This window comes from Anomaloglossus baeobatrachus, chromosome 9 (genome assembly GCF_048569485.1).
Source record: "Anomaloglossus baeobatrachus isolate aAnoBae1 chromosome 9, aAnoBae1.hap1, whole genome shotgun sequence".
Lineage (NCBI taxonomy): Eukaryota > Metazoa > Chordata > Amphibia > Anura > Aromobatidae > Anomaloglossus > Anomaloglossus baeobatrachus.
This window is the reverse complement of record NC_134361.1, coordinates 229,097,475-229,380,727: the sequence shown is the minus strand read 5'-3', so window position 1 is coordinate 229,380,727 and position 283,253 is coordinate 229,097,475. Positions and strand designations below refer to the sequence as shown.

Sequence of the window (283,253 nt, the reverse complement as noted above, 5' to 3'; positions counted from 1 at the left end):
TTTCTCTCTCTCTCTTTCTTCCTTTCCTTCTTTCTCTTTCTCTCTCTCTCTTTCTCTCTCTCTTTCTCTCTCTTTCTCTCTTCTTTTTCTCTTTCTTTTTCTCTCTTTCCTTCTTTCTCTCTTTCTCTCTCTATTTCTATCTCTTCCTCCCTCTCTTTCTCTCTCTTCCTCTCTCTTTCTCTTCTCTTTCTCTCTCTTCTCTCTATCTCTCCTTCCTCCCTCTCTTTCTCTCTTCCTCTCTCTCTTTCTCTCTCTCTCTTCTCTCTTCTCCTCTTCTCTTCTCTCTTTCGCTCTCTTTCTTTCTCTCTCTTTCTCTCTCTTTCTTCCTTTCTTCCTTTCCTTCTTTCTCTTTCTCTCTCTCTCTTTCTCTCTCTTTCTCTTTTTCTCTCTTTCTCTCTCTCTCTCTTTCTCTCTCTTTTTCTCTCTTTCTCTCTTTCTCTCTTTTTCTCTTTTTCTCTCTCTTTTTCTCTTTCTCTCTCTTCCTTTCCTTCTTTCTCTTTTTCTCTCTTTTTCTGTGTTTCGCTTTCTTCCTTTCCTTTCTCTCTTTCTCTCTCTCTCTTTCTCTCTCCTCGCTCTCTTTCTCTCTCTTTCTCTTTCTCTCTTTTTCTCTTTTCTCTCTCTTTTTCTCTCTTTTTCGCTCTCTCTTTCTTCCTTTCCTTCTTTCTCTTTCTCTCTCTTCCTATCCTTCTTTCTCTCTCATTCTTTCTTCTCTTTCTCTCTCTCTCTTTCTTTCTCTCTTTCTCTTTCTCTCTCTCTTTCTCTCTTTCTCTCTTTCTTTCTTTCTTTTTCTCTCTCTTTTTCTTTCCTTCTTTTTCTCTTTCTTCCTTTCCTTTCTCTCTTTCTCTCTCTCGCTCTCTCTTTTTCTCTCTTTCTCTTTCATTCTTTCTTTCTTTCTTTTTCTCTTTCTCTCTCTTCCTTTCCTTCTTTCTCTTTTTCTCCCCTTTTTTTCTGTGTTTCTCTCTTTCTTTCTTAATAATCTTTGACAACTCCCTATGTTTCCGCAGGGTCTGGCGTATACATCACCCCGCGGACAGCTCATGAACTGCCACCTTTGCGCAGGCGTGAAACATAAGGTCCTATTAAGACGACTCCTCGCAACGTTTTTTGACCGGTAGGTTCTGCAAAATATCCAATGTAACCTCATAATTAGCTTCTTCCAGAAAAACAGCGCCAACCCTTCTCCTCAGGCTGTGTGCGGTATTGCAGCGCAACCTTATTTATTTGTATAGAGCTGTGCTGCAATACCACTCACAACCTGTAGTCAGAGGTGGCGCTGTTTTTGGAAGAAATCAGCCATGTTTTCTACAATTTCTTACAAATCATTTCTATTTTATTTTTTTTACTCTCTGGAAACCATCAACTAGATGCTTTAGCAAATCTCAGATGCTTCGTGCCTTGATTGGGCTGTAAGCCAGATTGATCCCCATGTGAATTAGATGGTCATGTCTTTCTATGTTAATGAGACTATCAGATGTTTGAAGACCTTCTTGTTGATGGTTTCCTCCTGGTCAATAATAAAGGATACTGCCTGTCCTCCGTCACGGTTTTGTGACTTCTTGTTATCTGTCCATTTCAGGAACACCTTGGGCAAATAGCTGCGGGACTGGAATCCGCTCCTCGACCAGCGACCCGAGCAGAAAACCCCTGGACAGCAGGGTTCTGAATGCTGTTAAGTGTAAGAACCGTTATGTTACGTTGTGTGTGTATAGCGGTAAGAACGTGAACCACATGACACAAATTTCTAAAACTTCATTAATTCTTATTTATTTTTTGTTATTGTAAAAGATGATGGCAGTAGGTTAAGACTGTGTTTACCTTGTGGGAGAAATTGACCGGTCTCTCCTGTTATCACTTATAAAGACAGGACTAGTTTCATAAAGTGGGGAAAAGACCAAAAATCCAGGAAATGGTCAAAATACTGTCAATGATGACAACGGCAGGAGATGTGTGAGTTGACTTTGTCAGTGGCAGTGACCTAATGTTACCTAGTATTGAGAGAACCACAGATTTCATTAGTTCCCATCACTTTTTTTTAAAATGACAATTAAAACGGATGGCAGCGGATTGAGTATGTCTTATCTTGTCTGAGAAAGTGACCTGTAGTAATCACTAGAGTATCAGGTCACTTTCTTTCTCAAGTAAAACATACTCTTAATCCGCTGCCATCAATTTAATCATAATCATATAAAAATAAGCGATGGGAACTAATGACATTTTAATTGGTCGCCATTAAATATAGTAATCACTAGAGTATCAGGTCACTTTCTCCCAGCAGATAAAACATACTCTTAATCTGCTGCCATCATCCTAATCATAATTAAAATGTCATTAGTTTCCATCACTTTTTTTAAAATGACAATGAAGAAGGATGGCAGCAGATTATGTCTTATTTTGTGGAAGAAAGTGAACTGTAGTAATCACTAGAGTATCAAGTCACTTTCTTTCTCAAATAAAACATACTCTTAATTTGCTGCCGTCATTCTAATCATTATCATTTAAAAAAAAAAAGTGCGATGGTCCCTAATAACATTTTAATTGGTCAGCCATTAAATATAGTAATCACTAGAGTATCAAGTCACTTTCTTTCACAAAGAAAACATACTCTTAATATACTGCCATCATTCTAATCAGTATCATTTATAAAGGAAAAAAAAGAGCGATGGGAAGTAGACATTTTTAATTGGTCGCCATTAAATATAGTAATCGCTAGAGTATCAGGTCACTTCCTCTCACCAGATAAAACATACTCTTAATCTACTGTCATTATTCTAATCATATTTAAAATGTTATTAGTTTCCATCACTTTTTTTAAAATGACAATGAAAAAGGGTGGCAGCGGATTGAGTATATCAATTTTGTGGGAGAAAAGTGATCAGTAGTAATCACTAGAGTATCAGGTCACTTTCTTTCACCCAGATAAAACATACTCTTAATCTGCTGTCATCATTCTAATTATTATCATTTTGAAAAAAAGTGATGGGAACTAATGACATTTTAATTGGTCGCCATTAAATATAGTAATCACTAGAATATTAGTCACTTACTTTCTCAAATAAAACATACTCTTAATCTGCTGCCATCATTCTAATCATAATTATAATGTCATTAGTTTCCATCACTTTTTTTTAAAATGACAATGAAAAAGGTTGGCAGCAGATTATGTCTTATCTTGTGGGAGAAAGTGACCTGAAGTAATCACTAGAGTATCAGGTCTCTTTCTTTCTCAAATAAAACATAGTCTTAATCTGCTGCCATCATTCTAAATCAGTATCATTTAAAAAAAGAAAAAAAAAAAGTGATGGGAACTAATTAAATGTTAATTGGTTGCCATTAAAAATCTGTATCATATAGTTCATTCCAACAATGCTAGATAATATTAGGTCTCTGCCCCTGACAAAGTCAACTCACACATCTCCTGCTTGTTGTCATCATTGTTGTAATCTGACCATTTACTGGATTTATGGGCTTCCCCACTTTGTAAAACTAGTCCTGGCTTTGCTAATAATCACTGGAATGACAGGTCACTTTCTCCCACAAGATAAACACCTTCTTAACCTGCTGCCATACTTCTTGCCAATTTATTAAAAAAAAAACAAAACAGGAACTAATGAAATTTTAATAATCTGCTATTACAAATCTTTCACATTGTCGTTCATTAATTCAACTCTAGATAACATTCAGTCACTGCCACTGACAAAGCAAACTCACACATCTCCTGCTGCTATGTGAACATTTACTAGATTTTCTGTTTTTCTCTCTGCTAGCAAGAACAGGGCTATATTTTATTAAGTGGACAAAGATGAAAAATCCAGTAAATGATCAAATTACAACAATGATGACAACAGCAGGAGATGTGTAAGCTGACTTTGTCAGCAATCAGTGACCTAATGTTATTAAGCATTGATAGAATGAGTCATAAGACAACCTTTTTTTTTTTTAATGGCGGCCAATTAAGATTTCATTAGTTCTCATCATTCATGTTTTAACTATTGTGAAGGATGATGGCAGCAGGTTAAGAGTGTGTTTACCTTGTGGCAGAAAGGTGACCTGTCTCTCCTGATATTACTAAGACAAGACTAGTTTCATGCAGTGGGGATGAAAAAGCACGAAATCCAGCAAATCGTCGTCACTTACAAGCAATAATGACAGCAGCAGATGTGAGAGTTGAATTTGGCAGCGTCAGTGACCTGAATAATTGCCACAATTAATTTAGAAGAAATAACTAAATCAATATTTAACATTGCTCATATCAGATACACATAAAAGGGAGGAGCGGCATGGAGGACCCCGTCAGCTTTAAAGGGGCGGTTAGCCTGTTTTGTACCTACGCTTGTAGGTGTTTGTTTTTTGCTTAGTCACTAAAGATTAGTAGTTTTATGCCCGGGAGTCCCCATCCGACCTCATGAAAGTCTATAAAAGTCGCACACGGGTAGTTTATTGCTGCAGGTGAAAGGTGGACATGATAACACTGATTACACTACTGTACTTGTGTATAATATCCCATCGCCCGGAGCACTGGGTGCATAGTTTGTACTGGTGGGGAGGGGGTGATGGAAGGTGGGGAGGGGGTGATGGAAGGTGGGGAGGGGGTGATGGAAGGTGGGGAGGGGGTGATGGAAGGTGGGGAGGGGGTGATGGAAGGTGGGGAGGGGGTGGTGTGTGACCGGTGAGGTGGGGAGGGGGTGGTGTGTGACCGGTGAGGTGGGGAGGGGGTGGTGTGTGACCGGTGAGGTGGGGAGGGGGTGGTGTCACCGGTGAGGTGGGGAGGGGGAGGTGTGTGACCGGTGAGGTGGGGAGGGGGTGGTGTGTGACCGGTGAGGTGGGGAGGGGGTGGTGTGACTGGAGGTTGGGGAAAGGGGTGGTGTGACTGGTGAGGTGACATGGGGAGGGGGTGGTGTGACTGGTGAGGTGACGTGGGGAGGGGGTGGTGTGACTGGTAAGGTGGGGGAGGGGGTGGTGTGACTGGTGAGGTGACATGGGGAGGGGGTCGTGTAACTGGGTGGTGTGACTGGTGAGGTGGGGAGGGGGTGGTGTGACTGGTGAGGTGGGGAAGGGGGTGGTGTGACTGGTGAGGTGGGGAAGGGGGTTGTGTGACTGGGAAGGGGTTGTGTGACTGGTGAGGTGACATGGGGAGGGGGTCGTGTAACTGGGTGGTGTGACTGGTGAGGTGGGGAGGGGGTGGTGTGACTGGTGAGGTGGGGAAGGGGGTGGTGTGACTGGTGAGGTGGGGAAGGGGGTGGTGTGACTGGTGAAGTGACATGGGGAGGGGGTCGTGTAACTGGGTGGTGTGACTGGTGAGGTGGGGAGTGGGTGGGTGGTGACTGGTGAGGCAGAAAAGGGGGTATATATTGTACATATTTGGTGGTGCGGCAATACAGAACAGTGCCAGTGCGAAACTTAAAAAAAATGCCCCCAGATAAAGCAAAATGGTGAAACCAAAAACTGAAAGGAGCTCCCACCCTTGGACCACTCCGCCCCTGCTTTGCTCCATAAATAAGATGTCTTGTCTTTCTTTCTTCCACTTTGTGCCCATTTGTAACACCGAGTTTTCATTTTCTTGTATCGTTTCTCCAGTATATTGTCAAAATTTTGCACCAAACTTTAAGGAGAGCGAGATGAATGTCATAGCCGCAGATATGTGCACCAACGCCCGCAGAGTGCGCAAGCGTTGGCTCCCCAAAATCAAATCCATGTTGCCAGAGGGCGTGGAAATGTATCGCTCCGTCATGGGCGCCACCGCCACCGGGGTCCCGCTAGAGCCCGATTTCCAGCCGAGTCCGGCGCAGGCGTTTGAGCAACGGATCTACGCGGAGCGGAGAAGCGATTCTGGCACCATAGTCTCTTTGAGAACTAACACCGCAAACATTGACCTCACCAACAACTCCAACCCTCCGTTCGAGCCCACCCAGGAGGCCGAGGGGGTGACCGGCTCCGTCATCCAGGAGGTAGGTGGTACCGATCCGTTGGCACCGGATAACCAGAGCACACCTCCGCCACCGTTCGAACAAACCACCGGCTCGACTAGCAGGCCAGAAACCCCGGTGAGAAGACAAGACGCCGCCTACAGTGGGACTTTATAAGAAAAGGAAGACGAGATGGCGGCCGAGCGTAAAGGGATGTGTAATATTAGCACTGCTTGCATGAAATACTAATACGAAACAAATGTGATCAGCCACTTACCCTCAGAACTGCTACTTTTTGCCTGACTAAAATGTGATTTTTATTCTGCTTGTATTAAAAAAAAAACAACAAAAAAACAAAAACTACAAAAAAAAAAAATGAAGAAAAAAAAAAAAATAATAATCGCATTCGATATACTGTAAATTTAGGGGGTCAGACGAGGCCTCCTGAGATAAGACGACGAAAACGGGCTCCTTTTTAAGAAAAAAAAATAACCGAACTTACTCTAATGAATGCATCCATTAGTTTTTTCTCTTCCAACCAGGTTGAACGATTTATCATTCAAAAGCACGTAAAAAAAAACAAAAAACTAATATAAAAAAGTATATATATAATCAGCGCCATTTATCTGTTCACGGGTAAAAACAGATGTCATCGTCGTCACTTACATCAGTCATTCATGGTGGAGGACCTAATGGGGATCGGAGTTTAGGTGCCAGAACGCGGCAGTTTTGTACTACGGAGATTATTGGGTTTTTCTCATTCTTTTCTTTATTTTTTTCTGTTGCGTTACTACTAATGTAACTGTGTATTGGATGATGGCAGCGGGTGAAGAGTGTGTTTACCTTGTGGGAGACAGTGACCAGGCTTTTCCCATATTTACTAGTGAGAACAGGACTAAGTCTCATGAAGTCGGGCAAAGACGGAATAGCAAGGAAATGCTCGGATTATGGCAACAGCAGGAAATGTGTGAACTGACTTTGTGGGTGGCAGTGACCGGCCATTCCCTTGATTGACTCTGGGAACAGGGCTTAATGAGACAGGACTCATTTCTTAAAGTGGAGGAAGAAATCATATCTAGTAAATGGACATATGGTCAAGAGGACAACAGCAGATGATGTGTGAACTGTCTTTGTCGGCAGCAGTGACCTGTAATTTTCGTGATTGATTGTGAGAACAGGGCTAGTTTCTGGGGGGGAAGATAGAATATCTAGTAAATGGAAATATGGTAAGTGGGACAACAGCAGAAGATGTTTGAGCTGACTTTGTGGGCAGCAGTGACCGGCCATTTATTCCCTTGACTAACTGAGACAGGACTAGTTTCTTGAAGTTGAGGAAGATCAAATATCTAGTAAATGGACATATGGTCAAGAGGACAACAGTAGATGATGTGTGAACTGACTTTGTCGGCAGCAGTGACCTGTAATTCTCGTGATTGATTGTGGGGACAGAGCTAGTTTCTTTAAAGTGGGGGATGAAAGAGACAGCACTAGATTCTTAAAGTGGGGGGAAGATAGAATATCTAGTAAATAGAAATATGGTAAATAGGACAACAGCAGAAGATGTTTGAGCTGACTTTGTGGGCAGCAGTGACCTGTCATTCCCTTGACTAAATGAGACAAGACTAGTTTCTTAAAGTTGAGGAGGAAAGAATATCTTGTAAATGGATATCTGATAAAGCAGACAACAGCAGAAGATGTTTGAGTTGACTTTGTGAGCAGCAGTGACCAGTCATTCCCATGATTGGATTGTGAACACGGGGCTAAATGAGTCAGGAAAAGTGGGGGAAGATCCCATTTACTAGATATTCTATGGCAGAGACGACAACATCAGGAGATGTATGAGCTGACTTTGTTGGCAGCAGTGACCTGTCATTCCCATAATTGACTATGAGGACAGTGCTAGGGTTATAAAGCAATAGAATGTATAGTGAATTGACTGAAAGTATGGGCCAAAAGACAACAGCAGGAGATGTATGAGCTGACTTTGTGGGCAGCAGTGACCTGTTATTTCCAGCATTGATTGTGAAGAGAGGACTCAATGTGACCGGAATAGTTTTATAAAGGGGGGGATAGGATGTACAGTAAATGGATATATTACGTGAGAGAGGACAACAGTAGGACATGTGAGCTGACTTTGTGGGCAGCAGTGACCTGTCATTCCATGATGGTTTGGGAAGATACGGCTAAATGGACTGGACTAGGGATATAAAGCAGGAAGAGATAGAATAACTGTAACGTGGAAATATTCTGGGAAAGAGGGCAACAGCAGGGGACGTGTGAGCTGACTTTGTTGCCGGCAGTGACCTGGCATTCCCATGATTGATTGTGAGGTCAGGGTTGGGATATAAGGCCGGAAGAAATGGAATCTTTCATTCTGTGAATTGATGAGTGACAGGAGGAGATGAGTGAACTGCTTTTGTACAAGAGAGTGACCTAACTAGGAACAGAGCAGCATGTGACAAGGATGTTACAGTATCAGGAAGGGATTGATATCAAAGGGTAGAAGCCATAGAATATTCCAAAATTGGAATTTGGGAATAGTTTCTAAAAATAAAAAATAGTGATACCTAACGCACCTCTGTATTATAATTAATAAAGGTCATACGTGTAACTTTTTCTACAAAAATATGCACTTTTAATAGATCAGCGGGCCGTGTTCACATCCCAGTGTTTGCATTTCTGCATTTTAGGTAGGTAGACAGACCAATAACATGGCTGAGCTTCATAGGGTGCCACCCAACTTTGGCCACCCACGTCATCCTAGTAACCATAGACATACGACATACTGGGTCTGACCTAAGCCATACTGGGCTAGGCCTCAAGAAGGTAGGCCACAATCTGGATTTGTGATTTTTGTGAATGTTGTTTGGAAATTATATGAAAATTTGACATTGGTTTTTATACAGATTCAAAATATCTCTAAGATGGTCTCTGGAATAGAGGAAGGCCATAAAAAGTAGCTTTTATAGACCATTTATCATTTGTCAAATGCTCCTATGAAGATAGAGAAAGTGTCCTTCAAAGATGTTGGGTATTGACTGATTTTTCGAAATGGAACCTGACGTTTTGACCGTCATTGAAAGAGCTAGACTCAAAAAGGTTTTTGTCTTGGTTGGATGAACTACACGCTATGTGAAATTTGGTCTTGGTTTTCTTGGTGTTCCATTACTTCATCTGAGTCTTGGACGTGAGATGTAGAACAGGTTTCGGTCGTGAGACCTGGCCTCGGTCGTGAGACCAGGCCTCGGTCGTGAGACCAGGCCTCGGTCGTGAGGCCAGGCCTCGGTCTTGAGACCAGGCCTCGGTCTTGAGACCAGGCCTCTGTCTTGAGACCAGGCCTCGGTCTTGAGACCAGGCCTCTGTCTTGAGACCAGGCCTCTGTCTTGAGACCAGGCCTCGGTCTTGAGACCAGGCCTCGGTCTTGAGACCAGAACTCGGTCGTGAGACCAGGCCTCGGTCGTGAGACCAGGCCTCGGTCTTGAGACCAGGCCTCGGTCTTGAGACCAGGCCTCGGTCGTGAGACCAGGCCTCGGTCGTGAGACCAGGCCTCGGTCGTGAGACCTGGCCTCGGTCGTGAGACCTGGCCTCGGTCGTGAGACCTGGCCTCGGTCGTGAGACCTGGCCTCGGTCGTGAGACCAGGCCTCGGTCGTGAGACCCAGTCCATTGTACAGTGCTTTCTTTTCTCGATAAGATTACAAATATTTATAACCAGGCACAATCAAAAATGACATGCCTTTAGAAGAAGAAAAGAGAAGACCCCTTTGTCTGACCTTGCCATAGACTTTAAATTATACTACTGGCCCCACCAAAAATGGGAAATTTGATACCAAAACACAACAGTAAAGAGTCATCAATTTTGGCCACCACTTGGCTCATACTTGTGAGCAGCTAAAGAGAAAAGATTTGAGATGTTGGCCTTGGGTTTTCAGTTTTCTATTCCTGACTCTTGGTTTGTAGGCCTTGGTTTGGGGGATCTTCTCGTTTACAGAAACTTTGTTCCATGTCTTGACCTGAAGGTTTTAGAATAAAGGTTTTAGACCCAAAGCCATGGACGTTTAGCTGAGAGTCTTGGCTGTTGTGGAGCCTCAACTTGTTGGTTGACTACTTTAGAAGGTAGGTTGGACTTGCCAATTTGGGTTCGTCAATTATAACCTCAACCTACTGAGTCGAAGAGTTGGCTTGAAGTTGTCACCAAGTAAGGTGGCCTTTGAGGGCTTCAAGCTTAATGATTTGCTTAATTTATGTCTGTTATTACTTGTTCTTGGTTAATATGTCTCACATATAACGTAATCTTCCAAAATTAGATGTTTATCTCTACGGTAAGGGTAAAATGTGATGTGCAGAACCTCTCGAAGGATAACATTTGAGGCTTGCTAACACAGCACCAGGCTATCCTCAAAATGGATTAAGAGTACGTTAATTTGTCATGCAAGAGCAGTTTATTGATTTGATATCAGTCTTAATGTATATTTTAGAAACCACCCCACCCCCTTTTCTGCATTTGGATACCTCCCAAGTCTTGACAAATTAATGGAGCCTGCCTGCATTTCCCAGAATCCAATGGGGGCCCTTCAGATAAGGTAATATCAGGTCACACCATCAGGATCTTCTCTAAGCACCATGTGTTCAGTCTAATTTAATAATGTAAAAGCACTTTATTGAGGGGAATAGAAATGTTTATAGGCTGCGGGGGCTTCTTGCCCGTAAAGCCCAATAATTGATTAATGGTGAGGTTTAAGGGTGTGTTGCTTGAGTGAATTAAGGTTTTTTTCAAAGATTGTGTAGATGACGAGCCAAAAGTAGCTAATTTTGGGGAAAATTTTGTAAATATCTGATTCAATTTTCTTAGTCACAAAGCTAGGACAAGCACCTTCTTTAGGGACCATAATACAAAAATTAATCAGTCATTCATTGGAAATGAGGGGATTTAGGACTTTTTGGCTTGGGTTCGGGCCATAGTCAACCATCTCATTTATGAGATAGGACTTTGACATAATTTTTGAAACAAGACCGATTTGTTTGTCTAAATAGAAAAAATGTTAAGCTCAATAGGTCTTACTGACATCATTTATGATACAAGACTGGTTTGGTGGGTTCTTTGGGTCGTAAGGACATCATTTCTGATACAAGATTGGTTTGTTGGTTCATCTAAGAAAACATTGTTGGGCTTTTTGGATCCTGCGGACATCATTTATGATACAAGATTGGTTTGTTGGGATCTTTGGGTCTTACGGGCATCATTTATGATTGAAGACTGGTTTGTTGGGCTGTTTGGGTCCTACTGACATAATTTATGATACCAGATTGGTTTGTTAGCTCATCTAAGAAAACTTTGTTGGGCTCTTTGGATCCTAAGGACATCATTTGATACAAGACTAGTTTGTTGCGTTCTTTGGGTCCTACTGACACCATGCATGATACAAGATTGGTTTGTTGGCTCATCTAACAAAACTTTGTTGGGCATTTTGGATCTTAAGGACATCATTTATGATATTAGACTGGTTTGTTAGGTTCTGTGGGTCCTACTGACATCATTTATGATTGAAGACTGGTTTGTTTGGCTCTTTGGGCCCTACTAACATAATTCATGATGCAAGATTGGTTTGTTGTCTCATCTAAGAAAACTTTGTTGGGCTCTTTAGACCATAAGGACATCAGTTATGATACAAGAGGGGTTTGTTGGCTCATCTAAAACTTTGTTGGGCTCTTTGCATCCTAAGGATATCATTTATGAAACTAGACTGGTTTGTTTGTTTTTTGGGGTCCTACTGACATCATTTATGATGCAAGATTGGTTTGTTGGCTCATCTAAGAAAATTTTGGGTTCTTTTGTATCATAAATGATGTGCTTGGGATCCAAAAAGCCCAAGAAAGTTTTCTTATATGAGGCAACAAACCAATCTTGTGTCATAAATGATGTCAGTAGGACCTAAAGAGCCCAACAAACCAATCTGGTGTTATAAATAATGTCGTTAGGATCCAAAGAGCCCAAGAAAGTTTTCTTAGATGAGCCAACAAGCTAGTCTTTTATCATAAATTATGTCAGTAGGACCAAAAGAGTCTAACAAACCAGTCTTGTATCATAAATGATGTCCTCAGGATCTAGACTGGTTTCTTGGGTTCTTTGGGTCCTACTAACATAATTTCTGATACAACATTGTTTTTTTGACTCATCTAAGAAAACTTTGTTGGGCTCTTTGGATCTTGAAGTCATAATTTATGATACAAGACCGGTTGGTCGGGTTCTTTGGTTCCTACTGACATCATCTATGATACAAGATTGGTTCTTTGGGTCCTACTGAAATCATTTATGATACAAGATTGGTTTGTTGGCTCATCTAAGAAAACTTAGGACTCCTTTGTATCATAAATGATGTCCTAAGTATCCAAAGAGCCCAAGAAAGTTTTCTTAGATGAGCCAACAAACCAGTCTTGTATCATAAATGATGTCCTTAGGCTCCAGACTGGTTTGTTGGGTTCTTTGGGTCCTACTAACATAATTTATGATACATTGGTTTGTTGGCTCATCTAAGAAGTCTTTGTTGGGGTCTTTGGATCTTGAAGACATCATTTATGATACAACACTGGTTTGTTGGGTTCTTTTGACCCTACTGGTTATTGTGTAATGATGAGGACCATATACGACTGCATCTTGATATGTTTTTGCATCATTATAGTCTTGTCCCAGTCCATATTCGTCATTGTTTTTGTTAACGTAGACTGTTTAAAATGGTTTTCCTTAAGTTTGTTGGACCCATCAGCCTACATGGTATAAGACAGCCTTGGGCCTTAATAATATGGAAGGATTATGACACCTTGTACAAAAATGGGATTGACCACATCATGGTGCCTTGTCCCATTTCTTTGTTTCTGTTTCTTGGCTAATCCCTCTTTTACATTTCCCTTTTTAAAGATCTACCCAACCCTGTTACAAAATGTGCACAAATTTAGAAAGGACCAAAATATGTTGTGTATCCAAGCCCTAGACAAATCTCTTGGGAAAGGGGAAAAAGAGACTTCCGAAAGTCTTGGGAGGTGAAAAGCGTTGATACCAATAAATGTATCTCTCTCTGGCTTTACTGATTACAGGTACTTTTAGCAGCATAGGCACAAATTATCAGATCTTAATATACGTGTATGGGGCAAATGGAAAAAAAAATAAAAAAAAAAATACAAGGTACCTCCTTGCACAGTGTATCTTGACAGTGGTATCTGCAGTGCAGGTATTAGTATAGCGGAAGATCAATAAGGTTAAACCAAAGCGGTATTAATCTGTAGTATCTAAAGAATAAAAAAGCACTTATTATATTGGGAGTGAAACGCGTGAGTGTGTGGTTTAAATGATCATGATCTGTGAATTAATGGGAATTCTACGGAATGGCCTTGAATGTATAATACATGAGTTTTTTTTTTGTACGTCCTTTCCACCCCCAATTTCATTAGTACAATAAGGAAAATGTTTGTGCCCCCCTAAAGTTGACTTCTTGCACAGACACAATAAAAAAGGGGAGGGGTATTGACAGGCACCTTGCACAATGAGAGAGAAGAAGAGTATATATATATTTTTATTTAGCTCATTTCTTCCTGTATATATTTTTTTGATTTTAGGAAAGCAGAATATGTAGGATTAAAACAAAGTGTTTAAAAAAAATAAATTAAATGTGAATGGTTTAGGACTCGCGGACGTTTCGCGAGAAATTTGCACTAACGTTTTCTGTGTGTCGAGAGTTTAATGATGTTCGGCAAAGAGCGGAGTGGATGAAATTTCACAAAGTTTTGGTATCGAATGTACAAAGAATCGTGATTGTACAGGCTTTCCTGAGTGCCTTAGAGGATTCGGTTTTTTTTTGGTAAAAATATGTGAAAAATTTAAAAAAAAAATGGAGTTCCTCTATGTCTGTGGGTGGAAGGTCAAAATTAATTCTTCCGAACGGGATTGAATAAACTTGTATTAAATCCCTCCTGTTTACAACCGTTTGTTCGAATGGCCGGAAAGCGGGCTGTCTAGTAGTCAAAAGAAAGGTCTGCCTAATATGACGTTTATCATTGCAATGCATGTTTTTTACTTTTTTGGGTTTATTTGTTTAGCAATATTTAAGGTATTTGCATGATATAAAGCACCTTTTGCTCCTAGGTCTTATAAAGATTTAGGATCTTTAAAAAAAAAGGGGGTTGTTTGCCTTCAGATATCTTTAACTTGTACATGACGGCCCTCATGTCACATATAAAATGTGTTATTTATTGGCAATATCCATAAAAAAAAAACATAATTCACTTAAAGGGAGTGGTCATTAACCACACCCCTTTAAGGAGCACCTATGAGTTATGGGTAAAACCTAAAAAATGACAGTAGATGATGTTATAAGACTTTTCTCAAATATATGTCATTCGCAAATGATAAGATTTATCTCAGTATTACAGGGAGAAAGATTTTACTTTCCCTTTAACAGAGTGAGCACAAAATTCTCTTTCCCCGGGAGATACCATTTGAGGTGGTGAGGGGTGGGGGGGAGAGTTGATTCTATACAGCATCTGAGTGGTAAAGTGGAGCCTTGTGCTTAGCTCAGGCAAGATTTCTTTGCTATATAGAATACTTATTTAGTTTTCTCATAAATAAACCCACAAACCATGTTAATTTATCAGCAAAATGCAACTTTATGCAAAAATGTCTCCCCCCCACCTGCCTTCCAAGTGCCAAAATTATATAAGGAAGCTACAACATAGCTTAAAGGACCAGGACATGGCTGCTTCTAAAGGGTTACTCTTCAAGAGGAGGACATAGCTGCTTGTAAAGGGTTAATGTAAAAAGGAGTTGTCTGCCTGTAGAGGGTTAATCTGAGTCTCCTACTAGTGCCAGAATTGATTTTCATACGTGGTTTAATTATCAGCCATATTATATGCTCCTGGGTATTTTATTATACAACATACAGGACATGGCTGCTTCTAAAGGGTTAATTTGCAAAAGTGGTTGCCTGCCTGTAGAGCGTTAATCTGGCACTACAAGTGCCAGAATTATTCTTCATCCATGGTATCATCAGCCATATAATATGCTCCTGTATATTTATTATACAACATAGCTTAAAGGACCAGGACACAGCTGCTTCTAAAGGGTTAAGCTTCAGAAAGAGGACATAGCTGCTTGTAAAGGGTTAATGTAAAAAGGAGTTGCCTGCCTGTAGAGGTTTAATCTGCGTCTCACTATAAGTGCCAGAATTAATCTTCACATATGGTATTATCAGCCATATAATATGCTCCTGGGTATTTTATTATACAACATACAGGACATGGCTGCTTCTAAAGGGTTAATCGTCAGGAAGAGGACATAGCTGCTTGTAAAGGGGGTTAATCTGAGTCTCGCTGCAAGTGCCAGAATTAATCTTCACAAATGATATTCTCAGCCATATAATATTCTCCTGTATATTTATTATGCAACATAGCTTAAAGGACCAGGACATGGCTGCTTCTAAAGGGTTACTTTTTAGGAAGAGGACATAAAGGGTTGATCTAAAAAAAATAGTTGCCTGCCTGTAGAGGGTTAATCTGAGTCTTGCTACAAGTGCCAGAATTAATCTTCATACATGGTATTAACTATCTATCATCCATAGAATATGCTCCTGTGTATTTATTATACAACATAGCTAAAGGAGGAGGACATGGCTGCTTCTAAAGGGTTCATCTTTAGGAAGCGGACATAGCTGCTTGTAAAGGGTTAATCTAAAAAGTAGTTGCTTGTCTTTAGAGGGTTATTCTGAGTCTCTCTATAGACTGTAAACAGGAGATTGTGATAGGATATACCTCAGTTGCTATTTCTAGCCTCCTCCTTCTCCTGCTGCTCCATAAAACACAGGGATCCATCTTTCATTAACTCTTTATAATAAAATTCAGCATGAAGAGACCGCAGTAAGCACACCTCTCACCTGTGTTTCCATGCTGCACACATTTTCTTCCCCCCCCCCCCACACAATGGGATCTTCCTGTTCAGAGAAGGAAGTCTCACACAACTGTCAAAATAGTGAGACAGCAGAGCGCTTTAACCTTACTTTTTTTTTAAAGGGCCAGATCAATTGCTAAATTAGTGATTAGTTTTCCTAATTATATATATTTGAGAAAAGTTTTATATTGTGGTCTCCTCTCTCATGAAATCATCCAGGAGGCGTCCGTTCCTCCTTAGGTAGCACAGCTCATTGCGAGGTCGTCTACCCCTCTGTAATCGCTCTCGCGCGTTTCCCCCTTTCAGGCTCAATAGAAACTTCTTGCATCTAATGAGTCAAAATGGTGCGAAAGTGCCTATATGGGGAATTTAGCTGATTGGTCAAGAGGGTTAAGCATGGGAGGGACTTCATTAGCATATTTGTCATAATTTAAAGGGGCCTGTCCGGCGATCAACTCCCTGTAAAAGGAGGGTCTGTACAAGCCAAAAATAATCTGAAGGTTGAAACCCCCTTTAAGGGGGGGACGCTATATAATAGGTCTGGTTCCCTATTAATGTCGAGCATTAAACAGAAGCTAAATCCTTGCTATGTCTTCTTCCTCTGAATTCCACACCCATGTAATGACACTGTACTTTATTTTTTTGTTTTATGGTTACACTGCATTATTAAAGGGCACAGTGACCTCCAGTCTCACTTCGCGTCTCATTGTCCTGCAGTTACTCTGTATCTGAAAAAAATTAACTTAATGCCATGAAATTGATATATCTTCTGCCCTGTGGATCAGGCAAAGAAATACGGTCCTTTTTTTTTTTTTTTTTTTTATTGCTTGCGCTCCAGAAAGAAACAAGGTCCTCATTGTTCTTTACAGAAGGCAAAGATTGAATGTGCCAAGACCGGGTATTGCCACTCCTCACTAGTCACATTGTATGCCTATGATATATGCCAACAATATGCCGTTCATATGTTCTTTTTTTTTTTCTGAGCGTAATTCTCCTTCTAACCTGTAGGGGCGCTCTCTATGCAGGATGTTAGCCTTTGACTAATAGACCATTCAATATTTTCTGTATTGTGGTTTACCAAGAAAAAAAAGACACTAAATAGTGTAAATATATCTGCTTTATTAAATTTTACATTATCTTAACAGTGAAGCTCATATATCGGGCTAAGATATTCATCAACACATCGTAAATTTTTATGTGGCTAATTTTTTTAAACCTGGTGTAAACGCCGCTGTTCTCCTGAATCCGGCGCTGTTTTTCTTTTGTTCCTGCGCCTCTCCGTTCCTGAGATATGGCCATTAGTTTCCTATATATAAATTTTGTCTTGTTAGCCAAGTGGGCAGGATCCTCATTTTCCTTGCCCCCTTGGCTAAGAGGAATAGATTTACATACCAGGGAAAAGGGGTTATATCTCCGGAACGGAGAGGCGCAGAAACAAAAGAAAAACTGCGTTGGATTCAGGAGAACAGCGGCATTTACACAAAGTAGAATATTTACATATTTATGGCAAGTGACAAGTCCCCTTTAAGTGACCATAGTGCTAAAAATGAGCATTTTTTAATTTTATTTCTAATTCTTTTGGCCACCCAACTGGACAAAGAAGTCCTTCTACCTCCTTTCTCTCTAACGGGGCTGTAGAGTAAGTGACCAACGAATATAGTAAAAGGGGTGCAGCATTAAGTCAACACTACAGCCCCGTTAATTCTTACAGGTATAATCATGAAGTGATAGCATACATTAGCGATCAATTTTTAATATGGCTTTCGAAGGGGTTTGTCTCATCAATTTATCAGCTTAGAACCACCGTCTCCTTTAGCCAGTCCAGGATTTTCAGTATAGCACCCACTATAGAGGCCATATAGTGTTACATGGCTGTCATTCAGTGTTCTGGTTCAAGGTGCACTTATAAGCCCATACGATGGGGATAACTTGCTGATCACTAGAGGTCCCATCACCCCCACAAGAAGCACTTATAAGCCCATACGATGGGGATAACTTGCTGATGACTAGAGGTCCCATTACCCCCACAAGAAGCACTTATAAGCCCATACGATGGGGATAACTTTCTGATCACTAGAGGTCCCATCACCCCCACAAGAAGCACTTATAAGCCCATACGATGGGGAAACCTTGCTGATCACTAGAGGTCCCATCACCCCCACAAGATGCACTTATAAGCCCATACGATGGGGATAACTTGCTGATCACTAGAGGTCTCATCACCCCCCAAGAAGCATTTATAAGCCCATACGATGGGGATAACTTGCTGATGACTAGAGGTCCCATCACCCCCCAAGAAGCACTTATAAGCCCATACGATGGGGATAACTTGCTGATCACTAGAGGTCTCATCGCCCCCCAAGAAGCATTTATAAGTCCATACGATGGGGATAACTTGCTGATGACTAGAGGTCCCATCACCCCCACAAGATGCACTTATAAGCCCATATAATGGGGAAAACTTGCTGATCACTAGGGGTCCCATCACAGGACCCGTCCTAGTGTTCAGGGCTGGGAGTTGATACAGGGAGAACCAAGGAGCCTTCAATCTATATTCTACAAGCTTTGTGTGGTTCCACAATAAAGATGGAGGAGCACCAGTAGAAGACCACTGCGTTCTACCAAGTAGGACGTACCGGCCATTGAGATCAATGCATTCTATGGGCTCAAAATAGGGAGGTGTCCTCTTTTCTTCAAGGAGGTTGTTTTATAATAACCTCTTTTTAAAACGTTTTTTTTCCCCCGAAAACTAAATACTAAATTCCAAGAACAAGAATCTCCAACCCTAAGAAATGGACTCCGGAGCCCCATGTTGCATTGAGTGGAGGTACACATTCATGGTCTACCAGACTGCCGGAAATAGCTAAGCACTCTGCTCGTTGGTTCCATAGACCCTGAATGGTTCAGATGTCAAGCTCCTTCACTACATTTAAGGTGGGGCATACAGAGTTCTCTACTTGGTCCCATAGACCATGAATTGTTCAAAGGTCAAGCTCCTTTGCTCCGTTCAAGATGGGGCTACAGAGTCCTCTACTTGTTGGTGCTATAGTCCTTGAATTTTTCAGGGGTCAAACTCCTTTGCTCCATTCAAGATGGGGCTACAGAGTTCTCTACTTGTTTGTCTCATAGACCATGAATGATTCAGATGTCAAGCTCCTTCACTCCATTCAAGATGGGGCTATAGAGTCCTCTACTCGGTCCTATAGACCATGAATGGTTCAGAGGTCAACCTCCTTCGCTCCATTCAAGATGGGTCTACAAAGTCCTCTACTCGTTGGTCTCGTGAACCATGATTGGTTCAGAGTTCAAGCTCCTTCACGCCATTCAAGATGGGGCTACAGAGTCCTCTACTCGTTGGTCTCGTGAACCATGATTGGTTCAGAGTTCAAGCTCCTTCGCTCCATACATGATGGGGCTATAGAGTCCTCTACTTGTTGGTCCTATAGACCATGAATGGTTCAGAGTTCAAGCTCCTTCACTCCATTCCAAGATGGGGCTACAGAGTCCCTTTTTTAGGATTCAAGAGCACTTGGAAGAGTGATACCTTGTTTTTTTATATACCCATGGGGTTCTTAATAAAAGACCCCCTTGAAATAGGAGGACACCTTGCTGTTTCGGGCTTCATTCGGACAAATCCTTAATCTCAACACCCGTTAGCCAAAAAGACAACCTACTTGGTCTTCATCCGGTAGTCCGCCAGCACATCGGGAGTTATATTTTCACGATGAAGCTTGAAGGCCTCTTGGTTCCCAGCGTCATCAATCTCTTCAGGGTTTTGCACACGACGGGCGATGAAACGTGACACATCTGATACTATTTTAAGCGAATAATGGCACAAAGTCGTCTAAATATTTTGACTTGAAGACTTGGATGGCATCGGATTCGAATACAACATTAATCCTGCGGACACGATGTTTAGGGAGGAAAGACGTTGTGGTTTTTTAGGGTTTGTTTAGGTCGAGCCAAGTACTGTATTTCATGACTGTTAGACGCGGATCCACCGCGAAGTTATCACCATCCGGTCTCCATTATTATTATTATCATTTTTTATGTTGTTTTTTTGTGTTCCATCCACTGGTACGTATGTGCTGTTACTTTGTATAGTTCCGACTGTTATTTTGTAACCATGGCTTTCTTAATATATCTAAATGATGGGAAAAAAAAAATATTCCAACATTTCCAAAAACTAAACATTAAAAAAAATTGGTCAGAACTGTTTTCATATCATGGACGAGAGATTTGAAATAAAAACAACGGCTTCATCAGACATGACCATTCATTGTAAGATGCTTTGTAAAATTCACATTTACAGAATAATAAAGTCGATTGAATTTAAATTTTGGGCTCGATCGTAGTGATTTCACCGAGTATACACCGTCTGAAGAAAAGGAAGGAGTCTATATGGACCTCATGGCTCCGTGCAGCCCACAGGGATGGGGTGTGCAGGGTTTACTCCAGAGCTGCACTCACTATTCTGCTGGTGCAGTCACTGTGTACATACATTACTGATCCTGAGTTACCTCCTGTATTATACTCCGGAGCTGCACTCACTATTCTGCTGACGCAGTCACTGTGTACATACATTACATTACTGATCCTGAGTTACCCCCTGTATTATACTCCAGAGCTGCACTCACTGTTCTGCTGGTGAAGTTACTGTGTACATATATTACTACTCCTGAGTTACATCCTGTATTATACTCCAGAGCTGCACTCACTATTTTATACATTTGACCCCCAAAAAAGTCAAAGCAAACAAGTGGAGAAGCAAACGTTCTCCAGGTGTCACACTACAGAAGTCCCTTATTAGTGCGGTCTTATAGATGTTCTTCTAAAGATGCCACAAGTATTAAGTGGGACTGATTGTGGATTTTGGCTTTGGACAGTATGGATACTATAGATGCCCATGATGCGAGTCATTTTCTATAAGGAAGGAGCTATTTCATCTTTTTGGGTTTTTGTTTGCTCCAGTCCCAGTTTTCATTTCTTGCACCCAAACCACCTCCTCATCTCATAAGTAGGTTCTCTGGATTGGTAGCACCAGGGATGGGGTTCACCTGCACCTAAAGGGGTGCCTTCCTTTATGATCACCTATATAGTAAAGATTATTCATGTAACAAGAGGTCCTTCAAGACCTATGGCCTTGTCCTTAAACCAGTGGCCTACAGGTCAGCTGGGGCTTCAGGGTCACGTCTTCCAGGTCTTGGGGTGTGTCTGTAGACCACCTCCCACCAATCTCCTCCTACCCAGGAATTATCTACTCTCTTATAGGTTCTTATATCACTGTTCCATCAAATGCTAAAAATATAAACCCTTCTCTTCTAGTTAATGTGTAACTGTGACTCCCATGATCTGGATTTCACACAGTGATAAAGCGGCCATCGTGGCAGGACCTCACGTAACGAGACATTCTTTGAGTAGAACCTCAGTTTATGGTTTAGTTTGCACAGGTGACTAAACATGATCGTATGACACAGCAGAAACCGAGGCCAATTTATATGATGGAGGAAAAAAAATTACGAGACGTGTGCCAAGGGGAAAAATAAGGAAACTAACGGAGCCCCAGGTGCTCGGCACCATCCAGCCCCTCTTACTTGGCTAGGATGTTTAATCTCGGAGCAAACTGATTTTTTTTCCCCCGGTGAAGGAAAGCCTTTCTGTATTGCGTGCATACCGAGCCACGGAAGAGGATCGACAAGATAATATCAAACAATACCCTCCAAGGAGTTGGACGAGTGGCCACCATCACCAGAACCTTCAAAACTCAAGGTGTTGTGAAATATGGCTCACCATGGGTTGGTCTTAATGGACTTAAGTCTACCTTCAACCTTAAAAACTACGAAACCATGAACTAAGTTAGTGATGGTTATGTGTGGCCACTTGATAAAGTTTGATTTTGCCATGGAGCTCTTTACATTTTTTTGGGGGGGACATCACACACGAATATAATTTAGGTATTAAATGATACATTCTGGAGAACCTCAAATAAAGTGAGTGTTAGAAGAGGTGGCAATACTCCTGGAAAAACTATGAAACCATGAACCAAAGTAGAGATGGGTAGGAGTCTCCACTTGACAAAATTTGATTTTGCTTTGGAGCTATAACCTTTTTTTTGTGGGGTGTCGGAGGTAGACTTTGGGTATTATATTATACATTCTTGAGAACCTAAAAAAGTGACACTTGGAAGAGTTTACCAATTTCCTAGACTATGCCAAAACCTCCCAGAAACCAACATCTTTAGATGGTTTCTTGAGTGGTACCGAGCTGCTCCGTCATGAAACGTCCAATATGGGCATTCAGAGGGCGAGAATGTTCGTCATGAAACATCCAATATGGACATTCGGAGGGCGAGAATGTTGGGTTGCTGGGCTGTTCCGTCATGAAATATCCAATATGGACATTCGGAGGGCGAGAATGTTGGGTTGCTGGGCTACTTCGTCATGAAACGTCCAATATGGACATTCAGCGGGCGAGAGTGTTGATTTGCTGAGTTATTCCGTCATGAAACGTCCAATATGGACATTCGGAGGGTGAGAATGTTGGGTTGCTAGGCTGCTCCATCATGAAACGTCCAATATGGACATTCGGAGAGCGAGAATGTTGGGTTGCTAGGCTGTTCCCTCATGAAGCATCCAATATGGACATTCGGAGGGCGAAAATGTTTGGTTGCTGAGCTGTTCCGTCATGAAACATCCAATATGGGTAGTCAGGGGGTGAGAATATTGGGTTGCTGGACTTCTTCGTCATGAAACATCCAATATGGACATTCGGAGGGCGAAAATGTTGTGCTGCTGGACTGCTCCGTCATGAAATGTCCAATATGGGCAGTCAAGGGGCGAGAATGTTGGGCTGCTGGACTGCTCCGTCATGAAATGTCCAATATGGACATTCAGAGGGCGAGAATGTTGGGCTGCTGGGCTATTCCGTCATGAAACGTCCAATATGGGCAGTCGGGGTGAGAATATTGGGTTGCTGGACTGCTCCGTCATGAAACATCCAATATGGACATTCAGAGGGCGAGAATGTTGGGTTGCTGGGCTGCTCCATCATGAAACGTCCAATATGGACATTCGGAGAGCGAGAATGTTGGGTTGTTGGGCTATTCCGTCATGAAACGTCCAATATGGGCAGTCGGAGAGCGAGAATGTTGGGTTGCTGGACTGCTCCGTCATGAAACGTCCAATATGGACATTTGGAGAGTGAGAATGTTGGGTTGTTGGGCTATTCCGTCATGAAACGTCCAATATGGGCAGTCGGGGTGAGAATATTGGGTTGCTCTACTGCTCCGTCATGAAACATCCAATATGGACATTCGGCGGGTGAAAATGTTGGGTATAGGGAATGGGTGTTGAGCGGTCTCTACAAAGAGGTTGACTTTGACCTACAGGTGTAGATGGTGGAATCTAAATATTGAGCACAACGGGGCCGTGCCAGCCAAGTAAAGATCCTCTCTAAAGTGTGGGCGAGAATGGTGGTGCTTCCCAAATCGATGCCACCGATTAATTCCAAGCACCAGACCTTTTGGCATCTCGTGGCTTCGATGCCGAGGTTCGGTTCTAGTTTGGGTGGATATTCTTCGGAGGGATCACGTAGGCGGCTGGATAATATTTTTGTGCACTCACCGGTTCCTCTCATTTCCTTGTCTCCACATCAGTTGCCAGTACAAAGAGGCTCAGCATGAAACTAAATCTTAATTAACCTAATAGCATACTGGCCATTAGCAACACTTGATACGTACCTGGCAAAGTGTAGTGTTGCGTCTGGTTTGTGACATGAACGTAATATAGATGTGTGGGATAAGCGGATTACGGGCGCCAAGTTGGCTTCTCTTACCAAAGTTCCATTTTATTCTGTCAGCAGCTTCCAGCATTTCCATGAATCATTTTGACTATTCATCTGTGCCCGCGGCTGGCATATACCGCGCACCGCACACTGTTGGTATACAATTTTAGCACTTTATTTGCAAGCTACCGTTTCCTGCAGGATGTGAGTCACTGGGCGAGGATGATTAATATTGTGCATTTGTGGCCAAAATAGCCCATGACGTGGCTCCTGCAGAGGGCACTACTGGGTATGGGTGCCGGAGCGTATGCATTTGTGGCCAAAATAGCCCATGACGTGGCTCCTGCAGAGTGCACTACTGGGTATGGGTTCCGGAGCATATGCATTTGTGGCCAAAATAGCCCATGACGTGGCTCCTGCAGAGGGCACTACTGGGTATGGGTGCCGGAGCGTATGTATTTGTGGCCAAAATAGCACATGATGTGGCTCCTGCAGAGGGCACTACTGGGTATGAGTGCCGGAGCGCATGCATTTGTGGCCAAAATAGCCCATCACGTGGCTCCTGCAGAGGGCACTACTGGGTATGGGTGCCGGAGCGTATGTATTTGTGGCCAAAATAGCCCATGATGTGGCTCCTGCAGAGGGAACTACTGGGTATGGGTATCGGAACGTGTGCATTTGTGGCCAAAATAACCCAAGACGTGGCTCCTTCAGAGGGCAGAATGAGGTATGGGTGCCAGAATGTGTGCATTTGTGGCCAAAATAGCCCATGACGTAGCTCCTGCAGAGGTTACAATTGGGTGTGGGTGCCGGAACGTGTGTATTTGTGGCCAAAACAGCCCATGACGTGGCTCCTGCAGAGGGCACAAATGGGTATGGGTGCCGGAACGTTTCTGTTTTGCACAAAATTTGCCAACTGTCGTGGTGGCGTCAGGCTCACATTGCAGAGTCTGAATCGGGCATTGACCTGCTGTGTGCTCATTCACAGACAGGCTAGCAAGAGTTAACCTTGGCTAGCCTGCTTGTCAAGCCTCTTTGATTACATGTTGTGAGGAAGCCAATCACTTTTACTCCTCTCATTTTTAGGCTGGAGGTAATCTACTACCTATGCCAACTATAGTTTTGCTGTGTTGGTCTGTGTGTTTTGGTGTCTGTCTATCTGAAAAGGGTTTTTTGCTTCTTTGATCACATGTTATAAGGAAGCCAATCACTTCTGCTCATTTCATTTTTAGGCTGGAGGAAATTTTCTACCTACGCCAACTATAGTTTATGCTGTGTTGGTCTGCGAGTTCTGGCGTTCCTGACTAGCTGAAGAAAGAGTTGCTTTGTTCTTGGTGATGTTGTGAAATTACCCGTCGTCTTGTTGTTTCCTTCCTGCTCTTGTTTTCCTCCTATGCTCTTATCGTCTTATACCTCTGTGTGAGTGTGTGCGTGCAGTGTGACAGAGTTTTGGTTTCCCCTCTTTGTCTATTTCTGTGGATTAAATCTCACTCCTGTCCTGGCCTGTCCTGGGGGAGGGGGTATAAGATCAGGATCAGGGCCAGGAAGGAGACTCAGACATCCCCACCATTAGGGGTATCTCTGAGAATAGGCATAGCACATGGCCTCCTAGTCTGAGGGTCATCTTAGGGCCCTGGTTTCCCACTATCCCCATAGTCCCTCGCGACAGATATAGAGAGGATACTGACTCAATAAGTGAATATTTTATTTTGATCCGGCAAGATAAGGTCCAACGTTTCGACCAACAGTTGTCTTGTGGTGTACACGGCCCGCATATAGCCATAGCCACCTTATAATCGGCTCTCCCACACCATAAATGTCCTTGATAAAGACCATTGCTGGACTTTTTCTTGCCAAATCAAAATAAAATATTCACTTATTGCAGCAAGGCATATAATGGGCAAGTGTGCTTCTTCTTTCTTTTACCAGTCGTCAGCTCAATCTCAACCCATGGCGACTTGATGGATGAACGATCTGTATGAAGATCAATTTTGTGCAGCCTAGATAGGTTCACCAGGGTCCTCTCTGCCTATATAGGTTCACCAGCACCTTCTCTGTCTAGATAGGTCTACCAGCGTCTTCTACGCCTAGATAGGTTCACCAGGGTCCTCTCTGCCTAGATAGGTTCACCAGCACCTTCTCTGTCTAGATAGGTCTACCAGCGTCTTCTACGCCTAGATAGGTTCACCAGGGTCTTCTTTGCCTAGATAGGTTCACCAATTTCTTCGCTGCCTACATAGGTCCATCAGGGTCTGCTCTGCCTAGATAGGTCCCCCAGGGTCTTCTCTGCCTAGATAGATTTATCAGTTTCTTCACTGCCTACATAGGTCTACCAGGGTGTTCTTTGCCTAGATGGGTACACCAGGGGCTCCTCCACCTAGATGGGGTCCACCAGGGTCTTCTCTGCCTACATTGGTCCACCAGGGTCCTCTTTGCCTAAATAGGTTCACCAGGGTCTTCTCTGTCTAGATAGGTTAACTAGTTTCTTCGCTGCCTAGATATTTTCACCAGAGACTCCTCCACCTATATAGGTCCACCATGGTCTCCTCTGCCTAGACGGATCCACCAGGGTCTTCTCTGCCAAGATGGGTCCACCACGGTCTTCTCTACCTAGATGGATCCATCAGGGTCTTCTCTGTCTATATGGGTTCACCAGGGTCTTCTCTGCCTAGATGGGTCCACTAGGGTCTTCTTCGCCTAGATAGGTCCACCAGGGTCTCCTCCACCTAGATAGGTCCACCAAGGTCTCCTCCTCCTAGATATGTCCACCAGGGTCTCCTCCTCCTAGATAGGTCCACCAAGGTCTCCTCCTCCTAGATATGTCCACCAGGTTCCTCTCTGCCTACATAGGTTCGCCAGGGTTTCCTCCGCCTAGATAGGTGCACCAGGGTCTTCTCCATCATTATCTTGTTAGTATCACGCCATCAGATTGCTGGTCTTAATCTTCGCCTTGTTCCTTCTATTTTTCTGACCATGATGTCTTCTCCAGTGATTGCTATACCCCTCTACAAGTGTGCTGGATCGGTATAACGCATCTGTCTCTGCTCCAGGGCCGGGCTTTGCCACGTTAATCATGTTGCCCGGTTTGCCTCACATCCATTCCTCTGTACATGTCAGGTCCTTCTCTTTTAGCGCCACTAACCCCCTCTAAACGCCCTTTGCCGTCTCTCGTTTCCTTGAGAGAACTATTGCTGTAAATAATGTCTTCATCTGTCCCGACTCTTTCAGTTACTGATCTTTGACCTTAGAACCTTCGTGATCAGTGCATCTTAGCAACAAGTGTTCTGTTTCCCTGCACTGCCTCCGCAGGCGAAACCAGGAATTACAGTGTCCACTAAAAATCAATCCTCCAGTGATGAAGACTCTTTGTAGCAACAGGGGGCAGCTGTCTGCCATTAGGGGGCCAAGTTGTCTGCCATTAGGGGGGCAAGCTGTCTGCCATTAGGGGGGCAAGCTGTCTGCCATTAGGGGGGCAAGCTGTCTGCCATTAGGGGGGCGGCTGTCTGCCATTAGGGGGCAGCTGTCTACCATTAGGGGTCGGCTGTCTGCCATTAGGGGGCAGCTGTCTGCCATTAGGGGGGCGGCTGTCTGCCATTAGGGGTCGGCTGTCTGCCATTAGGGGGCGGCTGTCTGCCATTGGGGGGCGGCTATCTGCCATTAGGGGGGCGGCTGTCTGCCATTGGGGGGCGGCTATCTGCCATTAGGGGGCGTTTGTCTGCCATTAGGGGGCAGCTCTCTGCCATTAGGGGGCGGCTGTCTGCCATTAGGGGGCGGCTGTCTGCCATTAGGGGTCGGCTGTCTACCATTAGGGGGCGGCTGCCTGCCATTAGGGGGGCGGCTGTCTGCCATTAGGGGGGCGGCTGTCTACCATTAGGGGTCGGCTGTCTGCCATTAGGGGGGCGGCTGTCTGCCATTGGGGGGCGGCTGTCTGCCATTAGGGGGCGGCTCTCTGCCATTAGGGGGCGGCTGTCTGCCATTAGGGAGCGTTGGTCTGCCATTAGGGGGCGGCTGTCTGCCATTAGGGGGCGGCTCTCTGCCATTAGGGGGCGGCTGTCTGCCATTAGGGGGGCGGCTGTCTGCCATTGGGGGGTGGCTCTCTGCCATTAGGGGGCGGCTGTCTACCATTAGGGGTCGGCTGTCTACCATTAGGGGTCGGCTGTCTGCCATTAGGGGGTCGGCTGTCTGCCATTAGGGGGTCGGCTGTCTGCCATTGGGGGGCGGCTATCTGCCATTAGGGGGGCGGCTGTCTGCCATTGGGGGGGCGGCTATCTGCCATTAGGGGGCGTTGGTCTGCCATTAGGGGGCAGCTCTCTGCCATTAGGGGGCGGCTCTCTGCCATTGGGGGGCAGCTCTTTGCCATTAGGGGGCGGCTGTCTGCCATTAGGGGGACTAGCTGTCTGCCATTAGGGGGCGGCTGTCTGCCATTGGGGGGCGGCTATCTGCCATTAGGGAGCGTTGGTCTGCCATTAGGGGGCGGCTGTCTGCCATTAGGGGGCGGCTCTCTGCCATTAGGGGGCGGCTGTCTGCCATTAGGGGGCGGCTGTCTGCCATTAGGGGGCGTTGGTCTGCCATTAGGGGGCGGCTGTCTGCCATTAGGGGGCGTTGGTCTGCCATTGGGGGGCGGCTATCTGCCATTGGGGGGCGGCTGTCTGCCATTGGAGGGTGGCTCTCTGCCATTAGGGGGCGGCTGTCTGCCATTAGGGGGCGGCTGTCTGCCATTAGGGGGCGGCTGTCTGCCATTAGAGGGCGGCTGTCTGCCATTAGGGGTCAGCTGTCTGACATTAGGGGGGCGGCTGTCTGCCATTGGGGGGGCGGCTATCTGCCATTGGGGGGGCGGCTATCTGCCATTAGGGGGCGTTGGTCTGCCATTAGGGGGCGGCTCTCTGCCATTGGGGGGCAGCTCTTTGCCATTAGGGGGCGGCTGTCTGCCATTAGGGGGACTAGCTGTCTGCCATTAGGGGGCGGCTGTCTGCCATTGGGGGGCGGCTATCTGCCATTAGGGAGCGTTGGTCTGCCATTAGGGGGCGGCTGTCTGCCATTAGGGGGCGTTGGTCTGCCATTAGGGGGCGGCTGTCTGCCATTAGGGGGCGTTGGTCTGCCATTGGGGGGCGGCTATCTGCCATTGGGGGGCGGCTGTCTGCCATTGGAGGGTGGCTCTCTGCCATTAGGGGGCGGCTGTCTGCCATTAGGGGGCGGCTGTCTGCCATTAGAGGGCGGCTGTCTGCCATTAGGGGTCAGCTGTCTGACATTAGGGGGGCGGCTGTCTGCCATTGGGGGGGCGGCTATCTGCCATTGGGGGGGCGGCTATCTGCCATTAGGGGGCGTTGGTCTGCCATTAGGGGGCAGCTCTCTGCCATTAGGGGGCGGCTCTCTGCCATTGGGGGGCAGCTCTTTGCCATTAGGGGGCGGCTGTCTGCCATTAGGGGGACTAGCTGTCTGCCATTAGGGGGACGCTGTCTGCCATTGGGGGGCGGCTGTCTGCCATTGGGGGGTGGCTGTCTGCCATTGAGGGGCGGCTGTCTGCCATTGGGGAGCGGCTGTCTGCCATTAGGGGGCGGCTGTCTGCCATTAGGGGGGCGGCTGTCTGCCATTGGGGGGCGGCTGTCTGCCATTAGGGGTCGGCTGTCTGCCATTGGGGGCGGCTGTCTGCCATTAGGGGGCGGCTCTTTGCCATTAGGGGGCGGCTGTCTGCCAATAGGGGGCGGCTGTTTGTCCTTAGGGGGCAGCTCTATGCCATTAGGGGGCGGCTGTCTGCCAATAGGGGGCGGCTGTTTGTCCTTAGGGGGCAGCTCTATGCCATTAGGGGGAGCGATTTCTAAACTGGTAGGATAGAAAGGAGGGGAAATAAATCTATTAGGTCTTCATTAATGATGAATACATCTGGTCCTGTCGCCCGTTCTGTGAATGTCATTACATTTATTCAATGGACGTCTTATCATTTGTCTTTTTCTGGGCCGGATGGTTTCGGGGGCTGGACAGGGTGAGAGGGAAGCGATGATAATTCCAGGGTAATCATGTCATTTCCATATTTCTCCCTTAATCTGTTGCTTTCTTCTGACTTTCCCTGAAACGCGTGGCGTTTCTCCCTTTCGCATTACTACAAGCCATTCCGGGCCTCATTTACTCCCGCCTCAATAAAAACCGGGGGAACTGAATGCAAAATGCCAACGTCTACAACTATCGCGAATATTCCCGGGGTCTGATTTATCCTAAATGGCTTGTTATAATAATCAGACTTCGCCACCGTAGCGACGCGTTTCTTGCCGACTCAGTATTTTCTTGCAAACGACGCTAAAGCTTTTCACTATTTCAACATGATTACTTATAAACGGCATTTCCAAAATTAGCGCTTTGTTGTACGGGTGGGGGTGGGGGGGAAGATAAATGGCTTATTTAGGGAGGTAGAGCTATTGCGCTATAATGCGGCGGGCGAAAACAACCTCTTTTAATAGCGGTATTATGTTTCATTATAATGTAAAGCTATTAGGATTTTTACACATTTATTTCGCGGCGCAGATTTGTTGGTCTTCTATAGGAGCCCCGGTGGCTTTTATGCAAGGATTTTTTTATTTTTTATTTTTTATTATTTTTGCCATCGGGAGAATGGATGGAGCAAGGGAAGGTAAATCATGGAGCGTTTGCAGCTTTCGGCCTGTCAACATCAATTGTGGGCTTCCTGGCATTTGCATTCTGCAGTCTTTTGTTTGCCTTCTTGCACATAGAAGTAATTGAATCAGCAGAAAACTCCAAATGTCCTCGGTGTTCCTTTTCACTGTCTGAACAGGAGCTGTTATCTCTCGCAGACCTGCACATTACTGAGGCTTGTTACTCACAGGGAGGGAGCTGTTAACTGTTTGGGCTGCGGATGCTGCCCCATGACGCCGGCCTGGCCTGCTGGTTTTAGAAAATTCCGCAGAGCCATTCCATAGAATCTGTGCTTCCTCCAAAAATGCATGCATACGCCTTTCAGTAACCGTTTTTGCTAAACTACAATGGCATATTTCCAGGAGGAGTAATAGAAGAACACTGAGATTTGCACTGACCACTAGCCAGGATGTCGCACCATGGTAACACAAATCTCTTTCCTAAATTACAATTTAGCCATATTTCCAGGAGGAATAATAGAGGAACACCAACATTTGCTCTGACCATTTACCGGGATGTCGCACCATGGTAGTAGTATGAGTCTTTCTTGCTAAACTCTTCAATTTAGTCATATTTCCTAGAGGAAGAGCAAGATCTGCACTGCTCATTAGCCAGGACGTTGCACCATGGTAGCACAAATCTTTTTCCTACATTACAATTTAGCCATATTTCCAGGAGGAATAATAGAGGAATACTATGATTTCTGCTGCTTACTAGCTGAGATGCCACACTATGGTAGCACAAATCTTTTTGCTACATTTCAATTTAGCCATATTTCCAGGAGGAGTAATAGAGGAACACCAACATTTGCTCTGACCATTAGCCGAGATGTCGCACCATGGTAGTATCAGTCTTTCTTGCTAAACTCCTCAATTTAGTCCTATTTCCTAGAGGAAGAGCAAGATCTGCACTGCTCATTAGCCAGGACATCGCACCATGGTAGCACAAATCTTTTTCTTAAATTACAATTTAGCCATATTTCCAGGAGGAATAATAGAGGAATACTATGATTTCTGCTGCTCACTAGCTGAGATGCCACACTATGGTAGTATGAGTCTTTTTGCTAAATTTCAATTTAGCCATATTTCCAGGAGGAGTAATAGAGGAATACCAAGATTTGCGCAGCCCACTAGCCAGGATGTCACACCATGGTAGTATCAGTCTTTCTTACTAAACTCTTCAATATAGTCATATTTCCTAGAGGAACAGCAAGATTTGCTCTGCCTATCAGCCGGGATGTTGCACCATGGTAGCACAAGTCTTTTTCCTACATTACAATTTAGCCATATTTCCAGGAGGAATAATAGAGGAACACAGAGATATGCGCTGCCCACTAGCGGTGACGTCACACTATGATAGCATGAAACTTTGCAATGTAATCAAATTTCCAGGAGGAATAATAGAGGAACACCAAGATTTGCGCTGCCCACTAGCCAGGACGTCACCCTATGTAAGCATGAAACGTTTTGCAATTTAATCAAATTTCCAGAAGGAATAATAAATAATAGAGGAACACCGAGATTTGCGCTGCCCACTAGCCGGGACGTCACACTATGGTAGCATGAAACTTTGCAATGTAATCAAATTTCCAGGAGGAATAATAGAGGAACACCAAGATTTGAGATTTGCGCTGCCCACTAGCGGGGACGTCACACTATGGTAGCATGAAACGTTTTGCAACTGAATCAAATTTCCAGGAGGAATAATAGAGGAACACCAAGATTTGCGCTGCCCAATAGTCAGGACGTCACATCATGGTAGCACAAATCTTTTTGCTAAACTGCACTTTTGTCACTTTTCCAGGAGGAATAATAGAGGAATACCGAGATTTGCGCTGCTCCCTAGCCAGGATGTCACACCATGATAACATGAATCTTTTTGCTAAACTACAGTTTAGTCAAATTTCCAGGAGGAATAATCGAGGAACATCAAGATTTGCGCTGACTACTAGCCGGAATTTCGGACTATGGTAGCTGGAATCTTTTTGTTAAACTACAATGTAAATATATTTCCAGGAGGAACATTAATATTTGCACTCCCACTAGCCAGGATGTTACACCATGGTAGCATGAGTCTTTTTGCTAAACTACAGTTTAGTCATATTTCCAGGAGGAGTAATAGAGGAACACAAAGATTTGCCCTGTCCACTAGCCGGATTAGTCATCACATGTACAGCATATGAATAGGACGTCACACCATGGTAGCACAAATCTTTTTGCTAAACTGCACTTTTCCAGGAGGAATAATAGAGGAACTAGCCGAGACGTCACACTATGGTAGCTTGAGTCTTTTTGATAAACTACATATTTTCAGGAGGAGTAATAGAAGAACATTAAGATTTGTGCTGCCCACTAGCCGGGACATCACACCATGGTAACACAATTCTTTTTGCTAAACTCCACGTTTGTCATTTTTCCAGGAGGAGTAATAGAAGAACAACAAGATTTGCACTACCCAATTGTCGGGACGTCACACTATGGTAACATGACTACAGTTTAGTAATATTTCCATGAGGAATAATAGAGGAACACTAATATTTGCACTGAGCACTAGGTGGGATGTGACACCATGGTAGCATGAATCTTTTTGCTAAACTGCAATTTTGTCATTTTTCCAGGAGGAATAATAGAGGAACACCAAGATTTGCACAGCCCACTAGCCGGGACGTCACACCATAATAGCATGAATCTTTTTCGTAAACTACAGTTTGGTCATATTTCCAGGAGGAATAATAGAGGAACACCAGATGCTAAGAAAAGGTGGAAAAGAATTTTTCGTGGGCAGTAACGGGGCAGCAGAGCGGAATGGGCACTAAAGGCCAAATCAGGAGCCTCTGCTAAGTTTGTAAAATACAGAAAAAGCTTCAGATTCTAGATTCCATTATTTCCAGAACATTTTGTGGCTGGCAGAATTGTAAATACCCATGCCTAAATAATACCGTCATATCCGTACCCAAATAATACCATCATACTGGGGCCAAATAATACTGTCATACCTATGATCAAATAATACCGTCACAAATGTGCCCAAATATTACCCAAATACGTGCCCAATTATTACCATCATTCCCTTTTCCAAATAATACCATCATACCAGTGTCTAAATAATACCGTAATACAGGGGCCAAATAATACTGTTATACTGGGGCCATATAATACTGTCATACCAATAACCAAATAATGCCATCATATCTGTGCCCAAATATTACCATCATTTCCTTGTCCAAATAATACCGTCATACACATGCCTAAATAATACCGTAATACAGGGGCCAAATATCGTCATACAGAGTCTAAATATTAGTCCTACCCGTGCCCAAATAATACCATCATACAGAGTCCAAATAATAGTCATACCCATCACTAAATAATACTGTAATACAGTGCCCAAATAATAGTCATACCCATGCCCAAATATCATCATACAAGGGTGAAATAATACTGTCATACTAAGGCCATATAATACTGTCATACCTATGACCAAATAATACCATCATATCTGTGCCCAAATATTACCATCATTCCCCTGCCCAAATAATACTGTCATACCCATGCCTAAATAATACCGTAATACAGGAGCCAAATAATACCATCATATCCGTGCCCAAATAATATTGTCATACAGAGTCTAAATAATAGTCATACCCGTGCCTACATAATACTGCCATACAGAGTCCAAATACAGTCATACCCATGCCCAAATAATACCATCATACAAGGGTCAAATAATACTGTCGTACTCATACCCAAATGATAGTCATACCTGTGCCCAAATAATACCGTCATACAGGGGCCAAATAATACTGTCATACCCGTGCCCAAATAATACTGTCACACCTGTGGCCAAATACCGTCATACCCTTGCCCAAATAATAGTTTGCTCGTGCCCAAATAATACTGTCATACCCTTGCCCAAATAATACTGTCATACCTGTGCCCAAATTCCGTAATACCTGTACCCACATAATACCGTAATACAGTGCCCGTCATACAGGGGCCAACAAAACCTGCCATAATGTGTCCATATAAATATCCAACTAGTGCGCATTTCAGGTGCCCCCGCCGTGAGGGCACTAGCACCTACTAGCGCCCCTAGTGGTGACACCCCATAGAAGATGGCACTCAGTCCCTGTAACGCCATTGCTCCAGGTGTCTCCAAGGTCATGTGACTTGTTATGTAATAAAGAATTAAAAAAAAAAAAAAAAAAAGGTCCTTGGTGCTGAGCATTGTGTGACATTGTATACATGAGCGCTCTGCCTCCGGTCCGGACCAGACGCGCCCTGTATGGGACCGGAGCAGCGCTTTACAGTGCACCCCACATACTATATAATGTCACCTCCTCCAGTGTTACGAGCTGGAGACTGCCTATAAATCATAATGAGATCAATAAAGGCTGTAATCACTGAGAAGCCGGACGCCCCCTGCTGGCTGCGAGCGGTATTACAGCAGCAATGCTTGTGCACACTATATACTGTATACAGCATGGCCGGTTGGCGTCATACACACAGCGCACGTATGTCACACATGGATTATTTTATAATAATTCAAACCGGATACAAATAAATCTTAGGTTCTAGTCTGTTTATAATTCCTGAATTTAGATTTTTTTTTTGTGGGCATGCTCTGTGACCTGTGCAGGAAGGGGGGAGACGTGATCTGTGACATCCCCATGATATAGTCCGCATATAGAGGTGTTATCAGTCATTGTAAAGGAGGGGAGGAGGTGAGTTGTGACATCACCTATTGTGAATGGTGGATCCTGTGTTATCTACTGTGTATAGCGGTGTTATCAGTGATTGTACAGTAGGAGGAGGAGGTGATCTGTGACATCACTCATGATATTATCTGTATATAGAGGTGTTATCAGTCATTGTACAGGAGGGGAGCAGGTGAGTTGTGACACCACCTATTGTGAATGGTGGATCCTGTGTTTACTGTATATAGATATATGATCAATTATTGTACAGGAGGAGAAGGTGAGCTGTGACATCACTCATGATGTAGTCCGCATATAGAGGTGTTATCAGTCATTGTGCAGGAGGGGAGCAGGTGAGTTGTGACATCACCTATTGTGAATGGTGGATCCTGTGTTTACTGTATATAGATGTATTATCAGTTATTGTACAGGAGGAGGAGGTGAGCTGTGACATAGTCTATTGTGAATGGTGGCACCTGTGTTATCTACTGTATATAGAGGTGCTGTTACTCATTATACAGGAGGATGTAAGCTGTGACATCACCCATGATATTATCTGTATATAGAACTGTTATCTGTCATTTTATAGGAGGGGGAGAAGGTGAGCTGGGTCATCACCGATTATGAATGGTGGATCCTGTGTTATCTACTGTATACAGAGGAGTTATCAGTCGTCGTACAGGGGGAGGAGGAGGTGATCTGTGACATCACCTATTGTGAATGGTGGATCCTTTTTAATCTACTGTACATACAGGTGTTAGCCGTCATTTTAAAGGAGGAGGAGGTGAGCTGGGATATCACTTATTGTGATTAGTGTATCCTGTTTTATCAGTCATTGTCAAGAGGTGAAGGAAGTGAGCTGTGACATCATTTACTTTGAATGGTAGATACTGTTATCTATTGTATATAAAAGTGTTATCAGTCATTGTACAGGAGGAGGTGGTGAGCTGTGACATCCCCTATTGTGAATGGTGGATCCTTTTTTATCTACTGTATATAGAGGTGTTATCAGTCATTCTACAGGAGGAGGAGAAGGTGAGCTGTGATACTACCATGAATGGTGGGTCAGGTACTATCTATATATCCTGTAGATCTGTCTTTGTAATTCTGCTTCTGATGATAATGAGATGACTGTGGAGAAGTAATTACAGAAGTGTCAGCCAGATATAAGGCTCAGAGTGAAAACTACAACATTTCAGGATTTCTTTTCATTATATAGTGACATAAATGTAAAAAAAAAAAACCTTTGATGTAAATAATAACTTAAAATGAAATTCTGAACCCGTGAGTTCCACCAGTGACGATCCGTGGAGGCCTCAGGATCTACATTACTCCCCTTTGTGCAGATTTTCCCCCATTCCTCATCCTTGTGGCCTCCGCCATTGCACAGTCCTGTGAGGGCGGCCGGGTTCTCCTTGCTGATAATGTCCCCTCTTTGTGGCCGGTTTCTCCACCTGAAGAGCACAATCAACGTCAGTTTCTAGAACCAGAGAGAATAAAATCTATAATATACAGTATAAATAGATTCTCCTCAGTGTCGTCTCCACGGTCCCAAGATGGAGGCACCTCTCCTCCCCCAGAAGACAGGAACCCATAGATGATTAGGTTGCATCAAAAAGAGGTTTCATTTCCACCCGGCCGTCCCCGGAGATTTGGGTAATTGAGTAAAATCTTGAGCCCGGAGATTGGGAGATGGAAACGTGACATCTTGAAGATGTTTCTGTGAGAACAAAGGCTCCTGAAATCCGAATAAGAAAGTAGATTTCACATGAGCTCCTCATTACAGGCCGAGAGGATCCACTGAGGAGAGGGGCGCGAGGGGGCGAGACACAGGCCCCAACTGTACACATGAGGAAGAAGGGTCCGAAAGCTCAGGCTACAGGGTCTCCCCAGACCCCCACTCAGGATAACACCAGACCCCCACTCAGGACGACCACAGACACTACAGGGTCTCCCCAGACCCCCACTCAGGATAACACCAGACCCCCACTCAGGACGACCCCAGACACTACAGGGTCTCCCCAGACCCCCACTCAGGATAACACCAGACCCCCACACAGGACGACCCCAGACACTACAGGGTCTCCCCAGACCCCCACTCAGGTCAACTCCAGACCCTACAGGGTATCCACAGACCCCACTCAGGATGACCCAAGACCCTACAGGGTATCCCGATGTCTCCACTCAGAACGACTCTAGACTCTACAGGGTCTCCCCAGACCCCCAGTCAGGATAACACCAGACCCCCACTCAGGATAACACCAGACCCCCACTCAGGACGACCCCAGACACTACAGGCTATCCCGATGTCTCCACTCAGCACGACTCCAGACTCTACAGGGTCTCCCCAGACCCCCAGTCAGGATAACACCAGACCCCCACTCAGGATAACACCAGACCCCCACTCAGGACGACCCCAGACATTACAGGGTATCCCCAGATCCCCACTCAGGTCATCTCCAGACCCTACAGGGTATCCCCAGATCCCACTCAGGATAACATCAGACCTCCACTCAGGATGACCCCAGAACCCCACTCAGGATGACCTCAGACCCTACAGGGTATTCCCAGACCCCCACTCAGGTCAACTCCAGACCCTACAGGGTATCCACAGATCCCCACTCAGGATAACACCAGACCCCCACTCAGGACGACCCCACACACTACAGGGTATCCCCAGATCCCCACTCAGCACAACCCAAGACCCTACAGGGTATCCCCAGACCCCCAATCAAGTCAACTCCAAACCCTACAGAGTATTCCCAGGCCTCCACTCAGGATGACCCAAGACCCTACAGGGTATCCTGAGGCCTCCACTCAGCACGACTCCAGACTCTACAGGTTCTCCCCAGACCCCAACTCAGGATAACACCAGACCCCCACTCAGGACGACCCCAGACACTACAGGGTATCCCCACTCAGGTCAACTCCAGACCCTACAGGGTATCCCCAGGCCTCCACTCAGGACGACCCCAGACACTACAGGGTCTCCCCAGACCCCCACTCAGGACGACCCCAGACACTACAGGGTCTCCCCAGACCCCCACTCAGGTCAACTCCAGACCCTACAGGGTATCCCTAGGCCTCCACTCAGGATGACCCCAGAACCTACAGGGTATCCCCAGACCCCCCACTCAGCACAACCTCAGAACCTACAGGGTATCCACAGATCCCACTCAGGGTAACCCCAGACCCTACAGGGTCTCCCCAGACCCACACTCAGGACAACCCCAGACCCCCCACTCAGGACGACCCCAGACCCCCACTCAGAATGATCCCAGACCCCCACTAAGGACTACCTCAGTTCCTACAGAGTATCCCCAGACCCCCACTCAGGACAACCCCAGACCCCCACTCAGGACGACCCCAGACCCCCACTGAGGACGACCCTAGACCCCACTCAGGATAACCCTAGACCCCACTGAGGATGGCCCCAGACACCCACGCAGGACTAGCCCAGAACCCCACTCAGAACTTCCCAGACTCACACTCAGGATGACTTCAGAGCCTACAGGGTATCCACAGACCCCCACTCAGGACAATCTCAGACCCTGCAGGGTATCCCCTAACCCCCACTCAAGACAACCCCAAACCCCCACTCAGGATGACCCCAGACCCCCACTCAGGATGACCTCAGACCCTACAAGGTATCCACAGACCCCCACTCAGGACAATCTCAGACCCTACAGGGTATCCCCAGGCCCCCACTCAGGGTGACCCGAGACCCCCACTTAGAATGACCCCAGACCCCCACTCAGGATGACCCCAGACCCCCACTCAGGATGACCTCAGACCCTACAGGGTATCCCCAGACCCCGACTCAGGACAACCTCAGACCCTACAAGGTATCCACAGACCCCCACTCAGGACAATCTCAGACCCTACAGGGTTTCCCCAGGCCCCCACTCAGGGCAACCCGAGACCCCCACTTAGAATGACCCCAGACCCCCACTCAGGACTACCCCAGACACCCACTCAGGGCGAACCAAGGCCTCCACTGAATTAAGTCCAGAACTTCTCCAAGTCACCTCCCTTTTGGCACCACTTGGCAGCGGTTTTCACGCTCTTCTCTCTTCTGGATGAACTGTATACAGGAATATATACCAATGCTGTATAAACTGTATACAGGTATATATACCAATGCTGTATAAACTGTATACAGGAATATATACCAATGCTGTTTAAACTGTATACAGGTATATATACCAGCGCTGTATAAACTGTATACAGGAATATATACCAATGCTGTATAAACTGTATACAGGTATATATACCAATGCTGTATAAACTGTATACAGGAATATATACCAATGCTGTATAAACTGTATACAGGAATATATACCAATGCTGTATAAACTGTATACAGGTATATATACCAGCGCTGTATAAACTGTATACAGGAATATATACCAATGCTGTATAAACTGTATACAGGAATATATACCAATGCTGTATAAACTGTATACAGGAATATATACCAATGCTGTATAAACTGTATACAGGAATATATACCAATGCTGTATAAACTGTATACAGGTATATATACCAATGCTGTATAAACTGTATAGAGGAATATATACCAGCGCTGTATAAACTGTATACAGGAGTATATACCAGCGCTGCATAAACTGTATACAGGAATATATACCAGCGCTGGATAAACTGTATACAGGAATATATACCAGTGCTGTATAAACTGTATACAGGAGTATATACCAGCGCTGTATAAACTGTATACAGGAGTATATACCAGCGCTGGATAAACTGTATACAGGAATATATACCAGCACTGTATAAACTGTATACAGGAATATATACCAGCGCTGTATAAACTGTATACAGGAATATATACCAGTGCTGTATAAACTGTATACAGGAGTATATATCAGTGCTGCATAAACTGTATACAGGAATATATACCAGAGCTGTATAAACTATATACAGGAATATATACCAGCACTGGTAAACTGTATACAGGAGTATATACCAGCGCTGGATAAACTGTATACAGGAGTATATACCAGCGCTGGATAAACTGTATACAGGAATATATACCAGCACTGGATAATCTATCATCAGGCGCCACCGTATTCACTCTGTACATGCTGCTGGTGTCGGAGCCAGAAACTCAGGACAGTATAGACTCTGCCCATCCACTAAGGTTAGGGTGGCTGGGACCTGCAGTATGTTCGTCTGATATAGTGGGTGTGTGTGCTGCCCAGCTGCAGTTGTCAGATCCTGGCTTTTGCTTATTAGAAGGCACCACATCCTATTTAAGCTTCCACTGCCAGATATAGCCAGTCATACATTCTAGGGGGCGGTGAATGAGGCATGACCTGTAAAAAAGGCACTGTTAGTGCGTACTTAGCATAGACTCGGCCCATCCACACTCTGAAAGAGTGGGTGTGTGTGCTGTGCAGCTAAAGTCTTCAGCTCTTGGCTTTTGCCTATTAGAAGGCACCACGCCCTATTTAAGCTTCTACTTTTCTGCTGGAAGCTGCCAGATATAGCTGATGGGTTCCCAATTCCGAGTCATACATTCTAGGGGGCGGTGAATGAGGCATGACCTGTAAATGGGGCACTGTTAGAGCATACTTAGCATAGACTCTGCCCTTCCATACTCTGAAAAAGTGGGTGTGTGTGCCATGCAGCTGAAAATCTCAGCTCCTGGTTTTTGCCTATTGAAAGGCACCACACCCTATTTAAGCTTCCACTTTTCTACTGGAAGCTGCCAGATATAGCTGATGGGTTCCCAATTCCGAGTCATACATTCAAGGGGGCGGTGAATGAGGCATGACCTGTAAATGGGGCACTGTTCTGGGGTACTTAGCATAGACTCTGCCATCCTCACTCTGAAAGAGTGGGTGTGTGTGCTGTGCAGCTAAAGTCTTCAGCTCTTGGCTTTTGCCTATTAGAAGGCACCACACCCTATTTAAGCTTCCACTTTTTTTGCTGGAAGCTGCCAGATATAGCTGATGGGTTCCCAATTTCGAGTCATACATTCTAGGGGGCGGTGAATGAGGCATGACCTGTTAATGGGGCACTGTTAGGGGGTAATTTTTTCTAAGGGAGGGCAATGAAGCTCCAAGTGGAGGTTGTAGGAAAGGCCCCCCTGAAATCCTAGGGGCCTCCCATGGATTGTTCCTCACTGCCTGCCGGATACTGGAGCGATATTGGCCCCCTGAGACCATGGTGCTAGGACGCTGTACTCCTTTCTGTACTCCCATCCCTCTTTTTCTATGTACATCTGGTGTTTTAGTAAATCACCGCCGGTATTAGCCGTCAGTGTAAATGGCGCCGGCGTGGAGGCTCGGCTGGAGATGGGGACCGGTGATTTACACCCGCGGGGAGCTGATATTACATTTTTGCAAGCAAAAATAATCCATGTTTCTGCCGCTAAAACCTAAATTAGAAGCTTGTCGCTTTCGTCGCGCGGAGTAAACCTGACGGATTACACAGATGTAAATCCCATTGCCCACATATTAGAAGTGATTGTGCTGTTTTAGTGGCGGTATTAAGTCATGTTCAGCGCGGAGACGTCTTATACCGCCATCACAATGTTCTTCTGGTTACAAGGGAGTAAAATCTTGTTTTCCGGTAAATTTATGGGCAGCGCGGACCTGAAAGACGAGCACGATCCCCAACCGAAAGCCGGAGCGGGGCAAATAGGGGCCCTATCCCATCCTACATAGGGTCTCCCCACCCCTCCTTGCCATCTCCATGTCCCTTACTCCCGAGAGTTCTCAACACCATAGCAAAGGGAAAGCCCCAACATGTCCGAGCCCCATCCTCCCAGGGGCCCCATAGCATTCTGCTTCTATAGTATGTACATCCATGGTCCCACACTCATAATTGGGCACCGATATGGAAATTATACATGGTGCCATAATATTGTATGAATTATTGTTTACATTCACCAGATGGTGGTATTATTTGTGCACTGTATAGCGGTATTATGTGAGCGCTATACAATATGGCAGCACCATATAGTAGTAGAAATTATACACTGGATTCTGATATTTGAGCATTATCCAAATAATACCACCATACAGTGCTAAAATAATACCACCATACAGTGCTAAAATAATACCACCATACAGTGCTAAAATAATACCACCACACAGTGCAAAATAATACCATCATACAGTGCTAAAATAATACCACCACACAGTACTAAAATAATACCACCATACAGTGCTAAAATAATACCACTATACAGTGCTAAAATAATACCACCACACAGTGCAAAATAATACCACCATACAGTGCTAAAATAATACCCCCACACAGTACAAAATAATACCACTATACAGTGCTAAAATAATACCACCACACAGTGCTAAAATAATACCACCATACAGTGCTAAAATAATACCCCCACACAGTGCAAAATAATACCACTATACAGTGCTAAAATAATACCACTATACAGTGCTAAAATAATACCTCCACACAGTGCTAAAATAATACCACCACACAGTGCTTAAATAATACCACCCTACAGTGCTAAAATAATACCACCACACAGTGCAAAATAATACCACTATACAGTGCTAAAATAATACCACTATACAGTGCTAAAATAATACCCCCACACAGTGCAAAATAATACCACCATACAGTACTAAAATAATGCCACCATACAGTGCTAAAATAATACCACCATAGAGTGGTGACTACCTAGAGCATGGTGAATACCACTGATGAGGCTGGATTACTAGCAGCGATAGTTGGATTTTCCACGTGGTGCACCTCCTTTCACGGGTGGTGATGGCCATGACAATGTGGTCAAGCTGTTGGCAACATAGGCCCGATATTGTGTGGGCCATGATAGGTGCATTAATGGTATGAAGGTTCTAAGTGATCATTGAGTAGTAGAATTGAGCATAAAGCTTCTCAGGACCATGGTTTGGTGGTCGTGTCATAGTCTACGGCCATTGAACTGGAACCCTATGAAAGTGTCTTCTACCGGCTGACATCCCTGGTATATCTTCTGATTAAAACACTTCGGAACAATGATGTCACCATGGGTCTACTGATCAGAAGAGATGCCATCCGGTAGAAGAAGGTTAGTCTGATGGCCATAGACTACTGATCTGGGAGCTGGACCCAAGATCTTATGAATCTTTTTGCTCATCCGATGGCCATGGACTTCTGATCTGGGAACTTGACCCAAGATCTTACGAATCTTTTTGCTCAACTTTATTGAGCAGCTCATGTCAATTCAGTTGTGAAGCACTTCCTCCAAGATGCAAAAAGTAGGAAGACTCCACCATGGATTGTGCCCATCTATGTGGAGTCTATTTCATGAATTGATGATGACCAGATATATAGACCTAAATGCATAAAATCTACCCCTCTAAATGACCTGCCTGGTCACCTTTTGATAATCCTGGTGGCCTATGCGTGTATGTACGCAACTTAGGGGCCCTCATGGTGCCATTTAGGCTGGTCTAAATAGGACAGCATCTCTGCTGGTCATCGGAGCTCATTGCAATCCCATCGCTTTTAGCGAATCGTCCCATATAACTCTGGAGGACCCAGAGCGTAGGTTACAACTCCAACTCCTCCAAGGATCTGTCTCGTCCTTTAAATATTGACCACCCATGATATTCTCATCACCAGCAAAAGCTCAGTAGTACTATACCTAAAATATAAATACATGGGTGGGTCATGCATCCCATTTCAACTAAGCAGGATTGCCTTTCAGGAATTCGGAAAACCAGGGAGAGAACCTTTTACAAGTTGTTACAATGACCACTAGGTGGAGCTGATGAGCTGATTGCATACAGGTTCAGTACTGAGCTCTAAGAATTTGATGTCTACAGTAGACTCTTGAGCTCCCCCTAGTGGTGGCTAAAGGAATTAAGGATTTTATCACTAATTCTGCATTTTTAGCTGTGTATAACAAAGTAAAGGGCTCCAACCACTATAAAGATATAATAAAAAATTAATAGGCAAAGAATATTGGAAATATTTGAGTTAAAAATGAGAATCTAATTGACTGATATTCACAATGCAAAGACTTAGGAGGGTGTTTGGTGCATTAGTCTTCCAACAGGTCCCCACCCATAGAAATAAGCCATCTGTATAGATCCCTCCCGGGGCCACACGGCTACATACAGGCCGACAGTTTGATGTGTGCCATTTCCCTCCACGCCGAGCCCCGGCTCAGCACAAGATTTATAGGACTGCAGAGTAAATCAGACGTAGGCTCCATTGATTATTCCTGAGGCAAATACACTTCATGAATCTCTTTATTTATTTCCACGTATTGCAAGAACCTATTTTGCTGCAGGAGCCAGAAGTGGAGAACAATGTAATATATTATTAAGCGTATTTATGCATTTCTGCTACTTCGGATACGTGAATACCTGATACAAGGATACAACCAGAATTCTGGCCCCTGTGACCATGCTATACCGGGGGCCCCCACCTCAGCTGTAACATATACAATGCAAGTATATAAGATTGGGGGATGCTTAATAAGCCAAAATTTCCATATGGGTGCCCTAAAAAAGCAGGGTTGCCTCTTCTACAGGGGGTGGGGCAAGCTTTTTGCCAACAATATGATGATTTAGTAACTTGGGGGCTGTCTGGATAAGCAAACCCATTAGGGAATTCTGAGATAATGGAGGTAGTTCCCATTCTGGACCAGGATCTGAGCATTATACAGTCAGCTGACTGACTTAAAGGGTTAATTCTCATTTTTACAAATGGATACCGTCGGATAGAGCTTCTAAAATCGAGCACTTTTGCAATTTACTGCTTGTTAAAATTTGGTACCGTTCTTGGGATATTAGCAACTTTTGTTTTGTTTACAGCTTGTTGCCTAGGAGACCGACCACCACTGCTGTCTAGTTTGTGAGCTCTGCGCTAAAGCTGGCTGGGATTAGGAGGTAACAGTGCTCCCAAGCTTCAAAATAGGTCAATAGAAAAGAGCTTGTAAGCACTGTGCATGTTCTGTTGTCTAGCAGTGATGGTCGGTTTCCAAGGCAACCAGCTGTAAACAAAAGAAAAGTGTTACTATCTCAAGAACGGTTTGAAATTTAAATAAGCAGTAAATGGCAAGTTTGCTTGTATTTACAAGTTCTATCCATTTATGAAGATGCGGAAAACCCTTTAATTTTGAATTTTGTAATTCTTTATGTCACCTGTGGGGGCACTGCAGGGGAATTGAACACTGGGTGCTGTATTGCCTTATAGATTACGGCTGATCGCTGGAGATCTTAGTAGCGAGACACCGAATATAAGAGTACATATTTAGGATCTGTGAAAATCAGGGCATTGAGGGAACTCATGGGATTTTCTGATTGTCGTCCCCACCTACACTCCCCCAGATAATTTTAAGGGGTAAACCAGATTTTTTCTTGTCACCAGACTTCATACACATTTCATTCTATCTGTAAACACGATGATTTCATCTCAATTTAAAATTGCTGTGGATTGTCAAGAAAATTTGTAAAAAAAAAATTAAATTCAAATTTAAATGGTGTTTTCCTTTCCGCGAGAATTAAAATATCTTGGAGACAACGTCCTGACAAGTGCGTTTAGTTCTGTAATTAACCGGCGTGTTTTGAAAGCCACCAATAAGACAGAATTATCTGACGACTTCATACATAATTCATACTTCATCCAAGACGACGCAAAGCAGAAAATAAGATGATGTTTCCCTGTCTGCTTCCCTTACGTTACTGTGTCCATTAGAGAACATAGAAGCAAAAGTCACCATAATGTGTAATGTGGGGAAACATGCTATCTGCAGCAACTGATTGGCTGCAGCGGTCACATAACATAATAATATCGCATTCTCATTGGGAGATACAGCGCTGACATGGCGGGAATGGGGCTGGTCCGAGAGGTAGCAAGTTTTTTTTAAAATTTTTTTATCATTTCGGACTGCACCTCAGTGCTGCGGAATATGATGACGCTATATAAATAAAATGTATTATTATTTATCATTGCTATAATAACTCATTCATATATAAATAATGTATTAATATTTTGAAATATTAATAAAATAAATTATTAATGTATTGTTAGTATTATCATTAATATAACTAAGATAAATTATTAATATTATTGTAAATATAATTTATTAGTATTAGAATATTTTCTTCATGTAATGTATTATTAATATATAAAAAATAATAAAATATTACTAAACATAAATTATCAATATTACTATTATAGAAATATTGTATTATAAAATATTACTAATATAAAATTACCATTATTATAGAAATATTTTATGAATATTATGTTTTGTTAATGTAGTAATGTAGCATTATTATTATTATTATTATTATTATCATTATTCATTATTATCATTATAAAAAACAACTTACTATTAATGTATTGTTAATATTACAAAAATATAATTCTGAATCTAATCCAATAATAATATAATTACAATACATTACTATTATTTATTATTAATATTTTATATGAATAATTAGTATTATTTTTTGGTAATATAATGTATTATTATTATTATGTATTATAAAATATTACTAAAATTTACCATTATTATTATGGAATTGTTTTATTATGTTTTAATATAATAATGTAGCATTATGTATTATTATTAGTATTATTATTAATAATTATTTTAAAAATAACTTACTATTCATGTATTAATAGTACAAAAATATAATTGCTAATATAATATAATATTAAAATGAATCATTCTTATTTATTTTAGATAAATAATTTAGTAGTATTATATTTTGTAAATTTAATTTGTATTATTATTATTATTATTATAATAATAATTATTATTAATTAGTATTATAAAAATAACTTACTATTAATGTATTAATAGTACAAAAATATAATTGCTAATATAATATAATATTAAAATGAATCATTATTATTTATTTTATATAAATAATTTAGTAGTATTATATTTTGTAAATTTAATTTGTATTATTATTATTATAATAATAATAATATAATAATAATTATTATTATTATTGTTATTAATTAGTATTATAAAAATAATTTACTATTAATGTATTAATAGTACAAAAATATAATTGCTAATATAATAAAATAATATTAAAATGAATAATTATTTATTTTATATAAATAATTTAGTAGTATTATATTTTATTAATTTAATAATATTTATTATTATTTGTCTATATTGGATAACTTTTATTTTCTTTAATTTAGAAAAAATATATTTTTACCATAAAATGTTTCAACTTTTTTGTTACAAAAATATCTTTTTTATTCTTTTTTTTACTTTTTTTTAAACTTTTATAATTATTATTATTATTATTATTTATTATTATAGCGCCATTTATTCCATGGCGCTTTACAAGTGAAAGAGGGTATACGTACAACAATCATTAACAGTACAAGACAGACTGGTATAGGAGGAGAGAGGACCCTGCCCGCGAGGGCTCACAGTCTACAGGGAATGGGTGATGGTACAATAGGTGAGGACAGAGCTGGTTGCGCAGTGGTCTACTGGGCTGAAGGCTATTGTAGGTTGTAGGCTTGTTGGAAGAGGTGGGTCTTGAGGTTCCTCTTGAAGCTTTCCACGGTCGTGGAGAGTCTGATGTGCTGAGGTAGAGCGTTCCAGAGTATGGGGGATGCACGGGAGAAATCTTGTACACGATTGTGGGAAGAGGAGATAAGAGAGGAGCAGAGAAGGAGATCTTGTGAGGATCTAAGGTTGCGTGCAGGTAGGTACCGGGAGACTAGGTCACAGATGTAGGGAGGAGACAGGTTGTGCATGGCTTTGTATGTCATGGTTAATGTTTTGAACTGGAGTCGTTGGGCGATGGGAAGCCAGTGAAGGGATTGGCAGAGTGGCGAGGCTGGGGAGTAGCGAGGGGAGAGGTGGATTAAGCGGGCTGCAGAGTTTAGGATAGATTGGAGGGGTGCAAGAGTGTTGGAAGGGAGGCCAGAGAGCAGGAGGTTGCAGTAGTCGAGGCGGGAGATGATGAGGGCATGCACTAATGTTTTTGCAGATTCTTGGTTAAGAAAAGCACGGATCCGGGAGATATTTTTGAGTTGTAATCGGCATGAGGTGAAGAGGGCTTGGATGTGTGGCTTGAAGGATAGAGCAGAGTCGAGGGTCACTCCAAGGCAACGAGCTTGTGAGACTGGGGAGAGTGAGCAACCATCAAGTGTGATGGAAAGGCTTGTTGGAGGAGATGAGTGAGGAGGAGGAAAGACAATAAACTCTGTTTTGTCCATGTTAAGTTTTAGGAATCGCGCCGAGAAGAAGGATGAAATAGCAGACAGACATTGTGGAATTTTGGTTAGTAGGGAGGTAATGTCAGGTCCAGAGAGGTAGATCTGTGTGTCATCGGCACATTATAAATAATTTCCCACTTTTTATTTCAACCATATACATTATTTTAAAACTTTAAGAAAACTTTTCAACCCTTTTATTTATTTTTTTTAATATAGAAGGATATATTTTGTATTTTTAAATTTATTTTGTTTTTTAAAAAATGTTTTTAGAAAAACAATGACATTAAAAAAAAAAAAAGTTTCTTCTGGTGCAAAAATATATATTATTATTATTATTATTATTATTATTATTGCGCCACACATTACAAATGAAGTTTTCTGTATAATTAATAGTTTTCAATTATTATGAAACATGATTTAATATCTATAGAAAAAAAAAAGAAAGAAAAACGTCTGTTCTTTATGTAAGCAACCCCTTCAGTGTTTTATGTGTTGTTTTATACCTATTGTTTTGAATTTCAATTCTTCACAAAAAAAAAATCCAAAATTGTCAGCATATTTGTTTTTGTTTTTTTCACGGAAGTTGGTTTTGTAAGTTTAACATTTAATTCTTAGATTTATTAAAATAATTTTCCAGTTAAAATACTGTGTAATCACTGATCGCCCCAGGTCAGAGAAAGTAAAACAAGAAAAAAAAAATCTGAAAATTGAAGTTAATTTTGGTCAGTGGTCATGAAAGTCTGTGAAAAAGCATGGACCATCTTTCAGGGCGTACGATTTGGGACCTTCCTCCATTGAGAAGAGATGACAGATCTACTCCTTTACCGGAGAACTCAGTGAATCATCTGGAGAGGGACAGGTTTTTATGTTTTTGGTGAACATTTATGGTATAAAAACAAGAAGAACCTAAAAACTCCAAAAAAAAGGTTGGTGCCCTCACTGGGAGGTCTCAAGCCCCAGTCTGTGTCCTATTGGGGCTTCAGATCCCCTCTATGTGCCAGTAATCCGGTCTGGAAGACCTAGAGTGTAAGCTCACACAAGACACGACCACTTCCTTGGAAGAAAAAAAGGAGATTCGCTGAAAAACGGGAAGATTTGGCAAATCATCTGGGTTCCAAAAGACCTTGGAAAGCAGCAATTCATGAAGGTTCCTTGTACAGTGCACCATGATGTCCCATCTGATGATATACACTCAGTATCCAATATACATTCATGGAAAATGGGGGGCATAGAACAGATAGAGCCAGAGAAGGAGACATAGATATGAGGAAAACATGAACAACATCCACCTTGAAGGCCTCCTTATAAGATCTACTGGTGTTACCTTCAGAGTTCTGATTCCATGTATAGAGGGTCCTCTATTTCACATCAAATAAATAGACACTGAGTTGGTCCCAAAGGTCCACAAATTCCAGAATTAGACTATTCAACATTTTTACATTTCTTAAAGTGGATGTGTGTACATCCTATCTGAGCACAGCAATGGATAGAGGAGAAGACGCTGAATTTAGGTATATATAGTTTTCTAATATTTAATTTAGTATTTTCATGTATAAAGCTGTTTAACCATCGTCAAAACTCAGACAGGAAGCATGTGAGTCCTGCTTGTCCCTCCCCTGTGTAAACAGGAAGCAGCCAATCACTGTGTGTGGGCGGGGTTAGCAGGACTCACAGGCTTTTTCTATGAGCCCTAATAGTCATTTTTACAGCAAAATCCCAAATTAAACCATAGAAATGTATATATCCCCGAGCTCAGCGTCTCCTCCTCTATCCATTGCTGTCCTCAGATAGGAGACAAGACAGATCTCCTTTAACCCTTTACCTCCCTGCTCCATCCTTTAATTTTATTTTGTTTCCATCTCTGACTTCTTGAATTTCTAGACTTCGATGTTTCCCTATGAAAATTGTTTTTGATTGAAAATACCAGAGAATTTTAGGACCGTGCTGTAGTAATTGAGTCTTTTCCCCTCAGTTAGTGGCATCTAGAATGATTGCAGTGGAAGAGCCAATAAAGATAGCAGGAAAGGTAAAAGTTCTTTCTACTCTATGTACTTTGTATCTACCATGCTCCATTAATTCTGTAATTAGGCATTAGGCCTTGAGTTCCTGTAATGTAATTAGCAAAGTCATTTAGGAAAGGAATAGAAAGCGGCAACAAAGGATGATTGGAGCTCGCAGATAGGAGTCAGAGGCAACAGGGTGAAGCCTTCATTTGCATGGTACTAATAGGGTCGGACTGGCTTCTAGATTATTCCACACCTTAAGTTTCAGCAGCCAAAACTTGTAGTAGAAGGTTTTGGTGGATTGAGGAGTATCCTGTAGAAACACAATGGATTGACCTGGAGAGGAAGGAGGAATAGCTGCTCAAAACACTTACGCACCCGGATACTCCAAGAGATCCGAGACACTCCAAACCAAGATGATGAAAGTCTAGGAACAAAGTTACTTGTATGAAGATAGAACTACAAATTAATTATTGTGCTACCAAAAAATACTGTCTCCTATTGTTCTAGGTTTCTAAGTGTCTCCTTTTGCTATTGTTCTAGGATTTACAAGTGCCTTATCTATTGTTCTAGGTTTCTAAGTGTCTCCTATCACTATTGTTCTAAGATTCAAGTGTCTCTTCTTTTGTTCTAGATTTCTAAGTGTCTCCTTTTACTATTGTTCTAGGATTCACAAGTGTCTCTTCTTTTGTTCTAGATTTCTAAGTGTCTCTTTTTACTATTGTTCTAGGATTCACAAGTGTCTCATATTGTTCTAGGTTTCTAAGTGTTTCCTTTTACTACTGCTCTAGTATTCACAAATGTATCTTCTATTGTTCTAGGTTTCTAAGGGTTTCCTTTTACTACTGCTCTAGTATTCACAAATGTATCTTCTATTGTTCTAGGTTTCTAAGGGTTTCCTTTTACTACTGCTCTAGTATTCACAAATGTATCTTCTATTGTTCTAGGTTTCTAAGGGTTTCCTCTCACGATTGTTCTAGTATTCACAAGTGTTTCTGTAGCACCCAGGGATATGGGGTACTCGGTTCCGGGCGGTGTATATCTTGGGAATGTCACGATTGTGGCTGTTACCCGGTTCCGTGCCCTGGGCCCTTTTTGTAATGGGGGACATTTACAGGGGATTTGTGAATAAAGTTATTCGTGACTCCATTTGCGGTTTTGCAGCTAAGTGTAGGGAGCCGCCACCGCAGAATGCCCTTACTGGGGCTGATGGTGTGAGCAGCTAGAATGGTAGTCCCTCCGCAAGTAGGGTTTTGCCCCAGCGGGTGTATGGTGCAGTGGCCGTCGGAAGAAGGAGTCCAGACAGGTATTCAGTGCAACTGGTTTACTCACTTTTTGGGTGTTAACTGGTTGCCCGAGGCCGGCTGGTTTCACCTCCAGGTCCCTTTCGTCCCAGTGCCAGTCTGGTTCTCTGGTACCTTCTTCCCTTGCAACAGTCTCTGGTAACTGGGTCCTCATGGCATGGAACAACTGGGGGTCCCCGGTCTGTGGTTTGTCCACCTCTGTCTGCCTGACGGTAGCGTGAACCCTGTGGGGTTGGAGTCTCTGGTCCTGTACCCGGTTCTCCCTTTGCTACTGAGTCTTCAAATTCTTTAGGGTCAGTGGGGTCCTTGATGGTCCCCTTCGCTGTGCAGGTGTTAAAAGGTCGGCTTGAAGCTCTTTCCTGTCCTAGGGTCCTATACCCCATCAGTGCGTAGTTCCGGGAGTACTCCACCGGCAACCACCTCTCCTGGGTACCAGGTCACCGTCAACCCGAGTCAGGACGTTCCTCAGTCACACCCTCCACCTTCACTGTCTCCACTTTCCCTAGACGTAGACTTGACTCTGTCCACAGTCTTCCCCTCCCACCGGGTCAACTAGTGGACTGGTCTTGCTCCACCTCTAGGCGGCCATCCATTGGTCCCACCCTAGTTGGTACCATTGTATGGGGGATTGTTGGGGAAAACTGGGATTACCTGGGTTTTTTGTGTTACCGGCACTGGGGTTATGGGTCCCTAAGGGGGTAGACCCTGCATCCTGGTGGGGATGCAGAACCTTGTAGCACCCTGAGGAGTTCAGGGGCCCTTCTTTGTTCTAGATTTCTAAGTGTCTCCTTTTGCTATTGTTCTAGTGTCTCTTCTATTGTTCTAGATTTTTAACTGCCTCCTATTGCTATTATTCTGGAACTCACAAGTGGTTTATCTATTGTTCTAGATTTCTAAGTGTCTTCATTTGCTATTGGTTTAGGATTCACAAGTGTCCTGTCTTTTGTTCTAGATTTCTGTCTCCTTTTGCTATTGTTCTAATATTCACAAGTGTCTCTTCTATTTTGCTTTGTTTCTAAGTGTCTCCTTTGGCTATTATTCTAGGATTCACAAGTGTCTCTTCTATTGTTCTAGGTTTATAAGTGTCTCCTTTTGCTATTGTTTAGTATTCACAAATGTCTCTTCTATTGTTCTAGGTTTATAAGTGTCTCCTTTTGCTATTATTCTAATATTCACAAGTGTCTCTTCTATTTTGCTTGGTTTCTAAGTGTCTCCTCTTACTATTGTTCTAGTATTCACAAGTGCTTCTTCTTTTGTTCTAGATTTTTAAGTGTCTCCTTTTGCTATTATTCTAGTGTCTCTTCTATTGTTCTAGATTTTTAACTGCCTCCTGTTGCTATTGTTCTGGGACTCACAAGTGGTTTATCTATTGTTCTAGCTTTCTAAGTGTCTTCATGTGCTATTGCTCTAGGATTCACAAGTGTCTTGTCTTTTCTTCTAGACTTCTGTCTCCTTTTGCTATTGTTCTAGTGTCTCTTCTATTGTTCTAAGTTTCTAAGTGTCTCCATTTGAAATTGTTCTTGAATACCCAAGTGTCTTTCTGTTATCATTTTAAGTTTCCAAGTGTATATTTTTTTTCTATTGTGCTATGATTTCCAATTGTCTCTTTCAGCTATTGTTCTAGATCTCTCAAATGACCCTTAATCCTATTGTTCTAGTATCTTTTTTAACTACTTTTGCATGACGTTAGCTTGTCTCTTTATACATGTGTTTTCTAACTCTCAAATATCATCCATGTCTATGATTTTAGAATTGTTCTTGATTTCTCAATTGTCAATGAACCATTGCTCTTGGCTCCAAAGTGTTAGGACCTACTATTGTTACAGACTCTTTTGACATTAGTTGAGCAATTGTTCTTAAATACTTTGGTATTTTCCAATTATTATCACTGTTGGACTCTGATATTAATCGTTAGTGGCTGTCCCCATTCCCATGAATTTCTGGCTGCCTGCAGCCACCACTAGGGGGAGCTAAACACCTTATTGAATACAGCTCATTTATGATCATAGCTCCCCCTAGTGGTGGTGTTTGGTCATTAGAATCTCAATGAAAGAAAGTACAAGATGTGATGCTGAAGAACCAACCTTGAAACCCTATAAAGAAATATTAGAAAATTAATAGGATAAAAATTTAGGGCCACAAAATCCTATTTACTGTTAGGGTTACACTTTGGATGATTCCTGACTGGTGTTAATGGAGGTCACCTATGTTGGTGTAAGTGGATGACGGACCCCGCCAAGCCCGGACCCGCAGGTGGAGTTCTCCCCCATCTTCAGCGCCCCCGTGCTCCCTCTCCTTAAGACATAGGAGAGATTGATCAATAGGACTTTAATTGTAACTGGAATATAAATGCGAAATAACCTCCAGTAAAAGGTAAGAAATAGTCTGTTGTGAAGTTTATTTATTTATTTCGTTGGGAAAAGCTGGCAGTAAAATGTTCTTTTTTGCAGATTTATGAGTGGATGTAACATGCAGAAAGGCATTAACATAACGGCACATCAGCATTTTCCCCTCGCTGAAATGCTACTACATGCAAATTAAAATGGAGCATTAGAAGAGGCTGAAGAAATTTTATGATCATTAAAGTTTGTGACAGGCGCACACTAAATCCTGCTACATCTGCGGCTCAGGCTCCGGCTTACCTGTAACCTCTTTGTTGCCAGAGGGGTCTGCAGCACATTGTGGGTCCTATATAAAGAGACCCTGTCACCTGGTCAAAAGTTACCACCGTTTACTTTTATTTTATCCCCCAAAGTGTGTTGCTTTTTGTTTGTTTTTTTTTACACACCATTTGGTTTCGGAGAGAGAGAGCTCTTTTTATTGAATGCTTATTTGTGTCCTCGGGGGCGGTACTCATAGGATAATTATGCAGGAAAGATTAAAAACATGCCCCTGAAGACCCTGTGAGTACTTATTTTTATCCTCTTTAGAAAAGGGTGGTAAATTGTGCAAACCCCCCCCCCCCCAAAACTAAAGATGCCCCTGAGTGCTTATTTTTATACTAATTCAGAAAATACTAAAGACACACCCCTGAGGACTCTATGAGTGCTCTTTTTTTAATCCTATTTTTAAGGGGGGCAGCACCTCTTAGGTTAGTTATCCAGAAAATACTAAAGATGCACCCCTGAGTATTCTGTAAGTTCTTATTTTTATCCTAATTATGCAGAAAAGACTAAAGACACACCCCTGAGGATCCTGTGAGTTCTTGTTTTTATCTTAATTATGCAAAAAAGACTAATTCACACCCCTGAGTATCCAGTGAGCGCATCTATTTATCCTCTTTACAAAGTGATGGCACTCATAAGGTAATTATGCAAAAAAAATCCTAAAGATACACCCCTGAGTATTCTGTAAGTTCTTATTTTTATCCTAATTATGCAGAAAAGACTAAAGACACACCCCTGAGGATCCTGTGAGTGTTTATCCTCTTTACAAAGGAAAGTACTTATAGGGTAAATAAGCAAAAACCCTTAAATACACGCCCCCGAGGATTCCGGAAGTGGTTTTTTTAATCCTATTTTCAAAGAGTCGGTGCTCAAAGGGTAATTATTCAGAAAATACTAAAGACACCCCTGAGGATCCTGTGAGCGCTTATTTTCATCCTCTTTACAACGGGACGGTACTCATAGTGTAATTATGCAAAAAAAGACTAATGACATGTCCCTAAGAATCGGGTGAGTGCTTATTTTTATGCTCTTTACAGGGGCGGTACTTGGTAATTATGCAGAAAAGACTAAAGACACGCCCCTGAGGATCCTTTGAGTAATTTCCTCTTACTAAAAACCCTTAACTTCCAACTTCTAAAATGCTGGGGTCACAAGTGAGACCATCATTATGCTGCTACCATCAAAGCTAGCTCCTATCTCAGCGTGTCCCGGCAGTAGATTGGTTGTCACCCTGCTAGTTATTCTATCCTGGTATGTGCACCATGAGTGACACCCCGTTGTCTGTTCTGTGGGGGTCTCATCCTGATTCCTCTATAGAGAGCAGTCATTTCGAACCACAAGTACAACCTGAAAGTGACTTTGCTTCACTGGGATACATATTATTCTCTGACAGGAAAATGACTCTGAGCACAGGAGCGGGACGCCAGGGCCGATGATCACATCTGACAGTATGGCAGCTCATCCCATGCCTCGCGGGAGCCGGGTCTGAGCCATAAGTACTATACACATCCGGCTTTCTTCCAGGACTCCACCTGGCTATGTATCAGGGATGATCAGATGTGATGAAAAGGGGTCCTGTAGACATGACAGCTCTAAACTATGGAGCCTGGTTCACCTCTGTCCACCCATCTCAGCATCTGACCTGCTCGTTACGAGTACTGAGCACCCGAGCATGGTAGTGCCCGCTCATCACTAGTTACCAGTACTGAGCACCCGAGCATGATAGTGCCCGCTCATCACTAGTTACCAGTACTGAGCACCCGTGCATGGTAGTGCCCGCTCATCACTAGTTACCAGTACAGAGCACCCGAGCATGGTAGTGCCCGCTCATCACTAGTTACCAGTACAGAGCACCCGAGCATGGTAGTGCCCGCTCATCACTAGTTACCAGTACTGAGCACCCGAGCATGATAGTGCCCGCTCATCACTAGTTACCAGTACTGAGCACCCGTGCATGGTAGTGCCCGCTCATCACTAATTACCAGTACTGAGCACCTGAGCATGGTAGTGCCCGCTCATCACTAGTTAATAGTACAGAGCACCTGAGCATGGTAGTGCCCGCTCATCACTAGTTACCAGTACTGAACACCTGAGCATGGTAGTGCCCGCTCATCACTAGTTACCAGTACAGAGCACCCGAGCATGGTAGTGCCCGCTCATCACTAGTTACCAGTACTGAGCACCTGAGCATGGTAGTGCCCGCTCATCACTAGTTACCAGTACTGAGCACCCGAGCATGGTAGTGCCCGCTCATCACTAGTTACCAGTACTGAGCATGGTAGTGCCCGCTCATCACTAGTTACCAGTACTGAGCACCCGAGCATGGTAGTGCCCGCTCATCACTAGTTACCAGTACTGAGCACCTGAGCATGGTAGTGCCTGCTCATCACTAGTTACCAGTACTGAGCACCCGAGCATGGTAGTGCCCGCTCATCACTAGTTACCAGTACAGAGCATCTGAGCATGGTAGTGCCCGCTCATCACTAGTTACCAGTATTGAGCACCCGAGCATGGTAGTGCCCGCTCATCACCAGTTACCAGTACTGAGCACCCCAGCATGGTAGTGCCCGCTCATCACTAGTTACCAGTACTGAGCACCCAAGCATGGTAGTGCCCGCTCATCACTAGTTACCAGTACTGAGCACCCGAGCATGGTACTGCCCGCTCATCACTAGTTACCAGTACAGAGCATCTGAGCATGGTAGTGCCCGCTCATCACTAGTTACCAGTACTGAGCACCCCAGCATGGTAGTGCCCGCTCATCACTAGTTACCAGTATTGAGCACCCGAGCATGGTAGTGCCCGCTCATCACCAGTTACCATTACTGAGCGCCCGAGCATGGTAGTGCCCGCTCATCACTAGTTACCAGTACTGAGCACCCGAGCATGATAGTGCCCGCTCATCACTAGTTACCAGTACAGAGCACCTGAGCATGGTAGTGCCCGCTCATCACTAGTTACCAGTACTGAGCACCTGAGCATGGTAGTGTCCGCTCATCACTAGTTACCAGTACAGAGCACCTGAGCATGGTAGTGCCCGCTCATCACTAGTTACCAGTACAGAGCACCTGAGCATGGTAGTGCCCGCTCATCACTAGTTACCAGTACAGAGCACCTGAGCATGGTAGTGCCCGCTCATCACTAGTTACCAGTACTGAACACCCGAGCATGGTAGTGCCCGCTCATCACTAGTTACCAGTACTGAGCACCTGAGCATGGTAGTGCCCACTCATCACTAGTTACCAGTACTGAGCACCCGAGCATGGTAGTGCCCGCTCATCACTAGTTACCAGTACTGAGCACCCGAGCATGGTAGTGCCCACTCATCACTAGATACCAGTACTGAGCACCCGAGCATGGTAGTGCTCACTCATCACTAGTTACCAGTACTGAGCACCCGAGCATGGTAGTGCCCACTCATCACTAGATACCAGTACTGAGCACCCGAGCATGGTAGTGCCCACTCATCACTAGATACCAGTACTGAGCACCCGAGCATGGTAGTGCTCACTCATCACTAGTTACCAGTACTGAGCACCTGAGCATGGTAGTGCCCGCTCATCACTAGTTACCAGTACTGAGCACCCGAGCATGGTAGTGCCCGCTCATCACTAGTTACCAGTACTGAGCACCCGAGCATAGTAGTGCCCACTCATCACCAGTACAGAGCACCTGAGCATGGTAGTGCCCGCTCATCACTAGTTACCAGTACTGAGCACCTGAGCATGGTAGTGCCCACTCATCACTAGTTACCAGTACTGAGCACCCGAGCATGGTAGTGCCCGCTCATCACTAGTTACCAGTACAGAGCACCCGAGCATGGTAGTGCCCGCTCATCACTAGTTACCAGTACTGAACACCCGAGCATGGCAGTGCCCGCTCATCACTAGTTACCAGTACTGAGCACCCGAGCATAGTAGTGCCCGCTCATCACTAGTTACCAGTACTGAGCACCCGAGCATAGTAGTGCCCGCTCATCACTAGTTACCAGTACTGAGCACCTGAGCATGGTAGTGGCCTCTCATCACTAGTTACCAGTACTGAGCACCCGAGCATGGTAGTGCCCACTCATCACTAGTTACCAGTACTGAGCACCTGAGCATGGTAGTGCCCGCTCATCACTAGTTACCAGTACTGAGCACCCGAGCATGGTAGTGCCCGCTCATCACTAGTTACCAGTACTGAGCCCCCGAGCATGGTAGTGCCCGCTCATTACTAGTTACCAGTACTGAGCACCCGAGCATGATAGTGCCCGCTCATCACTAGTTACCAGTACTGAGCACCTGAGCATGGTAGTGCCCGCTCATCACTAGTTACCAGTACAGAGCACCCGAGCATGGTAGTGCCCGCTCATCACTAGTTACCAGTACTGAGCACCCGAGCATGGTAGTGCCCGCTCATCACTAGTTACCAGTACTGAGCACCTGAGCATGGCAGTGCCCGCTCATCACTAGTTACCAGTACTGAGCACCCGAGCATGGCAGTGCCCGCTCATCACTAGTTACCAGTACTGAGCACCTGAGCATGGTAGTGCCCGCTCATCACTAGTTACCAGTACTGAGCACCTGAGCATGGTAGTGCCCACTCATCACTAGTTACCAGTACTGAGCACCTGAGCATGGTAGTGCCCGCTCATCACTAGTTACCAGTACTGAGCACCTGAGCATGGTAGTGCCCGCTCATCACTAGTTACCAGTACTGAGCACCTGAGCATGGTAGTGCCCGCTCATCACTAGTTACCAGTACTGAGCACCCGAGCATGGTAGTGCCCGCTCATCACTAGTTACCAGTACTGAGCACCTGAGCATGGTAGTGCCCGCTCATCACTAGTTACCAGTACTGAGCACCTGAGCATGGTAGTGCCCGCTCATCACTAGTTACCAGTACTGAGCACCCGAGCATGGCAGTGCCCGCTCATCACTAGTTACCAGTACTGAGCACCCGAGCATGGCAGTGCCCGCTCATCACTAGTTACCAGTACTGAGCACCTGAGCATGGTAGTGCCCGCTCATCACTAGTTACCAGTACTGAGCACCCGAGCATGGTAGTGCCCACTCATCACTAGTTACCAGTACTGAGCACCCGAGCATGGTAGTGCCCGCTCATCACTAGTTACCAGTACTGAGCACCTGAGCATGGTAGTGCCCGCTCATCACTAGTTACCAGTACTGAGCACCCGAGCATGGTAGTGCCCGCTCATCACTAGTTACCAGTACTGAGCACCTGAGCATGGTAGTGCTCACTCATCACTAGTTACCAGTACTGAGCACCCGAGCATGGTAGTGCCCGCTCATCACTAGTTACCAGTACTGAGCACCCGAGCATGGTAGTGTCCGCTCATCACTAGTTACCAGTACTGAGCACCCGAGCATGGTAGTGCCCGCTCATCACTAGTTACCAGTACTGAGCACCTGAGCATGGTAGTGCCCGCTCATCACTAGTTACCAGTACTGAGCACCCGAGCATGGTAGTGTGCGCTCATCACTAGTTACCAGTACTGAGCACCCGAGCATGGTAGTGCCCGCTCATCACTAGTTACCAGTACTGAGCACCTGAGCATGGTAGTGCCCGCTCATCACTAGTTACCAGTACTGAGCACCCGAGCATGGTAGTGCCCGCTCATCACTAGTTACCAGTACTGAGCACCTGAGCATGGTAGTGCTCGCTCATCACTAGTTACCAGTACTGAGCACCTGAGCATGGTAGTGCCCGCTCATCACTAGTTACCAGTACTGAGCACCCGAGCATGGCAGTGCCCGCTCATCACTAGTTACCAGTACTGAGTACCTGAGCATGGTAGTGCCCGCTCATCACTAGTTACCAGTACTGAGCACCCGAGCATGGTAGTGCTCGCTCATCACTAGTTACCAGTACTGAGCACCTGAGCATGGTAGTGCCCGCTCATCACTAGTTACCAGTACTGAGCACCTGAGCATGGTAGTGCCCGCTCATCACTAGTTACCAGTACTGAGCACCCGAGCATGGTAGTGCCCGCTCATCACTAGTTACCAGTACTGAGCACCCGAGCATGGTAGTGCCCGCTCATCACTAGTTACCAGTACTGAGCACCCGAGCATGGCAGTGCCCGCTCATCACTAGTTACCAGTACTGAGCACCCGAGCATGGTAGTGTCCGCTCATCACTAGTTACCAGTACTGAGCACCTGAGCATGGTAGTGTCCGCTCATCACTAGTTACCAGTACTGAGCACCCGAGCATGGTAGTGCCCGCTCATCACTAGTTACCAGTAGTGAGCACCCGAGCATGGTAGTGCCGCTCATCACTAGTTACCAGTACTGAGCACCTGAGCATGGTAGTGCCCGCTCATCACTAGTTACCAGTACTGATCACCCGAGCATGGTAGTGCCCGCTCATCACTAGTTACCAGTACTGATCACCCGAGCATGGTAGTGCCCGCTCATCACTAGTTACCAGTACTGATCACCCGAGCATGGTAGTGCCCGCTCATCACTAGTTACCAGTACTGAGCACCTGAGCATGGTAGTGCCCGCTCATCACTAGTTACCAGTACTGATCACCCGAGCATGGTAGTGCCCGCTCATCACTAGTTACCAGTACTGAGCACCCGAGCATGGTAGTGCCCGCTCATCACTAGTTACCAGTACTGAGCACCTGAGCATGGTAGTGCCCGCTCATCACTAGTTACCAGTACTGAGCACCCGAGCATGGTAGTGCCCGCTCATCACTAGTGAGTAGTCATCATCCTTCTTTAACTTACAGGGGAACAGTACAGTTGTGAAAAATGCCAACATCACCACGCGTGAAAAACCCTGCTGTAAATATATCCAAATTCTCTTAATATCTCTATATATGAAAGTGGGAGCAGAATAATTTCTCCTTTTTTTTCCCTTCTCTTTTCCTCTGATCGGATGATTGAAGGTCACAGCCCCACCTACTGGCAGAACGGAGAATTACAACTTCCATTTTTTGGACGCCACCGATGGGTTATTCGGATTCCCGGACATATTTGTATTTGATCTGTGAGTATAACATTGGGGTTATTTTTGGGCACTGTTATGTCGCCTGTACACCATTATGCATAGTATTAGTGAAGTTATTGCAAAAATTATCTGTATAGGTCCTATCCCCAGAACGCCTCTGCAAAACCCTCCGCATCCCAAGAAACGCCCTCGTGAGACCCTCCACATCCCGGGAACGCCCCCGTGAGACAATGAGCATCATGGGAATGCCCCCGCTAGACCCTCCGCATCCCGGGAACGTCACCGCATGACTATTTGCATCTCGGGAATGCCCCCGCGAGACCCTCCGCATCCCAGGATTGCCCCCGCAGGACCCTATGCATCCCGGGAACGCCCCCAAGAGACCCTCCACATCCCGGGAATGCCCCCGTGAGACCCTCTGCATCCCAGGAACGCCTCCGCGAGACCCTTTGCATCCTGAGAATGCCCCCGTGAGACCCTCTGCATCCTGGGAATGCCCCCGTGAGACCCTCTGCATCCTGGGAATGCCCCCGTGAGACCCTCTGCATCCCAGGAATGCCTCCGCGAGACCCTCTGCATCCTGAGAATGCCCCCGCAAGTCCCTCCAGGGTCTCTCTGGTATCAGCACCCATCATGTTTGTCACACTGGGCACTAAGGCGTAGGAAGAGACCGGAAACTCTCCCGGTCACCGCCATTGCCTTCCGCAATTATATATGTGAACCAGGAGGCTCAGGATGAGCAAAATTTAACCCATAATTACTAAATGGAATCCCATATGTAATAGAAGCCTACAGTATTTTACCCGTTTCTAGCTCCTTTAATAGCACGTAATGTCTATGATTGAGCAGCGCTGTAAAGTATGTGCCCCCCTCTTCCCCAAGGAATCGCGCTTCCCCTCCACGTAGAGTGATAACCTCATTATCTGGCTGCAGACATGGCGTCTGCACAATAAACACCTCCCCGAATGTAACCGCATGGAAATGTCAGCCCGGGACAGACATTATCCATCCATGGCACAAGTCTTGGGCATTGCCCGGCCGCCGGTGCCCGAGGGACCCGGTGATTCCAGGACACCGCGTGCTGACTGAGCAATGAGGCCCCGGCTCGGCTCGTTCTTTATGTTACCGTCACATTAATATGAATGGTGGTGGAAATGTATGTATGAATGCAAATGAATGCACGCACTTATGTATGTATGGAAATGTATTAATCATCATTTCTGTATTTCTAGGAGCAGGTGTCAAGCTCCACCGGAGACGTCACCTCACAGCCCCATCACGCAGGATTACAGGTGGGCTTGTGATTAACATTATACTTTACATAAGCTCCAGGCGGACTACAACTACCAGCAATCTCCCCTTTAAATGAATCTTAATGACATATGAAATGTCACCAGCATAGAGGGTGGGATCAGGAGACTAGTGGCTCCAAAAAGTCCCTGCAGCCCCCATGGGATGACCAATACTATTAAAGACCCATAACAATTGGGCCCTATTGGAGATTTTGCAAGGGGCCATGAGCCTAATGTAACGGCACTGTCTGGTGCGCCTGGTGAGGCGACTGCTTCTGTTGTTGTATGGCTAGTAGTGCTCCTCCGGTCTCTCACAGAGGTAATGTTCCCTCTGTAACTCTCTCATACCCTCTGCAACTGACCAAGAATGGCTGAAATCAAGCCCCTAAATACTGTCACCCACTCTATCCATACTCGCAACTCTCCACTCTACTAAGTTGTCACCTTCTTCTCCTCCCGGTCACTCACAGAGGTAATGTTCCCTCTGTAACTCCTTCATACCCTCTGCAACTGACCCAGACTGGCCGAAACCAAGCATCTAAATACGGTCACTCACTCTATCCATACTCACAACTCTCCACTCCTCCTCCTCCCGGTCACCTACAGAGGTAATGTTCCCTCTGTAGCTCCTTCAATCTATCTGCAACTGATCCAGACTGGCCGAAACCAAGCCACTAAATATTGTCACCCACTTTATCCATATTCACAACTCTCCACTCTACTAAGGTGTCACCTTCTCCTCCTCCCGGTCACTCACAGGGGTAATCTTCCTTCTGTAACACCTTCAAACTATCTGCAACCGATCCAGACTGGCCGAAACCAAGCCCTAAATATTGTAACTCATTCTATCCATACTTACAACTCTCCTCTCTACTCAGAGGTCACCTTCTCCTTCTCCTGGTCACTCACAGGGGTAATCTTCCTTCTGTAACACCTTCAAACTATCTGCAACTGACTCAGACTGGCCGAAACCAAGCCCTAAATATTGTCACTCACTCTATCCATACTCGCAACACTTAACTCTACAAAGGTGTCACTTTCTCCTCCTCCCAGTCACTCACAGAGGTAATGTTCCCTCTGTAGCTCCTTCATACTATCTGCAACCGACCCAAACTGGCCGAAACCAGGCCCTTAAATATTGTCACTCACTTTATCCATACTTGCATCTCTCTATTCCTCAGGGGTCACCTCCTCCTCCCGATCACTCACAGAGGTAATGTCCCCTCTGTAATTCCATACTCTCTGCAACTGACCCAGACTGGCTGAAACCAAGCATCTAAATACTGTCACTCACTTTATCCATACTCGCAACTCTCCACTCCTTAGGGGTCACCTTCTCCTCCTCCCGGTCACCTACAGAGGTAATGTTCCCTCTGTAACTCTCTCGTGCTCTCTGCAACTGACCCAGTTTTTCTGGAAACAAGCCCCTAAATCACCTTGGTTGACACTTGTCACATCCGTCATTGACACCCCTAACTTCTTGACTATCTGGCTACAGCAGTGTTGGCATGACTCTGCTCTCTCCACACAACACACGTCACACACAGAAGGCATCAAGGAAAAGGAACAAATATTGGAGCATAACCAGTGCTGTAAACACGATTTCCGCTAGATCAAACACACTGCACCACTGATGTCACAGGCCTGAGGCCTAGAAAATATTTGGCTCTCACCTCACTTACCCAAGAATTCCTTGTGTGTCCCCCTAATACACCACAAACCTCATGTCAGGGCAAAAACACCCTCCTCCTCTGAACATACCCAACTTTTTTCGTTGGTGTTAAGTGTTGGGGGAGACTCCGAGGGGCTTCTGAAGTCTACCCTTTTTCCAGGAGTGTCGGCAACTGTGGGAGTGTTCTTGAGGACCACACCTACTTGGCTAACAAGGCTAGTTTTATATACAGGGAAGATTGGGCTATATCTCAGGGATGGAAAGCAGCAGCAAGAAAAGAAAAACATATCTGGGATCTCAAGGAACATTAGCATCAATAATTAGTCATTTTTAGACACTTGTTCCTTATAAGAAACCTGATCACGTGTCCTTCTCTGCAGGATATAAATATGACAGGTTACTGTGATCTAGAACCTGGTATCTTGGCAATAAGGCCCACAAGCCTCTCTGTATAGGTCATGGATAGCAGGACACAACACCTGTCTTGAGGCCAAACACAAGATGTCTGAACTTTGCCCGTTACTTCCCATTCCACCTATTGCCTTGGACCAGCCGTGGCTGTCTTCGTGATGACCCCTTGTAACAGCAATGCAAGTCCAAACTTTAGGAAGTGGGTATCGTTCCTTCTCTATGGCTGATTCTGTTATAGGGCCATTGAGACCTTGGGATTGTTATGGGGTCAATGAACCTACGTCCATATACCGGAACGTCCATCCCTGTGTTTAGATGCCTTGCGATATCTTCTGTTACCTTCTACATGGATCAGATTGTTGAAGTGCTAAGATCCTTACCAAAGTGAGGGCAACATTTGAGAAATACTTGACCTAGAGATGTAGCTTGATGATGTTTCAGATGGGATCCTGAAGATAAAATATCTGTGGGCTCCTCAACATGGCGTTTAAAGCTCTAAGAGGGGCTACAACCAATTCCGGGATTGTTTCAATTTCCTATGGTTTCCCATCAAAAGTGGCCCAGAAGATGACAGTTGGATGAACTCTATGATTTTGATCAATTTGGCTAACAATCTTATCTCTAAAGGCCCTCATAAGCGTTGGACTAGCATCTGTCAAACCTGCCAATCTCGATGGGTTTGACCGATTGTTTAATATGTGTGGAAGCCCTTGATTTTCAATAAGGATCCGCCATGTCCGATTTCAGACCACCAATCCTTTTTTTCCTGTAAGACATATATGATGCCGCCAGAGAAGACCTGACAGAAAGGTGCCCTTCTGTGTCTGGGAGAGTTAGGTGAGATCGATGATGGCCATCATTCTAAAGTATTTTGGGGGCTTAAGGTTGTATGGGGGTCTTATGGGTGTCCCGACTCTCTGCTGATGGACTATATCAATGGAGAAAGGGTTTGGGGGATTCTTGACTTCAGCATGACCAATTGTTAGTGGTGGAACCATCGTTCTGAAGTGTATGGGAGGCTTAAGGGCGTACCGTCAATCTGCTGATGGACTATGTCAATAGAGAAAGGGTTTTGGAGATTTTGGACTTCAGCATGCCCAATTGTTGGTGGCCGAATTACCCTTCTAAAGTGTTTGGGTGGCTTAAGGGTGTACGGGGGTGTTAAGAGTGTCCCGACAATCGGCTGATGGACTATATCAATGGAGAAAAGGTTTTGGAGACTTTGAACTTCAGCATGCCCAATTGTTGGTAGCTAAATTGTCGTTCTAAAGTCTATGGAAGGCTTAAGGGTGTATTGAAATCCTACTGATGGACTATATCAATGGAGAAAGGGTTTTGGAGATTTTGGACTTCAGCATGCCCAATTGCTGGTGGCCAGATTATCTAAAGTGTATGGGGGACGTAAGGGTCACCCGATTTGCAACTGATGGACTATATCAATGGAGAAAGGGTTTGGGGGGTTTTGGACTTCAGGATGCCCAATTGTATGGAAGGCTTAAGGGTGTGCCGTCACTCTGCTGATGGACTATATCAATGGAGAAAGGGTTTCGGAGTTCTTGGACTTCAGCATGCCCAATTGTTGGTGGCCGAATTATCATTCTAAAGAGTATGCGAGGCGTAAGGGTGTCCTGACACTTGGCTGATGGAATTTAAGAATGGAGAAAGAGTTTTGGAGATTTTGGACTTCAGCATGCCCAATTGCTGGTGGCCAGATTATCATTCTAAAGTGTATAAGGGACGTAAGTGTCACCCGATTTGCAGCTGATGGACTATATCAATGGAGAAAGGATTTGGGAGGTTTTGGACTTCATCATGCCCAATTGTATGGAAGGCTTACGGGTGTACCGTCACTCTGCTGATGGACTATATCAAAGGAGAAAGGGTTTTTGAGATTTTGGACTTCAGCATGCCCAATTTTTGGTGGCAGAATCATCGGTTTAAAGTGTATGGGAGGCGTTGTGGTGTCCCGACATTTTGCTGATGGAATATATCAATGGAGAAAGGGTTTTGGGGATTTTGGTCTTCCACATGCCCAATTGTATGGAAGGCTTCAGGGTGTTCCGACACTTGGCTGATGGATTATATCAATGGAAAAAGGGTTTTGAGATTTTGGACTTCAGCATGCCCAATTGTTGGTGGACAAACCATCGTTCTAAAATGTATGGAAGGTTTAAGGGTGTATCGATACTCTGCTGATGGATTTTATCAATTTAGAAAGGGTTTGGGGTATTTTGGATTTCAGCATTCCCAATTGCTGGTGTTTAGTGTGTGGTCCCAACACTCTGCTGATGGACTATATCAATGGAGAAAGGGTTTTGGAGATTTTGGACTTCAGCATGCCCAATTGTTGGTGGCCGACCCATCGTTTTAAGGGTGTATGGGCTTAAGGGTGTACCGACACTCAGCTGATGAAATATATTAAAGGAAAAAAGGTTTAGGATTTTGGATTTCAGCACACCCATTCCTTTCTTGCCATGACTAACCAACTGTCCCAAATTTGCCAGGACTGTTATTGCTCTCCTCAGATGTGGAAAAACTGGAGTTTCCTTAAATTCTGCCCCAAAGCTGGACTGGTCTACCTGGTTTGGAGCATTCCTGGGTGGAATTGTGGCTGTTTCTAGTGGGTTTGAGAATGGGGCTCAAATATCCCTAATATCCAAACTGCAGCGTTGATGTTTCTGCACTTGTAGAGGGATGTTTTGGGGGTTGTGGTGTAGGAGGGAGGAAGGTGTGAGAGACTATAATTCATTTTGTTCTTAAATAAACCATCTTGTCTTATAACTAATGATGTCATAGGGTTCAGCTAGCACTGATGGGCGGGGGAGAAGTTTCATATTTCTGTCCACGCCCCTACTGTTTTTATTGGTGCATTGTTCTGAGGAGTTATTTCTTTGTTTGAGGTACTATATAAACTGGTCACATGATGTAATAAAGCAGAAATTTTCAGTACACCACAAAGAGTGTGTGCAGTATTGCTTTCCCGAGTTCTCGTCAAACAAATCTTATTAATTTGGCATTAGTTCTGAGAAGTTATTTCTTTGTTTGAGGTACTATATAAACTGGTCACATGATGTAATAAAGCAGAAACGTTCAGTACACCACAAAGCGTGTGTGCTGTATTGATTTCCCGAGTGCTCATAAAACAAATATTAATTTGGAGTTAGTTCGGAGGAGTTATTTTTTTGTTTGGGGTACTATATAAACTGGTAACATGATGTAATAAAGCAGAAACATCCAGTCTACCACAAAGCGTGTGTGCTGTATTGATCTCCTGAGTGCTTGTAAAACAAATATTAATTTGGAGTTAGTTCAGAGGACTTATTTCTTTGTTTTAGTTACTATATAAACTGGTCACATGATGTAATAAAGCAGAAACATTCAGTACACCACAAAGTGTGTGCTGTATTGATTTCCCGAGTGCTTGTAAAACAAATCTTATCAATTTGGAGTTAATTTGGAGGAGTAATTTCTTTGTTTGAGGTACTATACAAACTGGTCACATGATGTATTAAGGCAGGAACATTCAGTACACCACAAAGCGTGTGTGCTGTATTGATTTCCAGAGCGCTCGTAAAACAAATCTTATTAATTTGGAGTTCAAGAGGCATAGGAGTGTATTTTGCTCACTAAGGCCTGGAATGGTTGGTCTGGGGAGGGCTTTCAACAAACCAATGTTCTTTGGCTGGGGTAACCCCCTGATTAAAAGAATCCCTAGCAGTAGGTCTTTGGCTTTAGTGGGCTCTAGGCCTTCATATGGTTGACTGATAATCCATACTTATACGTTTTGCTATTAGGATCGGTGGACTAGGTGAATGTCCACACAGCTGATCATCACTGAGCTGAGCTGAATGTGAGGCGAAGGCTTCACCTCACATTCAGCTCGGCGAGGGTTAACAGCCGATAGCCCCTTTTTTTGTGAATATTTTCAGCCTCGCATAGGTACATTTGGAGCCGAGCCGCGAAGTACAGGGCTCAATTAGAACACATTCACTTCTGACTGCCTATTTATAACAGCCGAGTGAGACTTTTTCCACAGTTAATTAACACGGTGTTCTCGAGTGAAATATCATCGCAAGCCAAGGAATAACACTTTTGATGTGTAAATTCCAGGCGAGGGGACGGTCTAAAGTGACCTGAATACATTTTATTAGCCTATAATAAGGCAAGTTGTGGCGCTTCACCGAGATATTTGCATTTTTTTTTTCCTCCGAATAAAATAAAAAAAAAAAATGTTTGCTTAAGTTTGAGAATGAAATTAGATCTGGGCGCAAGGGAAAGGAGAAGAATTGCCAAAAAAATAAAAAAGTATTTCTATATGAGATGGATTAATCCAAACGCTGATGTGATCTCGTTCGGCGGTAAAGAAAAAAAAAAGCATAAATTACGCGGCTGGGGATGTTCGGGGGGACATGTGATTCGCAGAGAAGAATACAATGCTATCTCCGTCCTAGGCTTTGATTAGACGTTTGTCCACGCCAACAATAACACCATCACAAAGGAGATAAAAGGAGGGGAAAATTAGACGCTGCCGCTTTGTGTAGGGACATGGCAGGATTTAGTGGTATACGGATATAGACCGCGGGGGGGGGGGGGGGGAACGGATTTGGACGGTTCTTGATGAAGTGAGATGAAGGCATCAGAATGCTGGTCATGTGTGGTGAGATCGCTCCACAACACCTGGTTCATAGATCATGAATCATGATATGACCCCCTCCAGCCCAGCAGGGCTCCTATTCACTTGCCTGAGCCCAAGGAGACTTTCCATCGTGTTGAAGCTGGTCATGTGTGAGGAGATGTCTCCACCACACCTGGTTCATAGATCATGAATCATGATATGACCCCCTCCAGCCCAGCAGGGCTCCTATTCATTTGCAAGAGCCCAAGGAGATTTGCCATCATGTTAAAGCTGGTCATGTGTGGTGAGATCTCTCCACAGCACCTAGTTCATAGATCATGAATCATTATATGACTCCTCCAGCCCAGCAGGGCTCGTATTCATTTGCAGGAGCCCAAGGAGACTTGCCATCATGTTAAAGCTGGTCATGTATGAGGAGATCTCTCCACAACACCTGGTTCATAGATCGTGAATCATAATATCACTCCTCCAGCCCAGCAGGGCTCCTATTCATTTGCAGGAGCCCAAGGAGATTTGCCATCATGTTAAAGCTGGTCATGTATGAGGAGATCTCTCCACAGCACCTAGTTCATAGATCATGAATCATTATATGACTCCTCCAGCCCAGCAGGACTCCTATTCATTTGCAGGAGCCCATGGAGACTTGCGATCATGTTAAAGCTGGTCATGTGTGAGGAGATCTCTCCACAACACGTGGTTCATAGATCATGAATCATTATATGACCCCCTCGAGCCCAACAGGGCTCCTATTCATTTGCAAGAGCCCAAGGAGATTTGCCAGTGAGATCTCTCCACAACACGTGGTTCATAGATCATGAATCATTATATGACTCCTCCAGCCCAGCAGGACTCATATTCGTTTACACGAGCGCAAGAAAATTTACCGTCATGTTAAACTATATAAAATAATGTCATGATCCAATTCCTAAACTAACCAAAAAGTCAATTTCGTTACATAATCTCCATTTCTTTAACTTTGCTTGGGGGGGTCAATATTCTAGTCTGACCCCAGTATTTAGTGGTCTCTAGCTATAGAAAGCCAAAGGTCACTTGTAAGGGTTCCCAGGGACTGTGTGGCATCCTCTTTCACTAGTAAGGATATATTGACACTTGTTGGACAGAGTGCTGTCCCCACTCAGGGATGGCAAAAGTAATGCAGACAGACACCAGCAAGGGTTCAGGTGAATTTTACCCACAAATTCGATGATTTCCAAGCCTCTTTATGAGCCAACAAGCTTGAACAGAAGTAGAATTTAGTTTATAGTAACGAGTTGACACTTTTTTTGGTACTTGCAAAAATCTGCTTGCAAGCACTTCAGCAGCTCTTCCTTCTTACTTTAATTGCTTTATCAGCCTATCTGTGTTTGTTCTGGTAAAAAATGGAAACATGCTTACGTAGCACTTTTGCCACTCCAAACTTCTCATATTTCTTGGTGATTGTCTTAAATCCTGTGCAATTTAAGTTCTGTCAAAAGCAGCAGAATTAGGCCACATGACTTCTTACATAATCTCCCTTCCCGTAACTTTGTTTGGGGGCGACATACTAGTCTGACCATTTTACTTAGTGGCCTCTAGCTTTAGAGAGCCAACCTCTGGCAGGGTTGTAAGGGTTCCCAGGGACTGTTGGACTGAGTGGTTTCCACACTCAGAGATGGCAAAAGTAATGCAGACAGACACCAGCAAGGGTTCAAATGAACTTTACTAACAAGTTTGATGATTTCCAAATCTCTTTTTGAGCCAACAGTCTTGAACAGAAGCAGAATTTAGTTTATAGTAACGGGTTGACAATTGTTTTTTGGTACTTGCGAAAATCTGCTTGCAAGCACATCAGCAGCTCTTCCTTCTTCAACTCAACTCCTTTATCAGTCTATCTGTGTTTGTTCTGGGGCAAAATGGAAACATGTTTACGTAGTACTTCTGCCACTCCAAACTTCTCAGAATCCTGTGTGATATAAGTTCTGTCAAAAGCAGAATTAGTATAAATTGTAGTGAAAAAACAGGACATCAGTTACATGCACCCCGACCCCCCCCCCCCCCCGCACACACACACACACACACATCTTAGGGCCAATGGGAATTGTTTGTGTCCAGTAAACCAGATGCTAGAAATGTGTGCACTAAAGGGGTTATCCAATATTTTGCAAAAGTTGACTAAGAGCTGGTAGAAGTGTTACCTATTAAATTCCCCACCGCTACTTGGTGGTTTCCAATGGACCTGCAGCCATGATGGCTTGTGTTTTATGTATGCAGCCAATTACTGACCATGGTTGTCAAGTGCCGTACATGGAAGCATCACCGATGAGGTCAATGATTGTCTGCAGCGGTCACATCAATGAAATATGTGCCATCACTGCCGCAAACATTTTGGGATTTAACAAGTTTATTTTTTATACTATTTTTTTGCTTTTTGATATCTTTCTATGGTACCTGTTTACTTTTATCATGTGTATGGGTCCTCTTGACTGTGAAGGATTGGGCAGATTGATTTCAATATGCCCAATCCTTGTGGTCTCAGAGGAGATAAGTGTCTGGCAGTGGCGTATCCCCCCATCGTCATACGTGCACCCTCAGTGGAGGCGTCTGCAGCAGTCTGCATTATGTATACCGGCAGGTAATTAATTCAGGAGACGCATCAGCGGCACTGTCAATAATCTCTGACCCGGGGAAGGAGCCGCTGTCTGCCGAAGCTTTATCCAACATCGTAATATCTTGTGCAAACTCAGCCGCTTTTATCGAGATTCACAAGTGAGCACGATTCCTACACATGAAAACAAGGAGCTGCGGATATCCAGAGTCAACACATTATCTGTCTGATCCCCCAGCAATGAGTTTATTTAGGATGCTCCTGTAATCCATATAAGCGGAGGGATATTGCTGCCGATACCGGGGGAGGGCGGCCTATACACAATAGGGAGTTGGAAACCATCTGATTGCTGAAGAAAGGCTCCACAATGACGGGGGACCATAAATACAGGACATCTCTGCCCGGAACATATTTATTCATAGATGCCATCATCGTCCCGGCATAAATTTGGCAGCAGGACGGATTTATGTTGATGGGGTTCTCAGGGTCACAAAATAGGAGACCGTGATTGATGCTTTGCAGTAAGACATCATATCCCTGGCTGGGCGCGAGAAAGTACCAAACCCTACCCGTACACAGTTGGCCGGCAAATTTCTCCTGACCCCCATGGATACTTGACTCAAGTGAGCGTTTTTCTGTTTTCAATGGTCAAGAGTTGAAATAAGCAGAAAGGTTTGCAGGACCCTGGTCGTTGGTACTCGGTGGCAACCGGTCCAGAAGTTCGAATGCTAACATCTTGGGAGCCTCCGTGATTGCTAGGCCTCATGTGACGTCAGGGCCCTGGTCGTTGGTACTCGGTGGCAACGAATGCCGACATCCTGGGAGCCTCCATGATTGGCTAGGTCTCATGTGATGTCAGGGCCTTTGTGGTCGGTACTCGGTGGCAACCAGTCCAGAAGTTCGAATGCCGACATCCTAGAAGCCTCCGTGATTACTAGGCCTCATGTGACGTCGGGACCCTGGTGGTCGGTACACGATGGCACCCAATCCAGGCGTTCGAATGCCAACATCCTGGGAGCCTCCGTGATTGCTAGCCCTCATGTGATATCAGGACCCTGGTGGTCGGAACTCGATGGCAACCAGTCCAGAAGTTTGAATGCTGACTTCCTGGGAGCCTCCTTGATTGCTAGCCCTCATGTTATAGCGATATACAAAGTCATGATGTCGTAAAGGCCTAGTAATTGTGCCCAAGATGCTAGCCAAAAAGGTTTGCACAGCCTTTGTCTGTTGGGCGTGGAATACTGATGTTGGTATAGGACCATGATCCTGCAAATCTTTGTGCTCAACATCAGAGAGCAGAGTAAGTGGCTTGATGTTGCAAAGGCCTTGTAATTGAGAGGGCCCAAGATGCTGGCCAAGAACGTTTGCACAGCCTTGGTCTGTCGGCCATGGAGTAATGACGTCAGTGCAGGACCATGGTCCCTCAAATCTTTGTGCTCAACATCGGAGGATAGAGTAAGGGGCTGCCAAACATGTCTGGTGGTTTATATCCAGCCAAAAGAAAAGGATCTGAATTTGCCTATCCCGATCATTTGGAAAGAGTTGGTGGCTTGTCATACACATTAGATGGTTGGCCGGTTCCACTAAAATTGCAGGTTTGGTGACCTTAATCTAATATTTCTGGGTATAAGGCACCAATTGGATGTGAACATAGATTTAGGCCCACACACAAGAAAAACACAAGATCATTGCGCTCTCTAGGACATGGCGCACCATCTTCCTTGACCATTCATGTTTATTTCATGTCTAGTTACAAGTGAAAAGGTTTTGGTATTGTGTTATCCAGTTGAAAAATTATTGAATGTTCTCAGTGAGAGGAACAAAATTATAATCTTGTGATACCTTTTAATGGCTAACTAAAATAAAGTGATGTTACAAAGCAAGTTTTCGAGACATCTCAGGTCCCTTCATCAGGCATGGTATGCCAAAATATCAAGATATTTCATGTCTACGTTACAAAAAAAGTTGAATTCTGCACCATCAGAGGAAATGTAAAAGGTTGGCTTTTCAATACAGACTCCATCCATGGCGGCAGACAACCAGTGCAGCCAAGAAGTGAGCAATCACTGGAGAAGGACATCATGGTCAGAATAATAGAAGGAGCAAGAAGAAGAGGAAGACCAGCAACCCAATGGCTTAATTCAATCAAGAAAATGTAGGAGAAGACCCTGGTAGACCTATCTAGGTGGAGAAGACCCTGGTGGACCTATGTAGGTGGAGAAGACCCTGGTGGACCTATTTAGGTGAAGAAGACCCTGGTGGACCTATCTAAGGAAAGAAGACCCTGGTGGACCTATCTAGGTGGAGAAGACCCTGGTGGACCTATCTAGGTGGAGAAGACCCTGGTGGACCTATGTAGGTGGAGAAGACCCTGGTGGACCTATGTAGGTGGAGAAGACCCTGGTGGACCTATTTAGGTGAAGAAGACCCTGGTGGACCTATTTAGGTGAAGAAGACCCTTGTGGACCTATCTAAGGAAAGAAGACCCTGGTGGACCTATCTAGGTGGAGAAGACCCTGGTGGACCTATGTAGGTGGAGAAGACCCTGGTGGACCTATTTAGGTGAAGAAGACCCTGGTGTACCTATCTAAGGAAAGAAGACCCTGGTGGACCTATCTAGGTGGAGAAAGACCCTGGTGGACCTATCTAGGTGGAGAAGACCCATGTAGGTGGAGAAGACCCTGGTGGACCTATCTAGGCTGCACAAGATCGATCTTCCTACAGAGCATTCATCCATCAAGTCAACATGGTTTGAGATCGAGCTGAAGGCTGCTAAATAATATTAACTGGTGATGGTTTCCGGGCATTAGACAAGTAAAAAAAAAAAAGGTTCTCCTGGGTCTGTAACAACACCGATGTCCTCAAAAATATTTTGCAGCCACAAACAGACCAGTTCTGTGATTCCTGTGTATATACAAGGACTTCATTGTATAACTAACGATTCCTGGCACGTTCCCATTGTTATGTGTTTAACCATGGAGATCTCACAGTAAAAACTATTAGCAAAAACGAGAGGTAAACATCCACAAATCCAGCTCATGTCAGCAGCTCCTGCCAACATCTGAGCAACCTTTCAGTGGCAACTCATGAATATGGGATGGTATAATCCAACTCTGCCCATTCAAGATCGAGCGTCCGAGGCTCAATGATGGAGACCACGCACGTAGAAAACATTGACAGTATGGTGGCACCAGAGATTTCAGGTTCTGCATGGTAGAAATTGGGAAGATTCTGTGATGCAAATTCCGAACCTCCAAGTTTTCGATGGTGGGTTCTGACTTGGCGAGTGGCACAAGATGGGAATGTGGCAGCGAAACACTACATGTTTCTTCTACCCTTCTCTTGTTTGATGATGGCACTTCTCTGGTTGACATGGATGAATAGAAGGTTGACCAGCGCTTTCCATCAAGGGACAAGTGGACAATGGATGTTTCTTGCCGGACACAGGAAAGAGGATGTCTCATGATGGTGGGGCTCCTAATCAACTCCTAGAGTTAAAAGTGACAACCTCCATACCAAGGTGTGAAGTTGCTGCTGTTTAAAGCAAGTGCTGGCTGTATAACACATCCGGCACCCAATGAGTAAAGTGCAAGCTCAGCTCCCGAGCCTGCGCCATACACTTGCACCTAAAATACACCCAACATGAGAGCAGATATCAGAACGGGGTTGAACTTTACCTTACCAGACAACCCTCCTCAAAGGGTTTTCCAGGGCCATATTATATATATTGTCTAGTGGCTGTTCTAGGTACTGCAGCTCAACTGCCACGGAACTGTGCTGTTCTGGATCCACACACTGCATTTTTCAGTGGTTGCGGGACCTGGTAACAGATGTCAAATATCAGACCCCACCCATCTGATAGCATGTCATAAGAATATGTCATCATATCTCTATCTTGGAAACCCCTTTAAAAAGGACCTGCCAATAAAGTGGATAGTTGTTGCTCTAATTTTACTCCTCCTGAGCGTTCTGGTTTTTGTTGATGCTTTTTTTAATCCACCATATGGTTGCAGAAATATGGGCCCTTTATCTACTTCTAACTTTTGTAGCCTTTAATAAAGGGGTGTTACTTACAGGATCCTCAGGGGCATGTCTTTATCAAAGGGACGTTGGTTACAGGATCCTCAGGGGCGTATATTTATCAAAGGAGCGTTCCCTACAGGATCCTCATGGGCATATCTTTATGAAAGGTCATTCCTTCAGGATACTCAGAGTCATATCTTTATCAAAGGGGCATTGCTTACACGATCCTCAGGGGCATATCTTTATGAAAAGCCATTCCTTACAGGATCCTCAGGGGCATATATTTACTAAAGGAGCGTTGCTTACAGGATCCTCCGAGGCGTATCTTTATCAAAGAGGCGTTGCTTATAGGGTTCTCAGGGGCGTACCTTTATCAAAGGGGCGTTCCTTACAGGATCCTCAGGGGCATATTTTTATCAAAGAGGCATTGCTTACAGGATCCTCAGGGATGTATCTTTATCAAAGAGGCATTGCTTACACAATCCTCAGGGGTGTATCTTATCAAAGGGCATTAATTACAGGATCCTTAGGAGCCTATCTTTATCAAAGGGGCGTTGCTTACAGGATCCTCAGGGATGTATATCAAAGAGCATTGTTTACAAGACTCTCATGGGCTTATTATCAAAGGGGAGTTCCTTATAGGATCCTCATGGGCATATCTTTATCAAAAGGGCATTCCTCACAGGATCCTCAGGGGTGTATCTTTATCAAAGGGCATTGTTTACAGGAGTCTCACGGGTTTATTATCAAAGAGGAGTTCCTTACAGGATCCTCATGGGCATATCTTTATTAAAGAGGCATTGATTACATGATCCTCAGGGGCGTATCTTTATCAAAGGGCATTAAATACAGGATCCTTCAGGGCATATCTTTATCAAAGGGGCGTTGCTTACGGGATCCTAATGGACATATCTTTATCAAAGGGGCGTTGCTTACAAGATCCTCAGGGATGTATCTTTATCAAAGAGCCATTGTTTACAGGACTCTCATGGGCTTATTATCAAAGGGGAGTTCCTTATAGGATCCTCATGGGCATATCTTTATCAAAAGGGCATTCCTTATAGGATCCGCAGGGGTGTATCATAAGAATCAAAGGGGCATTGCTTACAGGAGCCACAAGGACATATCTTAATTATCAAAGAGGCATTGCTTACAGGATCATCAGGGGCATATCTTAATTATCAAAGAAGCATTGCTTACAGGATCCTCAGGGGCGTATTTTGTTAGCCACACCCCCACAAAAAAATTTGCATAAAATTAAAAGGCCCATATCTCTGGAACCATATGTCAGATTTTAAAAAGAAAAACACCTGAATACTCAGGGGACCAGCGGGAATAAAATAAAAGCAAACAATTGCCACTTTTGACCTCTTTAAGAAGAAGACATGTCCACAATGTTGAGTTGTGTAGACTAAATTCGTAAAAACTAGAAAAACAAACAAAAATCCCCCAAAAAATGCATCTTCCTACACCTCTCACCGTATCCGATCTTCATTAGGTGAACTGGCATCACATATTTCACCCACCAAAAAGCCTAATGCGATCGGATTCAATCTCTTTACAGAGAGTCATTTGAAAGTGCAGGTTATTAGCCGAGCCTAATCTTACGAGCGAGATGATGCAATTAATGTTTAAGCTTACACTACACATTAGCACATATGGGAGCAATAGAAAGCGGCGATATTAAATTTAATGGACTTGGCAATTTGCAGGCTGCCTCTCTTGGTATTCTCCGGGTACACCCAGGTAGAGGGAAGAATAACAATCGGGATACATAAACAATTTCCCAGACCAGCGGGGATTTCATGTACAAAGAAGACTTATTAAGGCTGTAGGATTGATGGATTATGTATGGCGCATTCAGCAACATTTATAGATTAACAGACAATTGTTAAAGCGCCGGCGCCCCGGTAAGAATTTATTAGAATGGAAGGATTTTGCAGGTGCATTATTCTGCCTCCTGATGGGTCACCGGCTCATGTTACCTGCGAGTAGATTACAGTCCCGGGAATTATAGTGGGGCATTGTCATACATCTGGCATCATTTAATGAAACGTCTGGCGGCCATCCCTCTCCGACTCCCCCATACATTAACACTTCTCTTAGCCGAGCGTTTTCAGTGAGGACTGGGGAGGAAACCGCTGCCGCATATGCAATATCCGGCACCAGCTCATCTCTCCAGAGAACAAATGGATCAGGCTTCTACCTTCTCTACCTCGTCATCGTATGTTGGGAGGCCTCTATGCACACCTGTTGGCTAGACAGTCCTACGAAAATTGGCGAGATGAGCATACATTAGCCCCCTTCCCGACCTAGGACCGTCCTAGGTCAGATAAGGGTATACAGAGCAGACTCATGAGCTGAGGCATTCAATACTATGGCAGATGCTGGCTGTGTTATACAGCCAGCACCTGTGTCACACACGCGGGTGTGGACCCACTGCACTACGGTGCCGGGCTTACCCATAATTAAGCAGCTATCTTGTCTTCACTAGAACCTCTTATTGGGAGGTTAGACTTGTGCTGCAAGGTTAGCCACCAGGTACCACTCCAGGGCAGTCCCAGGTACTGCAGCAGCTGATTCCAGAGGACAGGCAGCTGGTTCTGGTTGGACAACAGGGGCCGGCTGGATGGCAGGTACAGCACAGGACACAGGTACTGGATACTGCACAGGATAGAGGAACAGGAAAGCACACAGTACTACAAAAAGACGTGGAGCAGAGCAGGGATGCCACTGCTGGCATTACAACCTGACACTATTATGAGAAAATGAATCTAGCTTTGAGCACAGCTGGTTAAAGAAGACCTGTCACTTGCTGATAGTTCTGGTAATGTATTTGTGTATTGATGGTGGTTTTGGTGCTGTATTCATGTAATGATGCTGATTCCTGTGCTGTTTTCCTGTACTAATGGTGGTTTTGGTTCTCTATTCATGTAATGATGCTGATTCGTGTGCTGTATTTTTTTTACTGATGGGGATTCTGCTGCTGTATACATGGTTCAGGTGTTATATTCATATTCTGGTCCTGTATTCATGTACTGATGCTGGTTCTAATGTTGTATTCATGTACTGATAGATTTGGTGATTTGTGTATTGATGGTGACTCTGGTGCTGTATTCATGTACTGGTTGGAGTTCTGGTGCTGTATTCATGGTCCAGATGCTGTATTCATGTACTATTGCTAGTTTTGGTGCTATTTTCATGTACTGATCATTCTGGTGATGTATTTGTGTTCCTGTACTGATGGTGGTTAAGGTGCTGTATTCATGTACTGGTTGGAGTTCTGGTGCTGTATTCATGGTCCAGATGCTGTATTCATGTACTATTGCTAGTTTTGGTGCTATTTTCATATACTGATCATTCTGGTGATGTATTTGTGTTCCTGTACTGATGGTGGTTAAGGTGCTGTATTCATGTACTGGTTGGAGTTCTGGTGCTGTATTCATGGTCCAGATGCTGTATTCATGTACTATTGCTAGTTTTGGTGCTATTTTCTTGTACTGATCATTCTGGTGATGTATTTGTGTTCCTGTACTGATGGTGGTTAAGGTGCTGTATTCATGTACTGACATTGGTTCAGGCTCTCCCTATATATACGGATTATGGTTTTGATGCTGTATTCCTGTACTGACAATGGTTCAAGTGTTGTATTCATATACTCATAATGGTTGTGATATTGTATTCTTATACTGATGCTGGTTCTGTTGATGCATTTGTGTATTGATAGTAATTCTGATGCTGTATTCATATACTGATGGTGGTTCTGGTACTGTATTTATGTACTTATGATGGTTCTGCTAATTTATTCATGTAGTGATGGTTCTGGTCATGTATTTGTGTACTGATGATGGTTTGGGTGCTGTATTCATGATGCTAATGGTTCTGGTTCTCTATTCATGTACTGATGGTAAATCTAGTCATGTATTTTTACATGGATTTTGGTTTTGGTGGTGTATTCATGTACTGATGGTTTTGTATTCCTGTACTAATTCACTGAAAAGGACATAAATTCAGAAAAAAAAAACCTCACCAGAAAAAAAGCCTCCAGCCAACACAGGTCAAAATGGCAGACACACTTGCAGGATATAGCCAGCCCCTTATGATAAAGGTGGGAGTAAGACAAAAACTCACAGCCTACCACCTGTGTTACTCCCACCTTTATCATAAGGGGCTGGCTGCATCCTCCGAGTGCATCTACCATTTTGACCTGTGTTGGCTGGTGGCTTTTTTTTCTGGTGAGTTTTTATTTTTATTTTTAATTTTTTTTCTGAATTTGTCCTTTTTTTTGGTGAATTATTTTAAATATAGTGTAGGGACTCGTAAGCGTAGGGACGCTTGACATTTGGGTTACGAGCTTATGTATTTTGGCCAAAATATAACTAATACCTCACATTTATTATCATTTTATATCATTTTCTATTGCACAATTTTCCACAGGATGCAGCCGGCCCATTGGGATGTCTGTCCTGTGTGTCAATGCACTTATATGGTGCTGGGCAGCCCGCCTAATCTAATAGAAGGATGTCATCAATAGGCTGTAAGCCAGACGCTGTGCCTTGCACATACCTGTGTGACTGGCGCCCTATGTAAAACCTCATTAGTGTGCATGTTTAATACCAGCCTCCACCCCCTCCATGAGTTGGTAGGTTGTGAGTGGTTGTCTTTTTGGTATTCTGCACCTGTCTACTCCCACCTTCATCATAAGGAGCCGGCTGCATCCTGCGACTGCATCTGGCATGTTGACCTGTGTTGGCTGGTTCCTTTTCTTCTGGTGAGGTTTTTTTGTATTTGTGTACTAACAGTGGTTAAGGTGCTATGTTCTTGTACTGACATTGGTTCAGGTACTGTATTCATATACTGATGATGTTTCTGATGCTGTATTAATGTACTGACAATGTTTGAAGTGCTGTATTCATACTCAGTTACAAGTGAAAAGGTTTTGGTACCGTGTTAGCCAGTTGAAAAATTATTGAATATTCTCAGTGAGAGGAACAAAATTATAATCTTGTGATACCTTTTAATGGCTAACTAAATTATTTTAACTATTTTAGTTACCCATTAAAAGGTATCACAAGATTATAATTTTGTTCCTCTCACAGAGTATTCATACTCATAATGGTTGTGATGCTGTATTTATGTACTGATGTTGGTTCTGGTGCTGTATTTATGTACTGATGTTGGTTCAGGTGCTGTATTTATGTACTGATGGTAGTTCAGGTACTGTATTTATGTACTGATGGTAGTTCAGGTGCTGTATTTATGTACTGATGGTAGTTCAGGTGCTGTATTTATGTGCTGATGGTAGTTCAGGTGCTGTATTTATGTACTGATGGTAGTTCAGGTGCTGTATTTATGTACTGATGGTAGTTCAGGTGCTGTATTTATGTACTGATGTTAGTTCAGGTGCTGTATTTATGTACTGATGGTAGTTCAGGTGCTGTATTTATGATGGTGGTTTTTGTACTATATTTACTGATAATGGTTCTTTCTGCATATGAGACAATGATTTATCTACTATACTGGAATATTGTGGTATTACAGTATATACTATAAGCAATCAGACGATTACAGGTTCAAGAACCTTAAGGGTACCATAAAAGAAAAATCCAGAAAGCAATGATGGAATTACATTTATTACACTGTGGAGAGCCAGAAAACTAGAATCAGCCCTGAGTGTGTGTATTTACTTAGGTTTCTGGTCAGTGGTCTCTATTCTTTCGGGGGGGGGGTGATGAGGGGTCTATTTCGATGTCTTGGGCTGGAGATGTGCCACTTAATGCATTGCTTCTAGGAATCTTTAAAATTTGACATGTTTGCAAAAGCACCATGCATGCTACACACTTTCCACCCCATGTCAATCCCCTTCTTAATTTTGACAACCCCAAAAAATCCTAAGTATCAAAAGCAGCGTTCCTGCTTTATGGGATCATGACCAGAAACATAAAAGTTAAAAAATAAAAAAAATATATATACATGAAAAGTAAGTGCCAGTCCGGATGATACTGCTGCGTGTGGAGTGTGCAGCAGTGAAGTGACGGAGCCTCTCCCCGAGTGTCTACATTATTGATAGCAGTGAATGATTTCATATTTAATCGTAAGACTATTAATTACACTGCGGAGGAACCGCACAATCCCGACTTGTCTCGCCAGCTCAATTATTTAGTGATGTACCATATTTTAACAGAATGCCAGCGACGACATTAACACAACCATTCTCCCATTAAATGCCATTTGTCATAGGGGAGAAATTAAAAAAAAAAAGTGACAAAAGAAAAATGTGATCTATTTTGCAGATATGAAATTAAATGTTGAAGATCCAGGGCCGCATGGCGCTCGCCTGGCCAGATAAGGTAATGGAAAAATTCTGCAGTATTTTTACTGATTGGATTAACTGCGTAAAAGAAAAAGTTCAAGCAAAAGTAATAAATGTTACAGTTGTGTGGGGGCGGGGTCTGGGGTATCAGGTACCTCCCCCAAGGATCTCAGATAGCAGAATATAAACCTATATTGTTCTGGGGTCCCCAATTCGGACCTTCACGTTCTATTTTTTGATGTACACCCCTCGGAAAGTCTCATCACCAACTTCTAAGATACAGGGCAATATCTTATGCTTACAAGCGAGGTCTACAAGGAGGTGGTATGTGACCAATCTTGGCATTGATGAATGGCAGGGTAGTTTGACTTGGCCAAAATATGGACAGCAGCACCAGGCCCTTCCTCCCGGTCTTATACTAACCCTCCGGCATCTCCAATGTTCACCGACGCCGTTGCGGTCCCGCAGCGCCATCTTGTAACGTCTGGTCAGAAGTCACAAGCTCTCAATGCATCTCTATGAGGGCCAGATGTATTGATTTGTGACCTCCAACGTACTCCATTAAACACTGGCAGGTCACAAATCACTGGAGCTCGACAGAGCTGTGTCGTTAGCAGGTGAAGCCACCGGAAAGTGAGTGTCAGTCACGGGGTTGGGGGGTTGCATTTAAAACACCACTCCATCGGGGCAATAAAAAAAAAGTCGGAGTGGTGTTTAAAGTCCAAAGCTGCTCAATGCCAGCATCAGGATGTTCTTTGTGAGCTCTGCTCTCCTGTCCTGCTCCCTCCATTGTAGCTCTGCAGTCACAACCATAATGTAAGTTATGGAGATTGGGCCTATATGATGTATACAACAGAGTCTCCGCATATCCTATGTGATGTGTATACAGCAGCATCAGTGTCTCCTATATGATGTGTATATACAGCAGTCTCAGCGTCTTATGTAATGAATATAGTCATCTCAGTGTCTCCTATGTGATGTATACAGCAGTCTCAGCGTACCCTGTGATGTATACAGAAATCTAGGATACTATGTGATGTATACAGCAGTTTCAGTGTATCCTATGTGATATATACAGCAATCTAGGATACTGTCTGATGTATAAAGCAGTTTCAGCGTATCTTATTTTATGTATATAGCAATCTAGGATACTATGATGTATACAGCAGTCTCAGTATACAGCAATCTAGGATACTGGGATGTATACAGCAGTCTCAGTTTATCCGATGTGATGTATACAGCAATCTAGGATACTATGGGATGTATACAGTAATTTCAGCATATCTTAGGTGATGTATACAGCAATCTAGGATACTATATAATGTATACAGTAATTTCAGCATATCCTAGGTGATGTATACAGCAATCTAGGATACTGGGATGTATACAGCAGTCTCAGTTTATCCGATGTGATGTATACAGCAATCTAGGATACTATGTGATGTATACAGTAATTTCAGCATATCCTATGTGATGTATATAGCAATCTAGGATACTATATAATGTATACAGTAATTTCAGCATATCCTAGGTGATGTATACAGCAATCTAGGATACTGGGATGTATACAGCAGTCTCAGTTTATCCGATGTGATGTATACAGCAATCTAGGATACTATATAATGTATACAGTAATTTCAGCATATCCTAGGTGATGTATACAGCAATCTAGGATACTATATAATGTATACAGTAATTTCAGCATATCCTAGGTGATGTATACAGCAATCTAGGATACAATGTTATGTATCCTATGTGCTATATAAAGCTTAATAAAGTATATAGTGTGGAACTGTGTACATGATATATCATGCTGTGTGGTGCAGTGTGTCAATATAGTGTAAAGCTGTGTATACAGTATGGTGGTGTGTATATCGTATACAGCATGGACTCCAAACTATATAATAAATATACGCTCTGAGCTCCGCACTATATGCTATAGCATAGGATATAGTGTGTAACTGTGAACATAGTGTGCAGTCCCAATATACACCTCTCAAAACTATATACACAACTTATGCCTAAAGAGAGTGTCTCAAGTTTGGACGTTATCATCTTTGGGGTCTGACCGCCACTAGGACCCTCACTGACCACAGAACCAGGGCTGTCAGGAGTCCTCTGTGAAATAAGAGATGGTCAATCATCCATTCCATTCACATGTGGCTTTTCAAAGCCTCCATTTTTGGAATCTTTGGGGGTCCTGGAGGTTGGACGCCCAGCCAAGACGGTTTAAAGTGGCACTCGCCCACAATTCCAGGCCATTTGGTGTTACGTGGCAGAAAGAGGATGTGGACCCCCAGAATAGAGAATATGAGGTCTTGGTACATCCCCGCCGGCAGTGAAGGGGTGCCTCGTGCATCACGCCTTCATCTTCCACCATTGAGCCCGATCCCACAAATATCTCCCATCTCGTGCTAGGAATAGTCTCGCTGCACAATGCGCGGCGCGTCCTGACCATTTGGCGTTCTGCTATAGACCAATTCATTGCAGAAGCTAAATTAAAATCCTATTGTGCTGCGTTGTTAATATTTTATGCCCTTGTTTTTGAACAGTTATTACGTGGCACGGCGCCCAATCTGAGTCAAACTTCACAACCATCTGCGGAGATTCAGAAATAGCACAACCGAGCGGCTCCATTTCCCCTTCAACTCACCTTCTGCCCCCGAGCGGCGGAGCTGGGAGGAGGGAGCACAAGGATCCGAGGAAACTGATCACCTGGGCCAAGACAGGCCTCCATTACAGCCAGGGAGGGGGCCCCAAGGCAATATTTAGGGCCCCATTAGTCCATAAGGAAAAGGGACTAGGCAATTCTTGATGCCACTGGCCTGGTGTTGGCACGGGGCAACACAGTGGCTCGGTGGTTAGCACTGCAGTCTTGTGGTGGCTCAGTGGTTAGCACTGCAGTCTTGTGGCGGCTCAGTGGTTAGCACTGCAGTCTTGCAGCGCTGGGGTCCTGGGTTCAAATCCCACTATGGACGCCATCTGCAAAGAGTTTGTATGTTCTCCCCGTGTTTGCTTGGGTTTCCTCCGGGTTCTCCGGTTTCCTCCCACACTCTGATAGGGAACCTAGATTATGAGCCCCAATGGGGACAGTGTTGCAATTGTATATAAAGCGCTGTGGAATTAACAGCGCTATATAAATGAATAAATATTATTATTTATAAACTAGGTTCTGGTGTTGGCACTCGACACTTTATAGACTAGGTCCGGTGTTTACACTTTATCGACTAGGTCCTGGTGTTGGCACTTTATAGACTAGGTCCTGGTGTTGGCACTGGGCACTTTATAGACTAGATCCTGGTGTTGGCACTTTATAGACTAGATCCTGGTGTTGCACCGGGCACTTTATAGACTAGATCCTGGTGTTGCACCGGGCACTTTATAGACTAGGTCCTGGTGTTGGCACTTTATAGACTAGGTCCTGGTGTTGGCACTTTATAGACTAGATCCTGGTGTTGCACCGGGCACTTTATAGACTAGGTCCTGGTGTTGGCACTTTATAGACTAGATCCTGGTGTTGCACCGGGCACTTTATAGACTAGATCCTGGTGTTGCACCGGGCACTTTATAGACTAGGTCCTGGTGTTGGCACTTTATAGACTAGGTCCTGGTGTTGGCACTTTATAGACTAGATCCTGGTGTTGCACCGGGCACTTTATAGACTAGGTCCTGGTGTTGGCACTTTATAGACTAGATCCTGGTGTTGCACCGGGCACTTTATAGACTAGGTCCTGGTGTTGGCACTGGGCCCTTTATAGACTAGGTCCTGGGGTTGGCACAAGGCACTTCATAGACTAGGTCCTGGTGTTGGCACTGGGCCCTTTATAGACTAGGTCCTGGTGTTGGCACTGGGCCCTTTATAGACTTGGTCCTGGTGTTGGCACTGGGCACTTTATAGACTGGGTCCTGGTGTTGGCACCGGGCACTTTATAGACTAGGTCCTGGTGTTGGCACTGGGCACTTTATAGACTGGGTCCTGGTGTTGGCACTGGGCCCTTTATAGACTAGGTCCTGGTGTTGGCACCGGGCACTTCATAGACTAGGTCCTGGTGTTCGCACTGGGCCCTTTATAGACTAGATCCTGGTGTTGCACCGGGCACTTTATAGACTAGGTCCTGGTGTTGGCACTATATAGACTAGGTCCTGGTGTTGGCACCGGGCACTTTATAGACTAGGTCCTGGTGTTGCACTGGGCCCTTTATAGACTAGGTCCTGGTGTTGGCACCGGGCCCTTTATAGACTAGGTCCTAGTGTTCGTACTGGGCCCTTTATAGACTAGGTCCTGGTGTTGCACTGGGCACTTTATAGACTAGGTCCTGGTGTTGCACTGGGCCCTTTATAGACTAGGTCCTGGTGTTGGCACCGGGCCCTTTATAGACTAGGTCCTGGTGTTGGCACTGGGCCCTTTATAGACTAGGTCCTGGGGTTGGCACCGGGCCCTTCATAGACTAGGTCCTAGTGTTCGTACTGGGCCCTTTATAGACTAGGTCCTGGTGTTAGCACCGGGCACTTTATAGACTAGGTCCTGATGTTGCACTGGGCACTTTATACACTAGGTCCTGGTGTTGGCACCGGGCACTTTATAGACTAGGTCCTGAGGTTGGCACCGGGCACTATATAGACTAGGTCCTGGTGTTGCACTGGGCACTTTATAGACTAGGTCCTGGGTCCTGGTGTTGGCACCGGGCACTTTATAGACTAGGTCCTGGTGTTGGCACTGGGCCCTTTATAGACTAGGTCCTGGGGTTGGCACCGGGCACTTCATAGACTAGGTCCTGGTGTTCGCACTGGGCCCTTTATAGACTAGGTCCTGGGGTTGGCACCGGGCACTTTATAGACTAGATCCTGGTGTTGCACTGGGCACTTTATAGACTAGGTCCTGGTGTTTGCACTGGGCCCTTTATAGACTAGGTCCTGGGGTTGGCACCGGGCACTTTATAGACTAGATCCTGGTGTTGGCACCGGGCACTTTATAGACTAGATCCTGGTGTTGCATTGGGCACTTTATAGACTAGGTCCTGGTGTTGGCACTGGGCACTTCATGGACTAGGTCCTGGTGTTCGCACTGGGCCCTTTATAGACTAGGTCCTGGTGTTGGCACCGGGCACTTTATAGACTAGGTCCTGATGTTGCACTGGGCACTTTATAGACTAGGTCCTGGTGTTGGCACTGGGCCCTTTATAGACTGGGTCCTGGTGTTGGCACCGGGCACTTTATAGACTAGGTCCTGGTGTTGGCACTGGGCCCTTTATAGAGTGGGTCCTGGTGTTGGCACTGGGCCCTTTATAGACTAGGTCCTGGTGTTGGCACTGGGCCCTTTATAGAGTGGGTCCTGGTGTTGGCACTGGGCCCTTTATAGACTAGGTTCTGGTGTTGGCACTGGGCCCTTTATAGACTAGGTCCTGGTGTTGGCACTGGGCCCTTTATAGAGTGGGTCCTGGTGTTGCAAATTAAAGGGTCTTTTATAAAAATTTAAATAGTTATTATATAAGGAAAACTTCTGAATTTGTAAGAAATGTTTTGTTTTTTCAAGATCTCTGCTTGCTCCAAGTGCATAAACACACACTGGATATTATTACTTGGCTTGAAAAAAATAATTGATAGGAGAGCATCAAAATGGTTTTTGGATAGATCAGTGTTTCCATTCATTGACAACAAGCAGAGATTTTGGAAATTATGTGCATTTGACGCACAAAACTTATTAGGAATCGGTAGAAAATTTCATTATTGAGCATCTATTCTTTGCTTGAAACTGGAAAAGTGGCCGAATTTGTGGGAGAGAGTCATGGATGAAAGATTTCTGCTTGTTGTCAGTGAATGGAAACCATCGTCATTTACCTCCAGAGGATGACACTATGTCTCAGACTTGTGATGATCGCAGGAGAGGAAACTATTCAATAACAGCAAGGAGAGATTGTGGAGAAATGGAAGGCGTTTATACAGAAAGTAGATCGTCCTCTGCTTTCTGACATTATGGCTGTTACTGCATGTCCTGCAGAGGATGTCACCCAACTTTTCTAGAGCCCTGAATAAGACGTATAAGTTTGTAATTAGATATATTATATAGGCCTAACTTAAGACAGATTTGAAATTCAGGGGCCTCGGAAAGCTGGGTGACACTCGTTGCATGTATGGTACATCACTGCCATCACATGCGCCCTCCTCACCTCCATATCTCACCTCCTTTACTGCCTGCGGGAAGGAAACAAAATTTCTGGGATACAACTGTTAAACATAACTGATATGGTAAAAAAAAAGGGACCTCTGATGCCAAAATAAGGGTGTGTATACTTTTGCACCTGTACGTAAACTAGAAGATTAAGCAACTTAGCCTATAGTCGTAATAAAAAGTTTCCAACCGTTTTGTGTATACAGCTCCTCTGCAGAAAGATTTATCGCTATGGTTACAGACTACAAACCTTATATTTTTGCCCTTTTTTTCTACTGTCTAAGAAGAGGGGGGCCAAAAGTGTGGAGTAATGGAAGACTAAAGGATTAGGCGGTAACAGCTTTGTGTGTAGCCGGTATGGACACGTACATAGGTGCTGTATACACAAAACAGCAGGTTTTTATATAATCTATTGCAAAATTGCTTTATTTTCTGTGAATAGGTGTAATAGCGCTTTATTAGTCTTATCGGATCCTGGAAAAGCTGGGTGACAACCCTTCTGAGGTCTGCCATGGCGGTCACAGCCTGTCTGGTGCAGACAACCACCCTAGTAGCTCTATCAGATCCTGGAAAAGCTGGGTGACAACTCCTGTGGGGTCTGCCATGGCGGTCATAGCCTGTCTGGTGCAGACAACCACCTGTGAATAAGTGTAATAGCGCTTTATTAGTCCTATCGGATTCTGGAAAAGCTGGGTGACAACCCTTCTGAGGTCTGCCATGGCGGCTACAGCCTGTCTGGTGCAGACAACCACCCTAGTAGCCCTATCGGATCCTGGAAAAGCTGGGTGACAACCCTTCTGAGGTCTGCCATGGCGGTCATAGCCCATCTGGTGCAGACAACCACATGTGAATAGGTGTAATAGCACTTTAGAAGTCCTATCAGATCCTGGAAAAGCTGGGTCACAACTCCTGTGGGGTCTGCCATGGCGGTCATAGCCTGTCTGGTGCAGACAACCACCCTAGTAGTCCTATCGGATTCTGGGAAAGCTGGGTGACAATCCTTCTGGGGTCTGTCTTGGCGGTCATAGCCCACCTAGTGCAGACAACCACATGTGAATAGGTATAATAGCACTTTAGAAGTCTTATCAGATTCTGGAAAAGCTGGGTGACAACTCCTGTGGGGTCTGCCATGGCGGTCATAGCCTGTCTGGTGCAGACAACCACCTGTGAATAAGTGTAATAGCGCTTTATTAGTCTTATCGGATCCTGGGAAAGCTGGGTGACAACCCTTCTGATGTCTGCCATGGCGGTCACAGCCTGTCTGGTGCAGACAACCACCCTAGTAGTCCTATCGGATTCTGGGAAAGCTGGGTGACAACCCTTCTGATGTCTGCCATGGCGGTCACAGCCTGTTTGGTGCAGACAACCACCCTAGTAGTCCTATCGGATTCTGGGAAAGCTGGGTGACAACCCCTCTGGGGTCTGCCTTGGCGGTCATAGCACCACCTTTTGCCATGGTCACTTGTTATTTCCCAGATTCCCTCTCATGATCACCCGGGGGATTTTCATTTTCCCCCATTAGTGAAAGTAAATATTAGACGCCGGCCTTTTAAAAGATGGCCGACCAGGTAAACATGAATAGATTGGGTTTTATTTTGGCAGGTGACCCCACCTCTATGTGGACGTTACACCCTATTGGGGCACATGGGGACAGGTTATTTTGTAAGGCAATATGGCTGCCAATATGTTTGAAAGGAAAGCGTGTACATAATGGGCCATATTGGTTGCTATGGAGTGGAGCCATTGACCATAGCAACCAATCAGGTCACAACTTTCATTCTACAAAAGCCTCCTGAGAAATGAGAGCTGGAATCTGATTGGTTGCTAGGGGTAACTGCTTCACTCTGTGGAATGAGGCCTAGTAAATATGGAGGCCGTCCCGCTCGCAGTTTCCGCTGTCTGTGCAGCCTGTTTATCTTCTTCTAGTTTGTAGCCGCTGCCTGGAGCAGCCTTGGGGGGATACATCTTAAATATGTAACATGCATAAAATTTTTACAATCTGCAGTTTTGCAGAATTTAAATAGCTAATAATTGTATATACAATACGCCCGCACGCCCGGCTATAAACATCACATTGCGGCTCATTAGCATATAGAACTGCAGGTGAGAAATCTCTCGTCTCGCGCAAAAAAATCCATCTCCCCTCAGTTTATTTTTGGTACCAAATAAGATAATTCGGCGACGTCTGGAGAAGATGCTGCGGCCATAATGTCCTCCTTATTTACAAGGCATAAAACGTGAAAGCAACGACTAAGACCTATGGTAAACGGACACTATGGATACAAATGACATTGTTAGAATTTAAAGGGCCAGCGCACTAATTGCTCTTCGAGGGAGTCTCCATAAATAGATGAGTAGTGTTGGAAATACAAGAAATTTACTGTATATTATGATTTTCAGCCATTATTAAGATAGTAAGTTTTGTTTACAGCTCGTTGCCTTGGAGACCGACCACCACCACCACATGGCAGAGGGCAGCCATGTTTTCATAATCATGGACAACAACTTTTAACTTGTTTAAAGGGAATCTTGTCACCAGGTTTTTGCCACCTAATCTGAGAGCAGCATAAACCTCACCTACTGTATCCTCACCTATCCCTTGTAGACTGTGAGCCCTCGCGGGCAGGGTCCTCTCTCCTCCTGTAGACTGTGAGCCCTCGCGGGCAGGGTCTTCTCTCCTCCTGTAGACTGTGAGCCCTCGCGGGCAGGGTCTTCTCTCCTCCTGTAGACTGTGAGCCCTCGCGGGCAGGGTCCTCTCCTCCTGTAGAGTGTGAGCCCTCGCGGGCAGGGTCCTCTCTCCTCCTGTAGACTGTGAGCCCTCGCGGGCAGGGTCCTCTCTCCTCCTGTAGACTGTGAGCCCTCGCGGGCAGGGTCTTCTCTCCTCCTGTAGACTGTGAGCCCTCGCGGGCAGGGTCCTCTCCTCCTGTAGAGTGTGAGCCCTCGCGGGCAGGGTCCTCTCTCCTCCTGTAGACTGTGAGCCCTCGCGGGCAGGGTCCTCTCTCCTCCTGTAGACTGTGAGCCCTCGCGGGCAGGGTCCTCTCTCCTCCTGTAGACTGTGAGCCCTCGCGGGCAGGGTCCTCTCCTCCTGTAGAGTGTGAGCCCTCGCAGGCAGGGTACTCTCTCCTCCTGTAGACTGTAAGCCCTCGCGGGCAGGGTCCCCTCTCCTCCTGTAGACTGTGAGCCCTCGCGGGCAGGGTCCCCTCCCCTCCTGTAGACTGTGAGCCCTCGTGGGCAGGGTCCTCTCTCCTCCTGTAGACTGTGAGCCCTCGCAGGCAGGGTCCTCTCCTCCTGTAGAGTGTGAGCCCTCGCGGGCAGGGTCCTCTCTCCTCCTGTAGACTGTGAGCCCTCGCGGGCAGGGACCTCTCTCCTCCTGTAGAGTGTGAGCCCTCGCGGGCAGGGACCTCTCTCCTCCTGTAGACTGTGAGCCCTCGTGGGCAGGGTCCTCTCTCCTCCTGTAGACTGTGAGCCCTCGCAGGCAGGGTCCTCTCCTCCTGTAGACTGTGAGCCCTCGCGGGCAGGGTCCTCTCTCCTCCTGTAGACTGTGAGCCCTCACGGGCAGGGTCCTCTCTCCTCCTGTAGACTGTGAGCCCTCGTGGGCAGGGTCCTCTCTCCTCCTGTAGACTGTGAGCCCTCGCAGGCAGGGTCCTCTCCTCCTGTAGACTGTGAGCCCTCGCGGGCAGGGTCCTCTCTCCTCCTGTAGACTGTGAGCCCTCACGGGCAGGGACCTCTCTCCTCCTGTAGACTGTGAGCCCTCGTGGGCAGGGTCCTCTCTCCTCCTGTAGACTGTGAGCCCTCGCAGGCAGGGTCCTCTCCTCCTGTAGACTGTGAGCCCTCGCGGGCAGGGTCCTCTCTCCTCCTGTAGACTGTGAGCCCTCACGGGCAGGGTCCTCTCTCCTCCTGTAGACTGTGAGCCCTCGCGGGCAGGAACCTCTATCCTCCTGTACCTGTCTGTGTCTTGTATTGTTTATAATTATTGTACTTGTCCCTATTATATACACCCCTTTCACATGTAAAGCGCCATAGAATTGATGGCGCTATAATAATAAATAATAATAACGTAGGGGCAGGGATCCTGATTCCAGCGATGTGTCACTTACTGCACTATTTAGTGTAGTTTTGTTTAATCAGCAGGAGAATATCATTACAGGACTACTTGGCTCCTGCAGGTAGTCCAGCATATTCATGAGCTCAGAGAAAACATTGATTTTATCAAAATGACAGCACACAGCTCAGTAAGTGACACATCGCTGGAATCAGGGGCTCTGTCTCTACGTTATGCTGCTCTCAGATGGGGGATAAAAAGCCTGGTGACCGATTCCCTTTAATGTTTCATCCTCCCGTACACATTAATGAAAAGTCCCCAATTAAGGCAGGGGTGGCCCCTTATCCTATGTATATGGGATCTGCTGACAGATCGTGTTGAAGGTGCGAAGGATTGAGCATCTTGATTTTCAACTCCAGCTCCTGGGGGTAAATAAGCGGACGCCAGAGGTGTCCTACAATGGATTACTCATTTTTCCCAATAGAAAGTACATGCACGCTTCTCCACATTGAGCATACACGTATATGGGGGGAAGGTGTATTGGGGGGGTGGGGATGGGGGTTTAAGAGCAGGGATCAATGAGCATTTCACTCATAGAAGGGGTTTGGACTGGACACAACATACTTTCTTACTTGGCTGCGTTCTTCTAGCAATAGCGCCCCCCCTGTCATCAGGCTGTGTGTAGTATTACAACAATAGAATTTAGCTGCAATTCCAGACATGACCCATGGAAAGGATTGGAGGTGCTGCTGAAAGTAACCGGACATATTTGGCTCATCTTGTACAACCCCTTTAAGAATTAATTTCTGGAGCGTGCTTTGTAATTCATATTTTTTTATTATTGGAACAATAAATAATGCAGCAATAATGGAGGCATGGGTACAACTCACAATTTTCAGCTGTAAATGATAACATTTTTTACTCCTAAAGCCACCACTAGGGGGAGCTCACACCGCAGACAATTATACAGCTCCCAATGAAACAATATAAACATGTGGCCAGCTCCCCCTAGTGGCAGGCAGAGGATTATTGCTCTTACCTCATCAGAACACTTCTATAATATGTCTCTTACCTTGTAGTTTATATTCTGCTTCCTCCTCCAAGATCTGAAAAGTGGTCAGAAAACGTCATGGTGGAGACGATACGGGCGGATTCCCAGCCTGATAATGCAGGATTCAGCACCACAGAGTGCACAGCGACATGACAGGTGTGTGCCGGGGAGGAGGTATGCTGTGCAATTAATGCCGCCATGATATAGTGAATGCAATGTATGAGGAGCTGTCCCTGACTGTATGCGATAGAGAGGGCACATGACTGTCACTGGCAGCGCAGAGACAGCTATACAGGGTGTGCAGCCTATCACAGCTCCGCTTCATGCCCTCCTTTAGTGGTCTAATTAGGGCAAGAACTGACAACCAATCAGAACAGTTTATCTGACATTTGAACCCTCCATGCATTCAGCTCCATGGACAGAGGCAGGAGCCGAATCCAGAATATCAATTTCTATAGTGAGCAGATATTCTTGGCACGAGCACTCCGCCATCTTTGGTGCCGCAACGTATTATATTGCTAGGACTGGTGCACTTACAATCCGGCCCAATACCGTTGCTTTGCAGTAACAGCGCCTCTCCTGGCCACAGTTTGTTTCTGGTACTGCAGTTGGCTAAATTGCAATCATTAACAATGAGTTGCAATACCAGATACAACCAGTGGACAAGGGTGGCGCTGTTTTTATCTAATTCTACACAACCTCTCTATAAAAGAATGTCATATGTTATCAGTAGTGGGAACATATCCTCATTAAACACTCTCTTTTTCAGTATTCTCTAATGGTTAAAAGTCATCTCCCAGCTCTGTATAATACGAGCTGCCCAGAGAGGTTGTATAGGATATTTTATATAATATATACATATATATATATATATATATACACACATATATATATATATATATATATATATATATATATATATATATATATATATATATACACACATATATATGTATATATACACACATATATATATATATACACACATATATATATATATATATACATATATATATATATATATATATATATATATACAGCGCCACCCCTGTTTGCAGGTCATGTGTGGTAGTGCAAACCAGGCCCATTCACTTTCATAGAGCTGAGCTAAAGATCAGATACTCAGATGTGATTCTGATTTGCAAAAAAAAAAAAGCAGCCACATTTTTTAATTCCTATAGAATCAGTGATGTATTAGTTTTCCATCCTATGATTGGAGCTTTGCATAGTGTTGTTCCCCTGCTATTCCTCCTGGAAATGAGCGCTTCGGAATATGTTGGCGCTATATAAATAAAATTATTGTCCAACCTATGATTAGAGCTTTGCATTGTGTTGTTCCTCTGTTATTCCTCTTGGAAATGCATTGTCCATCCTATGGTAAAAACTTTGCATTTCCAGGAGGAATAGCACAATGCAAAGTTTTTACCATAGGATGGACAATGCATTTCCAAGAGGAATAACAGAGGAACAACACAATGCAAAGCTCTAATCATAGGATGGACAATAATTTTATTTATACAGCGCCAACATATTCCGAAGCACTCATTTCCAGGAGGAATAGCAGGGGAACAACACTATGCAAAGCTCCAATCATAGGATGGACAATGCATTTCCAGGAGGAATAGCAGAGGAACAATATGCAAAGCTCCAAAGGATGGAAGATGCATTTCCAGGAGGAATAGCAGAGGAACAACACAATGCAAAGCTCTAATCATAGGATGGACAATGCATTTCCAGGAGGAATAGCACAATGCATTGTCCATCCTATGATTAGAGCTTTGCATTGTGTTGTTCCTCTGCTATTCCTCCTGGAAATGCATCTTCCATCCTTTGGAGCTTTGCATATTGTTCCTCTGCTATTCCTCCTGGAAATGCATTGTCCATCCTATGATTGGAGCTTTGCATAGTGTTGTTCCCCTGCTATTCCTCCTGGAAATGAGTGCTTCGGAATATGTTGGCGCTGTATAAATAAAATTATTGTCCATCCTATGATTAGAGCTTTGCATTGTGTTGTTCCTCTGCTATTCCTCCAGGAAATGCCTTGTCCATCCTATGATTAGAGCTTTGCATAGTGTTGTTACTCTGCTATTTCTCCTGGAAATGCATTGTCCATCCTATGATTAGAGCTTTGCATTGTGTTGTTCCTCTGCTATTCCTCCTGGAAATGCATTGTCCATCCTATGATTGGAGCTTTGCATAGTGTTGTTCCTCTGCTATTCCTCCTGGAAATGCATCTTCCATCCTATGATTGGAGCTTTGCATAGTGTTGTTACTCTGCTATTCCTCCTGGAAATGCTTGACAAAAGTTGCGTGGTTCTTACCGTTCTTCAGCCATGCGACTTGTATGTAAATGTAATTGCGTCTCTTTTCTTTTTAGTCATGCAAGTCGCTTTATCCTTGTGGATTGCGGCCCCGGTCTAGTATTACAGGTATGTTACTGATATTAAAGGTGAATTCTCATTGTATTGATTGGTCCAGAGGCGAGAATCAGAATTGGCCTGTTTTGGGAGTATTTTAGCCACAATGGCTGCAACTCCCCTCCTGCTATCACTATAGAAGCCGATCTGCAGCGGCCACCACACATTATAGGAGGCTGCGCTATTCCATGTTCATATCGGGCTAATAACAGCTGATCAGTGGGGGGCGCTGGATCCCCCCGCTCTGATATTAATGACCTGGCCTAAGAACTACAGCATTTATCTGTATTTATCTAGGTAATGCCTGTAAAGAAACCACAAGCCATTACATGCCGGCAACGTGCAGTTCTGGAAAACAGCCACAAGATGTCACTGTTCTTCCATGCGTCCCATCTTCTGTCATTAGTGCTGCCATCACTTTGATCTAGGGGTCGTTGACCCTCAGGATCCTGAGAATGAAGGGGCCGCAGCGCTGGTTAGAGGGACTCTGCAGACGCAGGATGACTGTTCAAACCCTGCACAGACGCTCGGTGCAACATAATAAAAAGAGCCAGGTGCACTCAGAGATGCTAAAGCATGCAAACAATGAATGCAAGAATATAGATATGCATTACTGCTTAAGGAAATATTGACATATTTAGGAGTAATGCATATGTCTATTCCTCAATTGCTCCTAGATTTCCTTAAGCAGTAATGTATATGTATATTATTTGCTAAATATCCCAATTTTTTCCATGATTTCATTTTTTGCACCTGTTCAGACTGTATTTTGTGAGTGCAGTCAGTCTTTTTGTCTAGATTATGGGGTCGTGCCCGCTGACCATGCACCCCTCCCCCATTAGTCGCAGGTGATTTTATTCTCTAATAGCAGGTTCTTACATGTCCATATACAGGGAGGATTGTAACCCACAGGCTTCAGTTTAGTGTAGGTTGTTGTGAATGTTATGCTTTTGCTGCTGTGAGGCTCCCTCTTGTGGCCAGGAATGTTTTTTACAGAGACCAGGTGTTCTTGAGCAATGGTCGTTTCCATTGCTAACTCTCTGCCTATTTAAGCCTTGGCCTCCTGGCAGTCTGGGCCGGTTATCATTGTCCTGTAGCTCACCTGGCTTTTCATCTTGCTTCTGACCACATCTACCCCAGATAAGTGCTTGGTTCTTAGTAGTTTTGTTCTTTTTGCTCTAATCTGGGTTGTCAATTATTGTGGTTATTGTCAGTTTACTTGCATGCAGGGATCTTCCCTCTCAGTTGCTTAGCTGGGAAGCTCCCTGCAGCTATGTTTGGAGTATTGCTCCTATAAGTCCATGTGTTTTTTGCTTCTTGATTTTGTAATGGTTCCTGCTTTCTGTTCATTGGTTTGACAAGAGCGCCTGGTATAGGACGGAGTGCAGATCGTGCGATCTCAGGACCTTTTTGTATTATTAGGTATTTGGGTTTTTGTAGGGTTTTTCTTTGGCCACCATCAGCCCCTTTCCTATCCTTTTCTATTTAGTTAATGGGGCCTCACCTTTGCTAATCCTATCCTCCATCTGTGTATTGTATTTTCCTATATCACCATAGTCTTTGAATGTGGGGGGCTTGCTATACCTTTGGGGTCTACTCTGAGACAGAGAGTTATTCATCCTTCCTTCCTTCCTTCCTTTAGGATAGCTAGTTCTCCGGCTGGGTTCGCGGTGCACAGGATGTTAGTTCACCCCTCAGCTACTTCTAGTTAGTAAGGGGATGGTACATTGTGATCTTCCATGGTTCCGGATCATAACAGTAGGTTCCCAGTATACGAGATATGCCTTGACGCAGCTATTGGGCAGATATCAAAATGGCCATTTTTGTATGCGAAAAGAAGGGAATTTTGTTTACTTACCGTAAATTCCTTTTCTTCTAGCTCTAATTGGGAGACCCAGACAATTGGGTGTATAGCTACTGCCTCCGGAGGCCACACAAAGTATTACACTTAAAAGTGTAAGGCCCCTCCCCTACTGCCTATACACCCCCCGTGGGATCACGGGCTCCTCAGTTTTAGTGCAAAAGCAAGAAGGAGGAAAGCCAACAAACTGGTTTAAGCAAATTCAATCCGAAGGAATATCGGAGAACTGAAACCATTCAACCTGAACAACATGTGTTATACAAAAACAGGGGCGGGTGCTGGGTCTCCCAATTAGAGCTAGAAGAAAAGGAATTTACGGTAAGTAAACAAAATTCCCTTCTTCTTTGTCGCTCTATTGGGAGACCCAGACAATTGGGACGTCCAAAAGCAATCCCTGGGTGGGTAAAATAATACCTCATGATAGGGCCATAAAAACGACCCTTTTCTACAGGTGGGCAATCGCCGCCTGAAGGACTTGTCTACCTAGGCTGGCGTCCGCCGAAGCATAGGTATGCACCTGATAATGCTTGGTAAAAGTGTGCAGACTCGACCAGGTAGCCGCCTGGCACACCTGCTGAGCCGTAGCCTGGTGCCGTAAAGCCCAGGACGCACCCACGGCTCTGGTAGAATGGGCTCTCAGCCCTGAGGGAACCGGAAGCCCCGAGGAACGGTAGGCTTCAAGAATTGGTTCCTTGATCCACCGAGCCAGGGTTGACTTGGAAGCCTGCGACCCTTTACGCTGGCCAGCGACAAGGACAAAGAGTGCATCCGAGCGGCGTAGAGGTGCCGTGCGGGAAATGTAGATTCTGAGTGCTCTCACCAGATCCAACAAATGCAAATCCTTTTCACATTGATGAACTGGACGAGGACACAAAGAAGGTAAGGAGATATCCTGATTGAGATGAAAGGGGGATACCACTTTAGGGAGAAACTCCGGAATCGGGCGCAGAACCACCTTATCCTGGTGAAACACCAGGAAGGGAGATTTGCATGACAGCGCTGCTAGTTCAGACACTCTCCGAAGAGACGTGACCGCTACTAGAAAGGCCACTTTCTGAGAAAGGCGAGACAGGGAAACATCCCTCATAGGCTCGAAAGGCGGCTTCTGAAGAGCAATTAGAACCCTGTTCAGATCCCAGGGCTCTAACGGCCGCTTGTAAAGAGGGACGATATGACAAACCCCTTGCAGGAACGTGCGTACCTGAGGAAGTCGTGCTAGGCGCTTCTGAAAAAATACAGATAGCGGAGCCGAGCGACAGACCTTTTTCCAACCCGGATTGCAGGAAGGAAAGAAAAGTAGGCAAAGCAAATGGCCAGGGGGAAACTTTTTGAGCAGAACACCAAGCTAAGAATATCTTCCACGTCCTGTGGTAGATCTTGGCAGAGGTTAGTTTCCTAGCCTGTCTCATGGTGGCAATGACCTCTTGAGATAACCCTGAAGACGCTAGGATCCAGGACTCAATGGCCACACAGTCAGGCTCAGGGCCGTAGAATTCTGATGGAAAAACGGCCCTTGAGACAGCAAGTCTGGCCGGTCTGGTAGTGCCCACGGTTGTCCTACCGTGAGATGCCACAGATCCGGGTACCACGACCTCCTTGGCCAGTCTGGAGCGACGAGGATGGCGCGGCGGCAGTCGGACCTGATCTTGCGTAGCACTCTGGGCAACAGTGCCAGAGGTGGGAACACATAAGGAAGCCGGAACTGCGACCAATCCTGAACTAAGGCGTCTGCCGCCAGAGCTCTGAGATCGTGAGACCGTGCCATGAAGGCCGGGACCTTGTTGTTGTGCCGGGACGCCATTAGGTCGACGTCCGGCATCCCCCAGCGGCGACAAATTTCCTGAAACACGTCCGGGTGAAGAGACCATTCCCCTGCGTCCATACCCTGGCGACTGAGGAAGTCTGCTTCCCAGTTTTCTACGCCCGGGATGTGAACTGCGGATATGGTGGATGCCGTGTCTTCCACCCACGTCAGAATCCGCCGGACTTCCTGGAAGGCTTGGCGACTGCGTGTCCCTCCTTGGTGGTTGATGTATGCCACCGCTGTGGAGTTGTCCGACTGAATTCGGATCTGCTTGCCTTCCAGCCACTGCTGGAAGGCTTGGAGGGCAAGATACACTGCTCTGATTTCCAGAACATTGATCTGAAGGGTGGACTCTTGCTGAGTCCACGTACCCTGAGCCCTGTGGTGGAGAAAAACTGCTCCCCACCCTGATAGACTCGCGTCCGTTGTGACCACCGCCCAGGATGGGGGTAGGAAAGACTTTCCTATTGACAATGAGGTGGGAAGAAGCCACCACTGAAGAGAGTCCTTGGCTGCCTGAGAAAGGGAGACGTTCCTGTCTAGGGACGTCGGCTTCCCGTCCCATTGGCGGAGAATGTCCCATTGTAGTGGACGCAGATGAAACTGCGCGAAAGGGACTGCCTCCATTGCTGCTACCATCTTCCCCAAGAAGTGCATGAGGCGTCTCAAGGGGTGCGACTGGCCCTGAAGGACAGATTGCACCCCTGTCTGTAGTGAACGCTGTTTGTCCAGCGGAAGCATCACTATCGCTGAGAGAGTATGAAATTCCATGCCAAGGTATGTTATCGATTGGGTCGGGGTGAGATTTGACTTTGAAAAGTTGATAATCCACCCGAAACTCTGGAGTGTCTCCAGCGCAACGTTCAGGCTGTGTTGGCATGCCTCTTGAGAGGGTGCCTTGACAAGTAGATCGTCCAAATACGGGATCACAGAGTGACCCTGAGAGTGCAGGACAGCAACTACTGCTGCCATGACCTTGGTGAAGACCCGTGGGGCTGTCGCCAGGCCGAAAGGCAGAGCTACGAACTGAAGGTGTTCGTCTCCTATAACGAAGCGTAGAAAACGCTGGTGCTCTGGAGCAATCGGCACGTGGAGATAAGCATCTTTGATGTCTATTGATGCTAGGAAATCTCCTTGAGACATTGAGGCGATGACGGAGCGGAGGGATTCCATCCGGAACCGCCTGGTTTTCACGTGCTTGTTGAGCAGTTTTAGGTCCAGAACAGGACGGAAAGACCCGTCCTTTTTTAGCACCACAAACAAATTGGAGTAAAAACCGTGACCTTGCTCCTGAAGAGGAACCGGGATCACCACTCCTTCTGCCTTTAAAGAGCACACCGCCTGCAGAAGAGCATCGGCTCGGTCGGGAGGCGGAGAAGTTCTGAAGAATCGAGTTGGAGGACGAGAGCTGAACTCTATCCTGTACCCGTGAGACAGAATGTCTCTCACCCAACGGTCTTTGACATGTGGCAGCCAAATGTCGCCAAAGCGGGAGAGCCTGCCACCGACCGAGGATGCGGAGAGAGGAGGCCGAAAGTCATGAGGAAGCCGCTTTGGTAACGGTTCCTCCGGCTGCTTTCTTTGGGCGTGACTGAGCCCGCCAAGAATCTGAGCTCCTCTGATCCTTTTGAGTCCTTTTGGACGAGGAGAATTGGGACCTGCCCGAGCCTCGAAAGGACCGGAACCTCGACTGTCCCCTCCTCTGTTGGGGTTTATTTGGTCTGGGCTGAGGTAAGGATGAATCCTTACCCTTGGACTGTTTAATGATTTCATCCAATCTCTCACCAAACAGCCGGTCACCAGAAAATGGCAAACTGGTTAAGCACTTCTTGGAAGCAGAATCTGCTTTCCATTCCCTTAACCACAAGGCTCTGCGCAAAACCACGGAGTTGGCGGACGCCACTGCCGTACGGCTCGTAGAGTCCAGGACAGCATTAATCGCGTAAGACGCAAATGCAGACATTTGAGAGGTTAAGGATGCCACCTGCGGAGCAGATGTACGTGTGACAGTGTCAACCTGCGCAAGACCAGCTGAAATAGCTTGGAGTGCCCATACGGCTGCGAATGCTGGAGCAAACGACGCGCCGATAGCTTCATAGATGGATTTCAACCAGAGCTCCATCTGCCTGTCAGTGGCATCTTTAAGTGCAGCCCCATCCTCCACTGCAACTATGGATCTAGCCGCAAGCCTGGAGATTGGGGCATCCACCTTGGGACACTGGGTCCAGCTCTTGACCACATCAGGGGGAAAAGGATAGCGTGTATCCTTAAGCCGTTTGGAGAAACGCTTGTCTGGACAAGTATGGTGTTTCTGGACTGATTCTCTGAAGTCAGAGTGGTCCAGAAAAGTACTCAGTTTACGCTTGGGATACCTGAAATGGAATTTCTCCTGCTGTGAAGCTGACTCCTCCACTGGAGGAGCTGGGGGAGAAATATCCAACATTTTATTGATGGACGCTATAAGATCATTCACTATGGCGTCCCCATCAGGTGTATCCAGATTGAGAGCGGTCTCAGGATCAGAATCCTGATCAGCTACCTCTGCCTCATCACACAGAGAGTCCTGCTGGGATCCTGACCAGTGTGATGAAGTAGAGGGCCGCTCATAGCGAGCTCGCTTAGGCCGTCTGGGACTGTCGTCCGTGTCAGAGCCATCACCCCGGGATGCATGGGACCCCCCCGGAGCACGGATTTGTTCCAAATGAGGGGGGCCAGGGAGCATTGAATCAACAGTGCCCATGGTCTGAGTTACTGGTCTGGACTGCAAAGTCTCAAGGATTTTAGTCATAGTCACCGACAATCTATCAGCAAAAACTGCAAACTCCGTCCCTGTCACCTGGACAGTGTTCACAGGTGGTTCTCCTTGGGCCACCTCTAGCAGAGGCCCCGGATGAGCAAGTGCCACAGGGGCCGAACATTGCACACAATGGGGGTCAGTGGCACCAGCCGGTAGAACAGCCGCACATGCGGTACAAGCAGCATAGAAAGCCTGTGCCTTGGCCCCCTTGCTTTTTGCGGACGACATGTTGTCTAGCAATCTAGGAGGGTATATAGCCAAGAATAGCGACCGTACAGTGCAATGTATAGAATACAAGCATAAAGTACAAATGAACACTTCGGCACAAGTGGGGTCAGCACCCGAGGTGCCGCTTACCGCCCGCTCCAAGCGGGTGTGTGGTCGCCAGAATCCCGTGTCTGGGTCTCCCAGAGCTTGTCTCCCTTCTCCACTGAGGCTGCAAACAGGAATGGCTGCCGGCGTCCTGTGAAGAGGGGCGGGCCATGGGCGTGCCCCAGACAAAGTGCGGGAAACTGGCGTCCCACTGTGCCCAGTGAGGGGGGTTGGAGTATGCTAAGCAGACTCCAGCCCTCGGTGCTGACGTTCTGACCAGCGTCCCGCCCTTCCCCTGACTGGCAGGCCTGGGGGCGGGAACGAAACGGAACTAGGCCGCAAAAGCCGGGGACTCGATTTATAAGCGCGGCCGCCGTATAAGCGCGGCCAGCGCGGAAGTCCCCGGCGCACCACAAGTCCCAGCCGCGCCGCAGCGCTGCCGCCGTAAAAACCGCCATCAGCGGCCGGCGCGGCAGTTCCTAATACATAAACTCACTCAGCAAAGCTGCAGTGAGTATAGCACAAGCGCGCCGCGCTGCTGCCCCCGGCGCACTAACACACCCAGCAATGCTGGTGTGTGTGTGCGCGATTTGTACGGGGACACAGAGTACCTTAATGTAGCAGGGCCCTGTCCCTGACGATACTCAGCTCCATGTCCAGCAGATCCCCAGGGCTGTGGACGGAGCACGGTCTCTTGTGCCTGGAGACCGATAGGATCCCACTTCACCCAGAGCCCTAAGGGGATGGGGAAGGAAAGCAGCATGTGGGCTCCAGCCTCCGTACCCACAATGGGTACCTCAACCTTAACAAACACCTCCGACAAAAGTGGGGTGAGAAGGGAGCATGCTGGGGGCCCTGTATGGGCCCTCTTTTCTTCCATCCGACAAAGTCAGCAGCTGCTGCTGACTAAACAGTGGAGCTATGCGTGGATGTTAGCCTCCTTCGCACAAAGCATGAAAACTGAGGAGCCCGTGATCCCACGGGGGGTGTATAGGCAGTAGGGGAGGGGCCTTACACTTTTAAGTGTAATACTTTGTGTGGCCTCCGGAGGCAGTAGCTATACACCCAATTGTCTGGGTCTCCCAATAGAGCGACAAAGAAATCTCAATTTTTCCTAGATATCCCCAAGCAGTAATGCATATCTATAGTCTTTGCTAAATATCTAAATTTTTTTTCCAAGATTTCCTTTTTTGCACCTGTTCAGACTGCATTTTGGGAGTGCCGTCAGTCTTTTTGTCTAGATTATGGGGTCGTGCCCTGTGACCATGCACCCCTCCCCCATTATTCACAGGTGATTTTATTCTCTAATAGCAGGTTCTTACATTCCCATATACAGGGAGGTTTGTAACCCACAGGCTTCAGTTTAGTCTACACGTTCCTACGTTCCCAGTATGCGAGGTATGCCTTGACGCGGCTACTGGGCAGATATCAAAATGGTCATTTTGCATACTAAATATCTCAATTTTCCCTAAGCAGTAATGCATATCTATATTCTTGCATTCACTGTTTGCATGATTTAGCATTTCAGACTGCAACGGTCTTTTTTTGTTGTTATATGTCAGTTTTGCACCTGTTCAGACTGCATTTTATGAGTGCGGTCAGTCTTTTTGCATCATGGCGGGGCTAATCATTTACGTGCACCTTCCGCCCTGCTTTATTTTCCCACACTCCTGGCCTTCATTGATTAACAGTTGTCTTTATAGATCCAGGAAAGGGTAGAGGAGATAGATGGCAAACCAGCAGGTGGGAAGGTGCACGTAAAGGGAGCCAACCAGCAGGATTTTCCCACAAAGTGCAGGCTGTGCTATACTGCCGCCATCATGGTGATAATCGGAACTTCAGTTTCCAGTTTGGATCTTTGATTGCAGAAAAAAACATTGATAAAATTCCAGAAATTGGTGCAATCTTTGATCGCTGCTTGGGTCTCCTTAAATATCTGACTGCGCCATGATGTACAGAGTGCCTGGGCTTGGTTTGAACAGTCATCCTGTCCTGATAATGTTCCTTTAAGTACAGCATCCCCCCCCCCCACTCCTCCCTTCCATGTATTTCTGGCCATACCCACTGTGCAGAGAGACCACCCCTTACTAGAGTGTGGGGGGGTCACTATGAGGCAGCACTAGACCATCACTGTGACCCTTGTTTTTGAGGTCCGTAAAAGAAGCCTAGGTCAGACCTCCACAAACCTCTTTGAGTGCTGTGTTAGATTGCAAACCTGAGTCCAGGTTTCTTGAAGAATGAAGCATTTCTACTGACTCCGCCTTGTTGTACAAGTAGTTTTTAATTAGAAAATAATAATGTTAGACAGGTTCATGATGCACAACATCCCCTCTGACTTGTACCATAGAAGACCAATACTATAGACCAGCGGTCTCCGAAGTGTTCCCCTCCAGTCACTGGAAAATCACAGCTGCTGATATGCCAGAAGCTGTGATTTTCCATTAAAAGGAGATGTGGTAATACTGTCCTAATAACACAGGAACCTGATATAATGGGACCTGAGGAGGTCGGTCACGTCACCCATGAGACGGCCGATGATGACCTCCGTATGGCATCACACGGCAATGACCTGATAGAGACTAAACACACGAAGCGTCTGCCTGCGCTGGGGGAAGGGGGGGGGGTCCTGTGACTTGTATTAAAACCAGTGCATTGTGGGGCAGGGGTTCACTTTATGGCAGATGTCAGGGTGTGGAAGTAGGCTTAAAGGGAACCGGTCAGGTGCAATATGCACCCAGGACCCTGAGCAGTTCTGGGTGTATATTGCTAGTCCCTGCCTAATCCTCCCTATATACACTAGCATAGATAAAGGGATCTTTAGAAAAAGTACTTCTAAAGATCTTTTATCATATGCTAATGAGTGCAGGGACTAGTCAGGAGGGCGTGTGTTCCCTTGGCTAGTCGGTCCCCTTAGCATGTAAGCACGTCCCTGTGGGCGTACTAACACGCTAATCAATGCGCAGCATCAGAGGTGTGGTTGATCTCATCACTCTCTGCTGCCACCGCACCAGCTGTCGGATTTTGGTTCAGCGCGCATGACTATGAAGCCGGGTGTACGAGTCTTGGCTTCAAACTGGTGTAGTGCGCATGACTGGCAGTCGGGGGACATTCTGATACTAGCGGTGGCAGCAGAAGTGAGCGCGACCATGCCTCTGACTCTGCATATTCATCAATATGTTAGCGTGCTTACAGGGGCGTGCTTACATGGTAAGCGGGCTGACTAGCCAAGGGAACGCCCTTGTGACTAGTCCCCTCGCTCATTAGCATATCATAAAGGATCTTTAGAAATACTTTATATACAGATCTCTTTATCTGTGCTAGTGTATACAGGGAGGGTTAGGCAGGGATTAGCAGTATACACCCAGAACTGCTCGTGGTTCTCACTGCATATTGGACCTGACAGGTTCCCTTTAAATGGAAAAAAAAGGTCAGGCGACATTGAACAGGGGCTCCACTATTGCGTTATTTTTTAATTAAAGTACCAACCTCCGTGGCCGGGCAGGGTCTACCTCATAAGCCCACGTCAAGGTCGCACTAGTAGTTGTAGTAGGCAAGGTCATTCCAAAGCAAACACCCCGATTGCCTGTCAGTATACCCCAGATCTGTACCAAATTTGTAAAGGTGAAAGGTGGACTGGTCTATTTTTTTTGTATTTAGCAATTTTAAACTTTAGGGTTTTAGTGGGGATTTTTTTTTCTACTTTTTGATCCCTTTTCACAAAACTAAACTTTTGTGAAAAGTTTGTTTAAAAAAACCAAACCCCTAGAATTTAAAAGGGGTTACCACATTCTTATGCACGTTTCGACTACGGAGAATGCACGGACCGGTCGCAGGACTCCTGACCCAAACTGGACTGCGTCCTCTCTGCCTAGGAATCCATCCGATCCAGGGTTGTGCTCCGTCCTCGGCCCCCGCCAAACACTGAGGGGTGAATCCAACCTTGATGGGTGCTTGTATAAGACAACTTTGCAATTCACCCCCTATTGAGAGTATTTAACTCCATGGTTTAGGGCACATCGTCCAGGCGACCGGTCACTGCTGTCCGCTCAGAGGTGGCCAACCAATGCTAAAGCTCTGCTGCATCTGTCCGGATTGCTGCATCCGACCATCATCAGTGCTCATGCCTGGCCTTATCCATCAGGCAGCCATCCCCAGCCACCGGTAAGAAGGACGCTGTGTGCTGTAGGGCTATTCCTGATGACTTACAGTACAGAGCAAAAGTTTGGACACACCTTTTCATTCAAAGAGTTTTCTTTATTTTCATGACTGAAAATTGTAGATTCACATTGAAGGCATCAAAGAAGGGAATTTTGTTACTTACCGTAAATTCCTTTTCTTCTAGCTCCTATTGGGAGACCCAGACGATTGGGTGTATAGCTACTGCCTCCGGAGGCCACACAAAGCATTACACTAAAAAGTGTAAGGCCCCTCCCCTTCTGGCTATACACCCCCAGTGGGATCACTGGCTCACCAGTTTTAGTGCAAAAGCAAGAAGGAGGAAAGCCAATAACTGGTTTAAACAAATTCACTCCGAGTAACATCGGAGAACTGAAAAACCGTTCAACATGAACAACATGTGTACCCGAGAAAAACCCAAAAATCCCGAAGGACAACAGGGCGGGTGCTGGGTCTCCCAATAGGAGCTAGAAGAAAAGGAATTTACGGTAAGTAACAAAATTCCCTTCTTCTTCGGCGCTCCATTGGGAGACCCAGACGATTGGGACGTCCAAAAGCAGTCCCTGGGTGGGTAAAGAAATACCTCATGTTAGAGCTGCAAAGACAGCCCTCCCCTACGGGGAGGCAACTGCCACCTGCAGGACTCTTCTACCTAGGCTGGCGTCCGCCGAAGCATAGGTATGCACCTGATAATGTTTGGTGAAAGTGTGCAGACTCGACCAGGTAGCTGCCTGGCACACCTGTTGAGCCGTAGCCTGGTGTCGCAATGCCCAGGACGCACCCACGGCTCTGGTAGAATGGGCCTTCAGCCCTGATGGAACCGGAAGCCCAGCAGAACGGTAGGCTTCAAGAATTGGTTCTTTGATCCATCGAGCCAGGGTGGCCTTAGAAGCCTGCGATCCTTTGCGCTTACCAGCGACAAGGACAAAGAGTGCATCCGAACGGCGCAAGGGCGCCGTGCGGGAAATGTAGACTCTGAGTGCTCTCACCAGATCTAACAAATGTAAATCCTTCTCATACCGATGAACTGCATGAGGACAAAACGAAGGCAAAGAGATATCCTGATTCAGATGAAAAGAGGATACCACCTTCGGGAGAAACTCCTGAATGGGGCGCAGCACTACCTTGTCCTGGTGGAAGACCAGGAAAGGAGCCTTGGATGACAGCGCTGCTAGCTCAGACACTCTCCGAAGAGATGTGACCGCTACCAGAAAAGCTACTTTCTGTGATAGTCTAGAAAGTGAAACCTCCCTCAGAGGCTCGAAGGGCGGCTTCTGGAGGGCAACTAGTACCCTGTTCAGATCCCATGGATCTAACGGCCGCTTGTACGGGGGTACGATATGGCAAACCCCCTGTAGGAACGTACGCACTTTAGTAAGTTGTGCTAGACGCTTCTGAAAAAAGACGGATAGCGCCGAGACCTGTCCTTTAAGGGAGCCGAGCGACAAACCTTTTTCTAACCCAGATTGCAGGAAGAAAGAAAGGTAGGCAATGCAAATGGCCAGGGAGACACTCCCTGAGCAGAGCACCAGGATAAGAATATCCTCCACGTTCTGTGGTAGATGTTAGCGGACGTGGGCTTCCTAGCCTGTCTCATGGTGGCAACGACCCCTTGGGATACTCCTGAAGACGCTAGGATCCAGGACTCAATGGCCACACAGTCAGGTTCAGGGCCGCAGAAATTCCGATGGAAAAAACGGCCCTTGGGACAGTAAGTCTGGTCGATCTGGTAGTGCCCACGGTTGGCCGACCGTGAGATGCCACAGATCCGGATACCACGCCCTCCTTGGCCAGTCTGGAGCGACGAGTATGACGCGGCTGCAGTCGGATCTGATCTTGCGTAGCACTCTGGGCAAGAGTGCCAGAGGTGGAAACACATAAGGGAGCCGGAACTGCGACCAATCTTGCACTAAGGCGTCTGCCGCCAGAGCTCTGTGATCGCGAGACCGTGCCATGAAGGTTGGGACCTTGTGGTTGTGCCGGGACGCCATTAGGTCGACGTCCGGCCTTCCCCAACGGTGACAGATTTCCTGAAACACGTCCGGGTGAAGGGACCATTCCCCTGCGTCCATGCCCTGGCGACTGAGGAAGTCTGCTTCCTAGTTTTCTACGCCGGGGATGTGAACTGCGGATATGGTGGAGGCCGTGGCTTCCACCCACATCAGAATCCGCCGGACTTCCTGGAAGGCTTGCCGACTGCGTGTCCCCCCTTGGTGGTTGATGTATGCCACCGCTGTGGAGTTGTCCGATTGAATTCGGATCTGCCTTCCTTCCAGCCACTGCTGGAAGGCTAGTAGGGCAAGATACACTGCTCTGATTACCAGAACATTGATCTGAAGGGTGGACTCCTGCTGAGTCCACGTACCCTGAGCCCTGTGGTGGAGGAAAACTGCTCCCCACCCTGACAGACTCGCGTCTGTCGTGACCACCGCCCAAGACGGTGGTAGGAAGGATCTTCCCTGTGATAATGAGGTGGGAAGAAGCCATCATTGCAGAGAGTCCTTGCCGTCTGTGAAAGGGATACTTTCCTGATCAGGGATGTTGACTTCCCGTCCCATTGGCGGAGAATGTCCCATTGAAGTGGACGCAGATGAAACTGCGCAAACGGAACCGCTTCCATTGCCGCCACCATCTTCCCGAGGAAGTGCATGAGGCGTCTTAAGGAGTGCGACTGACCTAGAAGGAGAGTCTGCACCCCTGTCTGTAGTGACCGCTGCTTGTCCAGCGGAAGCTTCACTATCGCTGAGAGGGTATGAAACTCCATGCCAAGATACGTTAGTGATTGGGTCGTGACAGGTTTGACTTTGAGAAGTTGATGATCCACCCGAACGTCTGGAGAGTCTCCAGCGCAACATTCAGTCTGAGTTGGCATGCCTCTTGAGAGGGTGCCTTGACAAGTAGATCGTCCAAGTAAGGGATCACCGAGTGTCCCTGTGAGCGCAAGACTGCTACCACTGCCGCCATGATCTTGGTGAACACCCGTGGGGCTGTCGCCAGACCAAATGACAGAGCTACGAACTGAAGATGGTCGTCTCCTATCACGAAACGTAGACGAAACATTGGTGCTCTGTAGCAATCGGCACGTGGAGATAAGCATCTTTGATGTCTATTGATGCTAGGAAATTTCCTTGAGACATTGAGGCAATGACGGAGCGGAGGGTATCATCCGGAACCGCCTGGCCTCCACGTGCTTGTTGAGCAGTTTTAGGTCCAGAACGGAACGGAAAGAGCCATCCTTTTTTGGCACCACAACCAGCTTGGAGGAAAACCGTGTCTTGTTCCTGAAGAGGAACAGGGATTACCACTCCTTCTGCCTGCAGAAGAGCATCGGCTCGGTGGGGACGTTCTGAAGAATCGAGTCGGAGGACGAGAACAGAACTCTGTCCTGTGCACGTGGGCGCACTGTCCCTCACCCACCGGTCTGGGACCTGTGGCAGCTAAATGTCGCCAAAGGCGAGCGAGTCTGCCATCAACCGCGGATGCGGAGAGATGAGAGAGCTGAGAGTCATGAGGAGACCGCCTTGGTAGCGGTTCCTCCGGCTGCCTTCCTTGGGCGTGATTGAGCCCGGCCGGAAGCTGAGCCCCTCTGAGGCTTTTCAGCCCTTTTGGACGAGGACAATTGGGACCTGCCCGAGCCTGGGAAGGACCGAAACCTCGACTGTCCTTCCAGGACAGCATTAATAGGGTAAGTCGCAATGCAGACATTGCGAGGTTACGGACGCCCCTGCGGCACAGAAGTACATGTGCTCAAGACCAGCTGCGCAAGAACAGCTGAAAAGCTTAGGGTGCCCATACGGCTGTGAATGCCGGAGCAACCGACACGCCGATAGCCTCATAGACAGATTTCAACCAGAGTCCCTCTGTCTGTCAATGGCATCTTGAAGTGAAGTCCCATCTCCACTGCAACTATGGCTCTAGCTGCAAGCCTGGAGATTGGAGAATCCACCTTTGGACCCTGGGTCCAGCGCTTTACCACGTCAGGGGGGAAGGGATAACGTGTATCATTAATACGTTTGGAGAAAACGCTTTTCTGGGAAGCGTGGTGTTCCTGGACTGCTTCTCTGAAGTCAGCGTGGCCAGAACAATACTCAATATACGTTTGAGCTACTGAAATGGGACTTCTCCTGCTGTGAAGCTGACTCCTCCGCTGGGGGAGCTGAGGGAGAAAGATCCAACATTCCATTGATGGACGCTATAGGATCATCCCTTATGGCGTCACCATCCGGTGTATCCGGATTGAGAGCGGTGTCAGGATCAAAGTCCTGATGAGCTACGTCTGCCTCATCATACAGAGAGTCTCCCTGGGACCCCCCCGGAGCACCGATTTTATTCCAGATGAGGGTGGCCAGGGAGCAATGATCCAGATTGCCCATGGCCTGTCCGGACTGCAAGTCTCTATCCCAATGCAACTCCGTCCCTGTCCTTGGACAGGGTTGAGAGGTGGTTCCTTTGGCCACGTCAAGTAGAGACCCCGGCTGACCAAGTGCTACAGGGGAGCATTGCACACAATGGGGTTCAGTGCCGTGGAACAGTATCTGCAGTAGAAACAGCAACGAAAGCCTGTGTTGCTTATATGTTGCTGCCGACTAGCCATCTAGGAGTATAGAGCCAAGAATGGCGACCGTACAGTGCAATGTATAGCATACAAGCATAAAGTACAAATGAACACTGCAGCACATGTAATACAAGCAGCATAGAAAGCCTGTGCCTTGGCACCCCTGCTTTTCTGCTGCTATAGACTAGCCATCTAGGGGAATATCGCCCAGACTAGTGACCATACAGTGCAATGTATAGCATACAAGCATAAGTACAAATGAACACTGCAACACCTGCAATACAAGCAGCATTGAAAAAAACCTGTGCCTTAGCACCCCTGCTTTCCTGCTGCTGATGTGTCGCCATCTAAGAGGGCATATAGCCAAAAATAGCGACCTATGCAGTGTAAGCATAAAATACAAAGGACAAATGCGGTATTTAGTGTCAGCACTTCAGGTGCCGCTTACCGCCCGCCTATAAGCGGGTGTGTGGTCGCCCTAGTCCTGTGCCTGGTTGCCCAGAGTCCGTTCTCTCAGCTCGGACTGCAGGAATGGCTGCCGGCGTCCTTCTCCAGCTCGTGTGAGTAGGGGCGGGCCGTGGGCGTGCCCCAAGTCAGAGCGGGAAACCAGCGTCCCACAGTGTCCAGTGAGAGGGCTGGAGCATGTAAATAAGGCTCCAGCCCTCGGCGCTGCTGATTGTACAGCGACTCTCCCCTACCCTGATTGACAGGGTGGGGGCGGGAACGAAGCGGAGCTAGGCCGCAAAAGCCGGGGACTGGATTTATAAGCGCCGCCGCCGTAAAAGCGCGGTCGGCGCTAAGTCCCCGGCGCACTACAAGTCCCAGCCGCGCCGCCGCTCCCGGAGCGTCCGGCGCGGTATTCCCAATACATAAAGTCACTCAGCTGGGCTGCAGTGACTGTAACCCTTTACTGTCCCCGGCGCACTAGCACACCCAGCAAGTCTGGAGTGTGCTGTGCCTGTGTGTACGGGGACACAGAGTACCTGAATGGTGCAGGGCCATGTCCCTGAACGGTACCCAGCTCCGTATCCAGCAGGTTCAATGGGTCTGTGGATGGAGCCCGGCCTCAGGGCTTTGGGGCCGGTAAGATCCCACTTCCTCAGAGCCCCTCAGGGGGATGTGGAAGGAAAACAGCATGTGGGCTCCAGCCTCCGTACCAGCAATAGGTACCTCAACCTTACAAACCACAAGCGGGGTGAGAAGGGAGCATGCTGGGGGCCCTATATGGGCCCTCTTTTCTTCCATCCGATATAGTCAGCAGCTACTGCTGACTAAACAGTGGAGCTATGCGTGGATGTCTGACCTCCTTCGCACAAAGCAGAAAAACTGGTGAGCCAGTGATCCCACTGGGGGTGTATAGCCAGAAGGGGAGGGGCCTTACACTTTTTAGTGTAATGCTTTGTGTGGCCTCCGGAGGCAGTAGCTATACACCCAATCGTCTGGGTCTCCCAATGGAGCGCCGAAGAAACTATGAATTATCACATGTGGAATGAAATAGTTAACAAAAAAGTGTGACAACTGACAATATGTCTTATATTCTAGGTTCTTCACAGTCGCCACCTTTTGCTTTGATCACTGCTTTGCACACTCTTGGCATTCTCTTGTCACTGGAAATGGTTCTCACTTCACAGGTGCGCCCTGTCAGGGTTAATAAGTGGGATTTCTTGCCTTATAGATGGGGTTGGGACCATCAGTTGTGTTGTGCAGACGTCTGGTGGATACAGCTGATAGTCCTACTGAATAGACTGTTAGCTGCTTTTTTCTTGCCATAATACAAATTCTAAGTAAAGAAAAACGAGCGGCCATCATTACTTTAAGAAATGAAGGTCAGTCCGAAAAACTGGGAAAACTTTGAAAGTGTCCCCAAGTGAAGTGGCTAAAACCATCAAACACTACAAAGAAACTTGCTCACATGAGGACCGCCCCAGGAAAGGAAGACCAAGAGTCACCTCTGCTGCGGAGGATAAGTTTATCCGAGTCACCAGCCTCAGAAATCGCAGGTTAACAGCAGCTCAGATTAGAGACCAGGTCAATGCCACACAGAGTTCTAGCAGCAGACACATCTCTAGAACAACTGTTAAGAGGAGACTTTGTGCAGCAGCCTTCATGGTAAAATAGCCGCTAGGAAACCACTGATAAGGACAGGCAACAAGCAGAAGAGACCACAAGGAATGGACATTAGACCAGTGGAAATCTGTGCTTTGCTCTGATGAGTCCAGATTTGAGATCTTTGGATCCATCCATTGTGTCTTTGTAGAAAAGGTGACCGGATGGACTCTACATGGCTGGTTCCCACCGTGAAGCATGGTGGAGGAGGGGTGATGGTGTGGGGGGGCTTTGCTGGTTCCCACCGTGAAGCATGGTGGAGGAGGGGTGATGGTGTGGGGGGGCTTTGCTGGTTCCCACCGTGAAGCATGGAGGAGGAGGTGTGATGGTGTGGGGGGGCTTTGCTGGTTCCCACCGTGAAGCATGGAGGAGGAGGTGTGATGGTGTGGGGGGGCTTTGCTGGTGACACTGTTGGGGATTTATTCAGAATTGAAGGCATACTGAACCAGCATGGCTACCACAGCATCTTGCAGCGGTGTGCTATTCCATCCGGTTTGCGTTTAGTTGGACCATCATTTATTTTTCAACAGGACAATGACCCCAAACACTCCTCCAGGCTGTGTAAGGGCTATTTGACTAAGAAGGAGAGTGATGGGGTGCTACACCAGATGACCTGGTCTCCACAGTCACCAGACCTGAACCCAATCGAGACAGATTTTCAGTTGTTTCACACTTTTTTGCGAAGTATTTCATTCCACATGTGATAATTCATAGTTTTGATGCCTTCAATGTGAAGCTACAATTTTCAGAGTCATGAAAATAAAGAAAACTCTTTGAATGAGAAGGTGTGTCCAAACTTTTGGTTTGGTCTGTACTTTGTCACTATACAACAGACTTGTTTGGGACATGCTACATTTTTAGCAGATAAATCACAATCTTGTATTTACTGGTGAGTTGGTATTATTATTAGGGGGTCACTTATTTTATCCAATCGGTGGATTGACCAGCGTAGTACACTCCGGATCCTTACACGCTTCCCGGCGTCGACTCCTCCGCCGATGAAATCTTCCAGAGGCAATAAGTTATTTTCTCGCTGTTGAGCGCCGGATGCGGGGCAGACACCGGGTGCGGGGCAGACACCGGGTGCGGGGCAGACACCGGCCCCAAGCAGCATATGTTCACATCTACAGAGGGCACGGACTATCGAAAGAGCCGGTATGATCGCGGCAGACGCCCGTCCTTGCTGGAAAGTGCGGCCTGAATCTGATCGTAGTCCGGTAGCTCGGAGAGGTCCCCCAGCGCAGCCACCGCAGGCTTACTCCTCAGCATCTTGGTGGCCACTCTCTTGATGTCACCGGGCTGCACCTTGCCTGGAAAATATCAGATATAAGTGTTTCCAATTCTGATGTTCATACACTTACACTGTCCTCTTCTTCCAGGGGACCGGCTCCACCGAACACTCACCGATGAGGGTGCACAGCTCGTGAGGGAGCTTCCTCCTCCCCGTGGCCAGCACCTGCCTCCCCACATCCTCGAAGATGACCGGTCTGGACTCCAGGTTCATCATCAGCATCGACTTCAGCTGCGTCTTCGCCCGATCGAGTTCAATCTGAATGAAAGAGGAAAAATATCCGTGAAGGACCCGTCCCCGACCATCGGCAGAAGATGAGGCGTGACCTACGACGAGGCACCCACCTCCCCCACGGATCCGGCCATCAGCACGAACTCCCGGGTGATGATTTCCACCATTTCTCGCACCTGAAAATAGCAAGAATTTAAATAAATAAATGAATAAATAAAATAAATTGTCAATTTTATGAAATAAAAAAAGTCCTAAAAAGTAAAGTACAAAAATTACCAAATAAATGTAAAGGAGACTGAGGAGCGTCCGTCACATCACATGGTCACAGCAATGGACTGGATTTTTCGGTTTATAAGACGCACCCCAAATTTAGAGGGAGAAAAAAAAATGGGGTCGGTCTTATAATCCGGTGGTGTCTTACCAGGGGGAGGTGGCAGCGGGGTCACAGGAGGCAGGGGCGGCGGCGGAGCGGGATCACAGGAGGCAGGGGCGGAGCGGGGTCACAGGAGGCAGGGGTGGCGGCGGAGCGGGGTCACAGGAGGCAGGGGCAGCGGCGGAGCGGGGTCACAGGAGGCAGGGGCGGCGGCGGAGCGGGGTCACAGGAGGCAGGGGTGGCGGCGCGGGGTCACAGGAGGCAGGGGCGGCGCGGGGCCACAGGAGGCAGGGGCGGCGGCGGAGAGGGGCCACAGGAGGCAGGGGCGGCGGCGGAGAGGGGCCACAGGAGGCAGGGGCGGCGGCGGAGAGGGGCCACAGGAGGCAGGGGCGGAGAGGGGCCACAGGAGGTAGGGGCGGAGAAAGGTCACAGGAGGCAGGGGCGGCGGCGGAGAGGGGTCACAGGAGGCAGGGGCGGCGGCGGAGAGGGATCACAGGAGGCAGGGATCACAGGAGGCAGGGGCGGCGGCGCAGCGGGGCCACAGGAGGCAGGGGCGGCGCTGGAGTAGGGCTATGCTGCGGGAGCTGTGAGGCAGGAGGAGCATTCTGTCAGTGCTGCGGGCTTCAAAGAAATGGCGCCCGGAGTCGGCTCGTGCACAGATTGAGCTATTGGGTCAGTGACATGCTGAGATCATATCTGCGCACGCACCACCTCCAGGCGCAATTTTCCTTAAGTCCCTTGCAGGGAAATCAATGGTCCGGAGGTGGCGCATGCGCAGATGAGATCTTGAGCCGAATCTGTGCATGCGCCTACTCCAGGCGCCATTATTTGAAACCCGCACCGACAACATTTTCAGAATGGCCCCTGCCTCACCGCCTGTGAGCACCAACACAGCGCCAGCAGCACAGCGCACCGCCCGCAGCATCTCCCCAGCCTCCTGTGACCCCTCTCCATTACCCCCCGTTAAGCTATATTTGGATTATAAGACTCACCCCTCATTTTCCTCCCAAATCTTTGGGAGGAAATGTGTGTCTTATAATCCGAAAAATACGGATTCATAGTCACCGGGGTACAAGGATCAGTCAGGGGCATATTCCCAATTTATAGGGCACCAGATTGCACAGCACACACTGCAGACACAGCTCTGGCCTGATGAGGCCGGCGTACCTGCTCTGCAAATCCACGTCAGAAGGGCTGTATAATAAGGACTCCTTTTAATAACCTTTTTTTAGGATAGGTCATCAATATCAGATTGTTGAGGGTGGTAGGTGTCGGACCCCCAATTAAGCTCTGTACAATGGCTGAGGCTCATAGGAGCAGATGATAGTCAATGTCCAGTTGGTAAGAGACGTTAGACCCCACGAGCATAGATACTGAATATCACTGTAGTGGAACACCCCTTTAAGCAGTTTGAACATTAGCGCAGATTCCCTGGGACAAGTTATTGTGGGGGGGGTCTCACCTGGCGGGGGTCAGCGCTGGCGTGTATACACAGGAGTCCAGTGTCTTCATAGCTGTGGTGGTAGGAGGTGGCGTTGTACATCCAGTGATGCCTGCGGAGAGGAGGAGGACACGGCTTTGATAACATAAGACTCCGGCACATGGTGCGCAGTATGGAAGTCACAGGTGCGGGGGGGGGAGGATATCGGGGTCTCTATGGCAATCACAGGTGCGGGGGGGAGGAAATCGGGGTCTCTATGGCACTCACAGGTGCGGGGGGGGTATCGGGGTCTCTATGGCAATCACAGGTGCAGGGGGAGGATATTGGGGTCTCTATGGCAATCACAGGTGCGGGGGGGATATTGGGGTCTCTATGGCAATCACAGGTGCGGGGGGGGGAGGATATTGGGGTCTCTATGGCAATCACAGGTGCGGGGGGGAGGAAATCGGGGTCTCTATGGCACTCACAGGTGCGGGGGGGGTATCGGGGTCTCTATGGCAATCACAGGTGCAGGGGGAGGATATTGGGGTCTCTATGGCAATCACAGGTGCGGGGGGGATATTGGGGTCTCTATGGCAATCACAGGTGCGGGGGGGAGGATATTGGGGTCTCTATGGCAATCACAGGTGCGGGGGGGATATTGGGGTCTCTATGGCAATCACAGGTGCGGGGGAGGATATTGGGGTCTCTATGGCAATCACAGGTGCGGGGGGGATATTGGGGTCTCTATGGCAATCACAGGTGCAGGGGGGGATATTGGGGTCTCTATGGCAATCACAGGTGCAGGGGGGGATATTGGGGTCTCTATGGCAATCACAGGTGCGGGGGGGATATTGGGGTCTCTATGGCAATCACAGGTGCGGGGGGGGGGAGGATTTCGGGGTCTCTATGGCAATCACAGGTGTGGGGGGGAGGATATTGGGGTCTCTATGGCAATCACAGGTGCGGGGAGGATATTGGGGTCTCTATGGCAATCACAGGTGCGGGGGAGGATATTGGGGTCTCTATGGCAATCACAGGTGCGGGGGGGATATTGGGGTCTCTATGGCAATCACAGGTGCGGGGGGAGGATATTGGGTCTCACCTGTTCAGCACGTTGAGGTACAGTCTGGTGAACATGCCTTTCCCCGGACCTCCCGCCGAGAAGGAGCCTCCACCGCCCATCATCATATTCAGGACAGCAAACGGGATGAAGTCGTCCTCCTACCGGGGACAGGTCAGATTAGGCAGAGGATCTCAGGTAGACAAAGAGTAAAGGAGGAGGACGGTTACCAGGAAGGAGCAGCTCTCCAGGCCGATCATGATGTGCGACAGCTCCGGGATGGGAGTGGGCCCCAGGCTGACGTCCGACATGTCCTTCTCCACCTGGAAAACAAAATTAAGGTGACCCAGATTGCACTGATGAGGGGCAAAAAGCTCGAAACTTACTGGTGCTGTCACTTTAAATTAAAATGTATATGAAGAGGCTTTGGGGCAACCTGATATTGTACAGAGCTCAGTGCACGGCTGCACCCCCTCACTTGCAGGTAGTGTCTGTGCGCATGAGCAGATACACAAGCTGAGCTCAGGTAGTTGGCGTGACACCCTGAATTTCGGGCTTAGGGCCAGTTGATAATACACAGATAGCCCTAACCCCATTATTACCCACAAGCCACCAGGGCCGCTGGAGTTGGTTACAGCGGCAGAAGATGGCGCTTCTAAGAAAGCGCCATTTTCTGGGGTGGCTGCGGACTGTAATTCGCAGCGGAGGTACCCAGGAAGCTTGGGCATCCTGAGCTACGGATTCCAATTCCCAGCTGCCTAGTTGTACCTGGCTGGACACAAAAATTGGGCGAAGCCCACATCATTTTTTTTTTGTTTTACGTTTCTGGGCAAAAAACTCCAGCATACAGTCCTGGATGGAGCATGCTGAGCCTTGTAGTTCTGCAGCTGTCTGCTCTCCTGCATACACTAGTGGAGAATGTAGAACAGATTGAAGAAGGACATGACAGCAGATTTTTTTTTTTTTTCTTCACCAATCTTTTGTTCACTGATAAAAAAAACGCATAAAAACGCAGTGAAGAAAATCACAGCAAAACGTGGTAAAAACGCATGCGTTTTTGGATGCGTTTTTGCTGCAGATGCGTTTTTTAAGGGCAAAAATGCAGCATCTTTGGAGCTAAAAAAAGAAGGGAATTTTGTTTACTTACCGTAAATTCCTTTTCTTCTAGCTCCAATTGGGAGACCCAGACAATTGGGTGTATAGCTTATGCCTCCGGAGGCCACACAAAGTATTACACTAAAACTGTAAAGCCCCTCCCCTTCTGCCTATACACCCCCCGTACTGCTACGGGCTCATCAGTTTTGGTGCAAAAGCCCGAAGGAGGAAAAAATTATAAACTGGTTTAAAGTAAATTCAATCCGAAGGAATATCGGAGAACTGAAACCATTTAACATGAACAACATGTGTTATACAAAAAAACAGGGGCGGGTGCTGGGTCTCCCAATTGGAGCTAGAAGAAAAGGAATTTACGGTAAGTAAACAAAATTCCCTTCTTCTTTGTCGCTCCTTATTGGGAGACCCAGACAATTGGGACGTCCAAAAGCAGTCCCTGGGTGGGTAAATAATACCTCATAATAGAGCCGTAACGGCTCCGTCCTACAGGTGGGCAACTGCCGCCTGAAGGACTCGCCTACCTAGGCTGGCATCTGCCGAAGCATAGGTATGCACCTGATAGTGCTTCGTGAAAGTGTGCAGGCTCGACCAGGTAGCTGCCTGACACACCTGCTGAGCCGTAGCCTGGTGCCTCAAAGCCCAGGACGCACCCACGGCTCTGGTAGAATGGGCCTTCAGTCCTGAGGGAACCGGAAGCCCCGAGGAACGGTAAGCTTCGAGAATTGGTTCCTTGATCCACCGAGCCAGGGTTGACTTGGAAGCTTGTGTCCCTTTACGCTGGCCAGCGACAAGGACAAAGAGTGCATCCGAGCGGCGCAGGGGCGCCGTACGAGAAATGTAGATCTTGGCGGACGTTGGTTTCCTAGCCTGTCTCATAGTGGCAATGACCTCTTGAGATAATCCTGAAGACGCTAGGATCCAGGACTCAATGGCCACACAGTCAGGTTGAGGGCCGCAGAATTCAGATGGAAAAACGGCCCTTGAGACAGCAAATCTGGTCGGTCTGGCAGTGCCCACGGTTGGCCGACCGTGAGATGCCACAGATCCGGGTACCACGACCTCCTCGGCCAGTCTGGAGCGACGAGGATGACGCGGCGGCAGTCGGCCCTGATCTTGCGTAACACTCTGGGCAGCAGTGCCAGAGGAGGAAACACATAAGGAAGCCGAAACTGCGACCAATCCTGAACTAAGGCGTCTGACGCCAGAGCTCTGTGATCTTGAGATCGAGCCATGAATGTTGGGACCTTGTTGTTGTGCCGTGACGCCATTAGGTCGACGTCCGGCATCCCCCAGCGGCAACAGATCTCCTGAAACACGTCCGGGTGAAGGGACCATTCCCCTGCGTCCATGCCCTGGCGACTGAGAAAGTCTGCTTCCCAGTTTTCTACGCCCGGGATGTGAACTGCGGATATGGTGGATGCTGTGGCTTCCACCCACAGCAGAATCCTCCGGACTTCCTGGAAGGCTTGCCGACTGCGTGTCCCACCTTGGTGGTTGATGTAAGCCACCGCTGTGGAGTTGTCCGACTGAATTCGGATCTGCTTGCCTTCCAGCCACTGCTGGAACGCTTTTAGGGCAAGATACACTGCCCTGATCTCCAGAACATTGATCTGAAGTGAGGACTCTTGCTGAGTCCACGTACCCTGAGCCCTGTGGTGGAGAAAAACTGCTCCCCACCCTGATAGACTCGCGTCCGTCGTGACCACCGCCCAGGATGGGGGTAGGAAGGATTTCCCCTTCGATAATGAAGTGGGAAGAAGCCACCACCGAAGGGAAGCTTTGGTTGCCTGAGAGAGGGAAACGTTCCTGTCTAGGGACGTCGGCATCCTGTCCCACTTGCGTAGGATGTCCCATTGAAGTGGACGCAGGTGAAACTGCGCGAAAGGGACTGCTTCCATTGCTGCCACCATCTTCCCCAGGAAGTGCATGAGGCGCCTCAAGGGGTGTGACCGACCTTGAAGGAGAGATTGCACCCCTGTCTGTAGTGAACGCTGTTTGTCCAGCGGAAGCTTCACTATCGCTGGAAGAGTATGAAACTCCATGCCAAGATATGTCAGCGATTGGACCGGTGTCAGATTTGACTTTGGAAAATTGATGATCCACCCGAAACTCTGGAGAATCTCCAGAGTAACGTTGAGGCTGTGTTGGCATGCCTCTTGAGAGGGTGCCTTGACCAGCAGATCGTCTAAGTAGGGTATCACTGAGTGACCCTGAGAGTGGAGGACCGCAACTACTGTAGCCATGACCTTGGTGAAAACCCTTAGGGCTGTCGCCAGGCCGAACGGCAGTGCCGCGAATGAAGGTGTTCGTCTCCTATGGCGAAGCGCAAGAAGCGCTGATGCTCTGGAGCAATTGGTACGTGGAGATAAGCATCCTTGATATCGATCGATGCTAGGAAATCTCCTTGGGACATTGAGGCGATGACGGAGCGGAGGGATTCCATCCGGAACCGCCTGGTCCTTACGTGTTTGTTGAGCAGTTTTAGGTCCAAAACAGGACGGAAGGACCCGTCCTTCTTTGGAACCACAAACAGGTTGGAGTAGAAACCGTGGCCCTGTTGCTGAAGAGGAACCGGGACCACCACTCCTTCTGCCTTCAGAGTGCCCACCGCCTGCAGAAGAGCCTCGGCTCGCTCGGGAGGCGGAGATGTTCTGAAGAATCGAGTCGGAGGACGAGAGCTGAACTCTATCCTGTAACCGTGAGACAAAATGTCTCTCACCCAACGGTCTTTTACTTGTGGCAGCCAGGTGTCGCAAAAGTGGGAGAGCCTGCCACCGACCGAGGATGCGGTGTGAGGAGGCCGTAAGTCATGAGGAAGCCGCCTTGGTAGCGGCACCTCCGGCGGTCTTTTTAGGGCGTGATTTAGACCGCCATGCGTCGGAGTTCCTCTGATCCTTCTGCGGCCTTTTGGACGAGGAGAATTGGGACCTGCCCGCACCCCGAAAGGACCGAAACCTCGACTGTCCCCTCCTCTGTTGGGGTGTTTTTGGTTTGGCCTGGGGTAAGGATGTTTCCTTTCCCTTGGATTGTTTGATGATTTCATCCAATCTCTCACCAAACAAACGGTCGCCAGAAAATGGCAACCCGGTTAAGCACTTTTTGGAAGCCGAATCTGCCTTCCATTCCCGCAGCCACAAGGCCCTGCGTATTGCCACCGAATTGTTGGCTGCAACCGCCGTACGGGTCGCAGAGTCCAGGACAGCATTAATAGCGTAGGACGCAAATGCCGACGTTTGAGAGGTTATGGACGCCACCTGCGGCGCAGACGTACGTGTGAGTGCGTCAATTTGCGCCTGACCAGCTGAGATAGCTTGGAGTGCCCATACGGCTGCGAATGCTGGAGCAAAAGACGCTCCAATAGCTTCATAGATGGATTTCAACCAGAGCTCCATCTGTCTGTCAGTGGCATCCTTGAGTGAAGCTCCATCTTCAACAGCAACTATGGATCTAGCCGCCAGTCTGGAGATTGGAGGATCCACCTTGGGACACTGAGTCCAGCCCTTGACCACGTCAGGGGGGAAAGGGATAACGTGTATCCTTAAGGCGCTTGGAAAAACGCTTATCTGGACAAGCTCGGTGTTTCTGGACTGCCTCTCTGAAATCAGAGTGGTCCAGAAACATACTCGTTGTACGCTTGGGGAACCTGAAACGGAATTTCTCCTGCTGAGAAGCTGACTCCTCCACTGGAGGAGCTGAGGGAGAAATATCCAGCATTTCATTGATGGACGCAATAAGATCATTCACTATGGCGTCCCCATCAGGAGTATCAAGGTTGAGAGCGGCTTCAGGATCAGAATCCTGATCAGCTACCTCCGCTTCATCATACAGAGAGTCCTCTCGCTGAGACCCTGAACATTGTGATGATGTTGAGGGAATTTCATAGCGAGCTCGCTTAGTCGGTCTGGGGCTGCGGTCCGTGTCAGAGACCTCACCCTGGGATCCATGAGACACCCCGGGAGGACATTGCTGTTCCAACTGAGGGGGACCATGGGACAATGATTCTACAGTGCCCATGGCTTGAGATGCCAGCCTGGACTGCAAAGCTTCTAGTATTTTAGCCATAGTCTCAGAAAGTCTTTCAGTAAAAACTGCAAACTCCGTCCCTGTCACCTGGACAGTGTTAGCAGGTGGCTCCCCCTGGGCCACCCTTAGCAGAGGCTCCGGCTGAGTAAGTGCCACAGGGGCCGAGCATTGCACACAATGAGGGTCAGTGGAACCTGCCGGCAGTATAGCCGTACATGCTGCACAGGCAGCATAGTAAGTCTGTGCTTTGGCACCCTTGCTATTTGTGGACGACATGCTGTTGTCTCCTCTGAGCAATACAGGAGGGTATATAGACAAAAATCAACAGTGCACCATACAGTGTAAAGTATAGTCTATAATCATATAATCTATAAGTACACTTCTGCACTAGTGGGGCCAGCACCTCAGGTGCTGCTTACCGCCTGCGCAAAGCGTTTGTGTGGGCACCAGAATTCCTGCCTGGATCTCCCTGAGCTTGTCTCTCCTCTCCAGCGTTAGCAGAGCTGAGAGGAATGGCTGCCGGCGTCCTGAGGAGAGGAGGGAGCCGTGGGCGTGACCCAGAAAAGTGCGGGAACTGGTGCCCCACTGTGCAGAGTGAGGGGGGTGGAGTATGCAAAGCATGCTCCAGCCCTCAGTGCTGCCGTCCTGTACAGCGTCCCGCCCTTCCCCTGACTGGCAGGGCTGGGGGCGGGAAGAAAACGAGACTAGGCCGCAAAAGCCGGGGACTCGAGTTATAAGCGCGGCCGCCGTATAAGCGCGGTCGGCGCGGAAGTCCCCGGCGCACTAACAGTCCCAGTCGCGCCGCAGTGATAACCATGGCAGCGGCGGTCAGCGCGGCAGTCCCCCTACACGAACACACTCAGCGACGCTGAAGTGTGTAATGGCACAAACGCAGTCAGCGCTGCTGTCCCCGGTGCACTAGCACACCCAGCAATGCTGGAGTGTTGCTGTGCGCGGTCCCCACGGGGACACAGAGTACCTCAAAGTAGCAGGGCCATGTCCCTGAACGATACTCGGCTCCTATCCAGCAGAGTCCTCAGGAGCTGTGGATGGAGCACGGTCTCCTGTGCCTGGAGACCGAAAGGATCCCACTTCACCCAGAGCCCTAATTGAGGGATGGGGAAGGAAAGCAGCATGTGGGCTCCAGCCTCCGTACCCGCAATGGATACCTCAACCTTAACAACACCGCCGACAAGAGTGGGGTGAGAAGGGAGCATGCTGGGGGCCCTGTTATGGGCCCTCTTTTCTTCCATCCGACATGGTCAGCAGCTGCTGCTGACTAAGCTGTGGAGCTATGCGTGCATGTCTGACCTCCTTCGCACAAAGCATAAAAACTGATGAGCCCGTAGCAGTACGGGGGGTGTATAGGCTGAAGGGGAGAGGCTTTACACTTTTAGTGTAATGCTTTGTGTGGCCTCCGGAGGCATAAGCTATACACCAAATTGTCTGGGTCTCCCAATAAGGAGCGACAAAGAAAAATGGTTTGGTGCGCACATACCCTCAGTGTGCATGAGCAGATGCACAAGCTGAGCTCAGGTAGTGTCAGTGCGCAGGAGCAGATGCACAAGCTGAGCTCAGGCAGTGTCAGTGCGCAGGAGCAGATGCACAAGCTGAGCTCAGGTAGTGTCAGTGCGCAGGAGCAGATGCACAAGCTGAGCTCAGGTAGTGTCAGTGCGCAGGAGCAGATGCACAAGCTGAGCTCAGGTAGTGTCAGTGCGCAGGAGCAGATGCACAAGCTGAGCTCAGGTAGTGTCAGTGCGCAGGAGCAGATGCACAAGCTGAGCTCAGGTAGTGTCAGTGCACATGAGTAGATGCACAAGCTGAGCTCAGGTAGTGTCAGTGCACATGAGTAGATGCACAAGCTGAGCTCAGGTAGTGTCAGTGCGCAGGAGCAGATGCACAAACTGAGCTCAGGCAGTGTCAGTGTGCAGGAGCAGATGTACAAGCTGAGCTCAGGTAGTGTCAGTGCGCAGGAGCAGATGCACAAGCTGAGCTCAGGTAGTGTCAGTGCGCAGGAGCAGATGCACAAGTTGAGCTCAGGTAGTGTCAGTGCGCAGGAGCAGATTTACAAGCTGAGCTCAGGTAGTGTCAGTGCGCAGGAGCAGATGCACAAGCTGAGCTCAGGTAGTGTCAGTGCGCAGGAGCAGATGCACAAGCTGACCTCAGGTAGTGTCAGTGCGCAGGAGCAGATGCACAAACTGAGCTCAGATAGTGTCAGTGCACAGGAGCAAATGCACAAGCTGAGCTCAGGTAGTGTCCATGCCCTCTACAGGTGAAACATTGCATTGCACGGACGCCAAATTAATGAATAGCCATGAAATTCCAATCACCAGCCAGTATGTGTCCAAGTACTGATGCTGGGGGCTAGTAAGTGCATGTCGGGTGTAAACAGATGATATAAAGGTCCAAGTTTTGGAGAAAAGTCTAAGGAAGAAGGGAATTTTGTTTACTTACCGTAAATTCCTTTTCTTCTAGCTCCAATTGGGAGACCCAGACAATTGGGTGTATAGCTACTGCCTCCGGAGGCCACACAAAGTATTACACTTAAAAGTGTAAGGCCCCTCCCCTTCTGGCTATACACCCCCCCGTGGGATCACGGGTTCCTCAGTTTTAGTGCAAAAGCAAGAAGGAGGAAAGCCAATAACTGTTTTAAAGACAAATTCAATCCGAGGAACAACATCGGAGAACTGAACTCTTCAACATGGACAACATGTGCACCCGAAAAAACAAACTCCCTAAGAAAACAGGGGCGGGTGCTGGGTCTCCCAATTGGAGCTAGAAGAAAAGGAATTTACGGTAAGTAAACAAAATTCCCTTCTTCTTTGTCGCTCCTAATTGGGAGACCCAGACAATTGGGACATCCAAAAGCAGTCCCTGGGTGGGTAAAAGAATACCTCGTGATAGGGCCGTCAAGCAGCCCTTTCTTACAGGTGGGCCACCGCCGCCTGAAGGACTTGTCTACCTAGGCCGGCATCCGCCGAAGCGTAGGTATGCACCTGATAGTGTTTCGTGAAAGTGTGCAGACTCGACCAGGTAGCCGCCTGGCACACCTGCTGAGCCGTAGCCTGGTGCCGTAATGCCCAGGACGCACCCACGGCTCTGGTAGAATGGGCCTTCAGTCCAGAAGGAATCGGAAGCCCAGCAGAACGGTAAGCTTCAAGAATTGGTTCCTTGATCCACCGCGCAAGGGTGGATTTGGAAGCTTGCGACCCTTTACGCTGACCAGCGACAAGGACAAAGAGTGCATCCGAGCGGCGCAGAGGCGCCGTGCGGGAAATGTAGATCCTGAGTGCCCTCACCAGATCCAATAAATGCAAACCCTTTTCAAATTGGTGGACTGGATGCGGACACAAAGACGGTAAAGTGATATCTTGATTGAGATGAAAGGAAGATACCACCTTGGGAAGAAATTCTGGAATTGGACGCAGAACCACCTTGTCCTGGTGAAACACTAGGAAGGGAGATCTGCATGATAACGCCGCCAGCTCTGACACTCTCCGAAGAGACGTGACCGCCACTAGAAAAGCCACTTTCTGTGAAAGACGAGACAGGGAAACATCCCTCATAGGCTCGAAAGGCGGCTTCTGGAGAGCAATTAGAACCTTGTTCAGATCCCAGGGCTCTAACGGCCGCTTGTAAGGGGGGACGATATGACAAACCCCTTGCAGGAAAGTGCGTACCTGAGGAAGTCGCGCCAGGCGCTTCTGAAAAAATACAGATAGCGCAGAGACTTGACCTTTAAGGGAGCCAAGCGACAAACCTTTTTCCAACCCAGACTGCAGGAAGGAAAGAAAAACAGGCAATGCAAATGGCCAGGGAGAAACTCCCTGAGCAGAGCACCAAGATAAGAATATCTTCCACGTCCTGTGGTAGATCTTGGCGGAGGATGGTTTCCTAGCCTGTCTCATGGTGGCCACCACTTCATGAGATAACCCTGAAGACGCTAGGATCCAGGACTCAATGGCCACACAGTCAGGTTCAGGGCCGCAGAATTCTGATGGAAAAACGGCCCTTGAGACAGCAAGTCTGGACGGTCTGGCAGTACCCACGGTTGGCCTACCGTGAGGTGCCACAGATCCGGGTACCACGACCTCCTTGGCCAGTCTGGAGCGACGAGAATGGCGCGGCGGCAGTCGGACCTGATTTTGCGGAGCACTCTGGGCAACAATGCCAGAGGTGGGAACACATAAGGTAGATGGAATTGCGACCAATCTTGAACTAAGGCGTCTGCCGCCAGAGCTCGGTGATCGTGAGACCGTGCCATGAAAACCGGGACCTTGTTGTTGTGCCGTGACGCCATCAGATCGACGTCCGGCGTCCCCCAGCGGCGACAGATCTCCTGAAACACGTCCGGGTGAAGAGACCATTCCCCTGCGTCCATGCCCTGGCGACTGAGGAAGTCTGCTTCCCAGTTTTCCACGCCTGGTATGTGAACTGCGGATATGGTGGATGCTCTGTCCTCCACCCACATCAGAATCCGCCGGACTTCCTGGAAGGCTTGCCGACTGCGTGTTCCCCCTTGGTGGTTGATGTATGCCACCGCTGTGGAGTTGTCCGACTGAATTCGGATCTGCTTGCCTTCCAGCCACTGTTGGAAGGCTTGTAGGGCAAGATAGACTGCTCTGATTTCCAGAACATTGATCTGAAGGGTGGACTCTTTCCGAGTCCACGTACCTTGAGCCCTGTGGTGGAGAAAGACTGCTCCCCACCCCGATAGGCTCGCATCTGTCGTGACCACCGCCCAGGATGGGGGTAGGAACGACTTTCCTTTTGACAATGAGGTGGGAAGAAGCCACCACCGGAGAGAGTCCTTGGCCGTCTGGGAAAGGGAGACATCCCTGTCGAGGGACGTCGACTTCCCGTCCCATTGGCGGAGAATGTCCCATTGTAGAGGCCGCAGATGAAACTGCGCGAAAGGGACTGCTTCTATTGCTGCTACCATCTTGCCTAGGAAGTGCATGAGGCGCCTCAAGGGGTGCGACTGGTCCTGAAGGAGAGATTGCACCCCTGTCTGAAGCGAGCACTGTTTGTCCAGTGGAAGCTTCACTATCGCTGAGAGAGTATGAAACTCCATGCCAAGATATGTTAGTGATTGGGTCGGGGTTAGATTTGACTTTGAAAAGTTGATAATCCACCCGAAACTCTGGAGAGTCTTCAGTGCCACGTTTAGGCTGTGTTGGCATGCCTCTTGAGAGGGTGCCTTTATCAGTAGATCGTCCAAATACGGGATCACAGAGTGACCTTGCGAGTGCAGGACTGCTACTACTGCTGCCATGACCTTGGTGAAGACCCGAGGGGCTGTCGCCAGCCCGAAAGGTAGCGCTACGAACTGCAGGTGTTCGCTTCCTATAACGAAGCGTAGAAAACGCTGGTGCTCTGGAGCAATCGGCACGTGGAGATAAGCATCCTTGATGTCTATTGATGCTAGGAAATCTCCTTGAGACATTGAGGCGATAACGGAGCGGAGAGATTCCATCCGGAACCTCCTGGTTTTTACGTGTTTGTTGAGCAGCTTTAGATCCAGGACGGGACGGAACGACCCGTCCTTCTTTGGCACCACAAACAAATTGGAGTAAAAACCGTGACCTTGTTCCTGAAGAGGAACAGGGATCACCACTCCTTCTGCCTTTAGAGCGGACACCGCTTGCAGCAGAGCATCGGCCCGGTCGGGCGGTGGAGAAGTTCTGAAGAAACGAGTTGGAGGACGAGAGCTGAACTCTATCCTGTACCCGTGAGACAGAATGTCTCTCACCCAACGGTCTTTGACCTGTGACAGCCAAATGTCGCCAAAGCGGGAGAGCCTGCCACCGACCGAGGATGCGGAGAGAGGAGGCCGAAAGTCATGAGGAAGCCGCCTTGGCAGCGGGTCTTCCGGCTGTCTTTTTTGGGCGTGACTGAGTCCGCCAAGAATCTGAGCCCCTCTGATCCTTTTGAGTCCTTTTGGACGAAGAGAATTGGGACCTGCCTGAGCCTCGAAAGGACCGAAAACCGGACTGTCCCCTCCTCTGTTGGGGTTTGTTTTGTCTGGGTTGAGGTAAGGATGAATCCTTACCCTTGGAGTGTTTAATGATTTCATCCAAGCGCTCACCAAACAGTCGGTCACGAGAAAATGGCAAACTGGTTAAGCACTTCTTGGAAGAAGAATCTGCCTTCCATTCTCTTAACCACAAGGCTCTGCGTAAAACCACGGAGTTGGCGGACGCCACTGCCGTACGGCTCGTAGAGTCCAGGACAGCATTAATCGCGTAAGACGCGAATGCAGACATCTGAGAGGTCAATGGTGCCACCTGCGGAGCAGATGTACGTGTGACCGTGTCAACCTGCGTAAGACCAGCTGAAATAGCTTGGAGTGCCCATACGGCTGCGAAAGCAGGAGCAAACGACGCGCCGATAGCTTCATAGATGGATTTCAACCAGAGCTCCATCTGCCTGTCAGTGGCATCTTTAAGTGCCGCCCCATCTTCTATTGCAACTATGGATCTAGCCGCAAGCCTGGAGATTGGAGGATCCACCTTGGGACACTGGGTCCAGCCCTTGACCACTTCAGGGGGAAAAGGATAGCGTGTATCCTTAAGCCGTTTGGAGAAACGCTTATCTGGATAAGCGTGGTGTTTGTGGATTGCGTCTCTAAAGTCAGCGTGGTCCAGAAAAGTGCTTAATTTACGCTTGGGATACCTGAAATGGAATTTCTCCTGCTGTGAAGCTGACTCCTCCACTGGAGGAGCTGGGGGAGAAATATCCAACATTTTATTGATGGACGCTATAAGATCATTCACTATGGCGTCACCATCCGGGGTATCCAGATTGAGAGCGGTCCCAGGATCAGAATCCTGATCAGTTACATCCGCCTCATCATAGAGAGAGTCGTCCCGCTGGGACCCTGACCAGTGTGATGAAGTCGAGGGCCCCTCATAGCGAGCCCGTTTAGGTTGTCTGGGACTGTCGTCCGAGTCAGAGCCGTCACCCTGGGGTGCGTGTGACACCCCCGGAGCTTGGAAGTGTTCCAGCTGAGGGGGACTAGGGGGCAATGATTCAACAGTGCCCATGGTCTGAGTTACTGGTCTAGACTGCAATGTTTCAAGAATTTTAGACATAGTCATAGACAATCTGTCAGCAAAAGCTGCAAACTCCGTCCCTGTCACCTGGACAGTATTCACAGGTGGTTCTCCCTGGGTCACCTCTAGCAGAGGCCCCGGCCGAGCAGTTGCCACAGGGGCCGAGCACTGCACACAATGGGGGTCAGTGGAGCCTGCCGGTAGAGCAGCCCCACATGCGGTACAAGCAGCATATAAAGTCTGTGCCTTGGCACCCTTGTGTTTTGCGGACGACATGCTGTTGCCTCCTTGTAATCTAGGAGGGTATATAGCCGAGAAAACACCAGCGACCGCACAGTGCAATGTATTGCAAGCACAAAATACAAAGTACACTACGGCACAAGTGGGGTCAGCCCTTGAGGGCCGCTTACCGCCCGCTGAAAAGCGGGTGTGAGGTCGTAGAATCCCGTGTCTGGGTCTCCCTGTCTTCCCTCTGCAGCTCAGCGTGCAGACAGGAATGGCTGCCGGCGTTCTGTGAAGAGGGGCGGACCGTGGGCGTGCCCAAACAAAAGTGCGGGAAACTGCGTCTCCCTGTGCCTAGTGTGAGGGCTGGAGTATGTAAAAAAGACTCCAGCCCTCAGCGCTGATGCTCTATACAGCGTCCCGCCCTCCTCCTGACTGGCAGGTGCGGAGGCGGGAACGAGACGTACCAGGCCGCAAAAGCCGGGGACTGTAGTAATAAGCGCGGCCGTGATATATGCACGGCCAGCGCGGCAGTCCCCGGCGCACCACAAATCCCAGCCGCGTCGCAGTGAACACTGACCCCAGCGGCCGGCTCGGCCGTTCGTACTAAGTCTACTCACTCAGCGGAGCTGTAGTGAGGAAAATGGCACAAGCGCAGCAGCGCTGTTCACCCCGGCGCACTAACACACCCAGCAATGCTGCAGTGTGCGCGCGGTATGCACGGGGACACGGAGTACCTTGATGAAGCAGGGCCCTGCCCTGAGGAAACTCAGCTCCAAATCCAGCAGATCTTCCAGGGGCTGTGGATGGAGCACGGTCTCAGTGCCTGGAGACCGGTAAAATTCCACTTCACCCAGAGCCCTAATGGGGATGGAGAAGGAATCAGCATGTGGGCTCCAGCCTCCGTACCCGCAATGGGTACCTCAACCTTAACAAACACCGCCGACAGAAAGTGGGGTGAGAAGGGAGCATGCTGGGGACCCTGTATGGGCCCTCTTTTCTTCCATCCGACATAGTCAGCAGCTGCTGCTGACTAAACAGTGGAGCTATGCGTGGATGTCTGACCTCCTTCGCACAAAGCATAAAACTGAGGAACCCGTGATCCCACGGGGGGGTGTATAGGCAGAAGGGGAGGGGCCTTACACTTTTAAGTGTAATACTTTGTGTGGCCTCCGGAGGCAGTAGCTATACACCCAATTGTCTGGGTCTCCCAATTAGGAGCGACAAAGAAATGTGTTTTTAGGGCACGCTTAGACTAGTGCATTCCAGAAAATTGGTGCAGCTCGTGGGAAGTCTTGGAGATGGGAGTGAGATGTGCGGATTATAGAGGATGACAGTCTTAGGTCATTGGGGGAAGGAAAGACACAGGTAGGGTGATAGAGATGAGGGAGGAGATGTAGGGCGGTGCAGAACTGTGGAGAAGACGGGAGGTGATAGACAGAGATGAGGGAGGAGATGTAAGGCGGTGCAGAATGGAGAAGACGGGAGGTGATAGACAGAGATGAAGGAGGAGATGTAGGGCGGTGCAGAACTGTGGAGAAGACGGGAGGTGATAGCGATGAGGGAGGAGATGTAGGGCGGTGCAGAACTGTGAAGAAGACGGGAGGTGATAGACAGAGATGAGGGAGGAGATGTAGGGCGGTGCAGAATGGAGAAGACGGGAGGTGATAGACAGAGATGAGGAAGGAGATGTAGGGCGGTGCAGAACTGTGGAGAGGACGGGAGGTGATAGAGATTAGGGAGGAGATGTAGGGGGGTGCAGAACTGTGGAGAAGATGGGGAGGTGATACAGAGATAAAGAGATTTAGGGCGGTGCAGAACTGTTGAGGGCTTTATGGGTGAGAGTGATCAGTTTGTATTGGACTCTGTAGTGGATGGGTAACCAGTGCAATGACTGGCACAGGGAGGAGGCACCGGTTTAGCAGCTGGAGGGAATATGACCCTGGTTGCTGGATTCTGCTGCATTCAGGATGGATTGGAGAGGGGAGAGTTTAGTAACAAGGAGACCAATTAGTAGAGCGTTAGAATAGTCCAGACGAGAATGGATAAGAGGAAGTGTAAGAGTTTTTGCAGCATTAACGGTAAGAAAATGTTGGCGGACAATACAGTGAATGAGCGGTCAGAGGTAGGAGGAGAGCCAGGAGAGCGGTGTTGGCCATAATGTTACTTTCCTCTAAATAATAAAGGGGGGTTCCGCTCTATGAAGTCCATCTGCCCTAACGGATGGATTGTTTCCCCGTGCACTATACACGGCGCAGACGTTGACAGCAGTTTCATCCTCCAACACCCCGCGTTACCTTGACAATCCCTCCGGTGTACTGAGCAATGGACTTATCGATGCTCCTCGCCTTCCCACACTCCCAGGCGGGGGTCACGTCCCGCAGGTACTTCTTGGCGCACTCCAACAACTGGTCGTGCTCAATGCCCACTCCCGCCAGCACCATCCTGTCCGGGGTGTAGTAGTTGTTCATATAGGAGTGTAACGTCGTCTTGTCGATTTTGTCGATGTTCTCTATGGGGCAGAATCTGGGAAGCCCCACGGTATTATCCCGAAAAGCGGCCTGGAGACAAACACAAAGCGGTCAATATCGAGCTCTAAAAGGGAAGGTCCTGCATCAGCCCTTTAACCCCTTCCTGACGTCATGTGCAGGTGTATGGAGCCCACCCCATGCACAATGGGTGCTGGCTGTGCTGCACAGCTCTCATCTGTCATCTCTGCACCCATATGAAGCTTGGCTTCATAAGGTATCGCTATTTCTTCTATATACTGCAATACGTAATAGTGCAGCTTCGATTCCTCAAAAAGGGCTAAAAAAAAGTAACCAATAGAGAAACAAATATTTTAAATATATATACATATACACACATATAATAAATTAATAAATAATTTAATTAATAAAAATTTACATTTTTAGGGGGGAAAAAAAAAATGTTACTTTTGTTTTGTCTGACGGAGCATTGGCTTATATATATATCTAATATATAAAGGTGTATGTGTGTGTGTGTGTGTGTGTGTGTGTGTGTGTGTGTGTGTGTGTGTGTGTGTGTGTGTCCGGGATTGGCATCTGCACCGTCGCAGCTACAGCCACAAAATCTTGCACACTCCCGTCTGGACCCCGAGAGCGTCATAGGCTATGTTTTGAGGGGAAATTTTTAACCCCGCTCTTTACAGTTATTCAACAAAAAACCTGCCTCCATTAAAGCGAATGGAGCTGGGAGCCACAGTGGAGCCAGAGCTTCAGAAAAATGCGCAGCCACGCCCTTATATGGAATGTTGGCGTGTCACAATGCAGCCAGGGAAAGAGACAGACACAGACAGGGAAAGAGGCAGACACAGACAGGGTAAGAAACAGACATAGACAGGGTAAGAGACAGACAAAGAAACAGACTGACAGGGAAAGAGACAGAGATAGATAGACAAACAGGGAAAGAGATAGATAGACAGACAGGGAAAGAGATAGATAGACAGACAGGGAAAGAGATAGACAGAAAGGGAAAGAGATAGATAGACAGACAGGGAAAGAGATAGATAGACAGACAGGGAAAGAGATTGAGACAGATGGAGAAAGAGACAGAGATAGAGAGATATATACAGAGGGGGAGACAGACAGAGAATGGGAGAGAAACAGAGAGACAGTTACTATCCCGGGCAGCGCCGGGTGCTATGTTGTGAGGCGTAATTTTAAGCCCGCGCGTTCCAATTTACCAATCAATTTTGCCCCTATCTACATAATGGGCAAAAAGTGAAACAAAAAGTGTTGGGAACAAATTGACAGCTCCAGATGTGAACAAGGGGGACTTAAAGAATGAGAGCGATGGCGCCAAAGAGTATATACCGTACAGTTACTAAGGTGGGGCCCCGATATGGGATACTCACCACACTCGGGGATATGACCACACACACAATGCGCCACACACTACCACGTGCTTGACCACATATACCACCCTCAGCACACATCTCACCACACATACACCAACCTCGCCACATAATCACCCTAAACACACACAAGTCTGGTACATATACCACCCTCACCACACATACACCAACCTCGCCACATAATCATCCTAAACACACACAAGTCTGGTACATATACCACCCTCAGCACACATCTCACCACACACACACCAACCTCGCCACATAATCATCCTAAACACACACAAGTCTGGTACATATACCACCCTCACCACACATACACCAACCTCGCCACATAATCGCCCTAAACACACACAAGTCTGGTATATATACCACCCTCTGCACACATCTCACCACACATACACCAACCTCACCACATAATCACCCTAAACACACACAAGTCTGGTACATATACCACCCTCAGCACACATCTCACCACACACACACCAACCTCACCACATAATCACCCTAAACACACACAAGTCTGGTACATATACCACCCTCAGCACACATCTCACCACACACACACACCAACCTCACCACATAATCACCCTAAACACACACAAGTCTGGTACATATACCACCCTCAGCACACATCTCACCACACATACACCAACCTCACCACATAATCACCCTAAACACACACAAGTCTGGTACATATACCACCCTCAGCACACATCTCACCACACACACACCAACCTCACCACATAATCACCCTAAACACACACAAGTCTGGTACATATACCACCCTCAGCACACATCTCACCACACACACACCAACCTCACCACATAATCACCCTAAACACACACAAGTCTGGTACATATACCACCCTCAGCACATAACTCACCACACATACACCAACCTCACCACATAATCGCCCTAAACACACACAAGTCTGGTACATATACCACCCTCACCACACATCTCACCACACATACACCAACCTCACCACATAATCGCCCTAAACACACACAGGTCTGGTACATATAACACCCTCACCACACATCTCACCACACATACACCAACCTCACCACATAATCGCCCTAAACACACACAAGTCTGGTACATATACCACCCTCAGCACACATCTCACCACACATACACCAACCTCGCCACATAATCGCCCTAAACACACACAAGTCTGGTACATATACCACCCTCAGCACACATCTCACCACACATACACCAACCTCACCACATAATCACCCTAAACACACACGTCTGGTACATATACCAGCCTCAGCACACATCTCACCACACATACACCAACCTCACCACATAATCACCCTAAACACACACAAGTCTGGTACATATACCACCCTCAGCACACATCTCACCACACATACACCAACCTCGCCACATAATCACCCTAAACACACACAAGTCTGGTACATATACCACCCTCAGCACACATCTCACCACACATACACCAACCTCACCACATAATCACCCTAAACACACACAAGTCTGGTACATATACCACCCTCAGCACACATCTCACCACACATACACCAACCTCACCACATAATCACCCTAAACACACACAAGTCTGGTACATATACCACCCTCAGCACACATTCCACCACACATACACCAACCTCACCACATAATCACCCTAAACACACACAAGTCTGGTACATATACCACCCTCAGCACACATCTCACCACACATACACCAACCTCACCACATAATCACCCTAAACACACACAAGTCTGGTACATATACCACCCTCAGCACACATCTCACCACACATACACCAACCTCACCACATAATCACCCTAAACACACACAAGTCTGGTACATATACCACCCTCAGCACACATCTCACCACACATACACCAACCTCACCACATAATCACCCTAAACACACACAAGTCTGGTACATATATCACCCTCAGCCCACATCTCACCACACATACACCAACCTCACCACATAATCACCCTAAACACACACAAGTCTGGTACATATACCACCCTCAGCACACATCTCACCACACACACACCAACCTCGCCACATAATCACCCTAAACACATACACGTCTGGTACATATATCACCCTCAGCACACATCTCACCACACATACACCAACCTCACCACATAATCACCCTAAACACACACAAGTCTGGTACATATACCACCCTCAGCACACATCTCACCACACATACACCAGCCTCACCACATAATCACCCTAAACACACACAAGTCTGGTACATATACCACCCTCAGCACACATCTCACCACACATACACCAACCTCGCCACATAATCGCCCTAAACACACACAAGTCTGGTACATATACCACCCTCAGCACACATCTCACCATACATACACCAACCTCACCACATAATCACCCTAAACACACACAAGTCTGGTACATATACCACCCTCAGCACACATCTCACCACACACACACACCAACCTCACCACATAATCACCCTAAACACACACAAGTCTGGTATTATCCTTCAAAAATAAAAAACAAGAACAACAAATGTACCACATAGGAAATACGGAGCTGTCAGTCACATGACCTGTCTATATGTGTATGTGTGAGCTAATATATACTGTCAGGGGGAGGGCTTTCTGTTGCCTGGAGATTTATCAGGCTGCCAATAGCAACCAATCACAGCTTAGCTTCTATTTTGCTACAGTTAATTAATCTGAGCTCTGATTGGTTAATATAGGCAACAATTTAATAATTACATTTCTATCTATTTGCTTTGTGGTTTTTGTGCAGAGAAGGGAATTTTGTTACTTACCGTAAATTCCTTTTCTTCTAGCTCCAATTGGGAGACCCAGACAGTGGTGTATAGCTACTGCCTCTGGAGGCCGCACAAAGAACTACACTTAAAAGTGTAAGGCCCCTCCCCTTCTGGCTATACACCCTCCCGTAGGAGTACAGATTCCTCAGTTTTAGTACCAAAGCAAGAAGGAGGAAAGCCAATAACAGTTTCAAAAACAAATTCAATCCGATAACAAGATCGGAGAACTTAAGAAACAACATGAACAACATGTGCACCCGAAAAACGAAACCCTAAGAACAAATAGGGCGGGTGCTGGGTCTCCCAATTGGAGCTAGAAGAAAAGGAATTTACGGTAAGTAAACAAAATTCCCTTCTTCTTTTTCGCTCCTAATTGGGAGACCCAGACAGTGGGACGTCCAAAAGCAGTCCCTGGGTGGGTAAAAAGATACCACATGAACGGGCTGTCAGACAGCCTCTTCCTACAGGTGGGCCACCGCCGCCTGAAGGACCTGTCTACCTAGGCTGGCATCTGCCGAAGCATAGGTATGCACTTGATAGTGTTTGGTAAACGTGTGCAGACTCGATCAGGTAGCCGCCTGGCACACTTGCTGAGCCGTAGCCTGATGCCGCAATGCCCAGGACGCACCCACGGCTCTGGTAGAATGGGCCTTCAGTCCAGATGGAATCGGAAGCCCAGCAGAACGGTATGTGTGAAGAATTGGTTCCTTGATCCACCGCGCCAGGGTGGATTTGGAAGCTTGCGATCCCTTATGCTGACCAGCGACTAGGACAAAGAGCGCATCAGAACAGCGTAGAGCCGCCGTGCGAGAAATGTAAATCCTGAGTGCTCTCACCAGGTCCAACAGATGTAAACCCTTTTCAAATTGGTGAACTGGATGCGGACACAAAGATGGCAAAGTGAGATCCTGATTGAGATGAAAGGAAGAAACCACCTTGGGAGAAAACTCTGGAATTGGACGCAGAACCACCTTGTCTTGGTGAAACACCAGGAAGGGAGATTTGCAAGATAACGCCGCTAGCTCGGACACTCTTCGAAGAGACGTGACCGCCACAAGAAAAACTACCTTTTGTGAAAGCCGAGAAAGGGGAACCTCTTTCAAAGGCTCGAAAGGCGGCTTCTGGAGAGCAATGAGAACCTTGTTCAGATCCCAGGGTTCCAATGGCCGTCTGTAAGGAGGAACGATATGACAAACTCCTTGGAGAAACGTGCGTACTTTAGAAAGCCGTGCCAAGCGCTTCTGAAAGAATACGGATAGCGCGGAGACTTGACCCTTAAGAGAGCTAAGCGACAAACCTTTTTCCAACCCAGACTGCAGGAAGGAAAGAAAAATTGGCAATGCAAATGGCCAGGGAGAAAACCCTTGAGCCAAGCACCACGCTAAGAATATCTTCCACGTTCTGCGATAGATCTTAGCTGAGGATGGTTTTCTAGCCTGTCTCATTGTGGCAACAACTTCATGAGATAAACCTGAGGCCGCTAGGACCCAGGACTCAATGGCCACACAGTCAGGTTCAGGGCCGCAGAATTCAGATGGAAAAACGGCCCTTGAGACAGCAAATCTGGACGGTCTGGTAGTGTCCACGGTTGGCCTACCGTGAGATGCCACAGATCCGGGTACCACGACCTTCTTGGCCAATCTGGAGCGACGAGTATGGCTCGATGGCAGTCGGACCTGATTTTCCGGAGAACTCTGGGTAACAATGCTAGAGGTGGGAACACATAGGGGAGTCGGAATTGCGACCAATCCTGAACCAAGGCGTCTGCCGCCAGTGCTCGGTGATCGTGAGACCGTGCCATGAAAACTGGGACCTTGTTGTTGTGCCGTGACGCCATCAGATCGACATCCGGCGTCCCCCAGCGGCAACAGATCTGCTGAAACACGTCCGGGTGAAGGGACCATTCTCCTGCGTCCATGCCCTGGCGACTGAGAAAGTCTGCTTCCCAGTTTTCCACGCCTGGGATGTGAACTGCGGATATGGTGGACGCTCTGCTTTCCACCCACGTCAAAATCCGTTGGACTTCTTGAAAAGCTTGGCGACTGCGTGTTCCCCCTTGGTGGTTGATGTACGCCACCGCCGTGGAATTGTCCGACTGAATCCGAATCTGCTTGCCTTCCAGCCATTGTTGGAAGGCTCGCAGGGCAAGATAGATTGCTCTGATTTCCAGAACATTGATCTGCAAGGTGGACTCTTCCAGAGTCCACATCCCCTGAGCCCTGTGGTGGAGATACACCGCTCCCCACCCTGATAGGCTCGCATCCGTCGTGACCACTGCCCAGGACGGGGGAAGGAACGACTTTCCCTGTGACAATGAGGTGGGGAGAAGCCACCAACGCAGAGAGTCCTTGGCAGTCAGAGAGGGAGACAGTCCTGTCGAGGGACGTCGATTTCCCGTCCCATTGGCGTAGAATGTCCCATTGTAGAGGGCGCAGATGAAACTGCGCGAACGGGACTGCCTCCATTGCTGCTACCATCTTTCCTAGGAAATGCATGAGGCGCCTCAGTGAGTGCGACTGGCTCTGAAGGAGAGATTGCACTCCAGTCCGTAGCGAGCACTGCTTGTCCAGTGGAAGCTTCACTATCGCTGAGAGAGTATGAAACTCCATGCCAAGATAAGTCAGAGATTGGGTCGGGGTTAGATGAGACTTTGGAAAGTTGATAATCCACCCGAAACTCTGGAGAGTGTCTAGTGCCACCTTCAGACTGTGTTGGCATGCCTCTTGAGAGGGTGCCTTTATAAGCAGGTCGTCTAGATACGGGATGACCGAGTGACCCTGCGAGTGCAGAACAGCTACTACTGCTGCCATGACTTTGGTGAAGACCCGGGGGGCTGTTGCCAGACCGAAAGGTAACGCTACGAACTGCAGGTGTTCGTCGTGTATGACGAAGCGTAGGAAACGCTGATGCTCTGGTGCGATCGGCACGTGGAGATACGCATCTTTGATATCTATTGATGCTAGAAAATCTCCTTGAGACATTGAGGCTATGACGGAGCGTAGGGATTCCATCCGGAACCTCCTGACTTTTACGTGTCTGTTGAGCAACTTTAGATCCAGGACGGGCCGATACGATCCGTCCTTTTTTGGGACCACAAACAGATTGGAGTAAAAACCGTGACCTTGTTCCTGAAGAGGGACGGAGGTCACCACTCCTTCCGCCTTTAGAGCGGCCACCGCCTGCAACAGAGCATCGGCTCGGTCTGGTGGTGGAGAAGTTCTGAAGAAACGAGTTGGCGGACGAGAACTGAACTCTATCCTGTACCCGTGAGACAGAATATCCCTCACCCAACGGTCTTTGACGTGTGACAGCCAGATGTCGCCAAAGTGGGAAAGCCTCCCACCGACCGCGGATGTGGGAATCGGAGACCGCAAGTCAGGAGGACGCCGCCTTGGCAACGGTTCCTCCGGCTGTCCTTTTTGGGCGTGACTGAGACCTCCAAGAATCTGAGCGTCTCTGGTCTTTTTGAGTCTTTTTTGACGAGGCGAATTGGGACCTGCCCGGTCCTCGAAAGGACCGATAACCAGACTGACCCCTCCTCTGTTGGGGTCTGTTTTGTCTGTGTTGCGGTAAGGATGAGTCCTTACCCTTGGAGTGTTTGATGATTTCATCCAAACGCTCTCCAAACAATCGGTCACGAGAAAAAGGCAAATTGGTTAAGCACTTCTTGGAATGAGAATCTGCTTTCCAATGTCTCAACCACAGGGCCCTACGCAAAACAACGGAGTTGGCTGACGCCACTGCCGTGCGGCTTGTAGCGTCAAGAACAGCATTAATCGCGTACGACGCGAATGCCGCCATTTGCGAGGTCAATGGTGCTACCTGCGGGGCAAATGCACGTGTGACGGAGTCAACTCGCGCAAGCCCGGCTGAGATAGCTTGGAGTGCCCATACGGCAGCAAAAGATGGCGCTAACGAGGCTCCAATCGCTTCATAGATGGATTTCAGCCAGAGCTCCATCTGCCTGTCAGTGGCATCTTTCTTTAAGTGCCGCTCCATCTTCAACTGCAACCAAGGATCTAGCTGCAAGCCTGGAAATTGGAGGATCCACTTTTGGACACTGGGTCCAACCCTTGACCACCTCAGGGGGAAAAGGATAGCGTGTATCTTTAAGCCGTTTAGGAAAACGCCTTTCAGGATAAGCGTGGGGTTTCTGGATTGCGTCTCTAAAGTCAGCGTGGTCCAGAAAAGTGCTTAAAGTACGCTTAGGGTATCTGAAATGGATTCTCTCGTGCTGCGAAGCTGACTCCTACACAAGAGGAGCTGCAGAATTCCTTGTCTGGGTCTCCCCGGCTCCCCTCTGCAGCTCAGCGTGTCAGCAGGAATGGCTGCCGGCGTCTGTGGAGAGGGGCGGTCCGTGGGAGTTCCCAAACAAAAGTGCGGGAAACAGTGTCCCCTCTGTGCCGATTGTGAGGGCTGGAGTATGTAAAAACGACTCCAGCCCTCGGCGCTGATGCACTGGCCAGCGTCCCGCCCCTCTCCTGACTGGCAGGTCTGGGGGCGGGAACGAACGGAAGCAGGCCGCAAAAGCCGGGGACTCGAGTTATCAGCGCGGCCGCCGTAAAAGCGCGGGCCGCGCTGAAGTCCCCGGCGCACCACAAGTGCCAGCCGCGCCGCAGTCCCAGCGGCCGGCGTGACCGATTCCCAGACGTGGCCAGCGTCCCGCCCCTCTCCTGACTGGCAGGTCCGGGGGCGGGAACGAACGGAAGGAGGCCGCAAAAGCCGGGGACTCGAGTTATCAGCGCGGCCGCCGTAAAAGCGCGGGCCGCGCTGAAGTCCCCGGCGCACCACAAGTGCCAGCCGCGCCGCAGTCCCAGCGGCCGGCGCGACCGATTCCCAGAAGTGTGCCTGCTTCAGCGAAGCTGAATGAGGCCATGGCACAAGCGCCGTAGCGCTGATGTCCCCCGGCGCACTACAACACCCAGCATGCTGCGGTGTGAGCGCCAAATGCACGGGGACACAGAGTACCTTGAGGAAGCAGGGCCATGTCCCTGATGTACTCCGCTCCATCCAGCATCTTCTCCAGGGGCTGTAGATGGAGCACGGTCTCAGTGCCTGGAGACCAGTAAATCCCACTTCACCCAGAGCCCTGTAAAAAGGGATGGGGAAGGAATCAGCATGTGGGCTCCTGCCGCCGTACCCGCAATGGGTACCTCAACCTTACAAACACCTCCGACATACAGTGGGGTGAGAAGGGAGCATGCTGGGAGCCCTGTATGGGCCCTCTTTTCTTCCATCCGACATAGTCAGCAGCTGCTGCTGACTAAAAACAATGGAGCTATGCGTGCGTGTCTGACCTCCTTGCGCACAAAGCTAAAACAGAGGAATCTGTACTCCTACGGGAGGGTGTATAGCCAGAAGGGGAGGGGCCTTACACTTTTAAGTGTAGTTCTTTGTGCGGCCTCCAGAGGCAGTAGCTATACACCACTGTCTGGGTCTCCCAATTAGGAGCGAAAAAGAAATACATTTTTGTTAATACATTCTATTTTGCTAACAGCAGTTATTAACCCGGGCGAAGCCGGGTAGTACAGCTAGTATATATATATATATATATAAAAATATATATATATATATAAAAATAATTTAGAAATACTACAAAAAATATATATTTGTTGTAGTATTTCAAATTCTAATTAATCCAAAAAGCCAATGCTCCGTCGGACAAAACAAAAGTAACATTTTTTTTTCCCCTAAAAACTTTCATTTTTATTAATCGGACATTTAAGTAAAAGCAGCAAAGGGGATTTCCTCATCTCTTTTTTTTTTTTTTTTTAAACAAAAGCCAACAACAGTGGTGCGGTCAGGTACATAGATGACGCCTGTGCCTGGTGGTGCGGTCAGGTACATAGATGACGCCTGTGCCTGGTGGTGCGGTCAGGTACGTAGATGACGCCTGTGCCTGGTGGTGCGGTCAGGTACGTAGATGACGCCTGTGCCTGGTGGTGCGGTCAGGTTCGTAGATGACGCCTGTGCCTGGTGGTGCGGTCAGGTACGTAGATGACACCTGTGCCTGGTGGTGCGGTCAGGTACGTAGATGACGCCTGTGCCTGGTGGTGCGGTCAGGTACGTAGATGACGCCTGTGCCTGGTGGTGCGGTCAGGTACGTAGCTGACCGCCTGTGCCTGGTGGTGCGGTCAGGTACATAGATGACGCCTGTGCCTGGTGGTGCGGTCAGGTACGTAGCTGACCGCCTGTGCCTGGTGGTGCGGTCAGGTACGTAGATGACGCCTGTGCCTGGTGGTGCGGTCAGGTACGTAGATGACGCCTGTGCCTGGTGGTGCGGTCAGGTACGTAGATGACACCTGTGCCTGGTGGTGCGGTCAGGTACGTAGATGACGCCTGTGCATGGTGGTGCGGTCAGGTACGTAGATGACGCCTGTGCCTGGTGGTGCGGTCAGGTACGTAGCTGACCGCCTGTGCCTGGTGGTGCGGTCAGGTACGTAGCTGACCGCCTGTGCCTGGTGGTGCGGTCAGGTACGTAGATGACGCCTGTGCCTGGTGGTGCAGTCAGGTACATAGCTGACCGCCTGTGCCTGGTGGTGCGGTCAGGTACGTAGCTGACGCCTGTGCCTGGTGGTGCGGTCAGGTACGTAGCTGACGCCTGTGCCTGGTGGTGCGGTCAGGTACGTAGATGAAGCCTGTGCCTGGTGATGCGGTCAGGTACGTAGATGAAGCCTGTGCCTGGTGGTGCGGTCAGGTACGTAGATGACGCCTGTGCCTGGTGGTGCGGTCAGGTACGTAGATGACGCCTGTGCCTGGTGGTGCGGTCAGGTACGTAGATGACGCCTGTGCCTGGTGGTGCGGTCAGGTACGTAGATGACGCCTGTGCCTGGTGGGGCGGTCAGGTACGTAGATGACGCCTGTGCCTGGTGGGGCGGTCAGGTACGTAGATGACGCCTGTGCCTGGTGGGGCGGTCAGGTACGTAGATGACGCCTGTGCCTGGTGGTGCGGTCAGGTACGTAGATGACGCCTGTGCCTGGTGGGGCGGTCAGGTACGTAGATGACGCCTGTGCCTGGTGGGGCGGTCAGGTACGTAGATGACGCCTGTGCCTGGTGGTGCGGTCAGGTACGTAGATGACGCCTGTGCCTGGTGGGGCGGTCAGGTACGTAGATGACGCCTGTGCCGGGTGGGGCGGTCAGGTACGTAGATGACGCCTGTGCCTGGTGGGGCGGTCAGGTACGTAGATGACGCCTGTGCCTGGTGGGGCGGTCAGGTACGTAGATGACGCCTGTGCCTGGTGGGGCGGTCAGGTACGTAGATGACGCCTGTGCCTGGTGGGGCGGTCAGGTACGTAGATGACGCCTGTGCCTGGTGGTGCGGTCAGGTACGTAGATGACGCCTGTGCCTGGTGGTGCGGTCAGGTACGTAGATGACGCCTGTGCCTGGTGGTGCGGTCAGGTACGTAGATGACGCCTGTGCCTGGTGGTGCGGTCAGGTACGTAGATGACGCCTGTGCCTGGTGGTGCGGTCAGGTACGTAGATGACGCCTGTGCCTGGTGGTGCGGTCAGGTACGTAGATGACGCCTGTGCCTGGTGGTGCGGTCAGGTACGTAGATGACGCCTGTGCCTGGTGGTGCGGTCAGGTACGTAGATGACGTCTGTGCCTGGTGGTGCGGTCAGGTACGTAGATGACGTCTGTGCCTGGTGGTGCGGTCAGGTACGTAGATGACGTCTGTGCCTGGTGGGGCGGTCAGGTACCCTTGCAGGTTATCTAGCACGCAGACCACGCTGATGTAAACAGTTTTGAATGGTTTGATGTGACATATGGGGTCACAATGAAGCTGTTATCAGTGTGGGATGTGTCGGGAGGACGCCCTCTTCTCTGCCTTTCTGTGACTCTTCCAGTCTCTCTGTGTCTCTGTACAACCTGCTGGTGACACTCCGAGCTCAGTGACACCTGAGAACATCCTACATGAAGCCTCACAATGGCGCGGTCCTGCTGATCAATTGTCAGGTGTCGTCTTGGTCTCATGAGGAGGAGACTGTAGATACCAATTCTAATTGAACCACGAAATTTATTGGGCGATTCATGAACCAAACACCTGCTGTGAAATTTACCATTAAGCTCCTTGTTAGGGAACAGCAAGTTGTGCAAAAAGTCCTTGAAAAGTAGCATATGAGCATCCAACAGATTAGAGAAGGTCACATAAAGGTCAGAGGGCATGATAGGATCACCCTGAAATGTCACCCAAAAGCCAAATACCCCTCAGTTAGTGCTCAGTGTGTATGGGGGGCACTCACCGCATGGATCATCTCCGTCAGCAGCGGCTCCGGATCCGGCCTCATGTTCAGATCCTCCAACTCAAAGCGCACGGCCATCCGCGTCATCTCCAGCTCGTCATCTGCAACAGAGGAGCTCCGCATCAGCGGGGCGGGGTCACGGGGGCCGGGGTCACGGGGGCCGGGGTCACGGGGGCCGGGGTCACGGGGGCCGGGGTCACGGGGGCCGGGGTCACGGGGGCCGGGGTCACGGGGGCCGGGGTCACGGGGGCCGGGGTCACGGGGGCCGGGGTCACAGGGGCCGGGGTCACAGGGGCCGGGGTCACAGGGGCCGGGGTCACAGGGGCCGGGGTCACAGGGGCCGGGGTCACAGGGGCCGGGGTCACAGGGGCCGGGGTCACAGGGGCCGGGGTCACAGGGGCCGGGGTCACAGGGGCCGGGGTCACAGGGGCCGGGGTCACAGGGGCCGGGGTCACAGGGGCCGGGGTCACAGGGGCCGGGGTCACAGGGGCCGGGGTCACAGGGGCCGGGGTCACAGGGGCCGGGGTCACAGGGGCCGGGGTCACAGGGGCCGGGGTCACAGGGGCCGGGGTCACAGGGGCCGGGGTCACAGGGGCCGGGGTCACAGGGGCCGGGGTCACAGGGGCCGGGGTAAAAGGGGGCGGGGTCACAGGGGGCGGGGTAAAAGGGGGCGGGGTCACCCCAGTGTGCGGCACCTGGCCTTATACATCAGCCTATTCAACCCTACTCGTCCTGTAAGGAGGCGCGTCTATAATGCCTCTAACGTATATGCCAGTTTCCCCACAGGCGACCTGCGTCTGAGTGAAGTACAGCCGAAATTGTACAGCAGCGCCTAGAAATAGACCCCCGGGGTGCACAGCGCTCATACAGGACAGGGCCTATGCCCAAGAGCAAATCTCTACACAATAACCAAATACTAGACTCCTACTATTCTTCACATGTATGTTAGAGGCAAGATCAGTCATTGTACAGGAGGAGGAGGAGGTGAGCTGTGACATCACCTATTGTAAATGATGGATCCTGTGTTATCTACTGTATATAGAGGTGTTATCAGTCATTGTACAGGAGGAGGAGGTGAGCTGTGATATCACCTATTGTGAATGGTGGATCCTGTGTTAACATCTGTATATAGCAGTGTTATCAGTCATTTAACAAGAGGACGTGAGCTGTGACATCTGTTGTGATTGGTGGATACTTTGTTATCTACTGTGTATATATATATATGGGTTTTCAGTCATTGCACAGGAGGCGGAGGTGAGCGGTGACATCATATTGTGAATGGTGGATCCTGTATTATCAGTCATTCTACAGGAGGAGGTGAGTTGTGACATCACCTATTGTGTACAGTGGATCCTATGCCATCTACTGTATATTGAGGGGTTTTCAGTCATTCTACAGGAAAAGGTGAGCTGTGACATCACCTACTGTATATAGTGGATCCTATGCTATCTCCTGCATATAGAAGTGTTATCAGTCATTGTATAGGAGGAGGAGGTGAGCTGAGATATCACCTATTGTGAATGGGGGATCCAGTGTTATCTACTGTATAGGTGTCAGTCATTATGCAGGAGGAGGTGAGCTGTGACACGACCTATTGTGTATAGTGGATCCTATGCTATCTACTGTATATAGAGGTGTAATCAGTCATTGTACAGGAGGAGGAGGTGAGCTGTGATATCACCTATTGTGAATGGTGGATCCTGTGTTATCTACTGTGTATAGAGGTGTTATCAATAACCGTATGCCTGTCTGTGATGGTAATGAGAGTGCTGAAAAAGCAGATGACTTGAAAATGGCAAGATTTCCGCGAAAATAATTGCCTCTTCCACTAACAAGACATCACTATTCCTCAAAAAATGGGCCAGCTGTCTATCCTCCAGATTACACACTGCGGATGTAGAGGTGTAACATTATGGGTAACACACGGGTACAATCTAATGTCACCACCCCTCCCCCGGCCTTTCCAAATAACTTGTTGTAATAAGAAGTATTATCACTGTTCACAAAAATATGATGCAATATATGATTTTATAATCTAATAAAAAAAGTAATGTTTTAAAAAAAGAAAATGGCAAGACTTCTAATAATTATTTATATGGCGATTAAAATTGAAAAACATTGAAAAAATACATTAAATATAAAAACCTGATTTAAACAATAAATAATTTCTGATGACACTTTCCCTTTAAGAGCTGGGGAGAACAGTCATTTCTATTTCAGTCACTTCGGCACTCGTGGCTGTGGTTATGGAGGTACACGGCGCCCCCCCCCACCCCCCACCCCCACATTCACATGTTAGCTTATGGGAGCATGGACCCTGGGTGTCAAAAATGACGACAACACCTCCAATCTGCGCATTATATACAACCCACTAATGAGGCAAGGGACAGAACTCAGATGTAGGATGAACAGCAACAAGACGGCGGCTCTGTACCTGACAACTGCGGCTGCAGGACCACATCTGACAACAGGCTGACCACAGTGTCCAGGCCCTTAGAGTCTGCAGACACCGCATACATTGTGGTGTCCCTGAAAGAAAACAAGAACAGATTATCCATAAAAAAACAATGATTTATTTTTTTTTTCAACTTCAATTGGATTGACCTGCAATACCACACACCGCCTGTAGACAGTGGTGGCGCTGTTTCCAAGCCAGCAAAAAAAAAAAAATTAAATCCTGCATACAGCAATTACCCTACTTGCTGACAGTTGTCAGCACAATAATATTTTTTTGGAATCACACACAACAACATTAAGACGTGTCATCTGCTTTCTATCCTTCGTGCCTCGATCCTTACCTGGAGGTCTGACAGTCACAAATCCCTCCGTGTTTCTCCAGCGTCAGGAGAATTTCATCCTTACTGCCGAACCGGGAGGTAGACTACAGAGGGAAAAAAGCAAACCCGAGAATGACGACCATAATATACAGACCGTCTGCAGTAATATATCCAATCATCAGACGTGGAGGCGGCCGCAGGAAGATGCACGTACAGAGAAGGCCAGTTTCTCCAGAAAGTGACAGATGCCGCTGAGATACTTTGTTTCATGTCTGGAGCCGGAATTAATGAGAACTGTAAGAAAAAAGCAGAAAAATAAGTGATAAATATCAAAAAAAAGCCGAAGTATGTAAGTTACATCCTGTATTATACTCCAGAGCTGCACTCACTATTCTGCGGGTGCAGTCACTGTGTACATACATTACATTACTGATCCTGAGTTACCTCCTGTATTATAATCCAGAGCTGCACTCACTATTCTGCGGGTGCAGTCACTGTGTACATACATTACATTACTGATCCTGAGTTACCTCCTGTATTATACTCCAGAGCTGCACTCACTATTCTGCTGGTGCAGTCACTGTGTACATACATTACTGATCCTGAGTTACCTCCTGTATTATACTCCAGAGCTGCACTCACTACTCTGCTGGTGCAGTCACTGTGTACATACATTACTGATCCTGAGTTACCTCCTGTATTATACTCCAGAGCTGCACTCACTATTCTGCTGGTGCAGTCACTGTGTACATACATTACATTACATTACTGATCCTGAGTTACCTCCTTTATTATACTCCAGAGCTGCACTCACTATTCTGCGGGTGCAGTCACTGTGTACATACATTACATTACTGATCCTGAGTTACCTCCTGTATTATACTCCAGAGCTGCACTCACTATTCTGCTGGTGCAGTCACTGTGTACATACATTACTGACCCTGAGTTACCTCCTGTATTATACTCCAGAGCTGCACTCACTACTCTGCTGGTGCAGTCACTGTGTACATACATTACTGATCCTGAGTTACCTCCTGTATTATACTCCAGAGCTGCACTCACTATTCTGCTGGTGCAGTCACTGTGTACATACTTTACATTACTGATCCTGAGTTACCTCCTGTATTATACTCCAGAGCTGCACTCACTATTCTGCTGGTGCAGTCACTGTGTATATACATTACTGATCCTGAGTTACCTCCTGTATTATACTCCAGAGCTGCACTCACTATTCTGCTGGTGCAGTCACTGTGTACATACATTACATTAGTGATCCTGAGTTACCTCCTGTATTATACTCCAGAGCTGCACTCACTATTCTGCGGGTGCAGTCACTGTGTACATACATTACTGATCCTGAGTTACCTCCTGTATTATGCTCCAGAGCTGCACTCACTATTCTGCGGGTGCAGTCACTGTGTACATACATTACATTACTGATCCTGAGTTACCTCCTGTATTATACTCCAGAGCTGCACTCACTATTCTGCTGGTGCAGTCACTATGTACATACATTACAATACTGATCCTGAGTTACCTCCTGTATTATACTCCAGAGCTGCGCTCACTATTCTGCTGGTGTAGTCACTGTGTACATACATTACAATACTGATCCTGAGTTACCTCCTGTATTATACTCCAGAGCTGCGCTCACTATTCTGCTGGTGTAGTCACTGTGTACATACATTACTGATCCTGAGTTACCTCCTGTATTACACTCCAGAGCTGCACTCACTATTCTGCTGGTGCAGTCACTGTGTACATACATTACATTACTGATCCTGAGTTACCTCCTGTATTATACTCCAGAGCTGCGCTCACTATTCTGCTGGTGTGGTCACTGTGTACATACATTACTGATCCTGAGTTACCTCCTGTATTACACTCCAGAGCTGCACTCACTATTCTGCTGGTGCAGTCACTGTGTATATACATTACTGATCCTGAGTTACCTCCTGTATTACACTCCAGAGCTGCACTCACTATTCTGCTGGTGCAGTCACTGTGTATATACATTACTGATCCTGAGTTACCTCCTGTATTATACTCCAGAGCTGCACTCACTATTCTGCTGGTGCAGTCACTGTGTACATACATTACATTACTGATCCTGAGTTACCTACTGTATTATACTCCAGAGCTGCACTCACTATTCTGCTGGTGTAGTCACTGTGTATATACATTACTGATCCTGAGTTACCTCCTGTATTATACTCCAGAGCTACACTCACTATTCTGCTGGTGCAGTCACTGTGTATATACATTACTGATCCTGAGTTACCTCCTGTAGTATACTCCAGAGCTGCACTCACTATTCTGCTGGTGCAGTCACTGTGTACATACATTACATTACTGATCCTGAGTTACCTCCTGTATTATACTCCAGAGCTGCACTCACTACTCTGCTGGTGCAGTCACTGTGTACATACATTACTGATCCTGAGTTACCTCCTGTATTATACTCCAGAGCTGCACTCACTATTCTGCTGGTGCAGTCACTGTGTACATACATTACATTACTGATCCTGAGTTACCTCCTGTATTATACTCCAGAGCTGCACTCACTATTCTGCTGGTGCAGTCACTGTGTATATACATTACTGATCCTGAGTTACCTCCTGTATTATACTCCAGAGCTGCACTCACTATTCTGCTGGTGCAGTCACTGTGTACATACATTACTGATCCTGAGTTACCTCCTGTATTATACTCCAGAGCTGCACTCACTATTCTGCTGGTGCAGTCACTGTGTACATACATTACATTACTGATCCTGAGTTACCTCCTGTATTATCCAGAGCTGCACTCACTATTCTGCTGGTGCAGTCACTGTGTACATACATTACATTACTGACCCTGAGTTACCTCCTGTATTATACTCCAGAGCTGCACTCACTATTCTGCTGGTGCAGTCACTGTGTACATACATTACATTACTGATTCTGAGTTACCTCCTGTATTATACTCCAGAGCTGCACTCACTATTCTGCTGGTGCAGTCACTGTGTACATACATTACTGATCCTGAGTTACCTCCTGTATTATACTCCAGAGCTGCACTCACTATTCTGCTGGTGCAGTCACTGTGTACATACATTACATTACTGATCCTGAGTTACCTACTGTATTATACTCCAGAGCTGCACTCACTATTCTGCTGGTGTAGTCACTGTGTATATACATTACTGATCCTGAGTTACCTCCTGTAGTATACTCCAGAGCTGCACTCACTATTCTGCTGGTGCAGTCACTGTGTACATACATTACATTACTGATCCTGAGTTACCTCCTGTATTATACTCCAGAGCTGCACTCACTACTCTGCTGGTGCAGTCACTGTGTACATACATTACTGATCCTGAGTTACCTCCTGTATTATACTCCAGAGCTGCACTCACTATTCTGCTGGTGCAGTCACTGTGTACATACATTACTGATCCTGAGTTACCTCCTGTATTATACTCCAGAGCTGCACTCACTATTCTGCTGGTGCAGTCACTGTGTACATACATTACTGATCATGAGTTACCTCCTGTATTATACTCCAGAGCTGCACTCACTATTCTGCTGGTGCAGTCACTGTGTACATACATTACTGATCCTGAGTTACCTCCTGTATTATACTCCAGAGCTGCACTCACTATTCTGCTGGTGCAGTCACTGTACATACATTACTGATCCTGAGTTACCTCCTGTATTATACTCCAGAGCTGCACTCACTATTCTGCTGGTGCAGTCACTGTGTGCATACATACATTACTGATCCTGAGTTACCTCCTGTATTATACTCCAGAGCTGCACTCACTATTCTGCTGGTGCAGTCACTGTGTACATACATTACTGATCCTGAGTTACCTCCTGTATTATACTCCAGAGCTGCACTCTCTAGTCACATTTTCTAGTTCCACTTACGTCCCACCGTACAGAACTGTCCAAACTTGTTCTGGGAGGCGACCCGCAGCCCGTTCTCCAGGGCGGTGACCTTGGTCTCGTACTTCTCCTGGCCGTCCACTCTGGCGAACACCGGTTTGGGGACCCCGGGCAGGGGCGCGGTGAGCGGGATGGTGGGGTAGGGGCTCCCGCTGCTGAACCTCCGGTACGCCGGCAGCCCGAGCCTGGAACACAGAGCAGACCGGAGAGAAAATCACTGACATGTATAAATACCAGTGACTATAAAAGCCTCCAGCAGCCGGGATCAGCGCTGCCGCCGATCACTTCTGCTGCTGACAATCACTGGCATGACACCACATTTTTTTTTTATTTTTCTTTTGTAAATTTAACCATTTAAATGGAAGAAAAACACAAAATTAGAAAAACAGTTGAGGAATCTTGTGTGGAATTTCTCATGGAATGAAAACAGAGGGGTTATAGCAGCTGTCAGGGCATGCTGGGAGTTGTAGTCCTGTTGTCATGGGTAACATGATATAGTGACAATACAGCCCCCCTCCCGGTGTGTTTGTGACTGTGGTCCCCTTCCACGACACAAGGGACAAGTGTCTGTCCTCCACTTACCGTCGCATCCCGCCCCACGCTCGTCTCTTCGCCATGTTGGTCGCCATCTTGGCACTCTCACCCCTGACCTCCCCCGGGACCGGTCGCAGGAGCTCACTTCCGGCTTCCTGTCCAGTGTCTGACGTCACTTCCGCTGTGGGCGGAGTCAGCTGAGGCTGCGCTCTTTGCGTTCCATGTGCGGCCCCCGTGGCTCTTCACCGCCCCCTGCAGGGGATGAGCTGCCTGTGCCGGGCACTGTGAACCCCGCGCCATGTCCGGATACCCCCGGCAGCCCCCGGGGAAGAGGGGCAAGACCCTGATCATCCAGGAAGGTGAGTGTAGGGGGCGCGCTCTACCCCAGGGGCTTCACTTTAAGGGGCACTCAACCCTCTGTGCGCTCAAAAATCCTCTTTAAAGGGGAACTCCACTGTAAAATGATATTTTTTGGGACTAAACTCGCCTACTCCTCGCCTTAAAGGGGCCAGGGACAATATATTTTTATTAACTTACTCTATGTATTTTTGGCTAAAAATCATTTTTGTCATTGAGTTTGATTAAAAATTTTGCATCGTTTGCCATCTATGCCCCGTGTTGGTGAATGAGTTAACTGAGGGTCCATCAGTGAGCTCCTTCTTTTAGTGCAATGGCATATTTTGTAGCTCGTGTCTGACTATTTCGGAGCAGATTTATGACCGAGTTAACTGAGAATCCATCAGTGAGCTCCTTCTCACAGTCCAATGGGTGAGGATGTAACCCTTCTGACTTTTTCTGAGCTCCTCAGCTAATTTATGTCCGCTCAATTAATGACCAAGTTAACTGAGAGTCCATCAGTGAGCTCCTTCTGACAGTTCAATGGGAGATTTTGTAGCTCCTGTCTGACTGTTTCGGAGCTGATTGATGACCGCAGTTGGTGACCGAGTTAACTGAGAAACCATCAGTGAGCTCCTTCTGACAGTCCAATGGGAGAGGGTGTAACCCCTGCCTGACTGTTTCTGAGCTCCTCAGCTGATTCATGACCGCAGACCACATCAAAGTTTAACGTGAAGGGAAACAAACAAACCGTAAAAAGCAAACGGTGCAAAATTTTTAACAGAACCAAATTGGAAAAATGATGTTTAGCTCCAAATACATGTATTTAACTAAAAAAATGAAACTGGTTCTAGAGGTGGACAATCCCTTTAAATCTGGGGTTCTTAGCTGTATCAGGCACCCATGGGAACGTTGCAGCTAATCAGTGAGGGGACATGAACGGAGACGAGCCACCGTGGCCAATATGTGACGTGCGTATGAAAAAACATCGTGATTAAGCGTCCCCGCTGATCCCATAAAATCTGTGACAGATTAGGGGCTTAGACTTCTTAAAAAAAAAACCGACTGGCCCTTTAAATTGTCTCTTGCAGCAATAGAATGTTTGATACATTGTATCAGTTCTGAGGTCATGTGACCCAGGAGTCTTTCTATTGTATCTTGAACTCTGGAACAAAGTAGACTGAACTCTTTAGGGGCTTCAAATAGATTTCTTAATAAAAGGAGGTTAGTGAGGGGTAATTAGGGCCCTTCTACACCCCCCCAACTTGTCCAATCAGGGGTAAGAGGGTGCCGTAAAGCGAGACCTTACTGCTGCGATACTCGCCCCTTCCATGTTGCCCTCATTTCTGTATGACCCTTCTTTTTTTTTTGCAGATAATGATGTGGATAATCCAGAGGAAGGAAATCCATTTTCTTTCAAGGAGTTTGTGAAAAGTAAATCCTGTGCGCTCCCCCCAGGAAGAAACGGTGAAGGGGATTTCTCTGTTGTGAGTGACATTAGATTATAGGGAACCCTTAAAGGGGTCTTCTCATTAAATAAAATAGCAATTTACTTTTTTTTTTATCAAAAACCCTCTCTGTTCTCAAGATTTTTAATGTTATTGTTTACCGCTTGTTGTCTAGGTTACTGGCCACTTCCGTCAGTTTGTTTCCTAGGCAAGAAGCACAAGCTTGTAAGTGCTGCTCTGAGGCGGCCGGACCCTGCAAACGCCAAAGCCCCCGGCACAATTTTCAATGATCAGAAGTGCACAGCCCCATGGCAAACAGGGAGCCATGTGGCAGGGGAGCGGTGCGCTCCTGAAGAGAGATGATGAGAATATCCCTTTAAGACTTCGGAGATTTGAAGGGTCTAATTCACTACTACATATGTGTGTAGTCAGAGGAGACCTCCTTTAATCTACTAAGCAGGGTTTCCCACTATGCTAGTTCTGCACAGGACAGCAGCGTTGCCATCGTCAACCACAAAGGGGTATATCACTTTGTAATCGGTGGGATATCAACATCTGTGACCCCCACCGATCATGAGAATGAAGGTCCTCCGTCAGATTTCCTGTACACTGAAGCTGCTGGTCTCTCAATGTGTTTGGAACCTCGGCTGTGTAGTAGATTCCTGCAGAACATTACTGTGCAAGGAAATAGTGTGACAAAGCTCCTTCATTTTTGGGGATCAGTACCATCCAGGAGACGCCCCTGTTGATCATGAGAATGATGGTCCTTCTTCAGATTTCCTGGTCACTCACTGTGCATGGAACCGCGGATGTGTAGTAATTCCCTGCAGGACATTCCTGTGCAAGGAACCAGTGTGACAAAGCACTTTAATTCTGGGGAGCAGAACAATCCAGGAGACTTCCCCACAATCATCAGAGTGAGGGTCCTTTTTTAGATTTCCTGTACACTGGTGGTCCTGGTCACTCACTGTTCATGGAACCATGTCTCTGTATTAGTTTCCTGCAGGACATTACTGTGCAAGGAACCAGTGTGACGAAGCGCCTTCATTCTGGGGATCAAAACCATCCATGAGACCCGCTGCTGATCATCCGAATGAGTTTCCGTCTTTACATTTCCTGTACACCGGTGGCCGTGGTTACTCACTGTGCTTGGAACCGCGGCTGTGTAGTAGTTCCCTGCAGGACATTACTGTGTATGGAACCAGTGTGACGAAGCTCCTTCATTCTCGGGATCAGAACCATCGAGGAGACTCCCGCCGATCATGAGAATGAAGGTCCTTCTGTGCCACTGTGCTTGGAACTGTGGCTGTGTAGTAGTTCCCTGCATGTGCAAGGAAATAGTGTGATGAAGCTCCTTCATTCTGGGGATCAGAACCATCCAGGAGACCCCCGACGATCATGAGAATGAGGGTCCTTCTTTAGATTTACTGAACACCGGTTCTCATGGTCACTCACTGTGCATGGAACCGCGTCTGTGTAGTAGTTCCCTGCAGGAAATTACTGTGCAAGGAAACAGTGTGACAAAGCGCCTTCTTTTTGGGGAGTAGACAACGGCCAATCATAACCTGATTAATGTATGCCATCATGTAGAATTGTGAGAAACAGGTCCCTTTAAATGCACCCGCTAATTGTGCCATAATGAAGAGAGCGCAGCCACTCATCGGCCCGTGTGTCTCTGCCCATCAAGATATGAAGTCTGTCATTCTGATTGGCTAAGAGAGGCAGTTTAATTTAGGGAACACTGTCCCTTTAAGACTGAGAACTTTTTATGATAAAAACTCATTCTGTTCCCTAACTAGGAAGCCAAACACGACAGCGCCCTCCTCCCCGATGCTCGTGACAAGTTTGCCTTAAGGTACCAGGATACTTTTTTTAAGGACCCCTCCGTAGGCACTGATCTCCTGGAGGATGAGGATGATGAGGAGGACTGGAGCGGGAGCTATCACCCGTCGGTGGTGGAGCAGACCCTTAATGTCAGCGCTTCTCCGGACAGCAGCTATAACGAGTCCTACGTGTACAGCGACATCTCGGGGGGCGATCAGTTTACAATGTGGTGTCTTCCCGGACGTACCTCTCCCCCTGCTGATGATGATGATGGTTACACCCATCCGGAGCCTCCGCTGCCGACCGCAAAGACCCCCGCTGATAGAGCGCCCCTCCAGAACAAGCGGACGAGCTATGAAGAGGTAGGAGGCACAAATGAAGGTGTACGACACCTGCCCATCACGCATCTGCCCTGTCCATGATGGGCAGGCGCGAGGATGGACAATCCCTTTAAGTGCCATCATTCCCTTTAATACAATCCCTTGTGTTTGTATTCCAGGTCCTAGAAGAAAATAATTGTCTAAAGCGTAAAATCCAAGAACTCCAGAAACTTAATGAATCCCAGGCAGAAAGGTCAGTATCCCTTCTTCTACGCAGAATCCTAAAATATTGCTGCAGGACTCCATATTGAAAACTGAAGCAGCCCTTTAAATCTTTGAGGGTCATACCCCATCCACAGATATTGTCAGATAGAGCTTGTAAATATAAGCAATTTTGCAATTTACTCCTTATTAAAAATGTCGTCCATTCTTGAGATACGAACACTTTAGTTTAGTTGCCATGGTGACCGACCACTGCTGATAGCAGAACACGACCACCGCTGATAGACAGCAGACGTGCGCAGCACTTTCAAGCTCTTTTCTATTGAGATCTGTTGAACCAGGTGAGTATCGCTGGCGCACACTGTTATTTCCTAATCCTGGTCCGCTTGACAGCACTGCTTATAAACTAGACAGCAGAGGTGGTCGGTCTCCTAGGCAACCAGCTATATACAAAAGTGTTAATATCTCATGAACGGATGCATATTTTAATAAGCAGTAAATTGCAAAAGTGCTATTTATTACAATCTCTATACAATAATGGATCCATCTATGAAGGTAGGGATAACCCATTTTAAGTGAGAACTTTTACTGTACAGGTTGTCATCATGCCCACAATATCTGAGCTGGATATCCTCTCATTTTAGGGTTAAACATTTCGAGCGAAAACTGGAAAAAAAAATCCTGGAGGAGCAGAAAGAGGCGCAAGACCTGGAGTCCATGGTGCAGCAAGTGGAGGCGAACCTGCAGATGATGACGGTCAGTAACCACGGTTATGTACCAGACAATACATAGGAGTTGCCACTGTCAATCATAAAGGGGTATAGTACTTTCTGATCGATGGGACATCAGCATCTGATGCCTCCACTGCTCATGAGAATGAAGATTTTCCTGTACACTGGTGCTCCTGGTCACTCACTGTGCATGGAACTGCGGCTGTGTATTAGTTCCCTGTGGGACATTAGTGTGTAGGGAGACAGTGAGACAAAGCTCCGTCATTCTGGGGAGCAGAACCATCCAGGAGACACCCGCCACTCACGAGAATGAGGCTCCTTCTTTAGATTCCTGTACATTGGTGCTCCTGGTCACTCACTGTGCATGGAACTGCGGCTGTGTAGTAGTTCCCTGCGGGACAGTACTGTGTAAGGAGACAGTGTGACAAAGCTCCTTCATTCTGGGGAGCAGAACCATCCAGGAGACCCCTGCCAATCATGAGAATGAGGCTCCTTCAGATTTCCTGTACACTGGTGCTCCTGGTCATTCACTGTGCATGGAACTGCGGCTGTGTATTCCCTTCTGGACATTACTGTGTAATGAGAGAGTGGGACAAAGCTCCTTCATTCAGGGGTGCAGAACCATCCAGGAGACCCCGCCAATCATGATAATAAGGCTCCTGTACATTGGTGCTCCTGGTCACTCACTGTGCATGGAACTGCAGCTGTGTATTCGTTCCCTGTGAGACATTACTGTATAAGGAGACAGTGTGACAAAGCTCCTTCATTCTGGGGAGCAGAACCATCCAGGAGACCCTGCCAATCATGAGAATGAGGCTCCTTCTTCAGATTTCCTGTACACTGGTGCTCCTGGTCACTCACTGTGCATGGAACTGCGTCTGTGTAGTAGTTCCCTGCAGGATATTACTGTGCCAGGAGACAGGATGTGCTGCCTGACAACTCTGTATCGAGGGTGAGTTGTCAGGCAGTGCGTTGATCGATACATACGTACTTAGGTATGGAGCATCGTGGACCAAGGATACCCAGAGTATGTGGAGATGGAAACGAGACTATTTCCGTTCAGTGACCGCAAGCAGAGATATTGCAAAATGGTGACAATTCAAACCCCTCTTATATTAGAACTTGACTGTTCTCTTGTAGAAAAGAGCCGCGAAAGCCGAGAGCAACGTGACGAAACTGAAGCAGGAGGTGACTCTGCTGCAGGTGGGTAGGGAGCGATCACTCCCATCTTCTGGCCCGGGGGGGGGTGGTAGTACTGGTGGAGACCCTTGGCATCCACCTCCCTTTTTTTCAGATCCAGCTAAATACATACAAAGCGGAGAACGAGGCTCTGCGGCGGGGGGAGACGGCCGGGATGAACGCGGTGAAGCAGAACGCCGGCCTGGCCCTGGAGAACCTGCACAAGGCCGTGAGCGGAGCGCGGGCTTCCATCAAGTACGTGGGGGGCTGTGTTTAGGGGGGGCTGTCGCCTCGCACCTCTTTATCTAATATTAACCCCCCCTTACCATAGGCAACTGGTGGCCGGAGCCGAGGACCTCAACCTTGTCGCCGACCTGCTGCGATCCATTGACAAGATAGCAGAAGTCCACGATGACGGATCATAGAACTATACTCTATGGAATTGGGCCATTCCCCCCCCGAAAAGACGCCTCCCGTCCACGGCTCCATGTCTGGAGATTTCTGATTGGCTTTGTTTTCTAAAGGGGTGGTCTATGATGAGAATAAGGCTGGGACTACGGGGGGACCGATTGTGGCCACGATATCCCAGCCCTGCGTTATTCCACATTCACTATCATTACTGGCAACTTTTACAACTCTGCAGGTTGTGTTTTTTTATTTAGAAAAGGCGCCCCCCTTATCCACAGGCTGCATCTGGTATTACAACTGCAAGTGACTAAAGCTGGCTGCAGTACCAGTCACAGCCTGCAACCAGGAGTGGCGCTGTTCTGGTAAAAAGAAGCAGACCCTCTAATTGTAACAGGTTCCTGGTCAGGGTGGGCTGTTTTATCACTCCCGAGGGTCTCCATATTACTACCGTCATGTCCACGTAATGACCCGATCCTTTCAGAACCATTATATATCTGGAGATGGCTGCCACCGCTGTGCCCCCTGTGGAAAGGGCTTATGAATCCAAAAGACGTACCGATAGATCCCCCCCCATAAAGGCAGTGCTGTGCCCCCTATGGAAGGAGTTGACCAGTCCAATAGCCCTACTGCTACATCATCCCCCTCCCATAGAAGCAGCGCTGTGCCCCCTATGGAAAGAGCTGATCAATCCAATAGCCCTACTGCTACATCCCACCCCCCATAAAGGCAGCGCTGTGCCCCCTATAGAAAGAGATTATCAATCCAATAGCCTTACTGCTACATCCCCCCCATTAAGGCAGCACTGCCCCCTTCCCCCATTCACACACTGATCTATATACTATGCTTTATATTAATCTACTCTCCCGGAGCTTTTCCAGGAATAGACCCTCCGTGTATTCTAAATAAAAGTGGCTGACGTCCCTCTATTACTCCTCCTGGCAGAGCGGAATCCGAGTTTGCAGCTCATAGACATTCATATATAGGGATCGACTCTTATAGGGACTTTCTAGAACTTTTCAAAAGTGAGAAAAAAGATATGTATATTCCCTAAAACTTCTTTTTTTTGGTCATTTGGGTTTATTTTAGTGGCCACTAGGGTGTGATTACACTAGATCCCCCTGCACCAGCGGGATTATTTTCCGTCTGCAAACTGCAGTTCTCCAGCTATTGGCACAGAATGCTGGGAGTTGTAGTTTCCCGACACTGTGGGTCTAGCATTGAGTTCATGTATTATATTTTATATATATATATATATATATATATTTCCACTTTTACTAAATAATGATGTAATTCTATTTCTTTTTCTCTTTTATAGACCGAGCGTCCTTACATTTCTATTTATAGTAACTAATTTAATATGATAATTGTGGTAGAGCACTTTAATAAGGGTCTATAGGAGTCCGGTGAAGACGTTACACCTCACAGCTGAGGGTTCGCTACAATTGCATCCACTTTAGGAAATAATCTAGGAGGTAATCGCATCAGAAATCCAAGCTCTCCGGTCCTGGTTGTTACAATGTGTCAGCGCAGGTGAAGCCAGCGGCTATTTCCATTCAGTGACAGCAGGCAGAGGTGGTGAAAATGCTCTGAAGTCAGACAATTAGAGGCATTATTAGTGACCATGACCGTTACTGTAGTCAGTCTTATAGTGGCTAACACCCTACAATGGCCGTCTGTAAGGAGCGCCTATATCTAAGCCCCCCCCCCCGCCGCCCCTGTCAGTCTGATTGGCTGAGGAGGCTGCACTCGGGATCAGACTATTTCCAAGTCTTTCCTATTTGTAAAAATGCTTAAATTGCCCTATGACTGCAGGAGCAATTCATGAGAGGACTGCTGCACAAGCAAGAAAAGTAGGGGGGGGGGGGGGGAAGAGAAATGCTGCAGGAGGGGGGGTGGGGAGATGCTGCAGGAGGGAGGAGGGGGGGGGGGTGGGGAGATGCTGCAGGAGGGAGGAAGGGGGGGGTGGGGAAATGCTGCAGGAGGGAGGAAGGGGGGGTGGGGAAATGCTGCAGGAGGGAGGAAGGGGGGGTGGGGAAATGCTGCAGGAGGGAGGAAGGGGGGGGTGGGGAAATGCTGCAGGAGGGAGGAAGGAAGGGGGGGGAAGAAATGCTGCAGGAGGGAGGAAGGGGGGGGGTGGGGAGATGCTGCAGGAGGGAGGAAGGTGGGGGAAGAAATGCTGCAGGAGGGAGGAAGGTGGGGGAAGAAATGCTGCAGGAGGGAGGAAGGTGGGGGAAGAAATGCTGCAGGAGGGAGGAAGGTGGGGGTGGGGAGATGCTGCAGGAGGGAGGAAGGGGGGGGAGATGCTGCAGGAGGGAGGAAGGGGGGGGGTGATGCTGCAGGAGGGAGGAAGGGGGGGAGGGGTGATGCTGCAGGAGGGAGGGGGGAGGGAGGAAGGGGGGTGGAGAGAGACTGCAGGAGGAAGGAAGGAGGGGGGGAAGAGATGCTGCAGGAGGGAGCAAGGAAGGGGGGGGAGGAGAGAGGCTGTGGGAGGGCAGAAGGGGGGGAGGCAGGAAGGGGGGGAGGAGGGAGACTTCTGGAGGAAGGTGGGTGGAGAGAGGCTGCAGGAGGGGGGGGGGGAGGAGAAATGCTGCGGGAGGGAGAAGCTGCGGGAGGGCAGAAGGGGAGGAGAGAGGAAGGAAGGAAGGAAGGGATTGTGGGGAGAGGCTGCAGGAGGGAGGAAGGAAGGGGGGTGGGGAGAGGCTGCAGGAGGGAGGAAGGAAGGGGGGGTGGGGAGAGGCTGCAGGAGGAAGGAAGGGGGGGTGGGGAGAGGCTGCAGGAGGGAGGAAGGGGGGGTGGGTGGAGGGATGCTGCAGGAGGGAAGAAAGTGGGGGGGGAGCTACTGCAGGAGGGATGATGAGCTGCTGCAAGATGGAGGAAGGGGGGGTGGGTGGAGAGAGGCTGCAGGAGGAGGGAGGGAGGGGGGGGGGGGGGAGGCTGCAGGACAGTGAAATTCCCTGTGCTAGTAACATTCTGGGCGCCTGTATACTCTGAAGAATGGAGACCCTGAGACGCTTGTGCTCCTGTGCGGACGTCCATCACCGCTGCCTCCAATCAGAGAATCCAGGACGAGCAGCCATTAATTCTATAGTCTGGCTGCAGAGGCTCCTCATTAACCCTTGCACTGGATCAGGATCTAAATATTCAATAAAGAGTGCAGAATATTTCTTCTATATTAATCTATGCAGTGTTACGTTCTGTAATGTATATGAAATGTATAGGGCGAGCGCCGCGTCTCCTGATCCGCAGAACTCAGAGAAACCAAATGTGACATTTTGTTTTTATAATAAATTATTATTAAACATTTTTTTTTATTTAAAAAGATTATTCGGAATGTGTTGCGTGCTTTATTTGTTATTTTATATTCTGCCTTATCCGCACCGTGTTAGAGTGGACAGATATATAGGAAAGTGGAAGAAGATACAGTGTAACTGGTTTTAGGAGTCCAAGGGGCGGAGTCAGGCACTGTAGGACTGGAATCTTTAAAACCAAACAATGATTTATAAACTATATTCCCAGTTATTGACACAACCTGATGAGGTTTTGTTAGATTTCTCTTTATTATATTTGACCCCGCCCAGCCTTAAGCTGTGTAATACTGGATCTGTACAGAAGGTCTGACGACAACACAGCAGCATGCACATCACAGTGAGGCCGATCACAGCACGTCCGATAAAGCTACGTCATCTAGAATGGGGGCGGCGTCCTATTCTATACAAGCCCCCCCCCCCGGAGCTGCCGCTTTTTTTCTGTTGTAAAACTACAACTCCCAGCATGCCTTGAGTCAAAGATTCACGCAGATGCCTTTGCAAAGTGCTCAGTCTTCTCTTTCCAAGTCCTTCCACTGCAACTGGTTAAATCCAAGCTGGCGCTGGCCGGCAGCAATCATGGCCGCCCACGGGTGCACGATGGGTTAATCGATAATGCAAGCTGGCTGCAGGGCCCCGTCTCCAGGCGTACGTAACATACTACATCGGTGAGTGGCGGCGTACGTTGCCCCACAGTTTAGTAAACTAATGACCTGGGAAGTTAAACATTTTAAATAGTTTGTTTTTTTTTTAATATCTGTAACGTACGTCCCCAACGCTAAAGGGTTAAAACAGTGTCTGTGCGCGTAGCTCGTCCCGAAAAAGTGCTTCTAGAAGTGCGGTAACCTGGCGCAGTACTCAGCGCTACCACTAGGGGGCGGACATTCATGTGGACCTGCGGGAAAAAGACGAAATAAAAATTAAATTGAATATATAAAAAGAAAAAATAGCATTTTTTCACCATTTTCTAGGCCGTGCAATTTTTTTTTTTTTTTGGGGGGGGGGGTGTGTTCCAGCAGCTCTGTGTACCCTCGACCAGCAAAAAGAGGTTGTAATAGGGAGGCCATGGTAGATTGGATGCTATTACACCCGTTTAGCAGCCCCCCAAAGTGCCAAATAGAGGGGCCTGATAAATTAAAGCTGCCCCTGCAACCCGATATGACTTATTCCGACCCTGAGGCTTGGTCCTGGTTAGCCAGCTCGCGTCTCGGCTTCTATCTTCTGCTCTCCGTGCAGACTCTCCGGCTCTTGCGGCTGGGCTATGGTTTGCCGAATTGCGATCTCCGGGCCGCCTCCGTAGATGCTGAACAGGTAGTTCCAGGTTTCTTCAGAGATCTGACCATAATCTGCACCTATAAGAACAGGAACATAGCCCGAATTAATTTCTGACAAGGTTTCCCTTTGCGCTCAATTGTGATCTATGCCGCAGATCACAACTGAGCGCAAAAGGGGTGGAGTTAGTGTGCAAAAAGTGTTCAACTTCTCTGCAGCACCACCGCAGGAGACATGAAGAATTACACGCTGTATACTGAAAATAAATGTGCTGGGTCCTCCTCACCCTGTTTTGGCTGCACATGTCCCCCGCTCTTGGTCAGCGCCACCTTACTGTTATCGATTGGTCCTGGCGGATCTAGAAGAAAATAGACACACAGTTGACATTGCCATTAACATCATAGGGGTGGGTGATAAGCTTTTAGGTAGGTAGTCATGTCGGGGTTTTTTTTTATTAAACCGGTCCCTAATGTGTTTTAAATTATGTACCATGCAGCAATAAGATGGTTAGAAAGAAAAAAAAAAAGACTTTATATGCTTAGGTGAATGCAGGACATATTGTAGGTTTCAGTCATAGGGGCGGAGCTTCTGCTAGGATCAGTCACTCAAATTCATGCAGGATTTTTTTTTTTTTAACTTAGGTCCTTCATCACTTCTCTGCTGAGCTCCACCCATTACGGTCACATGATCGTGACATCAGCACAGGTCCTGCACAACCACTTCTCTAGTGAACAGTGAAGGACCTGTGGTAATCATCACGCAGAAGAGAAGGACCTGTGGTAATCAGCTGGAGAAATGGATGTGCAGGACCTGTGCTGATGTAATGATTATGTGACCATAATAGGCGGAGTTCAGCAGAGAAGTGATGTTGAAGGACCTGTGCTGTCACGATCATGTGACCATAATGGGCGGAGCTCAGCAGAGAAGTGATGTTGAAGGACCTGTGCTGTCACGATCATGTGACCATAATGGGCGGAGCTCAGCAGAGAAGTGATGTTGAAGGACCTGTGCTGTCACGATCATGTGACCATAATGGGCGGAGCTCAGCAGAGAAGTGATGTTGAAGGACCTGTGGTAATCAGAAGAAAGGTGGTTGTGCAGGACCTGTGCTGTCACAATCATGTGACCATAATGGGCAGAGCTCAGCAGAGAAGTGATGTTGAAGACCTGTGGTAATCAGAAAAGAAGTAGTTGTGCAGGACCTGTGCTGTCACGATCATGTGACCATAATGGGCGGAGCTCAGCAGAGAAGTGATGTTGAAGGACCTGTGCTGTCACGATCATGTGACCATAATGGGCGGAGCTCAGCAGAGAAGTGATGTTGAAGGACCTGTGCTGTCACGATCATGTGACCATAATGGGCGGAGCTCAGCAGAGAAGTGATGTTGAAGGACCTGTGGTAATCAGAAGAAAAGTGGTTGTGCAGGACCTGTGCTGTCACAATCATGTGACCATAATGGGCAGAGCTCAGCAGAGAAGTGATGTTGAAGACCTGTGGTAATCAGAAAAAAAGTGGTTGTGCAGGACCTGTGCTGTCACGATCATGTGACCATAATGGGCGGAGCTCAGCAGAGAAGTGATGTTGAAGGACCTGTGGTGTTTTCAATTACTATGCTGGGGGCGTGGCTAAGTAAAAAAAGTGACGCCTGATACCAGCAGAAGCTCCGCCCCTATCACTTAAACCTATATATGTCCTGCATTCACCTAAGCATATAAAACCATTTTTTAAGATAAATACATGGAATTTTTTACTTTTTATTTTTTTTAAACCACGTTAGTGGCGCACATTGCACCATTTAAAACACATTGAGAGCGGTTTAATATAAAAAAAAAAACAAAAAAAAACGACATGACAGGTTCCCCTTAACTACTTAAGGTAGCTATGTGCGGCTGACACTATACAGTGGGTGGCTCAAGACAGGTGGGTCCCCAAAGGGCTGCAGAAAATGTGGCCCCTGAATACAATTGTTATGATCATGTCAGATGGTATATATATATATATATATTAGGATTGCACATTGCGCCACTAACCATTGTCTTTGCCTTTGACAAACGCTTCCCACTCCCGGAACCACTGCATGCTGATACAGTACAGGACGCTGGGCGACTCCTCCGCCTGGAAGGCTTTATTCAGCTGAATAAGAAATCCTCCATCAGTCACACAAACTCTGCAGTCACATTTTATGGGTTTTGTTCCCATATTCCTGATGTATTTCTTAGCAAAATTTAAAGGGGTTGTCCATGAACTGAAAAAAAATGGCTACTCATCCAAAAACAGCGCCACCTCTGCTACAGGGTGGGTAATGTCCCATCCACTTTAATGGAGATGTAATACCAGATACAACCAGGGACATGGGGTGGCGCCGTTATTTGAAGAAGTCAGCCGGGAAAACCACTGTTACATCTTCTTGGCTCTCCCATGAGGATCTAACTGTTCACATGTCAATGCTGAAAATTGACAGCAGCATCTAAGGGGGATCGGAGCTAGCTTCAAATATTGTCTGTGGACGTGCCGCACATGTGCGTCAATGTCTGCGCGGCTGATCCACACGTATATAAAAGAGCTGTACAGTCGATGAACATGCGGAGCTCAGTAAATGCATTGCATTCAGTGAGCGGTTTTGCTCCCCCTAGTGGTGGTGCAGGCAGGGAAAGTTTTATCATTTAATCCTATATTTTGTAGGTAGGGTTTGTATAATGGTCTCAGGTTTTGTTTTTTTTTACCTTAATAAAAGTGTCGATCTCGGTTTTCCTGCGTTTTGCCAAAGCCTCGATTTCAACTTGACATATAGAGCAGACATACAGATGATTCACGGCTGGACCTCCGCCGAACCTGCGCAGAAAAATACAAGAGGCTATCACTATGGACTCTCCCAGTAATATAGGCTGGATGTGAGGTCTGTGCGTCTCTCCCAGTAATATAGGCTGGATGTGAGCTCTGTGCGTCTCTCCCAGTAATATAGGCTGGATGTGAGCTCTGTGCGTCTCTCCCAGTAATATAGGCTGGATGTGAGCTCTGTGCGTCTCTCCCAGTAATATAGGCTGGATGTGAGCGCTGTGTGTCTCCCAGTAATATAGGCTGGATGTGAGGTCTGTGTGTCTCCCAGTAATATAGGCTGGATGTGAGGTCTGTGTGTTTCTCCCAGTAATATAGGCTGGATGTGAGCTCTGTGTGTCTCTTCCAGTAATATAGGCTGGATGTGAGGTCTGTGCGTCTCCCAGTAATATAGGCTGGATGTGAGGTCTGTGTCTCTCCCAGTAATATAGGCTGGATGTGAGCTCTGTGTGTCTCCCAGTAATATAGGCTGGATGTGAGCTCTGTGCGTCTCTCCCAGTAATATAGGCTGGATGTGAGGTCTGTGCGTCTCCCAGTAATATAGGCTGGATGTGAGGTCTGTGTGTCTCTCCCAGTAATATAGGCTGGATGTGAGGTCTGTGTCTCCAGTAATATAGGCTGGATGTGAGCTCTGTGCGTCTCTCCCAGTAATATAGGCTGGATGTGAGGTCTGTGTGTCTCTCCCAGTAATATAGGCTGGATGTGAGGTCTGTGTGTCTCTCCCAGTAATATAGGCTGGATGTGAGGTGTGTGTGTCTCCCAGTAATATAGGCTGGATGTGAGGTCTGTGTGTCTCCCAGTAATATAGGCTGGATGTGAGCTCTGTGCGTCTCTCCCAGTAATATAGGCTGGATGTGAGGTCTGTGTGTCTCTCCCAGTAATATAGGCTGGATGTGAGGTCTGTGTCTCCAGTAATATAGGCTGGATGTGAGCTCTGTGCGTCTCTCCCAGTAATATAGGCTGGATGTGAGCTCTGTGCGTCTCTCCCAGTAATATAGGCTGGATGTGAGGTCTGTGTGTCTCTCCAGTAATATAGGCTGGATGTGAGGTCTGTGTCTCCAGTAATATAGGCTGGATGTGAGCTCTGTGCGTCTCTCCCAGTAATATAGGCTGGATGTGAGGTCTGTGTCTCCAGTTATATAGGCTGGATGTGAGCTCCGTGTGTCTCTCCAGTAATATAGGCTGGATGTGAGGTCTGTGTCTCTCCCAGTAATATAGGCTGGATGTGAGCTCTGTGTGTCTCTCCCAGTAATATAGGCTGGATGTGACGTCTGTGTGTGTCTCTCCAGTAATATAGGCTGGATGTGAGCTCTGTGCGTCTCTCCCAGTAATATAGGCTGGATGTGAGCTCTGTGCGTCTCTCCCAGTAATATAGGCTGGATGTGAGGTCTGTGTCTCTCCAGTAATATAGGCTGGATGTGAGGTCTGTGTCTCCAGTAATATAGGCTGGATGTGAGCTCCGTGTGTCTCTCCCAGTAATATAGGCTGGATGTGAGGTCTATGTCTCTCCCAGTAATATAGGCTGGATGTGAGGTCTGTGTGTCTCCCAGTAATATAGGCTGGATGTGAGGTCTGTGTGTCTCTCCAGTAATATAGGCTGGATGTGAGGTCTATGTCTCTCCCAGTAATATAAGCTGGATGTGAGGTCTATGTCTCTCCAGTAATATAGGCTGGATGTGAGGTCTGTGTGTCTCTCCAGTAATATAGGCTGGATGTGAGCTCTGGGTGTCTCTCCAGTAATATAGGCTGGATGTGAGTTCTGTGTGTCTCTCCCAGTAATATAGGCTGGATGTGAGGTCTATGTCTCTCCAGTAATATAGGCTGGATGTGAGCTCTGTGTGTCTCTCCAGTAATCTAGGCTGGATGTGAGCTCTGTGTCTCTCCCAGTAATATAGGCTGGATGTGAGGTCTGTGTGTCTCTCCCAGTAATATAGGCTGGATGTGAGCTCTGTGTGTCTCTCCAGTAATCTAGGCTGGATGTGAGCTCTGTGTCTCTCCCAGTAATATAGGCTGGATGTGAGGTCTGTGTGTCTCTCCCAGTAATATAGGCTGGATGTGAGGTCTGTGTGTCTCTCCCAGTAATATAGGCTGGATGTGAGGTCTGTGTCTCTTCCAGTAATGTAGGCTGGATGTGAGGTCTGTGTCTCTCCCAGTAATATAGGCTGGATGTGAGGTCTGTGTGTCTATCCCAGTAATATAGGCTGGATGTGAGGTCTGTGTGTCTCCCAGTAATATAGGCTGGATGTGAGGTCTGTGTGTCTCTCCCAGTAATATAGGCTGGATGTGAGGTCTGTGTGTCTCTTCCAGTAATGTAGGCTGGATGTGAGGTCTGTGTGTCCCCCAGTAATATAGGCTGGATGTGAGCTCTGTGTGTCTCCCAGTAATATAGGCTGGATGTGAGGTCTGTGTGTCTCTCCCAGTAATATAGGCTGGATGTGAGGTCTGTGTGTCTCTTCCAGTAATGTAGGCTGGATGTGAGGTCTGTGTGTCCCCCAGTAATATAGGCTGGATGTGAGCTCTGTGTGTCTCCCAGTAATATAGGCTGGATGTGAGGTCTGTGTGTCTCTCCCAGTAATATAGGCTGGATGTGAGCTCTGTGTGTCTCTCCCAGTAATATAGGCTGGATGTGAGGTCTGTGTGTCTCTCCAGTAATATAGGCTGGATGTGAGCTCTGTGTGTCTCCCAGTAATATAGGCTGGATGTGAGGTCTGTGTGTCTCTCCCAGTAATATAGGCTGGATGTGAGCTCTGTGTGTCTCCCAGTAATATAGGCTGGATGTGAGATCTGTGTCTCTCCCAGTAATATAGGCTGGATGTGAGGTCTGTGTGTCTCTCCCAGTAATATAGGCTGGATGTGAGTGCTGCTTGTGCCCCAACACTGAGAGAAGGGCAGGAAGCCACAAAGTGGTAGAAAACTTTTTAAGGAGACTATTTTGAAAGTTGCTGAACCTTCGGAAGCAAATGAACACTAGGAAAAAAAAATAGTGAAGATTTGGGGGGTAGCCCGTAGCTCAATGTCTATGGTTTGGAAGTGATCCCCCATCCATTGGTTAGAGGACAACTTCCTGATATCTGGGGGTCCAACCAGTCCAGAGAACAGGGGCTCATCAGAGGGGCAGTGGTTGATGTGCGCTGTCGCTCCATTCATTTTTAATGTAGCGCTACTGATAGCAGATGGCACTCCCGTAAGGATGACTGGAGCTGCAGTGCACATGATCAACCAGCGCTCCATTCACACGGGGCCCTTCAGAGCTCCAGTTATCGGATCGGAGAGGGTGCTGGGAATCCGTCAAGGGGCCGGCAATCCGTCAAGGGGCCGGCAATCCGTCAAGGGGACGGCAATCCGTCAAGGGGCCGGCAATCCGTCAAGGGGCCGGCAATCCGTCAAGGGGACGGCAATCCGGAAATTCTCCCTTATCCTGTGGATGGGGAATAACTTCTAAACCTGACCCATCCTCTATAATGGTGCCGTCCGCAGCACAATCACATAGTAAGATCTCACCTGTTGTACAGATACTCCCACACGTTCTGGGGCAGGATCACCACCAGGTCGTCTATATAATGATACTTGTTAGGAGGAATTCCTGTAAAAAGATTTAAGTCAGCACAGTCAGGACACTCTCCTGCCCCCCACATAGGCAGTCAGTACCCCGCAGTGCGACATTACATGATTGGCTTATTTTTATGGGGTCCTTTACCCAGGAGGGGATGGTCCAAAGTAGGCAGCCTCATTCGGAGCACAGTGATGGAGAGGAACGTACAGAATTAGAAAAACATGGCTGCTTTCTTAGAAACAGCGCCACCCCTGTCAACAGGCCGTGAGTGGTATTGCAGCTCAGCTCCTTTGACGTCGATGTGGATGAGCTGCAATACCACTCGTGTTTTCAGTCCTGGCTGACCCCCTTTGAATATGGCAGGATGTTGATGGGTGTTGAATAAGTAATTGCACCCTAATCAGAGACCCCACTGCCGCAGACCTACCTCCATGGCAGCACAGGAAGCTCTGGTTCGTTATTGGTCCCGGTTCTGCAAAAGTGTTGAACTTATTGAGCCATTCTCGAGAGATATAGAACTGGAGAAGCCCGGACTCCTTCAAGGCGGCCAGAGACACCACCTTCTGCCGCTCCCGCTCGGCCTCCTCGCTGCTCTTCCTGGATAAAGGGACATCAAGTGCAAAAAATCAGAAGCGTCATTATGAAAAATGATTGGCTGCAGCGGTTACAAAAAGCTCCAGTGACTGATTTTATGTATTTAATGCCTATAACAACAACTAAGGATCATTCTTTCAAAGCCTATGACAACCCTAAAGGATACAGACTATTTATTTTTCATGCGTTTTGGCTAAAAATTATTTTATACCTGCATTGTTTATTGATGGCTAAAAATGAGCTAACTGAGAGACAGTCAGCGAGCTTGTTCTGTAGGAAAGGTGCATAAGACCATGTTCATGTCGTGTTTTATCCTGCGTTCGGTTGGTTAGGTCCTGGAAAATGAAATTCGGATGTATGCGCTGATGGGGACCCATTGATCAGGCCTCAATGAGGCGTAAAGGGCTGAAAATGATGTCCGACAGAGCACACAGCGACTCCGTCTGCATCATTAGTCAATGGCCCCGTTGTGCATGGGTTTGAATTCCGAATTCCTGGGCTTCAGACATTTTTCCGGGGTCTAACTCTTCCTTCTTCTGAGCTCCTGTCACCTGATTAATGAACATGAAGTTCAGCTCAACTTTCATGTGGTCATCGATCGGCCGAGAGGAGCTCAGAAGAACATAGATAAGAGTTATTAACCCTTTTTTTCAGAATGAGCTCCCCGACAGTTCCTCAGTTGACTCATTCTGCTCCTATCAATAGGCCAAGCAGCAAATCCCTGATGGGGTCTAACTTTTCCTTCTTCTGACCTCCCATCACCTGATTTATGAACACAACGTTCAGTTCAACTTTTATGTGGTCATCAACCGGCCGAGAGGAGCTCAGAAGAACATAGATAAGAGTTATAAACACTTGTGAGAACGAACTCCCTGATAGATCCTCAGTTGACTCATTTATGAACACACAGTTCAGCTCAACGTTCATGTGGTCATCAACCGGCCGGGAGGAGCTCAGAAGAACATAGATAAGAGTTATAAATGCTTTTTTTTAGAATGAGCTCCGTGACAGATTCTCAGTTGACTCATTCTGCGCCTATCAATGGACAAAGCAGCGTACGGCTCAAAATCCTCAAAGAAACCCAATTGCAAAACTATTTTTTTTCCTAAAATACAGGCATTTAACTAAAAATCCCTGATGGGGTGTATAGCCTGAAATCAGAGTTATCATAGGGAACCTCAAAGTGCCAGGAAGTGTTGTCATAGGGGCTCCTTTTTTTACAATTTTGAAAATACTGGCTTGTTTTTAGGGTAAGGTAAGGCATATTTTGCAAAACAAAAAAAAAAAAAAGGCGATTTACCTGTAGAAGAGGACGTACGCCTCTGCGTTCTGGACCACGGTCTCGTGCACCTCGGTGACGTACTGGTCGTCAAACTCGTACCACTGCCCGTTGATGACGTTCTGGCAGTAGGATATGTAGTGACCACCTGGGACGGGACAACAGCGTAAAACCATTTTCAAGACCTCTGCTTGCTGTCAATGATTGGAAACACTAATGATCCAGTATGAGGATGATAACACGACACGGACCGGCTGCGCGCAAGTGTCCGACCCAGGGATCAGAGATCTTAAAAAACGGTTAGAACCGGCTCAAGACGTCTTAGACGTTCCCCTTTAATTCTCCCCAATACCAGACGTCGGCTGAGTCGTGACTACTCACTGCCTGCGGTGCCGTGATGGCAGATGACGGCCAGCAGGTCGTACGTGGTGATGTGGGACACGCACTCCTTGGCCAGGAACGGTCGGAGGTTCAGACCCTCCAAGGGAAAAGAAACGTGGCTGCTGATCTTGAAGGAGTACATCACCTCGTGCCGGAAACGCTTCAAGTGTATACAGAGGATCTGCGGAAACCGAGGAAAGGACGAGGCTGAGACGTGAGGAGACGGCAGAGGAAGGGGAGGAAGAGCGAAGCGCAAGGACTCACCTCCGGCAGCCGCAAAACCTTACAGTATTTCACCCCGTTCCTCAGCCTGAAACAACATGGAGATTATATAGATATATAGCTAGATAGAGACAAGAAAAAGAGCGAGCGAGCGACGGAGAAAGAGCGAGCGCGAGCGACAGAGAAAGAGCGAGCGACAGAGAAAGAGCGAGCGCGAGCGACAGAGAAAGAGCGAGCGCGAGCGACAGAGAAAGAGCGAGCGCGAGCGACAGAGAAAGAGCGAGCGCGAGCGACAGAGAAAGAGCGAGCGCGAGCGACAGAGAAAGAGCGAGCGCGAGCGACAGAGAAAGAGCGAGCGCGAGCGACAGAGAAAGAGCGAGCGCGAGCGACAGAGAAAGAGCGAGCGCGAGCGACAGAGAAAGAGCGAGCGCGAGCGACAGAGAAAGAGCGAGCGCGAGCGACAGAGAAAGAGCGAGCGCGAGCGACAGAGAAAGAGCGAGCGCGAGCGACAGAGAAAGAGCGAGCGCGAGCGACAGAGAAAGAGCGAGCGCGAGCGACAGAGAAAGAGCGAGCGCGAGCGACAGAGAAAGAGCGAGCGCGACACAGCGAAAGAGCGAGTGCGACACAGCGAAAGAGCGAGCGCGACACAGCGAAAGAGCGAGTGCGACAGAGAGAGCTCATAGAACTATATAAAACTTACTTTTTACAGCGTTCACAGCTATACATGTTGTCACCTTCCAAAAAAAATAAAAGAAAAGAAAAAAAAAAAGTTAAAATCATAGAATGAGGTGGTAAAATGCATTTCTTATATTGTGCCCCCACCGTCCCCCTCCTGTAGCTCTAATTTCAGAACTGCCTGGTCAAATAAACCATCCCCCATGCTTTACACTGCAGCTCTACTTGTTCCAATTGACTTAGTTTCTACTGATTAAAGGAGTTTTCTCCACTTAACATGGATCCCATGGAGCCGCTGTGCTCAGATCTCCGCGATCAGCTGCGGGGAAGCCCTGGCAGTAAGAGTCCAGTTTCCCTGCAGCGCCCCCACAGGGTGAGGTGGGCATTACAGTGCTGCCTATTTCTATCATGGCCCTGACTGTGTAATGCCGGACAGGACGGGTCCACCAGAGACAGACGCTCTCTTCTTAATGGCGCCGCTTTACCTTTCAGTTCATCAGCAGCAAAGAAAGCAGCGAGACAGTCCTCCAGGGTGACGACGGGACCCCAGAACCAGCTTGGGATGCAGGAGACCACAAACCTGGGGGGGGGACATACCACAGACATGTGAAGAATATACAAATGGTAGAAGGGTTTATTAAAGGGGTTTCCAGTTTAGGAAAACACCTGGACCCGGGGAGGGTGAGTAAAGCACAAGTATTTTTTTTTCTGTGTGTGTTTATAATCAAACTGCAGCCTGGGACAGGGGTTGTCCAAAAATGGAAAAAACCCTTTTAAAAAGGGGCAGACCGGCGCCCATACCTGCGGATGTAGTCCATGAGGAAGGCCAGCCACCCCTGGCTGCTGTAGTTTTCTCCGCAGGAGCCGGATTTGACCACAGCGCTCTGATGGATGGTGGCGTGCAGCTTTGCCAGATCTTCCTTTCCTGGGATCGGGAGCGACAAGTCCTGGAACGTCTCAATGGTGGTGGACACCTGAGCCAAAACAGGAAAGCAGTCATTAAAGGGGCACTCCGCTTATACAAGGCGCAGGGATCAGCCCATCCGCACTCTGAGCCTCTAGGTCCTCATCGCCCCTCGGGCCCTGAACTAACAGATCACCGGACATCACTGGGGCTTTTTAATTTTCTGTTGTTGCTGCTGTTAGAGGAGGGCGCAGGCTGTATCCTACAGCCGGCATCTGCATCTGACAGCAGCAATAGGAGCTCCTGAGCCCTTTCCATACATGACCCAGCATCTGACATATGTTCGGAAGGGGATAAACATTGAATAAATAATAGGAAATACCGTATTTTTCAGTTTATAAGACACATCCCAAATTTAGAGAAAGAAAAAAAGGGGGGGATCCATTTTATAATCCGGTGGTGTCTTCAGTGGTGGAGCGGGGTTACAGGAGGCAGGGGCGGTGGAGGAGCGGGGTTACAGGAGGCGGTGGAGGAGCGGGGGTCACAGGAGGCAGGGGCGGTGGAGGAGCGGGGGGGGTCACAGGAGGCAGGGGCGGTGGTGGAGCGGGGGTCACAGGTGGCAGGGGCGGAGCGGGGGTCACAGGAGGCAGGGGCGGTGGTGGAGCGGGGTTACAGGAGGCAGGGGCGGTGGAGGAGCGGGGTTACAGGAGGCAGGGGCGGTGGAGGAGCGGGGTTACAGGAGGCAGGGGCGGTGGAGGAGCGGGGGTCACAGGAGGCAGGGGCGGTGGAGGAGCGGGGGTCACAGGAGGCAGGGGCGGTGGTGGAGCGGGGGTCACAGGAGGCAGGGGCGGTGGTGGAGCGGGGGTCACAGGTGGCAGGGGCGGAGCGGGGGTCACAGGAGGCAGGGGCGGTGGAGGAGCGGGGGTCACAGGTGGCAGGGGCGGTGGTGGAGCGGGGGTCACAGGTGGCAGGGGCGGTGGTGGAGCGGGGGTCACAGGAGGCAGGGGCGGTGGTGCAGCGGGGGGGTTACAGGAGGCAGGGGTGGTGGTGGAGCGGGGTCACAGGAGGCAGGGGCGGTGGTGGAGCGGGGGTCACAGGAGGCAGGGGCGGTGGTGGAGCGGGGGTCACAGGAGGCAGGGGTGGTGGAGGAGCGGGGTCACAGGAGGCAGGGGTGGTGGAGGAGCGGGGTCACAGGAGGCAGGGGTGGTGGAGGAGCAGGGCGATGGTGCGCTGCAGGTGGCCTAAGCAGGCAAGATCCAGAAACTACGGTGGAGGCAGAGACCATCCTTAGGTCAGCAGTGTGGCTTCAAATAATGGCGCCTGGAGGCGGCGCATGCGCAGCTTGAGCCATCGTCTCACTGGCAAGCCAAGATCTCATCTGCACACGCTCCATCTTCCTTAAGGCCGCTACTGGGCTGGAGGCGGCGCATGCGCAGGTGAAATCTTGAGCCGAGAGCTCCATCTGCGCACATGCCGACTCCGGGCGCCATTATTTGAAGCTGCACCGCCAACGTTAGGATGGGCCCTGCCTCACCGGCCCCCCCAGCACAGCGGCCTCCACCTCCCAGCACAGCGGCCTCCAGCACAGCGGCCTCCACCCCCCAGCACAGCGGCCTCCACCCCCCCAGCACAGCGGCTCTCAGCATTGCCCTCTCCACCACCTCCTGGTAGGCTACATTCAGGTTATAAGACGCACCCCTCATTTTCCTCCCAAATTTTTGGGAGAGAAAAATTTGTCTTATAATCCGAAAAATACGGTAATGCGTGGAGCAAAGGCGTTTTCTACGGAGCTCGTACATACCCTGTCGCAGGTAAGACACTGGACCAAGCTGAGGATGGACCCATCGAAGATATCGGAAATGACGCTGCGATACTTGATTTCTGACCGGCGCTTCCCTCCGCTCATGACCTGCGCTGTAAGCAAAGGGAAATTAAAGCAGACCCACACTTCAGACAGGCTCGGTAAAGGCTCCGTTTCCGGCAGCCGCTCCAGTTGAGCAGGACACTGCGCTCCAGAAGCGGCCGGGCAGCGCTGCACACTCTGCATGCAGCTCCGGTGCAGCACTACCCCTTAGGGATATTGAGAGTCAGACCCTATGGATCTGCACCGGCGTCTATGACAGAAGCCGACCCACACAAAGGTCCCGACATGTTCTCTAAATCTCACTTTACCTTTCTTTAAGACGTAGGAGTGTGCTGTGCGCAGAGGACTGGAGCGCGGGGGGCTGCTGGAGAGTTTGGGGTGCGCGTCCGGAGGGTGAGGACTGCAGGGCCGAGACGAGCAGTGCATGTACGCCTCATTGTCGGGCTCTGAAAGGGATAACGAAAGATTAAAAGAAATAATGTGCAAAATAATAAAAAACGCGTGGGGAGAACAACATTACTGGGGGTCGTACGTTTGCTCGTTTTACCCGGTATCATCGCAGTGTCCACATCCGCGTCCTCGTCCGCCTGCTCTGAGCTGGTTCTGCGGTGACAATATGACAGTCTTCTCTCCTTCAGTTTTTCCTTTTCGGAGATGGACCTTCCGGCTTCTTCCCGGATCAACAGCTCCATCTCGGCCATGGAGCCCACCCCTCCCCCGCCTTCCCCGTCACCCATCTCTCCGCCCGAATCGCAGGACAGAAAGTCGTCCTCCGTCGTGCCGCGCTCCATCTCCCGCTGATCTTCCTGCTCTTCTTCGTCCCGTTCTTGGTTATAACAGGGGGTCGGCTCCTTAAGTTCCTCGTGTAGCTGGTCCATGAGGCAGCGCAGGAATTCCTGGGTGTCCTAAATCCGCGGGTCAGAAATAAACTCTCAAATCTGAACAGCAGACAAGTGTGCCTCGCAGGCACAGGTGGATCCGCAATCCACCCGCGCCTTTTAACCCCTTAAATCACGCTGTCAAAATGTGACAGCGCGATTTAAAAGTGCCGCATCGGGGAACGCACCTTACCCCTACCCCATCAGAGGGAGACGATGGTTGTCATGGTAGTGAAGGGTCATGTGATGACTCCAGTCGCTATCATGACATTGTCGGCTGTAACAGGAGAGCAGCATTTCTGCTGATCAGAGCTGTGCAGCTCTGATCAGGAAAAATGAATGAGTGATCAGACTGCTGATCCTTATAGTCCCCTAGGGGAACTAGTAAAATAAAATAAAAAAAAAAAAAAAAATGAAAAAAAGTTTTAAAAAATAAAAACCTAAAAAATTAATAACACCCTCATTCGCCCTATTGAAAAGTAAAGGGTTAAAAAAATTAAAAATATATACACATTTGGTACCGCCACGTTTAGAAATGCCTGATCTATCAAAATATAAAATCAATTATTCTGCTCGGTAAATGGCGTAGAGGCAAAAAAAATCCAAATGCCAAAAATACGTTTTTTTGGTTGTCGCAAATTTTGCGCAAAATGCAATAACAGGCGATGAAAACGTAGCATTGACGCATAGATAGTATCATTAAAAAAAGTCAGCTCGAGACGCAAAAAATAAGCCGTCCCTGAGCCATAGATCCCGAAAAATGAAAACGCTACAGGTCGCGGAAAATGGTACAAAAAGTGCCCCACTTTTTTTGGGCAAATTTCTGGTTTTTTTAACCCCTTAGAAAAAAGTAAACCTATACATGTTTGGTGTCTACAAACTCGCACCGACCTCACGCATCGCACCCACACATCAGTTTTACCATATAGTGAACTCTGAATAAAATACCCCAAAAACAATCATGCAATCACGCTTTTTTCTGCAATTTTTCCGCACTTGGAATTATTTTTCCCGTTTTCCAGTACACTATATGGTAAAACTAATGGTTTAATTTACGTCCCGCAAAAAACAAGCCCTCAAATGGCGAGAGTGACGAAAAAGTTACTGTTCTCAGACAAAGGGCAGCAAAAGAAAAAAAAAAAAAAAAAAAAAGGAAAATTGACCGGTGGTGAAGGTGTTAAAGCCCAGTTTTCTGGTGTACAGTGCTTGTTGAATCCCCCCCTTACTACTCAGCTTTCCTGGAGCCCTGAATGGCCATTGTCAGCATATTGTGGCCTCACCTGTTGGGCGTATCCTCGAAATAAGGGGTTCACCAGTTTAATTCCGTGGGACAGACTCGAGGGCACCACATAACTGGGCCTGGGCAAAAAAAGTAGAAAAGAAGATTAAAAGGGGTACCCCAATTCTAAAAGATGGTTACCCATCCACTGGGTATTAGATCTAACTCCTGAGACCCCCAAAAGTTGTCAGAGAGGGAGATCTGTGCCGCTCGTTCCCCAATGAGGTCTGCACTGATGTAACCAGTATCTCCTCTGCAGGGAACAAGTGGTATACTGGTGGAAGTGGAGTACCCAGGGGCGGAACGATCGCGGTCACAGGGGTCGCCATCGTGACAGGGCCCGGGGGTCCCGAGCACCTCAGACAGTGGCGCACCACCCATGGCGGCACTGGGCTTGTTCTGTGGATCACACTCTCTGTTGTATCAGTAGCTCATCATTCTCCTGCTGTGTCTGTGGCACTCTGACCTGTCAGCACAGCGGAGTGCGATGACGTCACTGCTGCGCGCCGCTGTGCTGAGATGTGCAGAGCAGTGGACGTGCAGGAGACCGAAGCAGCGGGGAACGAGGAGAAGTATGTATTTAATCACAGTGGTCAGAGGACTATGGGAGTTGTATGCTACTACATGGGGACTGAATAATGGTATATGGGGGCTTCATAATACAATATGGGGGCTACATAATACTATATGGAGGAATATGGGGTGCATTATAATACAAGGAGGATATGGAGTGCATTAAACATTATGGAGGTTGTATGCTACTACATGGGGGCTGCATAATGGTATATGGGGGCTGCATAATACTATATGGGGGCTGCATAATACTATATGGGGGCTGCATAATGGTATATGGGGGCTGCATAATGGTATATGGGGGCTGCATAATGGTATATGGGGGCTGCATAATGGTATATGGGGGCTGCATAATGGTATATGGGGGCTGCATAATGGTATATGGGGGCTGCATAATACTATATGGGGGCTGCATAATGGTATATGGGGGCTGCATAATGGTATATGGGGGCTGCATAATGGTATATGGGGGCTGCATAATGGTATATGGGGGCTGCATAATGGTATATGGGGGCTGCATAATGGTATATGGGGGCTGCCTCCTATATGGAGGAATATGGGGGTGCATTATAATACATGCGGGACTACGGGGAGTGCATTATAATATATGGATAACTATGGGGGATGCATTATAATATACGAAGGATTATGGGGTGCATTATAATATATGGAGGACTATGAGATGCATTATATCGGATATTATATCGGGATATCAGAGTATGGGAAAGCTGGGTGCTGAGGGAAAGAGCTAAGTGTCAGCATAATTATTCTGTACCCCAGATCCGAATTTTTCCCCGGGGGCCCATTAAACTCTAGTTACGTCACTGGGAATACCCCTTTAAAGAAACAGCAGGCATAAATACTGTAAAGTCGATGGAGGCGAAACCGACTGCAAAGCCATTGGGGCCTGCACTGGGCGTAACATAGGAAGCATCTTCCCTTGGGAAACTGGTCCACTCATCACATATGGAGAATCCCGGCCACTCACCGCTTCTTGTGCCACAATTCGGACACCAGCTTCAGGTAGCTCTTGCACAGCGCCGGCTTCTTGTCCGTCCGCACCAGACCCCCGCACTCCAAGAAGAACTGCGTCAGCGGAGGACTGAGAGAGGGGGATAAACAAAAGCAAATCGATGGCACAAGACGTAATAATGACTGCAGGAGCTCGTAGACCCCCCCCCCCCTCGCCCCGACACCGGTGCGGCAGATCCATGACCCCCCGACACTGGTGCGGCAGATCCATGACACCCCCCCCCCCCCCCCGACATTGGTGCGGCAGATCCATGACCCGGCAGATCCATGCCCCCCCCCCCCCCCCCCCGACATTGGTGCGGCAGATCCATGACCCCCCGACACCGGTGCGGCAGATCCATGACCCCCCCCCCCCCCCCCGACATTGGTGCGGCAGATCCTTGACCCCCCCCGACATTGGTGCGGCAGATCCATGACCCCCCCCCGACATTGGTGCGGCAGATCCATGACCCCCCCCCGACATTGGTGCGGCAGATCCATGACCCCCCCGACATTGGTGCGGCAGATCCATGACCCCCCCGACATTGGTGCGGCAGATCCATGACCCCCCCCCCCCGACATTGGTGCGGCAGATCCATGACCCCCGGAGTCTTACCAGTTGGAAAGCGCTTGGAGGGCAGCATTCATGTAACAGGAATTACCAATGTTCTTCATCCCTGTAAGACCTGGAGACACAATATACAGGTAAGATTAGGAAATCAATGCAGCTAATGGAGAGGGGGCAATTAATATTCCTGAGGGGCCACATCAGAGAGCGTGACTGGTGCGGAAGCCGAATCCATAGCCTGAGAGTAACTCTGCTCAATATTAACAGAATATTTACAATTAATGTAAAATAAATAGTTCTGCCGACATCCCCCTATATACCGTACGAGCCTTCACATAGCCCCCTTATATACAGTATATGCCCCTACAGTCTCCCTATATACAGTATGAGCCCTTACATAGTCCCTTGTATAGACTATGAGCCCACATAGAGCCCCCTATATACAGCATGAGCCCTCACATAGCCCCCTATATACAGTATGAGCCCTCACATAGCACCCTATATACAGTATGGGCCCTCACATAGCCCCCTATATACAGTATGAGCCCCCACATATCCCTTCCATATATGTGAGCCCTCACATAATCCCCTATATACAGTACGAGCCCTAACAGTCCTCCATATCCCCTCCTCCACCAACATATTCTCTGCTGTCTGCATCCTGAAGATATCCGGAGGTAGTGGCTGAGGGTGAGGCCAGATTGTGGCCAGGGTGTGGCTGGGGCTGAGGCCATGGCGTGGCTGAGGAGGAGGGGAAGGCCATGGCGCGGCTGAGGGCGAGGCCATGGTGCGGCTGAGGGGGAGGCCATGGTGCGGCTGAGGGGGAGGCCATGGTGCGGCTGAGGGGGAGGCCATGGTGCGGCTGAGGGGGAGGCCATGGTGCGGCTGAGGGGGAGGCCATGGTGCGGCTGAGGGCAAGGCTGAGGGCGAGGCCATGGTGCGGCTGAGGGCGAGGCCATGGTGCGGCTGAGGGCGAGGCCATGGTGCGGCTGAGGGCAAGGCTGAGGGTGAGGCCATGGTGCGGCTGAGGCGAGGTCATGGTGCGGCTGAGGCGAGGTCATGGTGCGGCTGAGGCGAGGTCATGGTGCGGCTGAGGCGAGGTCATGGTGCGGCTGAGGCGAGGTCATGGTGCGGCTGAGGCGAGGTCATGGTGCGGCTGAGGCGAGGTCATGGTGCGGCTGAGGCGAGGTCATGGTGCGGCTGAGGGTTAGGCTGAGGGCGAGGCCATGGTGCGGCTGAGGGCGAGGCCATGGTGCGGCTGAGGGCGAGGCCATGGTGCGGCTGAGGGCGAGGCCATGGTGCGGCTGAGGGCGAGGCCATGGTGCGGCTGAGGGCGAGGCCATGGTGCGGCTGAGGGCGAGGCCATGGTGCGGCTGAGGGCGAGGCCATGGTGTGGCACATGGTCACCTGTTTTCAGCCTTTTGGTGTCTGTCCAGGGACCGGACTGAAGCAGCCATGTTTGGCCTAACATGTTCCCCCCATTACCGCTGCTGCCCACCTTTCCTGAAGCCCCCGCACTAGATAAGACCACCCAGGTATGCAGCAGACGTCGGGGAGGCATTTCTGCAGTTTGGGCAGATTTGCAGCTCATCCAGATGTGAGGGAAGAGGCTGCAAGACTAATCGTGTGCACAAATATCTGGATCCCTATGACTGTTCTGCTGGTCATAAACAGAAATATAAAAGCCTTGTCGTGGATGGAGACAGGAGGCCACGTGCGCTCACCCCGTGGCTTCAGGTCATCGTCATCGCTCTCCGACTCCCCGTCATCAGCCACTGCGATGGGGACTGACTTCAATGGATGGACGGTAGCGGGAACTTCCTACAGAGCAGAAGACGACATCAACTAGTAGTCTTTGCACCCCATAATTAAAGGGGTTCTCCAGTGTAAACAGTGGTTGACTGGTGGGGGATCCAACTATGGGACTTTTCGAAAGAACCCGACAATGGGGCTCCTGAGAAAAGCCGGGTCCCCATAGGGTATGAATGTGCAGTGCCGCATTCATTCCCTATGGGGCCCGGCTATTTTCAGGACCCCCATAGTCGGGTCTTTCAAAGCTCAGTGCGGGACCCCGATGACCCCACAGAATGACATACCCGGTGGCTCAGTTTGGGGGAGGTGGACTGGGAGTGAGTAGGAGAAGGGACCCTGGAGTCCAAGAAAACCTCCTTCTCGCAGGCGTAACACCAAACCCGGAAGGTGGTCAGGTTCACCGTCAGATTGTGCTTCTTAGCCTAAAAGACCCCAACACAAGAGGTGGCAAATTCATTCACGACACTGCGGACCCCGGCACACACAGGGGAGGGGGTTGGTGGGTCACCTGGGCGTGCAGGGTACTGTGATCCGCATAGGACTCGCCACATCCCACGTACTGGCACCCGTCCTGGAAGCAGAAAGCAGCGGTCAGGACCCTCCGTGTCCTCTCCGTCTGACGGGTGCCCCCTTAGGAGCCACTTACCTGCAGACAGGCCCACAGGTTGGGTCCTCCCGCTCCACAGGACTCGCAGGTTCCCTATAGAAAAAGTGGAGATACTTTTACATAAATGGCCAGTGGGACTCAAATGCATCAGAAAAGGGGCCCATTTTACACCCTAAAATAATCTGTTAGCATCTAGCATTACATTCTGCATTATTCTGGAGAATGAGTAAACTGAGGATCCATCAGTGAGCTCTGATTACTGACTCACAATTCATTACTCAAAAGTTGAAAACGTCAAATGGTGCAAAATGTTTAATGAGACCTTATTGCAAAAATGTGAGACCCCTGCTTACTGCAAGAACAGGGATGGGCCATATTGGAGGTACTGTGCCTTTAATACAGCTATGGTGCACCGTTAGCCCTAATCGGAACGTTGACGCCTTCATAGCTGACCCCAGGGAGCTCACCTTGGATTTTAAGATCAGATCCTCCTTGGTGACTTCCCCAATGGAATCCAGATGGGGACAGAAATCGTCCATCTCACCCATGGTGTTCACAGGCGACGGAGAAAAGGTCCTCGCCGGATGAGCAGAAGCGGCCTGCGAAGACAGAAAAAGAAGGGACGGATTATATCAGCCGCTGCAGGGACCCCATAGCAATCGCTTAAAAGACAATTCCAGAAATGGCTGTGTAAGCCGTGGGATCATGTATCACATACCGCAGCGCTGTACTGTGTGAATGGAGAAAGCCCGGACCGCAGCAATGACGGCAACAAAACGCGGAGACAGTGAGAACGTCAATAATAATCTGCAGCTTCACCTCCCCCCTCCCCCCAATTTCCTCAAAACGACAGAAAGTTTCCTTGTTTAAAGAATTGCCATAAGTGTCTTATAGGGGCGGATTCTAGAGCAGAGACCCTAGTCCCTCTGCAGATTTGAACGCCCCCGACGCCACGAGGCGTCGTCACGGGGGGCGCCCCCGACTCCACAAGGCGCCGTCACGGGGGGGGCGCCCCCGACTCCACAAGGCGCCGTCACGGGGACACTCCTAATATATCACACACACACACACACACACAATCAGGACCCATAATCTACAAATATATATCAGGATAATATCGCCCCCTGATTCCAGTTACACTGCAGCGCCCCCTACTGCACGTTATTAGAGGCGACAACCCCTGTGGGAGGTCTAATAGCAGCCCAACAGGTTGTCACCCAGCTTTCCCAAAGCCCTGAAAAGCAAGTCTTTCTAATTTTCCAAGGAGACAGGAATGTTCGATGCATCATTACATAGCGCGATTGCTCAGTGCTCTGGGAAAGCTGAGTGACAACTGAGTGAGGCCAGATTGGTTGTCATCCAGCTTTCCCAAAGCCCTGATAAGCAATTCTTACTAGTTTTCCTAAGACACAGGAATGGTGAATATATGATTATAGATTATATAGGGCGGTCACTCAGGGCTTTGTCAAAGCTGAGTGATGACATTGGGGGGAGCGAGCTTGGTTATTATCCAGCTTTCCCAAAGCCCTGATAAGCAAATCTTTCTAGTTTTCCTAGGACACAGGAATGGTGGCTACATGATTACATAGAGTGGTCACTCAGTGCTCTGGGAAAGCTGAGTGATGACATTGGAGGGTGCGAGCTTGGTTATTATCCAGCTTTCCCAAAGCCCTGAAAAGCAAATCTTACTAGTTTTCCAAGGAGACAGGAATGGTGGCTACATGATTACATAGAGCGGTCACTCAGGGCTCTGGGAAAGCTGAGTGATGACACAGGGGGCGGCCATATTGGTTGTCACCCAGCTTTGCCAGGAGGGTGATGCATGTTTCCAACATGTCCAGGAATAACAGCCCCTTCAGCATCATATATAAATCTATCCACACGTATACATGCCCCTGCTGTCTGTATACCTGTCAGTGCAGCCTTTGCAGGACACTCACCTCCGCTCCAGTCTATGGCTCAGCCTTCTGCACACGGGGCCCCATCTTTCTGCAGCTGTTGACGGCTGATTACTTAGCTCCTCCCCCTCCTCGCACTGCCAGTGCCTGGGTGGAGCCAGGAAGCCTCAGAAAGGGCGTTACTACGTCATCACCCCGCGCCGGAAGTAACTCGTCCTACTGTTGTTTACATCCAATTCTAAGGGCTCGTGTGAAATAACCGAACATGCCAGCCGGTAAAAACTTCCGCAGACGCAAAGCCTCCAGCTCGGAGGAAGAGGAGGAAGACCAAGGGGTGACCAAGGAGGTTAGGTCAGTGACGAACCAATCAGATCACACCTTTCATTCCTAGACACCTCCTTTGGAGAATGATAGAAGCAATCTGATTGGCTGTTATTTGTATTTCTTTGCAGCAGTATTTATAGACTTTCCTTTCTGTGCAATGTGGTGACAATCTTCTCTCTGCCATATTGATTAAAGGGGCAGTGAACACTCATCATGAGGACAACCCCTTTAAGTGCCCCTTTCGCGGCATACGGAGTAGCCACTCTCCCTGTGGCACGCTATTCTGATCCTATTGCTCACAGCTGCCATTTGTAATACTTTTTTTGTGTTATGTATGTGCAGAAGGAAACTTGAAGAAGCTAAAGAGGTGCAGAGTCTAAGAAAGCGACAAAATGGTGTGAGGTAAGGGGGGGAACGCCGTCCGACACACCTGGGGGTGAAAATGGCGACACGTGGAGATGGTTTGTCCTATATAGTCAGTGCATGAGGCTTTCTTCTTTACAGCCCATGTGTAGAAAGAAATCCATACAGCTGAGGGTTTGTCACAGTTGCATCAGACCCAGGCAATTATCTGTGATGTAAACTGCCTGGATTGTGTCTGCACTGATACATTGTACCAAACCTACTAACACAGTAGTAAAATAACATAGCATTACTTTTATTTTGCCCCCCCTGTAGCGCTGCAGCTCTTTTGGTTGGAGAAAAGTTGCCTGAAGAATCCGTACTGGCGGTGAGTCCACGTGATATTACCGAAATATGATGTTATCCCCCCTTCTATTAGATAGGGGATAACTGCCTGATTGCTGGGGGTCCCGGTCCTAGACATAAGACACTGACAAGGGTCCAAGACGTTGAGCTTTTTGCTGAGGCCTCACACTATAGCGCCTCCTTCCATGACGTATGTTTTCGGTGTTGGCGCTATATAGTTTGCACCAAGAAAGGAGCTGTGTCCACATTATTACATCTTCAACGCCTGGGATCAGTGAGAACTCCAATCCCGGCCCCCTCAGAGGCTGCGATTAAAGGGAACCTGTCAGGTGCAATATGCACCCCGGACCACGAGCAGCTCTGGGTGCATATTACTAATCCCGGCCTAACCCTCCCTGTATACACTAGCATAGATAAAGAGATCTGTAGAAAAAGGATTTTTAAAGATCCTTTATTATATGATAAAGAGGCCAAGGACTAGTTCACTTGGCTAGTCGGCCCCCTTAGCATGTAAGTACACCCCTGTGTGCGTGCAAACATGCTAATGAATGCGCAGTGTCAGAGGCATGGTCGCGCTCACCTCTGCTGTGACCGCTGGTTTTCGGCTTAGTGCGCACGATCAGAAAGTCTCTGGACTTATGGTCATGTGCACTACCCCTGGCTTCATAGTGCGCATGACTGGAAGTCCGGGACTTCTGATCATGGGCACTGAGTCGAAATCCAGCTTCTGGCGCGGTGGCAGCATAGAGCAGTGAGATTGACCATGCCTCTGACGCCGCGCATTCATTAGCATGTTAGTACGCCCACAGGGGTGTACTTACATCCTAAGGGGGCTGACTAGCCAAGGGAACTAGTCCCTGCTCTCATTAGCATATCATAAAGGATCTTTAGAAATACTTTATATGCAGATCTCTTTATCTATGCTGGTGTATATAGGGACAGTTAGGCAGGGACTAGCAGTATACACCCAGAGCTGCTTGTGGTCCTGGGTGCATATTGCACCTGACAGGTCCCCTTTAATAGTGTCTGTGGTATCGATGTCACCACCAAAAGCACCTTGGGAGCTTGAGATAGGTAATCGTGCTGACTCACAGTATGCTGCTGCAGCTGCTGCTGAACCTCTTTTATATGATTATCATATCATAGGATGATCCTTTCAAGAGCAACACTGGAGGGATGGTGGATATGAAGAAGCTGAAGGACCGTGGGAAGGACAGGTAACTTTCTATATCTCTGTAAGGCCTCCTTCATACACCCGTGTCTCCGGTACATGTGACGTCCATTTTCACACGTACCGGAGACCCCTTAAAATCAATGTGTTTCCGCAGACGTCCATGTTTTGGCATGGTCCATGTGGAGTACACGTATGTTCGTGTGGTCCACATGGCGACAGGTCCGTTTTCTCCCACACAGACCGCACACTGATGTGATCCATGTGAGAAAACAGAAGTCGCATAAAAAGAAAAAAAAATGTATACTTACCTGTCTTTGGTGCTGTTGTTGCTTCCGGGTCTGCTCATTAAGCTCATGAATATTCACTGCACTCACCGCAGGAACTGAAGCAACAGCAGCGCCGGAGACACGTAAGTGTGCAAGTTCGTGCTCTCTGGATGTCACACGGATAGCACACGGAATATGCACCTTCACCACGGACCACCACACACATGCACGGGCGTGTGAAGGAGGCCCAAGCTGTGCGGCCGGACTAGGAAGTCGGAGCTCGTCTGACTTTAGTCATTTTGTTTCCTTTAGTAAGATTGGAGACGATGAAGAGCTGAATCTGGGGACATCGTTCTCTGCAGAAACCAACAGGAGGGACGAAGATGCTGACATGTAGGTGCACGGGCAGTGCTGGGGAGGCCGATATCGCCCCTCATCGGGGGTATGGGGTGATCTGCATAAAGGTTGCACCTGTGCGTTGTTGGCTGTTCTCCACAATTCGGTAACCGATCTCTTATTTCAGGATGAAGTACATAGAGACCGAGCTGAAGAAAAGAAAAGGAATCATTGAGAATGAAGTGAAGAAGGTGAAGCCGAAGAGCGCGGAGGATTGTCTGTACGAGCTGCCGGACAGCATCAAAGTGTCCTCCGCCAAGAAGACCGAGGAGATGCTGTCCAATCAGATGCTGAGCGGGATCCCGGAGGTGGACCTGGGCATAGAGTACGTGAGCCGCGAGCTTCGTGTATATATCTGGCGAGAAAGTGAACCAAGATGTAACGGATATTTTTATCATTATTAGCGCAAAAATCAAAAACATCATCTTTACGGAAGAAGCCAAGGCCCGCTTACTGGCCGAGCAGCAGAACAAGAAGAAGGACAAGCAGACGTCCTTCGTGCCCACCAACATGGCCGTCAACTACGTGCAGCACAATCGATGTAAGGTTTGGACGACGTGGTATGATAACGTTTGGGCCCCCTCCAAAAATATTTAGTGCGGTGACCTGAGCGCCAGCCCTGTAGACAATAAATGGAGCAGAAATCGAGGATGCACCAATGAGGACGGGGATTTAGAGACCCACTTTCGGAGTTCTAAAGTTCCGATCCCGGAATCGCTGGTATCACAGCAAATAGCAAGTTACCCCCTATTCCATGGTTGGGGGATACATTTTACATTTTTTGGTAACCATGGCAGCTCCTTCATCATTGATCATCGCAAATCTGGAGGCTTCCAAAAAAAAACAAGCCTCCTGCTAAATTTTACCCCATCGCAAAGTTCCCCCCCCCCCCAAGGATCTGCTCCTCTCCTGCCCGAAGGCCTTTTAAGATATTACAGCTTAGTCAGATTCTCTTGTATGAGGATAAGCTGCGATATCAGACTCCGCTCATGGCGCTGTTTTTGGAAATAAGTTTCTTAGAGAACACCTTAAAGGGGTTGTCATAAAACCTTCCCTTTATGCCGGGTAGTACTAACTGTTATTAAAGTGTTTGTCCAATAAAAAACATATCACCGATTCACAGGATAGATGTATGATCGCTGAGGGGGGCTTAGGTTGCTGAGACCTCTACTGATCACCTGAATGGTCAAATGAATGGAGCGGTACTGAGCATGTGCGACCATTACTCTTATTGACAGTGGTCGCACATGCTCACTACCTTTTTATTCACACTCGGGAGTTCAGGATCCCAAATCTTGTCTGGTGAAACCAATAGCAATCAGGCATTCTGCGGATAGATGATCTCTATCTATCCTATCTCTCTTATCTATCTGTCTCTGTGCCACCCCCTCTCTCTGTGCGTCTCTCTCTCTCTGTGCGGCCCCGTCTCTCTCTCTCTCTCTCTCTCTCTCTCTCTCTCTCTCTCTCTCTCTCTCTCTCTCTCTCTCTCTCTCTCTCTCTCTCTCTCTCTCTCTCTCTCTCTCTCTCTCCATCCTTCTCTTTGCGTCTCTCTCTGTGCGTCTCTCTCTCTCTCTCTCTCTGTGCGTCCTTCTATGTGCGTGTCTCTCTCTCTGTGCGTCTCTCTCTCTCCGCGGCCCCGTCTCTCTCTCTCTCTCTCTGTGCGTCCTTCTATGTGCGTGTCTCTCTCTCTGTGCGGCCCTCTCTCTCTGTGGGTCCCTATCTCTCTCTTTGCGCGGCCCCGTCTCTCTGTCTCTCTCTCTGTGCATCCTTCTCTGTGCGTCTCTCTCTCTCTCTCTCTCTCTCTGCGTCTCTCTCTCTGTGTGTCTCTCTCTCTGTGCGTCTCTCTCTCTCTGTGCGTCTCTTTCTCTCTGTGCGTCTCTCTCTCTCTGTGCGTCTCTCTCTGTGCGTCTCTCTCTCTCTCTCTGTGCGTCTCTCTCTGTGTCTTTCTCTGCGCGGCCCCATCTCTCTCTCTCTATGCGTCTCTCTCTCTGTGCGTCTCTCTCTCTGTGCGTCTCTCTCTGTGCGTCCCGCTCTCTCTGTGCGTCCTTCTATGTGCGTCTCTCTCTCTCTCTCTGTGCGGCCCTCTCTCTCTGTGGGTCCCTATCTCTCTCTTTGCGCGGCCCCGTCTCTCTGTCTCTCTCTGTGCGTCCTTCGCTGTGCGTCTCTCTCTCTCTCTCTGTGCGTCCTTCTCTTTCTGTGCGTCTCTCTCTGTGCGTCTCTCTCTCTCTCTGCGCGGCCCCGTCTTTCTCTGCGCGGCCCCATCTCTCTGTCTCTCTCTGTGCGTCCTTCTCTGTGCGTCTCTCTCTGTGCGTCTCTCTCTCTCTGTGCGTCCCGCTCTCTCTCTCTGCGCGGCCCCATCTTTCTCTGCGCGGCCCCATCTCTCTGTCTCTCTCTGTGCGTCCTTCTCTGTGCGTCTCTCTCTTTTTGTGCGTCTCTCTCTCTCTCTCTGTGCGTCTCTCTCTCTCTGTGCGTCCCGCTCTCTGTGCATCTCTCTCTCTATCTGTGCAGCCCCGTCTCTCTGTCTCTCTCTGTGCATCCTTCTCTGCGTCCCGCTCTCTCTCTGTGCGTCCTGCTCTCTCTCTGTGCGTCCCGCTCTCTCTCTGTGCGTCCCGCTCTCTCTCTGTGCGTCCCGCTCTCTCTCTGTGCGGCCCTGTCTCTCTCTGTCTCTCTCTCTCTGTGTCCTTCTCTCTCTCTGTGTGTCCTTCTCTCTCTCTGTGTGTCCTTCTCTCTCTCTGTGTGTCCTTCTCTCTCTGTGTGTGTCCTTCTCTCTCTGTGTGTGTCCTTCTCTCTCTGTGTGTGTCCTTCTCTCTCTCTGTGTGTCCTTCTCTCTCTCTCTGTGTGTCCTTCTCTCTCTCTGTGTGTGTCCTTCTCTCTCTGTGTGTGTCCTTCTCTCTCTGTGTGTGTCCTTCTCTCTCTCTGTGTGTCCTTCTCTCTCTCTGTGCGTCCTTGTCTCTCTCTTCCTCTGTCTCTCTCTCTCTCTCTCTGTGCGTCCTGCGCTCTCTCTCTGCGCAGCCCCGTCTCTCTCTGTCTTTCTCTCTGCGTCCTTCTCTCTCTCTGTGCGTCCCGCTGTCTCTCTCTGTGCGTCCTCTGTGCGTCTCTCTCTCTGTGCGTCCCGCTCTCTGTGCATCCTGCTCTCTCTGTCTCTCTGTGCGTCCTGCTCTCTGTGCGTCCTCTGTGCGTCTCTCTCTCTGTGCGTCCCGCTCACTCTGTGCGTCCTGCTCTCTCTCTGCACGGCCCCGTCTCTCTCTGTCCCTCTGTCTCTCTCTGCGCGGCCCCATCTCTCTGTCTTTCTCTCTCTCTCTGTCCCTCTCTCTCTGCGTCTTTCTCTCTCTCTGTCACTCTCTGCGTCCCTCTCTCTCTCTGTGTCTCATATATTTATATTATATTGTGACACCTTTTATTGACACTTTTCCTGTTGCTTTTCAGTCTATCAGGAGGATCTTAACACCCCTTTAAGACGTCACAAGGAAGAGCCAAAGGCGCGTCCCCTCCGTGTAGGCGATACAGAGAAGCCAGAGCCGGAGAGTGAGTATAAAGCTGGGTGATGTGGGGTCACAAATGTTTGGGTGTAGTCGACTCCAGCTATTCCCTAAAGAATGGAAAAATAACACATTATCAGACATCTATACCAAGTTTTCGTACAATCTTACGTCGCTATTCATATCCGTCTTAAGATGTATGTGACAGATAAGTCTCCTGATTGTATCATCCTTCATCTTCAGAGTCTCCTCCAAACCGCAAGCGTCCATCCAACGAGAAGGCCACCGACGACTATCATTATGAGAAATTCAAGAAAATGAACCGACGTTACTAATGCTGCCACCCAGACAACGATGGACGTCAGTTACTCCGGAGCTGGGAGTACTTTTCTTTATTTCCTGTTTTTACCTACTACCACCTTGGAGCAAAACACAAGGATTTCAGTGTTACCCATGAATTCATATCTATATTTCATTTTTATTAATTATGACCTGTGCTGTTCCTGGAGCAGAGATACAATAAAACCATTCCTTCACCATTGTATTTTGGGGGGGGTTTCTTGCAGGAATCTTACAAAATGGAAAGTATTACACTCTCTTTACTGTACATTAAAAATGTGAAAACGGCTTCTTGATATCTTATTTCTGTATAGAGATATGATGTCTTGAAGTCAGAGGCCCCAGGCCTGAGGCTGCACTACTGAGACACTGTGATGAGCACATGCCTCCATGTTGTTATCAAGACTTTATAGTTATCCAAATACTGTACATTGATTTTTAGCCATCAACCGGATGAGATGGAGGTTGGGAAAGCTGGGTGGGGGGGAGATAAGTGAGGCTGACTAACTAGACCCCATAAATATTAAACAGCTGCCTGATCCTCCATACACTCAGCTCAGCCGCACCGCTCTCTTGTGTCTCTCTGGTAGTGGCGTATCTCTAGGGAGCCCCTTAAATTCAACAGTTCGGTTCCTTATCTGTCAGGAAGAGACACCCATCAACATTAGGCTATCTGCTGATATCCTCAGGTTCGGCCCTTGGACTATATGTGGGGTCCACGATGCCTGGAGTCCTGGTTGTACCCTTAAAGGGGGTTTTCTCCACTAACAAAGTTTGTTTTGATCAATACATCTTGGAATAATAATAATTTCTATAATTGGATGTGATTAAAAAAAAAGTTCCTGTGCTGAGATAATCTTATATATGTGCCGCAACTGTGTAATGGCCGTGTCTGACCGTACACGAACATGGTCTATTCTTACCACCTCTCCTGGGTCTGGGAAGACACAATAGAGTATACAGACATAACAGCACAGCTCAAATAATTCTTTGTGGTAAAACATTTGTTAAAAACGGGCAGGGAAATGTTTTACCTCACAAAAAGAATTAGCTATAATCCCATGCTGTAATGTCATTCTACTTTTTTGCATTCTTTTGTTGAGGTAAAACATTAAAAAAAAACAACAGGCAGGGAAATGTTTTACCTCACAAAAAGAGTCAGCTATAATAATCCCATGCTGTAATGACTTCCTACTTTTTTGCTTTCTTTGAGGTAAAATATATTTTTTAAAACAGGCAGGGAAAGTTTTTTTACCTCACGAAAAGAATCAGCTATGATCCCGTGCTGTAATGCCTTTATAGTCTTGTGTGTCCTCCCCTGCGCAGGAGATGTGGTGTGATCAGACCATGTCTCTGTACGGTCAGACACGGCCATTACACAGCACACAGCAGGGACGCCTATATAAGATTATCTCAGCACAGGAACATTTTTTTTTAATTACATCCAATTGCGGAACTTATTATTATTCCAAGATCTATTAATTAAAACAAATTTTGTTAGTGTGGGAAAACCCCTTTAAGGGTAAGACCAGGACTCCATACATACCATACCATACGTATACCATACCAGGACTCCATACATACCATAGCATGCATATACCATACCAGGACTCCATACATACCATAGCATACGTATACCATACCAGGACTCCATACATACCATAGCATGCATATACCATACCAGGACTCCATACATACCATACCATACGTATACCATACCAGGACTCCATACATACCATAGCATGCGTATACCATACCAGGACTCCATACATACCATAGCATACGTATACCATACCAGGACTCCATACATACCATAGCATGCGTATACCATACCTTACCATACCAGGGACTCCATACATACCATACCATACGTATACCATACCAGGGACTCCATACATACCATACCATACGTATACCATACCAGGGACTCCATACATACCATACCTAAACATCTACCATACCAGGGACTCCATACATACCATACCATACATCTTCCATACGTATACCATACCAGGACTCCATACATACCATACCATACGTATACCATACCAGGACTCCATACATACCATACCATACATCTACCATATCAGGACTCCATGCATTATTATTCCAAGATATATTGATTAAAATGAACTTTGTTTGCGGGGAAAACCTCTTTAAGGCCACGGGTTCGGTATTAAGTCAGATTTTTACATCAGAATTTGTAACTAAAATCAAGCGTGGGTCAAAAATACAGCAGTGGTGCCCGTGTTTTTATTATTCTTTTTCCTCTGATTATTCCACTCCTGGTTTTGCCTTACAAATACTGAAGTAAAAAAACTGACCAAATAATGAGGTAAAAAACAAAAAACTGACTAAATACTGAGGAAAAAAAAACTGACCAAATACTGAGTGAAAAAAAAACCTGACCAAATACTGAGGGAAAAAAAAACTCACCAAATACTGAGGTAATAAAACTGACCAAATACTGAGGGAAAAAAAACCTGACCAAATACTGAGGGGAAAAAAACTGACCAAATCCTGAGGTAAAAAAAAAAACCTGACCAAATACTGAGGAAAACAACCTGACCAAATACTGAGGTAAAAAAAAAACTGACCAAATACTGAGTGAAAAAAACCTGACCAAATACTGAGGAAAAAAAACCTTCACCAAATACTGAGGTAAAAAAACCTGACGAAATACTGAGGTAAAAAAAAAACCTGACCAAATACTGAGGTAAAAAAAAAACTGACCATATACTGAGGGAAAAAAACCTGACCAAATACTGAGGTAAAAAAAAATGACATACTGAGGTAAAAAAAGCCTGACCAAATACTGAGGCAAATAAACAACTGCCAAAATACTGAGGTAGAAAAAACTGACCAAATACTGAGGTAGAAAAAACTGACCAAATACTGAGGTACAAAAAAACCTGACCAAGTACTTAGGTAAAAAAAATTGACCAAACACTGAGTTAAAAAAAAACAAACAACTGACCAAATACTGAGGTAAAAAAAAACACTTGACCAAATACTGAGAAAAAAACCTGACCAAATACTGAGGTAAAAAAAAAAAGACCAAGTACTGAGGTAAAAAAAATTGACCAAATACTGAGGTAAAAAAACCCTGACTAAATAATGAGGTAAAAAAAATAACCAAATACTGAGTTAAAAAAAAACAACTGACCAAATACTGAGGTAAAAAAAAACACGACCAAATACTGAGAAAAAAACCTGACCAAATACTGAGGTAAAAAAAAAAAAAAAAAAAAGACCAAGTACTGAGGTAAAAAAAACCCTGACTAAATAATGAGGTAAGAAAAAACCTGACCAAATATTGAGGTAAAAAAATTGACCAAATACTAAAGTAAAAAAAAACTGACCAAATACTGAGGTAAAAAAAAACCTGACTAAATAATGAGGTAAAAAAAAACCTGACCAAATACTGAGGTAAAAAAATTGACCAAATACTAAAGTAAAAAAAACCTGACCAAATACTGAGGTAAAAAAAAACCTGACTAAATACTGAGGTAAAAAAAAACTGACCAAATACTGAGGTAAAAAAACCTGGCCAAATACTGAGGTAAAAAAATTGACCAAATACTGAGGTAAAAACTGACCATGTGAACGTGTACACACTATGACTTGGGGTGATTTGAGGGATTATTTGGAAATCTGTGGTCATCTGGATCTGAAGAGAAAGGAGTCAAATGAGCAAACCTGGCGCCATCTTCCCAGTTTTCTTATGCATTTAGCATTGTTTTATCTTCATTGTCCTCTGGCGAGGGCAGCGACGCTGCGGTTTATTGCCTGTTATCTGTCTTCCCAGACAGTGATTGGTTCCAGTGCTGTTCTTCCAGATTAGTTACTAACGTCAATAAATCGTATGGTTGTCCGTTTCGGTTTCCTTTTTTTTGTTTCTCAAGCGAGGGATTCGGAAGCATTTCTTAAGGAAGGCCCGAGTTTGGGCAAAATTGGCGATTGGGAAGAGACCTGAATGGGCCCATACACTACACCCAATTATACGGGGAGCCGGATGTCGGCGTGATCGTGCCGCGGGGATTCCTGTTTGCTCTATATCGTTGCATCTGACGGAGATATGAAGCCACAGGACTTTTACCAACTTTTTACCTTCATGTCTTCCATAATAAAAGACTATTTGCCTCCATGTGACCCCTTGGCTTGTTATGGGATGCCAGTGGCCAGAACATGCGAATGCTGTCTAACAGACTGGAGTATCAACATCACAGGTAATGGAGATTGGGAGACTGACGTGTGACAAAATGGCGGCCTACAGGGTTATATACTGAGCATTGTATTGGGGTGTTAGATCTGTGATCCTCCTCATCAATATTGCTTTACACCATGTAAAAAGAATCTGTTAGTAACATCAAACTAGGCATTTTAAATATAAATCCTTCGACGCCTTTATATCTTTTATCTGTTGCTGCATTTTAGAGTATATGCAAAAAAAGCGTTGAGTGCTCTGGGTGTGACTGAGCTCTTCCCGAGCCTCTGCCTAGAACTTATCTCCCTCCTGTCTCTTTGACTTGATTGATATCACGGAAATCAGACAGTGGGCTATCGTTCAAGGTGGCAGAGGCCCGGGGAGTGCTCCCTCCCTCATAGAGCACTTAATGCCTCCTGTGCATGGGAATTGAAACACTAATTTACTCAGGAATGCAGCAACAGATAGAGGATACAAAAGGTGTTGATGGATTTTTTATTTCAAAAATCTAAATGTCCATCTATGTGATTTGCAGGAGTATTGTTTATGACAGATTCTATCCCTCCAGTGATTTTTTTTTATTGCACAGCTGGAGTGGTGCTTTAGATCTAAGTCCTCTGCCCCTGTCTTATACTCACCTTGCGGCCTCTTCATCTTCTATCGCTGCGACTCCAGTTGGTCTACGGCAATTTGTGACCTGCCAGCAGCTCCAGTGTTTCATGGAGATGCTGGAGGTTACAACTCAATGCACCTCTATGAGAGCCTCGTCCTGGTCTTGTTCCGGTCTCGTTCTGGCCTTGTTCAGGCATCTTTCTGGCCTCGATATGGTCTAGTCCCGGCCTCTTTCTGGTCTTGTTTGGCCTCTTTCTGGCCTCTTTCCATCCTTGTTCTGACCTCTTTCCGACCTCATTCTGACCACATTCCAGCGTCATTCTGGTCTCATTCTGACCACATTCCAGCGTCTTTCTGGTCTCATTTTGGCCTCGTTCTGGTCTCGTTTTGGCCTTGTTCCGGCCGCGTTCTAGTATCATTCCAACCTCGTCCTGGCCTTGTTCTGGCTTGTCCTAGTCTTGTTCCTGTCTCTTTCTGGATTTTTTCTGGCCTTTTTCCGGCCTTGTTCTAGCCTCTTTCTGGTCTCGTTCTGACCTTATTCCAGCCTCATTCCGACTTTATTCTGGCCTCATTCCGGCATCGTCCTGGCCATGATCAGGCATCTTTCTGGCCTCGATGTGGCCTCGTCTTAGCCTCGCTCCGGCCTCTTTCTGGTCTTGGTCTGGCCTCTTTCTGTCCTCGTTCTGGCCTCTTTCCGACCTCGTTACAGCCTCATTCTGGTCTCGTTTTGGCCTCGTTCTGGCCGTGTTCTAGTATCGTTCCAACCTCGTAATGGCTTGTCCTGGTCTTGTTCCTGCCTCTTTCTGGCTTCTTTGTGGCCTTATTCTGACCTTGTTCTGGTCTCATTCTGGCCCTTTCTGGTTTCATTCTGGCTCTCATAGACTTGTATTGAGCCCTTGTGACATAATTTCTGACTTGCAGCCAGTCAGAAGGTACACCAACAAGATGGCGCTGTGGGACTGGACTGGTGCCGATAAAAGGTGAAGACGCCGGACAGTGGGTATATGACAGGGGGCAGGGGGCTTACATTTAAAGCATCACTCTAGTCTAAAAAATAAATAAATAATGCCGGAGCGGTGCTTTGGTTAGTTATTATGTGAATTTGCACCAATGCGAATATATCAGCGTAATATACTCTCAGCATTGTACATATTTTTTTTACATTTGAATTCCTTATATAACACCTGAAAAGCCCATACACAGATAACTACAGATGACTAAAAAAAGCTCATCCTGATGAAGAACCCACCTGGGTAACGCCATGAAGAGGCCTTCATGAGGGAAGGTCACAACGTGGGGTGGTATATTGTTCAGTAGCAGGACCCCTCTAGTCTTCATCCAAGGGGCCCTAACAGGCGTGACATTGACTTGGTCGTGTAACCAGTGGTCCGGCCATTTCTCCACCATTCATCTTTTTTACTCTACATGTCACTCTTTCCAGCTCTTCAGTGTGACTTGGACAAAAAAATATTTGGACAGCACCTAGCCAAGGAGGTCATCTTGAAGACGATGCAGAAAGAAAAACGTCTCAAACCGCTCGTCCTCTCTTTTCATGGACTCACCGGCAGTGGCAAGACTTATATGAGTCAGATCCTGGCCAAACATTTTAATCCAAGAGGCGCGGAAAGTCAATTTGTCCATAAAATTGTGGCATCGGTTAGTTTTCCGCATAAAAGTGACATTCAAACCTACAAGATAATGGAGAACTTGCAATGAAATTGAGCTACTGTGTTATCTAAATTGTGTTAATCCCCTCTGTTCAGTTTTTATAATGTATGTATGATCCTTCAGCAGAGGAACAGAGGACCACTGGATGCTTGACAGGGCTGAGGAGGCTCCATCGGTGGTCAGGAGATATTATGGAGAGTCATAGATGGAAGGAAATATGAGATCTAGTGAGTGATTCAGGGAGTGGACAGGGGAAGGTGGACCATGTGAGCCACCGCCTGAACAGTAATGACAGAGGATGGTTTCTCGTCAGCCCAAATGGTTAGATCTACACAATTTATGGAGACTGTAGGAATGTCAGTTGGAAACCAGTAATGAGTGAGCTTGAAGAGGTAATACCCAAGGAAGGCTTTAGTCAAGGCATGTAAAGACTGAATTAAGGTTTGGTTGCCTAGTAGGCCTCAGAAGTGGTCTGGAAATACAATGTTAGACTGTCGTAAGGGTGGCCAAGTTTGACCACTGGAAAGAGTTGGGGTCTTAGTGGAAGGCTGTCTACCATTCCCTTGAGGAGATGACTGGTGTAGTGGTCTGGACGTTGTGTGGTCAGATAGCCTGTTAGACTGACCTGTGAAAGGACAAGCCCTTGTGGACCTAACCCTTGACACAAAGGGAACTGTCTCGGAGTGTCAGAGAATGGTGACAAAAAGTTGAAACTCTACAAGTAACATTGAAATGAAGGGACAATAAGGGAAATAGACAAGGTTCTGAAGAGTTCGGTACAAAGAGGTAGACATTGAGGCAGGAACTAAAGAGCGGGAAAGATATTTAAAAAAAAAAAATAATAGTGTTGTGTTCATCTTAACGAATGATTACTAGACATGTGAACATAGCCTTAAACAACCACTAATTGGTTAACGTTTCTTGATCGGCAGTCACTTAAAGGGGTTATACACTACTTTAACATTGATGGCCTATCCTTGGGATAGGTCATCAATGTCTGATCGGCCAGGGTCCGACACCTGGCACCCCGCCAATAAGCTGCTCTTGGTGCCACGGAAATCCTCAGTTCCGGAGCTGCTCAGTCAACTGATAATGGCCGTGGCCAAGTACTGCACATCCGCCTCCTATTAGGCCACTATCAGAAGATGGGGCAGCTCTGGAATAGAGTGTTTTTGCCTACCTGCTGCCGGCACCGAGAACAGCTGATCGATGGGGTTGTCGGGTATCAGATCAGACATTGATGGCCTATCCTAAGGATCATCTAAAGATGATGACCTATTCTTGTCTTTACTCCCAGGACCAGCTGCATGCATGGATCCGAGGGAACGTATCGCGTTGCGAGCACTCTCTTTTCGTATTGGATGACATTGACAAGATGCATCCAGAACTCTTACACTCCCTAAAGCCGTATCTCGATTATCATGACAACATTGATGGCGTGTCCTACAAAAAAAGCATTTTCATCTTTATGAGGTAAGATTGTACTAGTAATTTACAGGTAGTCATCCTTTGTGAATGGGCTGGGAAATCTTGACTGCAACGAATTTGTGTAGAAGACCCAATGCTATTCTTATTATTTATTTTATGATGCTTGACGGGAGTGGTTTTGAGTAGAAGAGCCACCCTTAATGTCCGTTATTCTTCTTGTTATTCTTTCAGGCCTGGGCAGATAACAGTGAGCCTGGAAATTTTGGGTCCAAAACGTTTATGAGTGACCTCTAAGTAGAGTTCTGGTGGCTTCTCTGATGATCACTCAGTACTTACCTCTTTGGTGTCCTATCACTGTTCAAAGCACCAGATCGATGTCCTCCATGGACGTTTGTGGCCTACTGGAGTCCAATGGTCCTCTTTGGCAATAGAGGCAGCAATTGTAACCCATGGCCGGTAGCCCAAACCATGCCACTATATGTGGTGCTATATTGGGTGCTATCAGATAAGACTTAGAAAGCCATTTGGCTTGATGTTCTCATTAGACATTATGGACACATTAGGTTCTTGCTTGTAGACCGTTCTCCTCCGATGTTATAGATTTGGAATAATTGTATAGTTTTCTCTTTCCTTTGTATTATAGCAACACTGGAGCAAATATTATCTCGGATTTGGCTTTGGCGTTCCAGAAACAAGTTAATCAGAGGGAGGAGATCCGATTGTTTGACGTGCACAACAAATTGTCCAATTATTTGCTAACATCGATGAAAAGTGAGTCTGAAATAATGGGGAGACTATGAGCATCCGAAGCTAAACTGGAGAGTCTCCGCAGAATTTTTGTGGAAATGGATTCCTGATGTCTCTATTTTTGGGGGGCGCTTGAAACGGTGCTCCCAACTTGGGCATTTACAGCTTAAAAGGGTTGTCCACTACTCGGACAAAGGGGAAAACATACAGATTGAGAAGAGGCTATGTTCTGCCTTCGTCCACGTGTGAGCTGTGTGGACTCCGGCATACAGCTAACCTTCATCCACTGTTTCAATAAACAGACTGTGTTGCCTTTAAGTCTTTATTTATTAAATGATGATGGATAGGTAGATGATCATAAGAAATGGATGATTAATTGGTAAAAACTATAACAAAAGATACAAATCCAAATCAGTACAGGCATATCACAAATAACAGAATGACATACACAGTAGTACTGGTATTTACAGAATCTGCATAACATAGAGAGCAATGCATATGACTGAATACAACATTTACACTGCTGAAGCTGCCCTACACCTGCTCTGCATGTATCACGGCCTATGTAATCTGAGTAGAGCCACTGTTACTTCACAGTGCCTACATAACAACTGTACACATATTCTAACATAAATATGTAGTTTAGTACAGTGATTCCTACCGGGATCCACTAGTCAGGAGGAACGATTGAAGAAAAGGAACTGGAGCCAAACATAGCACCTCTGAATCCTATGGAGGCACCAAGACATCTGGTCTCCAACTCAGGAAGGGCAGGGAAAAGGAGCAGTCCAAGGAAGTATCTTTTCCTTAAAGCAACAGGCTCCAACCCACAGAAATACTGTAGAGATGTATGAGGAAAACATAAGAAAGCCAACAGTGACCTCTTGTGAGCAACAAACGATATTACCCTTATCCTATTTAATGAATAGGAGACAGAACACTCCCCGCTTGGCGTTAACCAATGCCACTATTGGACTCCTGAGGGGAGAACAACAACACAAGTTCAGTGACTGGTCTGGCGAACAGTTTGTTCTCTCTGAGCTTGCTCACTCTGACCTCTACCTTGCGTACTCTCCCATCCTTGCTGGGAAAGGGTTTGGTGACTAGGCCAAGTGGCCACTCATTTCGGTGTGATTGACTGTCCTTTACAAGTACCACATCGCCAAGTCTGATGTTTGGATGGTCTTTCTGCCATTTTGTTCTGGTTTGCAGAGTGGAGAGATATTGTTTCCTCCATCTGTCCCAAAAGGCATTGGACACGTTTTGTACTTGCCTCCATTGTCTTCTGTAGAGGTCTTTCTCGGTGAATTCTCCAGGTGGAGCTCCTGGGACACAGGTTTTCTGTGTAAGTAACATGACAGGAGTAAGAACTGTTGAGTCTCCAGAATCTCCAGAAAGAGCTGTCAATGGCCTAGCATTCATGATAGCTGTAACTTCGGCCAAGAACGTAGTCAAGCTTTCGTGGGTAAGTCTGGTGTTTGCTTGCAAGAGGATAGAATCTAGAATCTTGCGTGCAATTCCTATCATTCTTTCCCAGGTGCCTCCCATGTGCGAAGAGTGTGGCGGGTTGAAGGTCCAGGTGCATCCTTGCTCACCTAGGTACCTCTCTACATTTGTAATGTCTAGATTGGAAGGGATTTGGAGTTCTCTTGCTGCTCCAATAAAGTTCGTGCCTCTATCAGAACGAATGTGCTTCACGGGGCCTCTGATAGCGATGAAGCGTCGAAGTGCATTTATGAAACTTGAAGTGTCCATAGATTCTATTACTTCGATATGAACAGCTCTGACAGACAAACAGGTGAATAGAACTGCCCAACACTTTGCTTCGGCATGGACCTTCCTAGGGCGTCTTGTAGCTACGGACCAGGGGCCGAACACATCCAGTCCAACGTTGGTGAAGGGGGGTTCAGTACTGAGCCTGTCAGGTGGAAGATTGGCCATCTTCTGGTTTTGAAACATGCCACGAAGTTTGCGACACCTAACGCAGTTGAAGATGAGTTTGCTCACGCTTCTCTTCGCTCCGACTATCCATAGTCCAGCCGCTCGTAGACTCCCTTCGGTAAACAAACGACCTTGATGTCTCACCAAGATGTGATGATGTTGAATGAGCAAGGTTGTGACGTGATGACGTCCGGGAATTATTACCGGGTGTTTCTCTGAGACTTCTACCTTAGCTTCTTGAATACGGCCACCTATTCTCAGCAGCCCATCTTTGTCAATGAACGGGTCGAGTTTCCTCAACGCACTGTCTCTAGGAATGGGTAGTCCTTTGTCGAGATTGTCTATTTCCTTGTTGTAGGCTTCATTTTGTACAACATGGAGTATTGTAATCTTAGCTTTCTCTAGGTTGGGAGCAGTAAACGCATGCTTGCAGTGATGCCAACCTTTACTGCATCTCTGATTTGTTGGTAGTTCGGACTTGTAAAACTGAGTCACGTGTAGTAAAAAAGCGATGGCTCTAACAAGTGAGTTCCAGGTTGAGAATCTATAACGGAAAACAGTAGAGAGGGGTTTCACACCGCGCCAATGACCGACAACTCCTGAAATTTCAGATCAATGCTTCTTTATTAATAGAGATTTGATGTTCTTTGCCAGCTTGTCCTGATGAAGAGAGCTAAGACTCTTGAAACGCGTTGACTTGACCTGTGCGTGAAATAAAGAAGCATTGATCTGAAATTTCAGGAGTTGTCGGTCATTGGCGCGGTGTGAAACCCCTCTCTACTGTTTTCCGTTATCTGCCAACCGGGGACTGCTGCCGTGACCTGGAGTTACATGCTTGCATAGGAGTTGTGACTTTCACAACCTGATCTGGTGAGTAGGATTACTTATCTTAAGACCCCTTATATACCGGGGTAAGACCCTATTGCGCTTCTTTTTCCACAGAAATTATTTTGAGGTTGAGAATCTACTGAACCGATGAGATCCGAGGTGACGTCCTGAAACCACTGTATGAAGAGCTGACACTTGAGGACGAAGGTCTTCATCGACATCTGGATCCACCAGTTCGAATGTATCGGGCCTGCTGATGTAGGATGTTGTTCGGTACAGGAAGGCAGGGCCTGTGAACCATGTAGTGTCCTTAAGGTGACTTGGTGCACCGGATCTAGTCGCATGGTCGGCGGGATTGTGATGAGTAGATACGTAATGCCACTGATCAGGGCAAGTTGATCTTCTTATTCTCAATACCCGGTTGCTGACGTAGACATAGAAGCGTCGTGTTTCGTTGCAGATGTATCCTAGTACCACCTTGCTGTCAGTGTAGAACTCTGCATCTTTGATCTCCTGATTCATTCCATCTGAGATAAGTTCAGCCAGCTCTACTGCAAGGACGGCAGCACAGAGTTCCAGTCTAGGTATCGTGTGTTCACGGAGTGGCGCCAGTTTTGTCCGACTCATGACGAACCCAATATGGATCTGTTCATTCACATCGGTGGTTTTAAGGTATACTACTGCTGCGATTGCTTTGACTGATGCATCGCAGAAGATACAAAGTCTTTGAGATTTAACTTCTGTGGATGGCACAGGAGCGTATGGTCGGTTCACATGAAGATCGGTCAAGGCCTCGAGAGACTTCCTCCACTCTGCCCACAGGTCTGCTTTTTCTGCCGGAAGTGGATCATCCCAATCAGATGTCTCTTGGGTGAAGTCTCTTAGCATCATTTTACCTTGGACGGTAACTGGAGCTACGAATCCCAGAGGATCGTACAAACTATTCACAAAGGAAAGGACACCTCTACGTGTGAAGGATTTTTCTTCTTTGTTGATCTGAAAGGTGAAGGCATCTGTCTTCAAGTCCCAAAGTAGTCCTAGGATCCGTTGCATGGGAAGAGAGTCGATGCTCAGGTCTATGCCCTTCAGATCACTGGAATAGTCTTGAGAGGGAAAGGCTTCCATCAGTTCTCGGCTATTGGATGCAATCTTATGCAACCTTAAGTTGGACTGAGCGAGCATTTCTTGAGCTCTTTTTAGAAGACTGATTGCTGCCTCATTTGTGGGTGTGGATTTCAAGCAGTCGTCTACGTAGAAATCCTTTTCCACAAAGGATCTGACATCCGACCCGTACTTCTCTTCACCTTCTTTGGCGGAATTCCTGAGACCGTAGATAGCCACTGCGGGGGAAGGACTATTCCCGAAGATGTGTACCCTCATCCGGTACTCTATGATGTCTGTGAGGCAAATCCCGGGATATGAAGATGAATTATGACTCCAGTCATAATCCCTCATCACTCCCTGGCAGTGCCCCCTCCCTTCTTGTTCTCAGTGTTCCACTTACACCTCCATGGCCATGTCCTGTGATATGGAAATTAGGTGATGTGGGAACAATGGACACAGGATGACTCCCTGCCGTGACCCTGTAGTGGGGGCTGCTAGCTAGTTAGCAAGGCTATGGAAATAGCCAGACAGAACGACTCCAGTAAAAAATGGTTCATATCTCGCAAGCCATATTTCCGATAAATATGGCAACCATAAAAATGGTGTCTCCGCATGCGGACGATGCCGGCACACCCTTTTTATGGGAGCAGGACATTGGGAAATGCCCCAGGCGTGATATCAGCCAATGGGGAACTGGCAGACAGGTCATGAGTCCCCTCGTTCTGTAGCTAAATTCATAACTGTCACAATGAGAGCATTGGCGTCCGCCTACGACGCTCCCAGGCAAAGTTATGGCCCATATTCCATGTTGTGGATTGTCCATAACTCAAGCCAGGGGTGGAGCAGTGCTCCCTCTGAGGTCACGAAGGTAGGAGGGGACCTGGATTTGCCCAGGTTGATAACCCTACTTCGGCCATTTTCCAGTGTTCTTTCGCTGGGGGTCACGTGCAGGAAACATCTGTGGGAGTTCCTAGAAACCTGGTCTACAGCGCCCCCCTGTGGCCAGACGCACAAGGTAACTGATTGAATTGCATACCTGTTTGTAAAACATGCTTTATCTGTAACTGTACTCTGACATATGTATATTCTGTAGATTCCCTATTGTATATATTGTAGTTTCTAGTGTGCTTTAGGCTGATTAAATTATATAATTAATCTTGGGCTGTTCTGTTATCTCGATCTTGAATCCCACGTCTGTGTGTTCGGCTAATAGTTACCGTGAAGCGGTTGGTGGCAGCGAGTTGTGCCAAGGATTATTGTGGGGAGGCCAGTGAGATTCGGGAAGATATTATATATTCCGCCCGCGGAGGTCGGGGGAATATATACCCTACTCTCACCGGGGACCCTTCAATAATCGGCATAAGTAGTATAGCGGCCTCCTTGCTTATTGTCGGGCAATTCCATAATTGGCCTGACTATAAGAGGGGCGCTAGAGAGCGCGTCACGTGCTCTGTCTGTCGGTCGGGAGGTATAAAGGAGGGGTGACCCCCACTTGTTACCCCCCGATTGTGACGTACTGGTAGCCAGCGCGGGGGATTTCTGAGTGACCCCCCCGGTGGTTTGTGACATATTGGTGGCATAGCGGTGGGATCGAGATAATAGTGTGTGTGAGTGTGAGACCCATACTCCCAGACACTAAAGACTGCCTGCAGCAGCTGTGGCTGCTGGGGTCTTCAGACTAGCTCAACACTAGAGTGTCAGAGTGCAGATACTGTAAGGTGTGTGGAGGCATCAGGTGTCAGTTCTGTGTCAGTGACCAAAAGTCTGCAAGAATGGCTGATGGCACCAGGAGCAGAGCTATGCAACTGGCCAATGCCGAAGAGAGGGAGGACGGTGCTGTGGGCAGTAATGAGGAGGTTGCCCACGAGTCCTCCAGGAGCTCGACGCCAGGAAACCGTTCTGCAGAGGACAGCGCACAAGCTGGCAATTATGGACAAGATGAGGAGCAGCTCACCCAAGGGTCCTCAACGAGCCAGATGCCAGCCCTCCGCTCTGCAATGGACAGTGAATCACCAGGCTCCGCAGCGGGCCGCAGATCACCACGTGCCATTCCACCGAGCCTGGGAGGCTCGGATAGCCTTCTTCAAATGGCTATGGCCCTTCTCCAGGCTGGAGACCAGGAGGGCTACAAGGGACTCCTGGCAGAGCGCAGGGCAGAGCGGCAAGCAGCGCGTGAGGCTGAGGCTGCGGAGCGGCAGGCAGCGCGTGAAGAGCGCCAGGCAGAGCGTGAGGCTGCGGAGCGACGGCAACAGGCAGACCGGGACCACCAGCTGCAGCTAGCTCAGCTCCGGCCCTCATCAGCCACACGTGACCTTCAAGACACCAAACTTCCAAAGGTCCGTGTTGAGGACTTCCCAGTGCTGGAGAAGGATGGAGACTTGGACTCTTTCTTGACTGCTTTTGAACGGACTTGCTTGCAGCACCATCTGAACAAGGACCAGTGGGCCAAATACCTGACCCCCCATTTAAGGGGTAAGGCCCTGGATATCCTTGGGGACTTGCCTGCTGAGGCAGATCAGGGCTACGACACCATCAAGCGGGCCCTGATCCAACAGTACAACCTCACCCCGGAGTCCTACCGCAAGAAGTTCCGGAGCCTACAGAAGGGACCAAAGGACTCCTGGGCTGACCACAGGCGGGCACTTGCCCGAGCTGCCGACCACTGGACCCAAGGCCTGCAGCTTTCCACCGGACCAGAGATCCTGGACTTGGTCATCACGGAGCAACTCTTGTGGAACTGCCCTGAGGATCTCCGCCAGTTCATCCGAGACCAGAAGCCAAAGGGGTCCACGGCTACAGCTGCCCTGGCCGATGACTACACCAACAATCGGGCTCCTGAGGCCAGGAGAGCAGCCACCAGCAGCACCTGGAGAGGGGGTAAGATGAACTCTGCGACTGCCCCACCTGCCCCTAGACTGCAGGGGGTGTCCCCCTCAACTCCCCTCTCCAGGCCCGTGGCAGAGCCAAGACGGTGCCACCAGTGCAACCTACCTGGACACTTCAAGGCCATGTGCCCTCAGCGTCCCAAGGCCCCGGCTCCGTCCCTGTCCCAAGGGCCGCCCAAGGTGTATTGTGTGGGTGGGGGTGGTGGTAGGTCCCTGGACAGCTTCCAACCTGTCACCGTCGGCCGGTCTGTGACCATAGGACTGCGAGACAGCGCCTCGGAGGTGACTCTGGTGCGGCCTGAGATGGTGTCCCCCCAAGACTTGATCCCTGGAAAAACCCTCGCTGTCTCCGGGATTGGAGGCACTGACCCGGCGCTGCCTGTTGCTGACATTTATGTGGACTGGGGCGCAGGGCGAGGGGTGAGGGAGGTGGGGGTAACTGATCGGATCCCCGCAAACGTGCTACTTGGGACAGATTTGGGGCAGATAACCTCCCAGTTTGGGCCCCAACCAAGGGCTGAACCTTCAGCCAGTACTGACATGCCTCCGGACAATGTTAATGTGTTATCTATGAATGATGTAAGGGAGGAGGGAGTGAACTCTGATATTTCTGCTTGCATAGACACCATAGACACACACACAGCTGCAGCTGTGACAGGGGAGGGGGTCAGAGAAAGGTGTGACAATGCCTCTACAAGTAATCAGCCTGTGAGCTGGGATCTGTTGCCCTCTGCAGGGATAAGCAGAGAGCAGGGTGCTGCAGGGGGAGGACCAGTGTGTGGGGTGGGGGCTACCACAGCAAATGTGGGGTCCCCAGAGATTTCACAGCGGGGTTCTGTTGCTGCAGGAGGGGAACAGGCAGGTGAGATTGGGGCCGGTCCAGGAGCGGAAGTGCTCCCAGGTAAGATCTCGGTGCATGGTTCCCCCACAACCGGGGTGTCAGGAAGCCAGGTAGGTCTGCCTGAACCGGCGACTTGGTCAGGAACGGAGGAGGAGCAGGCACGACCCACGGTCGCAGCGGCTGTGGCCGCTGTCACCCGCAGTGGGAGTGCTGGAAGCCAAGGGGCCTCCCGGAGGTCCGATAGCTCTTCCCCTTCTGACCAAGTGGCAGCCGAGTCAGGTGGAGGCCAGGACACAGGTCCCGGGGTACTGACTGAAGATGTGACAGTCTCGTCGATTCTGGCCACATCTAGTCAGGGGTTTCAGGCAGCGTTAGAAGCTGACGACAGCCTGAAAGCTCTTAAGGAGCAGGCGGCACAGCCTCCCTCGGACTCGGACCCGGAGCGAGTGGTCTGGGACCAAGGACGGCTGTACCGGGCCACGGTCCAGCAGGGTTCACCGGAGGCGTGGCCCAGGGACCGACAGTTGGTGGTACCCTATCCGTTCCGGACGGAGTTGTTGCGGATCGCACATGAGATTCCGATGGCCGGACACCTAGGGATCGCTAAGACCAAGGCCAGGTTAAACCAGCATTTCTACTGGCCAAAAATGGGGGCCGATGTGGCTGCCTACTGCCGTTCGTGTGAAACCTGTCAGAGAGTGGGGAAGGCGGGGCCACGCCCCAAAGCCCCACTAGTATCTCTGCCAATCATCGATGAGCCTTTCAGGAGGGTGGCTGTGGATCTGGTCGGCCCGCTGGCCATCCCCAGCAGCTCCGGGAAACGCTTCATACTGACGGTAGTGGACTATGCCACCCGGTACCCAGAAGCAGTGGCCTTGTCGTCCATTCGGGCTGACAAGGTGGCCACCGCATTGCTGGAGATTTTCTCCCGAGTGGGTTTTCCCCAGGAAATGCTCACTGACCGGGGGACCCAATTCATGTCCCAGCTGATGGAGGCCCTCTGTAAGCAAGTCCAGGTGCGACATCTGGTGGCCAGCCCGTACCATCCACAGACTAATGGCCTGTGCGAGCGGTTCAATGGCACCTTAAAGCAGATGCTTAAGATGTTGGTCGACTCCCATGGGCGTGACTGGGAGCGGTATCTCCCACACCTGTTATTTGCTTACCGGGAGGTTCCACAGGCCTCAACAGGATTCTCACCGTTTGAGCTCCTGTACGGGCGACGTGTGCGGGGCCCCCTGGCTCTGGTGAAAGAGGCTTGGGAAGGGGATTTGGCCACCCCTGGAGTGTCGGTTATCGAGTATGTCATGCGCTTCCGGGACAAAATGCAGGCCTTGACGCAACTGGTACACGACAATATGGCTCAAGCCCAGGCCGATCAGAAGCGTTGGTACGACCAGAACGCTTGTGAGAGGACCTACCAAGTGGGTCAAAAGGTGTGGGTACTGGTCCCCGTACCACAGGACAAGCTTCAGGCAGCCTGGGAAGGCCCATACCTCGTGTACCAGCAGCTCAACCCTGTAACGTACCTGGTCACCCTGGACCCTGCCCGTGGAAGGCGGAAGCCCTTCCATGTGAACATGATGAAGGCACATCATGAGCGGGAGGCATGTGCGCTCCCCGTGTGCAACCTGCCCGAGGAGGGAGAAGCGGAAACCCTCTTGGATATGCTAGCCCAGGTTAGGGCAGGCGGATCCATTGAGGATGTGGAGGTTGGCCACCAGCTCTTGGAAGACCAACGGTCCCAGCTGTGGGCCACCCTCCTCCCCTTCCGGGGGTTGTTTACCAACCAGCCCGGAAGGACTGACTTGGCTGTCCATCACGTGGACACTGGGGATCATCCCCCGATCCGGCGTTCAGCATATCGGGTCTCCCTGGAGGTGCAGCAACACATGCGCCAGGAGATTGACGAGATGCTGAAGCTGGGGGTGATCCAGGCATCCAACAGCGCTTGGGCCTCGCCTGTAGTCCTCGTCCCTAAGAAGGACCGAACCACTCGGTTCTGCGTGGACTACAGGGGGCTCAATGCGGTCACGGTCGCCGATGCGTACCCAATGCCACGCATCGATGACCTGCTCGATCAGTTGGCCGGGGCTCAGTACCTGACCATCATGGATCTGAGCCGGGGATATTGGCAGATCCCCCTGACTCGCAAGGCCAGGGAACGCTCTGCCTTTATTACCCCATTTGGACTGTACGAGTCCACGGTGATGCCATTCGGGATGAGGAATGCCCCTGCCACTTTCCAGCGGATGGTCAACACCCTGCTCAAGGGACTTGAAGGGTACGCGGCCGCGTACCTGGATGACATTGCCGTCTTCAGTCCCACCTGGGAGGACCACCTAGAGCATCTAGCACAGGTGCTCAGGCGGATCCACCGGGCAGGTTTGACCATCAAGCCGGGAAAGTGTCAGCTGGCCATGAGCGAGGTCCAGTACCTCGGTCACCGGGTAGGTGGGAGAACACTGAAGCCCGAGCCTGAGAAAGTGGAAGCCATCGCATCCTGGCCCACCCCCAGGACCAAGAAGCAGGTGATGTCCTTCTTGGGGACCGCTGGGTACTATAGGAGGTTTGTTCCATGCTATAGTAGCCTGGCAAAGCCCTTGACGGACCTCACCAAGAAGAAGCTGCCCTCTGCAGTCGATTGGACAATGGACTGCGAGACAGCCTTCCGGGCCCTAAAGGACGCCCTGTCCAGCCCGCCCGTGCTACAGGCAGCCGACTTCACGCGACCGTTTGTAGTACAGACCGACGCCAGTGACTTCGGCCTCGGTGCGGTGCTCAGCCAGGTGGACTCTGCGAGCCAAGAGCACCCAGTCTTGTACCTGAGCAGGAAGCTGTTACCAAGGGAAGTTGCCTATTCCACGATGGAGAAGGAGTGCCTGGCCATAGTGTGGGCCCTGCAGTGTCTGCAACCCTATCTATACGGGCGCCACTTCATCGTGGAGACGGACCACAATCCCCTCAGCTGGTTGCACACCGTCTCTGGGACGAATGGGCGATTGTTGCGATGGAGCCTTGCGCTCCAGCAATACAACTTCACCATTCGCCACAAAAGGGGCCGTGACCACGGTAACGCAGACGGGCTGTCCCGACAAGGAGAGGTCGCGGACGGGCGCACGGGGGAACACCGGAGTGTGCTGCCCCCTAGCGCCCTCAAAAGGGGGGAGGTGTGAGGCAAATCCCGGGATATGAAGATGAATTATGACTCCAGTCATAATCCCTCATCACTCCCTGGCAGTGCCCCCTCCCTTCTTGTTCTCAGTGTTCCACTTACACCTCCATGGCCATGTCCTGTGATATGGAAATTAGGTGATGTGGGAACAATGGACACAGGATGACTCCCTGCCGTGACCCTGTAGTGGGGGCTGCTAGCTAGTTAGCAAGGCTATGGAAATAGCCAGACAGAACGACTCCAGTAAAAAATGGTTCATATCTCGCAAGCCATATTTCCGATAAATATGGCAACCATAAAAATGGTGTCTCCGCATGCGCACGATGCCGGCACACCCTTTTTATGGGAGCAGGACATTGGGAAATGCCCCAGGCGTGATATCAGCCAATGGGGAACTGGCAGACAGGTCATGAGTCCCCTCGTTCTGTAGCTAAATTCATAACTGTCACAATGAGAGCATTGGCGTCCGCCTACGACGCTCCCAGGCAAAGTTATGGCCCATATTCCATGTTGTGGATTGTCCATAACTCAAGCCAGGGGTGGAGCAGTGCTCCCTCTGAGGTCACGAAGGTAGGAGGGGACCTGGATTTGCCCAGGTTGATAACCCTACTTCGGCCATTTTCCAGTGTTCTTTCGCTGGGGGTCACGTGCAGGAAACATCTGTGGGAGTTCCTAGAAACCTGGTCTACAGCGCCCCCCTGTGGCCAGATGCACAAGGTAACTGATTGAATTGCATACCTGTTTGTAAAACATGCTTTATCTGTAACTGTACTCTGACATATGTATATTCTGTAGATTCCCTATTGTATATATTGTAGTTTCTAGTGTGCTTTAGGCTGATTAAATTATATAATTAATCTTGGGCTGTTCTGTTATCTCGATCTTGAATCCCACGTCTGTGTGTTCGGCTAATAGTTACCGTGAAGCGGTTGGTGGCAGCGAGTTGTGCCAAGGATTATTGTGGGGAGGCCAGTGAGATTCGGGAAGATATTATATATTCCGCCCGCGGAGGTCGGGGGAATATATACCCTACTCTCACCGGGGACCCTTCAATAATCGGCATAAGTAGTATAGCGGCCTCCTTGCTTATTGTCGGGCAATTCCATAATTGGCCTGACTATAAGAGGGGCGCTAGAGAGCGCGTCACGTGCTCTGTCTGTCGGTCGGGAGGTATAAAGGAGGGGTGACCCCCACTTGTTACCCCCCGATTGTGACGTACTGGTAGCCAGCGCGGGGGATTTCTGAGTGACCCCCCCGGTGGTTTGTGACAATGTCTTTATCTGGGTCGTTGTCACGGTACCAGAAGAACCTCAGGTAGTTTCTGTGTTCCTTTTTGACGAGAAAGCAGTGAAACATCTGTTGGATGTCAGCCATAAATGCCACTGTATCTCTGTGGAAACAGAGTAGAACTTCCAGGAGTCTGTTGTTGAGGTCTGGGCCAGATAGTAGGACATCATTCAACGAGACGTCTTCGCACTTGGCACTTGAGTCGAACACCACTCTTATTTGGCCTGGCTTTTTAGGATGGTACACTACGAAGATGGGTAAGTACCAGTGTTCTTCAGAGTCTCGTAGTGTAGGTGCGATCTCTGCATGGTTATTTCGGAATATCTTCTCCATGAAGGTAAAGAAATGTTCTCTCATCTCGGGAGACTTCTTGAGCTTGTGTCTGAGGGAGATAAATCGACTGTAGACCTGTTCCCTGTTGTTGGGTAGGCATTGTCTCCGTGGTCGGAATGGTAAGGGTGCCACCCAGCTGTTCGACTTGTCTTTGGTTATTTCTTGGTCCATGATGTCCAAGAACATCCTGTCTTCTATAGACATTGCCGTTTTGTTGTCCTCTTTGGTCCTGTGGAAGACTGTACAGCCTATGTGGTCTTGTTCGCCCTCACAAGCGTGGTCTTCGTTGGAAGGAACTGCGAAAAGACATGGCAGAGGAGTACTGCTTGGTAATTCCTTTACCAACAGACTGTTGTGACATGGTCGGAAGAAAGACGGACGTCCATTTTCTAGTGTGTTGGTGAGCATACTGTTGACTGAGGCTGGCTTGTGTGCTACTCCTAGACAGACATCTCCTATTACGACCCATCCTAGGTCCAGTCTCTGCGCATATGGAGCGTTCTGGAAGCCGTTAATGGACTCTCTAGCCTTATGCACGCGTAGCATGTCTCTTCCAAGGAGTAAGGCTATTGGAGCCTCTGAGTCCAGTTCTGGAATCAGGTGAGCTATACGCTTCAGATGGGGGTGATGAGCTGCTACCTCTGGTGAAGGTATCTCAGACCTATTGTCAGGAATCTGGTTGCACTCCAGTATGGTAGGTAATGATAGGCAGGTCTGGCCATCTATGGATTCCACCTTGTACCCGCTTGCCTTCCTCCCCGCCGTCTCAACAGTACCTGAACATGTCTTCAAGGAGTAGGGAGAACCGGGGCCTGCAATGTTGAAACTGCTGAAGAAGATGGACTTGGCAAGAGACCTGTTGCTCTGATCGTCCAAGATCGCATAGATCTTAATTGCTTTGTCCCTGCGGCCTGCTGGGTAAACTCTGACAAGGCAGATTTTCGAACAGGACCTTCCTCCTGTGAGTCCTTTACAGATCTCCGTACATTGAGAGGTAACCACCGTGGTGTCTTCATCAGTGGTCTTCTGTTTTCCATCGTGTTCTTCTGCTTGCGGCAACACTCGTGTAGGTGGTCCAGGGTGTAAGGCTGTATTGTGATCCGTGCTGTCACATTCTGCACATTTCACGCTAGCTTCGCAGTTCCTGGCCATGTGCGATGTTGCAGCACAGCATTTGAAGCAGATGTTGTGTTCCTTGAGGAAGCCTTTGCGATCCTCTAGAGACTTCTCCCTGAAGGCTCTGCATTTTAGTAGAGGATGTGGTTTCCGGTGTAGAGGACACTGTTTACTGATATCCTGGGGTTTGTTCTCTTCTGGAGGATGCTTACTCTCTTTGTGAGCAGGACCTGAGGAGACAATGTTAGTTTTGTGGACTGCCACGGGTGTCCTACTGGGTTTGACACCGGGGGCGGTGGTACATGACAGAGTAAAATCAAAACTAGGGTCATTTCTGATTTTAGCTTGCTGAGCTACAAAATCTACAAATACGGCAAAAGGAGGGAATGGCGCGTTATGTGTTTGCTTATACCGTGAACCGTGTGAGACCCACTTTTCTTGTAGATTGTAAGGAAGTTTTTGCACTATCGGATTGACACCCATAGCGGTATCCAAGAATGCCAATCCGGGCAAATCTCCTTCCTCTTGGGCAACCTGTAACTCTACTAAGAGATCGCTTAGCTCTCTTAGCCTTTGAAAGCCTTTGGGTCCTATCTTAGGGAAGTCATCAATTCTTTTAAACAGAGCATTTTCAATAACTTCTATGGACCCATAGCATTCATCAAGTCTCTTCCACGCCAAGTGTAGACCTTTGGGTGGGTTTTTAATGTTAATGTCTCTTAGTCTTTTGGCATGTTCTACCGATTCACTACCAAGCCATTTTACCAGGAGGTCTAACTCCTCACTACAAGAAAGGTCCAAACCTCTTATGGTGTTCTGGAACGAGGCTCGCCACGACCTATAATTCTCGGCACGATCATTGAACTTTACAAGTCCTTTTGGGACCAGATCTCGACGAGCAAAGAACTTTGCAAAGTCCATGGTGGCTTGGTCAGTGCTGGTGCGAGCCGGTGTATGGTCGCGTCTATTGTGTGGTGTATCACCATACCTGTAGGGTGTTTCCGCCTTCGGAAAGTCAGCATAGTACCTCCCCGGAGAGGAAGGTGTCTCTTTGTGGTAAGATGGTGGTTGTACCTTCCGCCCTGTGGAATAGTAGTTTTGGTGAACCTCCTCGTGCTGTACACTCTCTTGCTTGAAGCGGTGTAATTCAAGGATGGATGGCTGGCCGTCTGCGTAGTCTGTTTGGTGAAGCACATCTGAGCTGTCATCTATCCTGGAGTATTGGTAGATGTATTCTGTGACGCGCTGTGCTGGATCCTGCTGGTTTAGGTCCGGCCCAAGAACATTGCTACGTCTTCCTTCGGGTTGCTCTGCCGCTTCCAGGAACTCGGCCTTGGCTATTGCGGCCGCTGTCTCCTTTTCTACGGCAAGTCTTTCTAAAGTCAGTTGCAGACGTGCATTCTCTGCTTCTTGTTCTGATTGCAGACGTGCACTCTCTGTCTGCTTTAGTTTGAGTTGCATTTCCCGTTCAGCGAAGGAGGACCTCACTTTAGCTGCTTCGGCCTCAGCGCGGGCGACGGCAGCAAGCTCCCTAATTGAGGATTTAGTAGAGCTTGCCCGTGACCTTGTCTTCAGGGAAGACGCTCGGCTGACAGACATTGTGCACTTGGCTGCAGACTACTTTAGCAGGAAACAGAGTCTATTTGCGGACGGCCTTCCACGTGGTGGAGAGTGGAATGGTGGTTTCTGGCGTACTGCGGTCTAGTCACTGCGGCTGTATGGTGGCTGCTGCGACATCCATATGCGGTACAGCGTGGATGTTAGCGGTCCCGTACTACAGCCTGCGACCGGCTATCTTTACTGGAGCTGGACTGCGCTCTTGTTCTATGTAGCTGTACGGCGGCTGCTGTAATACCCGTGTGCCGTGTAGCGTGGGTGTTAGCTGTCCCGTACAGTTCGTACAATCGCTGCCTGCGACCAGCAGCCCGTTTTTACTGTTCTGCCTTCGTCCACGTGTGAGCTGTGTGGACTCCGGCATACAGCTAACCTTCATCCACTGTTTCAATAAACAGACTGTGTTGCCTTTAAGTCTTTATTTATTAAATGATGATGGATAGGTGGATGATCATAAGAAATGGATGATTGATTGGTAAAAACTATAACAAAAGATACAAATCCATATCAGTACAGGCATATCACAAATAACAGAATGACATACATAGTAGTACTGGTATTTACAGAATCTGCATAACACAGAGAGCAATGCATATGACTGAATACAACATTTACACTGCTGATGCTGCCCTACACCTGCTCTGCATGTATCACAGCCTATGTAATCTGAGTAGAGCCACCGCCACTTCACAGTGCCTACATAACAACTGTACACATATTCCAACACAAATATGTAGTCTAGTACAATGATTCCTACCGGGATCCACTAGTCAGGAGGAACGATTGAAGAAAAGGAACTGGAGCCGGCTATAGCACCTCTGAATCCTATGGAGGCACCAAGACATCTGCGTCTCCAACTCAGGAAGGGAAGGGAAAAGGGGCAGTCCAAGGAAGTATCTTTTCCTTAAAGCAACAGGCTCCAACCCACAGAAATATTGTGGAGATGTATGAGAAAAACATAAGAAAGCCAACAGTGACCTCTTGTGGGCAACAAACGATATTACCCTTATCCTATTTAATGAATAGGAGACAGAACAGGCTACATAAATTAGTTACTTGCATTTTTGTCTACATCACTTGGCTGGAACTGTAAAAATATGCAACGACTAAAACTCACCATAAACCCATAACCTTAGTAGAGAGAATAAGCCGTAAATGTCGAGTATGGAGAGCAATGCTCTGCATGGACAACTCTTTCTATACATTTCAATGCCATCATGTCTCGGTCCTAGGACTTGATCTTGGTGACCCCCTGCTGTGTGGTCAGTTTCTTTTCCTGCTGAGCTACAGCCTGGTCGATCTTTGTCCAACTGCTGATGGTTCTTTTAACTTTGCTTTTCTTCCCAAGCTTTGCTGCTAGTCAGATGTTCTTACTTTCTTATTTTGTCTCTGTCCTATCACATCCTGAGTAGGTCTGTTTATACCCACCTTGCACAAGCCTTCTCTGCTGGCTATAATTTTAGGTGAATTTTTACTAAGGAGTTCCAGCCCTGCTGCTAAGAGAGTTAGTGTTGTATTTCTCTTTGTTTTCTCATTTGCCTTTCCTACACCTTTCTGCTGTTCTCGGTTAGGTTGGTAGGACGTGTCCCCTTGCTTGCATTTATTATTCCCCTTTCCCCTTATGCACAAGCTTTATGTTTGTTCACCTCGCGTTACATTGATGTCTCATTTATCTTTACCTTTTTCCCTTGCCTCGCTGCTAATCAGGTGTTTCTCATTTTCTTAATTTGTCTTTGTCCTATCACATCTAGGGTGGGGCTATTTATACTGTCCTTTCACCAGCCTTCTCTGCTTGCTATATTTTTAAGGTGGATTTCTGCTAAGGAGTTCCAGCCCTGCTGCTAAGGGATTTTGCATAGTAGGCAGAGACTATTGTTGTATTTCTCTTTGTTTTCTCATTTGCCTTTCCTGCACCTTTCTTCTGTTCTTGGTTAGGTTGGTAGGAAATTTTCCTTTCCTTGCATTTATTATTCCCCTTTTTCCCTTGCTCACCTTCAGTTACACTGATGGTACATTTATCTTTGTCTTTATTTTCCCTTGCCTGGTTGCTAGTCAGTTGTTTCTTCTTTTCCTATTTTGTCTTTGTCCTATCACATCCCAGGTGGGGCTATTTATACTCTCCCTTCACCAGCCTTCTCTGCTGGCTATATTTTCTATGTGGATATCTGCTAAGGACTTCCAGCCCTGCTACTAAGGGATTTTGCCTATTAGGCTGAAACCAATGTTGTTATTTCCCTTTGTTTTCTCATTTGCCTTACCTACACCTGTCTTATGTTCTCTGTTAGGTTGGTAGGAGGTTTCCCTTGCTTGTATTTATTATTCTCATCTTTCCTCTTTTGCATGTGTTTTTAGTTTGCTCATCTTGGGTGTCTGCCTATTGCACACTTTCCTTATTAGTTGTGCAAACCGACCTCCCCTTTGGTTCATCAGCAGGAATGAGAAACAGCTCGATAGCCTTTTAGGGAGACAGGTCCAAGCTGTGGTTTTTAGTTGTGTGGCTAGGGGTATTCTAGTCTGTACAGGAACCTGTAGGATGTGGGTGTGTATACAGTGGTAGGCCTTAGATCTCCCTTTATCAGTGTTTGAGTTTACACGTGCATAACAACCATAACTATAATGAGAAGACATGGACTGCGCATTCAAAACTCAGACATTCATCTAATGTGGATGAGCAAAAGTAAACTCATGAAACATGACTCCTGGTATACATGAGTCAACTCTACACGGGTCAGGAAGAAAAAAAGCCTACCACACTGGCCGCACCCACACCCAATTGGTTCCCTAGCCGTACAGCTAAAAACCACAGCTCAGACCTGGCTCCCTGAAAGGCCATCAAGCTGTTTCTTGTTCCTCCTAAGGAACCAAAGGGGAGGTTGCTACAACAAACTAACCAAGATAAGAAAAGTGTGCAAGGTTAGAGATAAATCGAACGTGAGCAAGCTTAAAGCACGTGCACAAGGGGAAAGGGAAAATAATGAAATGAATGAAAGCAAGGAAAACATCCCACCAACCTGAGGACAGAAGAAAGGTGTTCGGAAGGTAAATGAGAAAACTAGTCTTTGCCTAGCAGGCAAAATACCTAAGTTGCAGAGCTGGAACTTCTTCCACCTAAACAAAATATAGCCAGGAGAGAAAGCTGGGTATAAAAAGCCCCACCCGGGATGTGATAGGACAGAGAAAAACTAAGAAAGTAAGAAACACCTGACTAGCAGCAAAGCAAGGGAAGAAAAGCAAAAGTAAGAGAACCATCAGCACTTAGACAGAGACCGACCAGGTTGTGGTTCAGCGGAGAAGGAAACCGGCACCGCAGCAAAGGGTCACCGGGTCGAGTACCGAAACCGAGGGATGACAACTTATTTTAGGCAAGTTCATGACTCTCATAGGCTGTTTCTATCCATAGGTGAATATTACAACTGCGACCTGATAAAGAACAGCGTTATTGACATCTTTGTCCCTTTTCTGCCTTTGGAATTGGAGCATGTGAAGATGTGCATTAGGGCAGAGCTTAAGCGGCAAGGAAGGAAAGAAGATAAAAAGTTTGTCTCCCGGATTTCCAAAAGGCATGGATTACTACCCTAAGGGGGAAGATGTTTTTTCCCAAAATGGCTGCAAAAACGTGCAGATACGAGTGAATTTAGAATGAACTGCCAACAATCAATCCACAAACTACTTTTTTTTCTGAATCAGCCACAAAAATTTTGGTAATTCGTATAGCAACTGTATACTTAAAACTAGCCTCTGCTGGTTCCAGCCACAGGGCAGTTGTTGGCCGGTGATTTACGTTGAGGGCAAGCCAAGCTGGTGCCAGAAAGATGGGGACAAAGAGAGGAGAATCAGAGGCCAGTGACGTGGCCAAGGGGCGAGGCCGAGACGTGAGGCAGAAGCAGTGTCATATATTACAAGGCCAAATTGAAAAAGGTATCCAAAGGTTTAATCAGCAGAGCAGTGGGTTAAAGAGACGGGTGAGAACACAGAACAGGAGTCCAATATAAAGCACAGCAGACGGAAACGGAACTGTCACGATTCCTCTGTGCAGAGCATCTTGCACACAGGTGATGCTCTGCTGCGCTTTCCTGAACTACAGGGCTGGCAGTGACATGATTCCTCTGTGCAGAGCATCTTGCACATTTGGAGATGCTCCGCTGTGTTTTCCTGAGCACTGAGCTGGCAGGCTGTTTGACAGCACAGGGTTCCATGCAGGTTCTGGGAGGTGCTGATTATTCAGGTGTTCCATCCTCCTGGTAATTTCTCTGCTTCCTTACTGAGCATGCTCTCTAAGAACCACGCCAGTCGTACATTCTGGTTCTGTAGTTGTGCTGTTGGCCTGTATTTGTGCATGTGTTCTGATCTTAGTTTCTTGACCCCGGACCGTTATTTGACTCCCCTCTGCCCACTCCCTGTTCTTAGTGTGTATACAAAAAGTATCTGCGCCGTACAAATATACACCCCACATAAAGAGTTCCAAAATGCTGCAAGCGATAACAATCAGCAGGAGTGATTGTTATCGCTTGCAGCATTTTGGAGCACTCCCTATTCTTGTTGTGACCTCCTGGCTTTGGACCTCGGAGCGTTACCTGACCACGTCTCTGTCTGCTCCCTAAATCTAATACGTACCTTCCAGGATTTTTGACCCTCGGATTGTGACCTGATTACACTTCTGTGTACTCTGTGTCCATATGTGTCCTCCTGTTACCTGACCATGTCTCTGTCTGCTCCCTGAATCTAATACATACCCTCCTGGAATTATGACCCTCAGATAGTGAGCTGACTACACTTCTGTGTACTCTGTGTCCATACGTGTCCTCCTGTTACCTGACCACGTCTCTGTCTGCTCCCTGAATCTAATACGTACCTTCCTGGAATTTTCACCCTCGGATCGTGACCTGATTACACTTCTGTGTACTCTGTGTCCATATGTGTCCTCCTGTTACCTGACCACGTCTCTGTCTGCTCCCTGAATCTAATACATACCCTCCTGGAATTATGACCCTCAGATAGTGAGCTGACTACACTTCTGTGTACTCCGTGTCCATACATGTCCTCCTGTTACCTGACCACGTCTCTGTCTGCTCCCTGAATCTAATACGTACCTTCCTGGAATTTTCACCCTCGGATCGTGACCTGACTACACTTTTGTGCACTCTGTGTCCATACGTGTCCTCCTGTTACCTGACCACGTCTCTGTCTGCTCCCTGGATCTAATACGTACCTTCCTGGAATTTTCACCCTCGGATCGTGACCTGATTACACTTCTGTGCACTCTGTGTCAATATGTGTCCTCCTGTTACCTGACCACGTCTCTGTCTGCTCCCTGAATCTAATACGTACCTTCCTGGAATTTTCACCCTCGGATCGTGACCTGATTACACTTCTGTGTACTCTGTGTCAATATGTGTCCTCCTGTTACCTGACCACGTCTCTGTCTGCTCCCTAAATCTAATACATACCCTCCTGGAATTCTGACCCTCGGATCGTGACCTGATTACACTTCTGTGTACTCCGTGTCCATACGTGTCCTCTTGTTACCTGACCACATCTCTGTCTGCTCCCTAAATCTAATACATACCCTCCTGGAATTCTGACTCTCGGATTGTCACCTGACTACGCTTCTGTGTACTCCGTGTCATTATGTGTTTTGTTACCTGACCCCGGCTTTCCTGACTTCTCTGCCGTCTATACCATTCGTAAGTAGTGGCTTGCATTACAGGAACATTGCAATAGTTGACAAAGGACAGGTGTCACATGGGGATTTAAACAGCCGCGCACTGTGCTCCCCCTAATGGCCACTGAACCCGGTCTGACATTAGTCCATTGACCACCTCCAGCAATTTTCCAATCAGCGGGACATAATGAATGATATATATAATGACCATATCATTAACTAAATGACTTGTTTTTGAAAAACATATCACTGGAAAACCCCTTTAAGGAACCAGTCAATTTTCAATTACAAAAATTCTGATTTAGATCTGTGGATCCCTTAATAGAATTCAGAATAAAATGTAAAACTGCAATTTGTACTAATAAAGTGTATATAGAAAAGCTTGCACTTGTCACTTTGTATTGTGGCCAATTAGTTCTATGTTCTATTTGATAGATCAATTTTCCCTCTACAGCCTCTGTATTTAGATTTAGGGTGCAAAGTTGTCATTTGACCCCAAATTTGCTCAAGATTTCCAGGCGTTGTCCTGCAACACTTAGATTGTATTTAATAGGTAATAAAAGTATTTACTGTATCCAATAGGTCAGGAGTCGGGGTGTACATAGAAATCATGGTGCCCCATTGCAGAATTTCTAATAGCCCCCCAAAAAACATCGGGCCTAAATACAATATAATGGCCCCCACACCTCTTCACTCTGTATAACGGCCCCTCCTAGCCCTCCAAACAGTACTTTACTGCTATTCACAGTCGCCAGAGCTACATTTGTGGATCGTGGACCACGATGGAACTTCATGGGAACATTTTTGATAATAAATTGGTGAACGAGGGGTAGTGTGGGGGAGTCTTTATTCAAATAAACTATTTTTTCCTTGGTTAGTAATGGGGGTGTCTAATAGATGCCTCTCCATTACTAACCCCTGGACTTGAAGCAAGCTGACATTGCACAGCTGACATCAACCCCTAAAACTATTACCCTGATAGCTACTACACCAGGGCAGTCAGGAAGAGCCGAGCGGAGCGCCAGATCTACATCTAATGTAATGCGCTCATTCTGGGGTGGCTGCAAGCTGGTATTTTTAGGCTGAGAAGGGCCAAATAACCATGGGCCTCTTCAGCCTAATAATACCAGCCCCCAGCTGTCTGCTTTACCTTGGCTGGTTATTAAAATAGAGGGACCAAACGTTTGTTTGTTTTTTTCATTTGTTGATTTATTTATTAGGTTAAACAGGGCTAAAAACACCCATGAAAGGCACTAAAGGGTGCAAGTGTACAAACCTTGTTCTAACCTATGCTTTTACTCCTACATCAACTATACCGGCTTCCAGAGGACAGTGTGCCAAGCACCCCCGGGTTACAAATAGCACCCGATGACACGAGGTGGCCGGTCTATCACAGTAATGCCAATAGCCAACATGGCTACAACATTACCGTGTATGGCAGGCAATCACAGCATGTTTATTGGCTGTCTAACAGCTGAGAAACATGGGGTGCAGGGACTCGAGTATGGCGCTCGTACACCGGTGATGCTCAATCAGGTAATGATCAGTGCCCTGCACGCTCACTAGTTCTAAATCCTATAAAGACATACGTGTTGCCCCCATAATAAAATAATGTCACCTATCCAGATCCCTTCCTGGTATAATGTCCTCCTTCCCGGGCATCTTCCTGTAATAATGTCCCACATCCTGTGTTCCTACCAGTAATAATGTCACTCATACTTGACCCTAACTTGGTGTAATATCCCCCATCCTTGTGTAATGTTCCCCATACTTGGCCCCTTCCTGGTGATAATGTCCCCATCCTGATATAATATCCCCTCTCCTGGTATAATGTCCCCCATCCCGGGCCCCTTCCTGGTAATAATGTCCCCCATCCTGATATAATATCCCCCATTCTGGAATAATGTTCCCCATCCTGGGCCCCTTTCTGGTAATAATGTCCCCCATCCTGATATAATAACCCTATCCTGGAATAATATTCCCCATACTTGGCCCCTTCCTGGTAATAATGTCTCCCATCTTGGTATAATATCCCCTATCCTGGAATAATGTTCCCCATACTTGGCCCCTTCCCAGTGATAATGTCCCCTATCCTGGTATAATATCCCCTATCCTGGAATAATGTTTCCCATCCCGGGCCCCTTCCTGGTAATAATGTCCCCCATCCTCATATAATATCCCTTCTCCTGGTAATAATGTCCCCCATCCTGGTATAATATCCCCCATCCTGTAATAATGTTCCCTATCCTGGGCACCTTCCTGGTAATAATGTCCCCCATCCTGATATAATATCCCCTATCCTGGAATAATGTTCCCCATACTTGGCCCCTTCCCGGTGATAATGTCCCCCATCCTGGTATAATATCCCCCATCCTGGAAGAATGTTCCTCATACTTGGCCCCTTCCTGGTAATAATGTCCCCCATCCTAGTATAATATCCCCCATCCTGTAATAATGTTCCCTATCCTGGGCACCTTCCTGGTGATAATGTCCCCCATCCTGGTATAATAAACCCTATCCTGGAATAATGTTCCCCGTACTTGGCCCCTTCCTGGTGATAATGTCCCCCATCCTGGTATAATATCCCCGATCCTGGAATAATGTTCCTCATACTTGGCCCCTTCCTGGTCATAATGTCCCCCATCCTAGTATAATATCCCCCATCCTGGAATAATGTTCCTCATACTTGGCCCCTTCCTGGTAATAATGCCCCCCCATCCTAGTATAATATCCCCCACCGTGGAATAATGTTCCCCATACTTGGCCCCTTCCTGGTAATAATGTCCCCCATCCTGGCAGATCTCTGCGCTGTCAATACACTTCAGCTGAAATTAAGTGCTGACGTCGGCTATCTGCGACCGCGATCATGATGACCCTGAACGGGAGACAAAGGAAGAAAACTACTAGTTGTGATCACCAGATGGTGCAATATTCATTGTTTTTCTCATGTTACTATAACAATGGTATATGTCTCGCTACATTCAATAGGTGGTGCCAGAAATCAGGTCCACATCCTCTCAGAAAAGGATATTTACATATATAAATTCCTGGCCTATGTCTCCTTAGACCAGCATGAGGCTCAGAAGCTTTTCACCTAGCCAAATTGGTTTTCCTGCTTTGCACTGAGGAGGAAGCAAGACCCCGAAACACGTTTCTGTAAATGTAATGTCTAGTTTGGCTTCTTCTCCTATGTCAAGGCTCATTAAAAAGGTTGATATTGACTTTTAGGACTGCTACATCCAATAGGTGGCACCAGAGATCACATCCTCTTACTTCTGAAGAGGCTATGGTATAGTGACAGAGCAGGTTTGATAACTTTACCTATACTTGCAGACAGTGATTGGTTACCGTCCTGTTCTTCCTGATGAGTTACTAAAAGAAGAAACTGAACGGTTCTAAGTTTCGTTTCCCTTGATCTTGTTTCTCAAACGAGTGATTCGAAAGCATTTCATAAAGAAGGGCCTGACTTTGGACAAAATTGGGCAGGAGGTGACTGGAAGAGACCTGAACGGGCCCATACACTACACCAAATTATATGGAGAGCCGGACGTCGGCGTGATCGGCCTTCCGGGGTTCCTGATCACTCTATCATTGCACCTGACGGACAGGTTACCGAGATATGAAGCCAGAAGACTTTTATCATACCTTTACCATCGTGTCCTCCATAAAAGACCATTTTCAGCCTCCATGTGACCACTTGGCTTGTTATGGCCACAGCTGCGATGTCATACTGTGCAAAGTGCCCCTTACACTGCGCATCGAATATTCGCAAATAGTCGAATAGCGGTGAGGTATTCGGAAAATATTCGCAAAGACGAATAATCGAAGTATTCGATCATCCCTATTTAAAATCTAAAAACCAAGGAAAGAAGACAATAGACATAATCTGGCCAGTAGCTCCATGCCATTGTATGTTCTTCATTACCTTGTATGTGTCAACTTGACTTTTATGCGGAAAACTAACAGATGCCACGATCTTATGGACAAATTGACTTTCCGCGCCTCTTGGATTAAAATGTTTCACCAGGATCTGACTGATGTAAGTCTTGCCACTGCCGGTGAGTCCATGAAAAGAGAGGACGAGCGGTCTGAGACGTTTTTCTGTCTTCACGATGACCCCCTTGGCTAGGTGCTGTCCAAATATTTTTTTTTCCAAGTCACACTGAAGAGCTGAAAGGAGTGACATGTAGAGAAAAAGAGATGATTATTTTGATACTGATATGGCTCAGCAGTGTGCTTGGTGATGTACGGCTCTGCATTGTGCTTGGTGATGTACGGCTCGGCATTGTGCTTGGTGATGTACGGCTCGGCATTGTGCTTGGTGATGTATGGCTCGGCATTGTGCTTGGTGATGTATGGCTCGGCATTGTACTTGGTGATGTATGGCTCGGCATTGTGCTTGGTGATGTATGGCTCAGCATTATGCTTGGTGATGTACGGCTCGGCATTGTGCTTGGTGTTGTATGGCTCGGCATTGTGCTTGGTGATGCATGGCTCAGCATTGTGCTTGGTGATGTATGGCTCAGCATTGTGCTTGGTGATGTACGGCTCGGCATTGTGCTTGGTGATGTACGGCTCGGCATTGTGCTTGGTGATGTACGGCCCGGCATTGTGCTTGGTGATGTACGGCTCGGCATTGTGCTTGGTGATGTACGGCTCAGCATTGTGCTTGGTGATGTATGGCTCAGCATTGTGCTTGGTGATGTACGGCTCGGCATTGTGCTTGGTGATGTACGGCTTGGCATTGTGCTTGGTGATGTATGGCTCGGCATTGTGCTTGGTGATGTACGGCTCGGCATTGTGCTTGGTGATGTATGGCTCAGCATTGTGCTTGGTGATGTATGGCTCAGCATTGTGCTTGGTGATGTACGGCTCGGCATTGTGCTTGGTGATGTATGGCTCAGCATTGTGCTTGGTAATGTACGGCTCGGCATTGTGCTTGGTGTTGTATGGCTCGGCATTGTGCTTGGTGATGTATGGCTCAGCATTGTGCTTGGTGATGTATGGCTCGGCATTGTGCTTGGTGATGTATGGCTCGGCATTGTGCTTGGTGATGTATGGCTCGGAATTGTGCTTGGTGATGTACGGCTCGGCATTGTGCTTGGTGATGTACAGCTCAGCATTGTGCTTTGTGATGTACGGCTCAGCATTGTACTTGGTGATGTACGGCTCTGCATTGTGCTTGGTGATGTACGGCTCGGCATTGTGCTTGGTGATGTACGGCTCGGCATTGTGCTTGGTGATGTATGGCTCGGCATTGTGCTTGGTGATGTATGGCTCGGCATTGTGCTTGGTGATGTATGGCTCGGCATTGTACTTGGTGATGTATGGCTCGGCATTGTGCTTGGTGATGTATGGCTCAGCATTATGCTTGGTGATGTACGGCTCGGCATTGTGCTTGGTGATGTACGGCTCGGCATTGTGCTTGGTGTTGTATGGCTCGGCATTGTGCTTGGTGATGTATGGCTCAGCATTGTGCTTGGTGATGTATGGCTCAGCATTGTGCTTGGTGATGTATGGCTCGGCATTGTGCTTGGTGATGTATGGCTCGGCATTGTGCTTGGTGATGTATGGCTCGGAATTGTGCTTGGTGATGTACGGCTCGGCATTGTGCTTGGTGATGTACAGCTCAGCATTGTGCTTTGTGATGTACGGCTCAGCATTGTACTTGGTGATGTACGGCTCTGCATTGTGCTTGGTGATGTACGGCTCGGCATTGTGCTTGGTGATGTACGGCTCGGCATTGTGCTTGGTGATGTATGGCTCGGCATTGTGCTTGGTGATGTATGGCTCGGCATTGTGCTTGGTGATGTATGGCTCGGCATTGTACTTGGTGATGTATGGCTCGGCATTGTGCTTGGTGATGTATGGCTCGGCATTGTGCTTGGTGATGTATGGCTCGGCATTATGCTTGGTGATGTACGGCTCGGCATTATGCTTGGTGATGTACGGCTCGGCATTGTGCTTGGTGATGTACGGCTCGGCATTGTGCTTGGTGTTGTATGGCTCGGCATTGTGCTTGGTGATGTATGGCTCAGCATTGTGCTTGGTGATGTATGGCTCGGCATTGTGCTTGGTGATGTATGGCTCGGCATTGTGCTTGGTGATGTATGGCTCGGCATTGTGCTTGGTGATGTACGGCTCGGCATTGTGCTTGGTGATGTACAGCTCGGCATTGTGCTTGGTGATGTACGGCTCGGCATTGTGCTTTGTGATGTACGGCTCGGCATTGTGCTTTGTGATGTACGGCTCAGCATTGTACTTGGTGATGTACGGCTCTGCATTGTGCTTGGTGATGTACGGCTCGGCATTGTGCTTGGTGATGTACGGCTCGGCATTGTGCTTGGTGATGTATGGCTCGGCATTGTGCTTGGTGATGTATGGCTCGGCATTGTGCTTGGTGATGTATGGCTCGGCATTGTGCTTGGTGATGTATGGCTCAGCACTGTGCTTGGTGATGTATGGCTCAGCACTGTGCTTGGTGATGTATGGCTCGGCATTGTGCTTGGTGATGTATGGCTCAGCATTGTGCTTGGTGATGTATGGCTCGGCATTGTGCTTGGTGATGTATGGCTCAGCATTGTGCTTGGTGATGTATGGCTCAGCATTGTGCTTGGTGATGTACGGCTCGGCATTGTGCTTGGTGATGTATGGCTCGGCATTGTGCTGGGTGATGTACGGCTCAGCATTGTGCTTGGTGATGTACGGCTCGGCATTGTGCTCGGTGATGTACGGCTCAGCATTGTGCTTGGTGATGTATGGCTCGGCATTGTGCTTGGTGATGTATGGCTCGGCATTGTGCTTGGTGTTGTATGGCTCGGCATTGTGCTTGGTGATGTACGGCTCGGCATTGTGCTTGGTGTTGTACGGCTCGGCATTGTGCTTGGTGTTGTATGCCTCGGCATTGTGCTTGGTGATGTACGGCTCGGCATTGTGCTTGGTGTTGTATGGCTTGGCATTGTGCTTGGTGATGTACGGCTCGGCATTGTGCTTGGTGTTGTATGGCTCGGCATTGTACATCACCAAGCACAATGCCGAGCCGTACATCACCAAGCACAATGCCGAGCCATACATCACCAAGCACAATGCCGAGCCGTACATCACCAAGCACAATGCCGAGCCGTACATCACCAAGCACAATGCCGAGCCATACATCACCAAGCACAATACCGAGCCGTACATCACCAAGCACAATGCCGAGCCGTACATCACCAAGCACAATGCCGAGCCGTACATCACCAAGCACAATGCCGAGCCGTACATCACCAAGCACAATGCCGAGCCGTACATCACCAAGCACAATGCCGAGCCGTACATCACCAAGCACAATGCCGAGCCGTACATCACCAAGCACAATGCCGAGCCATACATCACCAAGCACAATGCTGAGCCGTACATCACCGAGCACAATGCCGAGCCGTACATCACCAAGCACAATGCCGAGCCGTACATCACCAAGCACAATGCCGAGCCGTACATCACCAAGCACAATGCCGAGCCATACATCACCAAGCACAATGCTGAGCCATACATCACCGAGCACAATGCCGAGCCGTACATCACCGAGCACAATGCCGAGCCGTACATCACCAAGCACAATGCCGAGCCGTACATCACCAAGCACAATGCCGAGCCATACATCACCAAGCACAATGCCGAGCCGTACATCACCAAGCACAATGCCGCGCCATATCAGTATCAAAATAATCATCTTTTTTTCTCTACATGTCACTTCTTTCAGCTCTTCAGTGTGACTTGGAAAAAAAAATATTTGGACAGCACCTAGCCAAGGGGGTCATCGTGAAGACAGAAAAACGTCTCAGACCGCTCGTCCTCTCTTTTCATGGACTCACCGGCAGTGGCAAGACTTACATCAGTCAGATCCTGGTGAAACATTTTAATCCAAGAGGCGCGGAAAGTCAATTTGTCCATAAGATCGTGGCATCTGTTAGTTTTCCGCATAAAAGTCAAGTTGACACATACAAGGTAATGAAGAACATACAATGGCATGGAGCTACTGGCCAGATTATGTCTATTGTCTTCTTTCCTTGGTTTTTAGATTTTAAATAGGGATGATCGAATACTTCGATTATTCGTCTTTGCGAATATTTTCTGAATACCTCGCCGCTATTCGACTATTTGCGAATATTCGATGCGCAGTGTAAGGGGCACTTTGCACACTACGACATCGCAGGTGCGATGTCGGTGGGGTCAAATCGAAAGTGACGCACATCCAGCGTCGTTGTCGACATCGGAGTGTGTAAATCGTTTTTGATACGATTAACGAGCGCAAAAGCGTCGAAATCGTATCATCGGTGTAGTGTCGGTCATTTCCATAATGTTGCGGCAGCGACAGGTCCGATGTTGTTCCTCGTTCCTGTGGCAGCGCACATCGCTGTGTATGAAACCGCAGGAGCGAGGAACATCTCCTATCTGCGTCCCACGCGGCTCTCGCCGGCAATGCGGAAGGACGGAGGTGGGCGGGATGTTTACGTCCTGCTCATCTCCGCCCCTCCGCTTCTATTGGACAGCTGCCGTGTGACGTCGCTGTGACGCCGCACGTCCCGCCCCCTTAGGAAGGAGGCGGTTCACCGGCCAGATCGACGTTGCAGGGCAGGTGAGTGCATGTGAAGCTGGCGTAGCGATAATGTTCGCTACGGCAGCTATCACAAGATATCGTATATGCGACGGGGGCGGGGACTATCGCGCTCGGCATCGCAGCATCGGCTTGCAATGTCGCAACGTGCAAAGGGCCCCTTAGAGCAGTCCGATGTGGAATGCCGACCACAAGAGGCAGTAATGGCAGATACTATAACAGCTTTATATCAGGGCGGAGGATTCCTCAGGACACAACATTGTGGGTTATAGGTGACCTAGGGACAAAATGTAGAACTGGTGGAGGAAGAGGAACTGGGCGGACCGAGGGCTTTTTTCACCCTAAGAACAGGGGCCAGAGACATTATGAAGAGGTGAGGCAGAGACATGAGGCCAGATCTAATCAGGCATCCAAGAGTTTAATCAGCAGATGTCAGGTTCGGACTCTCGAGTGTCTGAAACATGGCGTGAGATGTGCACGGACAAATGACGGCGAAATAGGTGCGTTTCAATAGGGATGGTATAAGAGATGAGCACCCAGATGATAGGGAGCAGGGGATGACACTATCCTGGTCCCTACGCTCCCCTAACGTCTCTACACGAGTCCTTCCCCTCGTCGCCGTCACATACCTAGTCCCTTACTGTCCCTCCACTCACCCTATATAATGACAAGGCCGGTGAGTGCACTAGACGCCACCACTACACTAACAACATGTCTTCTCTCCTGGACCGGCCGCTGATAAAAATAACATTTTTGTAACTACATTGGAGAACCTGGTTCCATTTATATTCTATACCACTAGAGTAACGACACACAGCGGGAGGAGGACAGGTAGTGAGGTAGCGAGTGGTCAGCTAGTCGCACTCGCTATGCTGTTAGCGAGTACTGTCCGCTACTCGCATATGCGTTACAAGCAGCGGGCGTAATGTAAGTCAATGGGAAATACTCGCTAAGTAGTGAGTAACTGTACCGCCCCGCCGCTCGGATCCGTGCTCGTACGGTGGGTGGCTCGAGCGCCTCCGGACCCGGGAGGTCACGTCGCTCTGAAGGGAGGCTGGCGCTACGTGAGAGGTTTTGGTGGGGAGGTTCACGGCCGGAGCCGCGGTTTTTGGGTTTAAGTTTGTGACGCCACCCACGGGTCGTGGTGAGTGTTGACTAGGCTCCCGGAGACGGTGTTGCGCAGCCAGGTGTTGACCCCTCCGTGGATAGGGGGTTGATGGTCCCGGGGCCCGGTTGTTGGGGTTAGGATGTGGGGGTGCGGGCGTGTTGGCGTGATGCGGGGCGGTGCGTGGCCCGAGCGCACTGTTGTACTCACTATAACAGATACACCGGAGTCTCTGGTAAACCAAAAGGATGGTGGTCAGTCGCCGCAGCCGGCTGCGTCTGGTCCCCCACCCAGTTTGGTAGTCCCCGCCTTTTTCCTGCACCTTGTTTGTGGATTTTGACTGCCTGCGCTTCAGCGACGGGAGTCCGCTCCCCGGCTTTGTATGTGTCGGGAGAGCCCGTTTGCCCGCAGACGCTGGCCCGTGGGATCTCTCTGCCTGAGCAGTGGCTTTCTATCCCCCTCGTTGGGCTGTTTTCTTCAGTCGGGACTTGGATGAGAAATAACCTAAGGTCCAGACCCCAATCAGTGAATTTGACTCGGTCCAGTGGTTTCTGGGCCTCGTTCTGGGACTGAGTACCCCTCCTAATGCTCCGGTTTAAAGTTGGTTCCCCGGTTCGGTACCGGCGGGTCACTACCCTGTCCCGGTCCCTTACGGTTCCACCAGCCGTCTTTCCGGCTCCTGCAGGCGGCAACCACCGTATGCCTCCTGGCCACAGGGTATCTGGGCTACGACCCAGATCCCCGACAGACGTTTTCTCCTTCTAGACTACTCTCCTCTCCTCCCTAACTTCATCTGCTTGCTTCTCCTGCCTCAGGCTATCTGAACTCCTTAATGGGCATGGCCAACTGCCTGGCTCTGCCCCCGGGTGTGAACATCAAAACCTGAGAGGGGTGACTCAGGGTTTTTAGGTTGGCTGCTGTTACCTTTTTAGGGGACTGGTGTTTGTGCAAGGGCCTGTCAGTGACTACCTGGCTAGTCCAGGGCGTCACATAACCCATAAGCCCTACTTTTCGTGCAAGTAGCGAATAGTACGGCTTTTGTGTTACTCACTACTTAGCGAGTATTTCCCATTGACTTACATTATGCCCGCTGCTTGTAACGAATATGCGAGTAGCGGACGGTACTGTCTAACAGCATAGCGAGTGCGAATAGCTGACCACTCGCTCAATAATAAGGACAGACAGTAGGACATAGACAAGAGGATATACCAACAAACTCCACCGCTGCAGTCAGACACCATATACAGTATGTATATACATATATATATATATATATATATATATATATATATATATATACACCTTTGGCCTGGGACAGCTCATAGAGTCCCACGGCTTCCAGTATCATCTCTATGCCGATGACACACAGATCTACCTCTCTGGACCTGACATTACCTCTCTACTAACCAGAATCCCACAATGTCTGTCCGCTATTTCATCCTTCTTCTCTGCACGATTCCTAAAACTGAACATGGACAAAACAGAGTTCATTGTCTTTCCTCCTCCTCACTCATCTCCTCCAACAAGCCTTTCCATCAAGCTTGATGGTTGCTCACTCTCCCCAGTCTCACAAGCTCGTTGCCTGGGAGTAACCCTCGACTCTGCTCTGTCCTTCAAGCCACACATCCAAGCCCTCTTCACCTCATGCAGACTACAACTCAAAAACATCTCCCGGATCCGTGCTTTCCTTAACCAAGAATCAGCAAAAACATTAGTGCATGCCCTCATCATCTCCCGCCTCGACTACTGCAACCTCCTGCTCTCTGGCCTCCCTTCCAACACTGTTGCACTCCTCCAATCTATTCTAAACTCTGCGGCCCGTTTAATCCACCTCTCCCCCCGCTACTCCCCAGCCTCGCCACTCTGCCAATTCCTTCTCTGGCTTCCCATCACCCAACGACTCCAGTTCAAAACATTAACCATGACATACAAAGCCATCCACAACCTGTCTCCTCCCTACATCTGTGACCTAGTCTCCCGGTACCTACCTGCACGCAACCTCAGATCCTCACAAGATCTCCTTCTCTGCTCCCCTCTCATCTCCTCTTCCCACAATCGCATACAAGATTTCTCCCGTGCCTCCCCCATACTCTGGAATGCTCTACCTTAGCATATCAGACTCTCCCCTACCGTGGAAAGCTTCAAGAGGAACCTCAAGACCCACCTTTTCCAACAAGCCTACAACCTACAATAGCCCTCAGTCCAGTAGACCACTGCGCAACCAGCTCTGTCCTCACCTATTGTACCATCACCCATTCCCTGTAGAGTGTGAGCCCTCGCGGGCAGGGTCCTCTCTCCTCCTGTAGACTGTGAGCCCTCGCGGGCAGGGTCCTCTCTCCTCCTGTAGACTGTGAGCCCTCGCGGGCAGGGGCCTCTCTCCTCCTGTAGAGTGTGAGCCCTCGCGGGCAGGGTCCTCTCTCCTCCTGTAGACTGAGAGCCCTCGCGAGCAGGGTCCTCTCTCCTCCTGTAGACTGTGAGCCCTCGCGTGCAGGGTCCTCTCTCCTCCTGTAGACTGTGAGCCCTCGCGGGCAGAGTGCCCTCTCCTCCTGTAGACTGTGAGCCCTCGCGGGCAGGGGCCTCTCTCCTCCTGTAGAGTGTGAGCCCTCGCGGGCAGGGTCCTCTCTCCTCCTGTAGACTGTGAGCCCTCGCGGGCAGGGTCCTCTCTCCTGTAGACTGAGCCCTTGCGGGCAGGGTCCTCTCTCCTCCTGTAGACTGTGAGCCCTCGCGGGCAGGGGCCTCTCTCCTCCTGTAGAGTGTGAGCCCTCGCGGGCAGGGTCCTCTCTCCTGTAGACTGAGCCCTTGCGGGCAGGGTCCTCTCTCCTCCTGTAGACTGAGGCCTCGCGGGCAGGGTCCTCTCTCCTCCTGTAGACTGTGAGCCCTCGCGGGCAGGGTCCTCTCTCCTCCTGTAGACTGTGAGCCCTCGCGGGCAGGGTCCTCTCTCCTGTAGACTGAGCCCTCGCGGGCAGGGCCCTCTCTCCTCCTGTAGACTGAGCCCTCGCGGGCAGGGTCCTCCCTCCTCCTGTAGACTGAGCCCTCGCGGGCAGGGGCCTCTCTCCTCCTGTAGACTGTGAGCCCTCGCGGGCAGGGCCCTCTCTCCTCCTGTACACTGTGAGCCCTCGCAGGCAGGGCCCTCTCTCCTCCTGTAGACTGAGCCCTCGCGGGCAGGGTCCTCCCTCCTCCTGTAGACTGAGCCCTCGCGGGCAGGGGCCTCTCTCCTCCTGTAGACTGTGAGCCCTCGCGGGCAGGGTCCTCTCTCCTCCTGTACACTGTGAGCCCTCGCAGGCAGGGTCCTCTCTCCTCCTGTAGACTGTGAGCCCTCGCGGGCAGGGTCCTCTCTCCTCCTGTACACTGTGAGCCCTCGCGGGCAGGGACCTCTCTCCTCCTGTAGACTGTGAGCCCTCGCGGGCAGGGTCCTCTCTCCTCCTGTAGACTGTGAGCCCTCGCGGGCAGGGTCCTCTCTCCTCCTGTAGAGTGTGAGCCCTCGCAGGCAGGGTCCTCTCTCCTCCTGTAGACTGTGAGCCCTCGCGGGCAGGGTCCTCTCTCCTCATATACCAGTCTGTTTTGTACTTTTAATGATTGTTGTACGTAAACCCTCTTTCACTTGTAAAGCGCCATGGAATAAATGGCGCTATAATAATAAATAATAATAATAATATGTATATATATATATATATATATATATAATTTTATTCTTTATTTTTTGGGGGGTTTGATAAGATCATTATAATGGCGGAGAAGACCCTGGTGGTCCTATCTAGGCTGCACAAGATCGATCTTACTTCAGAGTGTACATCCATCAAGTCGCCATGGCTCAAGATCAATCTGAAGGCTGCTAAAAGAAATAAAGAATGCAGCGGAACATTGGATTAAGAGTAACTTGGTTTGAGAGCAATGATTTGCAAGAAGAGCAAATCCTCACCGTGCACCCGTCTGGTTCGGTCCCTTCACCGCGCTCTGACCCGCTGTGGAGGTAACTTTCTGTACATATGTACTGTATACTGTATACCATTGTACAGTATATACTATATAGCATGTGTATTAATTTGCATTTGTGGATACAGTACTGTACTCTCTTTCTGCTCACCCGTGCAGCACATCGCTTATACTGCATCCCGCACCAACAATCCTATTGTGAGCTAAAGTGCAGATTAATTTGCTTTATATGTTTGTTACTGCACAGTATTTTGTATTAGTACACTGTAATTTTATATGAATACAGTACATTTTGTATTACTGTAATAAGTTTGTATAAATACAGTAAATATTTTTGGGTTGTGGAACGAATTGTCTGTGTTTCAATTATTTCCTATGGGAAAATTCGCTTTGATATAAGAGTAACTTGGTTTAAGAGCTCCCGGAACCAATCTGGCTACGATGCCAGAAGTGAGACCCGAAGGGAGAGCAAATCGAATGGTTGCTATGGGCAACAACACCACTTTAAGTTTCCCACAACCTTTTGCTAAAGTCACTCTATATTGTTACTACTAACAAGGCAAACAGAAATAATATTAAAAAAAAAATGAACATTTTGGAGAAATTATCCCTATCCTCCTCTGCCATTTTAATTAGCTAAATTCTCCCCACCACATCACAACCCAAAGAAAATGGTGAAACAGAGAATCAAAGCTTTTGCCCTTTTTAGAAATGGCTGCCGCGGGACACAGGAAGTGACGTCATGGCCAGTGTAGAGCGCCCGCCCGCATGGATATTCCTCTGTCCGGGATATGAAGTTGCTGAGAGCGGCGCTGTGGCTGTTGCTCCCGGTGATCGCCCGGGCGGAGCCCATCTCCATCACGGTGGGGACCGTGTCACTGATCACCGGGGTCATCTCTTACTATGGCCTACACACCTACCTCTGGGGCAGCAGCCGGACGGAGGGAACTGTCAATGTTACAGGTAGTGGAGACTAAGGAAATCGGCTCAGTGCTGGGAGTTGTAGTCCTACAGCAGCTGCACAGCCACGGGTGTGTGCCCAGGCTGGGAGTTGTAGTCCGGCAGCAGCTGCACGGCCACGGGTGTGTGCCCAGGCTGGGAGTTGTAGTCCGGCAGCAGCTGTACGGCCACGGATGTGTGCCCATGCTGGGAGTTGTAGTCCGGCAGCAGCTGCACGGCCACGGATGTGTGCCCAGGCTGGGAGTTGTAGTCCGGCAGCAGCTGCACGGCCACGGATGTGTGCCCATGCTGGGAGTTGTAGTCCTACAGCAGCTGTACAGCCACGGATGTGTGCCCATGCTGGGAGTTGTAGTCCGGCAGCAGCTGCACGGCCACGGATGTGTGCCCATGCTGGGAGTTGTAGTCCTACAGCAGCTGTACAGCCACGGATGTGTGCCCATGCTGGGAGTTGTAGTCCTACAGCAGCTGCACAGCCACGGATGTGTGCCCATGCTGGGAGTTGTAGTCCTACAGCAGCTGTACAGCCACGGATGTGTGCCCATGCTGGGAGTTGTAGTCCGGCAGCAGCTGCACGGCCACGGATGTGTGCCCATGCTGGGAGTTGTAGTCCTACAGCAGCTGTACAGCCACGGATGTGTGCCCATGCTGGGAGTTGTAGTCCGGCAGCAGCTGCACGGCCACGGATGTGTGCCCGGGCTGGGAGTTGTAGTCCGGCAGCAGCTGTACGGCCACGGATGTGTGCCCATGCTGGGAGTTGTAGTCCGGCAGCAGCTGCACGGCCACGGATGTGTGCCCATGCTGGGAGTTGTAGTCCGGCAGCAGCTGCACGGCCACGGATGTGTGCCCATGCTGGGAGTTGTAGTCCGGCAGCAGCTGCACGGCCACGGATGTGTGCCCATGCTGGGAGTTGTAGTCCGGCAGCAGCTGCACGGCCACGGATGTGTGCCCATGCTGGGAGTTGTAGTCCGGCAGCAGCTGCACGGCCACGGATGTGTGCCCATGCTGGGAGTTGTAGTCCGGCAGCAGCTGCACGGCCACGGATGTGTGCCCATGCTGGGAGTTGTAGTCCGGCAGCAGCTGCACGGCCACGGATGTGTGCCCATGCTGGGAGTTGTAGTCCTACAGCAGCTGTACGGCCACGGGTGTGTGCCCATGCTGGGAGTTGTAGTCCTACAGCAGCTGCATGACCACGGGTGTGTGCCCATGCTGGGAGTTGTAGTCCTACAGCAGCTGTACAGCCACGGGTGTGTGCCCATGCTGGGAGTTGTAGTCCTACAGCAGCTGCATGACCACGGGTGTGTGCCCATGCTGGGAGTTGTAGTCCTACAGCAGCTGCACAGCCACGGGTGTGTGCACATGCTGGGAGTTGTAGTCCGGCAGCAGCTGCACGACCACGGGTGTGTGCCCAGGCTGGGAGTTGTAGTCCGGCAGCAGCTGCACGGCCACGGATGTGTGCCCATGCTGGGAGTTGTAGTCCGGCAGCAGCTGCACGGCCACGGATGTGTGCCCATGCTGGGAGTTGTAGTCCGGCAGCAGCTGCACGGCCACGGATGTGTGCCCATGCTGGGAGTTGTAGTCCGGCAGCAGCTGCACGGCCACGGATGTGTGCCCATGCTGGGAGTTGTAGTCCGGCAGCAGCTGCACGGCCACGGATGTGTGCCCATGCTGGGAGTTGTAGTCCGGCAGCAGCTGCACGGCCACGGATGTGTGCCCATGCTGGGAGTTGTAGTCCGGCAGCAGCTGCACGGCCACGGATGTGTGCCCATGCTGGGAGTTGTAGTCCGGCAGCAGCTGCACGGCCACGGATGTGTGCCCGGGCTGGGAGTTGTAGTCCGGCAGCAGCTGCACGGCCACGGATGTGTGCCCATGCTGGGAGTTGTAGTCCGGCAGCAGCTGCACGGCCACGGATGTGTGCCCATGCTGGGAGTTGTAGTCCGGCAGCAGCTGCACGGCCACGGATGTGTGCCCATGCTGGGAGTTGTAGTCCGGCAGCAGCTGCACGGCCACGGATGTGTGCCCATGCTGGGAGTTGTAGTCCGGCAGCAGCTGCACGGCCACGGATGTGTGCCCATGCTGGGAGTTGTAGTCCGGCAGCAGCTGCACGGCCACGGATGTGTGCCCATGCTGGGAGTTGTAGTCCGGCAGCAGCTGCACGGCCACGGATGTGTGCCCATGCTGGGAGTTGTAGTCCGGCAGCAGCTGCACGGCCACGGATGTGTGCCCATGCTGGGAGTTGTAGTCCGGCAGCAGCTGCACGGCCACGGATGTGTGCCCATGCTGGGAGTTGTAGTCCGGCAGCAGCTGCACGGCCACGGATGTGTGCCCATGCTGGGAGTTGTAGTCCGGCAGCAGCTGCACGGCCACGGATGTGTGCCCATGCTGGGAGTTGTAGTCCGGCAGCAGCTGCACGGCCACGGATGTGTGCCCAGGCTGGGAGTTGTAGTCCTACAGCAGCTGCACGGCCACGGATGTGTGCCCAGGCTGGGAGTTGTAGTCCGGCAGCAGCTGCACGGCCACGGATGTGTGCCCATGCTGGGAGTTGTAGTCCTACAGCAGCTGTACGGCCACGGATGTGTGCCCATGCTGGGAGTTGTAGTCCTACAGCAGCTGTACGGCCACGGATGTGTGCCCATGCTGGGAGTTGTAGTCTGGCAGCAGCTGCAAGGCCACGGGTGTGTGCCCATGCTGGGAGTTGTAGTCCGGCAGCAGCTGCACGGCCACGGATGTGTGCCCATGCTGGGAGTTGTAGTCCGGCAGCAGCTGCACGGCCACGGATGTGTGCCCATGCTGGGAGTTGTAGTCCGGCAGCAGCTGCACGGCCACGGATGTGTGCCCATGCTGGGAGTTGTAGTCCTACAGCAGCTGTACAGCCACGGGTGTGTGCCCATGCTGGGAGTTGTAGTCCGGCAGCAGCTGCACGGCCACGGATGTGTGCCCGGGCTGGGAGTTGTAGTCCCACAGGTTGCAGATCCTGGTGATTGGCTGTCCAGTTTCCCATAGCCGCTCCTCGCAATATCACCTGCAGATGAAGTAACTTCCTTAAAGGAATTGTTCATTTGAAATACAGTCTATAAATGCGCATCTGTGTTCCTCATCTAAACATTTTACAACCTTTTTAATTGTAAATATTTCGTCAGATTTCCAAAAATAGGAGGATTTCTTAATGTTGTTCCTTAAAAAGAAATACACACAAAACCCCCCCCCCCAAATATGTATGTGTGCGTATATATATATATATATATTTATTTATTACGCTGTCTTCCATCTTGCAGCGCTGCAGTTGGACTTCGACAGTCATATATTCGGGCAGCATTTGGCCAAGCAGGTGATCCTGAAGGCTGTACCCCGATTCCTGAGCAATGAAAACCCTAAGAAGCCGCTGGCGCTCTCCTTACACGGCTGGACCGGGACGGGCAAGAACTACGTCAGCCAGATCCTGGTCAACCACATCTACTCTGAGCCCATGGGGCAGAAGTGCGTGCGCACCATTGTGGCCACGCTCCACTTTCCACACGCCAATCAAATCCAGACCTACAAGGTAATGGTCGGCGTGTCTCTGCCGTTCTGTGTACGCAGCTCTGCTGCAGACCCATGTGCTTCCATGACTCCTCAGCCTCATCTTTTCCCACTGACAGGACCAGTTACAGACTTTGGTGAAAGACACGGTGAAGGGCTGCGAGCGCTCCGTCTTCATATTCGATGAGATTGATAAAATGCACCCGGGCCTAATCGACGCCATTAAGCCTTTCCTAGATTACTACGAGCACATCGATGGAGTCTCCTACAGGAAGGCCATGTTCATTTTCCTCAGGTGAGCGTCATGGCTCCTAACCAGAACCCCAGTCCAATGTCATGCGGAGGGGCTATACCTCCGTTATCATCCAGAGCAGCAATCATAGTGATCCCGCTTAGGCCTCGTTCACACAGTATTTGGTCAATATTTTACCTCAGTATTTGTGGCCAAAACCAGGAGATGTGTCTATTGTACTTTTCCTCAGATTTTTTTTCCTCTCTTGATTTTGTCCTACAAATTCTGAGGTAAAAACTTACCAAATACTCAGCGTGTGAACGTGGCCTTACAGGGAGTCTGTCAGTACAAGATGACTGTTCAAACCAAGCGCAGGCGCTCAGTGCACCTCCTTTGTTTACTTGTTTTCCATCTATTTCCGCCCTTACCTGGCTCAAGTAAAGCCAGACCTGTGAATCAAGGGCGAAAATATAACCTACCCCGAAAATAAGCCCTAGTAGGATTTTTTGAGTGTGCTTCAAATATAAGCCCTACTCCAAAAATAAGCCGTAGTTACAGTTCCAGAGGGAAGTGTCCAAGTAGATAAAAAAGTTAAAGAATACAGCAGGACTCTTCATCAAAGAAAGATGCCCCCCGTAGCGAAGTAACCTCCCCCCAAAACACAAAACAATCTTCAGACCCCAAACAATTACAGTTGGCAAGTGCTGATGGTGGATGGACTCTCACACAGAGATCTGCGTCGCTGTCAGGTCCCCCACCATTCCAGCTCCATTGTGCTGCAGCTCTGAAACAGATCGGGTACCAGTATCCCTCTGCGCGAGTGATACTGCTTCCAGTCACCAGGGGGAGCATCACTGTAGAACACAGGGGACCTGACAGCGACGCAGATCTGTATGGGAGAGCCCATTCACTTGCCAATTCTAACTGTTTGGGGTCTTTTAAGTATGATTCTTTTAGGCGGTGTCTGCTTTGTAAACTTAATTATTTTCAGGGAAACCCAGTAGGTAGGAAGGTGCAATTAACTTTTTGGCCACTCGCCAAGAGCCTGTGCTTGGTTTGAACAGTCAATTTGTGTAGACAGTTTCCCTTAAAGGGCCCAAATCAGTCTGAATTGACTTTAATGGATGCCACATAATGCTACATGTCACTAGGGGTGTACATGTGGCAATCGGGAAGCCATACATCAGCTAAAAATGGAGGGTTGCCTGCAAAAAGGGGCGGGGGGGGTTTCCTGCATAAAGGGGGGGGGGTTTCCTGCATAAAGGGGCGGGGGGGTTTCCTGCATAAAGGGGCGGGGGGGGTTTCCTGCATAAAGGGGCGGGGGGGGGTTTCCTGCATAAAGGGGGGGGGGTTTCCTGCATAAAGGGGCGGGGGGGGGTTTGCCTGCATAAAAGGGGGAGGGGGGGTTGCCTGCATAAAAGGGGGAGGGGGGGTTGCCTGCATAAAAGGGGGAGGGGGGGGTTGCCTGCATAAAAGGGGGAGGGGGCCTGCATAGTGTTCTGTGTCAAGCTTTAAGAATTTCTGAATTGGGAAATATTTTTTTTCTCTTATATATTGTTATATACCAGTAATGCCGGAGGAGAGAAGATCACAGAATTATCTCTAAAGTTCTGGAGAGCTGGAAGAAATCGAGAGGAAATCAAATTATCTGATGTGGAGAGGGATGTGTATTTGTCTGCCTTCAACAAGAAAGACAGTGAGTACGACGTGAGGCCTAGAAATTAGGTGTGTCCCCCTAATCTACAGCTCCAGCAGGAGGGTTAGTGGATTGTCTTCTGTGTCTGGCATTCAGCTGGAAAGCATAGGTGGGAGGAGCTTATCAACCTTGCAGCCAATCATGATGAGTGGGAGTGTTCTCAACTGACTGTCCTTTTCAGCTGGATGCCAAAAAATATTATTTTTTTTTTTTTTCCTCTGCCCATTTTAGGTGGTTACTGGCACAGCAGCCTGATAGATAAAAACCTGATTGATGTTTTTGTGCCATTCTTCCCCATGGAGTTCCAGCATGTGAAGATGTGTGTGAAGGCGGAGCTGGAACGCCGCGGCTTTGTGGCGGATGAAGACACCATGCTCGCCATCGCCAGAGACATGACGTATTACCCCCAGGGGGAAAAAGTTTACTCCGTAAAAGGCTGTAAAACTGTGTCCACAAAGCTGGATATATTCCTATGACGGACTGGCGGCCTCCGCTCTCTGCCCCGCTAGCCGGACATTGCTCCTTTTTTTGAATGGACTCGTTAGATACCTTTCCTGTGGCCTTCAGAGTCCTGGATTGGATGTAAATTTTGGGCGCAGACCCCCAGTGAATGGTCTGCCAGTTTTTACAGTAAGATAATCACTTTGATAAAGACGATGTATATAATTTGTAATTATGGTTCCGATTTCTACGTGAAGAGTTAATAATCTACATGAATCAGTGTTTTCATCCACGTCTGCTATGTCTGAGTCATTGATCGCCAACCGATCGCTTTCCAGCTGTTGCAAAACCACCATTCTCATTGATCGTCAACCGATCGCTTTCCAGCTGTTGCAAAACCGCCTCTCTCAGCATGTCTGGACGGCCTCCAGCCCAGGTATATAGCGCCATGTGTTACTTGGGCAGGATCAACCCCATCATGAGATCTGGGATCCTAAAGTCCAGTGTGTAAGTGGAAAGGTACTGAGCATGTGCAGCCCACTGTCTACACATCGGTCGCACATGCTCAGTCCCGCTCCACAAAGACAAGTTAGTCGGCACGTGACCCCCCCCCCCCAATGACGAAGCTGCGAAAAGAGCGCAGTGCGAATAATAAACATTAACATCCACCATGATGCGGTGCCTGCCGAGGACTAGTCCTGATGATTGTGAAGACTTTGTGTGCCCCCTGATGGGGTCGTTAGGGACTGTTCAGGGAATTCCTTTGCATCTCTAGCTCAGATCTATTATTCAAGTCTGAATGTGACATAATGGTGTAAATCAGGGGTCTCAAACTCGGCTGGGTGTATGGGCCGCACAGAGGAAAAAAAAATAATTTGGGGGGGCCGCATTCTTTGCAGGACAAAGAGACATTTTTATTGTGTGTGTGTGTGTGTATATATATATATATATATATATATATATATATATATATATATATATATATATATATATATATATATATATATATATATATATATATATATATATATATATATATATATATATATATATATATTATAATTTTTTAAAAAATTTTTTACACACCTTGGGATCACTGATATTCAACTTTTTCGCTTGTTCATTATAGCAAACGTGCACATTCTTTGTTTAAATATAAACTTTTTTTTACATTTTATTCCTTTGTTGTAACTAATAGTCTTACAATTAGCACTATATAGAAATTTTGACCAACATCTTTTAGTAATGTTCCCCATCTTGTTGTAACGTGCCCATCCTTGTCCCCTTGTAGTATTGTGCCCCATCCTTGTCCCCATCCCACAGTAATGTGCTCATCCTGGTCCCCATCCTAAAGTAATGTTCCCCATTCTTGTCACCATCCTATAGTAATGTGTTCATCCTTGTCCCCATCCTATAGTAATGTGCCCATCCTAGTCCCTATCCTATAGTAATGTCCCTCATCTTATAGTAATGTTCCCCATCCTTGTCCCCTTGTAGCAATGTCCCCATCCTATAGTAATGTGCCCATCCTTTAGTAATGTGCCAACCTTGTCCCCACCCTATAGTAATGTCCCCAGCATTATCCCTATTCTATAGAAATGTTTCCCATCTTTGTCCCCTTGTAGTAATGTCCCCATCCTATAGTCATGTGCCCACCTAGTCCCCATCCTATAGTCATGTGCCCACCTAGTCCCCATCTTATAGTCATGTGCCCACCTAGTCCCCATGTTAGTCATGTGCCCACCTAGTCCCCATCCTATAGTCATGTGCCCACCTAGTCCCCATCCTATAGTCATGTGCCCACCTAGTCCCCATCTTATAGTCATGTGCCCACCTAGTCCCCATGTTATAGTCATGTGCCCACCTAGTCCCCATCCTATAGTCATGTGCCCACCTAGTCCCCATCTTATAGTCATGTGCCCACCTAGTCCCCATCCTATAGTCATGTGCCCACCTAGTCCCCATCTTATAGTCATGTGCCTACCTAGTCCCCATCCTATAGTCATGTGCCCACCTAGTCCCCATCCTATAGTCATGTGCCCACCTAGTCCCCATCCTATAGTCATGTGCCCACCTAGTCCCCATCCTATAGTCATGTGCCCACCTAGTCCCCATCTTATAGTCATGTGCCCACCTAGTCCCCATGTTATAGTCATGTGCCCACTTTGTCCCCATCCTATAGTAATGTGCCGTCCTAGTCCCTATCCTAATGTCCCCATACTATAGTATTGTGCCCATCCTTGTAATGTCCCAATCCTATAGTAATGTCCTCAGTCTTATCCCCATCTCAGTAATGTGCGCACTTTGTCCCCATCCTGTAGTAATGGGTCAGCAGCTCCACTCACCTTCCACAGACTCTGGAGTGAAGCTGAGGGGAGTGGTCTGTGGCCCGAGCTCCACAGTGATTGGAGAGATCGGTCACAAGGCCGGTCTCTCCAATCAGAGCTGGGGGCGGGTGAAACACAGGTCACCCAGCTCCAGCCAATCACAGCCTCGGTAGGTCCGGGGAGGAGACGCCACCCCTTGTGAGGTCCCCTCCTCCCCGAATCTAAGGTATTTGTTGCAGCCATCGCAGCCTCCGGGGCCGCGATTTCACCATGACGTACTGGCTACGTCATGGGTCCTTAAGTACCAGGGAGCCATAACGTACCCAGTACGTCATAGGTCGCTAAGGGGTTAACGTCCAACACCCCCACACACACACACACCATTCTTCTCCCCTTTCCCGCGCCCCCTCCGCTGCCTCATCTCTGCTTCGTGCGGCCCCCGGGCCCGTGCCCCGGTCACTATCGCGGCAGCTGCAGTGTCGCTGTCAGTGATTTATGTGAGATGATTGTATTGCCGGCGCGAGAGCGGAGCCCCAGCAACACATTCATCTGACATAAAGTGCAGGCAGTGGCTGCGGCCCCTGCACCTGCCGCGATAGTGACCAGGGGCACGGGCCTGGGGGCCGCACAAACTACCCTGAGGGGCCACATGCGGGCCGCGTGTTTGAGACCCCTGGTGTAAATTGACTTAAAGGGATTTGCCAGTTCTAGCAAATTAAAGGGAATGTGTCATCAGAAAATCACCTATTGTTAAAAAAACAAAAAAAAATAATCTAGACACTAGGCCTAATATTAGTATTAATACTCCAAGGACCTGTTCTTCACTTGGACATTGGTAACAAAAGACTGATTCAGACCCCAGTCATTTGTATAGAAGAATTACCTGGGCTTGCTCTAATCTTGGTAAAGGTTATTGTACAGGAGGAGAGGGAGGCGAGCTGTGACATAAGCCTGGATCCACCATTCACAATAGGTGATCAGTCATTATACAGGAGGAAGAGGTAAGCTGTGACATCACCTATGGTGGATTCTGTTATCTACTGTATATACAGTTATTAGTCATTATACAGGAGGAGGAGGAGAGCTGTGACATCTATTGTGAATGGTGGGTCCTGTATTATCAGTGATTGTACAGGAGGGGAGCTGGGACGTCACCTTTTGTGGATGATGGGTCGTGTGTTAACACCTATATATACAGTAGATATCAGTCATTGTACAAGAAGAGGGTGAGGTGAGCTGTGACATCTATGGTGGCTCCTGTTATCTACTGTATATACAGTAATCAGTCATTGTACAGGAGGAGGTGAGCTGTGACAACTCCTATGGTGCATTGTGTTATCTACTGCATATAGAGGAGATATCAGTCATTGTACAAAAAGATGGGGAGGTGAGCTGTGACATCTGTGTTATCTACTGTTTATAGAGGAAATATCAGTTATTCTGGAGAAGGTGAGCTGGGACATCAGCTATTGTGAATGGTGGAGCATGTGTTAACACATATACAGTAGATATCACTGTACAGGAGTTACCTTTCATTGCAATCCTGTCTATGATGATAATGAGACTTCTGCACAGAACAGAACGTGTGAGCCTTGGTAAGGCTTAGTGGCCAGTGGGAAAATTGCAGAATACATATATTTATATATAAATCTATACAATGGATGGTTATATGGAAAACTGAAAAAATAACTGTGTGTGGAGATAGATATAATTACTGTATGTATAATATTACACACTGCAGTTCTAACGTTTGTTCTCCTCCGGACAATTGTGTCTTTTCCCTGAATCTCCTCCTGTTATTTACAGAGGAGCTGATAATGAATAGAGAATCTCGTGCAGTGACGAGTCAGGAATAAGGATTGTTACATGGAATAATTATTTCTCCTCACACTTGGCTTTCGGCACAGATCGCTTCTTTGCACAATTCCAGCTTTGCAGATCTTTGGCATTCTAGCTGGTAATGTACGGAGGTATCTGGAGATATTTTGCCCCATGCTTCCCACCCCCACAAGTTGGATTGGTTTATGGGCACTTTTTGGCACCATACGGTCAAGCTGCTCCCACAACAGCTCTATAGGGTTGAGGTCTGGTGACTGGGCCCCTCCATTACAGATAGATACCAGCTGCCGGCTTCTCCCCTAAATAGTTCATGCATAATTTGGAGCCAATTTCATCCTACAACAGGACAATGACCCAAAGCCACTTCCAATCAGGCGCTGTCCACAGGGTATGGCATGGCGTTGTAAAATGGAGGGATAGCCTTCCTTATTCAAAATCCCTTTTACCTTGTACAAATCTCCCACTTTACCAGCACAAAGCAACCCCAGACCATCACATGACCTCCACCATGCTTGACAGATGGCGTGAGGCACTCTTCCAGCATCTTTTCAGTAGTTCTGCGTCTCTGTGATCCAAACACCTCACACTTGGATTCATCTGTCCATAACACTTTTTCCCAATCTTCCTCTGTCCAATGTCTGTTCTTTTGCCCATATTAATCTTTTCCTGTTATTAGCCAGTCTCAGATATCACTTTTTCTTTGCCCCTCTGCCCTGAAGGCCGGCATCCCGGAGTCGCCTCTTCACTGTAGAGGGTGACACTGGTGTTTTGCGGGTACTATGTAATGATGCTGCCAGTTGAGGACCTGTGAGGCGTGGATTTCTCACACTAAAGACTGTAATGTACTTGTCTTGTTGCTCAGTTGTGCAGCGCGGCCTCCACTTCTCTCTACTCTGGTTACAGCCTGTTTGTGCTCTCCTCAGTTGTGCAGCGCGGCCTCCACTTCTCTCTACTCTGGTTACAGCCTGTTTGTGCTCTCCTCAGTTGTGCAGCGCGGCCTCCACTTCTCTCTACTCTGGTTACAGCCTGTTTGTGCTCTCCTCAGTTGTGCAGCGCGGCCTCCACTTCTCTCTACTCTGGTTACAGCCTGTTTGTGCTCTCCTCAGTTGTGCAGCGCGGTCTCCACTTCTCTCTACTCTGGTTACAGCCTGTTTGTGCTCTCCTCAGTTGTGCAGCGCGGCCTCCACTTCCCTCTACTCTGGTTACAGCCTGTTTGTGCTCTCAGTTGTGCAGCGCGGCCTCCACTTCCCTCTACTCTGGTTACAGCCTGTTTGTGCTCTCCTCAGTTGTGCAGCGCGGCCTCCACTTCTCTCTACTCTGGTTACAGCCTGTTTGTGCTCTCCTCAGTTGTGCAGCGCGGCCTCCACTTCTCTCTTCTCTGGTTACAGCCTGTTTGTGCTCTCCTCAGTTGTGCAGCGCGGCCTCCACTTCTCTCTACTCTGGTTACAGCCTGTTTGTGCTCTCCTCAGTTGTGCAGCGCGGCCTCCACTTCTCTCTACTCTGGTTACAGCCTGATTGTGCTCTCCTCAGTTGTGCAGCGCGGCCTCCACTTCTCTCTACTCTGGTTACAGCCTGTTTGTGCTCTCCGCAGTTGTGCAGCGCGGCCTCCACTTCTCTCTACTCCGGTTACAGCCTGTTTGTGCTCTCCTCAGTTGTGCAGCGCGGCCTCCACTTCTCTCTACTCCGGTTACAGCCTGTTTGTGCTCTCCTCAGTTGTGCAGCGCGGCCTCCACTTCTCTCTACTCTGGTTACAGCCTGTTTGTGCTCTCCGCAGTTGTGCAGCGCGGCCTCCACTTCTCTCTACTCTGGTTACAGCCTGTTTGTGCTCTCCGCAGTTGTGCAGCGCGGCCTCCACTTCTCTCTACTCCGGTTACAGCCTGTTTGTGCTCTCCGCAGTTGTGCAGCGCGGCCTCCACTTCTCTCTACTCCGGTTACAGCCCGTTTGTGCTCTCTTCTGAAGGGAGTAGTACACACTGCTGTAGGAAATCTTCAGGTTCTTGGCAATTTCTCACATGGAATATCCTTCATTTCTAAGAACAAGAATAGACTGTCGCGTTTCACAGGAAAGGTCTCTTTTTCTGGCCATTCTGAGAGTTTAATGGAACCAACAAATGTAATCTCCAGATTCTCAACTAGCTCAAAGGAAGGGCAGTTTTATAGCTTCTCTAATCAGCAAAACTGTTTTCAGCTGTGCTAACATTCTTGCACAAGGGTTATCAAGGGATTTCTAAACATCCATTAGCCTTCTAACACAGCAAACACAATGTGCCATTAGACACTGGAGTGGTGGTTGTTGGAAATGGGCCTCTATACACCTATGTAGATATTGCATTACACACCGGACGTCTGCAGCGAGAATAGTCATTTACCACATAACAATGTATAGAGGGGAGTTCTGTGTAATTTAATGTTGGCTTCATTGAAAAAAAAAAAAAGGAAATATCTAAGTGACCCCAAACTGTCGTGTGTATAAAGGTTCATTTCTGGGCTATCTCCTTCCCTCTTTGCGTTCATATTTTGGTTTTTTTTTTATTCCTCCGGACATTTCCACATTTTTGTACTGTATGGTATGAAATAATAATAAAAAAATGGAAGCTGTGAATGTGACTGGCCGCGTAATTAATTATTTCTTGTCACTGGGAAATGTTAGGACATCGGATCTCCTGCTCCAGAGACGTTCCGTAACAGCCGGAGATAGGAGCTGAGGGGTCAGCGTCACCGGCCGGGGGCAGTATGGAGGGGGGGGGGGGGGGGTATGGCTCCGGGTTACTGTATACTCCGGATGTTATAAATGCATTATATATGGGGAAAGCTGTGCGGCCATCATCTGCCCCATAAGAGTCACCGCTGCTGCTTATAGTACATAGGGCCCAGCGCGCACAGGAAGGGAGAACCGTGGCACGTGGCTGCATTAACTCCAACAGACATTTTTAGCGGCTCCATTGGTGGAACCAGACTTTATGGAAGATTGAGGGCACTCGAAGGTTTTGATACCTCTCATTGAAGAAGAAATGTATATATGGTCACCACTAAAGTAGAGGACTCCATCGCTCCCGTCTCGGGGGTCTCGGTTCCGTTTCTCAGCTGTAGCCTCTTCTTCCCTGTATGTATCTGCAAAATGGAGAAAAGTATTGGAGACGTCTCAATCAGTGAGTTCTGGTTTCCCATTCAGTCCCATTGCCCCCTCTGTGTAACACCTCCGGCCCCAATTGGCTCCTGGGTGTAACCTGCGGCCCCTTGTCCTCTGTGTATAACCTCCAGCCCCTCGCCCCCAATATATAACCTCCGCCCCCCCCCCCCCCATGCCGTCTGTCTTTACAAAAATGTCAGCAGGAGAGAAGCAGGTTTAAATACCGCGCCAAACCACAGGAGTCCAGGTGAAGTAATAAAATTCTTCCCTTTATTTTCACAGGTCTACGCGTTTCGAGGACATATCCGTCCTCTTCCTCAGGACAATGTGCAGAGAATACTCTGTGCCCACCGGGAGCTTCATGGCCGAGCAGCTACAGCCGTACATCACCAAGCAAAATGCCGAGCAGCTACAGCCGTACATCGCCAAGCACAATGCCGAGCCGTACATCACCAAGCACAATGCCGAGCCCTACATCACCAAGCACAATGCCGAGCCGTACATCACCAACCACAATGCTGAGCCATACATCACCAAGCACAATGCTGAGCCATACATCACCAAGCACAATGCTGAGCCGTACATCACCAAGCACAATGCCGAGCCGTACATCACCAAGCACAATGCTGAGCTGTACATCACCAAGCACAATGCTGAGCCGTACATCACCAAGCACAATGCTGAGCCGTACATCACCAACCACAATGCTGAGCCGTACATCACCAACCACAATGCTGAGCCATACATCACCAAGCACAATGCCGAGCCGTACATCACCAAGCACAATGCTGAGCCGTACATCACCAAGCACAATTCTGAGCCGTACATCACCAACCACAATGCTGAGCCGTACATCACCAACCACAATGCTGAGCCATACATCACCAAGCACAATGCCGAGCCGTACATCACCAAGCACAATGCCGAGCCGTACATCACCGAGCACAATGCCGAGCCGTACATCACCAACCACAATGCTGAGCCGTACATCACCAACCACAATGCTGAGCCATACATCACCGAGCACAATGCCGAGCCGTACATCACCAAGCACAATGCCGAGCCGTACATCACCGAGCACAATGCCGAGCCGTACATCACCAAGCACAATGCCGAGCCATACATCACCAAGCACAATGCCGAGCCGTACATCACCAAGCACAATGCCGAGCCATATATCACCAAGCACAATGCCGAGCCGTACATCACCAAGCACAATGCCGAGCCGTACATCACCAAGCACAATGCCGAGCCATACATCACCAAGCACAATGCCGAGCCATACATCACCAAGCACAATGCCGAGCCATACATCACCAAGCACAATGCCGAGCCATACATCACCAAGCACAATGCCGAGCCGTACATCACCAAGCACAATGCCGAGCCGTACATCACCAAGCACAATGCTGAGCCATACATCACCAAGCACAATGCCGAGCCATACACCACCAAGCACAATGCCGAGCCATACATCACCAAGCACAATGCTGAGCCGTACATCACCAAGCACAATGCTGAGCCATACATCACCAAGCACAATGCTGAGCCGTACATCACCGAGCACAATGCTGAGCCGTACATCACCAAGCACAATGCTGAGCTATACATCACCAAGCACAATGCTGAGCTATACATCACCAAGCACAATGCTGAGCCATACTACACCAAGCACAATGCCGAGCCGTACATCACCAAGCACAATGCTGAGCCCTACATCACCAAGCACAATGCTGAGCCGTACATCACCAAGCACAATGCTGAGCCCTACATCACCAAGCACAATGCTGAGCCGTACATCACCAAGCACAATGCCGAGCCGTACATCACCAAGCACAATGCTGAGCTATACATCACCAAGCACAATGCTGAGCTATACATCACCAAGCACAATGCTGAGCCATACTACACCAAGCACAATGCCGAGCCGTACATCACCAAGCACAATGCCGAGCCATACATCACCAAGCACAATGCTGAGCCGTACATCACTAAGCACAATGCTGAGCCATACATCACCAAGCACAATGCTGAGCCGTACATCACCAAGCACAATGCTGAGCCGTACATCACCAAGCACAATGCCGAGCCATACATCACCGAGCACAATGCCGAGCCGTACATCACCAAGCACAATGCTGAGCCGTACATCACCAAGCACAGTGCTGAGCCGTACATCACTAAGCACAATGCCGAGCCATACATCACCAAGCACAATGCCGAGCCGTACATCACCAAGCACAATGCCGAGCCGTACATCACCAAGCACAATGCCGAGCCGTACATCACCAAGCACAATGCCGAGCCGTACACCACCAAGCACAATGCCGAGCCGTACATCACAGAGCACAATGCCGAGCCGTACATCACTAAGCACAATGCTGAGCCCTACATCACCAAGCACAATGCTGAGCCATACATCACCAAGCACAATGCCGAGCCGTACATCACCAAGCACAATGCCGAGCCGTACATCACCAAGCACAATGCCGAGCCGTACATCACCAAGCACAATGCCGAGCCGTACATCACCAAGCACAATGCCGAGCCGTACATCACCAAGCACAATGCCGAGCCATACATCACCAAGCACAATGCCGAGCCGTACATCATCAAGCACAATGCCGAGCCGTACATCACCAAGCACAATGCCGAGCCGTACATCACCAAGCACAATGCAGAGCCATACATCACCAAGCACAATGCCGAGCCGTACATCACCAAGCACAATGCCGAGCCATACATCACCAAGCACAATGCCGAGCCGTACATCACCAAGCACAATGCCGAGCCGTACATCACCAAGCACAATGCCGACCGTACATCACCAAGCACAATGCCGAGCCGTACATCACCAAGCACAATGCCGAGCCGTACATCACCAAGCACAATGCAGAGCCATACATCACCAAGCACAATGCCGAGCCGTACATCACCAAGCACAATGCCGAGCCATACATCACCAAGCACAATGCCGAGCCGTACATCACCAAGCACAATGCCGAGCCGTACATCACCAAGCACAATGCCGACCGTACATCACCAAGCACAATGCCGAGCCGTACATCACCAAGCACAATGCCGAGCCGTACATCACCAAGCACAATGCTGAGCGTCGGATGGAGCAGTGTAAAGCCACCACCACTGGACTCTGGAGGAGACGTGTTCTGTGCAGTGACGGGTCACACTGCTCTATCTGCGTCTGATGGAGGGGTCTGGGTTTGGTGATTCCAGGACTGCATTGTGCTGTACAGATGGTGGAGGAGGATAGTGCTCCGGGCTGTTATCGGGGGTCTGGGTTTGGTGATTCCAGGACTGCATTGTGCTGTACAGATGGTGGAGGAGGATCATGCCCCGGGCTGTTATCAGGGGTCGGCCTTGGCTTTTTAGTTCCAGTGACGGGAAATCTTAATGTTTCAGCACAAGACATTGTGGACAATTGTAGCTTCCGGCTTTGTGGGAACAATTTTGGGGGAAGACCCTTTTCTGCCCCCCATCACTGTGCCCCGTGCACAAGCTCCATACAGACATGGGGGGGGGGGGAGATGAGCGGCCGCACAGAGCCCGGACCTCGGCCACAACCTAGAACGGAGACTGTGAGCCCGGACTATATTCAGGTGATGTTTGTGTCTGTCGTGTACGGTTCCTGAAAGAGGACACTTTTTTTTTGGGTGTGTTGGTTGGAATGTATATATAACGATATATACCCGGCAATGACTCAATACGATATATCCAGAATGGAAAGTGAAACCACACAGCATGGACGTCTCTTCTTTTACGTCACCTCGTGTCCCCTTGATGAAGCGCCTCACCTATAGTAGAGCTCTCCTGCGCCTGCGCGCTGCTCCCAGCTATCATGGCTGCCGTTAGGTGGTCCCATCCTGGGACGTGGCTCCTCTTCTCGCTGCTGGTGGCTCCGCACATCCATGTCGTTGTGTCCCTGGAGCCGATCACCACAGGTTTCACCATTGTAGCAGCCATGGCCCTTACAGGCTACCTGTCCTCAGAGATCTACTGCGGATGGCTGTCGGAGTGCTGCCAGGTGAACAAGCCCTTCGATAGTACAGGTTTGTGACAATAAAGGGTTAAATGGGCGGCTGTTAGTGATCTGCTGGGATTTATAGTCCTTCAGCATATAGCATGCTGTAGTGTAAGAGGCGTTGGTCTGATATGCAAAATTATTGGGTAACTCCACCCCCGAGGAACCATTGGTATCACTCCAATGGAGCTGAAAGAAAAGTGTTCAAGGGCCACATCTGAGCCTTTGGTTTGGAAATTAGGGGGCCTTAGCTCATGTAGCATACTGACATTACAAGACACCCATTGAAATGAGCACATGGGTTCATTTTCATGTCTACTCTGTGGCTAATAGGGGAGAACCTCTAGTTTTAAAGGGGTTCTCCAATGTTTCACGTTGAGACGTAAGGGGCACTAGTGATTTAGTGCCCATGGGCAGCCTGGCAGGTACAGTGCCCACAATCTCTAGTGTACTGATAGGCAGGGGTCAGACGATCACCCATGGCACTGGTATCCTATGGCAGACCGGGGCCTAAAATAGGCCTTTTGGACCAAAGGCTGAGCCTACGAGGCCGCCTGTCAGCTTGACAGGTGGCCAGGAAAATGTAAAACTGGTCCCAGTCCCCTCATTATTGGATTTGGTGGGAGGAACAAAGATGGCACCTGCACGCCTATATGCCCTGTGCACACTGCGTCCGAGCCCTATATTTGGCATCAGCATCAAACATATCCATGGGGCTCCATTCACCTGACCAAGTGTCACGGGTGACAGATAGTCATATGGTTTCTGCAATAGAAGGTTACAGTGTTTGGCTGCACAGAATGCCCCCTGACTTTCTATTGTTCCTGATGTCAATAGTATTCATTGGTATAGGCTTTCCTGCTGAATTTTCATCTCTCCCTTTTGGACCCAGCAATAGCTTGCCTTCCACCCAGCTGTTAAATCATCAGCATTATCTTGGTGCTTAAATACTCCCATCTTCCCTGGACTGGTGCTGGTGATATTATTCAGTTAATTCTAGCTCTGGTTGCAAGCAGGTGGTTTGTACTCCTCTGTGGTATCGTTGCTGAACTTTTGCATGAGTCATCTGGGGATAAGTAGTTCATGTATTTTCCCCCGTGTGTCCTCCTTGTGTCTTCCTGTAGCGTTTAGTGGAGTTGACAAAGAGCTCATCCCACCTGATCCCTATTTATGGTCCAGCACTGCTAGGGATACCTAAGGTCAGGTATCCAGTTCGGCACATAGGTGCGTAACCTATCTAGGGTGCATCAAAAAATGCAGCCTTATTGTCCTGAATACAAAAGTGCAGTGCACTCTGAGGGTGACGTATGCCTGATGTGTCTGATACAAAGGCTACATTCCCCCCCCACCCCCACCCCCCCAAAAAAAAAAATACCTGAAAAATAACAAGCAGTGCTAGGAGATTTCAGCTCTGAAGCCGTCTGAATTGTCAATGCTGTCCTAGAACATGGTACATGCTGTAACACAGAATACATTTAGGATTTATTTTTTCCTCTTTCAGCTTTAGAGGATGACTTGACGGAGAAACTTTTCGGGCAGCATTTGGCGCATGAAATGATCTACAAGTCACTGACCAAATTTCTGAGCAATGAGAACCCCCGGAAGCCCCTGGCGTTAATCCTGTACGGCCGCACCGGCACCGGCAAGAACCTTGTTAGTAAAATTATCACAGAGAATGTTTTTGATTTAGGAGAGAAAAGCAAATTTGTCCATCTTTTTGTGTCTACCCTGCACTTCCCGCATGATAACCTGATCACCACGTACAAGGTATGAAGACCCTCCATTCACATAGGGGCATTTATAGGGGTCATTAATTTTACTGACTTAAAACTATACTATCGTTAATAGTTTTTGTCTGGGATTGTAATACCCCTACAAAAATGTTTGCGGCCCTTGGGAGTGATGTAGAATTACATTATGGCCTTCTGATATAGAAGGTTGTGTGCGCATGCTCTAGCCCATATCCTTCACACTGCGCATGCTCCACCACCGCTGCAGATCGCTGCACTTGGCTGTTTTCTGGCAGCCCCATAGACAATAAATGTAATGGTGTTTGTGCATCCGACCTACCACTCCATTTTAGAATCAGAGTATAAGTACCCCTCTCTACCAATCCCAGTGGTTGGCCCACCACAGATCAACCAGTTATTACCTAATGTGATGCTAGTCACTACTTATGGATAGTATAGACAGAAGGGTAGTCAGACAAGCCGGGATCAGAAAACAGGGGGACACGAAAGGACTTGGGGAGTAAACAGAAGCACAGTCAAGTCACAGGCTGAGGGTCAGAATTTCAGGAGAGTACGTATTAGATTCAGGGAGCAGACCGAGACGTGGTCAGGTAACGGTGCGAGGTCAGAAGCCAGGAGGTAATGACAAGAACAGGGAACGAGCAGAGAGGGGTCAAGAAGCTTAGACCAGAACACAAGCCAAGAGCACAACTGCAGAACCAGAGAGTACGACTGGCGAAGTTCTGGCACAGCATGCTCAGTATTGTATGAAAGAGAGCAATTACCAGGAAGGTGGAACACTTGAGTAGTCAGCACCTCCCAGAACCTTCATGGAATCCTGCCAGCTAGTGCTCAGAGAAACACAGCAGAGCATCTCCAAATGCAAAATGCTCTGTACAAAAGAAACATGTCACTGTCTGGTGTGTAGTTCAGAAAAGTGCGGCAGAGCATCTCCTGTGTGCAAGATGCTCTGAATAATGTCACTGCCGGCTCTGTAATTCAGGAAGGTGCGGCAGAGCATCACCTGTGTGCAAGATGTTCTGCACAGAGGAATAATGTCACTGCCGGCTCTGTAATTCAGGAAGGTGCGGCAGAGCATCACCTGTGTGCAAGATGCTCTGCACAGAGGAATAATGTCACTGCCGGCTCTGTAATTCAGGAAGGTGCGGCAGAGCATCACCTGTGTGCAAGATGTTCTGCACAGAGGAATAATGTCACTGCCGGCTCTGTAATTCAGGATGGTGCGGCAGAGCATCACCTGTGTGCAAGATGCTCTGCACAGAGGAATAATGTCATTGCCGGCTCTGTAATTCAGGAAGGTGTGGCAGAGCATCACCTGTGTGCAAGATGCTCTTCACAGAGGAATAATGTCACTGCCGGCTCTGTAATTCAGGAAGGTGCGGCAGAGCATCACCTGTGTGCAAGATGCTCTGCACAGAGGAATAATGTCACTGCCGGCTCTGTAATTCAGGAAGGTGCGGCAGAGCATCACCTGTGTGCAAGATGCTCTGCAGAGAGGAATAATGTCACTGCCGGCTCTGTAATTCAGGAAGGTGCGGCAGAGCATCACCTGTGTGCAAGATGCTCTGCACAGTGGAATAATGTCACTGCCGGCTCTGTAATTCAGGAAGGTGTGGCAGAGCATCACCTGTGTGCAAGATGCTCTGCACAGTGGAATAATGTCACTGCCGGCTCTGTAATTCAGGAAGGTGCGGCAGAGCATCACCTGTGTGCAAGATGCTCTGCACAGTGGAATAATGTCACTGCCGGCTCTGTAATTCAGGAAGGTGTGGCAGAGCATCACCTGTGTGCAAGATGCTCTGCACAGAGGAATAATGTCACTGCCGGCTCTGTAATTCAGGAAGGTGCGGCAGAGCATCACCTGTGTGCAAGATGCTCTGCACAGAGGAATAATGTCACTGCCGGCTCTGTAATTCAGGAAGGTGCGGCAGAGCATCACCTGTGTGCAAGATGCTCTGCACAGAGGAATAATGTCACTGCCGGCTCTGTAATTCAGGAAGGTGCGGCAGACCATCACCTGTGTGCAAGATGCTCTGCACAGTGGAATAATGTCACTGCCGGCTCTGTAATTCAGGAAGGTGCGGCAGAGCATCACCTGTGTGCAAGATGCTCTGCACAGTGGAATAATGTCACTGCCGGCTCTGTAATTCAGGAAGGTGCGGCAGAGCATCACCTGTGTGCAAGATGCTCTGCACAGTGGAATAATGTCACTGCCGGCTCTGTAATTCAGGAAGGTGCGGCAGAGCATCACCTGTGTGCAAGATGCTCTGCACAGTGGAATAATGTCACTGCCGGCTCTGTAATTCAGGAAGGTGTGGCAGAGCATCACCTGTGTGCAAGATGCTCTGCACAGAGGAATAATGTCACTGCCGGCTCTGTAATTCAGGAAGGTGCGGCAGAGCATCACCTGTGTGCAAGATGCTCTGCACAGAGGAATAATGTCACTGCCGGCTCTGTAATTCAGGAAGGTGCGGCAGAGCATCACCTGTGTGCAAGATGCTCTGCACAGAGGAATAATGTCACTGCCGGCTCTGTAATTCAGGAAGGTGCGGCAGACCATCACCTGTGTGCAAGATGCTCTGCACAGTGGAATAATGTCACTGCCGGCTCTGTAATTCAGGAAGGTGCGGCAGAGCATCACCTGTGTGCAAGATGCTCTGCACAGTGGAATAATGTCACTGCCGGCTCTGTAATTCAGGAAGGTGTGGCAGAGCATCACCTGTGTGCAAGATGCTCTGCACAGTGGAATAATGTCACTGCCGGCTCTGTAATTCAGGAAGGTGCGGCAGAGCATCACCTGTGTGCAAGATGCTCTGCACAGAGGAATAATGTCACTGCCGGCTCTGTAATTCAGGAAGGTGCGGCAGAGCATCACCTGTGTGCAAGATGCTCTGCACAGAGGAATAATGTCACTGCCGGCTCTGTAATTCAGGAAGGTGCGGCATATATAGTTTCATCTCTCCAGCACCAAGTGGAGGATAGGAAGGGAGGTAAAAGGTTGCGCAATGTCAGGGGGACATCATTGGCAAATAAAGACATTTTTAACAATTTGTCATGTACAAAGATGCCCTATTTTGCTCTAATTTGGGATGCCAAGGGTTAGATACTAAGAGTTTTTTAGAGACATCCTTGGCTTATGCCGTTTTGGATGAGGAAAAGAAAGGTGTTAGCATGTGGAAGCCTCGCTGATGATTTTTGGGATGGAGTGAAGACCTCGCAAAACCTTTAGGCAGGGCCCCAAGAATCTCGAAAGTCTTAAAGATTGGAACATAAGGACCTGTCATGGTGATCAAAAGGCTTCTTAGCATCTAAACTGAGACGGTTTGCACTGCGATTTTTTTTTTAATTTATGACAAAGGCACAGATCTTTCACCTTCTGAGGACTATAGTTCTCTATTTCAGGGCTTAAATATATTTAAAGGGTTATTCCGGTTTTGTAAAGTGATGGCATATAGCGTATGCCACCCCACTATTGTGCAGATTGTACAGATGCCATTTCTTGTAGCAACCTTGATTTTTTTTTTTTTTTTTTTTTTTTTTATATCCATGTCAATTGTTCTATGGATCAGTAAACGGAATCCAGGCTGTACTCTGTGTACAGTTTGTCATGTCTGAAGGGCGGACAGAGGGTGGTTAGAAATCTCCATCTATGTGAAATTTTAGGTAACATTGGTTATTGGTAATTTTAGGTGCATTATAATAGACAATTGTCCTGATGGTCTGTAGTATGGTGCTGATGCAGCAGAATATGTCTTCCCTCCTCAGGACCAGCTACAGTCGTGGATTCGAGGAAACAGCAGTGAATGCGCTCGCTCCATATTTATATTTGATGAAATGGAAAAACTCCATCCGGGTATTATCGACGCCATCAAGCCTTTCCTGGACCATTCTAATAATATCAATGGAGTGTCCTATCGCAAAGCGATCTTCATTTTTATCAGGTAACCCCCCCGACAAATCAATCACTAGTTGCCATAGAAACAGGTTAATTGTCCCATACCAGTTTCTAATATATATATATATATATATATATATATATATATATATATATATATATATATATATATATATATATACACATATATATATATATATACACACATATATATATATATATATATCCCTATTTCCAATAGCAACCAATTAGAGAGCAGCTTTCACTTAATAAGCTGCTCTGAAAAAAATGAAATTTGTTCTATGATTGGTTGCTATGGAAAATGAGGCCTTTTCTTACATGGAATCTGTACTAGAACTATGTAGGCCCTATTGCCCATAGCGGCCAATCCGAGCACAGCTTTCACTTGCAAAACTGCTTTAAATAAATGATAGCTGTTCTTTGATTGGTTGCTATGAAAAATTAGGCGTTTACTAGGACAACGTAGGCCCTGTTGTCCATAGCAACCAATGTGAGCACAGCTTTCATTTAGTAAGCTGCTCTGAAAAGCTGAAAGCTGTGCTGTGATTGGTCACCATGAGCAACAAGGCCTAGTCTAAATTTTTTACAAATAACACCCTTGCGCGGAGTCTGTATCATAACGGTGTAGGCACTTCTTGGGCCTCTGTCCAGGAGCAGCATTAGTTGCTATGGAAAATTAAGCCTTTTCTTTATTTTTTAACAAATAATGTCTTTACATGGAGTCTGTACTAGGATGATGTAGGCCCCGTTGCCTGTAGCAACCAATCCGAGCACAGCTTTAATTTACTAACCTGCTTTGAAAGACTGAAAGCTGTGCTGTGATTGGTTACTACGAACAACAAGGCCTAGTCTACATTTTTTACAAATTACGCCCTTGCCCGGAGTCTGTATCATGATGGTGTAGGCTCTTCATGGGCCGCTGTTCAGCAGCAGCATTTTTTTTCTCCCTTCTCTATTCAAGATGAGGGGGATAATTTGTGATTTTGAGGAAAACGCTAAAATACATTTTTTTCTTCCGTATGGATTTTGTTGTATGTTCTGCACCAAAATCTGTGTGGGAAAAACTCTGCTAATGTTTGCAATGGCAAATCCACGTTGCTATTTTACCGCAGATTACATTTTTTTTCTGTACTGTAATGTTGTCACACAGAGATTTTTTGCACAAACTTCGACGACTGTCATGGTAACATTGGTCTCTATTCAGATTGCAGATTCTGACACTCCACCCAATAGGTTCTCTGCTATCTGGGATCAAACAGGCAGACTTGGGCGTTGACCTGCTGTGTGCTGATTCATAGGCAGGCTAGCAAGAGAGTCTCTGCTGGTCTGCTTGCTCCTTTAATCACATGTTGTGGGAGACCTATCACATCTGCTTCCCTCCTATTTATGCTGGTGGAATTCTTCTACCCATGCCAACTATAGTTTATTCTTTGTTGGTCTGTGAGGTGTGGTGTCCCAGACTTACTAGTGAAAGTTGTGCTTATTACTTGGTGCGGTTGTGGAGTTTATCCCTGTTGTTTTGTAGCTTCCTTCCTGCTCTTCTTTTCCTCCTGAATCTCTTATTGTCTTTACCTTTGCATGTGCATGCTATGTCACAGAGTTTTGGTTTTCCCTTGTCTGTGTTCATCATGCTCCTGTCTTGTCCCTCCCTAGGGGAGAAGGTGTAAAGGGAGGAATTTGGGTGAAGACTGCTAATGGAGTCTTCCTTTGGGATATTCAGAGACAGTGCCGTATTAGCTGTATACCAGTGCCGATATATCACTGTATCAGACAATGAATACATAAGACATGTTCTCCTTGAGCCAGCATCACCAACTGACCCGTGTATTAGATAGATCCAATTATACAGTTTGCATCTCTAACCTTGAAGCTAGACAGGGAGTACTTTTACTCCTTAATTTCTCACAGCGCAGTTTGTTTCTGTACATTCTTTCTGTGTGAACATTACTGATAACACTTTTACAGCTTCACATTCTGGCTTCATTATCTTTGGTTAACTTCTTTATGACTTAATACAGCTTAGAATTATATTATGGGTCTATGCGATGGCTACATAGACAGACAGATTGTTATGCAACTACATCTACATTTTGATTATTTATATACACAGATATTCTTATTACGCTTGAACAAACAAGCTATAGCTCAGGCGACCTCCACAGAGGTATCCGATCAGGACTGGTCAGGAGCAGAGCCAGGAAGGAGACTCAGGCCTCTCCACCATTAGGAATATCCCTGAGTAGAGGGATAGCATGGGGACACCTTAGGAGCCCCAGTTCTCACTATCTCAAAGTCATTGTGCCAAATATGCACCCATAAGCATGTCTTGCTTTGCCATATGGTGTTACTAACGATTGGTATTATTCTGGAACAGAGTGCCTCCATTATAAGGGGCTCTTCTATGTAATTCAGATTGGAGACTTTTCCAGTGAATGATCTGTGTTTTCTTCCCTTAGCAATGCTGGTGGTGATCTGATCAGCAGAATGATGCCACTAATATTTAATAGTGGAAAATGTAGAGAAGATCTGAAGCTGAAGGATGTGGAGGACGAGCTGTATGACGACCTGTATAATAACAGAAACAGTGAGTGACGACAGGCTCTTTTTTTTACTTGGATGTGATCAAGAGAGGATTCCTATTTCTTTGCTGACAGCAAGCAGAGATTTTGAAAATGTGGAGTAAATTGAAACACACGTCTTACCTGACACCAACTGGAAAAAGTAAAGGGGCCTTTTGTCTCTCAGAGCAACATAAGCTGGTACAAAAAGTGCCTACAGCTATATATGCAAATAGTCTCTTCAGAAATGACGAGGACTGGAGCTTTAGTGCCTCCTATTGGAAGTGAAAACCCTAAAAAAATCAAGATCAACCCTTCAGTATGACTTTGGATATGAAACTCTATCTGCAGACGTGTTTCTGGGTGTTTGCCCATCATTAGTGCAAAGCAGGAGATGTGATTCCGCTGGGGGAGAGGCCTTTGAAAGGATCTTTAAGGGGTCATTTTAAGATTTCTTGTCCCATAAGTGGCTCTAAAGGCCATGTCCTTTTCCTTTCTGAAGAGGCTATTTGCATTTTTTAATTCCCTGAGAAGCACTGCATGGCTTAAAAGTCTACTTGGCCTGCCCTACCACGAGAAACATTGCTTCTAAAAGCCCCGTTACACGCAACGACATATCTAACGATATATCGCCGGGGTCACAGATTCCGTGGCGCATATCCGGCATCGTTAGCGACGTCGTTGCGTGTGACACCGAGCGGCCATTAACGATCAAAAATACTCACCTTATCGTTGATCGTTGACACGTAGTTCAAAAAATTGTTGATTGTTGAGGACGCATGTTGTGCGTCGTTCCCGAGGCAGCACACATCGCTACGTGTGACACCTCAGGAACGACGAGCTGCAGCTTACCTTCGGCTCCCGGCAATGAGGAAGGAAGGAGGTGGGCAGCATGTTCCGGCCGCTCATCTCCGCCCCTCCGCTTCTATTGGGCGGCCGCTTAGTGATGCCGCTGTGATGCTGCACGACCCGCAACCTTAGAAAGGAGGCGGTTTGCCGGCAACAGCGACGTTGCTAGGCAGGTAAGTCCGTCTGATGGCTCCGAACGATTTTATGTGCCATGGGCAGCGATTTGCCCGTGATGCACAACCGACGGGAGCGGGTGCTTTCACCAGCGATATCGCTGCGTGTAAAACCCCCTTTAGACCACCTATCAGAGGCCTCTCATTCTGCCAAATTAGATGTCCTGCTTTGCTCTAATGAGGGGCAAACACCTTGAAACATATGTCTGCAAATGAAGTTTCTGGTTTGGCTTTATATCCAAAGTCATGTGGCAAGACTCATGAAAAGGTTGATATTGACTTCTTTCTGAAGAGACCAATTGCATATTTAAATTCCCAGGGGAGCATTGCATGGCCTATAAGTCTCCTTATACTGACTGCGCTTTAAGCGAGGAGAACCATTACATCTTAGTATACGCCAAGCACTGTGTTTAAGAAGCCTTACCACCAACATGCCACACTGTACAAGAGAACAGGCATCATGGGAGGAAGCTGTTATTAAATCACAGTGAAGCCCATATTACGCATGGGCAGAAGAGCTCCACTGTAACATGGTATCAGTGGGACTAATTATGTGTTTTCTTCTTTCTTGCCCAGGTGGCTTCTGGCATAGTGGCCTCATTGAGAAGAACCTGATTGATTACTTTGTCCCGTTCCTGCCACTTGAGTTCCGTCACGTGATGAAATGTGTCTTGGCGGAGCTCAGACTTCGGGGTCTTCACAAGGATGAAAGGTTGGCATATCGGGTCGCTATTGAGATGACGTATGTGCCAAAAGACACAAAGCTGTTTTCAGACAAAGGCTGTAAAACCGTGGCGGCCAAGCTGGACCTTATTCTTTAGCGTCACCAACATGATGCCAACCGGGGTGCCAGAAACTATGGAGACATTGACTGCACCCCCAGCACCATGAAAGGAGGGGAGCAATCGTTGTATGACTTTACCCTCCTTGTCCAGCTTACGTGCAGGTCATCCAAGGACCACCCTATCAGTGCTAAAGGGGAGTCTGTCACCATAAACTGCATGTTCAGCTACTTAAACATTTATATATCGGACTTAGACCCCATAAAATCACACCAGAATATACATTTAGTCGTCTAGTTGTAGAAAAATGCACTTTTAATCCATATGCAAATGAGGGCTTCAAATGCCAATGGATTGGTTTACCATTATGCCTGCCAATTTGCATATCTAGCATTGTACCTGGGATCGATTGACAGCCCTGGTGTCACGGTTCCGCTGTGCGGAGCATTTTGCATTTGAAATTGCTCTATGTGTCTTGTGCACTTGCTGACAGGTTGTCTTTCATCACTAGGGTCCATGCTGGTTTTGGGAGGTGCCTTTACAGATGCGCCTCATTTCTGGTGATTGCTCTGTTTCTTTACTGGGCTTGCTCTGTCTGAACTTCGCCAGTCGTACTTCCTGTTTGCTCAGTGTGCTCTTGGCTCCTGTCTGGTGTAAGTGTTCTGATCTTGACTTCTGACCTTGGACCTCTTCCTGACCACATCTCTGTCTGCTCCCTGAACCTTATACGTTACCTTATGGCTTCTGACCTCGGCACGCTTCCTGATCACATCTCTGTTTGTTCCCTGAACCTTATATGTTACCTCCTGGCTTCTGACCTCGGACCTCTTCCTGATCACATCTCTGTTTGTTCCCTGAACCTTATATGTTACCTACTGGCTTCTGACCTCGGACCTCTTCCTGATCACATCTCTGTCTGCTCTCTGAACCTTATACGTTACCTCCCAGCTTCTGACCACGGACCTCTTCCTGACCACATCTTTATCTGCTCCTTGAATCTTATACGTTACCTCCTGGCTTCTGACCTCTGACCTCTTCCTGACCATGTCTCTGCTCCATGAATCTTATACGTTACCTCCTGGCTCATGATCTCGGCTTGTCTGACTATCCTTCTATTCATACTGCTCATAGTGTCTAGCATCACAGCTGGCTTTCTGAGAGGGAGTACTCCTTAAAATAAAATCAATGTTCCTACGGTTGCACACTGACACTGAAAGAGACCAAAGACAAGCTCATTGTTAGTGCGGGGGCACATTCAGTGCGGGTGCAGGCACTCGTAGATCTCCAGCTCCTGCCATTCTGAAGCCAGCATTTACTAATTTATTTTTTTGGTGTGCTACAGCTACAACTGGCACCCATGGACAAGATAGATCTGGGGAGGCTCTAATAATCACTTGTTGATATACACTACTACATTTGAAGGGTTCGCCACTATGGCCATAGGATATTTTGTGCCCAACATGATATTATTGCCAAATAGTAGAACTAGACCTTTGCAGTCCATCCATGTGGTGCCAGACACTACTAGGTAGTGCAGTAGACATATAGAAAATGGTTTGCACCTCTCACTCCACCACTTCGGTGACTGCAGCGTAGACACAATTCAGCCATGGCACCCCTTGAAATCCAGGCATAACCCACCAAGTCTATTAATGCAGCTCTGTATGCTATAGAGTCCTATTGGAGACCCCCGATCTTTTAGGACACAGTTACCAGACCAAATGTGGTGATATAGATCCTACTATCACATCACCAAGCCGTACATTAAAATATATAACTATATCATGGTATAAAATCTGGAAGGCAAAGACGTTTACGAAGCGTCTCTGTCTTCTCTCTGAGAAGTCTGGCTGTGCCTGACAGTCACCACCGCCCCCGCAGCTGCCCCATCACGTGTAGCTACTCTACCATGCATTGATGTTTTATAACGTCACTGCAGAGTACAACAAGGACCACCCAGAGGTTTATCATCTATGGGTGCTCTGCAAGGAATCGGTGGCTTCGGTAACTCCAATATTGGGGCCTTGAATTTTTACAGAAAGATAGGCTTGTTAATACGTTACTGGATTTCTAGTTAGTACTCAACAGGTTTATAGAGGAGAGCTAACTCTAAAAACATTAAAACTTACCCATACTATCCTTGGGGACTGAACACCATTGTCACGGTTGCGATGCGCGGAGCATCTTGTGTGGTTATTTTCTGCCATACTCTCTTGCAAAGCCGGTACGTGCCGTTCCATCGTGCAGAGCTTTTTGCAGGGTTGGATGCTCCCCTGTTTGTGTTGAAAACCTATGGATGGGTTGTCTCTCAGCCCTTGGTTCTACGTGGGTCCTGGGAGGTGCTTACACAGATGTTCCTCGTTCTCGGCGATTGCTCTGCTTCATTAGGGAGCAGGCTCGCCCGGAACATAGCCAGTCGTACTCCCTGGTAACAGTAATGCTCTCGGCTCCCATAGTGCTTAGTTATCTGATCTTGGCTCTCGACTCTGGACTGTTGTTGACTCTTCTCTGCCTGTCTTCCTGTTTTTGTTGTTACCTCTTGGCTTCTGACCTCGGACCGCCTCCTGACCATGTCCCCGCCTGCTCCCTGTATTCTGTATGTGTTTCTCCTCAGCTTGTATTTTGACCTCATCTCTGTCTGCTCCCAGTGTCCTGTCATTACCTCTTGGCTTCTGACCTCAGCTTGTATGACTACCTCTCCATTCACTGCATGCAAGTAGTGTCTAGCGCCACCTAGTGACGGACATCACAACCAACTTACTCACACACCTCGACTAACACCCCTTTTAAGTGTTCTGCAGTCTCTGTCCTTGCGGCTATACACCCGTGGGCTTAGAAATATCTATAATCAATGTTGAAATGACAACATCAAGAAGGAAAAGAACTTATGCAATTCATAGGATGGATTGATCTGTTACTGATCTGCAAATTGTGAAAAAAACTAAAATGTTTCAAGACATCTCAATTTATGAAACAATTTTTCAAAGACTGAGCCATAAGGTAAATACTCCGCCAGTACACTTGCGCTGGCGGGGTATATGCACCACTCGTAATAGCATGCAAAAAGGAGAACAGTCGAGTGTATATGCAAATAGAAATTTATTTATTATCAAAAGAGACAAACGCAAAACAGCAATATAAAGGGAGTTAAAAACTACCACTGAATCAAGGGGGGCAAACACTGTGATGAAAATGTACAATACAGTTGTTATCAATAGCCGTGGGAGAGGTGAACATATATGGCTATTCTGTTAAACCATCAAAAATAGATGTGATATAATGACAATATCTATTGTTCACACTCTCTACTAGTCGTGGGAGAGGCATGCGGTTTAAAACAATGGGGGAAGCAATTAGCCGTGGGAGGAGAGGTGCTGGATGTTTTAACAATCCTCTAGTCGTAGCATGAGGGAAGGTAAAGGTATACTAACAGATAATCGAACTCACTGGGGTAGGTGGAAAATATCAATATTCTATTTAACTGACAATTGCAGTGTATACACTGGTAAAACCCAACCCCACCCAGGTATGTAGAAAACCCATATCACCAGTTTCCAACCACAGGCCAATAGTTACCAATAGTTCTCTGGCAGACAAATTATCACACAGTCTAAAGTGCAAGTGCATATCAATAGAACATGTCCAATGTAAAAAAAAAAAAAAAAAGTCACAGTAAAAAACCACATGCCAACAAGAAAACAGACATGGAAGTCAAAGGTATAGAATCACATGATGCACATACCCAAAGAGGAGGACGGGATCGCCACCAACGCGCGTTTCGCAAGGTGTTGTTGCTTCTTCAAGGAGGAGACCCTACTGGCATTGTAAACCTGCTGGGTATAAATAGCCTACTGGAGAGTTTCAATTACCATCAGGTGTTAGCTCCCAAAACAGGAAGTAAGTGGGAGGGCTGGTAAAAAGACCCATCCATGATTCTGATAGGCTCATGGCCCACTGTGGACGCTTGTCAATCACATGGCACTAACACATGGCTTAAGGCCCCGTCACACTAAGCAACATCGCTAGCAACATCGCTGCTAACGAACAACTTTTGTGATGTAGCAGCGATGTTGCTAGCGATGTTGCTGTGTGTGACATCCAGCAACAACCTGGCCCCTGCTGTGAGGTCGCTGGTTGTTGCTGAATGTCCTGGCCCCTGCTGTGAGGTCGTTGGTTGTTGCTGAATGTCCTGGGCCATTTTTTAGTTGTTGCTGTCCCGCTGTGAAGCACAGATCGCTGTGTGTGACAGCGAGACAGCAACAACTGAATGTGCAGGCAGCAGGAGCCGGCTTCTGCGGAGGCTGGTAACCAATGTAAACATCTGGTAACCAAGAAGCCCTGTCCTTGGTTACCCGATATTTACCTTTGTTATCAGCCTCCTCCGCTCTCACTGTCAGTGCCGGCTCCTGCTCTGTGCACATGTAGCTGCAGGACACATCGGGTTAATTAACCCGATGTGTGCTGTAACTAGGAGAGCAGGGAGCCAGCGCTCAGTGTGCGCTGCTCCCTGCTCTCTGCACGTGTAGCTCTGTGCGGTGGTAACCAAGGTAAATATCGGGTTGGTTACCCGATATTTACCTTAGTTACCAAGCGCAGCATCTTCCACGCGGCGCTGGGGGCTTGTCACTGGTTGCTGGTGAGCTCACCAGCAACCCGTGTAGCGACGCTCCAGCGATCCCTGCCAGGTCAGGTTGCTGGTGGGATCGCTGGAGCGTCGCAGTGTGACACCTCACCAGCAACCTCCTAGCAACTTACCAGCGATCCCTATCGTTGTTGGGATCGCTGGTAAGTTGCTTAGTGTGACTGGACCTTTAAAGTGAGGAGAATCAACATTAATCGGCCCATTAAGAACACCTACTACAGACTTTATTACAAGGAGACTATCTCCATATCCGTTTAAATAATAATGATCACTAAAGTACATAAGCAGTGCCGTGCACGGGAGTCCAGGAAGTCTAAACGCACGAGACGTCCCTCCCCCTCGCCAGACCAGGGGCGAGCGCGTGACACCACGGACGCGTAACCATGGCGACCGCGCGCTCCGACCTGGCCATAGGCTGACAGGAGTACAGGACGCCACGTACGGAGACGCTCCTGGAGACCCCGCCCACAGCAGCGCGTCATGTGATGACACACACTGCGTGAGTCCAACCTATTGGTTATTGGAGGTGGGTCACTTATAGGGGTGTGTACAAAAAACAAGCAAGCTCCATAGCTATAGCTGGGGCATATAAAGTATATAGTATTTAGATCTAATGCATAATAAGTGGCCAAGCATAGAATGACAAATACCGGCATCATGGAGGTGTTACTAAATGTCTATAGAATATTCACAAGAGAGTCTATAAACTACGGGCCATGTATATAGAGGGGAGGAGCAATGTGGGACAACATCCTGTATCAGTCGGTCAGTCCCACCTCCCGCGGTGACACACCATCGGACGCAAACACATCACCCCTGGTACGCGCAACCAGAGGGCAAAATGAAGGCACTCACATTGAGTCAGAGAGGGACAAGGGACGCCACACCAACAGGACATGTTAAGAATTAAGACTATTCCCAAGTCAGGGAAAAGAAGGAGGGAATCCCTATGATGTACTCCAGCACGGGCTAAAGAGATGTCACATTTAACCACTGATATCCCCACATAGAGTGTCAAGAATGCTCACTCAACACGATTATATACGGCCCCACACCCACAAGGTCATTTGGATAACAACACAATGTGACAAACGTATAACAATATCAGAAAAAAAAAAAAATTCAAAAAATTCCATTCAAGTAATAGTCCATTATATAGGTGTTCATCATTTTCATGGCCAAGGATCTTGATTGATGGAATGACTCAATGTTGCCATGGAAAAGGACCACGTCCAGGAGGCCAAATAGAAAATCAGAGCAAATCGGATGGTACTAGATATAAGGATAAATAACACAATATGAGAAATCCAGTAGGCAAGCAAACAAGAAACATGCCAGATGGACCCCATTGATTAGGGGTAGAGACATTAAACAAAAATTAAAAACAGTAAAAACACATATATAAAAAACCAGATGATATAAAAAGAGCGAGAAAAAGGATATGCATGGAATCAATACCCCTATAGAAAAGAGGCAAAGCTGATGTTCTCATTTAGACCATGAGGTGTGAAGGTCCCGAGAGTGGTGATCCAGCGAGCTTCAACTTGAGCTAGCCTTTTCTTGAGATCACCCCCACGGGATCCCCCACGAACCATGTCAATGCCTCTAATTTTAAGTCCTGAAGGGTCGCATCCATGGAAGCTCCTGAAGTGCCGCGGTAATGTCTTCAGGAGGCCCACGTCAGCGACCCCAGAGGCAGCACAAATGTCCCGAACGTGCTCCCTGGTACGTACACGCAGCTCACGTGACGTGAGCCCTATGTACACCAGAGAGCACGGACAGGTGGCATAATAAATCACGTGTGTAGTCGTGCACGTGATATAATGCCGTATGTCCAAAGTCCGTGTTCCATCAGATGAAGAAAAAGTCGTGGCACGGAGGATATTTGGACATGCCACGCATTTTCCACAAGGAAAGTGTGGCGCCCCTGACCTGGTCAGGCACCACTGAGTACTGCACCCATGCTGGGGACAGTACAAACAGGTAATCCAGAAGGCTGACCGAGGTGTGACTACACAGGCGCATAGTGATCAGGTCTCACACATGTACCTTTGGGAGGACCCCTGGGGATCCCAGGAGGGGGCAAAGCCTTCACCTCCACTCAAGGGGTGTGGTAGAGAGCCTGGTTGCTAGGTGGCGTAGGCAGGCACAAGGGGAAAAGAGAAGGAGGAGTAAACAGTCTGAAGCAGAGTGTGGAGGAGTGAGGAGCATGGAAGTGGAGCTCAGACAGGAGCAGCAGGGCAGGTCCCACGAGTGAGCCAGTTTAGTGTGCAGCTCAGGAAGAGCAGAAGCAGACCCTGGAGCTGTGCAGTCTAACAGCGTCCGCGCAGTGACTACCGACGGGGGAGAACGGTCACCTGGTAGTGCTGCCCGAACACCACACACAGCTGGAGAGAGAGCAGCGTAGTGGAAAGTACGGAGACTGTCAGGGAGTACCAGGCCCAAACGGGCGGCAGATCCCGGTGCGGGGATAGATCCACCTTTCCTTGCTAAACCTGCCGGTGTGGGGCCCTTAAAGCCCACGCCACAACACCCCAAAGGCCGCAGCCACGTAGCCACAGTTAGGGCCCATAGTTCACAGGAGGCAAGCAGCTGGAGTGATCTGGTCCAGGCGACAAGCAAACGGCAAACAAACGAGGGGAGCAGTTACTTCCCTGGGTGACCCCCATAGGGACTAAAAGTCGGGGTTACCACAAACCACAGAAGGGCTAAGGAAGGCGAGTCGGTAGCCACCCTCATCAGTCAGCCTGAAGGATACCTGGTTCCAGCCTGGTTCATCCCAGCTACGCCCGGGTTACTCACCCTGCCATCAACAGTGAGTAAAACCCCTGAAAGACATTCTGCTTGTGTGGAGTTATTCTGCGCCTTGTGGTTCTACACACTTACACAGGGCCCTGGGGCTTGCCTCACTCTCAGGAGGCTATTACAACTGACTGCACCCACCATCAGCCCCAGGCATCCCTTAATCTGCAGTGGCGGTCCCCACTGACCGCAATTCTGAGAGTGGCGTCACGACAATCCTAAAAGAAGATCTCCTACCTGTGACAAGATCCAGCTGTGTGGAGTCCCTGAAGGTAATGCACCGACACTGCACTTGTGGGGCTTCACATCTGGCGTCACGAACAGGATAAGGACTAGACCTGTTCAGACAGGTGACCATGTGCCTGGGCGGTCCGCTTGAAAAATTGGAAGCGCCGCCATATTGCCACCATGAAAAGCGCGCTGAAAAACAACAGCAGCCCGCGCTGGGAGAAGTTGCCGCCCACGAAGAGGTGTGGCTACCCAGAGATCCCCTGCAGAGTCCTGACCTCGCAAGTGAAGAGAGCGGAGGCGTTCAGAGACGTCGGGACAGAAAGGGAGCCAGAAGCCTGCTGCTGGGAGAGGCAGAGCAGAAACTGAAGAGCCTGCTACTGGAGGCAGCGACGAGTCCACTGCTGGGAAATCGTGCAGAAGAAGGCGCAGAGGAAATGGCGTCTGAACGCAGAGGCCCAGAACCAGGCTCCGCTGCCTGGTGGTATCGGGAACTTGCCCAGTTCTGCGACCGACTGGAGACCCGGGTCGTAGAGAAGATCAGAGAGGAACGCATGGAGCTTCTGGAGATGGCTGCAGCGGTGCAGGCCTATGAGGGAAAAGCTGCGCGACGAGTGCCAGACCGAGAGGCGACGACTCAGACCCCGATGGTGCCACCGATGGGTGAGTCCAGTGTTGCCCCTGCCAGCGCGAGTGCCCCGACCCCTGCTGCCACGCCCGCGGTCCCTGAAGAGGCGCCCGGCGCGGCGACGCTGGACCAGGCCGCAGCAGCGACGCCCTGCCCGGCCCGCCAAGCCCAGGCCGCCGCAGCGATGCCTTGCCCGGCCCGCAAAGATCCGGCTGCCACCGCGACCCTCATCCATGCCGCAGGTGTGACGCTGACCCAGGCCGCCGCCATGCTAGGCCCGGCCCGCCAAGACCCCACCGCAGCAGCGACGCTCATCCACGCCGCAGGCGAGGTGCTGAACCAGGCCGCAGCCACGCCAGGTGCGGCCCGCCAAGCTCCGATCGCTGCAGCGACGCCCAGCCCAGCCTGCACAGATCCCATCGCAGCTGCGACGCCAATTCAGGCCGCCGCAGCGATGCCCTGCCCGGCCCGCCAAGACCAGGCCGCCGCCATGTCGGGCGCGGCCCGCCAAGACCAGGCCGCCGCCATGTCGGGCGCGGCCCGCCAAGACCAGGCCGCCGCCATGTCGGGCGCGGCCCGCCAAGACCAGGCCGCCGCCATGTCAGGCGCGGCCCGCCAAGACAAGAATGTACCTCTGTTTACCCCGGCCCGCAAGGCCAGAGCAGACACCGCTCCCCAGTCTAAGGAAGTCCCTGCTAGGAAGTCCCTGATAGGAGAGGACCCCGAATACTGGAAGCTGAAGGCTGACCTAGAGGCCCAGTTCCCACAGGAGATGGTGGATCGGTATCTGCTCCCTCCGCACACCCCCAGGAGGATTCCGGCAATATCCACGTCAAAGAGTCCCCCGCCCGGGCCTGCTGATGACCACCCATCCCCGGCGCTGCCACAACAGGAGTGCTCTGAAGAACTAAGGGGGAGAGGAGGCCAGGAAGCTGAGGAGCTGACCCCGGAGCCATCAGCAGTGGATCCATGCCCCGCGCCAGAGATGCTGCCGTATTCCCGCTGGGATGAAGAGGAAGAGTTGCCCAGAAACCTCACCTGGGGGCCTGCAGGCAGTGAAGCCGCAACCCAGCAGAACCCAGCCCGTAGGACACGGCGCCGTAGCAGAACAAGGTTTTCCCCTGCACCGCAGTCTCCAGAGCAGAAAGACGAAGTCATGGCCAGAGACTTGGAAGAGAAATGGTTCCTGAGAAGGGCCAAATCCCAGGTCAGAGGTCCACTTTGTCGTGGTGTAGTAGAAGACTTCAGTTTGAAGAGTGGATATGGTTTCATAGTAGCTCCTGGTATGAAAGAAGGCATATTTGTGAATAGAAGGGATGTTAGAGCCCATTTGCCCAGAGGACATCCGGGAAGGAACTTACAGATGGGAGATACAGTGGAATTCACCATGCACCAAGGAGAAAGAGGATGGTATGCACTTGACGTTACGCCATGTACCAGAGATTCCTATAGAAACCCAGTTGTCTCCATACCACAAGAAAAAGAAACAGATACAGAAGAAGAAAGGAAAGATAAAGGACCCACTGATGAGACTACCTCCGATGATGAGAGAAATGAAGAAAGCAACAGGTGCCGCAGCCCTACAGGCCCAAGCCCTGGTAAGGAGGAATCTATGTAAAGTAAAGAAAGAAGTACAGCAAGTTACAGTTTTGACCAGTTTGCAACGTTTATAAGTTTAAGCATGTGCCCACATGAACTAATGTGAGAAACCCATAAACCTTAAGGCTATGAACTGGCTATAGCCACAAACTCTCGCAGTGTAAATAGTTACCCCAGAGGTACCACCACCAGAGCCAGCCTGTTTAGGGGCTTGGCTCACCTGCAACCAGGGAGCACGTCCGTTTATGGGGCCTTGGCTCGCCTGCAACCAGGGAGCATGCCTGTTTATGGGGCCTGGCTCTCCACCACAAAGAGGGTACCTGGTCAGCACCAACTGTGGAGGCCGCCTCTACATCCTGCCAGAAGAGGCTGAAGGCGCGGCTTCACCAGGCCAGGTATGCCCTGAAGACCACCAGCCCATGAAAGCCGCCTCTACATCCTGCCAGAAGTGGCTGAAGGCGCGGCCAACGTGAGAGGGTTTAGGGTGGGTTAACGGACTTGTGGGTGGAGGGTGGTGATGTATGGTACCTGGTGGTTTTAAAAAGTTTGACCATGTTTTAATGTTTTATGCATTTTAAAATGTTGTCTTGCAGCCCGAGGACGTGCTGGTGATAACTAAGGGGGAATGTGGCGCCCCTGACCTGGTCAGGCACCACTGAGTACTGCACCCATGCTGGGGACAGTACAAACAGGTAATCCAGAAGGCTGACCGAGGTGTGACTACACAGGCGCATAGTGATCAGGTCTCACACATGTACCTTTGGGAGGACCCCTGGGGATCCCAGGAGGGGGCAAAGCCTTCACCTCCACTTGAGGAGTGGAGGGGGCGAAGCCTCCATCTCCACTCAAGGGGTGTGGTAGAGAGCCTGGTTGCTAGGTGGCGTAGGCAGGCACAAGGGGAAAAGAGAAGGAGGAGTAAACAGTCTGAAGCAGAGTGTGGAGGAGTGAGGAGCATGGAAGTGGAGCTCAGACAGGAGCAGCAGTGCAGGTCCCACGAGTGAGCCAGTTTAGTGTGCAGCTCAGGAAGAGCAGAAGCAGACCCTGGAGCTGTGCAGTCTAACAGCGTCCGCGCAGTGACTACCGACGGGGGAGAACGGTCACCTGGTAGTGCTGCCCGAACACCACACACAGCTGGAGAGAGAGCAGCGTAGTGGAAAGTACGGAGACTGTCAGGGAGTACCAGGCCCAAACGGGCGGCAGATCCCGGTGCGGGGATAGATCCACCTTTCCTTGCTAAACCTGCCGGTGTGGGGCCCTTAAAGCCCACGCCACAACACCCCAAAGGCCGCAGCCACGTAGCCACAGTTAGGGCCCATAGTTCACAGGAGGCAAGCAGCTGGAGTGATCTGGTCCAGGCGACAAGCAAACGGCAAACAAACGAGGGGAGCAGTTACTTCCCTGGGTGACCCCCATAGGGACTAAAAGTCGGGGTTACCACAAACCACAGAAGGGCTAAGGAAGGCGAGTCGGTAGCCACCCTCATCAGTCAGCCTGAAGGATACCTGGTTCCAGCCTGGTTCATCCCAGCTACGCCCGGGTTACTCACCCTGCCATCAACAGTGAGTAAAACCCCTGAAAGACATTCTGCTTGTGTGGAGTTATTCTGCGCCTTGTGGTTCTACACACCTACACAGGGCCCTGGGGCTTGCCTCACTCTCAGGAGGCTATTACAACTGACTGCACCCACCATCAGCCCCAGGCATCCCTTAATCTGCAGTGGCGGTCTCCACTGACCGCAATTCTGAGAGTGGCGTCACGACAATCCTAAAAGAAGATCTCCTCCCTGTGACAGGATCCAGCCGAGTGGAGTCCCTGAAGGTAATGCACCGACACTGCACTTGTGGGGCTTCACAAAAGCATCCATGTGTCGGACCACGGGAACCAAAAGGATTGGACAAAGGAGGTACATAATGGCTCCTTACCAGGATGTCGCGGAGATTTTTGGAGCGTCGAGCAGTCATAAGGGGGCCTGAAGGAAGAATATCTGCGAGGATGGGATCTGTGCGTAGAACAGGCCAGTGTCTACTGAGGATGTCCCTCATCGTCTGCCATTGGTTATTAAATGTTCCTATGAAACGGATGGGAAGATTGGTCATTGACTGTTGTTGTTTGTTATTATAATGCAGCAGTCCCGTGCGAGAAGTTTTTTTCGCACGTAAGTATCCCCGCTTAATGCAGCGGTTACTATATCCGCGATCCTGGAAACGGCGTTTGAGATCAACGGCCTGTTTTTCAAAGGACTGGTCTGTAGAGCAAATCCGCCTCACCCTCAAGAATTAATAAATTTCTATTTGCATATACACTCGACTGTTCTCCTTTTTGCATGCTATTACGAGTGGTGCATATACCCCGCCAGCGCAAGTGTACTGGCGGAGTATTTACCTTATGGCTCAGTCTTTGAGAAAGTGTTTCATAATATGCGTTTCTGTGTTTTTCACAGCATTATCTCTCATGAGCATGGACTTTCGTGCCCGCGACAAGGCATGGCACGCACGTTTTAATGATGTCCTGAATGACTATCGCAACAGCACAACCAGTGATACCAACCCCCCTAATCACGAGACCACCATATTCAAATATAAAGAACTTTTAAAGAAAAGGTTAAAGATATGCTGGAATCGGGCCCTTCTGACACGTTACATTGATGGGGACATGATCCCCCGCGGACTCCGTGTCCAGATCTTCCCTTCTTTCCCGGTGGAGGATCCCTCCTTCCGGGAGAAGTGGGAGTCTCTGGCTCACGGTTGTTCTAAGGGGTTCCTGTCTCTATTAAGAGACCACAACAGCACTTCTCTGTCCTCTATGGAGATGGAGCTAGAGGGATGAGGGACATCCTCAGTAGACACTGGCCTGTTCTACGCACAGATCCCATCCTCGCAGATATTCTTCCTTCAGGCCCCCTTATGACTGCTCGACACTCCAAAAATCTCCGCGACATCCTGGTAAGGAGCCATTATGTACCTCCTTTGTCCAATCCTTTTGGTTCCCGTGGTCCGACACATGGATGCTTTCCTTGTGGAAAATGCGTGGCATGTCCAAATATCCTCCGTGCCACGACTTTTTCTTCATCTGATGGAACACGGACTTTGGACATACGGCATTATATCACGTGCACGACTACACACGTGATTTATTATGCCACCTGTCCGTGCTCTCTGGTGTACATAGGGCTCACGTCACGTGAGCTGCGTGTACGTACCAGGGAGCACGTTCGGGACATTTGTGCTGCCTCTGGGGTCGCTGACGTGGGCCTCCTGAAGACATTACCGCGGCACTTCAGGAGCTTCCATGGATGCGACCCTTCAGGACTTAAAATTAGAGGCATTGACATGGTTCGTGGGGGATCCCGTGGGGGTGATCTCAAGAAAAGGCTAGCTCAAGTTGAAGCTCGCTGGATCACCACTCTCGGGACCCTCACACCTCATGGTCTAAATGAGAACATCAGCTTTGCCTCTTTTCTATAGGGGTATTGATTCCATGCATATCCTTTTTCTCGCTCTTTTTATATCATCTGGTTTTTTATATATGTGTTTTTACTGTTTTTAATTTTTGTTTAATGTCTCTACCCCTAATCAATGGGGTCCATCTGGCATGTTTCTTGTTTGCTTGCCTACTGGATTTCTCATATTGTGTTATTTATCCTTATATCTAGTACCATCCGATTTGCTCTGATTTTCTATTTGGCCTCCTGGACGTGGTCCTTTTCCATGGCAACATTGAGTCATTCCATCAATCAAGATCCTTGGCCATGAAAATGATGAACACCTATATAATGGACTATTACTTGAATGGAATTTTTTGAATTTTTTTTTTTTTCTGATATTGTTATACGTTTGTCACATTGTGTTGTTATCCAAATGACCTTGTGGGTGTGGGGCCGTATATAATCGTGTTGAGTGAGCATTCTTGACACTCTATGTGGGGATATCAGTGGTTAAATGTGACATCTCTTTAGCCCGTGCTGGAGTACATCATAGGGATTCCCTCCTTCTTTTCCCTGACTTGGGAATAGTCTTAATTCTTAACATGTCCTGTTGGTGTGGCGTCCCTTGTCCCTCTCTGACTCAATGTGAGTGCCTTCATTTTGCCCTCTGGTTGCGCGTACCAGGGGTGATGTGTTTGCGTCCGATGGTGTGTCACCGCGGGAGGTGGGACTGACCGACTGATACAGGATGTTGTCCCACATTGCTCCTCCCCTCTATATACATGGCCCGTAGTTTATAGACTCTCTTGTGAATATTCTATAGACATTTAGTAACACCTCCATGATGCCGGTATTTGTCATTCTATGCTTGGCCACTTATTATGCATTAGATCTAAATACTATATACTTTATATGCCCCAGCTATAGCTATGGAGCTTGCTTGTTTTTTGTACACACCCCTATAAGTGACCCACCTCCAATAACCAATAGGTTGGACTCACGCAGTGTGTGTCATCACATGACGCGCTGCTGTGGGCGGGGTCTCCAGGAGCGTCTCCGTACGTGGCGTCCTGTACTCCTGTCAGCCTATGGCCAGGTCGGAGCGCGCGGTCGCCATGGTTACGCGTCCGTGGTGTCACGCGCTCGCCCCTGGTCTGGCGAGGGGGAGGGACGTCTCGTGCGTTTAGACTTCCTGGACTCCCGTGCACGGCACTGCTTATGTACTTTAGTGATCATTATTATTTAAACGGATATGGAGATAGTCTCCTTGTAATAAAGTCTGTAGTAGGTGTTCTTAATGGGCCGATTAATGTTGATTCTCCTCACTTTAAGCCATGTGTTAGTGCCATGTGATTCCCTCATGCTACGACTAGAGGATTGTTAAAACATCCAGCACCTCTCCTCCCACGGCTAATTGCTTCCCCCATTGTTTTAAACCGCATGCCTCTCCCACGACTAGTAGAGAGTGTGAACAATAGATATTGTCATTATATCACATCTATTTTTGATGGTTTAATAGAATAGCCATATATGTTCACCTCTCCCACGGCTATTGATAACAACTGTATTGTACATTTTCATCACAGTGTTTGCCCCCCTTGATTCAGTGGTAGTTTTTAACTCCCTTTATATTGCTGTTTTGCGTTTGTCTCTTTTGATAATAAATACATTTCTATTTGCATATACACTCGACCGTTCTCCTTTTTGCATCTCAATTTATTTAGTCTGGAGTATGAGCCATGTGCAAAAATACCAGCACTTACAGCATTGGCTGCAATAACTGAGGTTATTAATGGGCGTCTGAGGAAGGTTCTGCCCCACTGAAAGCTCTTGGGCAAATCATCAAGATCCTCTGCTGGCAGCTTCTTCTGATAGAAGCAGGGTAAATGACACCAGTGCTGCCCCCCTGGTTACAATTTGTTTGAGAGTAATGATAGCAGATGTGGGGCGGCACCACTCCCTGATGATGTCTCATTTCAGAGAAGGAGATGGCAGGGACAGAAGCAGGGACTTTGGTAGCGTCTACTGAAGATACGAGGGACGGGAACAGAACCACTGTGACAGTGGCCAGGGGTGGCAGGGATAGAAGATGTTAGCATCTGGCCACTTTTGTGGGGGGTGAACTGTTCTTAATTAGGCCAGACGTATGGTTCCTTTGTTTGCTAAATCAAGAAAAGTAGCCATTGTCTCATTTCGGACTGATCGGAGCCCTGTTGTCTGTTAAATGCGGCTTATCTGTAAATGTGTATTGCTTCAGCCCCTTTCACTTAATAATCTGAGGAAAATGATGCAGTTGGATTGAACTGGCAAACCAATGAGGGAGCAGCCATTTCCAACCAATCAATACCCTGAATTGAGAACGGAGTGGTATAAAAGGATTTTGCTTCTGTCACCAGAGGCATATTCTACATGACCTCAGGTTAGGAGCTACGGTTCCAGCTGTAGGATCACAGAACTGCTTCTCAATGCTGACCCACAATTTTGCTTGGAGAACTCCGGTTGGGAGAACTCGGTCACCGGGCTACATCTCTTGCTGTGCTCGGTCAGCTTCCTAAGCTTACCACTATCTCCTCTCAGTGGGTGCCAACCAAAAGTGGGGTGCGCTGCTAGCTAGGATTGTTGGTTCTGGAAGCCCCGAAGTCACAAGGCCGGCTAGCGGAAGGATGAGACTCTGTTTCTTGTACCATCTTGGTTTCTTGCTGGGAACGTACGATATGTTTTTGCCTTTTGGTGAATCAAAGGCTTACCAATGTGTGGTTCCCTCACCCTGTGTTATCGGAGTGATGTTTGACCCACGGGAAGGAGTGCGAGTGTTCAGTTTCATGAGCCTCGGTCCATGCGGTCTTTCTGAAGACAGTCAGGTCAGCGGACGAGAGCACCTACTGACCATCATGTCTCCGCAGTGTCCATTGAAGATGTGGTCACTTCTCCATTATCTCCCCCTCAAACAGAACATCTGTCACGCTTCCCGGTCCCCGTGCCCCGCTCTCTGGTCCCCATGGCCCGCTCCCCGCTTCCCGGCGGCGTCCCCTGCTCACCACTCCGGTCCCGGCCTCCTCTTCCTCGCCTGCGCCCTCCATGCGTCCAGCTCCCCGCTCCCGGCGCTCCTCTGCGACGTGGGACACTCAGCCGGGCACTCCTGCTTCCTCTGCACCACTCCCTGGACTGGCTTCTGGTACACGGGCCTCGTGCATGCGCATTAGGGCGCGCGCGGTCATTGACCCTTTCTTAAAGGGCCAGCACCTAGAAACAGGAAATTGCATAGACAGGTACAGGGTATATTAGGATTCTCTTTCCTGGTGGGCGGGGCCTGTTCTATGTGTTTAGTAAGCTAGGAGTTCAGGTCCCCGTATTGCTGTGTCCTGTATTAACCCCTGTCTGTCTCGCAGATACTGTCCTGCCACGCCAGCCGCTCCGGACCACGTCCGTTCCAGTACCCTGACGGTGACTTAGGCGGATGTTCCACCACCTCTGCAGCTCCGCTAGTCTCCAGTCCCTGGCTCCATTTGGTGACCCGTCCCATCGCTCAGCAGGTTCCGGATTCCGCCTGACCCTACAACCCGGCCTCGGACCCTGAGCCTCGTCACCCGGACTGCCTTCTGGAACTCCGTGTTCTCAGCGACATCTACCTTCCAGCTCCCCTACGGACTGTCTTGCTACCAATAGTGCTTCGGCTGCTGTGCATCAAGACCCTCTGGCGGGGTGACCGGCCTGGCTGCCTCCCCAAGGGAACCCGGTATACGGTCCAGTGTTTCCACCACCCGGACGTAACAAATATCATCAGGGGACGGTGGTGACAGAAGATGTAATAAGTCACCCTGGTGACTAGGTTGTTTCAGGGGGGGTGATATAAGCTGTGGGACAGTGAGTGCAGGGCTATCTTCCTGTGACATTTTGTTTCGTGGGAGTCTCAAACGGGACATCACAGGATTCTAGCCCTGCACTCACTGTCACCCCACTGACTATATTCGGGTGACATTTCTTTACATTATGTATTGTTTTTCTATTCCTATAACAGCACTCCCAATGCAGGGTGACGACTTTATTGGTGGAATCTGCGACAGAAGACAGACATGATTGCCAAAAACGTCACCTGAAAGAGTAGAGAGCTTTTTTTAGGGCGTGTTGGTTGGAATGTATGGAGTGTTAGGTTACACTAGTGACATGAATCATATCTTCATATAACCAGAATCAAAAGTGAAACTACACAGTATGGATTTTTTCCCTTTTTACGTCACACACGACGTGATAGAAGCACCTGACCGATAGTGGGTGTAGCTTTGGACAAATGAAAAGGTAGAGCGAGAGTCACACAACTACAGAGCTCTCCTGTTCCTGCACTGTTCCCGGCTCTCATGGCTGCTGTCCGGTGGTCCCGTCCTGGGACGTGGCTCCTCTTCTTACTGTTTGTGTCTCCTGTCCGTGTCGTTGGGTTCGTGGATCCGATCAGCGTTGGTGTCGGTATAGCAGCTGGCGCCTCGGCCATTACAGGCTACTGGTATGCCTCCGAGAACAATATCGGGCAGCAGAAAGAAAGCTGCCAGGTGGACAAGCCCTTCAATAGCACAGGTTAGATGGTCTGCTGCTGGTAATCTGCTGGGATTTATAGTCCAGCATCATAATACGCACTGCAAGGGTCGGACGTTGGACTGAAGCGGAAAGTTATAGGGTAACGCTACCTTAAAGGACCCATGACGCTTGGCCAATGCTCTGACATCGGCATCACTCCAACTTACCACCATTGTAATCATGGAGCTATTAATCAAAAAAGGTGTTCAAGGGCCACGGATTACCACATTCACTGGGGGGGGTCTGAGCTTATGTACCGAATAACATTACATGTCTCCCATTGAAATTAACGCATTGGGTCGTGACTGTTTGCTGAAACTAATAGGGGGGACAATAGATTTTAAAGTGGTCATCCAGCGCCTCTCACTTCTGCCTCGAAAAGTAAGGGGCAGGGCTGATTTAGTGGCCAGTTTCCAAACATTTTATAGGTTGTAAAGAACTGAAAATGGTCACCATTAAGAGGTCACATTTACTGAAATCAAAAGCTTTTCCAATCAAAAACATCTTAACAGGTCACGTTACATGATAACCTAGGACCCCTTCTTTGATATCACTGTAATAACCTGCAGGTAACGGGATACGCAAGGACTGCACGGAACCACGGGGGTTAATCAATGCAAATTTAATAATGTATTGCACAACACAGGTAGAGGAAAAGTGTGGGAAGGGGAGAAAAGCCAGAAAGGTGCACAGCAGTAGAGATAATGCAATATATACAAACAACTACTTTGAATAACTTGTCAAGGGTAGGAAGCCTCAGATTGTACTCCCAAAAGCAAAACACAGAAATCCTTATTAAACAAAAAAACGCAGAGTCCTTGTTATCTTACTCGTATAACACAGTGCAGAGTCTTTTCCTATCTGTCCCTAACTAAAAGTAGTGTGCACACTTAACTGCAGGTTTCAGCGTGGGGTACCTCGTCACCGTTGGGGCCCGTATTCCGCTGGCAGACACCTCTAAAGTTCAGTCTTTGTCCCGGGTCTGTAACTTGCACGTGCTGTCTGGCTCCTCGCTCCACATCCAGCCTCTTTGGATCTGTAATTTTGTAATTTGCACGTGCTGTCTGGCTCCTCGCTCCACATCCAGCCTTTTTGGATCTGTGTCTTGGGGGGAACACCACGCAAAACTCTAAGGTACTTGGACCTCGGAAAAACAGGGCAGACTGAGGCCTTCTATCTTACAGCCCACTCCAGCACACTCCTCTCAGACAAACAGCCACATGTAGACTCCTCCTCCTCCTGTTCCAGACTCAATCAAGTCACTTGAGCAGCAGGACTTTTGCCCGCTGTTCTCTGTTTTGACAGCAGGTGGCAGCATAACACAAGGAAGTCCATCAGTCTTTTAACCTATATATATATATATATATATATATATATATATGTTAACAGGTCTTACATTTCCCCCCCTCTTTAACCTCGGCCGTCCCGGCCGATACACTCCTGAGGCACTCTGCAAAGGGGCACACGGTGGCAACACGAGAAAGGGCATCCGCATTCTGATTTTCATGCTTAGAGCGGTACTGCACATGATAATTGTATCTGGAGAGTCGTGCCAGCCACCTCTGTTCCATTGCTCCCAGTTTGGCGGTGGAGATGTGAGCCAGGGGGTTATTATCCGTATAGACTTCAATTTGAGCTCCCGTGAGATATTCCGAGAACCTTTCGGTTATTGCCCATACTGTTAGGGCCAGGTGGACGGGCAGACCCAGGAGGTGGATCCACTGGGCCGAACTCCTTGATGATGGTAAGGGGTCCGGTAGCTGGAGCACTACTGGTAGCAGGACAGTCCTTGCACAAGAGTATAATGGAGAAGTCCCTGGGACCACGGAGTCACTGATGGTAGTCCGGGTGACGGAGCTCAGGTTCGGAAGCCGAGATGATGTCAGGCGGAGTCCGGAACCGTTGGAGCGAGATGATGGGTCACCGCAGGGATCAGAGATGGTACGGACTGACAGGATGGCAGATAGTCAGCGTTCGGGGTTCGGGATTCGGCAGGACCGGATGGCACGGCAGGATCGGCTCTAGAAGAGAGAGAGGTGAGTATCTCACAGGAACACAAGGAGACCTGACTCCTAGCTTGGGAAACACGAAGAACAGGCCCCGCCCACTTGGACACTAAACCCCTTTATACCCTGTACCTGTGTGCTTCATTTCCTGTCAGTGGACGCTGGCCCTTTAAAAAAGGGTCAATGACCGCGCGCGCGCCCTAATGCGCATGCGCGAGTCCCGGGTGCCAGAAGCCAGAGCAGGAAGCGGTGAGGAGGAAGCAGCAGAGCCGGGCTGGGGCTGAGAAGCCGACGGGCGCCGAGAGCGGGGACCAGGACGCCTGGGAAGCGCAGGCAATGGAGGCTGGAGACCGGGGAGCGGTGGAGACCGGGCAGAAGAACCGGGAAGCGACGCAGGGAAGCCGGGGAGCGTGGCAGGTGAGCCGGGAAGCAGAGCAGGGGACCCGGGGAGCGTGACACATACTAGTACCAGTAACTCCAACCGAAAGGAACTGTAATTCTCCGGGTTGCGCTCGGCTTCTCGAAACGTCCGACTTCCATATGCAATCACCCGTTCAGTACCATTCTGTACCTGGGCCAGTACTGCACCCAGGCCGTAGAGGCTCGCGTCTGTATACAACCGAAAGGGGAGGTTATAGTCTGCATAGGCAAGCACAGGGGCGCTAACCAAGGCCTCTTTCAATCGGTGTAAGGCTTCTGCTTGTCCCCAGCAAATTTTCTGTGCTTTTGGTCCTTTCGCAGTCCCTCGGAGCAATTCGTGCAAAGGTTCTGCCTCCTTCGCGAAATCTTTGATAAAGCGACGGTAATAACCGGCTAGCCCCAGGAAAGCTCGAACCTCCCGCACTGTGCTGGGTGTGGGCCATTGTAGCACTGCTCTCACTTTCCCATCGGAGGGCTGTATGCAGGGCCGTATTTGCCATTAGGCACTTGAGGGCACGTGCCTAGGGCGGCGCCTTCCAAGGGGGCGGCGCCCAGACCAAAACTTTAATTTTTTTTTTTTTTTTTTTTAAATCTTCCTACCTCCTCCAAACTCTTTATTAAATCCGGCGCCTTTTTGGAGGAGGGAGGGGGCGCCGCAGTCATTTATAGTCGCGTCTATAACACGCGACTATAAATGAAACTG

General features: G+C 48.2%; 9 protein-coding genes and 1 long non-coding RNA gene across 12 annotated transcripts in view; 8 read left to right on the top strand and 2 right to left on the bottom strand.

Annotated features, from left to right (window-relative positions):
* NACC2 (NACC family member 2) overlaps positions 1 to 20,172 on the top strand; it is a 73,032-nt gene extending 52,860 nt beyond the window's left edge. Inside the window, 5 exon segments of the mRNA XM_075324731.1 lie at positions 1,005 to 1,024; positions 1,026 to 1,111; positions 1,577 to 1,586; positions 1,588 to 1,675; positions 5,575 to 20,172. Of these exon segments, the coding sequence (XP_075180846.1) occupies positions 1,005 to 1,024; positions 1,026 to 1,111; positions 1,577 to 1,586; positions 1,588 to 1,675; positions 5,575 to 6,080 (710 nt within the window). The 3' untranslated portion in view covers positions 6,081 to 20,172.
* A 42,165-nt stretch (positions 20,173 to 62,337) lies between these two features.
* LOC142251693 (uncharacterized) lies at positions 62,338 to 115,032 on the top strand. Of its 2 annotated transcripts, XR_012725327.1 has the most exons (5): positions 62,338 to 62,396; positions 82,016 to 82,072; positions 93,351 to 93,453; positions 95,675 to 95,726; positions 114,705 to 115,032. It is a non-coding gene; the product is annotated as an uncharacterized LOC142251693 (long non-coding RNA). The 2 variants fall into 2 exon arrangements; XR_012725328.1 differs by lacking the exons at positions 62,338 to 62,396; positions 82,016 to 82,072 and adding an exon at positions 90,089 to 90,307.
* Positions 108,212 to 152,422, bottom strand: PMPCA (peptidase, mitochondrial processing subunit alpha). Its single transcript, XM_075324730.1, has 13 exons — positions 152,325 to 152,422; positions 151,725 to 151,927; positions 148,028 to 148,107; positions 147,835 to 147,917; positions 147,471 to 147,565; positions 145,037 to 145,137; positions 132,414 to 132,677; positions 117,934 to 118,026; positions 117,746 to 117,864; positions 116,683 to 116,773; positions 114,961 to 115,023; positions 114,730 to 114,874; positions 108,212 to 114,635 (listed from the first exon to the last, which is right to left on the bottom strand). Exons 1-13 carry the CDS (start codon positions 152,369 to 152,371, stop codon positions 114,466 to 114,468), a joined length of 1,554 nt encoding a protein of 517 aa, XP_075180845.1. The 5' UTR covers positions 152,372 to 152,422; the 3' UTR covers positions 108,212 to 114,465.
* Positions 152,423 to 152,463: 41 nt separating this feature from the next.
* Positions 152,464 to 160,599, top strand: ENTR1 (endosome associated trafficking regulator 1). Its single transcript, XM_075323023.1, has 8 exons — positions 152,464 to 152,635; positions 153,987 to 154,099; positions 155,860 to 156,246; positions 156,384 to 156,457; positions 157,071 to 157,182; positions 158,298 to 158,360; positions 158,452 to 158,591; positions 158,668 to 160,599. Exons 1-8 carry the CDS (start codon positions 152,575 to 152,577, stop codon positions 158,759 to 158,761), a joined length of 1,044 nt encoding a protein of 347 aa, XP_075179138.1. The 5' UTR covers positions 152,464 to 152,574; the 3' UTR covers positions 158,762 to 160,599.
* A 1,683-nt stretch (positions 160,600 to 162,282) lies between these two features.
* USP20 (ubiquitin specific peptidase 20) lies at positions 162,283 to 184,464 on the bottom strand. Of its 2 annotated transcripts, none has more exons than XM_075324725.1 (25): positions 184,298 to 184,464; positions 182,825 to 182,956; positions 182,397 to 182,450; positions 182,259 to 182,321; positions 182,035 to 182,172; positions 181,663 to 181,759; positions 179,987 to 180,056; positions 179,348 to 179,461; positions 177,788 to 177,866; positions 176,162 to 176,534; positions 175,938 to 176,075; positions 175,567 to 175,679; positions 173,663 to 173,835; positions 173,347 to 173,441; positions 172,887 to 172,920; positions 172,229 to 172,274; positions 171,965 to 172,145; positions 171,605 to 171,731; positions 170,138 to 170,307; positions 169,659 to 169,740; positions 166,046 to 166,154; positions 165,353 to 165,455; positions 163,608 to 163,679; positions 163,223 to 163,401; positions 162,283 to 162,944 (listed from the first exon to the last, which is right to left on the bottom strand). In XM_075324725.1, the coding sequence occupies exons 2-24, from the start codon at positions 182,903 to 182,905 to the stop codon at positions 163,241 to 163,243; spliced, it is 2,673 nt and encodes an 890-aa protein (XP_075180840.1). In that variant the 5' UTR covers positions 182,906 to 182,956; positions 184,298 to 184,464; the 3' UTR covers positions 162,283 to 162,944; positions 163,223 to 163,240. The 2 variants fall into 2 exon arrangements, with proteins under 2 accessions (XP_075180840.1, XP_075180841.1); XM_075324726.1 differs by having other exon boundaries at positions 176,177 to 176,534; positions 184,298 to 184,461.
* Positions 184,430 to 191,146, top strand: C9H9orf78 (chromosome 9 C9orf78 homolog). Its single transcript, XM_075324727.1, has 9 exons — positions 184,430 to 184,606; positions 184,922 to 184,981; positions 185,258 to 185,309; positions 186,434 to 186,504; positions 187,040 to 187,120; positions 187,251 to 187,448; positions 187,528 to 187,664; positions 190,550 to 190,648; positions 190,846 to 191,146. The coding sequence occupies exons 1-9, from the start codon at positions 184,521 to 184,523 to the stop codon at positions 190,935 to 190,937; spliced, it is 876 nt and encodes a 291-aa protein (XP_075180842.1). The 5' UTR covers positions 184,430 to 184,520; the 3' UTR covers positions 190,938 to 191,146.
* A 3,873-nt stretch (positions 191,147 to 195,019) lies between these two features.
* On the top strand, positions 195,020 to 218,306 carry LOC142251691 (torsin-1A-like). The gene is made up of 5 exons (XM_075324729.1): positions 195,020 to 195,170; positions 197,202 to 197,453; positions 198,724 to 198,901; positions 199,500 to 199,627; positions 218,128 to 218,306. The coding sequence occupies exons 1-5, from the start codon at positions 195,020 to 195,022 to the stop codon at positions 218,304 to 218,306; spliced, it is 888 nt and encodes a 295-aa protein (XP_075180844.1).
* Positions 218,307 to 234,798: 16,492 nt separating this feature from the next.
* LOC142250800 (torsin-1A-like) lies at positions 234,799 to 241,156 on the top strand. The gene is made up of 5 exons (XM_075323021.1): positions 234,799 to 234,986; positions 238,256 to 238,521; positions 238,619 to 238,794; positions 240,300 to 240,427; positions 240,659 to 241,156. Exons 1-5 carry the CDS (start codon positions 234,815 to 234,817, stop codon positions 240,901 to 240,903), a joined length of 987 nt encoding a protein of 328 aa, XP_075179136.1. The 5' UTR covers positions 234,799 to 234,814; the 3' UTR covers positions 240,904 to 241,156.
* Positions 241,157 to 252,020: 10,864 nt separating this feature from the next.
* LOC142250799 (torsin-1A-like) lies at positions 252,021 to 262,271 on the top strand. Its single transcript, XM_075323020.1, has 5 exons — positions 252,021 to 252,231; positions 253,705 to 253,970; positions 257,720 to 257,895; positions 260,327 to 260,454; positions 262,027 to 262,271. The coding sequence occupies exons 1-5, from the start codon at positions 252,021 to 252,023 to the stop codon at positions 262,269 to 262,271; spliced, it is 1,026 nt and encodes a 341-aa protein (XP_075179135.1).
* Positions 262,272 to 279,850: 17,579 nt separating this feature from the next.
* The window catches only part of LOC142250798 (torsin-1A-like), a 24,755-nt gene continuing 21,352 nt past the window's right edge, over positions 279,851 to 283,253 (top strand). The window contains exon 1 of the mRNA XM_075323019.1: positions 279,851 to 280,124. Within this exon, the coding sequence (XP_075179134.1) occupies positions 279,911 to 280,124 (214 nt within the window). The 5' untranslated portion in view covers positions 279,851 to 279,910. The remainder of the gene's footprint in view (positions 280,125 to 283,253) is intronic.

Coding starts and splice junctions, on each gene's coding strand:
- ENTR1 (XM_075323023.1), top strand. CDS start 152,575: ATGTCCGGATACCCCCGGCAGCCCCCGGGGAAGAGGGGCAAGACCCTG. Junction 157,183..158,297: donor CGAACCTGCAGATGATGACG/GTCAGTAACCAC, acceptor GTTCTCTTGTAG/AAAAGAGCCGCGAAAGCCGA. Junction 158,592..158,667: donor GGAGCGCGGGCTTCCATCAA/GTACGTGGGGGG, acceptor CCCTTACCATAG/GCAACTGGTGGCCGGAGCCG.
- LOC142251691 (XM_075324729.1), top strand. CDS start 195,020: ATGAAGCCACAGGACTTTTACCAACTTTTTACCTTCATGTCTTCCATA. Junction 195,171..197,201: donor CTGGAGTATCAACATCACAG/GTAATGGAGATT, acceptor CACTCTTTCCAG/CTCTTCAGTGTGACTTGGAC. Junction 199,628..218,127: donor TTTGCTAACATCGATGAAAA/GTGAGTCTGAAA, acceptor TTCTATCCATAG/GTGAATATTACAACTGCGAC.
- USP20 (XM_075324725.1), bottom strand. CDS start 182,905: ATGGGTGAGATGGACGATTTCTGTCCCCATCTGGATTCCATTGGGGAA. Junction 182,451..182,824: donor ATCTGATCTTAAAATCCAAG/GTGAGCTCCCTG, acceptor CTTTTTCTATAG/GGAACCTGCGAGTCCTGTGG. Junction 171,732..171,964: donor CCATCACGGCACCGCAGGCA/GTGAGTAGTCAC, acceptor GTCCCGTCCCAG/GTGGTCACTACATATCCTAC.
- LOC142250799 (XM_075323020.1), top strand. CDS start 252,021: ATGGCTGCCGTTAGGTGGTCCCATCCTGGGACGTGGCTCCTCTTCTCG. Junction 253,971..257,719: donor ACCTGATCACCACGTACAAG/GTATGAAGACCC, acceptor TTCCCTCCTCAG/GACCAGCTACAGTCGTGGAT. Junction 257,896..260,326: donor GCGATCTTCATTTTTATCAG/GTAACCCCCCCG, acceptor TTCTTCCCTTAG/CAATGCTGGTGGTGATCTGA.
- C9H9orf78 (XM_075324727.1), top strand. CDS start 184,521: ATGCCAGCCGGTAAAAACTTCCGCAGACGCAAAGCCTCCAGCTCGGAG. Junction 184,607..184,921: donor GGGGTGACCAAGGAGGTTAG/GTCAGTGACGAA, acceptor ATGTATGTGCAG/AAGGAAACTTGAAGAAGCTA. Junction 186,505..187,039: donor AAGGACCGTGGGAAGGACAG/GTAACTTTCTAT, acceptor TGTTTCCTTTAG/TAAGATTGGAGACGATGAAG.
- PMPCA (XM_075324730.1), bottom strand. CDS start 152,371: ATGGCGACCAACATGGCGAAGAGACGAGCGTGGGGCGGGATGCGACG. Junction 132,678..145,036: donor TGACGGAGATGATCCATGCG/GTGAGTGCCCCC, acceptor GTTTGTCTCCAG/GCCGCTTTTCGGGATAATAC. Junction 114,875..114,960: donor TGGCCGGATCCGTGGGGGAG/GTGGGTGCCTCG, acceptor TCTTTCATTCAG/ATTGAACTCGATCGGGCGAA.
- LOC142250800 (XM_075323021.1), top strand. CDS start 234,815: ATGAAGTTGCTGAGAGCGGCGCTGTGGCTGTTGCTCCCGGTGATCGCC. Junction 234,987..238,255: donor GGGAACTGTCAATGTTACAG/GTAGTGGAGACT, acceptor TCCATCTTGCAG/CGCTGCAGTTGGACTTCGAC. Junction 240,428..240,658: donor TGCCTTCAACAAGAAAGACA/GTGAGTACGACG, acceptor TGCCCATTTTAG/GTGGTTACTGGCACAGCAGC.